The sequence below is a fragment of the Salvelinus fontinalis genome, chromosome 12 (genome assembly GCF_029448725.1).
Source record: "Salvelinus fontinalis isolate EN_2023a chromosome 12, ASM2944872v1, whole genome shotgun sequence".
NCBI classification, from domain to species: Eukaryota; Metazoa; Chordata; class Actinopteri; order Salmoniformes; family Salmonidae; genus Salvelinus; species Salvelinus fontinalis.
This window is the reverse complement of record NC_074676.1, coordinates 12145317-12395975: the sequence shown is the minus strand read 5'-3', so window position 1 is coordinate 12395975 and position 250659 is coordinate 12145317. Positions and strand designations below refer to the sequence as shown.

General features: G+C 43.7%; 6 protein-coding genes across 22 annotated transcripts; 3 read left to right on the top strand and 3 right to left on the bottom strand.

The window, feature by feature from the left end:
- The first annotated feature begins 15166 nt into the window (after positions 1-15166).
- Positions 15167-104071, top strand: bicd1a (bicaudal D homolog 1a). 11 transcript variants are annotated; one of them, XM_055939736.1, is made up of 10 exons: positions 15167-15861; positions 85659-85871; positions 88561-88713; positions 89802-90281; positions 96116-97273; positions 97578-97729; positions 97892-98099; positions 101954-102039; positions 102497-102596; positions 102875-102963. In XM_055939736.1, exons 1-9 carry the CDS (start codon positions 15646-15648, stop codon positions 102552-102554), a joined length of 2724 nt encoding a protein of 907 aa, XP_055795711.1. In that variant the 5' UTR covers positions 15167-15645; the 3' UTR covers positions 102555-102596; positions 102875-102963. The 11 variants fall into 11 exon arrangements, with proteins under 11 accessions (XP_055795711.1, XP_055795708.1, XP_055795710.1 ...); XM_055939733.1 differs by lacking the exon at positions 102497-102596 and having other exon boundaries at positions 102875-104071; XM_055939735.1 differs by having other exon boundaries at positions 102497-102968.
- LOC129866821 (pyrin-like) lies at positions 32770-41864 on the bottom strand. The gene is made up of 2 exons (XM_055939750.1): positions 41775-41864; positions 32770-34333 (listed from the first exon to the last, which is right to left on the bottom strand). Exon 2 carries the CDS (start codon positions 34329-34331, stop codon positions 32988-32990), a length of 1344 nt encoding a protein of 447 aa, XP_055795725.1. The 5' UTR covers positions 34332-34333; positions 41775-41864; the 3' UTR covers positions 32770-32987.
- Positions 104072-107011: 2940 nt separating the features above from the next.
- Positions 107012-203077, top strand: fgd4a (FYVE, RhoGEF and PH domain containing 4a). 7 transcript variants are annotated; one of them, XM_055939745.1, is made up of 18 exons: positions 107012-107433; positions 160146-160229; positions 175001-175135; positions 176041-176224; positions 183493-183886; positions 189519-189608; positions 191289-191434; positions 194053-194209; positions 197751-197889; positions 198162-198220; positions 198463-198609; positions 198728-198900; positions 199318-199348; positions 199456-199536; positions 199658-199783; positions 199953-200090; positions 200366-200506; positions 200690-203077. In XM_055939745.1, exons 1-18 carry the CDS (start codon positions 107301-107303, stop codon positions 200948-200950), a joined length of 2619 nt encoding a protein of 872 aa, XP_055795720.1. In that variant the 5' UTR covers positions 107012-107300; the 3' UTR covers positions 200951-203077. The 7 variants fall into 7 exon arrangements, with proteins under 7 accessions (XP_055795720.1, XP_055795722.1, XP_055795718.1 ...); XM_055939747.1 differs by lacking the exon at positions 107012-107433 and adding an exon at positions 121044-121413; XM_055939743.1 differs by lacking the exon at positions 107012-107433 and adding an exon at positions 129867-130165.
- A 141-nt stretch (positions 203078-203218) lies between these two features.
- nup205 (nucleoporin 205) lies at positions 203219-230424 on the bottom strand. Its single transcript, XM_055939731.1, has 37 exons — positions 230267-230424; positions 228940-229082; positions 227225-227396; positions 226995-227139; positions 226699-226858; positions 226378-226606; positions 225906-226246; positions 225625-225741; positions 225261-225398; positions 225012-225162; positions 224624-224826; positions 224280-224462; positions 224069-224119; positions 223759-223968; positions 223319-223556; positions 222919-223108; positions 222470-222672; positions 220839-221003; positions 220352-220591; positions 219968-220117; positions 219756-219827; positions 219430-219587; positions 219252-219332; positions 218176-218367; positions 217450-217756; positions 215580-215728; positions 215276-215467; positions 214977-215098; positions 206496-206761; positions 206292-206362; positions 206008-206136; positions 205775-205898; positions 205175-205341; positions 204963-205092; positions 204086-204214; positions 203823-203878; positions 203219-203519 (listed from the first exon to the last, which is right to left on the bottom strand). The coding sequence occupies exons 1-37, from the start codon at positions 230292-230294 to the stop codon at positions 203367-203369; spliced, it is 5955 nt and encodes a 1984-aa protein (XP_055795706.1). The 5' UTR covers positions 230295-230424; the 3' UTR covers positions 203219-203366.
- A 733-nt stretch (positions 230425-231157) lies between these two features.
- LOC129866815 (acylglycerol kinase, mitochondrial-like) lies at positions 231158-235216 on the top strand. The gene is made up of 14 exons (XM_055939730.1): positions 231158-231422; positions 231660-231699; positions 231806-231885; positions 232041-232116; positions 232222-232347; positions 232464-232558; positions 232715-232784; positions 232917-232996; positions 233145-233202; positions 233295-233442; positions 233722-233819; positions 233909-233979; positions 234093-234177; positions 234381-235216. Exons 1-14 carry the CDS (start codon positions 231313-231315, stop codon positions 234513-234515), a joined length of 1272 nt encoding a protein of 423 aa, XP_055795705.1. The 5' UTR covers positions 231158-231312; the 3' UTR covers positions 234516-235216.
- A 3-nt stretch (positions 235217-235219) lies between these two features.
- Positions 235220-246774, bottom strand: LOC129866813 (DENN domain-containing protein 11-like). The gene is given in 10 exon segments (XM_055939729.1): positions 235220-238974; positions 239085-239153; positions 239244-239394; positions 239492-239623; positions 239779-239917; positions 240327-240483; positions 243319-243477; positions 243782-243881; positions 246159-246549; positions 246633-246774. Coding segments are annotated over 9 exon segments (1461 nt in total). The 5' UTR covers positions 246517-246549; positions 246633-246774; the 3' UTR covers positions 235220-238778.
- Between the last annotated feature and the right edge of the window lie 3885 nt (positions 246775-250659).

Below are 250659 nucleotides of genomic sequence, written 5' to 3'. Positions count from 1 at the left end.
CAAAAAGTTGCTCGTCTTGATTGTTAACCAATGACCAATAAGCAGCATTGGCGCGAAAAGACAGGCGTGCATATCGAGATTAGTGACCAGAAATAACTTATTTAATTTCCTCTAGTTTCACCTGGGAAAAACCAGCTAGGCCTTCATTTATCATCCCATATAAAATGCAGTTTAGCAATCTACTACTGACTCATCTTTGCCAGAACAATAGGCTACCTGGCGATTTGATTGGTCATTTTCATATTTCAGATAGGCCTAGTTTGGGTGGCTACTGGCTACAGTATATGTCTAAAGCAGCTGTAACATTGCACTGCCTTCAATATTATGGGATGAAGATATTCTGTGGAATTTACTACAATATTTGTGAGGAAGAACAGGGCTAGCCATCTGACAACGAGCACTCTGCAGGCAGACTGCACTACAAAGTGATGGTGCGGTGTAGACAGAACATGCTTTCCATCCGATCCTACAACCAGTGAACGACCCCAGTCATTCAGGGCAGGTGCCTGTTTTGAGCCCCACCTTTTTGGAGGGGGAGGGAGTTGCCTGTTTTGCATGATATTTTGGTATTAATACGTGTCACATATCAGTTTGCAAACCATGTAAAAAAAATAATAATAAGAGTTAATAAAGCATCCATACAAACATGGTCTCTTTTTTGCTTTCTTGAGTAAGGCAGCTCCAAAATGCAGGTGTTTCAACATAGCTCAGTGCTTTCTGTGGTGGTGGGGCAGACAGCGGTAAATACGAAGCGTAGGGGTTGCTAATGTTCTCTAGTTGCGCCCTGATTGGCTCAGTGTTCTGTCACTCATTGGGACACTACACTACGTCACTGCCAAATCTAAGGGTAGAGCTCGAAAATTCAAGCCCCTTGGGTGATGCCATAGAGTTACATTAGAAGTGCCCATTGAAGAAGGCTCAAGGTCATTGGCCCCAGATAAAATGACGTCAAATCACGTTATATCTACAGTAGCTTTGATTGGAATGATCATGTCAACATCATACTTTCAAAATCTTAGCTAGTAGTCATCATGAATCAAGTCGACAATCTACTGGCAAATAATTTTTTATCCTTGTCATATAAAGAGAAATAATGAAGAGAAATTATAGATAAAGTGTATCGGTGCTCATCAGCCATTGGACATAAACATTACACAACAAGTTGGAAATCGCAAATTCAGCAATGAGCTGTTTGGAAGGAATCAGTGGCCTGCTATTCAGTGGAGTGGGTGTGTGGTCCAAATTCTGGGTTTAAGGGTCTCTTTTCCATGCTTAAAATGATAAACATTCAGCATTGGCCATGCTGTCAATCCAGCAGGATTTCTGCCGCGCTCAAAACAACTGTTAACTCGGAACTGGGAAATCTGACTTCAGTGAGTTCAAGACAAATGGGAACTCGGGGAAAAAACGATCTCCGACTGGCAAAATACGTTATGAACGGTCATCCAACTCGGAATTGTAAGTCGGGAACTCTGGCCTCTTTCTAGAGCTACGAACTGAAGAGCACTGATGTCATCATGATTCAACCTTGTTTTTTACAGAGTTCCCAGTTGTCTTGAAAGCACCATAAATACAGAGAATGCGACTTTCATGACAAAGTTTGATGACTAAATTTGCCCATGAAGGACCGATGCGCAGCCTTCCTGTTCAAGTGAGCACAGCACAACAAGGTGGGTCCAAAAACGTCTTGTATGCTGCTGCATAAATTATGTGATATGCCAGGGGGATATGTATACTGTAGCTAAGAAAGTAATACTAAGTGTTTGTTGCGTTGTAAGCTGTTAGTAGCCCATGTGTCTCACCCTAATAATTTGGTCTATTTTTACCTCTTAATTTCGCCTACTGTTCTGACTTGGTGGTGCACATGTAGCCTGTAACCTGTTTTAGAGAAATGTAATCATCGAATATTGTAAGACCTTTCATTGTCTGCTTATATGCTGTTGTGGATATTCTTACACAGGACACTCAAAGTCAATATTAAATGAATCACTCTGTATTGTCAGCAAGCTGGAGAGGTCAGAGTTTAGATGCATAAGTACCGGTCTGAAGTGAGCTCTAAAAAGGCGTTCCTTACAGAGAGCCTCATATACTGCTATCTAAACCTATATAAACATGATTAATTGGATCGGTTCCCACGTGTGACTGGCTCTGTCTCTATCTTAACTTAAAGAACATTCTCTGGGCATTCTGCCAGATGCAGATAGCCTAGAGCGTTGCAAGATCAAATCCCTGAGCTGACAAGGTAAAAATCTGTCATTCTGAACCTGAACAAGGCAGTTAACCCACTGTTCCTAGGCCGTCATTGAAAATAAGAATTTGTTCTTAACTGACTTGCCTAGTTAAATAAAGGTAAAATAAAAACAAATGTTCCTCTGGAGTACCCCCTCCTCCCTCTCTTGACCAGACACAGGCAGGAACAAATGATTGTTTACGACACCAAAAATAATAAATGCCCCCTTCATTTATCCTACGGTTCTGACTTGGTGTACAGGAATAACACTGTAAGAACGGCCCATGTTCTGAATTCTGTCGCTGTACATTTCAAAAGCGCTAAACAAATAGTTATATTGATTACGTCCGTCCTAGTTTGCTCATTAATGTCTTAATCTTAATTACGGATTGCCTCTTATCCGCTTGTCGTCCCTTATGCCATAATTTGTACATCTTAATTTTCAATAGAAACCACATTTATTTAAGCAAGTCAGCCATATCAGCTATGTTTTCTTTTAAAGTCAGTAAATGAGGCTGAATGAAATGTTTCACTGCTAGACAAGGCTCCGCTAATAGCCAGGTCTAGCAGTTGTAAGGTGTAGGGTTGCAAGGAGTCGGAAACATTTTCCGTGGGAAGTTAAGCCCTGGAATTTGGGGAATTTTGCTTAAATTCATCAAAAAAGTTAGCTTATAACAGTGAACCTTTTTTGTGGGATACACATAAGGCAATTCTAGGTCTTGTGGCATATTTTGGTTCAACTATCCCCAATTCATTGGAATTGCAACCTCTGCATGCACAATGTCTTCTTCCATCACATGTGCAGTGCACTCTTCCATCACACGTACAGCTAATTCTGAAGATCTTGCACACTAATGAGATGCTTTTGAGCCCACACTACTACACTGTCTGAGCCAAGGACTACATGCTTTCTGGTAAGTTTTGATAACAATACTGGGTGGGGTGAATATATTTTATATGACATACATAATTTAATGTTAACTAGTAAATAGTAGTCTACAGCAAAGTGTGTTTAAATCATTTCTAACTTGTTAACAATTTCTGCTAGTTAGTTTTTGCTACCATGTGGGTTTTAGCTTGCTTGAGCCTGCTGAAGAGTGTTAATTCACCTGTTTCCATACATGTTTCATTTTAAAACATTTATCTTATAAAGGAGTTGTTTAATCTAACTGCTTAACTATTTATCTGCACATGGAATTGTATTTGTTTTTTTTCTTTTACTCATTTTTTTCCTAATCTTTACAGGAAAATGCTACTGCACTATCTGATGTGTGGAGACATTTCACTGCAGCTAATGTAGAAGGAAAAGCTGTGTACATTTGCAAATACTGTGCCGAATCATATGTGAAGAATGCAACAAAGACGCAGAATCATCTGGCCAAGTGCATAAAGTTCCCTCAGCACTGACAACAAGCAACCTCTGACTAAAGTCCCTCTACTTCTATTCGATGTGAAAATGATGAATCCGACACCTTATCGATAGCAACAGCTCATGGTCCTCCTGGAATCAGAAGTTATTTTTACTCAAAAGAGTCAAACACAGAAAATGTAACTTTTTTCAATGTGTCAATCACTCTCGAGTCATCTGGGACCCACGAGCTAAGCCCAAGGGACTACTAGGGGGGCACTTGAACATTCGTAGTGTCATTCCAAAAAGTGATCAAATTCAACATCTACTCACAGACTCCAACCTTGACTTCCTCTGCCTCTCAGAGACATGGCTCCATAAAAACTCTCCATATGCTGCTTTGATTGTGCCTGGCTACAATGTTTTCAGGAGAGACAGGATTAAAGGAAGAGGAGAGGGTGTGATGATTTACATTAAAGAACATATCCGATGTAAACAAATTGAGTGGTCATGTGATAATGAACTAAAATGTATTGGCCTGAACGTTACACTGTCTCCTCAAATTTATTTTACCCTTATTGGAATGTATAAAAAAAAAAAGTGTGTTTTTTGATCAGTTTAATAACATGCTTAGGGAATGTGATTTTGGGAAAGAGGTCATCTTAATGGGAGATTTTAATATTAATTATGAAGAAAAGTCTTGTAGGAAAACCCTCAAACGGATCACTAATACATTTGACCTTACACAGCTAGTTAAAGGGCCAACCAGGGTGACTTGTTGCTCTAAAACACAGATTGATTTGGTGTTCAGTAATAACCCAGAGAGAGTGACTAAATCATTCAATATGGTTACTGGGCTATCTGATCATAATCTGACACTTATAGCCAGAAAGCTGTCTAAGAGCAGGTTTAACCTCTCTACTGTTAGAAAGCCGGATCAACAAAGAATACCTAAGAGTGAATTAAAGTATTTTGAAAACGCAATTAAAAACTTATTGACGCACGGATCCCTTTAGCGGGATCATTTTCACCAACAAGCGCCAAAAAAAAATTTAATTGCAAAAAATATTTATATTCATGAAATCACAAGTGCAATATAGCAAAACACAGCTTAGCTTGTTGTTAATCCACCTGTCGTGTCAGATTTTGAAAATATGCTTTACATCGAAAGCAATCCAAGCGTTTGTGTGAGTTTATCAATCACTAGACAAAACATTACAAACACCTAGCAGCAATGTAGATTGATCACGAAAGTCAGAAAAGCAATAAAATTAATTGCTTACCTTTGATGATCTTCGGATGTTTGCACTCACGAGACTCCCAGTTACACAATATATGTTCCTTTTGTTCGATAAAGATTATTTTTATATCAAAACACCTCCATTTGTTTGGCGCATTATGTTCAGTATTCCACAGCCTTAGGCAGGTCATCAAGGGTTGACAAAAATTCCAAATAGTATCCATAAAGTTCGTAGAAACATGTCAAACGTTTTTAATGATCAATCCTCAGGTTGTTTTTAACATAAATAATCGCTAATATTTCAACCCGAACGGTAAACTATTCAATAACAGAGATAAAGAAAATGTCGAGCTACAACTTTCGCGCGCATGAACTAATGGAAGGACATTCAAATCAAATGTTATTTGTCACATACACATGGTTAGCAGATGTTAATGCGAATGTAGCTAAATGCTTGTGCTTCTAGTTCCGACAACGCAGTAATAACCAACGAGTAATCTAACCTAACAATTCCACAACTACTATCTTATACACACAAATGTAAAGGGATAAAGAATATGTACATAAAGATATATGAATGAGTGATGGTACAGAACGGCATAGGCAAGATGCGGTAGATGGTATAGAGTACAGTATATACATATGAGATGAGTAATGTAGGGTATATAAACTTAAAGTGGCATAGTTCAAAGTGGCTAGTGATACATGTATTACATAAAGATGGCAAGATGCAGTAGATGATATAGAGTACAGTATATACATATACATATGAGATGAGTAATGTAGGGTATGTAAACATTATATTAAGTGGCTAGTGATACATTTTTGAATACATTTCCATCAATTCCCATTATTAAAGCGGCTGGAGTTGAATCAGTATGTTGGCAGCGGCCACTAAATGTTAGTGGTGGCTTTTTATCAGTCTGATGGCCTTGAGATATAAGCTGTTTTTCAGTCTCTCGGTCCCTGCTTTGATGCACCTGTACTGACCTCGCCTTCTGGATGATAGCGGGGTGAACAGGCAGTGGCTCGGGTGGTTCATCGCTCATTTTTCCAAATAAAAGCTTGAAACTATGTCTAAAGACTGTTCACACCCTGAGGAAGCCATAGGAAAAGGAATCTGGTTGATATCCCTTTAAATGGACGAAAGGCAGGCAATGGAACAGTGATTTTTCAAAATAAGAAGCACTTCTGGGTTGGATTTCCTCAGGTTTTCGCCTGCAAAATCAGTTCTGTTATACTCACAGACAATATTTTGACAGTTTCTATCCTACTCTGTCAATTATATGCATATTCTAGCATCTAGACCTGAGAAATAGGCAGCTTACATTGGGAACGTTATTTTTCCAAACATAAAAATTCTGCCCCCTAGCTTCAAGAGGTTATTAAGGGAATTAACTGGAATGATCTCTTGTCCTATACAGACGTGGAAGCTGATAGTCAGGTTTTTCTATCCACAATCCAAACTACAATAAATGGTTTCCTAAAGAAAATCAAATCCAAACCTGGCCAAAAGAGCACTCTTCCTTGGCTAAATGGAGAAATCTGGAAATTGATGAAAGAACGAGATTATGCTCTAAAAATAGCCCTAAGATCTAAATTAGAGCATGACAGACGTAGGTTTACCATGTTGAGAAATAAGGTGATGAAAGAAATCAGACAGGCCAAGGCAAACTTTTTTATTAACATAATTGGTGAAGCAAAGGGAAATGATAAATTGATCTGGGAGAATCTAAAAAAGTTAACAGGGAAAGACCATAGTAACGCTGAAAAAAGACTAGAAATCATGGTGAATAACAATCTAACACAGGATGCAGTCGAAATAGCAATAGCCTTCAATTCCTACTTTATTGACTCTGTCAGGGTACTGACACAGAACCCCTCCACTGGTTTCTTGGGCTCAGTGCTAGTAAATGACACTCAACCTGTCTTCACCATAAGGGAGGTTTCTGACTCAAAGGTGAACAAGGTGATTAGCTCACTAAAGAACTCTAAAGCCAAAAATGTGTTTGGGCTGGACTCTACCTTTCTTAAAAACTACAAAGAGTCACTCATTGGCACCATTACTAAGGTCACCAACACATCTATTGGTCTCAGGGTGTTTCCAAGGGTATGGAAGTCGGCCATAATAACGGCCATCTTTAAATCGGGCGACCTGCTGATGTGAGTAACTACAGGCCCATTAGTATACTACCTGTGGTGTCAAAGGTTGTTGAAAAGTATCTAGCAAAACAACTGATTGCCCACCTCAACAACAGCCCCTTCACATTACACTCCATGCAGTTTGGCTTCAGAGCGAAACACTCCACAGAAACGGCCAACTGTTTTCTTCTGGAAAATGTGAAGTCCAAGATGGACAAAGGGGGCGTTGTTGGGGCTGTGTTTCTGGACCTAAGGAAGGCTTTTGATGCTGTTAACCATGAGATTCGCATCACAAAATTGTCCAAGTTCAACTTTTCCCCCGATGCCTTGAGATGGATCAAATCATACCTTGAAGGCAGAACTCAGTGTGTCAGAGTGAGCAATGAGCTGTCGCCCACTCTTAGCTATGATGTGGGCGTGCCCCAAGGGTCAATACTGGGGCCCCTCCTGTTCAGCCTGTACATTAATGATCTGCCTTCTGTCTGTACTGGGTCTGAAGTTCAAATGTATGCAGATGATACAGTGATATATGTGCATGCAAAGAGCAAACAACAAGCTGCACAAGAACTCACTACTGTAATGGTCCAGATTACAAAGTGGCTCAGTGACTCATGTTTGCATCTCAATGTGAAAAAAACTGTTTGCATGTTCTTCACAAAGAGGGCAACAGATGCTACTGAGCCAGATGTCTATGTGTCAGGGGAGAAGATCCAGGTGGTATCTGATTTTAAAGTACCTTGGCATCATACTTGATTCCAACCTCTCTTTTAAAAAGCATGTGAAAAAGGTAATTCAGAAATTCAACCTAGCTAATTTCCGATTTATACTAAATTGTTTGACTACAGAGGTAGCAAAACTGTACTTCAAATCTATGATACTCCCCCACTTAACTGCTTGACTAGTTGGGCCCAAGCTTGCTGTACAACATTAAAACCTATTCAGTCTGTCTACAAACAGGCTCTCAAAAGTGCTTGATCGGAAGCCCAATAGCCATCATCACTGTTACATCCTCAGAAAGCATGAGTTAGGAAAATCTTGTGCAATACACCGACGCATGTCTTGTATTCAAGATCCTAAATGGCCTGGCTCCCCCTCTACTCAGTATTTTTGTTAAACAGAAAACCCAAACATATGGCAGCAGATCCACAAGGTCTGCCATGAGAGGTGACTGTGTAGTTCCCTTAAGGAAAAGCACCTTTAGTAAATCCGCTTTCTCTGTGAGAGCTTCCCATGTCTGGAATACACTGCCATCAGACACACATAACTGCACCACATATCACACTTTCACAAAATGCATGAAGACATGGCTAAAGGTCAATCAGATTTGTGAACATAATCCCTAGCTGCGTATTGCCGCTTTCCATGTTGTCTGTTGTCTGTAGCTTGTGAGGTGTGGAAACACTTTGTTGCTTTTCTGAATTTTGTCTTGCTGCTTTTTGTTCTATGTTGCTCTGTCTGTATGCTACGTCTTGCTTGTCCTATGTTGCTCTGCGTGTGCTCACTGCTCAATGATTGTCTATATTGTAATTGTTTTTAATAACCTACCCAGGGACTGCGGTTGAAAATTAGCCGGCTGGCTAAAACCGGCACTTTTACTAAAATGTTGATTAATGTGCACTGTCCCTGTAAAAAAAAAAAAAAAAAAAAATAATAATAATAAACTAGAGGAACGTAGTCAGAAAAATGCTGATGAATGTCTTGCTCGAGCTTTGTATGCAACTGGTTCACCTCTGATGCTCACAGGCAATGTGTATTTGTCACGCCCTGACCTTAGAGAGCTTAGACCTTAGAGAGTCTCTATTTTGGTTTGGTCAGGGTGTGATTTGGGTGGGCATTCTATGTTCATTTTTCTATGTGTTGTATTTCTTTGTTTTGGCCGGGTATGGTTCTCAATCAGGGACAGCTGTCTATCGTTTTCTCTGATTGGGAACCATACTTAGGTAGCATTTTCCCACCTGTGTTTTGTGGGTAGTTGTTTTCTGTTTAGTGTTTTCTGCACCTGACAGGACTGTTTCGGTTTCATTTTGCACTTTGTTATTTTGTTCTAGTGTTCAGTTTAAATAAAAGTCATGAACACTTACCACGCTGCGCTTTGGTACGATTCTTCCTCTTCAGACGACGACACCCGTTACAGTATTGGAAGAGATTTCTGAATGTTCTTCGCCCAGCATACACCCCTCCAATCAGACATGCTTCATCTACTCATTTGCTGGATGCAGAGTTCAACAGAGTTCAAGTGAAGGTCAAGCAAATCATAGAGGAAGCAGACTGTATTGCAGTTATCTCTGATGGGTGGTCGAACGTTCGTGGGCAAGGAATAATTAACTACATCATCTCCACCCCTCAACCAGTATTCTACAAGAGCACAGACACAAGGGACAGACACACCGGTCTCTACATTGCAGATGAGCTGAAGGCAGTGCCAGGTCGCAGTTGTTAATGAGAACCTGTTCTCAACTGCCCTACCTGGTTAAATAAAGGTGACATATATTTTTTTTAAATGACCTTGGACCACAGAAGGTATTTTCACTGGTGACAGACAATGCTATGAACATGAAGGCTGCTTGGTCTAAAGTGGAGGTCCTACCCTCACATCACACCCATTGGCTGTGCTGCTCATGCATTGAATCTGCTCCTCAAGGACATCATGGCACTGAAAACAATGAATACACTCTACAAGAGAGCCAATTAAATGGTTAGCATTGGGAAGGGTCATCAAGTTATAGCAGCAATCCACCTCACCAAGCAAAGTGAGAAGAATAAGAGCACCAGATTGAAGCTGCCCAGCAACACCTGTTGGGTATGGACAGTCCCATCAAGAGAATCCTTCTGGATGATGCATTTTGCGTGAGTGTTAAGCAGCCTGAAACTCCTGAAACCTATAGCAGTAGCCATTGCACAGATTGAGGGAGACAATGCCATCCTGTGTGATGTTCAGACTCTGCTTGCAGATGTAAGAAAATAAATCCGTACTGCCCTGCCGACTTCACTGTTGCTCCAAGCAGAGGAAACTGCAGTTCTGAAATACGTCAAAAAGCGTGAAGACTTCTGCCTGAAGCACATACACACCGCAGTGCACATGTTGGACCCCAAGTATGCTGGCAAGAGCATCCTGTCTGGTGCAGAGATCAACAAGGCCTATGGTGTCTTCACTACCCTGTCTCGCCACCTTGGCCTGGATGAGGGTAAAGTTCTTGGCAGTCCGGACAAGTTCAAATCCAAGCAAGGGCTTTGGGATGGAGATGCCATATGTCAGTCGTGCCAACATATCTCATCAGCCACCTGGTGGAAGGGACTTTGTGGATCTGAGGTTCTTTCCCCGGTTCCCTGCATCATCCTCCAAATCCCACCAACATCAGCCGCCTCAGAGCGCAACTGGTCCTTGTTTGGGAATACACACACCAAAGCACGAAACAAACTGACCAATACAAGGGTTGAAAAATTGGTGCGCATCTGGGCAAATTTTGGGCTTTTTGAGCCTGACAACGAGCCATCCTCAACAAGGTTGGAAAGTGACAGTGAAGATGAGGCCTCAGTGTCTGATGTTCAAGAGGGGGACCTTGAGGAGGTCCAGGGAGAAGACATGGAAGCCTGAGAGTAAGACAAACAAAGCTTTAGTTTCTAGACTATCATTTTACAGATGTATGTTGAAAATGTTTTTGGGAGATGAGATGGATCTTTTGGGATCATTCAATATTCCCTTTGTTTTGTTGTTCAGTGAAATCATCCCATGAGAAGAGCCAACTCATTTAATTAAAGTTCAAGTTCGTGTAAGGGAGTAAGTAAAGGGCGGCAGGGAAGTCAGGCGCAGGAGAGCAAAACTGGGTAATCAATGGAGCAGTTTTATTCATAAAACCACCGGAAACCAGAACAACAAACAAATGAGTACAAAACCCGTAGCGCACCAGCGAAAACGTGCACTTACAATAAACAATTCCGCACAAAGACATGGGGTGGAACAGAGGGTTAAGTACACAACATGTAATGAGGGAATTGAGACCAGGCGTGTGGGAAGACAAGACAAAACAAAAGGAAAATGAAAAGAGGATAGATGATGGCGCTGAGCGCCGCCCGAAAAAGGAGAGGAACCGACTTCTGCGGAGGTCGTGACAGTTCGTAACTAAATCGTTTTTTTATTTCTATTGGAAGGATTTAATCATTTGCAGTTATGTCTACTAATGATAAAGTAAAAGGTGTATGTTTCTGTCTCCATATGATATGGTAAATATATCCAATGCAAAAAACATTTACATTTAAATGGTATTAATATTAATTTGTATATATTTCCCTTAATTCCCATATATTCCTGTTAATTCCCATATTTTCCCGTTAATTCCCACGGAAAGTTTCCACCTCTGAATATTCCCCAAAATGTGCAACCCTAGTAAGGTGTTGGGACTGCTGTTGGGACAGCTTTATGTAGGCCCTAACAGTTTGTTTGTCACCGTTATAGTGCAATTCATGTATTGTTTAGTGTTGTATTGTGTTGTGTAGTGTCTTTGCTGACATGCATCCAAATGATTCTTTTTTGGTTTGCACCACCAAGCTTTACATGCTAAAATCACCACTGCTTACAACCTCTGCTACAATTAGGCCTATGACTCCAGGGAATTGACATAATATATATATGTAGATATCCCTAGTTGATATTGACTGCCAACATTAATAACTTTAAGCTACAAATGCAGTTGTAAAACACAATTTTTTTCCTGTAGCCTATCTTGAGTTTAGAAAATGGATCCCCGTTTATGGGTGTATTAAATGGCAGGCTACATTTGCGCAGTGATTGTGCACACGTTTCGAGTGTGCACACACGTGATTGTGCTTGTGCGTGGGTCACAAGTTGAATACCACTCCTTTTTGGGGGTAGGGGGTCAAAAAATGTGAAGTCCACTGGGATAGATGATAGTGGCAAAGAATTGGGTTGGAAAATGGTAGCTAACAGTATTTCTTACAATCTTCTATTATGACTGGAATTGTGTTAGTCATTGTTAATAAGTGCAGCATTTATTCCACTTCAAAATAGTTTAGCAAAGTACTATACTTTCCCCTCTTCTTGTAATAATTGCTCGATTAGTATGTGACCGCAGTTGCGGGAAAAACATTATTTAGGTGCCTTTTTTTAGCTTGAGCACATGCCCCCCAAAAGGTCTGTGCATGGCCCTGTCATGCAGTAGTGGAAATAACATCATTGTTATACTGTATGAGACAACAGGAGAAACCATGGCTCTGGTCAAAAGTAATGCACTATATGGGGCCAAAATGGTGCCACTTTGGATTTGTCCAACATGTCCTTGTAGCCCTACATACCTCATCACAGACACATCCAGACAGGTGTTTATTCTTACAAAGTAGGTCAGAAAAGACCCACCTTAAGGGCTGAAATCAATCCGTAATGCATTAAAATGATCCGATTGAGATGACAATACGCAGCTTGTGTATGCAGTCTCTGCGAACGCAGGAGCATTGCCTTTAAATTTCTCAGGCAAACTATAACACGATACTTCTGCGATACGGATGGAATCTAGTTTCGACCTGTTGCCTTTGTCACTTGTGTTTGCAACACCAAAGTGAACAACCATTTATAAGCCTCAAGCAAGCACTATCCGTAACAATAAATTAAGCTAAGCTTAATACAGTTCCTGTATCCTCCAGTAGTTTACAATATTGAGTGCAATTACTGTAACCTATACCTAACCCAGTTCAAATGACTCGGTTTCTTTTTTATTTGAATTTAATGTGCATAGCCTAATGCAATTATTTTCACATTTTAATTATTGTCCTAAAGTAATACAACTTAACGCCAATTACTGTACATGGGCCTATATGGTTTGGCCATTTCTACACATTAAGCTCAACTATTGACAGTGATAAACTACTGGATTCAATAGCCTATCTATTTATTGTCTACATTTGTTTATATTTTCAAATTCTGATCTTTTCCGGCGAGTAATTCCTCACGAAACCCAGACAAAACAATACCATTATTTTGGGTACTTTCATGAAATGTAATTCATAGAATAGTCCTTTGGAGGAAGGATTGTTGTTATATATTTGACAGTTGTATCTAAAAGCATATTTATGACATTTTGGCCTTACCCAGGCCTCCTTTAAGACTCCATAGTATTGCATCTGTAGGTGCTATAAAGCAAACATTGGTGTCATATAACGCTTTACTGCTTGCTCTGTATTAGGATTTTGATTTCAATAACCTTATGAATATTGACAAAAATAAACATGAATATTGAAAATATCAAAAAGATTATATGGATAATTGTTCAGTATATTGTTGAACATAATATACAAGCACATCAAAGTTCCAGGGTGGGATCTCTGCCACTTTTAGAGTTCTGATCCAATTTGTAAGCAAGGAATATTTTTTGCAACGGTGTGGGAGTGCCAAGATGGAGGCGCGGTGGCTTCAAAACTGCGCCCTGCAGTCATCTAGTATATATATAAATCATTGATTACATTGACTGCTATGCCAATTTCTCTGTAAAATGGAGCATAACTTTAAAACTAGCAGAGAGCCCACTCGGGAACTTTGATATGCACCTAGAGTATGTTATGTTCAACAGTACGGTAAGGCTGTGGAAAAAACAACAACACTGCTGAATCAAAGCAGTCTAACCTATAGCAGACCGCTTTTAACACACACACTCCTTTCCATAAAAACACACTACTTTCCTTTCGACACACCCACTCGCCCATACGCTGATCGCCATATTGGGCTACAGGTACCCCCTTCTTTAAAAAAGTATTTTTTTTTTTGTCTGGGTTTCTTGAAGAATCACTCAGGTATGAAAAATGATCCAGACAATATATTATATTTTCTCAGCATTAACAGATGGAAAAGGGTGTAATTGCGGCCCGCAATTCGGGGTGTTGCTGCATGTGGGTATTCCTGCATCTGCAGGAACTCCTCTTTATACTTCTATTGGTATATTTTGAAGCTAGGACTCCAGTACACAGGGGCGCTGCTCTGTATTGGAGTAGCTAGCGGTAGGCGGGGTCGACACCGGTAGACAGTGTCCTTCGCCCCCGTCTGTCAGGCATGTTTTTCTCCAGTACACAACAGGCAGGAGGCGGGGGGCAACACCATGTGCCAGCTAGCTAACTAGCAAGCACATGGTGTCTTACCCGCCTGTTGTGCCAGCGGGAGGCGGTGGCGACTGGAAGACTGTGTCCTTGGGCCCTGCCTGTCAGCATAGTTCTCGGGTACACAGCAGGCAGGAGGCGGGGGCGACACCGTGTGCTAGCTAACTAGCAAACTAGCACACGTGTCACTAACTAGCAAGCTAGCTAGTTAGCACATGTTGTCGCCCCAGTCTCCCACCTGATGTGCTAGCAGGAGGCGGGGGCAATCAATAGACAGTGTCCTTGGGCCCCGCCTGTCAAATCAAATCATATCAAAGTTTATTTGTCACGTGCCCCGAATACAACAGGTATGCTTACTTACAGGCTCTAACCAATAGTCCAAAAAAGGTGTAAGGGGAACAAAAGGTAAGTAAAGAAATAAAACAACAGTAAAAAGACAGGCTATATAAAGTAGTGAGGCTATAAATTAGTGAGGCTACATACAGACACCGGTTAGTCAGGCTGATTGAAGTAGTATGTACATGTAGATACGGTTAAAGTGACTATGCATATATGATGAACAGAGAGTAGCAGTAGCGTAAAAGAGGGGTTGGCGGGTGGTGGGACACAATGCAGATAGCCCGGTTAGCCAATGTGCGGGAGCACTGGTTGGTCAGCCCAATTGAGGTAGTATGTACATGAATGTATAGTTAAAGTGACTATGCATATATGATAAACAGAGAGTAGAACGCAGCTTAAAAAGAGGGGTTGGGGGGGGCACACAATGCAAATAGTCCGAGTAGCCATTTGACTACCTGTTCAGGAGTCTTATGGCTTGGGGGTAAAAACTGTTGAGAATACTTTTTGTCCTAGACTTGGCACTCTGGTACCGCCTGCCATGCGGTAGTAGAGAGAACAGTCTGTGACTGGGGTGGCTGGAGTCATTGACAATTTTTCGGCACGGTTTTCTCAGGTACACAGCAGGCAGGAGGCGGGGCGACACTGTGTGCTTACTAACTAGCAAGCTAGCAAACAGTGTCACTAACTAGCAAGTTAGTTATTTAGGACATAGTGTCGCTCCAGCCTCCCGCCTGCTGTACTAGTGGGAGACGGGGGCGACCGGTAGACAGTGTCCTGTTCAATGAAGGAAACATTGGGGTGCTCGAGGGTTGCAGGAACAAATTGTGGGGCGCAGTAGTACATTACTGGGCTGCGATCACACAGTATTGGAGATGCGCTGACGTGTAATGACGTCACGGGAGAACGGATGGAAGCAATTTCGTGGACCACTTTGCCTCATAATAATCGAGAGATGGCGTCCTGTACCCAGTGAATAAGCAAAAAATATCTTACAGAATTGACGAAAAGATGCTCTAATGACATTTATCATTAGGCTACGAACACTGTTGAAGTAGGCTAATAATAACAATAATCTTTCACTGATAGAAAGAGCATTTGTTTTGGTTCTGCAATAGCCTATTCCACCTGGTTTCACCAGATTTAACAGGGGTGGGTTCCGCGGCGTTTGTTTCACCATCCTCCAGCCTCCGCCTCTGTGTAGTCTATCCAACGCGAGGACGGCGAAACTAGAGACAGGGAGAGAGGGCGATGGCTGCCGGTGGAGGATGCGGGGAGACTGTGGATCAGTACCGGGCGGAGGTCGAGCGGCTCACCCAGGAACTTGCGGATGCGAACAGAGAGAAGATCAGGGCGGCAGAATGCGGTCTTGTTGTGTTGGAAGAGAACCAGACTTTGAAGCAGCAGTATGCCGATTTGGAATCGGAACAGGAGACGCTGAAGCAGGAGTTGGAACAATTACAAGAGGTAGGCTAGTATACACTATGCTAGAGGATGCAGCCTTTTCCCAATCTATTCAAGATAAATTATATTATATTATGTACAGCTCAATCACCAAACCTATTATTAGATCATATTAGGTTACACGAAATGGCAAGACAGGGCCCCCACAAACATATTTACGTTTGGGTGACCTTATTGCCATATGTTTTGTACATTTCTTTGACATGATCCACACATTATTTGTATGGAAAAGGTATGTGTGTGTGTGGGTTCGTAGTCCACTTTTTGCATCTTACTTTGCATGACCTCTGTCATTTATCTCTTGGTGAAGTGCATATGTCCTGTGCAGTCATGGAGTAATGAATTATGTTAAGTGCTGTCTGTGTCAGAGACTGAGGTGATTTCCCTATTCTCCCATCCTCTCAATGTGGGTGGCTCCCGTCCCTAAGTGCATTGGACACACACACACACACACACACACACACACACACACACACACACACACACACACACACACACACACACACACACACACACACACACACACACACACACACACACAAACTGCAGGCATTGTTTAAACTAGGCCCTTTCTAATGCAAATGTCACCCTTCACAAAGCCAATATGCAATGCATCACAGTAAAGTTAGCCTTTTAGTCATTGTTTGAGTGCATGGGGTCAGTTGTCATTCAGACTGTTATGGTGGGACTGTAAAGATCTGCTCAAGAGATGAGGTATGCACACGAGTAAATGAAGGAATGCTTTGGTAATTGGAGCTTCAGAGTTGCTGTCTACTATGGTTTGTGTGGTGGCTCACTTGCCTATTGATCCAAGTGTCACGTTTTCATGAAGAATCTGTGAAGTGTCTGGATAGGTCTCTGGATCCACTTCCACAACACTGCTGGGCGAGCTCTTTTTCTAAAGTTTCATTTCTAAAGTAATTGTAACTGTAAAGAATATCATAAACTCCATAGGTATTGAGTTTGTCTGTCCCCACTTGCCAGGGCTTGACAAATGTATGACAATGTGTTTATGCATTCGGTCAAACGGGGAAGAGCAGATGCTGACAGAGCTCCAAGTTCAAGGTCATTATGGAGGTGGAGAACCTATAGTGCTATTGGGAGCAGAGACTAGAGTCTAGAACGGTTGACGTGGGAAGGGAGATGGGCAATAACGGCAGTTTGATATGGATTAAATTCCCTTTGCAAAGCAGCCCAGTTCTATATCAGATTTAAACCAGTGTCATCTTTTACAGTACGGTGCATGATTATCAACGACTTAGTCTTAGTTATCAAGATGTATTTTACTGTCCTGAATCTATAACCCGTTTAACTCTGCACTTAGCCCTGGGCTAAGAGAGTTCTTATCATCAGCTTTTCAGAGCCAGCCGATCACAGAGTTCCATTGTAACCTAATTTGAATATTCATTAAGCTTAGCACTGGGCTAAGAAAGTTGATATTTTACTCATTGACAATCTAGTTTTAGAGTTTCCTAATTTTATATAATTGTGGAATTTCACACATTGGTTTAATGTATGTCATAATTATTTTTATTCCCCAAAGCCAGTACTATGAAACAAAGATAAATTATATAAAGAATGATAGTAAAAAGCTTTGGAGCACCTTAAATTACATTTTGGGCAAAAAGGCAAACTCAGCTTCATCATTCATTGAATTAGATGGCTCCTTCATCACAAAACCCACTGATATTGCCAACTACAAGATTAGCAAACTTAGGCATGACATGCCAGTAACAAACACCTAACCCACACATCCAAGTAAAGCTGACCAAATTATGAAAGACAAGCCTTTTTGAATTTCATAAAGTGAGTGTGGAAGAGGTGAAAAAAATGATTGTTGTCCAGCAACAATGACAAGCCACCTGGGTCTGACAACTTGGATGGAAAATGACTGAGGATGATAGAGGACGATATTGCCACTTCTATTTGCCATCTCTTTAATCTAAGTGTTTAAAAAATGTTTGCCCTCAGGCCTGGAGGGGAGCAAAGGTCATTCCGCTACCCATGAATAGAATAGCACCCTTTACTGGCTCAAATAGCTGACCAACCAGCCTGTTACCAAAATGTTAGTAAACTTTTGGAAAAAATTGTGTTTGACCAGATGCAATGCTATTTAACAGTAAATCAATTAACACGACTTTCACAAATGACTGATGATTGGCTGAGAGAAATTGTAACGGCGTTCCTCTCTCTCTTCATAAGAAGAGGTGGAGTAGTGATCGAGCCAAGGCGCAGCGGGTTGTGAATACATGATGATTTATTAAATAAACAAAACAGACAAAGACGAAAAAACGAACTATACTTGATATAACTAACAAAATAACAAAACGATGTAGACAGACCTGAACAAACGAACTTACAAATACACGAAGCACGCTGACACAGGAACAGACTACATAAACGCACGAACAAACCGAAACAATCCCGTATGGTGTAACTTCGACACAGACACAGGAGACAATCACCCACAAACAAACAGTGAGAACACCCTACCTAAATATGACTCTTAATTAGAGGAGAACGCAAAACACCTGCCTCTAATTAAGAGCCATACCAGGCAACCAAAACCAACATAGAAACAGATAACATAGACTGCCCACCCAAAACACATGCCCTGACCTAAACACATACAAAAACAACATAAAACAGGTCAGGACCGTTACAGAAATTGATAATAAAAAATATTGTTTGAGCTGTTTTGTTACACTCCAGTGTGGCTTTTGACATTATCAATCATAGTATGCTACTGGAAAAACATATATGTTATGGCTATATTGTGGATTGAGACTTACCTGTCTAACAGAACACAGAGGGTGTTCTTTAATGGCTGCCTCCAACATATTCCAGGTAGAATCAGGCATTCCCTAGGTCAGCTGTCTAGGCCCCTTTACTTTTTTTCAATCTTTACTAATGACCTGCCATTGGCTCTGAGTAATGCCTGGGTGTCTATGTATACAGATGACTCAACACTTTACACGTCAGCTACAGCGTGTGAAATCACTGCAACACTAAACAAAGAGCTCAATGCGCACATTGCAGTTTCTCTAGAGATAAATCAGATCCAGCCTGAACTGTGCGATGTAGTAGGGAGTTGTAGTTTCCAACAGACCAATATTCTCCATAGTTTAGTGCATAAAACGTGGTAATTAACTACATTGACCATGATCCATTGTCCATCTACTTGCCCGGTCTGTGTTTCTTTTACACCTGCTACGGAAGAGACAGAAGAATGTGCGATCGTGGGGTGATATAGAGAGACGATGTTGCTTCGCAAGGTATCTCTTCCTAAAAATACATGATCTAAGTGATTGATAGTTGTTATTTATTCAGCAGTCATAAAAGTATGCCTTATTTACTTTGAAGAACTACAAAATGGGGATTTTGTCAGACAGCATATGCAACAGTTCTATAGGGATTAGAGAATGACTTTGAATGAAATAATGGAAACACTTTACTTGGCATCCAGTGTCATAACACTTTATGACACAGGCATAACCATGTCATATGTCATAACAGCTGACATAACTTGTCATAACATGTCATAATATGGTCCTTACACTGTCATGACCCATATATTTATCCCTATTGTGACATATATTGCGTTCTTGTATGGCTCGTTATGACACCTACATAAGTGTCAAACCCCAGATTTATTCAAGTTCGTTTTTCCATGCCAAGTAGTTTCCTTTCGTTTGAAAGTTTGTTTATTAAATCCTGTGTTGTTGTTGTATTGAATTCTTTCCAGTCATGTTTTTTTCATCATATTTTAAATAACTTGTAGAAAATACACTTTATTACACTGTCATGAAGCATTATTACCATCATAATCATATCACTTTTCAGCTGTGCTAACATAATTGCAAAAGGGTTTTCTAATGATCAATTAGCCTTTTAACATGATAGACTTGGATTAGCTAACACAACGTGCCATTGGAACACAGGAGTGAGGGTTGCTAATAATGGGCCTCTGAAGGCCTATGTAGATATTCCATAAAAAATTAGCCGTTTCCAGATACAATAATCATTTACAACATTAACAATGTCTACACTGTATATCTGATCAATTTTATGTTATTTTAATGGACAAAAATGTTTTCTAAGTGACCTCAAACTTTTGAACGGTAGAGTATATTATTTAATGTATGTAAAGAAAAGATGAAATCAAGAATAGTCTGATGGGTGACAATATTAGCCTGTCACTTGTGAGTTATATATTATGACTTGTGAATGATGCCCAGCATAAGGAAACAATGCCTTTTTTTGCGACTTTTTCAAATCATAGTCGCATACCTCATGTAGCCTAGCCCATAGGCTTATATGTTTTAATAAGGTTTGTATCACAACTAAATTGGCCAAATAACTTAAGCACTATAATCCGCTTTACAAGGGGTGTAGAGCCTAACTGGCATACATAAGCAGCGTGTGAATTTCACGTTTGGGGAAGATCATTTTCACCATAAAAAATGTTACCTTTATAATAAAAGCATTACATGCATAATTGCATTTGCGGTCACTTTTGATAATGGTGTTTTCCACTAATGGAACATTTGCGCTTATAGCCTACTGCCCATGTGCGCATTGCTGTGCTGTTAATGTGAAGAAATAGACCAATAGTTTATCAACATTTTAAGCTAAATGTTCTGATCTGTTGTGTCATTGCGTAAAAAAGTTTTTTTGATGCTATTAGTTGTATTAATTTAGGATCTATTGCATCCCACAACTGTCCCAGACTATGTTTGGAATATTTATTTCTCGCACAAAATAGAATATGTCAACTTTTGTACTATGGGAAATAGTAGATTGACATAGACTAGTGCTTTTACTGTTCGTTAGGCCTGCTCATCTTGTTGGCTGACGAAACGTAAATGTGGACAGTTCTTCCAATATCTTCAATATGCACCTCAGAATTGAATAAACGTGTCCCTGATCTGTCTGTCTTCACTTGTAGCCTGTGAGATAGACCCGATGGAGCGCACATCACTCAGGGAGAAGGGCACAATGGGCAAAAGGCATGTTTTTTTTAGGGTGCATTACTGCCACACAAAGGGGATGCCGCTGTGAAATTCAAGACATTATCAAGTGCTTGTCAAATTGTGAATGAGTGACTGATTTAGGTTGTAAAGCCTGCGCAAAAAACATAGCAGAGCTCATGCCTTTCAAGCAACGTTTCTCAAATCATCATTAGGAGTTGCATCATGCAGCCTTACAATGTATTAAAAATCTAAACATAGAGCCCAACGTTTGTAGAACAACTAAAGTTACATGAATAACTCTAAATTAAGCTTACAGGAATACCTATTTCTTTCTTAATCGCTCAACACTGAATAGCCGCATGTGCGCACTCCCTCAAATCATTTGGAGAAAATATCCTCTCTTTTTTATTCAGCTTTGTTCAATTGTATTCTTCATACTATAAAATAATGACACGGAATTCTAAGCAAATCTTGTCTGCTAAATTAAATAGTGTAGCCCACAGCCATTTGGCATAGCCAGATCAGGACCTAACATAAGGACAACTCAGAGTATGCTATTCTGTTCTTCTGAAATAGGCTTCTTTAGACCTGTGTAGAATAAATCATGGATTTATTGTGAAGGTGTAGGCTATATTACATGGATTTATTAGACATTTTAAAATGTAGATGTTCCAAAGGTCTACATCAGTGGTGATGTGTGTGGAAGCCAGGAGACGCTAAATGTGTTTATTTTAATTAACGGTCAATTGCTGTGAGACCGACTGTTATTTGCTTGACAATCACCGACTGACAAAATTTCGTGACCGCCACAGCCCTAGTCATGACAGTGTCATGACCATATAATAACAGGTTATGTCAACTGTTATGACATATTATGACACGGTTATGACCGTGTCATAACGTGTTATGACGCTGGGTGTCAAGTAAATTGTTACCGAAATGGTAAAGTCGTCAAATAAAATAAATGTATTATACACAACAACTGAAATATTTTATGAAGGTAATGTGAATCAATTATTAACCATAAGTGATAAGCAGTAATGGGCAGTCACTACCATCGTGGAACTTTTATTCATTGTTTTATTCTGTGTTGTTACAGCATTCAACCCACATAATGGATAGTGCATTTAATGATTTAAAAAAAAATATCGAACCGAAACCGAACCGACCTCAAAAAGCATTAATCGCTCAGCACTATAAATTATACATGCATCATGGTTACATTCGTGTGCATTTTTGGGTTGTACAGTATGTGTTCTGCTCTACTAGTTGGACATCAAAGGATGGCATGAATAGTGCTTTGCTTTGACTGGCACTCAGATTTCAGAAGTATTAATTGGGCCTCCTGTTGAATTTCTAATTCATGCTTGTTATTCAGATTGAACTAATATTGAATTTCAAAGCATTTTTTGTAGTATACTGTCTGATGTTTGTACTATATGAGTGTGTGTTGTGTTTATGCCACTCTTTCATCTGCGTGAAATAAAGAGACATACCAATGCCTAGCAGCTCTCCACCACAACTGATCTCAGTCTGTTATGGATCCTTTATTGAGTGATGATGTGTGGGATGACGAGGCAGAGCAACAGAGGAAGATGGAGAGAGAAAGAGAGAGAGAGGGAAGAAGGATCCATAGTGATTGATTAGAGACATGAGAAGTAGTTCACCAGACACAGTGCTCCCTGACAACACTGTCTGATGTACACCAGCTCCATATCCTAAATCCTCACTGTGTAAGATAGCAATGTCCATTTTCAGCTGTATTCCTCCGCCTCCACTGCTACACTGCTTAATCTGAGTCATCCTCTGCTTTGCCTCTGCCCTGGCTAGGCTACCACACACTATATCTCATTCTGTATCTAGACCTGTGTGGAACTCTGTTTTTCTGCCCACATGCTGACTGATAAATACCACTGGCATGTTGTTGAATTGTACTGTAATGCTATTCTTGAAGGCCGTTTTAATACTTTTTCAGTATAGACTTTTAGTTTGTGCACATAGTTTCACATCGGTCTCTGCACCTGCTGGTCCCTCCCTACCGTGTAGTAGTAGCAGCAAGTGTTCTTTGTATCCCTGCCTGCCTGTCTCAGAGTCTACGGTATAGCCTAACAGAGGACACATCAACACTGGAGGTGATATAACATCCCAGGAGGATAACCTGCTGTTTCCCTCCTCTCTCTCATGTCTTTCTATGAATATTAAACAGAGAAATAGAGCGCGTGGAGCCCGTCGTACCAATAATAACACTCTCACCTTCCTTTTCCTCTGAATTGTGTGTGCCTATCCTTAACATGCAGGGAACCGCAAATGGAAATTGGAATTGCTTCCTGGATGGAGTGGCGGGCAGTTGAAATCCCACAGCTATTGTTTATCCTGATGAAATAGATCAACACTATTGGAATTGTACGTTACACATTCATTCTTCCTTCTTTATTTTACACTTTCATATCCTTTGGAGAACAGTTGCGGTATAGTTTTGACCCCGACAAAGTTAATTTCCTATTTGTCAGGGGCAGGTATGCTAGAGAGCTGCTGTTGCATTCCACACATTGACACATTCCTATGGACAATCAGCATGACTCAAGAGTGAACCCATACCTGGGGAATGACATCGGCTAACGTGATGTCGCTAATGACACGTCGGTAATGACGTTATGGTAATGCCATAAAAACACTAATGAGTATGTCTTTGGGAAGACCAAACCAACACAGGGCTCACGTTGTGGAACCTTAAGTCTCAATGTCAGTAGCCTACTGTATATTTATGATTGTAACTTAGATGTGTTTTAGTGCTCTCCACAGACCGCTGCATAATGGTTGTTGTTCTGTACTTGAAGGACAGAGCAGAAATAGGCTGTAGTACTGTATGTGCTTGTTACACTAAAATCAGCCAGGAAGCCTTTAGCATTACTCTTATGGGTGACTTCCCAGTAACTATACAGTATATGGGTTGTAGGTTGTGGGTTGTCAATATTTTACCCGGGTTGTCAATATTTTACCCACTGGCCAGTGTTTTAGTGACAGGCCAGTCTCCAGGGCTGCAGATGGATTCCTCTCCACAGTGGTGGTGCCCACATTACTCTCCAGTTCTGTCTCCTTACTGCAGTCTCTGGGTAGAGGATCGGCCTATCAGAGAGAACTAGTGGAGGGAAGAAAACAACATTACAGCAGCGTATTATTAGGAGCTGTACAGCCAGGGATGTGTGCTCATATGGATATGAGTACTCCATCAGCAAGTCAACGGGGCCGAAAATCATCTACAGATGTACTTGACAGTAGAGCAGATCACATACACGGGCTTCAATTAAGAAATGCTTTTGAAACAGACAGTTAGGCATCGACGTGTAGTGTACAACCCACCTAGACACGGCTCCCTATTCCTAGACACTGTCACATATAGGGTGGAAACCATCGTTTTGTCTCTATGCTGTCACACACGTTCAGGTCTGAAGAGTGGTTGATGTCTGAGGAGCACAGACTCAGAACTCATTCCCGTCAAGGATTTGAAGAGCACACTGTTTTGCGAACGCAGTGTCTCAGAAGTCACCTTGTTTGCCGTGCATACGGTCTAACATTTCAGAGGAGTGTACGCTTCAATGATAAGAGTAAAACCCAACCTAAGATACATTTCTCCAGAAATAATTGCTTAGCATGTTCTTCCTTAGATACGGAGTTACTGTAAATCTAAGGCTTCAATGGTAAGAACTGACATTTTACTATTGTAGGGAGGAGAGGTTTTTCTAGAATAATTCAGTTGTGAAGCTGAGGAGCAGAATGCCATGTTAAACATGGATGATTAATGGTTGCGCTTGGTGGTGGGCATAGTAACCATTTCTGTACATACTGTAGTTATGTTCTTAGACAGCCAGGCTCTCTGGGCCTGAAGTTGGAGTGTGCTGGAGCTGCATGGTCCCTGACTGTGCCTTTCATAACATGGATTATAGAGCCCATAGGAAGACCAGCTCAAAGTCACATTAGTTAGCAGGCTGGAGCTAGAGGACTTCAGAGAGCAAGATATTTTCTTCATAATTTACTGTGGACTTTTATAACCCCTTGCCTCCACTCAACTGTACAGTCTTCAAAGTCTGGTTGATCAACATTGGTGAATCCAGATTGTTGGCTAGGTGAAGATCTGACTGAATGTGCTCTCAGTTTGAGAGTTCAAATGCAGGTTGTGGCAGGTGGAGAAAGAATTGAAAAGTTAGTGAATGGGTGAAAAGAAAAGAGTCCTGCATAATGGAGAAGTATACTTAACCCTGCTTTGCTGTGCTGAATCTGCCTACTGCGGTTGAATAAGTGATTAAAAAAGGAGTGGGGTGGAGGACAGCTTCCCTACTGTCCCAACAGAGGACATGTGGCAGTAAATGTGAGGATGTGGCAGACTTTTCTGTGAGGAGAGAAAGGAGAGATGCATTACAGGTTTTATTACCCTGCTCTCCTCCTCCTTCCTGACATCAGCATGGGGTTGGTGGGGAGGGTGGGGGGTGGGGGCAGAATCGATACATGAGGAGACCCCCTCCACCCTGCTAAGTCTCTCACCCCTCCCCTGCAACTCCTTCCTTCCTTAGGTCAGTTTCCCCCGTGGAGAGAGGAAGGGGGAGAAATATGCATTGATTTTATACCTGAGATGCATTGTGTTGGGCTGCTTAATGATGTGCAGTATGTGGCAGTGTTAATTTCAAACACCAATTTTCAGTGGCAATTGACTAGATGATAACTGACTAAATAGACACAGAAAAACTATAACTTAACTAAAAATATTTTTCATTTCGGTTGACGAAAACGATACGTGACAACATTTTCTCTGTAACTAAAATCTGACTAGTCAAAGGTTTTTGGACATGTTAAGAGCTTTTCAGTCATATTAGTTTGGTCCAATCAAAAGCATGCATGATTTTAGCAGAATTGTAAGGGTTTTTAATTGCAGTGTTGCAATGCTGTTATTGGTGGAAAATAAATACCATGCCCAGGTCATTCACGAGTCACCTCTCTGCCCGTCAGCCGTTTTCCATCAGGCAGCAACAAATAATGTATGTAAATAAGGAACACACCATGGCTACTCTCCCAGTGGTAAAAGCTCCCAGTAGAAAAAGGGGCAACGTTTGAAGCCACTTTACTTATGTCGCTTAAAACAAGAATGAATGTAACGTTTCCACGGGAGAAGTCAGCGTTTGCACCCACAAGTTGACGGAGAAAAATGCTACCAATATATACAGTATATATATATATATATACATACATACACACATACATACAAACAATCAGGTAATAACAGATTGATAATGCTAGCTAGTTAGTTTGCTGCAACCTATCAGATCTGTACTTATGACAGAACTTTGATTACAGTATGTCAATCAACACAATGACAAGGGGTGTGATTTTTAATCTGCTGCAGAGTAATGTGTTCTTCTGCCAAGTTGGCTGTTGGGAAGAGAATCATGCGATAGGATGTTGTGCAGAAGAATATGTTTGTAGGACAAAGCTATGTATCGTTTTGCACATAGAAGTCAGACATTTATGTGTACTATATGTTAATGAGGCAATAAAAATGTGATGTGACTAAAATGTAATGGTACTTAGTTGACAAAAATGGCCCAATGTTTTTGTCATTTTACAGTAACTAGACAAAATCATTATTCAAATGACAAAAATGTCACTAATACTTAATGATATGAGTCAAAATGACTAAGACTAGACCAAATCTAAAAAATAGTGGCAAAATGAACGCTGGTATGGGGAGAAACATGTGCTCGTAGGCAACAGAACTCAATCAGCGATGTAATGCGATATCTTCCAAATGGATGGCAACAGCTATTGATTGAAAGCCACCAATGCATGAAGTGGTGAAACAAGATCATGTAGTAATTGTGTTTCAGCCTCCATTTGATGTCTGGTGCCTGTCTGACGTAGGGATCATCTGAGCCAGACTTCAGTATGGAAGTCACATGCTGTAGGTTGAGCCAGGGCTTGGAGGTCTCATTGCCTTGTAGTTCATTTTTTTTATTGCAGAAAAAACAGTATACATACATACAATAAGTATACAAACAGACAATGGTAACATATGCTTGGGGTACAACAAATTACAGACTATACAAAGACCTTAAAAGGAACACACATATTGATTGTTTTACCAGCGTTCTTATTAGAAGACTGTTGAATGGTCTTAATGTACTGCTCAAATTCCTTATAGAAAACACGGAATAGTTTTTTTATTAGTGAATTTACATTTATTAATATTTTGTCATTAGCGCAATTGTTTTTCTGTCACGCCCTGACCTTAGAGATCCTTTTTATGTCTCTATTTTGGTTTGGTCAGGGCGTGAGTAGACGACTAGTTCACATGTACGACAGATATATGAAATAGCATCATAAAATGTTTCTTACTTTTGCTGATCTTTCATCAGAATGTTGGACAAGGGGTCCTTTGTCGGGAACAATCGTTGTTTGGATTTAGAACGGCCTCTTTCCCTCTTGAATTAGCAAGCGCACTAGCCAAGTGGCGCGTATCTCTCCATCGTCAACAAACTCAGAGAACGCAACACGGCAAAACTCCCGAAAAAATGTCAATAATCTGATTAAACTATATTGAAAAAACATACTTTACGATGATATGGTCACATGTATCAAATAAAATCAAAGCCGGAGATAGTAGTCGCCTATAACGGCAGCTAAACAGAAGGCAAATCCAGGTACCTCCTCGCGCTCTCCAGAAAACAGGAAATGGGGGACACGTCATACAAAGAGCTTGTATTCCACTTCAGACCAAGATAAACACTCAATTTCTTCTCTCACCGCCTCTTGACATCCAGGGAAGGTCTATGAAGTGCATGTATACTAATACGTATCATGCCCATTTATAGGCAGGAAGTAGAACAGAGCCTCGATTTCAGACTTTCCACTTCCTGGTCAGGAAGTTTGTGCCAAATGAGTTCTGTTTGACTCACAGATATAATTCAAACGGTTTTAGAAACTAGAGAGTGTTTTCTATCCAATAGTAATAATAATATGCATATTGTACGAGCAAGAATTGAGTACGAGGCCGTTTGAAATGGGCACCTTTTATCTGGCTACTCAATACTGCCCCTGCAGCCCAAACAGGTTAAGAGATATAACAACAGAGACAAAGCAAAACAGCACTCACTTACACATACCTGCGTATATATATATATATATATATATATATACACATATACATATATATATATATATATATATATATATATATATATATATATATACACATATACATACACATACATACATACGCATACATACACACATACATACATACATACATACATACATACATACATACATACATACATACATACACACACACACACATACATACACACCCAAACATACGTACACCATTTTCCTCTCTCCGCTCGGCGCTTCTCTCACCCCATCCCCATCATTGCGTCCCTTAATACATACATTTTAAACAAACTTACAAACAGAAATTAAACAAAAAAGCTCAGTTTAAACCAAGAAGTTAGGTTCCACACATGGAACGTACAGTGTAATTATGAAATACATAGATCACCACCATTCTAAGAGAATCTTGCAGCATAATAGCTGATACCTCAGGTTCTAGGTAATTTAGATAAGGTTCCCATACTTTGTAGAACTGAGCTGTTTTAGAATGCAATGTACATGTCAGATATTCCAGAGGCACCCATTCAAATAGTATCTTATGCCAATCTTTAATAGAAGGAACGTTATCACTAATCCACTGTAAAAGGATGTTTTTCCTCGCTGCGAAGGAAAGGATGTTGTAAAGCCTCCTCTTACCCACAGAAGTAACATGCCTACTAGGAAGACCCAACAGTAAAGAAACTGGGTCCATTTCTAGATCAACCCCTAGGATCTTTTCAATTTCTTGCAGAACACCAGACCAGTATCTTTGTATTTTGGTACATGACCATAAACAAGGTGTTAGGGTGCCTGTATCAGTTTTGCATTTAAGACACTGAGGAGAAGAGGAAGAGGGGCTAAAGGCATGTCAGCGATTTGGGGATATATGCAATCTGTGTATTATTCTTAATTGGATTGCTCTAGTACGATTACATATAGATATTGTTTTTGCATATCTCCAAATGTCCTCCCACCTCTCTTCGTCAATAGTAACAGACAATTCTTTCTCCCACACTTGTTTCACGCTCTGTGTGTCGACAGCAGAAAGGGACCTTAAAGCATCATAAAACAGACTTACAGACATTTTCCTTTGTGGGAAAAAAGCATTCTTTCAATGACAGACATATCAGGGTTACCAATTAAGGTGGTGCTCTTCAGAGGGCCGCCTCTGGGTGAGTGTTTTCTTGTTTGCTTATGGCGGAATACAGCTCATTCAATGCTGTTTTAGTGGCAGCCTCTGACTATGGTGGTATGTAAACGGCTACGAAAAATACAGTTGAAAACTCTCTAGGTAGGTAGTGTGGTCTACAGTTTATCATGAGATACTCTACCTCAGGCGAGCAATAGCTCGAGACTTCCTTAGATATCGTGTACCAGCTGTTATTTACAAAAATACATAGTCCGCCGCACCTTGTCTTACCAGACGCCGCTGTTCTATCCTGCCGGTGCAGCGTATAACCAGACAGCTTTATGTTGATAGTGTTGTCGTTCAGCCACGTATCTGTGAAGCATAAGATATTACAGTTTTGAATGTCCCGTTGGTAGTTTAATCTTCCGCGTAGGTCATCGATTATATTGTCCAAAGATTGAACGTTTGCTAGCAGAATGGAAGGAAGTAGGGGTTTATTCGATCGCCTACAAATTCTCAGAAGGCAGCCCGCCCTCCGGACCCTTTTTCTCCGCCTCCTCTTCAGTCAAATCATGGGAATCTGGGCCTGTTCACGAGAAAGCAGTATATCCTTCGCTTCGGCCTCGTCAGACTCATTAAAGGAAAAAAAGGATTCTGCCAGTCCGTGGTGATTCATCGCAGTCCTGATGTCCAGAAGTTATTTTCGGTCATAAGAGATGGTTAAACGGGTGTCCTGACTCTCTGAGGTCATTAAAGATCCCATGGCACTTATCGTAAGAGTAGGGGTGTTAACCCCGGTGTCCTGGCTAAATTCCCAATCTGGCCCTCAAACCATCATTGTCACCTAATAATCCCCAGTTTACAATTGGCTCATTCATCCCCCTCCTCTCCCCTGTAACTATTCCCCAGGTCGTTGCTGCAAATGAGAATGTGTTCTCAGTCAACTTACCTGGTAAAATAACGGTAAAATAAAATAAAAATAAAATGGTAGCGGCAACATTATGTACAAAATAAGTTAAAAAATAAGTTACAAACAACGCAAATAAACAAACAAAAAAACACAATGGGTTGGTGGCACGTCGGTTCCGGGCCCATAAAACGTCTGCCTTCTTCTCCGACGCCATCTTACTTTTCAGGTCAGTGCTTCTGTCTTCTCCTCTCTCATCTAGCCAGCTGGAATATCTATGGGATGAGACAGCCGTTAACCCATCCCAGATTAACCCACTTAATTAACCCACTATAGCAACCCTATCAGAGAAGCCTTGTAACTAAGCGTGATTGTTAAGTTGGTCGTGGAAAGTGAGGTTGTGGTTATTGATGTACTGTGCACATAAAGTTGATGGAAATGTTAGAGCACGTGCTGCTACATGAATTCATTCGAGGGTATAATTCAATGTATGTAATGGAGAGCAGGATATTTAAGCAATAAGGCCCGAGGGTGTGTGGTATATGGCCAATATACCACGTCTAAGGACTGTTCTTACGCACGACGCATCTCAGAGTGCCTGGATACAGCCATTAGCCGTGGAATATTAGCCATGTACCACAAACCCCTAAGGTGCCTTATTACTATTATAAACTGGTTACTGAAGAAATTAGAGCAGTAAAAACAAATGTTTTGTCATACCCATGGTATACGGTCTCATATACCACGGCTGTCAGCCAATCAGCATTCTTGGCTGGAACCACCCAGTTTATAATGGATGTTACATCACATACGCAAACAGAGGAACAGAGTGTGCTTGTATGGGCCTAACGAGTCGTTAGGCTGATGACATCACCCCTGTGTGTGGGCCTACAGTACACCCAAATTCCAAGACCCACATTCACACTAAGGGTGCTCTGTTGACTGCTCTGTAAACTCTCTCGCCTATAATGATTGGTGTTGTGTGAGGAGAAGACTAGGTTGTTTGCAGTCACCCAGTACACTGAAGACTAGAAACTGTGAGTCTCGTTCCCATATCATATAGTCCTGGCAAGTGAGGGAAAGAGACTGTAGACTCTCCCTCTGTCTCATTCACGCCTCCTGCTCTGTGCCACAGCCATTAGCTGCCTCTGTATGTGTCTGCTGGAGCTGACACAGAACACCAATCAGCCTGCCTGCTGCCAGAGAGCGACGCTGTCTCTCTCTCTCTCATCCCTGCAATTACTCAGCTAATGCAGATTTGTCAAACAAAGTGAACATGTGAGTGTGTGTGGTTCTCCACATTAGAGCTCTATGCCCGTATCCACAAAGCATCTCAGATTAATGCACGTTTTGTCCTCATCAAGCTTTGATTATTTGAATCAAAGCTTGATAGTGCTAGGGCACTAGTGCTAGGGCAAGGGGAAAAACCAAAATGTGCACCCAGGGGACCCCAGGACTGAGTTTGGGAAACTCTGCCCTAGGGTATCAACAGATCACTGAGGATGAAGTCATACTGTAGAATTGTCAGGGTGAAAAGTGTTGTGTCATTCAGAGGGTTCTGGATGAAGTAACCACAGTCAGTTAAGAACAAATTCTTATTTACAATGACAGCCTAGGAACAATGGGTTAACTGCCTTGTTCAGGGGCAGAAAGACAGATTTTTACCTTGTCAGCTCGATCTAGTAACATTTTACTGGCCCAACGCTCTAACTACTAGGCTACCTGCCACCCATAAGACATAAGAGCAGGGCTGCCAGAAAAAGTGTGGCGAGGTGGCATTTGCCACAGCACTTTTCAATCAGGTGTGGCAGCGCCACTCCATTTTTTATTTAGTTTAATAAAATATATTGACGTATAGCGTTAAAAAGAGGGGCAAAGTGTTTTTGTTTTTTTACCAGTTTGCCAGGACTACACAATGCAAACCAGCATAAAGCAAGTTCAGACCTGTGAGATGTATTGTCCAGTCACGTTGGGTTCTCTGTGTCTGCTGTGTACAAGTACAGTACAATGTTGCTGCAGTTTGACAGGGTTTTCATCCTCCCCAAGGCCAGGAGTTTTTTTTAAACCATGTGACCTCATTACAAAAACTCTTGTCCCATCAGAGCCCGTTTTAAACCGTTTTACAACAGATGAATCACGGCATTCTGTCACGATCGTGTGGCGGATTGACGGACCAAAATGCAGCAGTTGGAAAATAAGCCATCTTCTTTTATTTTAAAAGATGACAAACAATAAACACGAAACACTTTAACAAAATAACAAAACGACCGTGAAGCTACAAACGTTGTGCACATACATACAGGCTACAAACGTTCTACATAGACAATTACCCACAACCAATGAGAGCCTATGGCTACCCTAAATAAGGCTCCCAATCAGAGACAACCGAAATCAGCTGTCTCTAATTGGGAACTCATTCAGGTAACCATAGACTCTCCTAGACAACTACACATACATAGACAATACTAGAAACATGTACTCCACACAAACCCATATACTAACACACCCCCTTTACCATAAACAACACCCAAAACCAACAAAACAAAAACATTCCTCATGTCACACCCTGACCTAACTAAAATAATAAAGAAAACCAAGAATACTAAGGCCAGGGCGTGACACATACTGTATAAGGTTCAGAATTTTACCTGGTTAGGTTACCAGTTCAGAATAAATAATTATAATAGCCACACCACTCTGGGACCTGTGGTGCCACTTCTGCATAAGAGGAACTACTCAGATTGAGACAAATTGGTGACTGACTGGGTTCCTTTTATTTCTCCAGATACACTTGATTTATATAATACAGACCATCAGTTAATGCCATTCATCACCTTTAATTTAGACAAAATGGAGATAACTGCAGAAAAATGAAAACATTTGAAACTTACAACAACAAAAAAGAAACCAAATGTATGATTTGATGTAACATAGTGTTTCCTTGAACATTTATATATGAAAGAACATTCCCTGTTATCCACTTTTAGGCTTTGTCAAAAGTTGGGAAGTGAATACTTAGTTTCTGATTGACTTGGGTAATGACCAATGGGGCAGAGTTTTTACCGTCATTGTCAGTGCCGGTGCTGAAGAATGGATAAAGTTTAGCAGGTTTTAAAGCGTAATTGGAGAAAGAATAGATATGAGACCTGTTGTCCACATCATAAAAGGAGACCTGACCCTGTTCATAATCAATATAAATCCCTATCTTCTGGGGCGTCTGATTAAGAGAGAGGAGGACAGGAAGCTTATCAAGAGCTATATACTCATTCTCACCCCTCATCCATAGAGCCAGGTATCCATTGTCAGGGTCCAGAATAGTCATTCCATTCCTGTTGATGGATTCTGCTGCCACTCCTAAAGCCCAGTCAGTCTTTCCTTCCACCTGCACCTCATAGTAGAATCTCCCTGAGGAGAAACCCTCCTTTCCTAGGACATTAACAACCAAATCAAACCTTTGAGGGCTGTCTGTGACATTTTGCCGGAGATCTCCAACTCTCACTTGTTTCCCGTCTTCAGAGACGATGAGGTAGGGATGTGCTGTATCAGGGTCCAGAGTCACATTCACTGCACACTTCTTGATCCTTCCCAACTCAGCAGCAGACAGCCTGTTCTCTTCACTATCGAGTGCTTCCCTCAGCTTGTTCACAGCTCTCCTCATAGGTCCAACACCGGGATCACTGTGAACGCTGACCTCAGACCAGTCGATGGTAGCCGGTGGGGTACACAGGGATGGGAACATCTGGAGAAGGTGGAGGTGGTCTTCAGTGTGGGAGAGCTGCTCCAGCTCATTGTTTCTCTTCTGTAGCTTAGAGATTTCCTGTGATATCTTTAGAATGTGCTCTACAGCCCGGGTTGCTGCTGCTTCCTGGTTCTTCTCAATCTCCTCAATTACTTTTATGTAGGTCTTCTCAACGAGCCTTGCTATTTCAGTCAGAAACAGCACTGTGTCCTCTTTCTCCCTCTCCACATTTTTCTCACTGAGTTTTGCAGCGTGTGCGATCTCCTTTACCTTCTCATGTCGGTCCTGGATCATCAGCTGCATTTCCACCCTCACTTGTTTTACGTCTATCTCTCCACACTCATCCCTTGTGTGGACATAGTGGTTCTTGTCCTTGCAGAATGGATACTGACCCGTTTGGCCGCTTCCACAGGTGTGTCTGTCTTGATTCCTGCTGTACTCATACTCCAGGTCTTCCTCCTCATCATCGATGTCAATATCTTCTTCGAATTCGTCCAGAGTAGCGGTGCATGTCAGGCGCACAGATAACAGCAGGTACAACAGGCTGGCATTCAGGGCCCTCCCTATCCTATTGTTGTTTGGTGACATGGCTGGGAACAAGAAAACACAGTCATGTTTTAGTTTAGTTTAGCTTAGTTTTTGTTCAGTCTATCTAGAATATGAATGCAAAGCCCCATTTAAGAACTGAAACTTTAATGACTGGTATATATCCATGTAGAGATAAAGGCAGCATTGGTTACGTGTATTCTCTGGGGGAAAAACTTTGCTTGGCCCGTGTTGGCTCAGTCTGCCAGTCAATGACGTATGCATCATTAGCCTGGTTAAATTGAAAACATAACAGAGAGGCTAAATCTCAAACTGAACAAATCTTCTAGAAGTGACTTTGTTGAGCTACACAATCAATTTGAGATGTTTTAGGATGATTTGGACAGAGTGCTTGAAAAATGTTTATATACACTCTATATACAGAAGTATGTATATGTATATATGTATAGTATGTATATAGTACCCATTGCTGACAGGTGTATGAAATCGAGCACTCAGCCATGTAATCTCCATGGACAAACATTGGCAGTAGAATGAACTGAAGAGTTCAGTGATTTTCAACGTTGGACCGTCATAGGATGCCTGTAAAGGCAGTCATTGTTGTTCTCCTCCTCAAACGAGGAGGAGCATGGATAGGACCAAGATGCGGATTGAGGGAAATAAGCCATCTTTTAATGAACACAGCAAACAAGACACTACAAAACTACAAAACAACAAATGAGACTAACCTTCAACTGTCCTGTGAGGACACAGGAACAAACACCCACAAAAGCCTACTGCCTATGGCTACCTTAAATCTGGCTCCCAATCAGAGACAAATGAATGACAGCTGTCTCTGATTGAGACCCAATCCAGGCAGCCATAGACATAACTAGACAACCTAACAAACACTATCCCATACACATACAACACCCATGGACTAACCAAACACACACAACATACAATGCCCACCCCAACTCACGCCCTGACCAACTAAACATAATCAAAATAACATAAAAATAGGTCAGGAACGTGACATAACCCCCCCCTCAAGGTGCGTACTCCGAACGCACCACCAAAAGTCTAGGGGAGGGTCTGGGTGGGCATCTGTCCACGGTGGTGGCTCCGGCTCTGGACGCTGTCCCCCCACCACCATAGTCACTCCCCGCTTCCGTATCCCCCACCCAATGACCACCCTCCAACTAAACCCACCTAACTGAATGGGCAGCATCGGGATAAGGGGCAGCATCGGGATAAGGGGCAGCACCGGGATAAGGGGCAGCACCGGGATAAGGGGCAGCACCGGGATAAGGGGCAGCACCGGGATAAGGGGCAGCACCGGGATAAGGGGCAGCACCGGGACAAGGGGCAGCACCGGGACAAGGGGCAGCACCGGGACAAGGGGCAGCACCGGGACAAGGGGCAGCACCGGGACAAGGGGCAGCACCGGGACAAGGGGCAGCACCGAGACAAGGGGCAGCACCGGGACAAGGGGCAGCACCGGGACAAGGGGCAGCACCGGGACAAGGGGCAGCACCGGGACAAGGGGCAGCACCGGGACAAGGGGCAGCACCGGGACAAGGGGCAGCACCGGGACAAGGGGCGGCAGGTCCTGGCTGAGGGACTCCGGCAGGTCCGGGCTGAGGGACTCCGGCAGGTCCGGGCTGAGGGACTCCGGCAGGTCCGGGCTGAGGGACTCCGGCAGGTCCGGGCTGAGGGACTCCGGCAGGTCCGGGCTGAGGGACTCCGGCAGGTCCGGGCTGAGGGACTCCGGCAGGTCCTGGCTGAGGGCACGCACCTCAGGGCGAGAGCGGGGAGAAGGAACAGTGCGTCCAGGGCTCTGGAGACGCACAGGAGGCTTGGTGCGTGGTGCCGGAACTGGAGGCACCGGGCTGGAGACACGCACCATAGGGAGAGTACGTGGAAGAGGAACAGGGCTCTGGAGATGCACTGGAAGCCTGGTGCGTGGTGTAGGCACTGGTGGTACTGAGCTGGGGTGGGAAGGTGGCGCCGGATATACCGGACCGTGAAGGAGGACACGTGCTCTTGAGCACCGAGCCTCCCCAACCCTACCAGGTTGAATGGTCCCCGTAGCCCTGCCAGTGCGGCGAGGTGGAATAGCCCGCACTGGGCTATGCAGGCGAACCGGGGACACCACCTGTAAGGCTGGTGCCATGTACGCCAGCCCGAGGAGACGTACTGGAGACCAGATACGTTGGGCCGGCTTCATGGCACTCGGCTCGATGCCCAACCTAGCCCTCCCAGTGCGGCAAGGTGGAATAGCCCGCACTGGGCTAAGCACGCGTACTGGGGGCACTGTGCGCTTTACCGCATAACACGGTGTCTGACCAGTACGACGCCCTCTTACTCCACGGCAAGCCCGGGGAGTTGGCTCAGGTATCCAACCCGGCTTCACCACACTCCCCTTTAGCCCCCCCCCCCAAGAAATTTTTGGGTGAGCCTCTCAGGCTTCCAGCCGCTCTGCCTTGCTTTTGCCTCATAAAACCTCCTCTCCGCCTTTGCTGCCTCCAGCTCCGCTTTGGGGCGGCGACACTCCTCTGGTTCTGCCCAGGGTCCTTCTCCGTCCAGAATCTCCTCCCAAGTCCATTCCTCTTTTCCCCATTGCTGTAGTTGGTGGTGGGAAGGTGGCGCCGGATATACCGGACCGTGAAGGAGGACACGTGCTCTTGAGCACCGAGCCTCCCCAACCTTACCAGGTTGAATGGACCCCGTAGCCCTGCCAGTGCGGCGAGGTGGAATAGCCCGCACTGGGCTATGCAGGCGAACCGGGGACACCACCTGTAAGGCTGGTGCCATGTACGCCGGCCCGAGGAGACGTACTGGAGGCCAGATACGTTGGGCCGGCTTCATGGCACTCGGCTCGATGCCCAACCTAGCCCTCCCAGTGCGGCAAGGTGGAATAGCCCGCACTGGGCTAAGCACGCGTACTGGGGACACCGTGCGCTTCACCGCATAACACGGTGTCTGACCAGTACGACGCCCTCTTACTCCACGGCAAGCCCGGGGAGTTGGCTCAGGTATCCAACCCGGCTTCGCCACACTCCCCTTTAGCCCCCCCCCCAAGAAATTCTTGGGTGAGCCTCTCGGGCTTCCAGCCTCTCATACGTGCTGCCTCCTCAATCCACCGCTCCTGGGCTGTGGCTGCCTTCTTCACCTCCCGAGAGCGGCGATTCTCTCCAACCCTTCCCCAGGGTCCTTTTCCGTCCATGATCTCCCAAGACCATTCCTCCTGTGTCCAGTGCCTTAGTTCTTTTTCTCTCTCCTCAATCCGCTTGGTCCTGTTGTGGTGGGTGTTTCTGTAAAGGCAGTCATTGTTGTTCTCCTCCTCAAACGAGGAGGAGCATGGATAGGACCAAGATGCGGATTGAGGGAAATAAGCCATCTTTTAATGAACACAGCAAACAAGACACTACAAAACTACAAAACAACAAATGAGACTAACCTTCAACTGTCCTGTGAGGACACAGGAACAAACACCCACAAAAGCCTACTGCCTATGGCTACCTTAAATCTGGCTCCCAATCAGAGACAAATGAATGACAGCTGTCTCTGATTGAGACCCAATCCAGGCAGCCATAGACATAACTAGACAACCTAACAAACACTATCCCATACACATACAACACCCATGGACTAACCAAACACACACAACATACAATGCCCACCCCAACTCACGCCCTGACCAACTAAACATAATCAAAATAACATAAAAATAGGTCAGGAACGTGACAATGCCACTTTTCCAACAAGTCAGTTCGTAAAATTTCTGCCCTGCTAGAGCTTCCCTGGTCAACTGTAAGTGCTGTTATTGTGAAGTGGAAAGGTCTAATAGCAACAACGACTCAGCAGTGAAGTGGTAGGCCACACAAGCTCACAGAATGGGACTGCCGAGTGCTGAAGCACGTACCTAGTAAAAATCGTCTGTCCTCGGTTGCAACAGTCACTAGCGAGTTCCAAACTGCCTCTGGAAGCAACGTCAGCACAATAACTGTTCATCCGGAGATTCATGAAATGGGTTTCCATGGCCGAGCAGCCGCACACAAGCCTAAGATCACCATGCGCACTGCCAAGCGTCGGCTGGAGTGGTGTAAAGCTCGCCGCCATTGGACCATGGAGCAGTGGAAACGTGTTCTCTGGAGGGATGAATCACACTTCATCATCTGGCAGTCAAACAGACTAATCTGGGTTTGGTGGATACCAAGAGAACGCTACCTGCCCGAATATATAGTGCCAACTGTAAAGTTTGGTGGAGGAGGAATAATGGTCTGGGGCTGTTTTTTATGGTCCGGGCTAGGTCACTTAGTTCCAGTGAAGGGAAATGTTAATGCTACAGCATAAAATTATATTCTAGATGATTCTGTCCCTTCCAACTTTGTGGCAACAGTTTGGGGAAGCCATTTCCCGTTTCAGCATGACAATGCCCCCGTGCACAGACTGGCCTGCACAGAGCCCTGACCTCAACCCCTTCGAACACCTTTGGGATGAATTGGAATGCTGACTTCGAGCCAGGCCTAATCGCCCAACATCAGTGCCCGACCTCAATATTGCTCTTGTGGGTGAGTGGAAGCAAGTCCCCGCAGCAATGTTCCAACGTCTAGTGGAAAGCCTTTCCAGAAGAGTGGAGGCTGTTATAGAAGCAAAAGGGGGACCAACTCTATATTAATGCCTATCATTTTGGAATAAGATGTTCGACGAGCAGGTGTCCACATACTTTGGTCATATAGTGTAGGTAACATGACTTACATGGGATTTGTGCCACAAATGCTAAAACTTCAGCATTTGAAAACAGTGCCAGGCCAAGCATGGATTCCTGTCATACCTTGTATCAACACCAAACACATACAAACACTTCTCACTCAGGACGCAAATAATAATTGGGATGCCAGTGACCAAAAAGTTGAATTTATCCTGGGGCATATTACCGTAATTTCTGGACTATTAAGCGCACCTGAATATAAGCCGCACCCACTGAATTTTAAAAAAAAATGTATTTTGTACATAAATAAACCGCACATGTCTATAAGCCGCAGGTGCCTACCAGTACATTGAAACAAATGAACTTTACACAGCCTCTAAACGAAACACGGCTTGTATCAAAAATAAATAGGCTTTTAAACTAAACACGGCTTGTAACAAAAATAAATAGGCTTTTAAACGAAGCACGGCTTGTAACAAAAATAAATAGGCTTTAACGAAACACGGCTTGTAACAAAAAAAATAAAAATAGCATTAAACAGTATACCTACCAAGAAAATCATTGGTCACTATCTTCCTCCTCCTATGCACTGAAACCACTGAAGTCATCTCCTTCGGTGTCGGAGTTGAATAGCCTCAGAATTGCTTCATCTGATGTTGGATCGTTTTCATTGTCGCTCTCGTCACTTTCATCCGGAGGCAAATTCCCCGCTGAGCTCATGCTGCCCTCTTCAACATGCAGCAGTCCAGCCTTTTGAAACCCGTTGATGATAGTGGATTTTTTTGACAATGCTCCACGCTGTCAGGACCCACTGGCAGACTTGACCATAAGTTGCTCTTCGCATGCATACAGTTGAATCACCTCGGCCGTCTGCTCTCTGTGTGTTGACCCAGTCTTCAAGCTCATTTTCTAGTTCGGGCCATCTGCTTTTCTTCCCTCTGAAAGCTTTTGTTGTCTTTTTGCACTGAGTCAGTTCCTCACGCTGCTGTTTCCAACGTCTTATCATCGACTCATTAAGGCCAAGCTCCCGTGCAGCAGCTCTATTTCCTTTTCCAACAGCCAGATCGATCGCCTTCAACTTGAAAGCTGCATCATATGCATTTCTCTGTGTCTTTGCCATGATGAGGGTGACAAAATGACTACCGTAATCAGAATGATGGGAAGTTTGAGCGCGCTCGATTTACGTCACATTATGTGACGGTGCTCAGTTTTTTGGCGGCATGAATCTTGTGAAAGCGGGAAAAATCCATAAATTAGCCACGTCATTGTATAAGCCGCGAGGTTCAAAGCGTGGGATAAAAGTAGCGGCTTATAGTCCGGAAATTACGGTAGTAGGATACTACCATGAAATAACATTTGAACTGTATAATGTATTGTAGATAATCCACAATTTATCTACAAAAGTTTGCAATGTCCAATCTATACATTGCATTTCTATTAAAGCTACAATATGTAACTTTTTAGGCGACACATTGAAATGTGGGACATACCGTAATTTCCGGACTATAAGCCGCTACTTTTTTCCCACGCTATGAACCTTGCGCTTTATACAATGACGAGGCTCATTTATGGATTTTTCCCGCTTTCACAAATTCATGCCGCCAAAAAACTGAGCACCGTCACATAATGTGAAGTAAATCGAGCGCGCTCAAACTTTCCATCATTCTGATTACGGTAGTCATTTTGTCACCCTCATCATGGCAAAGACACGGAGAAATGCATATGATGCAGCTTTCAATTTGAAGGCGATCGATCTGGCTGTTGGAAAAGGAAATAGAGCTGCTGCACGGGAGCTTGGCCTTAATGAGTCGATGATAAGACGTTGGAAACAGCAGCGTGAGAAACTGACTTAGTGCAAAAAGACAACAAAAGCTTTCAGAGGAAAGAAAAGCAGATGGCCCGAACTAGAAAATGAGGCTTGGATGACAAGTGGGGAGAAATCCTTCACTAAAACGGGCCGCATGCGAAGAGCGACTTATGGTCAAGTCTGCCAGTGGGTCCTGACAGCGTGGAGCTGCTGCGTATTGAAGAGGGCAGCATGAGCTCAGCGGGGAATTTGCCTCCGGATGAAAGTGAGGAGAGCAACAATGAAAACGATCCAACATCGGATGAAGCAATTCTGAGGCTATTCAACTCCGACACCAAAGGAGATGACTTCAGTGGTTTCAGTGCACAGGAGGAAGATAGTGACCAAGGACTTTCTTGGTAGGTTACTGTTTACTGCTATTTAAAAAAAAAAAAATGTTACAAGCCTGTTTCGTTAAAGCCTATTTATTTTTGTTACAAGCCGTGTTTCGTTTAAAGGCTGTGTAAAGTTCATTTGTTTCAATGTACCGGTAGGCACCTGCGGCTTATAGACACGTGCGGCTTATTTATGTACAAAATACATTTTTTTTTTTTAATTCAGTGGGTGCGGCTTATATTCAGGTGCGCTTAATAGTCCAGCAATTACGGTACATCTTAAATTCTCATTGAAAGCAAGTCTAAGAAGCAGTAGATATGTTCTATGCTTGCTATTTCTATGCGTCGCGTTCTTAAGTTTTATTTTTGCGTCTTACTTTCAGCTTCAAACAGCTGAAAAGACAATAATTGTTGGTTATGGGAAATATATTTCACAGCGGTTTAGATGGTACAATGATTCTCTACACAATGACTGCTTGTTTTGTCACATAAACTGAAATTAGGCGAACTATTAACATTTTTACAACCAGGAAATAGCAGAGTGATTTCTGCATAGTGCACCTTTAAAGCGTTAAATGTCCCCTTGGTAAATAAACTTGTCCACTCACCTGATTATGTGTTTGCCTCTAGTAGTGTCTCAGTTGGCTCTCTTCTTTCACTTCACTTGAAAGAGGATTACTTTATATCCAGTACCTGGCCAGGATAGTTTCACTTTACTATAATACCCTGACGTCAGTCATACCAGCATAAAATATGTATTTCCTCCTCCTCCCACTTCTTATAAAGAACTATTGCATAACATCAACTTAAAGGAACTCAAGTTAAATATGAACCTAACTCAAGTCGGTGCACATAGCAATGCACATTATATAATTTGGACTTAAAATAACACCCTAAATCATCAAACCACTAGTTCAGTGAACTAAACCACTGACTCCATGGCAGCCCAGTATATAGGACATGAGGCCCTAATGAATCTTTATGGAGAGCCGGAGACAGAGGACTGGGACACATCTCTTTCCATGCAGACACACACACCCTTATTTACCACATGGCTGCCTGGAGTTTGACAGGTCCTATGTGGTTCTTAACAGTTTTATGCATGGATGGAGGCTGAGAGGCTGTCACAGCCTCAGGGGATATCAAGACTCAGGATAAGACCCAGATGCAGACACAGCAAAGGGCAGGTCGAGGACAGGCAGAGGTTCCTAATCCGAGTCAATAAGGGGCAGAACAGCAGGCAGGCTCAGGACAGGCAGAAAGGTTAGAACCAGGGAAGACTAGAAAACAAGAACTTGCAAAATGGCAAACACGCTGGTAAGACCTGACAAAACAAGACAAACTGGCAAGAGACAAACAGAAAACGCAGGTATAAGTACACAGGGGATAATGGGGAAAAATAGGAGACACCTGGTGGGGGGTGGGGACAAGCACAAGACAGGTGAAACAGACCAGGGTGTGACAGGGGATCAGGTTAAGAGACATAAGGTGCAGATTTTTTGGTTCTGAAATCTACAGGAGAGACAGGAAGGACAATGACAGTATTCAGAGTCATATATCTGTAAAGCTTAGAGAGGATCTCATGACAAATGCTGTTGAAGTAATATGGCTACAGGTTCACCTGCCTCACCTAAAGCCTATTATTGTGGGAAGTTGCTATAGACCACCGAGTGCTAACAAACAGTATCTGGATAATACACTGATTGTACAAAACATTAGGAACATGACAGACTGACCAGGTGAAAGCTATGATCCCTTATTGATGTCACCTGTTAAATCCACTTCAGTCAGTGTAGATGAATGGGAAGAGACAGGTTAAAGCCTTAAGACAATTGTGACATGGATTGTGTATGATCAGAACGGGGAAGACAAACGATTGAAGTGCCTTTGAACGCGGTATGGTAGTAGGTCCGAGGCGTACCGGTTTCAGTGTGTCAAAAACTGAAAAGCTGCTGGGTTTTTCACACTCAACAGTTTGTATCAAGAATGGTCCACCACCCAAAGGACATCCAGCCAACTTGACACAACTGTGGAAAGCATTGGAGTCAACATGGGACAGCATCCCTGTGGAACACTTTTGACACCTTGTAGTCCATGCACCGACAAATTAAGGCTGTTCTGAGGGCAAAAGGGGGTGCAATTCAATATTAGGAAGGTGTTTGTAATGTTTTGTACACTCAGTGTGAAATGCTTGATGGTGTATATGATACTAACAGAGGTATAGTTTCTGCCTTAAAATTACATAAAACAATTGACTACATTAGATTTTTGTTCCTACTTTTGTACACAACTGTCTGTTCAAACTAGAGGTCGACCGATTAATCGGAATGGCCGATTTAATTAGGGCCGATTTCAAGTTTTCATAACAATCGTAATTAGCATTTTTGGATGCCGATTATGGCCGATTACATTGCCCTCCACGAGGAGACTGCATGGCAGGCTGACCACCTGTTACGCGAGTGCAGCAAGGAGCCAAGGTAAGTTGCTAGCTAGCATTAATCTTATCTTATAAAAAACTATCAATCTTAAAATAATCACTACTTAACTACACATGCTTGATGATATTACTAGCTTGTCCTGCGTTGCATATAATCAATGCAGTGCCTGTTAATTTATCTTTGAATCACAGCCTACTTCGCCAAACGGGTGATGATTTAACAAGCGCATTCGCGAAAAAAGCACTGTCGTTGCACCAATGTGTACCTAACCATAAACATCAATGCCTTTCTTAAAATCAATACACAAGTTAAAAAAATTAAACCTGCATATTTAGTTAATATTGCCTGCGAACATGAATTTCTTTTAACTAGGGAAATTGTGTCACTTCTCTTGCGTTCTGTGCAAGCAGAGTCAGGGTATATGCAGCAGTTTTGGCCGCCTGGTTCGTTGCTAACTGTGTGAAGACCATTTCTTCCTAATGTAATGGATGTGAAATGGCTAGCTAGTTAGCGGGTACGCGCTACTAGCATTTCAATCAGTTACGTCACTTGCTCTGAAACCTACAAGTAGTGTTCCCCCTTGCTCTGCAAGAGCCGCGGCCTTTGTGGAGCGATGGGTAACGACCGTGCTTCGTGGGCGACCGTTGTTGATGTGTGCAGAGGGTCCCAGGTTTGCGCCCGTGTCGGGGCGAGGGAACGACGTAAAGTTATACTGTTACATTGATGCTGTTGACCTGGATCACTGGTTGCTGCGGAAAAGGAGGAGGTTGAAAGGGGGGTGAGTGTAACGGATGTGAAATGGCTAGCTAGTTAGCGGGTACGCGCTACTAGCGTTTCAATCAGTTACGTCACTTGCTCTGAAACCTACAAGTAGTGTTCCCCCTTGCTCTGCAAGAGCCGCGGCTTTTGTGGAGCGATGGGTAACGACGCTTCGTGGGTGACTGTTGTTGATGTGTGCAGAGGGTCCCTGGTTCGCGCCCGTGTTGGGGCGAGGGGACGGTTTAAAGTTATACTGTTACACTAACAAAGACCGTAATTCATTTGCCAGAACTTTACATAATTATGACATAACATTGAAGGTTATGCAATGTAACAGCAATATTTAGACTTAGGGTTGCCGCCCGTTCGATGAAATATGGAACGGTTCCGTATTTCACTGAAAGAATAAACGTTTTGTTTTCGAAATGATAGTTTCCGTATTTGAATATATTAATGACCTAAGGCTCGAATTTCTGTGTTTATTATATTCTAATTAAGTCTATTATTTATTATCTATTATTATCTCGCTACCAGGAGACAGGCCAGTACATCAGGAGACGTGGAGGAGGCCGTAGGAGGGCAACAACCCAGCAGCAGGACCGCTACCTCCGCCTTTGTGCAAGGAGGAGCACTGCCAGAGCCCTGCAAAATGACCTCCAGCAGGCCACAAATGTGCATGTGTCTGCTCAATCGGTCAGAAACAGACTCCATGAGGGTGGTATGAGGGCCCGACGTCCACAGGTGGGGGTTGTGCTTACAGCCCAACACAGTGCAGGGCGTTTGGCATTTGCCAGAGAACACCAAGATTCGCAAATTAGTATTGGATAGAAAACACTCTGAAGTTTCTAAAACTGTTTGAATGATGTCTGTGAGTATAACATAACTCATATAGCAGGCAAAAACCTGAGAAATTCAACCAGGAAGTGGAAAATCTTAGGTTTGTAGGTTTTCAACTAATCGCCTATCGAATACACCGTGGGATATGGATCAGTTTGCACTTCCTACGGCTTCCACTAGATGTCAACAGTCTAAATAACCTTGTCTGATGCTTCTAATGTGATGTGGGGCCGAAGGAGAGGGGAATGAGTAATGTCTGCCATGAGCTGACCATGCTCTGACCATGCGCGTTCACATGAGAGGAAGCTCTGTTCCATCGCACTTCTGAAGACAATGGAATTCTCCGGTTGGAACGTTATTGAAGATTTATGTTAAAAACATCCTAAAGATTGATTCAATACATCGTTTGACATGTTTCTACTGACTGTTACGGAACTTTTTTACATTTCGTCTGCTTTTAGTGAACGCGCTTTGTGACTTTGGATTTGTTTACCAAACACGCTAACAAAAGTAGCTATTTGAACATAAATGATGGACATTACCGAACAAAACAAACATTTCTTGTGGAAGTGGGAGTCCTGGGAGTGCATTCCGACGAAGATCAGCAAAGGTAAGTGAAGATTTATATTGACTCCACAATTTGGCGGGAAATTGTATGGCTTCCTTTTGTGGCTGAACGCTGTTCTCAGATTATTGAATATTGTGCTTTTGCCGTAAAGCTTTTTTGAAATCTGACACAGCGGTTGCATTAAAAACAAGTGTATCTTTAATTCTATGTAAAACATGTATCTTTCATCAAAGTTTATGATGAGTATTTTTGTTATTTGATGTGGCTCTCTGCAATTTCTCCAGATATTTTGGAGGCATTTCTGAACATGGTGCCAATGTAAACTGAGGTTTTTGGATATAAATATGAACTTTATCGAACAAAACATAAATGTATTGTGTAACATGAAGTCCTATGAGTGTCATCTGATGAAGGTCATCAAAGGTTAATGATTCATTTTATCTCTATTTCTGCTTTTTGTGACTCCTATCTTTGGCTGGAAAAATGGCTGTGTTTTTCTGTGATTTTGACCTAACATAATCGTTTGTGGTTCTTTCGCTGTAAAGCCTTTTTGAAATCGGACACTGTGGTGGGATTAACAAGAAGTGTGGTGTGAAATTATGTGAAATACTTGTATGCTTGGGGAATTTTAATTATGATATTTCTGTTGTTTGAATTTGGCGCCCTGCACTTTCACTGGCTGTTGTCATATCGATCCCGTTAACGGGATTGCAGCCCTAAAAAGTTTTTAAAGGATTAGACCTCTCACTAAAGGCATCAGTCATACAAAAGTTATACTTAAATCTGGTTCTCTAGTAAATTGGTAGGAATGTCTCATCCCATGTTCAAGAATGGCCTTTTTCCCTTTATTCAGATTACAACTGCTCACTTTTGGTTGTTTGAAAAGGAAATAATCTCCCAAATATTATAATTTTTTAAAGAAGCCTTAGAAAGTTGTTTTCAATTTCAGTTTAATCCACCTGAAAAGACAGAACTAATAATACAACAAATATTGTGGATAATCTCAAATATACTGATTGATTATTTTTTTTAAACGTATTTTTCGAGGAAATACGTTTTTTTTTAAAGATATAATTTTAGAGAATGATATCATAAATAGGACTGGTGGAGTTATGTCACCCATGCAGCTAACACAGACATATGGAAATGTATGCTCTACCCAAAATTACAACCAACTAATTGCAGCATTACCACAAAAATGGAAGAGGTAAGTAGAAGGGGGAGGAAGTAAGGAACTTGTTTGTCAGCCCTGCATTAAAGAACATAAATGGTTAAAGAAAAGTGTGATAAATAAAAACATATACCAATTTCATCTCAAGACCAAAAAACTAACAGCTGTGCCATATAAATTGCTAAATAGTTGGGAGGAGATTTTCGATTACCCATTCCATGGCACATGGTTTATGAATTGAAATGAAAAATATACAAATAGAAATCCAAAATGGATGCTGTTAGGAGATAGATGGGAGGGGTTGAATGGAGCTGAAGGGTGGGACTAATAACAAGATTGTCAGGTCCTGACCATAGATTGCTTTGTATGTTTTTATGTTTTGTTTGGTCAGGGTGTGATGTGGGTGGGCATTCTATGTTGTATGTCTAGGTTGTCTGTTTGTATGCGTTTGGCCTAGTATGGTTCTCAATCAGAGGCAGGTGTCAGTCGTTGTCTCTGATTGGGAGCCATATTTTGGTAGCCGGTTTGTCAATGTGTTTTGTGGGTGATTATTTTCTGTTCAGTGTTTTTTTGTATTTCACCGTTCAGGACTGTTTCGTTTCGTTCTCGTTATTTTGTTTTGTGTTCATGATAATAAATTATCAATATAGACACTTACCACGCTGCGCATTGGTCCTCCTCTTCTCATTCCAACGACGAGCGTTACAGAATCACCCACCACAACCGGGTGGATGGCAAGGGACCCTGGGTACAGCCGGGAGAATATCGCCGCCCCAAGGCAGAGCTGGAGGCAGCGAAAGCCGAGAGGCGGCGTTATGAGGAGGCAACATGACAGCGTGGCTGGAAGCCCGAGAGGCAGCCCCAAAAATGTATTGGGGGGGGGGGACACGGGGAGTGTGGCTAAGTCAAGTAGGAGACCTGAGCCAACTCCCCGTGCTTACCGTGGAGAGAGGTGGTCCGGGCAGGCACCGTGTTATGCAGAGAAGCGCACGATGTCCCCAGTGCGCACGCATGGCCCGGTGCGCTACATTGCCGCTCCTCGTATCGGCCGGGCTAGTGTGGGCATCGAGCCAGGTGCTATGAAGCCAGCTCAGCGCATCTGGTCTCCAGTGCGTCTCCTCGGCCCGGGGTATATGGCACCAGCCCTATGCACGGTGTCCACGGTTCGCCAGCACAGCCCAGTGCGGTCTGTTCCACCTCGCCGCACTGGCCGGGCTACGGGGAGTATCCAGCCAGGGAAGGTTGTGCAAGCTCGGTGCTCGAGACCTTCAGTGCGCCTCCACGGTCCGGTCTATCCGGTGCCTCCTCCACGTACAAGACCTCCGGTGGCAGCCCCACGCACCAGGCTGTCTCTCTGTGTCCTTCCTCCAGGTGCTCCCGCCTGTCCAGCGTCCTGAGCCGCCTGAGCTGCCCGTCTGTCCTGAGCCGCCTGAGCCGCTCGTCTGTCCTGAGCCGCCTGAGCCGCTCGTCTGTCCTGAGCCGCCTGAGCCGCCCGTCTGTCCTGAGCCGCCCGAGCCGCCCGTCTGTCCTGAGCCGCCTGAGCCGCCCGTCAGTCAGGAGCCGCCTAAGCCGCCCGTCAGTCAGGAGCCGCCTCAGCCGCCCGTCAGTCAGGAACCGCCTGAGCCGCCCGTCAGTCAGGAGCCGCCTGAGCCGCCCGTCAGTCAGGAGCCGCCTGAGCCGCCCGTCAGTCAGGAGCCGCCTGAGCCGCCCGTCAGTCAGGAGCCGCCTGAGCCGCCCGTCAGTCAGGAGCCGCCTGAGCCGCCCGTCAGTCAGGAGCCGCCTGAGCCTGCCAGAGCCTGCCAGAGTCTCCCTCCAGTTCGGATCTGCCAGAGTCTCCCTCCAGTCCGGATCTGCCAGAGTCTCCCTCCAGTTCGGATCTGCCAGAGTCTCCCTCCAGTCCGGATCTGCCAGAGTCTCCCTCCAGTCCGGATCTGCCAGAGTCTCCCTCCAGTCCGGATCTGCCAGAGTCTCCCTCCAGTCCCGATCTGCCAGAGTCTCCCTCCAGTCCCGATCTGCCAGAGTCTCCCTCCATTCCCGATCTGCCAGAGTCTCCCTCCAGTCCCGATCTGCCAGAGTCTCCCTCCAGTCCCGATCTGCCAGAGTCTCCCTCCAGTCCCGATCTGCCAGAGTCTCCCTCCAGTCCCGATCTGCCAGAGTCTCCCTCCAGTCCCGATCTGCCAGAGTCTTCCTCCAGTCCGGATCTGCCCCCCAGTCCGGATCTGCCCTCCAGTCCGGATCTGCCCTCCAGTCCGGAGCTGCCCCTCAGTCCGGAGCTGCCCCTCAATCCGGAGCTGCCCCTCAATCCAGAGGCGCCCCTCACTCCAGAGGCGCCCCTCACTCCAGAGGTGCCCCTCACTCCAGTGGGGTCCACTATTAGTCCTGAGGAGGAAAAACGAGGTGTGTTATCGATTACTACTTCCTTCGTAGTATCGTATTAACCCCTCGTTTCATGTGTCTCTCCTCAGGCCGGTGGTAGCTGGTCCCCTTGCAGGACGGTGAGGTTCCGGAGGTCCCTCCGCCCCCTCTGGACATCGAGAGGCCCCCGGCGTACACGATACGGGCCATTCTGGACTCGAGACGCCGGGTGAGGGGCCTGCAGTACCTCGTGGACTGGGAGGGGTACGGGCCGGAGGAGAGGTGCTGGGTCCCGGTGGGGGACATATTGGATCCATCTAAGCTGAGGGAATTCCATCGTCTCCATCCGGATCGCCCGGCGCCTCGCCCTCCGGGTCGTCCTCGAGGCCGGTGTCGGCGCGCTGTGGGAGCCGCGCGCCGCGGGGTGGGGGGGACGGGGGGTACTGTCACGAATATCACCGAAGGTGGCTCCCCTTCCCGTTCGGGTGGCGCTCGGCGGTCGTCGTCGCCGGTCTACTAGCTGCTACCGATCCTTTTTTTCCCTTTTCGTTTTGTTGGGTCTAATTGGTTTCACCTGTTCCTTGTTTGGGGTTTTTGGGTTGGGTTATTTAAGTTCCGTTAGCCCGCTTGTGTTCGTGCGGGATTGTTTTGCTGTAGGTGGTATAGGAGTGTCTCTGTTTTTTGTATTGTCCGCTGTACAGTATATGTACCTGTGTAGTACATTATTTTTGGAGTGTCTACGCCTGTGTTCGGCGTCACCCTCGTTTTGCGCGGTATTGTACGGAATAAAGTGTTTTTTCCGAATCCTCTGCTCTCTGCACCTGACTCCACACCCATCACTCTACGCACCGTTACAAAGATAACAAATGTAAAACATACGGGTTCTGTAAAATGTATATAGGTTCGGAAATTTTATGAAATAGCACAGTTACAAATAGAAATCAAACTGGATGGACATCAGAAATAGAGGAAGATCTAAAACAAAAAATATATAACTATTGTAAAATAGATTGTGTCTGTAAAATGTGTATAAGATGTATAAACTGAAGGTAGAAGCCTAAGTGTTATTGTTTATTAGTTTACTCTAATTGGGGGAAGTGGGTTTCAGACCAATCACATCAAGATTATGATCAGTGATTAGTTCATTGACTATGACTGCATTGGAAGTGAGGGATCTAACATTAAGTAGCCCTATTTTGAGATGTGAGATATCACAATCTCTTTCAATAATGACAGGAATGGAGGAGGTCTTTATTCAAGTGAGATTGCTAAGGCGAACACCGCCATGTTTTGTTTTGCTCAACCTAGTTCGAGTCACAGACACGGTCTCAATGGGGATAGCTGAGCTGACTACACTGACTGTGCTAGGGGCAGACTCCACTAAGCTGGCAGGCTGGCTAACAGCCTGCTGCCTGGCCTGCACCCTATCTCATTGTGGTGCTAGAGGAGTTAGAGCCATGTCTATGTTCATAGATAAAATGAGAGCACCCCTCCAGCTAGGATGGAGTCCGTCACTCCTCAGCAGGTCAGGCTTGGTCCTGTTTGTGGGTGAGTCCCAGAAAGAGGGCCAATTATTTCAAAATTCTATCTTTTGGGAGGGGAAGAAAATGGTTTCATCCATCGATTGAGTTGTGAGACAATTACTCAATTTACACGCTGAAGCTATGTTGCGCTTGCTGACTTCTGACTGTTTCATCCTAACATCGTTGGTGCCGACGTGGATAACAATATCTCTATACTCTCTACACTCGCCAGTTTTAGCTTTAGCCAGTACCATCTTCAGATTAGCCTTAACGTCGGTAGCCCTGCCCCCTGGTAAACAGTGTATGATCGCTGGATGATTATTTTTAAGTCTAATATTGCGTGTAATGGAGAGGGTTTTCAATTTGTCACAGCAAATGATGGGATGCTTCGGCGGCTTTGGCGGCTCAGACCCCGTAACGGGTGGAGGAGAGACCTGAGAAGGCTCGGCCTCTGACTCTGCCTTAATGGGGAGAACCGGTTGAAAGTTTGTCGGCTGAATGAGCGACATCGGTTGAACATGCCGACAGTATTTCTTTCCGGAAGCCTTGAAAAAAATGTCCGGCTGCGGGGACTGTGCAGGGGGATTTATACTATTATCTGTACTTACTGCTGGCACAGATGCTGTTGCATCCTTTCCCTTGCCTAATGATTGCATCTGAAGCTGTGCTTTCAACAAGGCTATCCTTACTGTAGTAAACTGGTATATTTATGTTTACCAATAGATGGCAGTATTGACTCAAGACAGGGGTTTGCTTTCTGCTAGCCGTAGCCATTTCCTATGTCTGCCTATATAACCATGATATAAGAAGGCTTCAGGTAGCTTAAGCCAGGTGCATTAGAGAATGTTATTCTAAGTTACAATTAAATAATAAACCGTACTTACGTGCCATAAGTCATCAATCTAAGAAGCCACTAAGGATACTACATTCACCATAAGGCGATAGTTCTCCTGTATATTATGAGTACAGCGACTGCAATGTTAATGTTATTACTTTTTCGGCTGGTGGAGGTCCTGTAGAACCATGTCCAGATAAAGCGTCCAGGGTGAAAAAGTTTAATGAAAAAGTAGAGCGAGGAAAAAACGAAGACGTTCGTAAATGTATTATAAGTAAAAAATGAAAAGTTTGGCACATAGCCAAGTAGTGTCGTGGAAATATTCGGTCAATCATATTTCACAAATACCGGAGCATGTGCATTCAAATAGACTTGTATTACAATATAACAAAAGCCGAGCTGGTTCATGAAACAACTCCCTTTCCAATCTTGGCAGACTACTTTTACATTTTTCCTCCTTACTCATAGTAACTCCTCTTAATGCATCATCCCCTCTGACATTTAGCCATCGTTATCTTATTGCCTTGCACTAAGTTTAGTTTGGTTTCATATTAGGGCATGGATAGAGCCACAGCAATAGTCCAAAAATAGACATGTTCTCACCTTAAGCCAGGTTCATGCATGTAGGACCATAGTAACAGTCCTTGGCACTTTACAGAAATAACCAGACATGTCATCCTGCTAACTCCTCTGAAAGGGACACCCATGTTCTGGAAAAGACCCAAGAGGTATAACCACAGCAACAGTACATAGTTGGCCATAACACAGTTACAGGAATAACCAGCCGTGTCCACACCCCAGATAGGTGCATGTCTAATGACCCAGAGCACATATAGAGTGCACTAGTTTTGCTGACTATCCTGATATGTATAATGGCCACACATGTTCTGGAAAATTCACAATAGTAGCAACAAACAACACATCAGCATGGAGACAAGTCCGGACGTTGAGGGCGGAGCAATAATTCATTATTATCGAGCAAAATGGGTAAATATATCCTGATATTACTTTTTGTCCATATCGCCCAGCTCTACTGATATGTCCAAAATATTATATCACAATATTTTTCTAATTTTGGATGGTATGGCAGTATTTGCCGGTATTATACGTTTCTAGTTCTAAATATGTTTTATGAGTAGTGCATGGATGGCAATACATTCTAAATGTTTTATACTTATTAACCAAACTAGGACAAAACTGACAGTAATGCAACGTGAGACCAGTTGTACTTAAGAGTATCTTAGCCGTTAAGCCTTACTTTCATATTTTACTTTGTTCTATTGTGCTTTTACCAATGGCAAAAGTACTTTATCTGAAACCGTCTAAGAGCAGCCCATAGGCAACAGCTTGCAGGAGGAGATGAGGAGGAGGGTTTCTACTGACACAGGCTGACTTTGCTGAAGGGCACAGTAGAACAGCAGAGCCATGGCCTTCTTTAGCGCTTGACATGTCGCCTCTCTCGCTCTCTCGCTTGGGGTAATTGAAGCTAGGGTGATGGAAAGGGTCCAGGAGTTGCTGCCATTGCATCATGCTGATGAGTCAGGGCAGTGGCAGAGTGGCCTTACAGGGCGTATTGTATTAAAGCCTCCTTTCCTCTCCTCCTTCCAGCCCACTTCATCTCTGTGTTCTGGCCCTTTGGCACTGTTACCACTGCCGCACTCAAATTAACCAATGGCAGGGATGAACATCGGAATTGTGTGTGTGTGTGTGTGTGTGTGTGTGTGTGTGTGTGTGTGTGTGTGTGTGTGTGTGTGTGTGTGTGTGTGTGTGTGTGTGCGTGTGCGTGTGCGTGTGTGTGTGTGTGTCAGGGTCAGCATTCCTCCCCTCTAGGGCACATTTCCCAGCTGAGAGAGATGTACACATGACACAGTTAGAAAAAGCTGGTACAATCTGTTGCAAAAGGAATGAACTAAAGCAATCTAGTCTTTTCTCTTTCCTCTGAATGAATAAATATTTTACTATGATAATATCACTCCCATCCATTACGATTCTGCTGCCATTTTGAACCAGTTCTTGTGAAAGATCTTATCTCAATAAGATAAAGCTGGCTAAATAAAGGTTAGATAAGATACAATCCTACCTGCTGACTTGTTTGTCACAGATGTGATGTGTGTAGGAGTTAATGCTGTGGTGCTCTAGTTAGGAGTGGAGAGGAGGAATGTTCTCCTACTTGGCTTAGGTGAGAGTATCATTACATCCCTGTGCCTACCCTCATGCCCACCCTCTCTGTGCCCATGCTGGACCACACAGAATGAGCATCAATAAGTGATGGCCATTCTGGGCTCTGGTCCAGGCGTCCCTCTTATCAGTGGTGGGATGATGAGCAGACTGGGGCCAAATGTAATTGCTTCAACGAGAGGAGCTGAACACTGGATTTCTCCTGGCTGACCTTTAAAATGAACACAGCATGTACACAGACTACAGACAACACAAGGTGGGAGGGAAAACACTGAATATGAGATTGTTGTTGTGTCTGCTACGGATTTGGTACCATGCTGAGTGTAGGCATTAGTATTTTCTGTAAAGCCTTTCCTGTTGATGACAAAAGTACAAGAGACATTGTACAGTACATTTTGTATGGTTTATGGGAAGGATTTGGATGTCTGTAAATGCAGATGCATTCACGCCATACACACAGTCAGTTATGCTTTGTTTTGTTTAGTTTCCGTTTAGTAGAACGTCAATGGAAATTTCCAATCAAGAATGGAATCTCAACAGATAAAATCAGCATTGGTCACAGGTATTCTCGGGGTAAACCATATGACTTGTTAAAATGAAACCAAAACCGAGATAGAGATCTAAATGTTTGCGTTTTAAAATGTATTTGTTCATTAAGTCTAGCTTGTAATCCTAGATGTGTAGCTAACAGTGGTGTTTATTCATACAGTAGATGCCAGCTTTTAAATGTTTAAAGTTCAAATGAGAGCAATCTACTGTGTTAGAGAATAATAAAAAGCATATCAAATAATTGTTCTCTTTCATCTCTCTGTGTTTCATACACTGAAGAAAAATATAAACACAACATGTAAAGTGTTGGTCCCATGTTTTATGAGCTGAAATTAAAAGATCCCAGAAATGTTCCATACACACAAACGCTTATTTCTATCAAATGTTGTGCACAAATATGTTTACATCCCTGTTAGTGAGCATTTCTCCTTTGCCAAGATAATCCATCCAGCAGACAGGTGTGGCATATCAAGAAGCTAATTAAATGGCATGATAATTACACAGGTGCACATTGTGCTGGAGACAATAAAAGGCCACTAAAATGTGTAGTTTTGTAACACAACACAATGCCACAGATGTCTCAAATTTTGAGGGGAGCGTGCAATTGGCATGCTGACTGCAGGGATTTCCACCAGAGCTGTTGCCAGAGATTTGAATGTGAATTCTTCTACCATAAGCCATCTCCAACGTCATTTTAGAACATTTGGCAGTATGTTCAACTGGCCTCACAACCGAAGACCACGTGTAATTAGGGCTGTGGCAGTCATGACATTTTGTGAGCCGGTGATTGTCAAGCAATTACCTGCCGGTCTCAGGGTAATTGACCTTTAATTAACATAAACATGTTTAGCATCTCCTTGCTTTCAAACCTTTGGAACGTCTATATTTTAAAAATTCGAATAAATTAATTTAATATGGCCTAGACCATCACAATAAAGCCATTAGTTATTTTTGACAGGTCTAAAGAAACATGATATGAAGAAAATGTAGTCTATTTCAGGAAGAACAGAATAGCACACTGAGTTGTCCTTATGTTAGGTCCTCATCTGGCTATTCCATATGGCTGTGGGCTACACTAGTTCATTTAGCAGGCAAGATTTGCTTAGAATACTGTGACGTTATTTTATAGTATGAAGAATACAATTGAACATACATTAATTAAATAGAAAGGATATTTTATCCAAATGATTTCAGAGGGAATGTGCACATGCATGTGTTTAGCGGTTAACAATGCTTAACTTAGAGTTATTTATGCAACTTTAATTGTGATACAAACGTTACGCTATATATATGTTTTGATTTCTAATACATTCTAAGGCTGCATGATGCGACTCAAAAAATGATATTTTTTTAAAGTTGCATAAAAGGCGTGAGCTCTATTTCTTGCGCAGGCTGCACACACTTCATCAGTCTCATTCACAATTTGACAAGCACCTGATAATATTCTCAACCGTCAGACTATTCTTAATTTAATCTGGTCTTTACATATAGCCTACTAATATACAGTACCAGGCAAACGTTTGGATACACATACTCATTCAAGTTTTTTTTCTTTTTACTAATTTCTACATTTACAATAATAGTGAAGGCATCAAAACTATGAAACAACTCATATGGAATCATGTAGTAACCAAACAAGCTTAACCTGGAATGCTCTTTCAACAGTCTTGAACAAGTTCCCACATATACTGAGCACTTGTTTGTTGCTTTTCCTTCATGCTGCAGTCCAACTCATCCCAAACCATTTCAATTGGGTTGAGGTTGGGTGATTGTGGAGGCCAGCTCATCTGATGCAGCACTCCATCACTCCTCTTCCTGGTCAAATATCCCTTACACAGCCTGGAGGTGTGTTGAGTCATTGTCCTGTTGAAAAACAAATGATAGTCCCACTAAGTGCAAACCAGATGGGATGGCGTATCGCTGCAGAATGCTATGGTAGCCATGCTGGTTAATTGTGCCTTGAATTCTAAATAAATCACTGACAGTGTCACCAGCAAAGCACCCCAACACCATCACACCTCCTCCTCCATGCTTCATAGTGGGAACCACACATGCGGAGCTCATCTGTTCACCTACTCTGCGTCTCACAAGACATGGCGGTTGGAACCAAAAATCTCAAATTGGGACTAAGGACAGCTTTCAATTGGTCTAATGTCCATTGCTCGTGTTTCTTGGCCCAAGCAAGTCTCTTCTTATTATTGGTGTTCTTTAGTAGTGGTTTCTTTGCAGCAATTCGACCATGAAGGCCTGATTCACACAGTCTCCTCTGAACAGTTGATGTTGAGATGTGTCTGTTACTTGAACTCTTTGAAGCATTTATTTGGGCTGCAATTTCTGAGGCTAGTAACTCTAATGAACTTACCCTCTGCAGCAGAGGTAACTCTGGGTCTTCCTTTCCTGTGGCGGTCCTCATGAGAGCCAGTTTCATCATAGCGTTAGATGGCTTTTGCGAATGCACTTGAAGAAACTTTCAAAGTTCTTCAAATTTTCAGGATTGACTGACCTTCATGTCTTAATGTAATGATGGACTGTCATTTCTCTTTGCTTATTTGAGCTGTTCTTGCCATAATATGGACTTGGTCTTTAACCAAATAGGGCTATCTTCTGTATACCACCCATACCTTGTCACAACACAACTGATTGGCTCAAATGCATTAACCTCTCTGGGATATTCGGGACGCTAGCGTCCCACCTCAACAGCAGCCAGCGAGATTGCAGGGCTCCAAATTCAAAAAAACAGAAATGCCATAATTAAAATTCCTCAAACATATAAGTAATTTACACCACTTTAAAGATAAGCTTGTTGTAAATCCAGCCACAGTGTCCGATTTCAAAAAGGCTTTACGACGAAAGGACACCAAACGATTATGTTAGGTCAGCACCTAGTCACAGAAAAACACAGCCATTTTTCCAGCCAAAGAGAGGAGTGACAAAAAGCAGAGATAAAGATAAAATGAATCACTAACCTTTGATAATCTTTATCAGATGACACTCATAGGACTTCATGTTACACAATACATGTATGTTTTGTTCGATAAAGTTCATATTTATATCCAAAAATCTGAGTTTACATTGGCGCGTTATGTTCAGTAATGTTTTGCCTCCAAAACATCCAGTGATTTTGCAGAGAGCCACATCAATTTAGAAATACTCATAATAAACATCGCTAAAAGATACAATTGTTATGCATGGAATTATAGATAAACTCCTTAATGCAACCGCTGTGTCAGATTTCAAAAAAACTTTTCGGAAAAAGCACACCATGCAATAATCTGAGTACGGCGCTCAGACACAAAAACAAGCCATACAGATACCTGCCATGTTGTGGAGTCAACAGAAGTCAGAAATAGCATTATAAATATTCACTTACCTTTGATGATCTTCATCAGAATGCACTCCCAGGAATCCCAGTTCCACAATAAATGTTAGTTTTGTTCGATAAAGTTCATAATTTATGTCCAAATACCTCCTTTTTGTTTGCGGGTTTAGTACACAAATCCAAACTCAGGAGGCGCGGGCAAGTCCAGGCAAAAGTTCAGACGAACTTACAGTTCGTAGAAACATGTCAAACGAAGTATGGAATTTATTTTTAGGATGTTTTTATCATAAATCTTCAATAATGTCTCAACCGGAGAATTCCTTTGTCTGTAGAAATGCAATGGAACGCAGCTAACTCTCACTGAGCCTGAGACTGAGCTCGTGGCACTCTGCCAGACGCCTGAATTAATCAGCTCTTATTCCCCCCTCCTTCACAGTAGAAGCCTCAAAAAAGGTTCTAAAGACTGTTGACATCTAGTGGAAGCCTTAGGAAGTGCAATATGACCCTATAGACACTGTATATTGGATAGGCAAACCTACAAACCTCAGATTTCCCACTTCCTGGTTGGATTTTTTCTCAGGTTTTTGCCTGCCATATGAGTTCTGTTATACTCACAGACATCATTCAAATAGTTTTAGAAACTTCAGAGTGTTTTCTATCCAAATCTACTGATTATATATATAAGTTAAGAAAGAAAGAAATTCCACAAATTAACTTTTAACAAGGCACACCGGTTAATTGAAATGCAGTCCAGGTGACTACCTCATGAAGCTGGTTGAGATAATATCAAGAGTGTGCAAAGCTATCATCAAGGGTGGCTACTTTGAAGAATCTCAAATATAAAATATATTTTGATTTGTTTAACACTTTTTTGGTTACTACATGATTCCATATGTGTTATTTCATAGTTTTGATGTCTTCAGTATTATCCTACAATGTAGAAATTAGTAACAATAAAGAAAAACCCTGGAATGAGTAGGTGTGTCCAAACTCTTGACTGGTACTGTGTGGAATTACAGTTTTTCAATTAGAATGGCCCACAAAAACAAAACGTCATTTGTAGCCTGCACTGGAATAGCAAATGGAGATTACTATCTTTACTATCTTTACTATTAAACTATCTTTTATTTATCAAAATTCTCAACTTAATTGAGAGAACAACAGTATAGCCAATCCTATTGGCACCAGCGGAGAGCATCAGCAATATCCTCAGTGAGTAGATAGTCACTATTTATTATTGTTGACACAGTGCTACTTACAAGTTAGTTTTTTGACAACAATTTCCTCCTTCCGTTTAAATGGACGTCATATTCTATTTGTGTCTCCCCTTCTTTTAGGCCTATTATATGGACGTCATTTTTATTGATATGTTTGTCACTGTGAGCAGAGTAGGCTACCTTTTGTCCTAATAAAAAGGAGTCTGCTAATGTCTCCAGACATATATAAAGTGTAGTAGAATTGCATGAAATGTGTTTACAACAGGCCACATTTTTCCCATGCAAAGAAAGAAGAAACGTTTGTTTCTGTTTCCTAACTATCTGTTATAGCCTAGACCTACTCTATGCTGTACATGCTGTACATGCGTTGTCTTTTCTTGCAAACATTGAGTTATATTATTATCCTAAATGATGACTGTCCAATCTACCCATCACATTAGGAATAGTAGGCTATCTTACATAAGTCTGCAAATGAGATTATGCATACAGTGCTTTATTATAAAGTTGCTTCCCCAAAGATTGAAACTCACGCGCCGCCTATGTATGACAGTTGTAGAGCATAGTAATGTTTAATTTTAAGAATTGAGCAATAAATATGGCATCACCAGAAATCTGTGATCCTCTTTTAAATAGTGGCCAGTCAAAACTCTGGGTTTATAAGAACACATGTTTCACTAGGCTCTGAAGGCTATGAGAAAGATGAACAGAGCAAAGTACAAAGAAATCCTTGGTGAAAACCTACTCCAGAGCACTCAGGACCTCAGACTGGGGCGGAGATTCACCTTCCAACAGGAAGCCAGAGCCCAGACTTGAAACCGATCGAACTTCTCTGGAGAGACCTGAAAATAGCTGTCCAGGGATGCTCCCCATACAACCTGACAGAGCTGGAGAGGATCTGCAGAGAAGAATGGGAGAAAATCGCAAATACAGGTGTGCGAAGCTTGCAGCGTCATACGTAAGAAGATGCGATTCTGTAATCGCTGCCAAAGGTGCTTCAACAAAGTACTGAGTAAAGGGTCTGAATACTTATGTAAAAGTTATATTTCATTATTTTTGTAAATTAGCAAACATTTCTGAAAAACTTTTTGCTTTGTCATTATGTGGTATTGTGTGTCGATTGATGAGGGGGAAACAACTATTTATTCCATTTTAGAATAAGGCTGTAACGTAACAAAATGTGGAAAAATTCAAGGGGCCTGAATACTTTATGAATGCACTGTAACTGTTTGTTACATGCAATATGCTTTGTGGAATCCAACGGACAGATGTAGGCGCTCCGGTTTTGTGTTGAAACAAATGTGTGGTTGAATTTATTCTGCTGTGTGTTTTTAATGTCTCGGTCTTAGGCCTATATATAACGGGGGCAAGACAAATTAACTAACCGGTTTTAGAGCAAACAATGCAATTATCACAACACATAGGTTGTAATATGGCTTTTTTTCTTGTTTGTCCAAGGATTTTACCCACCGCTACTGGTAGACAAACCTATTAATAGATGTATAGATGTACAGGTAACTACTGTACCAAAATAATGGAAACACTTGAGTAAATGAGGGAGACAAAGTATATTGAAAGGAGGTGTGGTTCCAGAGTTAATTAAGCAGTTAACATCTTCGGTTGGGCGGTATCCAGATTTCCATACCGTGCTTGTGCCATCCCGGGATATACGGTATTATTGGTAGTGCATACAAGGGGTGCTATTTAAAAAATAATAATAATCTGAACAAAATGCTAACAAGTACTAAGGAATCCTCATAGAGAATGCTTACTAAATGCTAATGAGCACATTGCAAACATTATATACAATTTCTGACCTAAACTATACAAGTAACAAAAACATTCTACCCACAGTTTGCTGCACGCACAAAACGCATATTAGCCAACAAGGCTCTTGATCTAAGAGGGGATTCTCTGCTGTTACCAAGCGAATGCTTGATTTTGGAAGAAGCTAGCCATTTAGCTAGATAGCTAACTAGCTACTAAATTAGCAAACTAAATGCACAACTGCAAAGCATTTAGCACATTTTAGACAGTTAACTTAATAGTTATAGCTAGCTGGCAAACATTTAGTTGTGAATTCCATACTGTAATTAGGTCACCTGGCGCATGCTACACGACAGTGAGTGACTCACAAGTGTCCGTTCTCTCGTCATTGTGTGCTTGTAAACAAACACCACATGACACTTGACTGGGGACTACTGTAATCTACATAACAATGTGTCAGGTGAAATGAAGAACGCAATGTTCTAATGTGTTGCACAAGATGACCTCAGGAATTTACTTACATAATAACTACAAATATTCAAATAAATTGTTTCATTGGCGGTATTGGAAAAACATCCCGTGGCTTTTTCCAAATACCCCGGTATATGGTATATACGGTACACGCCCAAGCCTATTAACATCCCATCATGCTTAGGGTCATGGAGAAAAATGGGTCTCAAAATAGCATAGGAGGAAAACCCTTTGTCACGTACGATCTCATATGTGTGATCATTGTTGAGTTTTCTCTGCAGCGTACAAGTATGGGATTCGAACAGTACCAACAGAATGTACAATGCAACAAACGCATCTGAACAGCATTCTTGTCTGAAAAGCATCTAAATAATGTTTTGTACTGATGGGAAATATATGTCTTCACAACTTTATTCCTCAATTTCACCTTTTATTGTGAAAGTTAAATGCGAACTTCATCATCCAAGCATCACACGGAACACATCCACAGCCATACTCATTCCATCAACCAGTGTTACGTTCCCCAGTTTCTGTGTTGTTGTGGGTTTGTATGTGTGTGTGTGTATTTCAGGAAATGGCTTCCTGATAAGAGAATTTTGTTCTCCAGGTACATAACCCAATTTAATTATATTACTCAGTCTGCAAACCAGAATTTGTAAGATCCTGGTCGAATGAAACGGACGGAGGCCAGCTACAATAGAGAGTCAAAAAGGTTTATTCAGAGAACGTTCTAAAGTCAGGAATAGAAAACAATTCATTTTATACTGACTTCTCACACCCACACATTCACACAACCAAACGCACACACACACGCACACATACAAACAGACGCACACACACATACACATGCATACAAACAGACGCACACACACACACACACACACACACACACACACACACACACACACACACACACACACACACACACACACACACACACACACACATGCATACAAACAGACGCACACACATGTCCTGCTACCCAGCCGCCAGAGATTAGTGACCTTGTCCTTGAGACACACTCCCTGTTCTTCTCCCAAATCTCTAGTCAGGTCGGCACCAAGCTCAGACGGTCTGTGTTTATAATACCATAAAGACATATTGTCTTTACCCTAATTCTGACTAGACTACACATTTATTGATTATGATGTTATACATTCTAATCACTTCCATACAATTATATGTTTCAGGGCGGAATATTCTAATCATTCAATTAACCGATAATTCTCACCTAACACTTCCTGGAATCCTAAAGCAGCTGATTGGTCGGCCCCATCGCTGATTGGAGCTCTGACCCCTCCCTCTCGTCAGGGGAAACAGCTGTCTCGTCAATTACCAACTTCTCCAGCTTGATAAAAGCCAGTGTTCCTCCCTCAAGGAGGAGAGCTTCTTTTTATGTCTTGTGTTGATTGTTGTGGCGGTCAGTAAAAGCTTTGTGGATATTATATTGTAGCCGCTCCTTCAGAGGTATGTGTATGCCAATAGGACTTAGTGATTTTGGTTATTGAAATTGTTCACTTAAATTATTCTGTTTCATTTGTTCCCAGGGGGGGAAGGGGAACGCACCTTGGGAGTGTTTAGGCAAGAGGCCTGCGGGCATACATAACCTGTAGTATTTAATCTGTCCATGCACACTAGGTAAGACCTGGGTGAACCACCCCCTGTATTTTGGTTAGCGCGCCAGGTGGTGCTAAAGGTTAGGTTAGAAGTGGGAAGGCAGGTAAGGTAGGAGAGGCGATTCCTTAACTTTTACTTTCTTTACTTTGGTCACGTCCAGCCCCTTTTCCCCACATTACCGTGTTAAGAAATAATAAATTCCCTGTAAAAAGTATTTTTCTCTGCCTCTGTCTTTCCCCGCACCTACGATCCACGGGGAGTTGAGATGTTGCGTTCCCTCCTCCATGAGGTGTACGTAACACCAGCCTAAAGAAAAGGTTGCGCTGACAAAAGAACAAAACATGAGTTAGCGACCTAACAGCTAGACTTGTTTACAATGTACCACATCTCTGGTGAGCACAAGGGAGAAATGTAATATTGTTTAGAAAGAGATGTGTGTCAGCTACGCATGTTTGGTTATGTTTGACTAACAAAAACTCCCAAATCTTAGAATGCCATTCACTTTAAGGCATATTAAGATGGCTGTTATTCATTTTGTCGTTCAGCCACAACTTGGTGACACAAGATATAACTGTTTTTAATATCCCGTTGGTAGGCTATACAGTGGGGCAAAAAAGTATTTAGTCAGCCACCAATTGTGCAAGTTGGTGGCTGACGTGCGCTGACCAACTGGCAAGAGTCTTCACTGACATTTTCAACCTCTCCCTGTCTGAGTCTGTAATACCAACATGTTTCAGCAGACTACGAAGGTCGAAAGCCATGCGTCCTACGAAACACAACCCAACCAGCCGCACTGCTTCTTAACACAGTGCGCATCCAACCTGGAAGCCAGCCGCACCAATGTGTCGGAGGAAACACCGTGCACCTGGCGACCTTGGTTAGCGTGCACTGCGCCCGGCCCGCCACAGGAGTCGCTGGTGTGAGATTAGACAAGGATATCCCTACCGGCCAAACCCTCCCTAACCCGGACGACGCTAGGCCAACAGGTGCCATTAATACAGGTAACGAGTGGAGGATAGAGGAGCCTCTTAAAGAAGAAGTTACAGGTCTGTGAGAGCCAGAAATCTTGCTTGTTTGTAGGTGACCAAATACTTATTTTACACCATAATTTGCAAATAAATTCATTAAAAATCCTACAATGTGATTTTCAGGATTTTTCTTTCTCATTTTCTCTGTCATAGTTGAAGTGTACCTATGATGAAAATTACAGGCCTCTCTCATCTTTTTAAGTGGGAGAACTTGCACAATTGGTGGCTGACTAAATACTTTTTTGCCCCACTGTATAGCCTACCAACGGGATATTAAAAACTGTAATATCTTATGTGTCACCAAGTTGTGGCTGAACGACAAAATGAATAACATACAGCTGGCGGGTTTACACTGTATCAGCAGGATAGAACAGCAGCCTCTGGTAAGACAAGGGGTGGCAGTCTATGTATATTTCTAAACAACAGCTGGTGCCCGACACCTAAGGAAGTCTCTAGATTTTGCTCGCCTGAGGTAGAGTATCTCATGATAAGCTGTGGACCACACTATTTATCTAGACAGTTTTCATCTATATTCTTTGTAGCTGTCTATTTACCACCACAAACCGTTGCTGGCACTAAGACCGCACTCAATGAGCTGTATACGGCCCTAAGCAAACAGGAAAACGCTCATCCAGAGGTGGCACTCCTAGTGGCCTGGGGACTTTAATGCAGGGAAACTTAAATCCATTTTACCTCATTTCTACCAGCATGTTAAATGTGCAACCAGAGGGAATACAACTCTAGACCATCTTTACTCTACACACAGAGTGTACAAAGCTCTCCCTCGCCCTCCATTTGGCAAATCTGACCATAATTCTATCCTCCTGATTCCTGCTTACAAGCAAAAATTAAAGCAGGAAGCACCAGTGACTAGATCAATAAAAAATTGGTCAGATGAAGCAGATGCTAAGCTACAGAACCGTTTTGCTAGCACAGTCTAGAATATGTTCCGGGATTCTTCCGATGGCATTGAGGAGTACACCACATCAGTCACTGGCTTCATCAATTAGTGCATCGATGACATCGTCACCACAGTGACTGTACGTACATACCCCAACCAGAAGCCATGGATTACAGGCAACATCCGCAATGAGCTAAAGGGTAGAGCTGCCGCTTTTAAGGAGCGGAACTCTAACCCGGAAGCTTGTAAGAAATCCCGCTATGCCCTCCGACGAACCATCAAACAGGCAAAGGGTCATTAAAGGACTAAGATCGAATCATACTACACCGGCTCTGACGCTCATAGGATGTAATAGGGCTTGCAAACTATTACAGACTACAAAGGAAAGCACAGCCGAGCATACCAGACGAGCTAAATTACTTCTATGCTCGCTTTGAGGCAAGTAACAGTGAAACATGCATGAGAGCATCAGCTGTTCCACACGACTGTGTGATCATGCTTTCCTCAGCCAATGTGAGTAAAACCTTTAAGCAGGTCAACATTCACAAGGCCGCAGGGCCAGACGGATTACCAGCATGTGTACTCAGGAAAATGTGTACTCCGAACATGCGCTGACCAACTGGCAAGAGTCTTCAATGACATTTTCAACCTCTCCCTGTCTGAGTATGTAATACCAACATGTTTCAAGCAGACTACGATAGTCCCTGTGCCCAAGAACACTAGGGTAACCTGCCTAAATGACTTCCGACCCATAGCACTCACGTCTGTAGCCATGATGTGCTTTGAAAGGCTGGTCATGGCTCACATCAACACCATTATCCCAGAAACCCTAGACCCACTCCGATTTGCATACCGCCCCAACAGATCCACAGATGATGCTATCTCTATTGCACTCCACACTGACCTTTCACACCTGGACAAAAGAAACAGCTATGTGAGAATGCTATTCATTGACTACAGCTCAGCGTTCAACACCATAGTGCCCTCAAAGCTCATCACTAAGCTAAGGACCCTGGGACTAAACTCCTCCCTCTGCAACTGGATCCTGGACTTCCTGATGGGCTGCCCCCAGGTGGTAAGGGTAGGTAACAACACAATCACCATTCTGATCCTCAACACGGGGGCCCCTCAGGGGTGCGTACTCAGTTCCCTCCTGTACTCCCTGTTCACTCATGACTGCACGGCCAGGCACGACTCCAACACCATCATTAAGTTTACTGATGACAACAGGGGTAGGCCTGATCACCGACAACGATGAGACAGCCTATAGGAAGGAGGTCAGAGACCGGACTGTGTGGTGCAAGGACAACAACCTCTCCCTCAATGTGATCAAGACAAAGGAGATGATTGTGGACCACAGTAAAAGGAGGACTGAGCACGCCCCCATTCTCATCGACGGGGCTGTAGTGGAGCAGGTTGAGAGCTTCAAGTTCCTTGGCGTCCACATCACCAACAAACTAACATGGTCCAAGCACACCAAGACAGACGTGAATAGGGCACAACAAAACCTATTCTACAGCTGCACCATCGAGAGTATCCTGACGGGTTGCATCATTGCCTGGTATGTCAACTGCTCGGCCTCCGACCGCAAGGCACTACAGAGGGTAGTGGGTACGGCCCAGTACTTCACTGGCGCCAAGCTTCCTGCCATCCAGGACCTTTATACCAGGTGGTGTCAGAGGAAGGCCCTAAAAATTGTCAAAGACCCCAGCCACCCTAGTCATAGACTATTCTGTCTGCTACCGCACGGCAAGCTGTACTGGAGCACCAAGTCGGAAAGCTTGGGTGGCCATTTGATTAAATCCTCGACTTCGGCGATGTCATCTACAAAATAGCTTCCAATACTCTACTCAGCAAACTGGATGCAGTTTATCACAGTGCCATCCGTTTTGTTACTAAAGCACCTTATACCACCCACCACTGCGACCTGTATGCTCTAGTCGCCTGGCCCTCGCTACATGTTCGTCGTCAGACCCACTGGCTCCAGGTCATCTACAAGGCTATGCTAGGTAAAGTGCCGCCTTATCTCAGTTCACTGGTCACGATGGCAACACCCACCCATAGCACGCGCTCCAGCAGGTGTATCTCACTGATCATCCCTAAAGCCAAAACCTCATTTGGACGCCTTTCCTTCCAGTTCTCTGCTGCCTGCGACTGGAACGAATTGCAAAAATCTCTGAAGTTGGAGACTTTTATCTCCCTCAACAACTTTAAACTTCTGCTATCCGAGCAGCTAACCGATCGCTGCAGCTGTACATAGTCCATCTGTAAACTACCCACCCAATTTACCTACCTCACCCCCATACTGCTTTTATTTATTTACTTTTCTGCTCTTTTGCACACCAGTATCTCTACTTGCACATGATCATCTGATGATTTATCACTCCAGTGTTAATCTGCTAAATTGTAATTATTCGCTCCTATGGCCTATTTATTGCCTACCTCCTCATGCCTTTTGCATACATTGTATATGGATTCTCTTTTTTTCTTTTTTTTCTACTATGTTATTGACTTGTTTATTGTTTACTCCATGTGTAACTCTGTGTTGTTGTCTGTTCACACTGCTATGCTTTATCTTGGCCAGGTCGCAGTTGCAAATGAGAACTTGTTCTCAACTAGCCTACCTGGTTAAATAAAAGTGAAATAAAAATGTGTTCTGCTGTTTTAGGAGGCAGAATGCTGAAAGCTCTTCACTTGTTGGGCACAAGGGGACATAGAACGCCCTTGTCTACAGGCAAAAATATATGTTGTTGGTCTGGAAAGTCTGCTGTTGGTTGCGTAATGATGCATTTTTATATGTTAAATACCTGGAAATCCTAGACAGTGTTTTCTATAGCAGAATTCAAACACCTCAGAACTCAATGCATCAAGTACTATGCCTCTTCCCAAGGCTTTTGTTTGTACTAATTTTGGTCCAATAGTATGAGTGAGAAAATGCGACATCCTGCATGTTTATTTATTTCCTGTTTGTGACTGACTGGAGGTTAATGTATCCCACGCTGCCCGCTGACTAACGCTGCCTGAGTACACGTTCGTTGTTTATTTATGGGATTTTTTTAGTCTGGCAGCCTGGCAGCCTGGCAGAGCACTAAAGTCTGAGGGAACAAATATTTTATATTAATATAATAAATCATTTATAATATTGTTGGTTAAACTTAATAGACAATATACAGCAGACTGCCTTACTTTATTTTGGATGATTAATACTACTGCATTATGGGCCCTCTTTCCACTGAGTGATACAAACAGACACAAACCTGATCACTTACAAGAGCTTTTCAGGTACTTGAATGCTAATATACTGCAATGGAACAAATCTAATTTTATTTGTCACATGCGCTGAATACAACAGGTGCTTACTTACAAGCCCTTAACCAACCATGCGGTTTTATGAAAATAGAGTTAAGAAAATACTTACTAAATACACTCAAGTAAAAAATATATGCAAATAATGCAAATAGTCCTGGTGGCCATTTGATTAATTGTTTAGCAGTCTTATGGCTTTGGGGGTAGAAGCTGTTAAGGAGCCTTTTGGACCTAGACTTGGCGCTCCGGTACCGCTTGCTGTGTGGTAGCAGAGAGAACAGTCTATAACTTAGGTGACTGGAGGTAACTTAGGTGCAGCTGTAGAACTTTTTGAGGATCTGGGGACCCATGCCAAATCTTTTCAGTCTCCTGGGGGGGGAAGGGCCCTATTCACGACTTTCTTGGTGTGTTTGGACCATGATAGTTTGTTGGTGATGTGGACACAAAGGAACTTGAAACTCTCGACCCGCTCCACTACAGCCCCGTCGATGTGAATGGGGGCGTGCTCGGCCCTCCTTTTCCTGTAGTCCACGATCAGCTCCTTTGTCTTGCTCACATTGAGGGAGAGGTTGTTGTCCTGGCATCACACTGCCAGGTCTCTGACCTCCCTATAGGATCTCATCAGGATCTCATCGTTGTCTGTGATCAGGCCTACCACCGTTGTGTTGTCAGCAAACTTAATGATGATGTTGGTCACGCAGTCGTGAGTGAACAGTGAGTACAGGGAAGACTAAGCACGCACCCCTGAGGGGTCCCCGTGTTGAGGATCATCATGGCAGATGTGTTGCCTACCCTTACTACGTGTGGCGGCCCGTCAGGAAGTCCAGGATCCAGTTGCAGAGGGAGGTGTTTAGTCCCAGGGTCCTTAGCTTAGTGATGAGCTTTGTGGGCACTATGGTGTTGAACGCTGAGCTGTAGTCAATGAACAGAATTCTCACAGAGATGTTCCATTTGTCCAGGTGGGAAAGGGCAGTGTGGAGTGCGATTGAAATTGCATCATCTGTGGATCTGTTGGGGCGGTATGCGAATTGGAGTGGGTCTAGGGTTTCTGGGATGATGGTGTTGATGTGAGCCATGATGATGATTGAAAATGGATGAAAGCCTGATATATAAATGCATCGTGTAATTAATGAGTTGGAGGTGGACGGTACATTGGAGATAATATAAGACAAGTACTGGAAACAATAGAACACTATGATAAATCTGAGAAACCTGCCCTGGTATTCAGTATGTCCCTCCTCTCTCTCTGTTCTTCCTTCACCTCACCCTTTCTCTCTCCCCTCTATCCCCCTCCCTCACTTTATCTCTCTCTATCTATTCTCTAATCCCCCCTCTCCATCTCCCTATTCTCTCTCTTCCCTTCTCCCCTTCTTCTCTCTCCCTCTATTTGCATCCCTCTGTCTCTCTCTACATCCTCTTTCCCCCCTCCTTCTCTTCTCTCTCCCTACCATTTCTTTCACCCCCTCCACCCTCTCCCCCATATCTCTCTCTATCCCTTCTCTCTCCCACCTTCACCTCTCTCTACTCTCTCCTCCTGCCACAGACTGGATTTTGACACACAGAAGTCAATGCATTGCATAAAATGCAAAAATAAATGTGTCAATTGATTTCACATAAATCAATACATTGCATTCAAAGCAAAAAAAGTTGTTGATAAAGCTGAAATGGGTAATTTGGTGACAGACAGATTTGTACACTCACAAGCAAAAAATGACAGACAAACTGACATTTACAGACAAACAGACACTTACAGAAAGACAGACAGACAGGCAGACAGATCCCCTCTAGTGCTGCAAGACCATTGTGCCCAATGGAGGTCAAAGATCTGCCGTGTCATAACAGTCCCCCTTCACAAATATGTGCAATTTTGTACATGAAACTTTTTTAACTATTCATTTTTTATATATATATTTTATTGTCACATACACCGGCTAGGTGCAGTGAAATGTCTTGTGTTACAGCGACATGCATAGTAGTACAGCCCTTATGGCCCCCAATTATGTCACTCCCTGTAATCACATGATGCTGAAATTCAATCTACGGCCTCCTGGGGACACTCTTTAACAATGCCCCGATTTTCAAGTTGTTATATTAAGAATTTTACATTTTTGTGTAACTGCAGGGTGAGCCCATGTTGAGGATGGATTAAGCCACTACATGTTGCCACAGGAAGCTGAACCTCAACACGGCATCCCTATAAGGTCACGATTGGTTGTGTGCAAGGACGGTTAGCTAGTTCAGTCACAGTCCACGAGGGCGTCATGGTTATGTGAGGGCTGTAGGTAATGTTTTTTCTTATGGAAGAAAGTCCTTGTTCTCTGTGGGACCACATTTTCACTGTTAAGAATTTAGGCTTGTGTTCCTCTGGAGCATCTGCTGAATGATCCCATACGTGATTTGTGTTTCTAGCCTCAACTGTTCTACTGATGTCACTCAAAAACACCTTATCTCTATTTCAGGCTTCAAGTGAGGCCTACCTTTTACCATGTAGTGGGAAGGGGGGAAAGTTAATTCATTGTTAGTTAGATTAGGGAGGGAGGGAGGGAGGGAGGGAGGGAGGGAGGGAGGGAGGGAGAGAGAGAGAGAGAGAGAGGGAGGGAGGGAGGGAGGGAGAGAGGGAGAGAGGGAGAGAGAGAGAGAGAGAGAGAGAGAGAGAGAGAGAAGGGGGAATAGAGAAGAGAAGGAGGGGGAATAGAGAAGAGAAGGAGGGGGAATAGAGAAGAGGTAGTTAGACAGATGGAGGCTACGAAGCGGAAGAGAGAGTGGGATTAGAACATAGAGATAATTCATAATTATCACCCAGTCTCAAATCTTTCATGTTTAGTGGAAATATTAGAGCTCTTGGTAAATTCTCAGCTGCTGTCCTTTTTAGATAGAAATTGTATTCTCAATGCTCAGCAGGCAGGCTTTAGGCCAGGTCACAGCACCATATTGGCTGCTTCTCTAGTCAAAAAGGACATAGTTAACGCACTAGACAGGAAACAGTACTGCGCTGCCCTTTTATATTTATCTGTCGAAAGCATTCGATGCGGTCGATCATTCACTCCTGCTACGGAGGCTATCCGAAATTGGTCTAGACCAAGCGGCCTGCAGCTGGTTAAAAAACTACCTGCATGACAGAAGTCCATGTATATCTGCTGATGGAGTTCAGTCTAAAGGAGTGTCACAAGGCTCAATACTAGGCCCTTACTGATCACTAATAATGTTGGTTTGTCTCTGAATAACAATAACTGGGGCCTACATGTCTATGCGGATGACACATTATTATTTATTCATTAACACTAGAACCGCTAAAGCAGTCATTTTGACTGCTCATGAATGAATGAATCACAAACAGAACTGGAGTTATAACCAGTTTTATGAGGGCATGTCATTTATTGTATGGTTTTCCCCCGTTGCCCCTCCTTCTCCTGACAGCAGGACCTGCTCCGCTCCTTCTCCTGACAGTAGGGCCTGCTCCGCTTCTTCTCCTGACAGTAGGACCTGCTCTGCTCCTTCTCCTGACAGTAGGACCTGCTCCGCTCCTTCTCCTGACAGTAGAGCCTGCTCAGCTCCTTCTCCTGACAGTAGGACCTGCTCCGCTCCTTCTCCTGACAGTAGGGCCTGCTCCGCTCCTTCTCCTGACAGTAGGACCTGCTCCGCTCCTTCTCCTGACAGTAGGGCTTGCTCCGCTCCTTCTTCTGACATTAGAACCTGCTCCGCTCCTTCTCCTGACAGTAGGGCTTGCTCCGCTCCTTCTCCTGACAGTAGGACCTGCTCCGCTCCTTCTCCTGACAGTAGGACCTGCTCTGCTCCTTCTCCTGACAGTAGGACCTGCTCCGCTCCTTCTCCTGACAGTAGGACCTGCTCCGCTCCTTCTCCTGACAGTAGGGCCTGCTCCGCTCCTTCTCCTGACAGTAGGACCTGCTCCGCTCCTTCTCCTGACAGTAGGGCTTGCTCCGCTCCTTCTTCTGACATTAGGACCTGCTCCGCTCCTTCTCCTGACAGTAGGGCTTGCTCCGCTCCTTCTCCTGACAGTAGGACCTGCTCCGCTCCTTCTCCTGACAGTAGGACCTGCTCTGCTCCTTCTCCTGACAGTAGGACCTGCTCCGCTCCTTCTCCTGACAGTAGGACCTGCTCCGCTCCTTCTCCTGACAGTAGGGCCTGCTCCGCTCCTTCTCCTGACAGCAGGACCTGCTCCGCTCCTTCTCCTGACAGTAGGACCTGCTCCGCTCCTTCTCCTGACAGTAGGGCCTGCTCCGCTCCTTCTCCTGACAGTAGGACCTGCTCCGCTCCTTCTCCTGACAGTAGGGGCCTGCTCCGCTCCTTCTCCTGACAGTAGGACCTGCTCCGCTCCTTCTCCTGACGGTAGGACCTGCTCCGCTCCTTTTCCTGACAGTAGGACCTGCTCCGCTCCTTCTCCTGACAGTAGGACCTGCTCCGCTCCTTCTCCTGACAGTAGGACCTGCTCCGCTCCTTCTCCTGACGGTAGGACCTGCTCCGCTCCTTCTCCTGACAGTAGGACCTGCTTCAATCCTTCTCCCAACAGTAGGGCCTGCTCCGCTCCTTCTCCTGACAGTAGGGCCTGCTCCGCTCCTTCTCCTGACAGTAGGGCCTGCTCCGCTCCTTCTCCTGACAGTAGGACCTGCTCCGCTCCTTCTCCCTACAGTAGGGCTTGCTCCACTCCTTCTCCTGACATTAGGACCTGCTCCGCTCCTTCTCCTGACAGTAGGACCTGCTCCGCTCCTTCTCCTGACAGTAGGACCTGCTCCGCTCCTTCTCCTGACAGTAGGGCCTGCTCCGCTCCTTCTGACAGTAGGACCTGCTCCGCTCCTTCTCCTGACAGTAGGGCTTTCTCCGCTCCTTCTTCTGACATTAGGACCTGCTCCGCTCCTTCTCCTGACAGTAGGGCTTGCTCCGCTCCTTCTTCTGACATTAGGACCTGCTCCGCTCCTTCTCCTGACAGTAGGGCTTGCTCCGCTCCTTCTCCTGACAGTAGGACCTGCTCCGCTCCTTCTCCTGACAGTAGGACCTGCTCTGCTCCTTCTCCTGACAGTAGGACCTGCTCCGCTCCTTCTCCTGACAGTAGGACCTGCTCCGCTCCTTCTCCTGACAGTAGGGCCTGCTCCGCTCCTTCTCCTGACAGCAGGACCTGCTCCGCTCCTTCTCCTGACAGTAGGACCTGCTCCGCTCCTTCTCCTGACAGTAGGGCCTGCTCCGCTCCTTCTCCTGACAGTAGGACCTGCTCCGCTCCTTCTCCTGACAGTAGGGGCCTGCTCCGCTCCTACTCCTGACAGTAGGACCTGCTCCGCTCCTTCTCCTGACGGTAGGACCTGCTCCGCTCCTTCTCCTGACGGTAGGACCTGCTCCGCTCCTTTTCCTGACAGTAGGACCTGCTCCGCTCCTTCTCCTGACAGTAGGACCTGCTCCGCTCCTTCTCCTGACAGTAGGACCTGCTCCGCTCCTTCTCCTGACGGTAGGACCTGCTCCGCTCCTTCTCCTGACAGTAGGACCTGCTTCAATCCTTCTCCCAACAGTAGGGCCTGCTCCGCTTCTTCTCCTGACAGTAGGGCCTGCTCCGCTCCTTCTCCTGACAGTAGGGCCTGCTCCGCTCCTTCTCCTGACAGTAGGACCTGCTCCGCTCCTTCTCCCTACAGTAGGGCTTGCTCCACTCCTTCTCCTGACATTAGGACCTGCTCCGCTCCTTCTCCTGACAGTAGGACCTGCTCCGCTCCTTCTCCTGACAGTAGGACCTGCTCCGCTCCTTCTCCTGACAGTAGGGCCTGCTCCGCTCCTTCTCCTGACAGTAGGACCTGCTCCGCTCCTTCTCCTGACAGTAGGGGCCTGCTCCGCTCCTTCTCCTGACAGTAGGACCTGCTCCGCTCCTTCTCCTGACGGTAGGACCTGCTCCGCTCCTTTTCCTGACAGTAGGACCTGCTCCGCTCCTTCTCCTGACAGTAGGACCTGCTCCGCTCCTTCTCCTGACAGTAGGACCTGCTCCGCTCCTTCTCCTGACGGTAGGACCTGCTCCGCTCCTTCTCCTGACAGTAGGACCTGCTTCAATCCTTCTCCCAACAGTAGGGCCTGCTCCGCTCCTTCTCCTGACAGTAGGGCCTGCTCCGCTCCTTCTCCTGACAGTAGGGCCTGCTCCACTCCTTCTCCTGACATTAGGACCTGCTCCGCTCCTTCTCCTGACAGTAGGACCTGCTCCGCTCCTTCTCCTGACAGTAGGACCTGCTCCGCTCCTTCTCCTGACAGTAGGGCCTGCTCCGCTCCTTCTCCTGACAGTAGGACCTGCTCCGCTCCTTCTCCTGACAGTAGGGCTTTCTCCGCTCCTTCTTCTGACATTAGGACCTGCTCCGCTCCTTCTCCTGACAGTAGGGCTTGCTCCGCTCCTTCTTCTGACATTAGGACCTGCTCCGCTCCTTCTCCTGACAGTAGGGCTTGCTCCGCTCCTTCTCCTGACAGTAGGACCTGCTCCGCTCCTTCTCCTGACAGTAGGACCTGCTCTGCTCCTTCTCCTGACAGTAGGACCTGCTCCGCTCCTTCTCCTGACAGTAGGACCTGCTCCGCTCCTTCTCCTGACAGTAGGGCCTGCTCCGCTCCTTCTCCTGACAGCAGGACCTGCTCCGCTCCTTCTCCTGACAGTAGGACCTGCTCCGCTCCTTCTCCTGACAGTAGGGCCTGCTCCGCTCCTTCTCCTGACAGTAGGACCTGCTCCGCTCCTTCTCCTGACAGTAGGGGCCTGCTCCGCTCCTACTCCTGACAGTAGGACCTGCTCCGCTCCTTCTCCTGACGGTAGGACCTGCTCCGCTCCTTCTCCTGACAGTAGGACCTGCTCCGCTCCTTCTCCTGACAGTAGGACCTGCTCCGCTCCTTCTCCTGACGGTAGGACCTGCTCCGCTCCTTCTCCTGACAGTAGGGCCTGCTCCGCTCCTTCTCCTGACAGTAGGACCTGCTTCGATCCTTCTCCCGACAGTAGGGCCTGCTCCGCTCCTTCTCCTGACAGTAGGGCCTGCTCCGCTCCTTCTCCTGACAGTAGGGCCTGCTCCGCTCCTTCTCCTGACAGTAGGGCCTGCTCCGCTCCTTCTCCCTACAGTAGGGCTTGCTCCGCTCCTTCTCCTGACATTAGGACCTGCTCCGCTCCTTCTCCTGACAGTTGGACCTGCTCCGCTCCTTCTCCTGACAGTAGGACCTGCTCCGCTCCTTCTCCTGACAGTAGGGCCTGCTCTGCTCCTTCTCCTGACAGTAGGACCTGCTCCGCTCCTTCTCCTGACAGTAGGACCTGCTCCGCTCCTTCTCCTGACAGTAGGACCTGCTCCGCTCCTTCTCCTGACAGTAGGGCCTGCTCCGCTCCTTCTCCTGACAGTAGGGCCTGCTCCGCTCCTTCTCCTGACAGTAGGGCCTGCTCCGCTCCTTCTCCTGACAGTAGGGCCTGCTCCGCTCCTTCTCCTGACAGTAGGGCCTGCTCCGCTCTTTCAGTGGAATGTGTGGTGCCTAGTTGATAATCACCCCAATAATTGCCTCAACTGAACCTGAACTTCACCGAAACTAATTTCACACATATAACAGATTAAATAAATGAAGTTAAGTATGGTGGGGAGAAAGAGGGAGAATGGGTGGGTTGATGACCGAGGGGAAGTGAACGATGCATAATTATGTAATCACTAATTGTGAATGAAGAACAGGGCGGGCCATTTTATTGTATTGGTATATTCTAATTATAATCTCAAAATGGTATGTACCCTATATCAGTCCACCAAATCCAATCAGTTTTATCAGTCTACTTTGGCCTACTAGGAATACACAGTGAGAGCATGTATAATTTACGATGGCAAGAAGACCAAGACAAATGGATGCACATGCTGCGTTAGCGCTGCTACGAGATCTGAATGAAAATGTCTCAGATGGCGGGGGAAGAAAATATTCATGACATCTCTGATGATTATTCTTCTCAGCCTGAATACGCTACATCTCCGAAGCCTAAGCACAAAAAAAGCCAGAACGGTGCGCACCGAGCAGGTGCCCGCGCCACTACCGAATGAAGCAGAGACAGGAGAGAGGAAGGGAAGGCACCATTTAGATAGAACAAGCCGGTGACAATGCTACGGGCCGATTTATTAGCACAAAAAATGGCATCACTGAGAGAGCAGGCCCTACATCTCAAGCAAAAAACGACAACCTTAATGCACTCGCCAGCTTTCGTTGCTTCTGTGACATGGACATGCTACAGCGTTCAGGGACTCTGATTTGGCTAAATGGCTCTGCATGGTCAATCTGACATCTGAAGTGGCCAGACAGCATTTACTGCAATGCAGCCTCCGCATACGTCAGGGCTTTCATACTTCTTGCGCTTAGCGCAGCAAAGCAGAGCTATTGTGAAGGAAGTTGTCAATGAAGTGAGATTGTGTTTATACAGGATGTCCCGCCCCCACCTACCGTCAGCCAGTCATATCAATGTGGAGCCAGGGAGCCCTCTGCATTGTTACAAAATTTGAGAGGTGCACAGCGATGCAGTACGGAGCTTGATTTGGCCTCTGCATGCCTCTGGAGGCTCCGCAATTGCGTCACACCCTCCGTACGAAGCCTCCGACCACATTTTGGGATCAAGCATAAATTGGCTTTAAGGCGCACACGGAACACTACCTGGGATCTGTCTGTTGATGAGCTGGAAGCGTTTTAATCCTGTATGTCCATGGAGCATTTGGTGGAAATAGCATGTATACGGAGAGACATGTAATAGATACTTTTCTTTGGAGAAACCATGTCACGGAATCGCTTCAGAGAAGTTGTGCGTTTCCTCAATTTTGATGCGTTACCTCCATTCTGTCATATCAACACTTATATTCATTATAATGCCATTATTGCTTTTGTGCTGATATTCACTAGTTATCAAGCACACTTGGTGCTTACAATGATGTTTAGGCTGATGTTTTCATAATTTGACCGCGGTTCTTCCTGACCATGCGTGTTGGTGGATGGGGTATTGTGAAACTATTTTTATTGTGAAACTATTTACCCCCCTTTGAATGCAATGTATTCACATAAGCTTAATTTAATTTGGAGAATATATTTTTGCTAAAACGTGCCTGATTGACACTTTACAATGATCTCATGTTGGCCAGGAGAGTACCACACTGTGCCTCACTGTCTGTCTCTACTCTATAGACTGGCTTCAATCTACCGTACAGTAAAGCACAGCATCCCTGCTCACCGATATGGTCAGGGTTACATGACTAATTACTGTTAATGTATCGGGAATCATCACTAACCATTTTTTATTTCCCCAGTCTCCATCGTTCAGGGATTACAAGGCAGATAGGAGAGGAAAAGTGTGGAGGATGGGCACTTTGATTTGATTAAGGATATTTTAGGTGTCATTTGTGAAATAAATCCTCCAGGTGTTAAAACCAGTTAAAACCAGATTCATTGATTAGAAGTCCAAACAGACGAGACCAAAATAAATCTGGATTAAATCATCTACATAGTCCGCTGATCTATCCACTATCAATCGACCTTCCTTTGACCTTAATCTACCAAGTCCACCTCTCTAACACTGGAAAAGTAGTTACGTTTATAAGTTGCTTTTCCATTCAAGGCAATGAGGCAGTTGTTGACAGGCCTTGCTTTTTATTGTTTGTGTTGCATCCTATCACAGTGGAAGGGAAGTCACAGAGGGCTCTACCTTGGAGGTTAGGTTGGAAATGAATCACTGTTATATATATAAGTAGTTCAGTCTCCTCCCTGCTGAGCTCCCTGGGTCTAAAAATGTCCCATAGCTGTCCCACCCCTCCCAATCAGGATCTGCTGCAGGGGGGAAGGATTTCAGGGTCGCACAGCATCCACAACACACCATACACCAGTGCACCAGCCTATGTCGACTGGAGATCTGTCTGCTCCTCATCCTTTGCCCGAGGGATGAATATCTATAGAAAGGTCTTTGTGGATTCTATCGCAGACGGGCCCGACCTAGAGGCCTCAGGGTAGGAATCCGTAATGCAGTATACCATACTGGACCCTGCTCGTTAACCCCTTATTATTCTCACCCCAGGATATGACATTAAACTTGAAACATCCTCACATTCACCATGTTTGATGTGACATAGCAAGAAGATGTTGTTATTCTGACGTCATATACAGTTATAGTATAGACATGGTGTTATTTTAAGCCGTGCGTCAAAGAGGATGCCTCTTAACAGGGAGCCGGAACATGTTTTCGTCCCATGTGTTTGAGCTGCGTTACAGTGTGATGATTTCTATAGAAAATAACAGGAAGCAGATGGAAAGAGCAGGCTTTGAGAATGACTAGCTTCCCTCTGAAGGGGGATGTTTGAAAACCATCTGCCTCTCCTATTTTTGCATCCAGGATCCCCTGTCTCTATGGATGAGCAGCGCTGATTCTGAATCACAGGCAGCCTCCGTTCTGTCTGTCCTCCCTCTGTCCTCCAGGGAGGGGCCTGAGGGGTCTGGGGGAGAGGGGCCTCGGAGTGGGGGCCAGCCAGGCTCCTGCTCCAGGGACCCAGCTGGACTTTGGAGAGGCCTGTAGAACCTAGCCCTCCTGCCTGAATATTGACAGGCCCTCCTCTAAAAGCAACAGCACCAGCTTGCAGCTTTTGTTCTAGGAGCTAGGGGGCCTACCACCTAATCACTTACAGAATCACTCTGTGGTGTTGCACTGGGAGGAGTAGAGACACAAAGGACCACTGAAACAAATTCAACCTAGAGAGAGAGAGAGAGAGAGAGAAAGCCCTTCACATCAATTCATGTTTTTGTGGTGGCCAGACAGAAGCTCCTTTGGTGACTGTGTTTGTGTGTGGGATTAAGGGTTGATTATGCTCTGCGTGTGTGAAAATGTGATTCGCTGGAAAAATAGAAGGAAATATTTAGAACCTGAGCAAAGCTGGGTTTTGTTCACATGCTGTTGGTACAGGTGTGAACCAATTATGTATATAAACCCTGGATTGCTGATGCTATGTATTGGCCATTGAATATGAATGGAATTCTACAGTATTTCAATTAAATGTTTCAAGGACAAAATTACATGCATTGAAGTAGTTATTGTTGTACTGGTGACATTAACATTATTAATCTCTAAAAATGATACTTTATGGATTTTTTTTATTTGTATGTTTACCTCACATAACAGAATGTTAAAAGTATGTCAACAGTATAAGAAACGTGGCAAAAACGAATGTCGACATTAATAAACGCATTTCTATCGCTTCCAAATAATTTTTTACAATGGTGGGAGAGTGCCAAGATGGAGGTGCGATGGCTTCAACACAGCGCCCCCTATCAGTCATCTAGTGTATATAAGCATTGGTGTGAACAGATGGGAAAACAAAGCTGACTTGTACTGTAATCAGTGTCAATGGAAACAAATTGACAACACATTCTAAATGTCACGTAGGGATCCTCTCCTGGTCCACGAGCCAGTTGATCAGTGTCGTCATGATGCTGACTGTAAAGGTTGAATGGTTGATTGGGTGACACTGTGTCATGTGGAGCAGTTTGTGGTTGATTGACCATGATGACCGTGACCGAGGCTTTGCATTCCAGTTATTCAGTAGTCATGAATGGCTGAGCTCTCTTTCTATGAAAGAGTCCCCTCGTCTCTGAGCAGGTTCATTGTGTGTGGCACACGTGCATGCGTTCATGTCCAGCCTGTACCGCCACCCACCATGACGTGCTGTTGTGTTTCCGTGGAGACGGGACGGGGATCAGCTGTGTGTGTGTGTGTGTGTGTGTGTGTGTGTGTGTGTGTGTGTGTGTGTGTGTGTGTGTGTGTGTGTGTGTGTGTGTGTGTGTGTGTGTGTGTGATACAGAAGGTGGTCAACGGTCAATGGAAGGATGGATGTTGTATACATCTTCTGCTGCTAAACCTCCTTATCTCATATACACACACACACACACACACACACACACACACACACACACACACACACACACACACACACACACACACACACACACACACACACACACACACATACACACACACACACACACACACACACAGACAGTACTGAGCAGAAAAGTACTGATATACAGTGCCTTCAGAAACTATTCAGACCCCTTGACTTTTTCCACATTTTGTTACGTTACAGCCTTATTCTAAAATTGATTAAATATATTTTTTTCTTCATCAATCTACACACAATACCCCATAGTGACAAAGCAAAAACAGTTTTTTAGAAATGTTTGCTAATTTATTAAAAATAATAAACGTAAATATCAAATTTACATAAGTATTCAGACCCTTTACTCAGTACTTTGTTGAAGCACCTTTGGCAGTGATCACAGCTTCGAGTCTTCTTGGGTATGACGCTACAAGCTGGGCACACCTGAATTTGGGGAATTTATCCCATTATTCTCTGCAGATCCTCTCATGTTCTGTCAGGTTGGATGGGTAGCATTGCTGCAGAGCTATTTTCAGGTCTCTTCAGAGATGTTCGATTTGGTTCAAGTCCGGGCTCTGGCTGGGCCATCCGAGGACATTCAGAGACTTGTCCCGAAGCCACTCCTGCGTTGTCTTGGCTGTGTGCTTAGGGTTGTTGTCCTGTTGGAAGGTGAACCTTTGCCCCAGTCTGAGGTCCTGAGCACTCTGGAGCATCAAGGATCTTTCTGTACTTTGCTCTGTTCATCTTTCCCTCGATCCTGACTAGTCTCCCAGTCCCTGCTGCTGAAAAACATCCCACAGCATGATGCTGCCACCATGCTTCACGTAGGGATGGTGCCAGGTTTCCTCCAGATGTGACGCTTGGCATTCAGGCCAAAGAGTTCAATCTTGGTTTCATCATGACAGAAAATCTTGTTTCTCATGGTCGGAGAGTATTTAGGTGCCTTTTGGCAAACTCCAAGCGGGCTGTCATGTCCCTTTTACTGCGGAGTGGCTTCCGTCTGGCCAATCATAAAGGCCTGATTGGTGGAGTGCTGCAGAGATGGTTCTCTCATCTACATAGAGGAACTCTGGAGCTGTGTCAGAGTGACCATCAGGTTCTTGGTCACCTCCCTGACCAAGGCCCTTCTCCCCCGACTGCTCAGTTTGGCCGGGCGGCCAGCTCTAGGAAGAGTCTTGGTGGTTCCAAACTTCTTCCATTTAAGAATGATGGAGGCCACTGTGTTCTTGGGGACCCTTCAATGCTGCAGACATTTTTTGGTACCCTTCCCCACATCTGTGTCTCGGCACAATTCTGTCTCGGCGCTCTACAGACAATTTCTTCGACATCATGGCTTGGTTTTTGCTCTGACATACACTGGCAACTGTGGGACCTTATATAGACAGGCCTTTCCTATCCAATCAATTGAATTTACCACAGGTGGACTTCAATCAAGTTGTAGAAACATCTCAAGGATGGTCATTGGAAACAGGATGCACTTGAGCTCAATGTCTAGTCTCATAGCAAAGGGTCTGAATACTTATGTAAATAAGGTATTTCTGTTTTTTTTTTTAATACATTTGCAAAAATATCAAAAAACCTGTATTCACTTTTTTTTCTTTTTTTAAAATCAATTTTAGAATAAGGCTGTAACGTAACAAAATGTGGAAAAGTCAAGGGATCTGAATACTTTCCGAAGGCACTGTAGAGTATATGCACAGACACAATTCCCCTCCACACACACATGAATAGCCAAACTCAATAAACCATGAGAGCTGGTCAAACCTGGTAACTTAATTGCTAAATCATCAGATTGTAGTTACACACGACTTTTGCTGGGGAGCTTTAACCTCATCCACATGGAGCTCTATTGCGCTCTCCCTGCATTAAGATCTGCACTGGACCACAAGAGATTTAACCATAATAAATTACCCCTGTTTACAAATACATCTCAAAATGCTGCACGCTGCTTATTCCACACTTTGAGTTGTGATGTTGACTCAAAAATCAATTAGTAATTAAGTGTGGTAGAAAAATGGTGCATTGAGAAATAAGTTAATATAAGATAGTATGATTACAAGTAATAAAGGCTTATATCTTATGAATGATTCATTCCTCTTCTGGAATGTTGGAGAGATGATGACGATCAGGTGGAAACAGTGTTCCTGAATTATTAATTGACCAATCAGAGAGAGTATCTCAAGCTCTCTGGGGGAATCGTCCAACTGGGTCTGGTTTTGAGGGAGTGTGGTACTGAGACTATTACATCTGAGAGGAGCCAACTCTCTGTCCAGACCTCTGTCGCTCAGACATGCACAACTAGTACTGTCACCTAGCAATACAACTAAATGTTATATTTTTATGTACAATGCACAAATGTTTGAAAAAATACATATTCATTTCCCATGAAGAAATCTCAATAAAAAAAGAGTAATCACAATTTTACAGTTAAATCCAAATGTATTAAAATACTGTAATAATGATCTTATCCTTTAATTATTTAATTATGTGCACAGTCTATTCACAGTATCAATCGGGCCGATACAGGAGAGCCACGGCTGCCGTCAACTCAGCCACCTCCTGGTCTTCTGAGGTCAGACCCTGCACTTCCCTGTAGGGGTACCATCTCAGCCACCTCCTGGTCTTCTGAGGTCAGACCCTGCACTTCCCTGTAGGGGTACCAACTCAGCCACCTCCTGGTCTTCTGAGGTCAGACCCTGCACTTCCCTGTAGGGGTACCATCTCAGCCACCTCGTGGTCTTCTGAGGTCAGACCCTGCACTTCCCTGTAGGGGTACCATCTCAGCCACCTCCTGGTCTTCTGAGGTCAGACCCTGCACTTCCCTGTAGGGGTACCATCTCAGCCACCTCCTCGTCTTCTGAGGTCAGACCCTGCACTTCCCTGTAGGGGTACCATCTCAGCCACCTCCTGGTCTTCTGAGGTCAGACCCTGCACTTCCCTGTAGGGGTACCATCTCAGCCACCTCCTGGTCTTCTGAGGTCAGACCCTGCACTTCCCTGTAGGGGTACCATCTCAGCCACCTCCTGGTCTTCTGAGGTCAGACCCTGCACTTCCCTGTAGGGGTACCATCTCAGCCACCTCCTGGTCTTCTGAGGTCAGACCCTGCACTTCCCTGTAGGGGTACCATCTCAGCCACCTCCTGGTCTTCTGAGGTCAGACCCTGCACTTCCCTGTAGGGGTACCAACTCAGCCACCTCCTGGTCTTCTGAGGTCAGACCCTGCACTTCCCTGTAGGGGTACCATCTCAGCCACCTCCTGGTCTTCTGAGGTCAGACCCTGCACTTCCCTGTAGGGGTACCATCTCAGCCACCTCCTGGTCTTCTGAGGTCAGACCCTGCACTTCCCTGTAGGGGTACCATCTCAGCCACCTCCTGGTCTTCTGAGGTCAGACCCTGCACTTCCCTGTAGGGGTTCTCATGTTTAGATTCAGCCTTCCTCTTCCTTAGAACTATTACATGTTCTACTGTCTGGCCACCGAGGCTTCTGCTTCTCTGACAGTTTAGTGAAAGTCAGAGCTCTGTGCCTCACGACGCTCTGCATACCAACCAGACAGCATTTTTCTTCGTCTGGCAGGTGCTGAATGTACTGGGAGATAAAGAGCCCTATTTGGCCAGCGCTCCCAGTACAACATACAGACGCCGAAGTATCCTGTTAAACTGTAGAGAGAAAAAAGACGTATGCCAAAAAAGCCATAAGCTATGAAACTTGGGTATAAATGTTAAGAATACACTGTTTGATTCTCACCATTGTTTTTTGTATTTTGAAATTCAACTTCAATGGCCTCTGAAATACGTTCGGAAATTTTATCCACCATTTTAAAAAACAATCTCATTAAAAAAAAACACAAATTGTTGTCACCAAAACAGTTCCAAAACAACACTGGTGCCTATAAATTCAAACATTCTGCTGAAGTTCCTGTATTCAATTGTGATATTATCACATTCAAATGTTCTAACTTGCTTCTTTATTGTGATGTTATAATGGTCTTCAAATGAATTGAACACACACACACAGGGCATAGTCTACTACAATACAGTATCTCATACGTTTCCTGATTTATTTATTTTTTGCTTTTCATGATATACTCAGGCCTCATATGATCCCCTGAATAAATAAAAATGATAAATGAATGTATAACCAAGTCTTTCCAAGAACCATAACATATATTCGATCTTACCACAATTTCAAAGTTCCTCTGCACCTCCTATAGAATGTACTTAAAAGATGGTGTCTTGTCTTAGAGTAAGCCCTTCATTGAGGCCTCTTCAGGTACTAACTCCCATCGTAGACATGTTCTGGCTAAGACCTGCTGGGGGATATGGTGGTCCGTGCTATTCAGTGAGCCATTGAGTGTCGCAGAAGCTGTGCGAGTGCGCGTGCCTGTGCCAGTGCGCGTGCCTGTGCCTGTAGGAGCCTGCAAAGCAACATTTCTGTGCAAGTAGACAAAAAGTACAATCTCATCTAATCTCATTTCATACTCTACTCTTCTACACTTGACCTTACATTACATAGATTCTGTGGGAAGATAAGCCATAATGTAAATAAGTAGAAAGTGTTCATTCTCATCTCATGGGACCATCATCTCAAGTGTCTTAATAGGGCGTTGGACCACCACAAGTCAGAACAGCTTCAATGCACCTTGACATAGATTCTACAAGTGTCTGGAACTCTATTGGAGAGATGCAAGACCATTCATCCACTAGAAGATTCCGTCATTTGGTGTTATGTTGGTGGTGGTGGAAAACGCTGTCTCAGGCGCCGCTCCAGAATCTCCCATAAGTGTTCAACTGGGTTGAGATCTGGTGACAGACGTCCATGACATGTGGTTTACATCGTTCTCATGCTCATCAAACCATTCAGTGACCTCTCGTGCCCTTTGGATGTGGGCATTGTCATCCTATGGGGACATAGCCAAGGTAACCAAAATAATGGCCTGCCCAGCATTTTTATACATGACCCTAAGCATGATGGGATGTTAATTGCTTAATAACTCAGGAACCACACCTGCGTGGAAGCACCTGCTTTCAATAAACTTTGTATCCCTCATTTACTCAAGTGTTTTCTTTATTTTGGCAATTACCTGTAGATTGTAGCCTTTACATTAGGGCAGAGGTGCAGAAACGCTTTGCACCATGAATAAAAATGAGCATTTCTTATTGGACAAGGCCAGGTAATCCCTCTCTATTTCAGTCTGTTTCCTTCTGTTTGGTTCCTAATGAATGCAACCCTGGTGTTGTAGAGGTAGCCTTTACAGGTGTGAACAGGATCCACCTTTTCAACATGGCCGGTATCCAGGGGTCATTGGCTGAGTGGTTTCTGCTGTTGTTGATCACTGCTGTGATCACCTCAATCAAGCATAAAGCCAGGATTCCTTTGTCATGACAAGTCAGCTCGGAGCGCTGTGTGAAAACCTGTGTCAGGAGAATGGGGACACTGTGTCTATTGATCTGAGACAGGGGCTGAAATATCATCGCACAATACCCTTGATGCCAAGAGGGACAACCCTGGAGCTTTGTAGGTGATAAGAATGGCCCTGGTGGGACATAGTCTTCTCCATAACCATATTCAAAGGGTATAAGATGTTTTGCCATTAAAAGTATGGACTGAACTGGCTACTTGAGTGCTGCTGGTTTCAGATCATTACTACCACTACCATTGTGCCCTTGAGCAAGGCACTTAACCGTGGCTAACCCTCTGCCTCTCCAAGACCAATATACGTTCTAACCAAGTACTGTATCTATTCTTTATTCTAATCTATTCCCTCTCTGTCTCCCCAGGCGTTTGGCCAGGCCTACTCCAACCAGCGTAAAGTGGCGGAGGACGGCGAGAGCAACGAGGAGTCACTGCTGCAGGAGTCAGCGTCTAAGGAGGCCTACTACATGGGCCGGCTGCTGGAGTTGCAGACAGAGCTGAAGCTGAGCCGCTCGGTGGCGTCCAACGCGTCCAATGAGAGCGAGAGGCTCAACGCCGTGCTGCAGGAGCACAGCGAAGTAGTGACCTTTGACCGCTGATGTCACTTACTCACACCTCAGACTAGTGTCAGGCTGTAGTACAGTTTGAGCTGGAGCATGGTTTCACTTTTACACTGTGGGCTACTATGAATACACAGTATGATGTTCTGTACACAATGTAGCCTGTAGCCAGTACTGTAGTGTCCCACATTTAGATTTGTAGATTAACATGAGGTGCATCTTGCTTGTCTTCATTTCTTCCCTGCTGATCTGTTTTATTGGTGGTGTTGTTTGTGTCAAATTCTGTGTTAGATACAGTAGCGATCACAGGAGAGTGGATAGGGGTCATGCAGAGTGTTTGTGTGTGTGTGTGTGTGTGTGTGCATGTGCGTAAGCGTACATGCCTGTGTGTGTGCGTGGTGCATGCCTGTGTGTGTGTGAGGGAGGGAGGGAGGGAGGGGGGGTTACGTGCGTGTCAGCAGAGGGGTTTGGGCCGGGGTCAGACGCTGCTGCGACCACGACCCTATTGTGGAAGGCAAATCCTGTGCTAAGCTAGGGAATAAGAGAAATACCCTGAGCTCGGCACATGTGCGTCCCCAAGTGAGCCGGGCTGCTCTCCCATCACACAGCGCAGGGCAGACTGTACCCTCCCAGCCTGGGAGCCGCAGCAGTTCATTCACTAGTTAGATTAGCTGCTCTACGCGCTGTTGGCAGGGACCGCTGGGGTCGCACAGTCAATGTTTGTTTCCGCTTCACTTGTCATGCCAAGCTTTCCAAAAATGTCACTCCAGTTAATGTGATTCAAATTTTTGTAAAAGATCAATATAATTTGTCTCGGATGTATAAGATTATAAATAATTGAACCAATTAACAAAGTCTAAAACATATTGAAAGATTACATAGGCTATACGTGTAATTGGGCCAGAAACCATTGGTACTGTCCAATGAAAAGCCTCCTAATGAATGAAAGGATATTCTGGCTGTTGCTCTTTAAAACGACCTGCCCCTCAGCCTCCCATTTTTTACTGTGCCTAGTTTAATCAAGCCAATACACTGTCTCTGCCTCCTCTGACCAGGGCAGCCCTTGGCTCTTTGATGATCTGTTGGTTAGCCTGTTGCCTTGCTGTGTAGACCTCATTTGCCTGTGCGGCGCATATCAATTAGAAGCCTGTCTCTTTTTTTAAATGCGGGAGACAGATGCTCCAGCTACACAAGGGTCTTCATTTGTCTCTGACTGCGTCAAATCAGCTGCTTTCATGTGGATTCCAAACAGCTTCTGTAGCAGCAGTATTTGCATCTAGGTAAACCAATGGAATGCAGGGAAGAAAGTGTTTTTCTAGGCTTGGAGGCTAAAAGATAGAGACTAGGTTAATAGTAGGCTCTGTGTATTATACTGTTTGTAAATGAAATAAGGTCTGGCCTGTCGCTAGTTGTTAACCTGCATTGTTGAAATGAATCCTGGCCCTGATGTAGAATGGGCTACAGTGTTGTCCTTTACCATTGTGGCTGTGTTGTGCCGGTGTTTGACGGTGCACTGGCCTTGACCTGACCCTGTGGTGGTGTGGAGGAGCCTCTGATAGACCCCAGCCTCTATAGGCCCTCGCTGGCAGATCATTGGCCAGTAATCCCCCTGGACGTAGTCCTTATGCCCTGCTTTGTGACGAATATGTAATGAGAAAACACTGTCCATTAGCAACCCTCAGGGGTCATATACAATAAACAGTAATGTCACAGAGTTTGTTTATTCGTTTTTCCCAAATGTATTTTTGCCATTCTACTGTCTTCTTCGTAAGTTGCCTCGAGGTAGCAACAGGGGGAAGTGCTGCATCGCGATGAGTAGCAACGCTGTGCTACAATGCTGTAAAGTGTGTCTCGAGGTGGGTGGGTGTCTTCTGGAAGGAATAACAAGAGGAGATAAAGTGCTCTGATATCTAAAGTGGTGTTCTTTTCTTCTTTTTGTGTGAATCTTGGCGTTGACATCCACATGAAAACGCGGAGCTTTCGCTGCTGAGGCTCATCTTCCCGACGTGCAACCGATTCCCCAGATTTATGACATTTTCGGGTCACTACTAGAATTTCTCCCACCTAATATATCATCTGATCCACCACAGCATGTTCAGATCTCTGTGGCTGCTGCCTCTGTTCTCTGCTGAAAAAAAAAAAATGATCTTGCCGCAAAGGAGAGTGCTGAATCTTAGCTTTTTACTCAAGGGGTGGGGGGGATTTGTTTGACAGCGTCTCAGTCTGATTATCATCAACACATCAGAGGAGATACTGTGTGCGTGGCCTATTTAGATTTGGTGCATTAAAGAGAGACAAGAGGCCTGGTATCTGGACTGGACTTATAGATCCTGCAGAACAAAGGCATCTGTTATTACTGAATCCAGGAGTTTCAGAACATGCAGCAAAGTACCACTGATTCACATACTACGGTGCCAACACAGAGACAAAGTAGTGCTGACACATGGCAGACTGTTTTAGTTCATGTTTCGAGACATAGACGTTCATACTGTAGTTAACAGACAGTAATTACGTCATGTTGTAACTACCCAGTAAAGATGAGGTAGTTTGGCGTCCAGCAGGGGATCTACACATAGTCAAATGATTCTATGTGATTTAAACATGTTTTGTGAATGATTATACAGTATGTACTTGATGTGTGGAACTGTTTGCAGATTAGGACCTGACTTTGCCTCACTTTCCTTCTCTCGCTCCTCTCTACTCCTAGAGTAATGAGATGCTGGAGTTGCAGCGGACCCGGATGAGGGAGGAGATCAGGGAGTGTAAATTCAGAGAGGCCCGTCTCCTACAGGACTACACCGAGCTGGAGGAGGAGAACATCACCCTGCAGAAACTAGTGTCCACACTCAAACAGAACCAGGTCAGCATCAACACCATTACTGTTATGGTTTAGTGCACACACAGTACAGACAGCAACGCCTGTCTCTCAGCCATTAACGTTATTGTTTACCTCGCACAGTCATCAATACATCTTAAAAATGACTCATGCACAGTCATAGCAAATGATGTTACTCAAATGTTAAATCGGCTCATCCAAGTTCCTTATTGTCTGACCTTAAAGAGGCAATCTGCAGTTGCTACATCTTTTGGACATATAAATTAATGATATGCACCCATTGATTCTTGAAGAATATAACTTATAAATGCCCCATGAGCTTAGTTCAACTCTCTTACCCCATCAGAACCCAAAATATAAACTTGTTTTACTACAATGTCTGTTAACAAAGTAAATAAAAACAAACACTATATAGCCTCAAAACATAGATAAAACTGTAATGTTGATATCATGGATGGTCAGTCATTGCATCCATAGCTCTGGCTATGAATTTGAGAGTGGTTACATTTCCCTCAGCTTTTTAATGAAACGGGGGTGGGGATAACGATTGGTTAGTGTTTGATCTGCTGATTGTGGCTTTAAAACTACTAACAATGTATATGACTTATAATCCCTGTCATTCATCTGTCATTTCTGTCTGTGTGTCATCCATCTGTGTCCTGTCTGCCTGTGTGTCCTCCATCTGTGTCCTTTCTGTCTGTGTGTCATCCATCTGTGTCCTTTCTGTCTGTGTGTCATCCATCTGTGTCCTGTCTGTCTGTGTGTCATTCATCTGTGTCCTTTCTGTCTGTGTGTCATCTGTCTGTGTCCTTTCTATCTGTGTGTTCTCTATCTGTGTCCTTTCTGTCTGTGTGTCATCTGTCTGTGTCCTTTCTGTCTATGTGTCATCTGTCTGTGTCCTTTCTATCTGTGTGTTCTCTATCTGTGTCCTTTCTGTCTGTGTCATCTGTCTGTGTCCTTTCTGTCTGTGTGTCATCTGTCTGTGTCCTTTCTGTCTGTGTGTCATCCATCTGTGTCCTGTCTGTCTGTGTGTTCTCTATCTGTGTCCTCTCTATCTGTGTGTCCCTTTTCCTCCTGTCCTCTGTCTGTCCCCTGCTCCCCCTCTCCCCCAGGTGGAGTATGAGGGTCTGAAGCATGAGATCAAGGTTCTGGAGGAGGAGACGGTGCTGCTGAACAGCCAGCTGGAGGACGCTCTGCGTCTGAAGGACATCTCTCAGTCCCAGCTAGAGGAGGCCCTGGATGCCCTGAAGATCGAGAGGGAGCAGAAGAACAGCCTGAGGAAGGAGCTGGCCCACCACATCACCCTCAGCGACAGTGTATACGGGGCCGGAGCCCACCTGGCTCTCACCGCCACGGTCGACGGGCTCAAGTTCGCCACAGAAGAGGTCGGGAGCAATGGTACAGCCATGCCCAATGGCAACAATGGGAATGAGGATAGCAACAGCGACTGTAACGGCCACCTGGGACTGGTTAAGGTGAACGGCGACTACCGGCTGCCCAGGAAGGGGGAAGGGCTGCACGGTCCTGTGTCAGACCTCTTCAGCGAGCTCAACCTGTCTGAGATACAGAAACTCAAACAGCAGCTCCTTCAGGTGGGTCTCTAGTCTATTTGAAACATAGTGGGTTCTTCTCACTACTACGTCTGAGGGATTGTTAGCCTGGTCCCAGATCTGTTTGTGCTGTCTTGCCACCTCTTATGGTCGTTGTCAGGTAAAAATGACCATAGGAGTTGGCCAGACAGCCCAAGCAGATCGTGCACCAGGCTGAGTGATTGTTGTGACACTACGTGAATGTCCTTGTGAGGTTGTACCTAGGTCTTTGTTGTTACCAGGGAGTCTTTTAATCTCTTCCATCTGACCACCTTCCTCATTTGCTCTGAGCAAATCAATGTGGTTTACTTAGAGAGACAAAACCAGCGATTTGGCCTGCACACCTAATGCGTTAGGGCATAGTTATCGACCCCCTCTGTCCGTAGCACATTTCATTAGGGAATGGGAGTGTCAGCCTTCAGATTAGACAACCGAACAACCTGCCTCTTTCATCACACTACTGCAGGCAGCAGCCAACCAATCACAAGGTTGTGACATTTTGAGAACAACAACAAAAAAGCCTGTCAGATGTCGTCCATATTTTATTATCTAGCAGACCATAAGTCTGTGACCACGCTCCGTATGATTTACCAACGACTAGTTTCAGAGCTGTTTTGGTCTTTCTGGAGACTTCCATCTCAAGAGGGCCATTGGGGCTCATTTGGTAGATTTTGGGGACATGTAGGGATGTTGGCAGACAGGGGAGAGTAGAGCGGCAGAGCGGTGGCGTGGAGGAGTGTACGGCGTCTACCATGGGGAGGTCTGTCAGGGCGATTAGTGTCAGACAGTGCAGGGCAGCGGATCCTGAGGAGAGTGGAAGGCAGAGGGAGAAAGACGGGCTGCTGGGACAGAGCAGTACTACTACGCTCCTTACAGAATCCCTCACAGGGAAAGGAGAGAACACAGAGGCCCAACACACATATGCACAGGGAGGATACACAGGACAACACACATATGCACAGGGAGGATACACAGGACAACACACACATACTGTACATACAGTACATACAGGTAACTGCCAAAATAAAGGAAACACTTGAGTAAATGAGAGATACAAGGTAGATTGAAAGCAGGTGCTTCCATACAGGTGTGGTTAATAAAGCAATTAACATCCCATCATGGTTAGGGTCATGTAGAAAAATGCCCAGTTGCCCATTATGTAGGCTACCATGGCTAGAAGAAGAGATCTCGGTGACTTTGAAAGAGGGGTCTCAAAGGAGCGTGTGCGTGTTTGCGTGCGTGCGTGCTCGTGCGCCTCTCAGTTAACAGATCTCAACCCAGTTGAACACTTATGGGAAACTCTGGAGCGGCGCGTCAGACAGCGTTTTCCACCACCACCATTTCTCGTGGAAGAATGGTGTTGCATCCCTGCTATAGAGTTCCAGACACTATGAATCTATGCAAAAGTCCACACTTGTTTCTCTTGCTGAGGTCAATGGGGAAAGGAATGATTTGTGGATGCAACATGTATCACTAGAGGTTTGAATTGGTCTTCGAATCCCCTCTTGGATTAATCAAGGTTCCATTAAGTCGCTGTAAACAACACCAGGTTCTTAATTGCTTTCAGGAGAGGGCGGTTTTAATTTGTCATCCTCACTGTGTTGTAATTTAGATCTGTTTCCATCAAGCATTTCATTAGATTTACTCAATTTATCTCAGATAGCAGACATATAAAATACAATATAAACATTTGTCATAAAAGTATGGCATAAAAGTGGTTTGTAATTATTCCTTACAATATCCACTGAGATGCATGTGTTTTAGTCTACTGTACAGTCTATGGGTGAAAAATGAAAGATCTGATGGCTGATGCCATGAATGCTTACAGATCAATGTATAAATTTTATGAATCGACTTACAGATTGTGCTTTGCCTGTGTTGTGATTTCTCTTTATCTCTGTCTGTAGATTGTACATCCTACACACACACACAATAGTCCGACAGGGTTATTTATTGGACTAGCTAGTAGGTACTGTACTGCTGAACCCGTTGACATGTGTTTCCCTGGGCCTCCTCCCATTGGGGATCAATAAGGTTTCAAAGCCTCAGCACTGGGTGGACCGGATGACCGACACACTCCTCTGACAAAAAAGACATTAAACAGCACTTGAGTTCAATTACTGGAATATCATGCAGGGGGGTTGTGCTTAATTTGTGACAAGCAAGCCGTGATACTTACATTTACATTTACATTTAAGTCATTTAGCAGACGCTCTTATCCAGAGCGACTTACAAATTGGTGCATTCACCTTATGATATCCAGTGGAACAACCACTTTACAATAGTGCATCTAACTCTTTTAAGGGGGGGGGGGGTTAGAAGGATTACTTTATCCTATCCTAGGTATTCCTTAAAGAGGTGGGGTTTCAGGTGTCTCCGGAAGGTGGTGATTGACTCCGCTGACCTGGCGTCGTAAGGGAGTTTGTTCCACCATTGGGGTGCCAGAGCAGCGAACAGTTTTGACTGGGCTGAGCAGGAACTGTACTTCCTCAGAGGTAGGGAGGCGAGCAGGCCAGAGGTGGATGAACGCAGTGCCCTTGTTTGGGTGTAGGGCCTGATCAGAGCCTGAAGGTACGGAGGTGCCGTTCCCCTCACAGCTCCGTAGGCAAGCACCATGGTCTTGTAGCGGATGCGAGCTTCAACTGGAAGCCAGTGGAGAGAGCGGAGGAGCGGGGTGACGTGAGAGAACTTGGGAAAGTTGAACACCAGACGGGCTGCGGCGTTCTGGATGAGTTGTAGGGGTTTAATGGCACAGGCAGGGAGCCCAGCCAACAGCGAGTTGCAGTAATCCAGACGGGAGATGACAAGTGCCTGGATTAGGACCTGCGCCGCTTCCTGCGTGAGGCAGGGTCGTACTCTGCGAATGTTGTAGAGCATGAACCTACAGGAACGGGTCACCGCCTTGATGTTAGTTGAGAACGACAGGGTGTTGTCCAGGATCACGCCAAGGTTCTTAGCACTCTTGGAGGAGGACACAATGGAGTTGTCAACCGTGATGGCGAGATCATGGAACGGGCAGTCCTTCCCCGGGAGGAAGAGCAGCTCCGTCTTGCCGAGGTTCAGCTTGAGGTGGTGATGCGTCATCCACACTGATATGTCTGCCAGACATGCAGAGATGCGATTCACCACCTGGTTATCAGAGGGGGGAAAGGAGAAGATTAATTGTGTGTCGTCTGCATAGCAATGATAGGAGAGACCATGTGAGGATATGACAGAGCCAAGTGACTTGGTGTATAGCGAGAATAGGAGAGGGCCTAGAACAGAGCCCTGGGGGACACCAGTGGTGAGAGCACGTGGTGCGGAGACAGATTCTCGCCACGCCACCTGGTAGGAGCGACCAGTCAGGTAGGACGCAATCCAAGCGTGGGCCGCGCCGGAGATGCCCAGCTCGGAGAGGGTGGAGAGGAGGATCTGATGGTTCACAGTATCAAAGGCAGCCGATAGGTCTAGAAGGATGAGAGCAGAGGAGAGAGAGTTAGCTTTAGCAGTGCGGAGCGCCTCCGTGACACAGAGAAGAGCAGTCTCAGTTGAATGACTAGTCTTGAAACCTGACTGATTTGGATCAAGAAGGTCATTCTGAGAGAGATAGCAGGAGAGCTGGCCAAGGACGGCAGGTTCAAGAGTTTTGGAGAGAAAAGAAAGAAGGGATACTGGTCTGTAGTTGTTGACATCGGAGGGATCGAGTGTAGGTTTTTTCAGAAGGGGTGCAACTCTCGCTCTCTTGAAGACGGAAGGGACGTAGCCAGCGGTCAAGGATGAGTTGATGAGCGAGGTGAGGTAAGGGAGAAGGTCTTCGGAAATGGTCTGGAGAAGAGAGGAGGGGATAGGGTCAAGCGGGCAGGTTGTTGGGCGGCCGGCCGTCACAAGATGCGAGATTTCATCTGGAGAGAGAGGCGAGAAAGAGGTCAAAGCACAGGGTAGGGCAGTGTGAGCAGAACCAGCGGTGTCGTTTGACTTAGCAAACGAGGATCGGATGTCGTCGACCTTCTTTTCAAAATGGTTGACGAAGTCATCAGCAGAGAGGGAGGAGGGGGGAGGAGGGGGAGGAGGATTCAGGAGGGAGGAGAAGGTGGCAAAGAGCTTCCTAGGGTTAGAGGCAGATGCTTGGAATTTAGAGTGGTAGAAATTGGCTTTAGCAGCAGAGACAGAAGAGGAGAATGTAGAGAGGAGGGAGTGAAAGGATGCCAGGTCCGCAGGGAGGCGAATTTTCCTCCATTTCCGCTCGGCTGCCCGGAGCCCTGTTCTGTGAGCTCGCAATGAGTCGTCGAGCCACGGAGCAGGAGGGGAGGACCGAGCCGGCCTGGAGGATAGGGGACATAGAGAGTCAGAGGATGCAGAAAGGGAGGAGAGGAGGGTTGAGGAGGCAGAATCAGGAGATAGGTTGGAGAAGGTTTGAGCAGAGGGAAGAGATGATAGGATGGAAGAGGAGAGAGTAGCGGGGGAGAGAGAGCGAAGGTTGGGACGGCGCGATACCATCCGAGTAGGGGCAGTGTGGGAAGTGTTGGATGAGAGCGAGAGGGAAAAGGATACAAGGTAGTGGTCGGAGACTTGGAGGGGAGTTGCAATGAGATTAGTGGAAGAACAGCATCTAGTAAAGATGAGGTCAAGCGTATTGCCTGCCTTGTGAGTAGGGGGGGAAGGTGAGAGGGTGAGGTCAAAAGAGGAGAGGAGTGGAAAGAAGGAGGCAGAGAGGAATGAGTCAAAGGTAGACGTGGGGAGGTTAAAGTCACCCAGAACTGTGAGAGGTGAGCCATCCTCAGGAAAGGAACTTATCAGGGTGTCAAGCTCATTGATGAACTCTCCAAGGGATCCTGGAGGGCGATAAATGATAAGGATGTTAAGCTTGAAAGGGCTGGTAACTGTGACAGCATGGAATTCAAAGGAGGCGATAGACAGATGGGTCAGGGGAGAAAGAGAGAATGTCCACTTGGGAGAGATGAGGATCCCAGTGCCACCACCCCGCTGACCAGAAGCTCTCGGGGTGTGCGAGAACACGTGGGCAGACGAGGAGAGAGCAGTAGGAGTAGCAGTGTTATCAGTGGTAATCCATGTTTCCGTCAGTGCCAAGAAGTCGAGGGACTGGAGGGAAGCATAGGCTGAGATGAACTCTGCCTTGTTGGCCGCAGATCGGTAGTTCCAGAGGCTGCCTGAGACCTGGAACTCCACGTGGGTCGTGCGCGCTGGGACCACCAGGTTAGAGTAGCAGCGGCCACGCGGTGTGAAGCGTTTGTATGGTCTGTGCAGAGAGGAGAGAACAGGGATAGACAGACACATAGTTGACAGGCTACAGAAGAGGCTACGCTAATGCAAAGGAGATTGGAATGACAAGTGGACTACACGTCTCGAATGTTCAGAAAGTTAAGCTTACGTTGCAAAAAATCTTATTGACTAAAATGATATAGTACTGCTGGCTGGTGAAGTAGGCTAGCTAGCAGTGGCTGCGTTGTTGACTTTGTTTGAAAGTGTAGCTGGCTAGGTAACCTCTAACTGGCTAGGTAACCTCGACAATTACTCTAGACTACACAATTATCTTGGATACAAAGACGGCTATGTAGCCAGCTAAGATCAAATACTGATACTTCACTGCCATATGCTTCAACAGCCTTGTACTTTACCTAGGAAGTGCAATGACATCAGTATTTCCGCGACTCTCTTTCAGTATACTGGACCTGGCCGTTTATACACTATCATTCAGTGTTGTGACTTTTTAGTTGACCGTACTGTTTCTGAACTTAGTGAAGCGCACTGTTAAGTGAACCTCAGAACTTTGTGTCTGTGGTAATGCTGGTGTGGTCTGAGTGGTCCTCACCCTGCAGTATGTCCTTCCTGTCCTCTAGGTGGAGCGTGAGAAGTCCAGCCTCCTGATGAACCTGCAAGAAGCCCAAACCCAGCTGCAGCACACACAGGGTGCCCTGACCGAGCAGCACGAGTGTGTCCACCGCCTCACCGAGCGCGTCAACGCTATGAAGCGCCTCCACAGTAACAAGGAGATGGCCGACGCCCAGGAGTCCAAGACGCACGACGGGTTGCCCGGTCGCCACGACTACGTGGTGAACATCCACGGGATGGAGATTCTGGAGTGTAAGTACAAGGTGGCGGTAACCGAGGTGATCGACCTAAAGGCGGAGCTAAAAGCTCTGAAGGAGAAATCTAACCATTGTGTGGAGGGCCAGGGGGAGGAGTGGAGCAGCAGCGATGGGAAGGTCCAAGCTCTGGACGAGCAGGTCAAACGGCTGGAGAAGAGCTGCCGCGAGGCCCGCGAAAAGGTGGCGCGTTTGGAGGCGGAACTACAGACGGCGACGGGCGTGGCCACGGAGAGCCACGGCATGCTGAACACGGCGCAGGATGAACTGGTGACATTCAGCGAGGAGCTGGCCCAGCTCTACCACCACGTGTGTCTCTGCAACAATGAGACGCCCAACCGCGTCATGCTGGACTACTACCGCCAGAGCCGTAACACCCGCAGCGGCAGCCTCAAGGGCTCCGAGGACCCCCGGGCACTACTCTCCCCCCGCCTGGCTAGACGCCTCGCCGCCGTGAACGCCGGGTTCTCAGAGGCCCCCCGGAGCCCCATGGACTCGCCCTCCAAAGACCCCCCCAGTGGGGACAACGGGACAACAGGGAGGGAGTCCCCAGCACCAGGCAGTCAGGGGAACCCCACCCGCAGCCCCATTGGCTCCCCGGTCATCAACAGCTCCAACGGCTCTCCCTCCTCCTCTTCCGTCCCTCCCGAGGCGTGCGGAGACCTGCGTAAGGAGCCCATGAACATCTACAACCTGAACGCCATCATCAGGGACCAGATCAAACACCTGCAGAGGGCCGTGGACCGCTCCCTCCAGCTGTCTCGACAGAGGGCAGCCGCCCGGGAGCTGGCCCCCTTGTTCGACAAGGACAAGGAGGCCTGCATGGAGGAGATCCTCAAGCTCAAGTCCCTCCTCAGCACCAAGAGGGAGCAGATTGCCACGCTCAGGCTGGTGCTCAAAGCCAACAAACAGGTGAGAAGAGCAGAGAACTGAGTACCTAGCCTAGTTCCAGATTTGTTTGTGCTGTCTCGCCAATGACCGTAGGAGTTTGGCGACAGCACAAACAGATCTGGGACTAGGCTAGGGCTGAGTACCTGGGAAAGTCATCACACTGTTCTCAGCATTATCCAAAAGGTTTGATCAGTTTTCCTTTGCAAAGTGCATTACATTTGCCCTATTTTTTGTTGGAGAAATAAAGTGGCTAATATACACTGTTTACAATCTGATAACATGAAAGTAACTACACAATTAACCCTAACCCCACTCTCTATTCCAGACTGCAGAGGGGGCGCTGGCTAATCTAAAGAGCAAGTATGAGAATGAGAAGTGCATGGTGACAGAGACCATGATGAAGCTGAGGAACGAGCTGAAGGCTCTGAAGGAGGACGCCGCCACCTTCTCCTCTCTCAGGGCCATGTTCGCCACCAGGTGAGTGGCATTCTGGGATCTCATGCAGCCAATTACAACACCGATGTGTAAGACTGTGCAAAGACGATGAGTTGGACCTCTGGTAAATCTCACTGTTTGAGAGTGTATTCCCCGGCTTACACAAGTGTTGTGTCCCTCTCTCTCTCTCTCTCTCTCTCCTAGGTGTGATGAGTATGTGACTCAGCTGGATGAGATGCAGAGACAGCTGGCTGCGGCGGAGGATGAGAAGAAGACCCTGAACTCCCTGCTCCGGATGGCCATCCAACAGAAGCTGGCCCTGACCCAACGCCTGGAGGACCTGGAGTTTGACCACGAGCAGACCCGGGGCTGCGGCGCCAAGGTGCCCAAGATCAAGAGCAGCCCGCACAAAGTAAGTCGACGAGCCGCCCTCACAGCTCCCCCCAGCCCCACCATGATACACAGCCCTTCTTCCACCTGCTCCCACACCTTCAACACCTCCCTGACCCTCTGCAGCCCTCACTCCCTGGAGCTTCCCCAGTCCTCCAATCCCTGGTCGGCCTCAGACGGAGGCACTTCCCAGACCTCATCCCTGGTCTCCTCTCTGCCTCCCCTGGGTCACCCCCAGTGGTCCCTGGGCACTCAGACCTTCATCATTGACCCAGAGTCGCTGAGTTTAGAGTGCTGTCGACTCGTTAACAGTCGAGACTCCAGTCCGCACTCTCCTAGCTCCGCCCCCGTGTCTCCTTACCGCTCACCCATTCCTAAGACTTGGCAACACTTGTCGCCGGGGTCGGTGAGAACTCGTACCCAAAAAGACGCACCTCGCCCCTCTGCTCTGGTCACATCTCCCAGCAACCCAGTCCCTCACGCCTACAGTTCCAAGATGCCCTAGCCCTAGTCCAAGTGGGTGGGTGGGACACAGAGAGGAGGACAGACTGGTTTCCTGTTTCCAGTGTCTGGCTTGACCTATGACTATGCAGTACTGTGACATTCTTCTCAGGAATTGGCTATGAGAAGGAGCCCAACACAGCTTCTTCCATCTGCAGACAATACTCAAGTCTGTTTATAGTTTTGGGCTCATTTCTGTAAATGAAGGGATTTAGGGAAGAAATGAAATATATGTTAGAAATATACCAGTTAATGTGACATTTTTATGACAAATAAAGTTGAGTTTTAGTAACTTTTCTGAGGATTTGTTATGCATAATGAGCTAAGATGGAGTGAAGGATACTTCTACATTTTGGAGATATTTAATTCCGTATAACATACGTTTTTATTTCCTCTCTTGGCACATAAACTGTAAGCTTTTAGAGTAGAAGTGAAGTGCTGTAGCCTAGTCCTCATATCATACAACCTAATTATTGTCCACTATTTTCCATTGTTAGGCAATTGAATTCCCCTGTTGTTGTCATTGCCTATGTTAATTATTCACTTTGTATAATCAAAGTCTGTTTGTCGTCAATATACGCATTGCTTTTTCCAACCATCCATAAACTGTGCAGAGCTACACTGTGACTCTGTTCTGTGGGTCTCATTGGGCGCCACCCAGTGGATGATTGACACAGTTGAAACACAGACACTAATGTCCATTGGAATTCCTCAGTCTATCCCAGGGATGGGCAATGCAGGCCCGCAAGCAACTCGGGCCCCCGCCCCCATCAAAGTTGCTCATCTCTGGTCTATCTATCCCTATGAATGTTTGGCACAGAAAATATAACACCTTGTTGAAATCTCAGGGAATCTTTGCCTGTATAACAGAGAAAGGCACTGTATCTATTATATATCTATCTATACCTCTCTGACACAGTCTATGAATGAAACAATTTTGATGACTCTGCAAATCATATTATAATTCAGGTCATCAAAAAAGATGCGGTAAAGAAGTCAATGTTACTTGACCAAAAGAATGGAATTGCCATGGGAAACGCGTGGGCAAAGATCCAGGGGTTCTCCTCATTGTATTTCACACTATGTCGAGGTAAAAATCTGACTATAATGTTTGTATGGATGTCAACCCCAACACATGTCATCGTTACCAATCAACTGCGTTACAGTTAAAAACAGCGTTGACTGCCATCAACGATTTCTGTATGATAGCTACATGTATGCTACTAGCTCATACAAACGGGAGTTAGCATTTGGCAGTCACTTCTTCTAAACCTGAAGAGGGACAACTTCTACATGTTATGCAGCAAAAACAGCCAAAAAATATCCAAATTTGACTTAAAGTAACCACATTGTGGGCTGTTACAATACATAAATCATGACTGATTTGACGAATATCATGACTGATTTGACGAATATCCACTTTGTTAAATCAAATTTGTTGAATGTGGGCCAATCTGGTCAACATTGACTCCTTTACCGCGTCTATGATTTTAAGGAACCATTCTAGTTTGATTAACATGTTCAAGCCATGATAATAACATGAATCTTGAATTGTCATCAAATCTGGAGCAAAAAGCATTTGACAGAAGTCCCTTCCACAAGTCTACAGCCCTATTCAGTGCCACAATCAATTGCCCCTTCTCTACACTATAATACGTAAAGCATACTATAGCTTGACTTCATTGTGTCCTTAGAGTCTATTATTAATATAGAAAACCAAGTGTGGGGGGGGGGGGGGGGGGACTGACTGATTGATCTATGATGCTTTTTCTGTCAATGTTGATAGCTTTTTGTTGTGGCATGCATGTGACTTTGATCAGTCAGATCCAAGAGGAAGTATAGACATGGTTTATATGCAGATATACCATTCAGAGCAGCATGGAAACCAGTGTGACCTCCTCTCTGTGACACTCTAACCACCTACCCAGACCTACCACGCTGAAAATATCACCCTGAAAATATCACCCTGAAAATAACACCCTGAAAATAACACCCTGAAAATAACACCCTGGAAATAACACCCTGAAAATAACACCCTGAAAATAACACCCTGGAAATAACACCCTGAAAATAAAAGCAGTTCAAAGCAACCCTATGCACATGCCATGTAGTGCCAGCAGATGGCAGTGTCTTAACAATTCCCAATGAGTCATTCCTGTCAAATGCTGTTTGGCCCTCATGTCCCTACCTTGGATAACAAGTTAAATTACACTGACCTCTCTGTGGTTATTAGCTTTTGGCTCCTACAGTGATCAAATGTTTTTATAGACACAATCTGAGGTGAAGAATGTCCATGTACATTCAGGTCCAATCCCTATAGGATAACATGGGTTGCACTTTGACTCTATAAAATAGAAACCCAAGACTGCAGGGTCATTCATTCATTAATGTGTTACAATTGTGTATGACATTATCACTTATCTGATCTAAAAAGGCTGCTTCGTTTTTAGCCCATAGGCTTACATGAGCAGCAGTTAATTGCTCAGTGTGACAGTCGCCATTAGGTTTTTGTTTGTTTGTATGTCTCTTTTTGGTGCAGCACAAAATACAGTACTGGATTTGAAACTGTACGTAAATGTTCTATGTGTGTCTGTGTTTTTCCTTCCTCCTGGAAGGATGGACAGAGGAATGCCTTGTAGGTTGGGTCAGATGAGGATGGTTTTGAATAACGAGGAGTCTTTCAGTGATACACAAGTACTTTATTGGCCTTGGAATATGAACAGAGAGCTCTCTTTCTCCCTCTATCTCTATCTCTCTCTGGCTCTTTCTCTCTCTCTCTCTCTCTCTCTCTCTCTCTCTCTCTCTCTCTCTCTCTCTCTCTCTCTCTCTCTCTCTCTCTCTCTCTCTCTCTCTCTCTCTCTCTCTCTCTCTCTCTCTCTCTCTCTCTCTCTCTCTCTCTCTCTCTCTCTCTCTCTCTCTCTCTCTCTCTCTCATAGAAACATAAACAACTTCTCTCACACAATATTAACTACTGTGGTATGTCAGACTGTAGAAAGCATTTATCATTTACTTTCTAGGCAAATAAATCATAAGAAAAAACTTAAGAGTGCGTAGATTGTATTAACTCAAATGAACTGTATTACAGTAAGATATTAACTTACAGAATGTGATATTCCAGTAAAATGAAAGTGATTACAAGCATGACTACTAAAAGCATAATTACTACAATGCCATTATGCTCTACTGTTATACTCCGAAAGAGCAAAAGGTTTCACAACTGACATCCTCTCCTCGGACATGTTGAGTTAATACATGATGAGGCCAGTGTGTCTATCTGTCCCTGACAAGTCTTTCCTCCTGTCTTGTGCACCCATGTCTTTGTCTGTCCCACTAACCCTGACTGTCACCACTCTGTATATCTGTCTAATTTATCAGTTTCTTGTAGATTGTCAGCAGCCTGCTTCCTCTGCCTCAGTATCGCCACTCTCCCCACAACTAAGGAGAGTCTCCCTAGTCCGCAGGTAACGTCCTAGAGGCCTAAACTCTACATCTCCTCCTGTCTCTTTCCACTTCTCTCACTCCTTGTGACTTGGGCCTGCAGGATACAAACAGCATGCCTCGCACGGCTGGTTCTTAAGCCACAGATATTAATTCATACTCACACTACTATACTGTACTTGTTTTATCAAACACATTACATAACAGGCATCTAGTCACACACACAGAAGCCTGAGCTTAAGAAACTCATTAAAGCGTGAAGACTTGTGTATTTTAACTCTGACTCACAGCACATAGAGTAAAAGGGTGAGGCGTTGGTATTTATGACACAGCTACACGGAAACTGTATTGTTTAGGATAAGGGCTATAATTAGTGTTAGCACATGCATTGGTTTGGCATGAAACTTTTGTCACCAGTAATACTCTGCTTCATCTACTTAATGCAGATCATCTACTTCTACTTTGATCAATTTCCTACAGAACTAACTCAGTTCATCTCACTACAATCCCCAACCAGCCCCCTACAACCCACCCATAAAGTAGATCTCATTGCCTCTGAATCATCCCTACAGGCAAATAGGTAACTGATGTCCTGTCTACTATTCCTTCTCTTGGTCATAGTGTTGTTTAAGCAAGTCAACTCTCCTCCCAAAATATTTGAATGTGCTTCCCCTCTCCTGAAATTTGAACAATTTCCATCTCTGTTGTTTTTGGGAACAGTTTTGTCCCTCCCATTTGTTTCTTTGTTAATTTCTGAGTACTTTATAGCACCAGTGGCATACATGTCCTTTTTACTTTTTTCCCTGTTCTCTACTCCTCTCTTGCTCTTTTCTCTTCTCCCTCCCGTCTTCCTTGCAGTCCGAGTCCTAACATTGTGACGGCCCTCCAGGAGGACCATACACCACCCTTCTCCAGCAGGTTCCCCTCAATGGCCCAGCAGCCTCACCCCCAAGGCCCCTAGGACTCGAGCACCCACACCCATGGACCCGGCCCTCACGGACGCACACAGAACTAAGGACACCTGTCTCCCATCTCCCTCAACTTGGCACCCCATCCTGGTGCCTAGTCTTTGTGTCCCCTCAGCAAGCCCCCCCTCCACAGACCACACTTTCTCCCGGTTGGTGAGGTTACAGAGCAAGTTTGGGATGCACTACTTCTCATTGGCTGGGATGGAATAACATCACATCCTGTCCACGAGAGAGACTGGAGGACCAGACAGCAGTGCAAGCACCAGAGTGACAAATTGACTTAAACAATGTCCTGTATCTATATGATTATTTATTATCTATTTAGCTGACTTATCTATTTAACTGGTTATTTATTGATTTGTGTTTGTTCATCCGTTTATTAATTTGAATTTGCGTGTGATATCATCTGATTGTTTGTTGGTCATTCTTTGAAAATGGAATTCAAGATGTGTATTATTGCTGTGGTACTTGGACTTAAATAATGAGGATTGATTTAGCTCACATTATTAAACTATGGCTGTTATGTCCTTATTGCAATCTTTAAAAAAAGAAAAAATCGATAGAACAAAAACCTCTTTCCCAATTGAAAATAACAAGGTTTTGGATGGTCTATATCCTACAAGTGTAGCCAAAAATGTTCCGTCAAAAACAACGTTTCCTTTTGGTGACGTGAAAGGCTTACGAACTTGCCTAACAGACTAGACAGAATATAAGACGTAAAAGCATCTGTTTGTAAGCATACTCTCTACATGTGTAAGTGGTTCTGTCTTTTCTACATGGTCATGTTAAAGTACACATTGAATTTGACATCAATGCGGAAAGACTAATTGAATGGAAGTGATATTGCGTTACAAGGGTAATGTTTGATGAGATGGGCGTTTTTGATTTCAACGACCAATCTAACGTGACTACACTTGAGATGCTGATTTTTATACAACTTTTTTGCAAGGCATAAAGATTATATTTTTTACTTAAGTTTATTTATTTTTTACTGCTGTTACTGCTGAGGTGATTGGTTATGTTTGTCATGTAGTTGAGATCGTACTTGACATAGAGACTCGAGACTAAGGTAGGAGATGAGGAAGTGAGGTCTGTAGGCCTGGATGTGGCCTTTTGAATTGGACAGGTTGACTTGACTTGACCATGACATGTGTGACATGACACCCCTCGGTTTAGTTTTTACACAGGTCAGATAACACATTGCCCCAGTAGTACCATGTTTCTGTCGAAGGACATTCGAATTAGCTCGTCTTAAGCTTCATGTTGTTTATGTATAAGGGATCGCTTGTTTCACTCTGTCTAACCCAAAATAAATGACAGTAATCAAATCGCATGCTGGGGCATTTTAACAGGGTTATGGACTAAATAGGTTCAAACAAAAGGTTAACTCCTCTCTCCTCCAAACATCCTTCTTTACAAGAACAATTAGGACTATCCACTGAAGCAATAACACTGGACATGACTTCGTTTATATTTGGCTGGATGCTCTGTCAGATCCAATGACTGTGGTGAGATCTCTGTCCAGGCATCTCTCTTCCTGTTAACAGAGCCATAAATATCTCTACTCTGCCGGATGTAATAACATCACACTAACCAGCTGAATGGAAACAGGGATAAATCCCAAAGGCTTCCAGGATATCGGGTGTATTTTGTGAGTCATCCCTACACCTTCAGATCAATTTGCATTCAGGTTTGGTAATCTGGCGAAACAGACATTTTCTTTGTTGGAACATTAATTCAAGGTGAGCCTAGAACCAAACTGTCTGATCATGTTGATGATGTTATCTACCTAATGCTGCATGATTCATTTACCTGATTCACATTATCTCTCTCTCTCGCTCTCTCTCTCTCTCTCTTTTAAATCAAATAATGATTATGTCTTATGTTTGACTAATCAGGTTTATTGAGGGGCAATCTGAACGTCTTGTTACTTATGGATGTGAGCCAGAGGCATTGAGACAGACTTTTCTTTCAGTTCTACATTAATTGAATCACAACATATGGGTGGATTCTGGTATTCTGGTAAGATGTGTATAGTAGCCATAAAGGACAATCACCCTTAGAATCCACACAATAAGTACAGGTGAAAGCATGTTAAATCACAGTGGAGAATGGGTATGCTACTTCTGTACTGTATACATGTTCACATTGATTTAATTTATGTCTATGTTTGTGGAATCACTTGTTTTTATGTGGAACAGTAGAGTATGAAAAAGATGTGTGAGGTCCAAAGCTAGTCTAGTGTACGACTGGTGTCAATCTATGGAGAAACATTTACCCTACTGCCTTGGTTCTCTGCACAGGTTAACTTTATCAGTGGAAGATTGTGATACAGAGGGCAGTGTTAGAAGCCGGTAACATGCCCCCCCCCCCCCCCAAACAAAGTTGAGGAACTTTTATTTTTAAAAGGCATTCGCTGCTTGGAACGTGAAGCCAAGAATACTTGCTAGCGACAGAATTACTTGCACAATCACTGTCTTAGTCTTCATGATAGGGTCAGCAAGTTAGCAATGTGCCAGCAATCAAGAAGAGAGAAAAAATAGTTTTGTTCAAAGGAGAGCAAAGGACTGTAAGTAAAGGTCCTGGCAACTGCACGCACACCACCCCTGGAAAACTAGCTGGCAAATTTGAGTTGTTTCAGCTTAGTTGTCTTTAACTTCATCACAGTGATTATGGGTCATAAAGGAGTGTTCCATATGTTAAGACATTGTATGGTGCTATTATGATCATAGCAGGACAGTGACAGCCATGAACAGACTGACAGGCAGAGAGGGAAAGAGAAGGAGAGGCAACAAACCAACAGGTAAGATAGTGTGAAGTTCCTCTCCAACCCAGTAGAGCTCCTAGATTGATGATCTGTCATAGTGTGAATGAATCTCAATTATCTTATATGATTGATGAAATGATAGTGTCTTAAGTCTGGAGGGTATATTGCATGTGTTAACTTTATGCAGGTGAGAGGCAGCAGTGATGATGTTTTATTTTTGATAATTGTGTAGAGTGGAGATTGATTCATTTAAGTTTGACGCCAACCTTTTTTTTGGATTATGCTGGTTATTATTACAGTATAATAACTGTATTATAAGTTGAACATATTACATTAAGTTTCAAACCATACAGTATGTAGAGCAGCAGTAGTAACAACCTGACATAGGGGAAGTGAGAAAAATACTAGGAAATGAATCATACAGTAGCCGAGAAAGAGTACAAAATGGTTGTTTAATTTATTAACAGTCACACCGGTATTCAGTACAGTATGAATGGCCATGGCCATGACTGGTTGGACTGTACCAGAGTAAGTGCTCTCTGCAAGACCCCCCTTGGCCTTGTAAATTTGCCCATTTCTAAGTTAAGATCTTTCAAAAGTTACTAGAAGTGAGCATTTAAAAAAAATAATAATAATACTAGGGCATGCCCCTATAGCAAAATGTGTCCCCCTCCCCAATGTCAGTCGCTCCTACGCCCCTGATGGAGTGCCCTGGAATCTTAACTGAGGTTTAGAAACCCTAATCAATTAAGAAAAAGGGACAGAAAGACAGCAATATACTGTATTGGCTTGTCTTGTTAATATTTCTTACTGCGCTTTAAACAGTGTAACATCTGTTTCAATAGAAAATAAAACAACTGTCTTGGACTGAAATGGGACGTTTGTGCTTCGCTGAGTCTTTTTTCTCTCAATTATGATAATGATAACCTCCTTCTCATAACAGTTTGCATGTCTTTGAAAATGTCCCCCTATCATTATGGCTGTTTATTAGGCTACAATCAGTAACACAACCCTGCCCGTCTTCATTATACAGTAGATTGTATGCAAAACACCTTCCAGGTTCTGTGCTCCATTTTTTTAAAACCCGCCCAAAGCTACAATATTTTCATATTGCAATATTGATCCCTTTTAAGTGACATTATTCTGGTTCCCTTTCTAATGGGGGAGAGATGGTTCCTCCAATGAGAGCAACAGTGAAACAGGGCGGGGTTTGAAACAATTTGCTCCAACTCCAAGGTGATTGTACAGAGAGAGATAAGAGATAAGCGGACCGGATGATGATGTTGACCCAGAAACGCAGAGCAGAGCGCACGCATCGCTCAATAACTTTGGACCTGGTTTAACAGTAGCATTTATTGTGGCACGTATCCGGGGCAATAAACCTGCCACGTGACTTTTCAAAACGTTTTTTTGTTTCATTTAGCCGTGAATGATAAATAGGATTTAGGAGTTCTTTGACATGGAATGGAATTTTTCTGTAATATGTTGACTGTCAGTTGCACATTTGAATGCGTTATTAATGTTACCGAAAGAGCTGCTCGCTCTGTGAATGTTTTCGATGTTGGAAATGTCATCGGAGGATAAGGGTATGGACGACTTCAGACGGGTCGCATTCCGGAGGAAGTCCCGAACTTTAGACAAGTCGGACATGGAGCCCAAGAAATGGAGCCCAGCGATTTCAGGTGAGTGACTACCGAACCGGTGGCAGCGCGTAGGTGGTGTAAAGGCTGTGTCACGCAAGGGGACAAAAACTCAGGCATTAGGTTTGGGTGCAGACAGTGTGGATTGTAATATTTTGTGTAACATGTAATAATGTGTATATAACACTATAATATTGTCCTGATACTGTGGTGAGGTCTCCTATAATGGCTATTCCATGGTGATCACTTTTTACTGTTGTGCATGTGCACATAGCAACTAAAATAGATTGTGTTGCCTGGCTTCACAGTCCTGACTACTGTAACAATCATATCGTGTTAGTTGTATTTAGGGACAGATCGAAATTTACTGGGGGGGGAGGGGTTGTTCAAAATAGGGGAGGGTTGTCATTCTTTTTTTTTTCTCTCAGCGGGGAGGGTTTTGGGGTTTTTAAGCGGCATAGGGGAGGGTACTGTGTTTTTCCCTGCTAGTTTTCCCTATGGCTTGACTTAATGGCTTGACTTACTTTTGATATTACCCTAATAAAGTTTAGAAACGTTTATGAAGGTTTGGTGTGGCTATTACTAAGCTTTAGCTGCTGCTGGCCTATGATATGAAGGCAGTGTGCACCGGCGCGCCAACTGACTCCGACAGTTGAACTTGAAGTGAGGAAGACTGTTTCAGGTCTACCAGAATTACTCCTATAATCTAACAATATCATGCTTATCGTTCTACAAAGTATTTGGATAGAACATGTATGACATCTTCTGTACGTCTATATCTGTACAGTAGACGCAGTAGCCATCTGACAGAAAGAAGTTAAAGTCAGTGTCATGCCACCTGCATATCTCTATCTCTCTGGAGTCTATGTTTCTCTTCCTTTATAAACCACTGTTCCCTGGGCGCCGATGACGTGGATGTTGATTAAGGCAGCCCCTCGTACCTCTCTGATTCAGAGGGGTTAAATGCGGAAGACACATTTCAGTTGAACATCTAACTAGGTATCCTTTTTCCCCTATTGATTTTGGAGTTGAAAACACAAACCATGATATTGAAGTGCCAGAAGTTGCTATGCTTTGTGTATTGGTTGTGTGGTGCATTGGCACAGAAACCTGTTGGTAGGAAAATTCATTGCATATATTTAATATAATTATAAATATGGCATCAAAATGTTGAAAATCTGATTTCCTCCTCGCTGATCATTGTCTGCAGCCAGCTTTGATCGTAGTGTAATGAAACAGGGACGGAGAGTGAGCTCGTCTGTGGTGGTCGGCGAAGCCTAAACATTCTAGCCCGTAGTCCTGTGTGACATCGACTGTGCCACAAAAGCAGGCTGAAGTGGCAAAGTGAATATCCATGTTTCTAAACAGGGTCGCTACAGGTATTGTTTTTTTGTGGTCGTAAACATTATTTTGAGTTAATTCTATGAGGGGAGAGGGTGTTACATTTCTTTTACTATAGAAGGGGAGGGACATGTGAAAATATGTTTGACTTTGGGGGGGGGTCGCATTCTTTTGTTATGACACCTTGAGTTGGACCAGCCCCGCCCCCGCCAGTACATTCTGATCTGTCTCTTACTGCTTCACATACCTTTTTTTGTCATTGGGTGAACATGATCTATTGAGCCATTGTGTATGTAATGGCCAACACACCTATAGTATGTGTTTACATAGGGAAGATTGCATTGCACTAGACTGCCGAACAGTCAGGTAGGAAGTGGAAGGTTGCAGACAAGCCCTAACCTGTTATGTAATTACCTCAATGCCTCAAGGGACAGAATATTTGTCTGCTTCAGTACAGAACAACATGCCCACTTTTCACTTGATATGTCAATTCATAGCACACATACAAAGTTGGTTGCCTATCTAATACCCTGTTCCCTAATACCCTCTTCCACTTCTTTCTGCCTCGATCTCTCCCCCTATTCCTCCTTTTCAACCGTTGACTAATGGTCCTTCTTTCTGTTACTGGGAGTCCTGGTCAGGGCAGGTGGAGCTGGGGTCTTACAGCTGGGACTGAGGGGTTCTGGGCTTTGCCTTGAACTGAGGGAATAGAAAGGAATCCCCCAGTGACTGACTGTGAGGAACCATGTTGTAAACACACAATACAGTGTTGTGCCTGGGCATTCTACAGAGAGAGAGAGAGAGGTGGAACACTAACATGGCCCAGTCTTATCTCTTCCAGCCTGGGGAGATTAACTGTGGTTTTGCAAATGACATTGAGCACAGCAAATATTTTATTAAAAGCAGAGGCAACTGTAGCCTTCCTACGTGCTGATTAAGGAAAACGTTGCCTTTGGGCAATGTCACATCCAGGATAGAGTGGTGAGGTGACTGTTTAAGACTGTGTCTGTACTAACAGAAATAGCCAAATCAGATGTCACTTAATTAAACCAAGTGGGGTGAGCCAGCAGACGCTATAAGAGGTGAGGTAATACTGTAGGGTTCATGAGTCATCCTCAAGTGGCTTCTCCTCTGGACCACAGTCACCTGCTGCTCTATAGGTTCACTCATGTGACTATCTTGGACCAAATGCAGACCAACAGGATGAAACATTGACTATACATCTGGGAGAGTCACATTTTCTTTTCATTTTACCTGGCATCTATATCAGTACTGTATATTACTGTATATTACACCTACTGTATATCACCTTACCTATTTAGATATCTGTACATCAGTGATTTCCCCCTGTATTCTCAAATGGAACGACTGCCCAAACATTAGGCTTATCTCATCATGTTAACTCAGTACAGTACAAATACACTATATATATATACAAAAGTATGTGGACACCCCTTCAAATTTGTGGATTTGGCTATTTCCGCCACACCTGTTGCTGACAGGTGTATAGAATCGAGCACACAGACATGCAATCTCCATAAACAAACATTGGCAGTACAATGGTCTTACTGAAGAGCTCAGCAACTTTCAACCTGGCACCGTCATAGCATGCCACCTTTCCAACTAGTCAGTTCATCAAATTTCTGCTAGAGCTGCCCCAGTCAACTGTAAGTGCTGTTATTGTGGTGTGGAAACGTCTAGAAGCAACAACGGCTCAGCTGCGAAGTAGTAGGCCACACAAGCTGACAGAACGGGACCGCCGAGTGTTGAAGCACGTAAAACTTATTTGTCCTGGGTTGCAAGACCCACTACCGAGTTCCAAACTGCCTCAGGAAGCAACGTCAGCACAATAAATGTTCGTTGAGAGCTTCATGAAATGGGTTTCCATGAACGAGCAGCCGCACACAAGCCTAAGATCACCATGCACAATGCCAAGCGTTGGCTGGAGTGGTGTAAAGCTAGCCGCCATTGGACTCTGGAGCAGTGGAAACGTGTTCTCTGGAGGGATGAATCACGCTTCACAATCTGGCAGTCCGACGGATGAATCTGGGTTTAGCGGATGCCAGGAGAACACTACCTGCCCGAATGCATAGTGCCAACTGTAAAGTTTGGTGGAGGAATAATGGTCTGGGGCTGTTTTCATGGTTTGGGCTCCTTAGTTCCAGTGAAGGTAAATCTTAACGCTACAGCATACAATTACATTTTAGACAATTCTGTGCTTCCAACTTTGTGGCCACAGTTTGGGGAAGGCCCTTTCCTGTTTCAGCATGACAATGCCCCCGTGCACAAAGCGAGGTCCATAAAGAAATGGATTGTCGAGATCGGTGTGGAAGAACTTGACTGGCCTGCACAGAGCCCTGACCTCAACCCCATCGTACACATTTGGGATTAATTGAAACGCCAACTGCAAGCCAGGCCCAACATCAGTGGCCGACCTCACTAATGCTCTTGAGGCTGAATGGAATGGAAGTCAATGCAGCAATGTTCCAACATCTAGTGGAAAGCTTTCCCAGAAGAGTGGAGGCTGTTATAGCAGCAAAGGAGGGACCAACTCCATAATAATTCCCATGACTTTGGAATGAGATGTTCAACGAGCAGGTGTTCACATACCTTTGGACATGTATTGTAACCTTATTACTGATACGACTGACTAATTACGCTATCCCTGTCAAATCTGTCATGCAACTTTTCTAGAATCAAACCTGAACTTGAGCTGAACCACAGTTGTTTGTCTAAGGGTGGGGAAAGCATTTGAATTGACTATACTTCATAATTACACTTCCTTAAATAGAAATTCCTTCCACTTGACATGATTGTTGCTCAGCGATTGTGCATTTTGATTATTGCCTGAATATCTGGCTGCAGATGCATAGGTTGAGTTTCTCATACTGAGCAAGAGAAGATTTTTGTTAGGAGAAGGAGCAGTGGAGCCTCTTTAAATGTAACTAAGGCCCACTGTTTCCCTTTTCAGTCGTGAATTTTCTGGGTGCTCGTTAGCTCCACAAGAGACCACGACTCACTAGGGCAGAATCGAAGGATGATTTTCGCTGCATTTGATTTATTTTGTCCTCCTTGTAGAAGAAGGTTCTGGAACGTCATTAAATGTAATCTTCAGATTGTATAGACCAGTGTTTCCCAAACCTCTCCTCGAGTAGAGGTAGGCCGGGTCTGAAAGTTTTGCCTGGTGGCCTGGTGTTAGTATGAGCCTTCCTCTGAGGCCATAACAAAGGATCTGTTTATGTTCTCTCTCACCCTGGGAAGGAGCAGGGCACCCTGGGAGAGCATAGCGGGGCTGGATGAATCAGTGGCTCTGTGTTGTGTTGTTATTGTGGTGGTTGTTGTACTGAGCTGAGCCCTCTGTCTCTCTCACTGACTAACTGGCTTTAATTCACTCTCAACCCCTTGTGTTGTGCAACTCACGCAGTTCATTATAAGTATGAGAGCTTTATTAGTCTGTTCAATTTTGCATGTAATAAACATGGTTTATTACCACCTCGTGAATTGTAAGCCATGAATTACAGTGACAGCATTCCTGCAGCTGCATCTCTCTCATAATGGACTAATGTATGAAGGGTGTTGTGTCAGAATGAGAAACCAGTCTTTAAGTTTCCCACAGAGGCCCTACTGAACAGGCTACATAATAGGCTCCTCTGACATCATTTTTGGGTGCAGAAAGACCCCCATCGCCAAGATTTATATAGTTATTACATAACAAGATATTATCATATGCTTTCAATGTTGTATTAAATTGTGGTTTTACATTTTTAATGTATTATTATTTTTAGGGGTTAGATCAGCTTTAATATTGCAGATAGATTGTAGCTTCAATCAATGTAATTGTCTGCATAATTTCAAATCCCCCCCCCAAAATATTTTTTGTAAATATATACAGTACCAGTCAAATGTTTGGACACACCAACTCATTCAAGGGTTTTTCTTTATTTTTACTATTTTTTTTACATTGTAGAATAATACTGAAGACATCAACATTATGAAATAACACATATGGAATCATGTAGTAACCAAACAAGTGTTAAACAAATCAAAATATAGTTTATATTTGAGATTCTTCAAAGTAGCAACCCTTTACCTTGATGACAGCTTTGCACACTCTTGGCATTCTCTCAACCAGCTTTAATTCTTTCATATTTAATAAATTCTGCCCCCCCAAATTCATATTTAATAATATTATTGTTGAAACTGATTTCAACAGCTAACATTTCGATGGCCATAATAAATAGATATGCCGATAGTGAATAACCTTGTTTTACTCCTTTTGACAGTTTAAAACGTTCTGAGAAGTAGTCATTATTTACTATTTTACACCTAGGGTTACTATACATAACTTTAACCCATTTCATAAGAGATTCTCCTAAATTGAAATATTCCAGGCATTTATATATAAATTCAGTCGTACTTTATCAAAGTTAGCTACGAATACCAGGCCTGGTTTCACAGATTTTTCATATGGAATGGATCTTTATATTTACCACTTGGATCCTGTTTCTGTAATGATGAAATCAGACCTTCTTATTGAGTGTCTTATAATCTACAATTTATATAGGAGTGGTTAAAACATGCTAATAATGGTCCTCTGACTATATCAGAAAAGGTTTTGTATACCTCCACTGGTATGTCATCCAGCCCTGGAAATCTTCCCGGACATAAAGGCTTTAATTGCATCAAGAAGTTCCTCCTCTGTAATTTGGAATTCACATGAGTCTTTCTGTACAGATGTTAATTTTACATTATTGATAGAAAAAAAATCCATACAATTAACTTCGGTAAGTGGAGATGAAGGAGACTGAAATGAAAACATATGATTAAAGTACTTTACTTCCTCTTTCAAAATATTGTTTGGTGAATCATGGTTGACTTTCATTTAAAAAAAAAAATGGTTTCTATGTTGAATTTTTGAAATAATATTTTATACTTGATCTTTCTTGAGTAAGTTCCTCCATTTCTTTTAGTTTTTCCTCTAACTTATTCTGAGCCTCTATGGTACAGTTTTTTATTGCTATCTATCTGTACTGTTAGTCCTTCCATTTTGACCTAAATTGCTTTTGTTTTAGAGATAAGTACTGAATTTCATGAACTCTAACGGCACATTTAAACGTGTCCCATACAATACGCTTGCAATGTTGCTTTGATTATTGCTTGAACAATAATACCTAGGTATTTGGTTGGATGACAAGTTGTCCTGTAAAGTTCATGTGGATAATCTTGTGACAAAGCTTAAATTGAAATTGGGTTTTTATTTTCGTAATAAGGCTTGCTTTCCGCTTATGTCTAGAAATGAGCTTGTTCAGGCCACCTTTCTCTCTGTAATTGATTATGGTGACTTGTTGTATATGCATGCAACCTCCTCCGTCTTATAGAGACTGTACTCTGTTAATCATGTATCCTTGCGCTTTATTACAAATGCCAAGTCACTCACCCACCATTGCACATTGTACCAAATGGTGGGTTGGACCTCACTTTATATGCGCAGAAAGATACATTTGAATGTGTTCATTTACAAAGCCATTTTTGGTAAACTCGCTCTTTAACTTTGTAGTCTGATCTCCTTCACCACCAGCAGTTACCATACCCTGTCTGCTAGGTGGTTGCTACTTAAAGTCCCCGGGACATTCACAGTATTAGGCCAGACTGCCTTCTCTCTTGTGCACCAGACGCATGGAATAGTCTACAATCCATGCTTCATCTAGATATGTTAGTGCCACTGAATGAATTTAAAATATTAATGGGAGACTCTGTTACGGAGTGTAAATTCTTTTTTTAGGCTGGATCATGTTGTTGTATTGTATGTTTTAATTCTGTAATGTATTGATTGTTGCTGCCTTCTTGGCCAGGCCTCCCTTGAAAAAGATACTCTGGGTCTCAATGGGCTTTTCCTGGTTAAATTAATGTTAAATAAAAAAACGTTTAAAAAACGAATGTACACTCTCTGTGATCTCTGTGCTTTCTGTTTTGGTGTTATCTCTCTGCACTCCTGCTTTTGTATGAGCATGTGACTGTATATTAACCCCTGATAGCCCACATCATGAGCTTTGAGTCAAAGCCAGGCTACATTGATTTTCATCGCTTTCTTCGTCAGGCCTTGCAGGTTTGTTCAAAATATTCACCCAAAGGTCAAATGTTTTTACCCTCCACAAAGTCAATTAAAGTTTTATGGGAGTGTTCTCTTATTAATAATATGCAGAAAAGTACCTCATACCAACTGTAAAATATGGTGGATCTTTGATGCTATGGGGCTATTTGCTTCCACTGCTCCTGGGCCCTTGTTAAAGGAAAACACGACTCAAAACTATCTTTTGATATTTTTTTCATTGGTCCACTGTTGATACAGTCCCAAAATATTTTGACTGTCAGCAGTCAAGTTTTCAGGATATTGGACTTTCAGTAAGCAAAGTGTCACTTGCCACTTCATCATGATGATGCAAAATGCATCATATGATGAAAAACAGCTTGTTTTGAACTATATATTTTTGAAACAGGAAAATATACACATTTACAGCACTTTTATGAGCATTTCAAACATAATCCATGAATTATATTCTTGTTACCAATCACAGGTGGGGTTTTTTTTGTTGACCAATCACAAGTGGGCGCTGCCCCTAACGCCCTAATGGGTGGGCGGCCGCTGGCGAAGATTAAATATATCTAGGATCTGGAAAGATTCTATATGGAGGAATGGTCTACGATCCTCCCAATGTGGTCTCCAATCCCATAAAACATTTTAGAAATTGGCTCATTGCTGTTATCTTCGCATGTAAATTATTTTTACCCCTATCTTTCTTTAGATTGTTTTAAATTACTTGTTAAACAAAATCTTTTTCTCTGGACAATTGTATTAGTATCAAATAATATACGTAATTATTTTTGCATTTAAATTTTTATTTTTTTATTTAACCTTTATTAGCCAGGAAGGGCTCATTGAGATTTGAAATCTCTTTTTAAAGAGCGTCCTGGCCAAGATAGGCAGCACCAAGTCATTACAAAAATTACAGACAGACAACATGAAAAACTACAAGTAATCTAGTAAAAACCATAGAATTCACAAGAGTATAACAAAATCAAAAACAGCAAATTAAAAACATTGACAGGTCAGGGAATCAGTCTCAAAATCCTTCATCAGTGATTTAAAAACACCAATCGGGACAAGTTCGTCCAGTATAAATATTTTTGTAAGGCGTTCCAAGCCGATGGCGCAGAGTACATAAAAGCCCTTTTACCAAATTCAATTCGGACATTTGGAACAGTTCGTCATGCGAACGAAGAGAGTACCCACCACATTTCTGAACAATAAAAATGCCCAAATGAAATGGTAGTAAACCCCAAATGGCTTTGTAAATAAAAGTATACCAGTGACTGAGCCTACGAGTGACTAGAGAAGGCCAGCCAACCCTGGTATATAAAGTGCAGTGGTGCGTAAGGGTTTTGCAGTTTAAAATAAATCTCAATGCTCCATGGTAAAGGGTGTCAATTGATCTCAAACACTGAGCGGAAGCATTCATTTATAAAATATCCCCATAGTCTAGTAAAGGCATAGATGTAGCTGGTACTTGCCTCCTTCTAGCTTCAAAAGAAAAGCAGAAAAGCCTTATTCCTAAAATAAAATCCCAACTTCAGCTTCAATTGTTTTGTAAGTTGTTGAATTTGCAATTTAAAAGATTTAAAATTCCAAGTTATTTATATGAGGTTACAGTCTCAATCTCATTGCCCTGACAGGCAGTAATAGGTGAAAGGTTCAGAGATCTATTTCTTGCTTTAGAAAACACCATTAGTTTAGTTTTGTCAGTATTGAGGATAAGCTTCAATTGACACAAGGTATGTTGAACAGTATAAAAAGCCGTTTGCAAGTTCTGGAAAGCGTTTGTGAGAGATGAGGCACAACAATAAATAACAGTATTGTAACGTCCTGACCAGAGTTCTTATGTGTTGTGCTTGTTTTAGTGTTGGTCAGGACGTGAGCTGGGTGGGCATTCTATGTTGTGTGTCTAGTTTGTCTGTTTCTGTGTTCAGCCTAATATGGTTCTCAATCAGAGGCAGCTGTCAATCGTTGTCCCTGATTGAGAATCATATATAGGTGGCTTGTTTTGTGTTGGGGATTTGTGGGTGGTTGTTTCCTGTGTCAGTGTCTGTGCCACACGGGACTGTGACGGTTAGTACGTTTGTTGTTTTGTGTTTTGTCTAGTTTTCTTGTCATTAAATCATGGAAACTTACCACGCTGTACATTGGTCCTCCGATCCTTCTCGCCTCTCCTCGTCCGAGGAGGAGGAAGAGCTAGACTGCCGTTACAAGTATCATCAGCATAAAAGTGAAGCTGTGCATTTTGCCAATTTTTGTCTAAATTATTTATTTAAATAGTGAATAAGAGGGGACCAAGTACAGTGCCCTGGAGCACACCATTACAGACAGACAATTTAACAGACATGAGCCCATGAAATTGAGTGCTCTGAGTTCTATCAGACAGATAGTTAACAAACCATGCAACTGCATGCTCTGAAAGACCTACACTCGACAATCTCTGCCACAGTATAGCATGATCAACTGTATCAAAAGCCTTAGAGAGATCAATAAAAAAGTGAGACACAGTGCTGTTTATTGACAAGGGCTTCAGTGATATCATTTAAAACCTTCATGGATAATGTTATTGTGCTATGCTTCTTCCCGGAGCCCGATTGGTACATTGATAAAATAAAGTTAGTATATACAGTTGAAGTCGGAAGTTTACATACACCTTAGCCAAATACATTTAAACTCAGTTTTTCACAATTCCTGTCATTTAATACTAGTAACAATTCCCTGTTTTAGGTCAGTTAGGATCACCACTTTATTTTAAGAATGTGAAATGTCAGAATAATAGTAGAGAGAATTATTTATTTCAGATTTTATTTCTTTCTTCACATTCCCATTGGGTCAGACATTTACATACACTCAATTAGTATTTGGTAGCATTGCCTTTAAATTGTTTAACTTAGGTCAAACGTTTCGGGTAGCCTTCCACAAGCTCCCACAATAAGTTTGGTGAATTTTGGCCCATTCCTCCTGACAGAGCTGGTGTAACTGAGTCAGGTTTGTAGGCCTCCTTGCTCGCACACTTTTTCAGTTCTGCCCACAAATGTTCTACAGGATTGAGGTCAGGGCTTTGTAATGGCCACTCCAATACCTTGACTTTGTTGTCCTTAAGCCATTTTGCCACAATTTTGGAAGTATGCTTGGGGTCATTGTCCATTTGGGAGACCCATTTGCGACCAAGCTTTAACTTCCTGACTGATGTCTTGAGATCTTACTTCAATATATCCACATAATTTTCCTTCTCATGATGCCATCTATTTTGTGAAGTGCACCAGTCCCTCCTGCAGCAAAGCACCCACACAACGTGTTGCTGCCACCCCTGTGTTTCACGGTTGGGATGGTGTTCTTCGGCTTGCAAGCCTCCCCCTTTTTCCTCCAAACAAAACGATGGTCATTATGGCCAAACAGTTCTATTTTTGTTTCATCAGATCAGAAGACATTTCTCCAAAAAGTACGATCTTTGTCCCCATGTGCAGTTGCAAACCGTAGTCTGGCTTTTTTATGGTGGTTTTGGAGCAGTGGCTTCTTCCTTGCTGAGCGGCCTTTCAGGTTATATCGATATAGGTCTTGTTTTACTGTGGATATAGATATTTTTGTACCTGTTTCCTCTAGCATCTTCACAAGGTCCTTTGCTGTTGTTCTGGGGTTGATTTTCACTTTTCGCACCAAAGTACGTTCATCTCTAGGAGACAGAATGCGTCTCCTTCCTGAGCGGTATGATGGCTGCGTGTTCCTATGGTGTTTATACTTGCATACTATTGTTTGTACAGATGAACGTGGTACCTTCAGGTGTTTGGAAATTGCTCCCAAGGATGAACCAGACTTGTGGAGGTCTACAATTTCTTTTCTGAGGTCTTGGCTGATTTCTTTTGATTTTCCCATGATGTCAAGCAAAGAGGCACTGAGTTTGAAGGTAGGCCTTGAAATACATGCACAGGTACACCTCCAATTGACTCAAATTATGTCAATTAGCCTTGTCCTAACCGACTTGTCAAAACTATAGTTTGTTAACAAGAAATCTGTGGAGTGGTTGAAAAACGAGTTTTAATGACTTCAACCTAAGTGTATGTAAACTTCTGACTTGAACTGTAAAAACTATTTTAGCTGTTCACTCACAAGGGTTTCAAGTATTTTCACCAGGTGTGACAGCTTTGAGATTGGCCTATAATTATTTCAAATAGTTGGATCTCCCCTTTTAAAAGTGGTAGGACAAATGCTGATTTCCAGATCTTTGGAATTTCATTACATTTCAGGGTTAGATTGAACAGATATGTAAGTGGTTCAGCTATGAAATCAGCTGGCAGATTTAAAAAGCAGGGATCCAAAAGATCAGGGACTGCAGGCTTACTCTGATCTAAGGATTTCTTTTATGTACCTCCTGTGCTGAGATTATTCTAACTCTCGGAATGTAACAGTGCATTTCTATGGAAGATACAGGTATGTGTTGCTTAGTTTCAAGTGGGTCTCAGACTGTGTGTGTGTGCGTGTGCGTGTGCGTGCGTGTGTGTGTGTGTGTGTCTGTGTGTGTGTGTGGTCGAGGAGAGCTTTGATTGGTATGCCGAGACACGCCCTCCTTCTATTTGTGAATAATCACAGTGAGGTGGGTGTGGAACGGGTCTTACAGAACAGGAAATGGGTAATATATCTCTGTCCACATTCCTCAGAGGGCTTTAGTCCACACACACACACACACACACACACACACACACACACACACACACACACACACACACACACACACACACACACACACACACACACACACACACACACACACACACACACACACACACACACACACACACACACACACACAGACCTGGAGCGACAGCCTTGCTTTAACCTTTGAATATTAACAATTCCAGTTCCCAACAACTCCACTAGATGGCACTGAAAGCTCACAAAAGGTCTGTGATGAAATGCATTTGTGGGGAGTCTGCAACCACCGTTGTTTCATGGCCAATTTCATGGCCAATTTTCTGGAGTGGCACTGTAATAAGGCAAATTATATAATACAATTGAATATATTTTGTTTACCCCTGTTTGTTCTAAGAGTAGATGTGGAAAAGGAAACGTTCCTATGGTTTCCCTTATTTTCCCACGACATTATCTTGACATTTACATGTGACATTTTAGTCACATAGAAGACGCTCTTATCCAGAGCGACTTACAGTAGTGCGTGCACACATTTTCTGTCATTACATTATATCCACTCATCTGACTTCCTCCTATCTGGCCAATGACTTGTTTTCTACAGATAATGTGAAGTGGGCAGTGCAGCCTCAGAGTTGTTTTCCTTTATCCAGGATGTGAATGGTCAATTTGATATAATGGGTTTTTGTCTCACATTATCAGACGTATTTGCCTGTAAGTGTTTTTCTCCAGCCTAGTGGGTAATACGGTTAGGGGTGGGAAAAGTAAGAGTCAAGGCCACTCACTCTTTTGTTATGGTACAGTTATTTTCCCAGCTGTAAGGGAGTGCACCACCACACACACTGCCGTCCTCATTCTGGGAAGACGGGGCATTCCTTTCTCAGGCCTATGGGGAAAACAATGAGGAGGTGGAGGGAAAGAGCTAATTTTAGTGTGTTTGTACAGAAACGTGTGTATGAGCTTGTCTGGAGGGAAGGGAAAGGGTCCGATGACACACTTCCTGCAGTATTCCCCCCACCTGCCCAAAGAGCTCTCTGTCTGTTTCAGTCCTCACACCCACGTGAACATTCAAGGCCACGGTGTTTTCCAACTCAATGGGGTTATTTCTTTCAACCAGAAAGCTTCCAGACCCCTCATACAATTAGCCGTCAAATCCACTAAGTTGAGGTAAGGGAAATCTCTGATACTAGAGACTGTTTTTTATTTCCGTGCAACGGCCGGTGCTTCCAGATTTTAGTGTGTCGTTTCACACATGGCTGACTGCGTGCTGCCAGACTCTCCAGTCCAGTCCACAGTGGACCTAAAGAAACTTAAAGGGAAACGGAGACCACCCCATCCTTCCTGTATAGGCCTACTACTGCTGTCCCCCCAGCTCTCTCTCCAGCTCACCCCAGCACAGAGAGCTCCTTAGGCCCATCCATTGTTCAGCTGGTGGAGAGAGGAGGAGGAGGGGGAAAGCGAGGGAGGAAGGTGTATTTCAGGCCACCGTTCATGTGCAGGAAGTGTGGCCTCAGGCCCACTGTCAGATGTACTTTTCCTGCCTCTCTGGTTCTTTGGCTCTGTATGCCTCATTCTCTCTTTCTCTGACTGCCTGTACGCCCACCGAACTGTACCAGTGGTCAGCCCTACCGACCGGACAGGGAGACAGGATGGACTGCCTGGCCAGCGGCTACCGCAGGTCCCAATCGCTGCGCCGCCGCGTCTCCTCGGGTAGGTGACCGTTAGGAGAGGACCTGGTAGTTAAAGGAGTAGAACACACCATGCTGTGACACAGTGACACTCACCAAAAGATACAGGGGACCACCAAGGCCATGCAATGACCTTAGTCTAGAACCTTCGGAGGATGAAATTGAATGATTTTGAATAGTGTTCTCTAAAGATAAGGCGTTGACTTTGGATGTTGAAAATGAATCGACGTCGCAAGTATTGGTTTTGGAGACGGAAAGGTAAAGCTGTTTCTGTTGTTAAGATGTGAAGAATTTGTCTGTGTTACTGTAGGATTGGCGTCAATGGTTGCAGTTAGGCAAATGACCACAGTGAGAGAGGGATGTAGCCTTCTTTGTGTATCTGTTTAAGCTGGCTCCATACTGTAGTATAGACTATATAGAATCAGACAGAGTACAGGTATGACATATTTCAATAAGTGAAAGCGTGTGAGAGAACAAGGGAAGGTGTGCAAATTGTGAATTGAATGTAACAATTTCAACCCTCTTGATGATCCAGTCTAAACCTCTGTCTCAAGCCCTCTAGTGTCTCTCCTAAGCCTGGGATCCACACAAACCCTGCCACCCACACAGCCGTCTTAGGTGCATGCCAACCCCTCTCCTCCAGCCCCAATGCCCTCTATCCTGCCCCCCATTAACTGAGACGACATGCAGCTAATCTGTATTCTCTACCAGTGAGAGCTCCATTTTCTGAATGTTATCTCTGGCTGTGCTCCCAGACGTCAGCTGCTCGGTTTATATTACAGCTCAATGACCATATGTTTTTTAAAAGTGACATATTGTGTCCCATAAACAGGAGCAAATCATAAGGTCCTGAGAGACGGAGAAAGTGGTTGGGAGATGTATACTGCCTCCAGTGTACTATACATCTAGCTCTGTGTGATTTCATCTCATAAATGAAGGGATATGTGTATGATTATTTATGCAACTAACAAGTATTTCATCCAATATTACATTACTTTTATATATATGCTGCAATAGACAACAGCTATAAGACCAATGAGCTGAGCAATATTCTGATTTATATTTATTCAGTCTCATGGTTGGGATACATGGCATTGTTGTCAAGGACCAGGACTGGTGTTGTAGACAGTGAGTGCACTTATAGTTACCAGCCTGGGAAAAAAGTATGTTTTGTTCTCTGAGTCCTGGGAACCGTCCCTTCTCTCAAGTCCCTGTAACAACCATTCTGTCCTTTTGGCAAAATCCCCGATGGCCCATTACCCAATTGTGTGTGTGTGTGTGTGTGTGTGTGTGTGTGTGTGTGTGTGTGTGTGTGTGTGTGTGTGTGTGTGTGTGTGTGTGTGTGTGTGTGTGTGTGTGTGTGTGTGTGTGTGTGTGTTATGGAGAGGAGGGATAACTCTCCCTCTGTTCATAGTAGAAGAGAGGAAAGTGCGAAGCATGCTTTCTTTCTGTGGGCCAGCAGGAAGGAAAAGGCTGGGAGCAGCAGGACTTGCTCCTTTCACCACACTCATTGTTACAATGTGGGGAGGGTCACATGAGAGAGGACGGGAAACACTAAACACAGCCTAGATATATGGTTACTAGGATGAGCTATAGGAGGACGGTCTCATTATAATGGGTGGAAATTAATAAATGGAACGGAATTAAACGTGGTTAAATAACAAAATAAAAAGTGGTTTCCATATGTTTCATGTGTTTGATACCGTTCCATTTATTCCATTCCAGCCATTAAAATGAGCACGTCCTCCTTTATCTCCTCCCACCAGCCTCCACTGCTAGGCAGATCCTATCTGAAGCTTTGTTGTGTGCACTCGTGTTGTTTTGAGCCTCTAGATCCAAAAATTCAGCTTGTCTACCTGTAGCAGAACAAGTCTAGTGAGATACTGTAGCGTTACCAATAAAGGTCAATGTTTAGCATTGCAATAGTCTCTCTGAGAGCGGTTGTTATTGTGTCTCTGTTGTTCCTGGTATGTCTCTCTTTCTCTCTCTCTCTCTCTTTCTCTCTCTCTCTCTCTCTCGCTCTCTCTTTCTCTCTCTCTCGCTCTCTCTCTCTCTCTCTCCATTGATCCGCAGCATTCCTCCCAGTGTGCCTGAGCACTGACATCATCCTTCGATCACATTACTGAGCACACTGACAGGAGTTGCATGCTCTCACAAACACTACATTATGGAAATGCACATATTTTTTCAAACACACACCTGCCGGTGTGGGATTAGTGTGTTTCACTGCTGTTTGTGTGGTTTGTGTGTGTGTGGAGTGTTGTCCGTCAGATGGTGTGAAACTGTGAGAAGAGGGAAGGTTGTCATCGCCCTGCAGCAAGGTTTGATTTATTGATTGTGATGTGGTCTCATGAAAGAGTTGAAAGAGGAGTAAGGTTATATGTTTTCTGCATAGAACAGCGTTGCAATCAATACTCAGGTCAGCCACTAGGGGGTGGGAGTTTGACAACACCTGAACATCTATTTACTCTTAAGGGGTCTACACAGAATACAGCAAACGGAGCCGACGGAGCGTAGCGCAGTGTCACAATGTCTTTTTCCGTCATGCTGCTTTGTTGACAACTGCAACCAACTCGCGCCCCAGGTATTCAGCCAGTCAATCCAAGCGTCTACAGTGGTTTCAAATGCTCTCAGATACTTTAATTGTTTAATCAATTGTGTTTTGGAGATGAGTGCTGTTGTCTAGCAGATTATTATCTTGCCGTTCTTTTGTGGCTTGCTCTTCTCTGTTCTGTGTCACTGGATTGATTTTGACAGGGCTAAGTTCTGCCTGCAGAGCAGATTTGGGGCGAGTCGTTCACAGCAGGTCATGCCAACCGGACTATGTGAGATTAGAAGAGCCAATCAATGTGGTCTGGTGCTGTGACATGTGACAGATGCCATTCATGTCATGCCCTAGTGACAGATGTGCCCTTCTGTCCATTATGGGGGCAGCAACCATCAGCCATGCAGGCCACGCTGTGTCTGGATGTGTGGGTGTGTGCGTGTTCAACTAAGCGCATATGTGTGTGTGCTGCACATACTGTGTGTGTGTGTGTGTGTGTGTGTGTGTGTGTGTGTGTGTGTGTGTGTGTGTGTGTGTGTGTGTGTGTGTGCATATGTCTGTATTCTGCAATATTTCCTACTGTGAACTTCATCAAGTGGGAGGCAGAGGAAGAGAGAGAGATTACAGGAGAGACCGCCAAGCTGAGATGAGAGAGTGGGAAGGGTGTGTGTACAGTAAGTGATGTGTGTTTAATTAATGGTGTGCGTGTGTGTGTGTGTGTGTGTCGCATAACCTCCACTCTTAGAGATGTGGTGGGTAGTGGCTCTGAGAGTGTGCTACACAGCTGGAGGAGAGCCCAGGGGCTGGGACGAGGCTGGGTCAGACGGGAGGGAGGGGGGGGGGGGGGGGGGCGGCATCCGCCATATATCAAAGCCCCAGAGGTTTTTGGTCACGAATGATAAGTAACCACATGGGGACTTTTCAGTGACGTTCTCGTTGACTGTACTATTCTATAAGCAGTGTTCTCCTTATGCCAGCAGTATAAGGGAAGATGACTGCAAGGGTTCTGTAGTCACAGAGCAGGAATTGAAATGACCTATTTCATTTACTGAATCTGCGTGTGTGTGTTTCGGAGATACAATGATGATCTAGCCTAGTCTGAGGGCAGTCGGAAAACGACTGGCGAGGCTGCATTTGCCGCAGCACTTTTCAGTCAGGTAGTTTAATAAAACACAGACTCAAAGTGTTAAAAAGAGGGGCCTCGTGATTTGTCAACTCGCGCACAATTTCTCAGTCCTTCACGTCGGAGTGCTGCTGTAGGCTCTTTGGGTGTCTTGACCAATCAAAATCACGTAAATCGCAGGTCGTGCCCGGGCACAACACACATTGCTCAAGGCTCACTCTCCATTTTCTTCCGGTATTTATTTAAAAGGCGTGATAACGCATCACTCCCGACAGACACAAGCAAAAACTCTTAAATCAAATCAAAGTTTGTCACGTGCGCCGAATACAACAGGTATTACAGTGAAATGCTTATTGACAGGCTCTAACCAATAGTGCAAGAAAGGTATTAGGTGAACAATAGGTAAGTAAAGAAATAAAAACAACAGTAAAAAGACAGTGAAAAACAGTAGCGAGGCTATAAAAGTAGCGAGGCTACATACAGACACAGATTAGTCAGGCTGATTGAGGTAGTATGTACATGTAGATATGGTTAAAGTGACTATGCATATATGATTAACAGAGAGTAGCAGTAGCGTAAAGAGGGGGTGGTGGGTGGCGGGACACAATGCAGATAGCCCGGTTAGCCAATGTGCGGGAGCACTGGTTGGTTGGGCCAATTGGGGTAGTATGTACATATGATATGGTTAAAATGACTATGCATATATGATAAACAGAGAGTAGCAGCAGCGTAAATGAGGGATTGGGGGGGGGGGGCACACAATGCAAATAGTCCGGGTAGCCATTTGACTACCTGTTCAGGAGTCTTATGGCTTGGGGGTAAAAACTGTTGAGAAGCCTTTTTGTCCTAGACTTGGCACTCCGGTACCGCTTGCCATGTGGTAGTAGAGAGAACAGTCAATGACTGGGGTGGCTGGAGTCTTTGACAATTTTTAGGGCCATCTTCTGACACTGCCTGGTGTAGAGGTCCTGGATGGCAGACAGCTTAGCCCCAGTGATGTACTGGGCCGTACGCACTACCCTCTGTAGTGCCTTGCGGTCGGAGGCCGAGCAATTGCTGTACCAGGCAGTGATGCAACCAGTCGGGATGCTCTCAATGTTGCAGCTGTAGAACCTTTTGAGGATCTCAGGACCCATACCAAATCTTTTTAGTTTCCTGAGGGGGAATAGGCTTTGTCGTGCCCTCTTCACGACTGTCTTGGTGTGCTTGGACCATTCTAGTTTGTTGGTGATGTGGACACCAAGGAACTTGAAGCTCTCAACCTGCTCCCCTACAGCCCCGTCGATGAGAATGGGGGCGTGCTTGGTCCTCCTTTCCCTGTAGTCCACAATCATCTCCTTAGTCTTGGTTACGTTGAGGGATAGGTTGTTATTCTGGCACCACCCGGCCAGGTCTCTGACCTCTTCCCTATAGGCTGTCTCGTCATTGTCGGTGATCAGGCCTACCACTGTTGTGTCGTCTGCAAACTTAATGATGGTGTAGGAGTTGTGCCTGGCCATGCAGTCGTGGGTGAACAGGGAGTACAGGAGGGGACTGAGCACGCACACCTGGGGGGCACCGGTGTTGAGGATCAGCGTGCAGATGTGTTGCTACCTACCCTCACCACCTGGGGGCGGCCCGCCAGGAAGTCCAGGATCCAGTTGCAGAGGGAGGTGTTTAGTCCCAGGGTCTTTAGCTTAGTGATGAGCTTTGAGGGTACTATGGTGTTGAACGCTGAGCTGTAGTCATTGAATAGCATTCTCACATAGGTGTTCCTTTTGTCCAGGTGGGAAAGGGCAGTGTGGAGTGCAATAGAGATTGCATCATCTGTGGATCTGTTTGGGCGATATGCAAATTGGAGTGGGTCTAGGGTTTCTGGGATGATGGTGTTGATGTAAGCCATTACCAGCCTTTCAAATGTAGCAGCCTATACACCTAAACATTAGCGATCTGACATGAAGTATTGCATGGAAACAAGAGCATTTTTCAGTCTGATCAATTGTAGGCTACTAACAACAGCAGCTGCATAGTCTAGCCTACTATGCTCCCTGTCCCTCTGTCCAGGGTAAACAAAGTGGTAACCTTGTGTATTTACAGCCCATTTGTTTGTGGGAATATGTGAATAGGATCAAATTTGGTTTATATTCAAAGTTGGGCTGACTAGGCTACCTAGACTTTATCAATCCACAATTATTAACTGGAATTAATCAGTAAACACAACAGCTGACATAGACTGTGAGTTATTTTTTCACTAGGCCTACAGTTACATAGGGCAGGAAACCCCCCTAGTCCTTCTTTAAAATAGAATTCATATGAAAATTACAATGTTGCTACAGTTTGACAGGGTTTTCATCCTCCCCAAGGCCAGGAGTTTTTCCAGGAGTTTGTTTAAACCATGTGACCTGATTAGAAAAACTCTGGTCCCATCATAGCCCATATTTAACCTTTTTACAATAGATGAATTGCGTCATACCGTGTAAGGTCTGGAGTTTTACCTTGTCAGGTTACCAGATCAGAAAAAACTATGGGCCCCCGAATGTCTCTTCCTCCACACCACTCTGGGACCTGTGGTGTCAACTGCAAACAGGAAGGATGATCTTATCTACAAGCAAGCAGTGAGTGTGTGTGTACTGTATGTGCTTGTGTGTGTGTGTGCTTGTGTGTGTGTGAGTGTGTACCTGTGTTTGCGTGCCAGTGTGTGCGTGTGTGTGCGTGTGTATGCCTGTGTGTGCATGAGTGCGTGCGTCTGTGTGTGTGTGCCAGTGTGTGCGTGTGTGTGCTTAATTGAATTTCATGCCTGTACTATACGGTGTGTGTGTACGTGCACTACAGTTCAGAACAGCAATGGAGAGTGAATATTAAAGCAAACCCATCACTCACTGTCCGAATATCATTAGTGCTGTGAAATGCCACCGTGGCGACTAAGCGTCACCTTGACAATAATCAATGAAAATGTCGACTCAGGGGAACCATTCGGTTGGTTGACATAATAGTTAAATAGGAAGCCAGATGCTTGACTTTTATCTCAAAGTCATTTCCATGTGAAACGATGAACTCCCCAGGTGTACTTCTAGAGTCTGCTGGTCCACTATGTCTTCGGTGAAATGCCAGACTTGTATTACTACGCAACTTCAACAGGCTGATGTTTCCGCCGCACTGAAATGAAGTCGACCTTCAACTGAAACGGCAGAAACGGAACAGAAAGTGAATTTGACTCACTGGGTATTTTTATGCACTGCTAACATAGTACAGTGTTTCATCCATTCCACCCTTGAGTTCAGAGAGCTGGAAATCCTGTGGTTTTACATACAAATGCTGCCAGATCCTATGTGAGTCCATTGAGCCGTGAGGCAGCATGAGCAGAAAAGGCTGGTCCCTCCAATCTACCCCAGTCTCTTTAATGACTCCCATCTCTATTAGACACACTCCTAATGTCTGTAATAGAGGGGTGTTTTATGGCCTTCACACACACACTGAGCCAGGCACATGGTCCCTCTTGTCTCTGTGACTGCAGGCCGGTGACCCTTAGAGCAGTGACCTGGAGGCAATCATGGCTCTGTAGTAAAACCAGTAAGACTGTAACAGAGTGGCTGTCCACTCTCAGGTCTGGCATATGTACACAAACACACACACACACACACACACACACACACACACACACACACACACACACACGCTCACAAATTCAGACTCACACGTCACACACACACACATTTCTTTGTGTGAGGCAGTGGGGATGTTGGCGTCACGCCGTGGTTACTGGTCTCTGAGGTTTGATGGGACCCTTCCTGTCACTAATGGCCCTGTGCCTTAACGAGGTGTGATGCCTGGTTGGGAGGGAGGCATGGTGGCTTGGCCCTGAGGGTGCCCCTGGATAGTGACTGCTCTGTTTTCTGGTTCTCTTTCTGTCAGTCAGGAAGCATGGTGACCGGACCTCTGGAGAGAGAGGTTAACAATGAAGGGACTATGAGGAGAGAGGACTACCAGCCCCAGGCTCACTGTCTGACTGGGGGAAGTAGATGGGAGGGGAGATGGAGAAGGGATGCAGAGAGAGGGATGAGATGAAAGAGAGAAACAGAGGAAGAAGGAGCCCACTGGGCAAAAACTGGTTGAATCAACATTGTTTCCACGTCATTTCAACCCAAAAATGTAATATGATGAAAACTGATTGGATTTGAAAAAGTTATCAACGTAAGGGAATTCTGTCTTTTTTTCACCCAACTTTTCACCTAAATCCAATGAGGTGGTGACATTTGTTGTTAATTTTGCGTAAAATCTAGGTTAGTTGACTAAATCCCAGCGTGAGCTCAGTTCAGGAGTGTCGCGCGCGCCAAGCTGAATTACAGCAGACATGATCAGAATGATGTCCCTAAATGGCCATTGTGTGCGCAAGCATTCCTGTGTGTGTGTGTGTGTGTGTGTCTGTAGTGAAAACTGAGTAACACTTGGTCGTCCTATAGGTCATGTTCTCAGTCCAGTGTGAGTTCACAACAGAGCACGTATGACAACACTTTCCCCCTGCCTCTTACTCACCATATGAAACCAGTGGCTCTCTGTTCAACCACAAACAGACCTCTCTATACTCTGATGGTAAATGGGGTGTGACCATATTCTGTGTATGGTTGTGGCATAGGAGCATTTGGCTCTAATGCCATGGGAATGGAGTAGGTGGAATTCAATCTCTTCATCGCACACTCCCCCCACGCGCACCACTCTGACTCATCTGCATTCAAAGGGGGGTGGGGGCACTGGAGTTATTGACCCACCCCCGAGCGTACTGTCACATGACCACTGAATTGGTGTGAATGGAATAAAAACACACACAATTGACTGAGACACATGGAACATCATTTTAAACAAAATCTTAATGATTGCTAGAAAATCTGATTCAGGAGCTGCGCCTTCATTGACTGATCTATTTTTTCAGTCATCACCCACCTCATCCATCTATCCCTCCCTCCCTCTACCGCTCTCTCTTTCTCTCTCTCGCTCTGGCTCCCCTCTCTCATCCTCTCTATCACCGTCACTCTCCCTCTCTCCTCTCTCTCCTTGGAGGGGGAGTGTTGTGTGAGGGTCAGCACCTGACAGCCGCGGCCAGTAGCAGCAGCAGCAGCGACAGCAGATGAGAGCCATTTGGCTTCCTCCCCGCTCTCTGGCCCTTCCCCTCCTCCCACACAATAGGGCTGATTGTCTGCGCGACACACACACATACACACACACACGCGCACACACACAGAAGGGATCTTACTGTGTGGGTAGCGTTCCCCCGCCATATGCCCCGTCTCCGCTGGAATGTGATTATCTTCACAAGCTACGGATTGGAAACACACAGAGAAGAGACAGAGAGGAGAAAGGAGGAAAAGGTACGTTGAAGTTATAGTAAGTAAGAGAGCGTGTGAGAAAGAGAGAAGCAGGACGAGAGAGAGAGAGAGAGAGAGGAGGGTGAAAAGGCGATGTAGACGGAGAGAAGGGAGGATGCGGCGAAAGCAGCAAGGCAGTAGTTTAGCGCGAACCTGACCCTGCCTGTGTGCCTCTGTGAGAGCGAGAGGAACGGAGACAGGGAGAGGTCGACTTTTCCTCATCGTTCTGGCTTAGGTGTAACAAGGAGAAGGATATCCTATCTCTGTGGATGGTAGCTGTTGACTCTGACACACAGACCCATGCGGGACTAACGGAAGCCTTGTCTCAGGTCAGTGGGTTTTTCTCTGGTAGACGGACTGGACTTAAGCTCTCTGGTACACTGTAGCCATCGAGGGCACAACGCTGTGTTCACAGCTGTATTATACAGACAGGGGGATTTATCACTGGTCCCAGAGCAGCGAGAGGAGCAGTCTACTGCTACTGAATACTGAGGTAAAATGTGGGGTTATTGTTAGTCTGGTGACACACAGAGCTGAGTATCCGACAGTCCGAGTAGACTGTCGGATACACAAAGGGAGGAACACCTCACAAAAGACGGACCCTACACCACAGGATGTGCCTGAGATAGCATGATAAGTATAGCAGGGAGTGTGAGGTGTGAGGTGTGTGTGTGTGTGTGTGTGTGTGTGTGTGTGTGTGTGTGTGTGTGTGTGTGTGTGTGTGTGTGTGTGTGTGTGTGTGTGTGTGTGTGTGTGTGTGTGTGTGTGTGTGTGTGTGTGTGTGTGTGTGTGTGTGTGTGTGTGGCTGTGCCGGGGGTAGGAGGGGTATTAAGATGCAAGCAGGCTTTGTTTGTTGGCTGAGCCCCAGAGCTGCAGCCTCTCTCAGTAGTACACATGCAAACAAACACACACACTTGCAAAACACACACATGTGATTTTCATACACACACTGACACACATGTGGAGGACTACTGCAGTTAGCCTTCTTGGCCACTGTTACAGCCCTTATCTGTCCCTGGGGTGTGCTCTAGCAGAGATGTTAGCCACACCAGCTGCATGTAAGCATTGCCATAGCCTACCCTGCTGTAGCTGAAGCTGCTATTTCACCTTGCTGTTAGAGCTGCAACAGTAGCTGTTGTTATTCCCAATGGTGTTTATCTTCAACTGTTAGCTTTCCTTTGCCATATCTGAAGTCATCAACTCTTGTTGCTGTGTAGCTCAATCTGATCGTGATAGATACCCTAGTAGTTAAACCATTAGCTTCACCTGCTACAAAATGTTAGCTGTAGCCATGGGCTCTTGCTGAGACTGGACTGTAACTGCTAGTGGTCCCTGCGTTCCCTGCTGTGTTGTTGAAACAGGCATGCAGGGCGACTCTAATGGAGCAAATCCACTAGAGGAACCAAGCCGGAACGTGCCGGAACCAGCACGAACTAGGCTTGTTGGTTGTTGCTTGTTTTCTATTTGTTGTGGAACTAGAAACGGGACTAGGTTTAATTTGCGGGAAAAACTGCTAATGACAATTTTAAGACAGCGACCGATGACGCATTTCGACAGAGACATTGTTGTGATCCTCGGTGACTGGCATTTTTAAGTATGGAGGAGGGAGACGCGCTGGTGGAGATAACCAGGGGTTTTGTGCCATCGTTTTAATTTTTGTTTGTGGGCAATAATGGAGACTGAATGAGAGGAGACAGCTGAGAAGAGACACAAATACACAATGTAAGTTTTCATCATGCGAGGAGAGGATCGCTTCAGCTGTTTGAAAGACCAGGTTAAGGGTTCTACATGGAACCCAAAAGGGTTCTTCAAAGGGTTCTCCTATGGGGACAGCTGTAGAACCGCTTTAGGTTGTAGATAGCACCTTTTTTTCTAAGAGTGTAGTGACATGTCTGCTGCTGGTGTCTAACTTCCTTTTATTGCTTGGACAAACTGTCCAAATACAGCTATGAAGCAGTTGTTAAACGAGGCGGTCTGGGCCATCTCAGCCGCCCTGGCTTCCCTGTCTGCTGCCCTGGCTGCTGCCCTGGTTGCCCTGTCTGCTGCCCTGGCCTGCCCTGTCTGCTGCACTGGCTGCTGCCCTGGCTGCCCTGTCTGCTTCCCTGTCTGCTGCCCTGTCTGCTTCCCTGTCTGCTGCCCTGTCTGCTGCACTGGCTGCTGCCCTGGCTGCCCTGTCTGCTGCCCTGTCTGCTGCCCTGTCTGCTGCCCTGTCTGCTGCCCTGTCTGCTGCACTGTCTGCTGCCTTGGCTGTCCTGTCTGCTTCCCTGTCTGCTGCCCTGTCTGCTGCCCTGTCTGCTTCCCTGTTTGCTGCCCTGTCTGCTGCACTGGCTCCTCTGTCTGCTGCCCTGTCTGCTGCACTGTCTGCTGCCCTGGCTGTACTGTCTGCTTCCCTGTCTGCTTCCCTGTCTGCTGCCCTGGCTGTCCTGTCTGCTTCCCTGTCTGCTGCCCTGTCTGCTGCACTGGCTGCTGCCCTGGCTGCCCTGTCTGCTGCCCTGGCTGCTGCCTCATCTTCACACAGCTGATTGAAGTGCTGATCCTGCTGCTGACGCTGGACTTCAAGTGTCTCCGGGTATGAGGCCTTGGCCTCCCTCATGATATTCAGGTATTTGCTGGCTGTGCTCGCAGTGTGTTTTCTCTTCCCTGGGGAAATATTTAGGCGGAATTAATGACATGTGCAGTTCAGGAATGATAAGGCACAGACTCCAAAGCAAACCTGAGGGCAGCCTGTGTGAGTGCAGTTTTGTTCTCCAACCATGTATTGTCTCATCAAATGTATTCGATATTATCCAGCAAAGGCCAGTATGAGGCCAACCAGATTTACCAACCAGATACACCAATGATGCAAATAATAAAGTTATATGATTAATTGAATCATTGTGACAGTTGTATATGTAAAATCCTAGATCCACACTGTCTCCATTAACAATGTTTAGGAACATAACCATGCCATGACAAAAGCCCTCTGTGGACGAGATTGCCCACCCCTGTGAAGACAGCTAAATTGTGTGATTCGGGCTAAACAACTGAACATTGATATTGAACGTTTACCAACTGAGAATAGACCCTTGGCGCCTGGGGGTGCAGGGCTCAGGGGTTGCAGGAGCATTGATTGTGTTGATGGACCCTGGGGGTGTAGGGTTCTGAGGTTATGGCTTCACTATTCGAGCACACATTGGTAGCTAGCTAGATAGTAATTTGGCTAAAAACAATGTATTACCGTGCTGATCATCGCTGCTCTGCGTCATCATGGCTTCAAATATTGCTTTCTGGTCCACTTTTGTTGTTGTGGTCATTTATCTTTTTATAACCCTGTTTGAATTTGTAAATGTTTTCCCTGCACTGTTTTATTGACCGATGGCTTCCGATCTTGGCCAATGTATCCAGTATTTCATCAAAACCGCTTGGACATTTCCAACTGACCAATTTGCTGCTTCCATTATTTCTTTTTAGCTTTAGAGAGTCTGTGGCTCCTATCTGAATCCTATGGTTCTCCTCTGTGGCCCTGTCCTAGACTCCTAGGACTAAGGCTGTTACGGTGACCGTATTACCGCCACACCGGCGGTCACGAGTCATGAAGGCAGTCAAATTCCAAATGTCCATTTAGTTACGTTAACTTAGTCTTCTCCAAGCTCGGATGCTACTGATGGTCATTAGTAGCTGACCAAACTTGCTAATTGCCTGGTACCCAGCACTCTATTGTCCCTCTAATCACTCTGACATCAATGCAAATGTATTGGAAAATCTAATCAAACAATTCATGAGAGCCCATGAGCTCATGTTGCACAACATTTCTATAGGCTATGCAATTGCGTGAGAAACAGTGGTGGCCTCTATTAAAAAGAGGAGGATCCCATCACCTTTCTATAGGCTAGGCCTACTATATTTATTCCTCAACATTCCTAATTTTAAGCACATTGCTTCTCTTTACAACAGGAACATAACCTACCTGGCTGGCATTCAAAAAATTACCATGGAAATGCGTCTTCCATTTGCTATTTAAAGTGCATAGATGACATGCATTTTTACCCTGCCCCTGTTTTGAGACAGGTATAATTATAATGGTCCATTCTAAATCAAAATAAATGTCATCCATATATTATTTAGTATATGTAAAGACAAGATGAAATCAAGAACAGTCTGACGGGTGACAATATTAGCCTACCACTTGTGAATGATATATTATCACTTGTGAATGATGCCCAGAGTAAGGCAAAAAACAATGGCTGTTTTTTGCTACTTTTTCTAATCATAGTTGCACACCTCATGTAGCCTAGCCCATAGGCCTATATGTTTTGATAAGGTTTGTATCACAACTAAAGTGGCAAAATAACTTCTTAAAATGAAGCACATAATCTGCTTTACAAGGGGTGTAGAGCCTAACTGGTATACATACATAAGCAGCACGTGAGTTTCAAGTTTGGGGAAGATAATTTTCACAATAAAAATGCACCTTTATAATAAAAGCATTACATGCGTAATCGCATTTGTGGTCACTTTTGACAATGGTGTTTTCCTGCTAATGGAACATTCACGCTTATAGCCTACTGCCGTGTGTGCATTGCTGCGCTTATAATGTGAAGAAATAGCCTAATAGTTTATCAACATTTTAAGCTAAACGTTCTCATCTGTTGCGTCAGCCACATTGCGTAAAACAGTTTTTTTGATGCTGGTGGTTGTATTTATATGGGATCTATCGCATCCCACAACTGTCCCAGACTATGTTTGGGAAATGTATTTCTCACACAGAATAGAATAGGTCAACTTTTACACTATGGGGATAGTAGATTGACATAGGCTGGTGCTTTTGCTGTTCGTTAGGCGAAAAATAAATGTGGACAGTTCTTCCAATAACTTCAATATGCACCCCGGAATTGGATAAGGACGTGTCTGTCTTCACTTGTAGCCTGTGAAAAGACCTTATCATGTGATGGAAAGCCATGTGAGTGAGAGGTGCTTCGTAGCACGCAACACTCAAGGAAAAGGGAATTATCATTATTAGATTCAGCCCAAGGGCACAACGGCCACTGGCCGCAAAAGGCATGGATTTGTTTTTTAACAGTAGCACCAGAGTCATCCGGTTCTTAGGGGGAGGTTGTCATTGACTTCTCTGTGGAGCTTTGTCTTTCATTGTGACAGAGAGAGTGTGAGAGAGTGTGAGAGAGTGTGAGAGAGTGTGAGAGAGTGTGTGTGAGAGAGAGAGAGAGAGAGAGAGAGAGAGAGAGAGAGAGAGAGAGAGAGAGATAGAGAGAGAGAGAGAGAGAGAGATGATACTGACGCAATGGCACTCTCCTACATTTCGTGACCGCCACAGCCCTACGTAGGACTCAGGGCTGAAGGCTGGGGATTCAGGTTGGGAGGGGTGGGGATGAGTGGGGGGAGGGAGGCTTCTGTCACAAAAGGCTGTTGGGGCAAGATGGAGGCCCACCGTGACCAGAAATGAGATTACCTGGAGAGAGCAGCACATCAAAAGAGAAGCAGAGAGGGGAGAAGTGCTAAGATCTTCCTCAGACAACACAATGAATGAAAACTAAGCTCAGACACGTACATACACACAGGGAGGGACACACACATACACTAGACAGCACTGTCTCATATTCAATGCCCCTGCGAGTATTTTATTTTAGTGTTTTCATTCGATGTGTGTGTGTGTGCCCTTTGCTCCAGCATGCTGTCTCAGCAGTGGTTGTCAGGGGTTCAGCAGTGTTAAGTTTGATCCCCACCTCTTCTCTCTTTCTCATGTTCACACTTTTTATCCCCGTCTGATCCTTTTTAACTAGAGGGCCTGCACTGCTAGAATAGGCCGTCAGAATGCACAGTCAGTGCCTCCATTAACAGTAGCACCAGAGTCATCCGGTTCTTAGGGGGAGCTTGTCATTGACTTCTCTGTGGAGCTTTGTCTTTCAATGTGTCAGAGAGAGAGAGAGAGAGAGTGATGATGCTGATGAATCTGACACTATGGCACTCTCCTACGCTCTTAGAAGAAAAGGTGTTATCTAGAACCTAAAATGGTTGATTAGGCTGTCCCCATAGGAGAACCATTTGAAGAACCCTTTTGGTTCCAGGGAGAACCCTTTTGGGACCCATGAATAACCCTTTCCACAGAGGGTTTTCCCTTAACCCAAAAGGGTTCTACCTGAAACCAAAAATTGTTGTACCTGGAACCAAAAAGGTTATGCTATGGGGACAGCCGAAGAACCCTTTTAGAACCCTTTTTTCTAAGAGAGTAGGAAGTGCCCAATTCAACTTAGTTGGCTGAGTGGCTCGGATCAATGAGAATATTATTCTGTAATTTATTTATTTAGAAAAAATTTCAGTTGGCTTTCAGTTGTATAAGGGAACAAGACAGCTATCATGAGAGTAAATACTGTATGTAAGTGTGAAAGAGGAACTTCCGATGTGGTGGAAAGGTTGCACATCATAGAAATTCAACCATATTCTAGCTCTCAGTGTTAAAAAATCCATTTTAAAAAATCGAAATAAAATTGTATTTGTCTCATGTGCCTAATGCCGTGAAATGCTTACTTATGAGCCCTTAACCAACAATGCCCTTAACCAACAATGAGTTTTTAAAAAGTAAGAAAAATGAAATAAAATAAGAATAATGAGGCTATATACAAGGGGTACCAGTACTGAGTCAATGTGCAGGGATACTGGTGAGTCGAGGTAATTGAGGTAATATGTACATATAGGTCAGTGGAGGCTCCTCGGAAGAGGAAGGGGAGGTCCCTCCTCAATGAATTTCAGAATAAAAAAAATTTGTGAAACATTTATAAAGTTATCCTTTTTAGATAAAACAATATGAAATATATTCACGTCACCACGAAATAATGGATTAAAACACACTGTTTTGCAATGATAGTCTACAGTATCCTCAACAGCACTTTGTAGGGTAGCACCATGGTGTAGCCAGAGGACAGCTAGCTTCTGTCCTCCTCTGGGTACATTGACTTCAATACAAACCTAGGAGGCTTATGGTTCTTACCCCCTTCCATAGACTTACACAGAAATGATGACAACTTCTGGAGGACGTCTTCCAACCTATCAGAGCTTTTGCAGCATGAACTGACATGTTGTCCACCCAATCAATGGATCATAGAATGAATCTAGTACTGAAACCATAAGCTACAGCTAGCAAGCACTGCAGTGCATACAATTTGGTGAATAGTTGACTCAAAGATAGAGAAAGACAGTAGTTGAACATTTTTGAACAAAATCATTTATTCCAAAATTAAGGAGATGCAAGAGAGCAATGTTTTGCACATTCACATTCACTTACTTAGCTAACATCAAATGTAGCTTGATAGTTTAGCCTACTCAAACACCCAGCTCAAACAGAGAGGGATGCTATGTTAGCTAGCTGGCTATGGCTATCCAACACTGGAACTCTTCCAAGTCAAGGTAAGCTTTTGGTCGTATTAATTTATTGCCACCGGGGCCCGGCGGTGTATCTGCTAAATTGCTTGCTGTTGACTGTACACTGTACTGCATGATTGTAGTGGGTTTACTAACGAGTTAGTTATAGAAGCTATGTTGACTATAAACTGACAATGATGTAGGCTGTGTATAGCGGTTAGCGGTCATGATATGAAGGCTTTGTTTGGATTTTTTTTTTGCCTGGTCACAGACAGCTGATGTGTAGTGCACTGAAGTCCACAAGCGAAGGGAAAAGGTGAGAGGAGGAGAGTGCATAGATACTGTAGATGTGAGAAGGAATGATATATACAACGAGCGGTTTATATGTGGCTACTATGAAAGTGAACTGTGTTTGCATGTGTTCAGTGGTGTATTCATTGCGCCGATTCTGTTGAAAAACTTTTCTTAAACTGAAGCAAACGGAATGAAACGGGGATAAACATACCTGAATTTTTCCAATAGAAACTCTTGTTTGCATCTGTTGGACTAATGATTACACCCTAGATCAGCTAGATGCAGGCGAGAGTGTGCAAGGTGGTATTGAATGTGTCACTGTCTGTCCCCTTGATTGCTCAAAATTCTCTCGACCTGTGCACCTACGTTGTAAACTTTTATTGATAGGCTAGGTTGTAGCAACCTCATGATGGGTATAAGGAAAATTAGAGTATCATATAGTAGCCTAAACTTAACGATGTTACATTGAGCTGGGTGAATGGAATATGAATAACAATCATCCAATAATATGCTGTAATAGAAATAAGGCCCTTTTTTATGAAAAAATGACCATCCTCACTCATCTTCAACGGCACTGACCGCCACTGATGTAGGTAGGGGTAAAGTGACTATGCATAGATACTAAACAGAAAGTAGCAGCAGCATATGTGAAGAGTGTGAAGGAATGTGAATGTACTGTATGTGTGTGTTTGTGTGCGGATGTGTATGCGTGTGTGTTTAATGGTGTGTGTGTGTGTGTGCGTGTTTGCGCGTGTGGCGTCAATATGCATGTGTGTGTGTGTGTTTTGTGTGTCCGTGTGTGTGTGTGTTGTAGTGTTAGTGTAGTATGTGTGAGTGTGTGGTTAGAGTCCAGTGAGTAAACATCGAGCTTGTGCAAGAGAGTCAATGCAAAAATAAGAATTACTACAGTTTATTAAATAGCATAGGCAACAGTAACGAGTAATAGCAACAGTAAAAAATTGTCTATTTTTTTAATGTTGGCAGTCAACATTGTCAATATTGAATTGTATGTATGGTGCACGTTCTCAATAAGCAAAATATAACCTAGGCCTACCATTGATATTGCGTTATAGGACTGAATCATTTAAATATGTTTGGAGGAGCGCGTTTTTGGTAACCGGATGAGAGGCGCTCTTTGGAGATGGGATATCGGATACTTGAACAAGCTAAATGAAGTACGCAGATAGGCATATGTGTGTATATTTTAGAATGTGCAGTATATTTTCAATTCAAGACACTCTGACGAATATACCATTTAAACATTTTATGGATTGGCTACTTTACAAGGCCGGGATAAAAAAGACACAACGCATTGCTGTTGAACCAGCCTTAGTAGCCTCGGCCTAGGGTAAGGGTAGCCTATGGAGGGCTTGATACACTCTTGGAAAAAAAGGTTATTTAGGGTTCTATATAGAACCTTTTGGAGACTAAAGAAGCTTTACTAAAAAAGGTTCTATATACAATGAGTACACCAAACATTAGGAAAAGCATTCTAATATTGAGTTGCCATCACAACAGCCTCAATTCGTCCGGGCATGGACTCTACAAGGTTCCACAGAGATGCTGAACAATGTTGACTCCAATGCTTCTCAACATTGTGTCAAGTTGGCTAGATATCCTTTGGGCGGTGGATCATTCTTGATACACATGGGAAACCCACAGCATTGCAATTCTTGACACAAACTGGTGCGCCCGGCACCTACTACCATACCCCGTTCAAAGGCACTTTTTGTCTTGCTCATTCGCCCTCTGAATGGCACACATACACAATGCTTAATTGTCTCAAGGCTTAAAAATCCTTCTTTAACCTGTCTCCGCCCATTTCTCTACACTGATTGAAGTGGATTTAACAAGTGACATCAATAAGGGATCATAGCTTTCACCTGGACTCACCTGGTCAGTCTGTCAGGGAAAGAGCAGGTGTTGCTAATGTTTTGTTTACTCAGTTTATATACTGAGTGAAGGCAAATAACCTTGAGGGTTCTATCCGTACCCCAGAGTGTAATGGGGATTTTAGAAAACAACAGATAACAAAAGTTATCAAACTCTAAAATGACAGCTATTTAGCTCCTTTTTCATTTGTTTTCGCTGTTTTTCATTGACATTTATATCCATATTCGCCTGGTCAGAAAAATGGCTAGCTGACGTCCAACACAGTTAGCTCTCTATGCTAGGGGGAGATCGAATTCATATTTTGCAACATTGTTGCCGAGGTCTGAGTGACAAAGAGCAAGGTTCATACAAACCTGTGCTGTTGTAAACTAAATGCTAGCTAGATGCAAGAGGAAGTAATGTGTTTAATAAAAGCATATAAAAGGGGTTCTATATAGAACCTTTTGGCCAATTCAAAATGTAACTGCCATTCCGATTTCTTTTAAAACAGCTACCATTCCAGCATGACCACGCAAGAGGATGATGGTTGAACCAACTTGCAAGTAGCCTACCAATAAGCACATTATTTTTCAATGTATTAAAGTAAGCAAAGTTGATTATGTTAATTCAAATATTTGAAGCCAAAGTCATAGGATAAACTACACTCTTAGAAAAAAAAAGATGCTATCTAGAACCTAAATGAGTTCTTCGGCTGTCCCCATAAGAGAAACCTATGATTAACTATTTCTGGTTCCAGGTAGAACCTTTTTGGTTCTAGGTAGAACTCTTTTGATCTCCACGTTGAACCCTTTCTACAGAGGGTTCTACCTGGAACCAAAAAGGGTTATCCTATGGGGACAGCCGAAGACCCCTTTTTGAACCCTTTTTTCTAAGAGTGTATAAGTTGAAACGTTATTAGAATTTGAGCACGTTTGTAAGCTGTCAGCTAGCTAACCAGAAAAGGCTACTTTAATTCGTCACTTTACAAGCTAGCCAACTAACTCTTTCAAATAAACATTATTTGTTATTATGGGATATGCCAAATAAAGCTACAGACCCTGCCTGGTAATTAGCTAATTGTTACTTTTATTTCAGTATTTCAGTAAGAATCAATTCAGTAAGAGGGACTATGTTTCATGAAGCCATTAGAAGACTGTTGCTGACTAAGAGGAGGGACAGTTGAAGTCGGAAGTTTACATACACTTAAGTTGGAGTCATTAAACCTCGTTTTTCAACCACTCCACAAATTTCTTATTAACAAACTATAGTTTTGGCAAGTCGGTTAGGGCATCTACTTTGTGCATGACACAAGTAATTTTTCCAACAATTGTTTACAGACAGATGATTTCACTTATAATTCACTGTATCAATTCCAGGGGGTCAGAAGTTTACATACACTAGGTTGACTGTGCCTTTAAACAGCTTGGAAAATTCCAGAAAATTATGTCATGGCTTTAGAAGCTTCTGATAGGCTAATTGACATCAGTTGAGTCATTTGGAGGTGTACCTGTGGATGTATTTCAAGGCCTACCTTCAAACTCAGTGCCTCCTTGCTTGACATCATGGAAAATCAAAAGAAATCAGCCAAGACAGCAGAAAATAATTGTAGACCTCCACAAGTCTGGTTCATCCATGGGAGAAATTTCCAAACGCCTGAAGGTACCACGTTCATCTGTACAAACGATAGTACGCAAGTATAAACACCATGGGACCACACAGCTGTCATACAGCTCAGGAAGGAGACACGTTCTGTCTCCTAGAGATGAATGTACTTTGGTGAGAAAAGTGAAAATCAATCCCAGAACAACAGCAAAGGACCTTGTGAAGATGCTGGTGGAAACAGGTACAAAAGTATCTATATCCACAGTAAGTCCTATAACGACATAACCTGAAAGGAAGGAAGAAGCCACTACTCCAAAACCGCCATTAAAAAGCCAGACTATAGTTTGCAACTGCACATGGGGACAAAGATCGTACTTTTTGGAGATATGTCATCTGGTCTGATGAAACAAAAATAGAACTGTTTGGCCATAAGGACCATCATTATGTTTTCGAGGAAAAAGGGGGAGGCTTGCAAGCCGAAGAACACCATCCCAACCGTGAAGCACGGGGTTGGCAGCATCACGTTGTGGGGGTGCTTTGCTGCAGGAGGGACTAGTGCACTTCACAAAATAAAGGGCATTATGAAGAAGGAAAATTATGTGGATATATTGAAGCAACATCTCAAGACATCAGTCAGGAAGTTAAAGCTTGTTCGCAAATGGGTCTTCCAAATGGACAATGACCCCAAGCATACTTCCAAAGTTGTGGAAAATGGCTTAAGGACAACAAAGTCAAGGTATTGGAGTGGCCATCACAAAGCCCTGACCTCAATCCAATAGACGATTTGTGGGCAGAACTGAAAAAGCGTGTGCGAGCAAGGCCTACAAACCTGACTCAGTTACACCAGCTGTCAGGAGGAATGGGCCAAAATTCACCCAACTTATTGTGTCAAGCTTATGGAAGGCTACCCGAAACATCTGACACACTGGTAATGTGATGAAAGAAATAAAAGCTGAAATAAATCATAATAATAAATTCTCTCTACTATTATTCTGACATTTCAGATTCTTAAAATAAAGTGGTGATCCTAACTAACCTAAGACAGGGAATTTTTACTAGGATTAAATGTCAGGAATTGTGAAAAACTGAGTTTAAATGTATTTGGCTAAGGTGTATGTAAACTTCCGACTTCAACTGTATGTATAAATTATGTATAATAAATGATGTATAATAAGTCTTGGTTATTCAATAGCCTCAATCAGTATCTATTGTTCTCAGTCTGGCAGTAACCCAGAACTATCAGAGGCAGAGGATCTCTCTTTCAGCTGCTGCTGACAACAACTGGAAGTAAGTTGTTCTTCTCGATCATAACAATGATATGTCTGCATAGCATTTTGTCTTCATTAACTCATGCTAATTTCTGAAGATGAAATCATGTATTTGCTCCTTTTTTCTTCTTGTCTAGAACCAGTTAGGCAACAACCCATACTGTACTGGCTGTAGGTAGTCCAGCGACTAAAACAGGTGGAATTAGAGGGCTGCTGGGTTCACATCCTCAAAATATTTCCCTACTGTTGGGCCCTTGACCAAGGCCCTTAACCCTTCAACAGGGTAGGGGCACTGCAGCTTGAACCTGTCTTAACTCTATGTATGAGGTCTGCTGTTTTGCGCGGTTAAGGATGGAGCAGAAAACACATTTTTGTTGTTCATTGTAACTAATGGACAAAGTTTTATTGTATTGTAAAGAAGTCAGCCAGAGTTGACATGGGCCATCATTCAAACAAAGAGATGTCTCCCTGGTCACCAGTGCATATTTCCAAACTATGTTTGCATAAAATGACAATATATTCTAAAAACTATGATGGTATTCTTTTGTTCATTATTTAATTGTTTATTAAATGATATTCTTCGCAAAAACATATTCCTATTTAATAGTAATATGCATAATTCATAAAAGGCACCATGCGTGGTTCTATATGGAAGCCTTTTGGTTAGGTGACAAAGAACCTCTCAGGTTCTGATCAAGAACCCTTTTTGGTTCTATAAGGAACCTGTTTTTCTAAGAGTGTATGAAACTGAAAACAAGCCATCTTAAAATAGGATGGGGTCAGAATATAATGGCACAAGGCAAGACCTAAATGCAGACACAGGAGGCAGATGGTTGAGCTCCGATATTTATTATAGCAAAAGGCAGGTCGGGGACAGGCGAGAGTTCATAAACCAGGTCCGAGTCCAAACAGTACAAGGGTATAGGCAGGCTCGAGGTCAGAACAGGCAGAGTGGTCAAGCAGGCGGGTTCGGCGTCAGGACAGGCAAGGGTCAAAACCAGGAGGGCTAGGAAAAAACAGAGACTGGGAAAAAGGATCTAGGAAAAACCGCTGGTTGACTTGGCAAAACAAGACGAACTGGCACAGAGAGACAGGAAACACAGGGATAAATACACCGGGGATAATAAGCGACACCTGGAGGGGGGTGGAGACAAGCACAAGGACAGGTGAAACAGATCAGGGGGCGTGACACAGAAGCCTGATATCATTCATCACTTCTCTCGTTCCATGGCACTGTGTGCACACGTAAGTCTAATTGTCTTCGCACAAAAAAATGTGCATGTCTATACAAAATACTAGGCTCCTGTCAATTGTATTCTTGCCTATGTACGAAGAAGACTCTCCAAAAAATCTGCTGTTGATATGGAGTTATAGGAGGACTGAATAGTTTGGAGCACGGGTGCAACTTTGGTTTTAGAAGTAGGGGGGGACGTAATTATTATTATAAATGTTTTTATCCAGTCGGATAAACACACCAAACAAACAACCTGACCGCTCATAGGCATCCGCATGGTCCTACTGCACACCATTGCATCTTTTTGTATCACATTCCAATGATTAAACTGAAGGGCACAAAAAGTTTCGCCCCCGGTCTGGAAGTTTGTGTCTTTGGTAATTGGACGAAGGGGCGCTCTTTGAAAATGGTGATGGATAGCTTACTTGAACAAGCGAAATGCAGGTATGTGAATTGTGAATAATGAAAAAGCATGCATCCAAAATAACCATTTAAAATCCCTATATTCATAGGATTCTTTTGGCTAATGGCCAAAATAAAGATATGTACTTATGCGATGCTGCTAAACCAGCCTTGATGAGGGGAGGGTAGGCTATGCTTGTTTTTTAATCAAATTAAACTAAATGGCGGGAAACCAATAGTTTTTTATGTTACTAAATACAAGATTCACCGACACAAAAGGCACATCTCTCCTTCCGTGGGTACTGTGCGTCATGGCTCGATAGGCTGTGATTCAGCTGTCAAAATCCATGCCATTATCAACTGCGTTACTGCGAAGACTGTTCTTTTTGTAGGTCTTAAAACGTCCCATTAGTGCTGCATGAAATTGTCATTTATTCACGTGTTTTTAAGGACACCTCAAGTATTTCCACCCCACCACCTCAGGGCAAGCACACTTATGTTAGACAGGTGAATTGCCGACACCTAGTATTATGACTGGAAAATGCCAGTGAACCGTTTTTACATGACGAAATTGCTAACTAACGTGCATTTGACACTTGCTCTTCCTTAGCGCCAGCCAAAAAATAGAGCCCAGAGAGTGAAAAGGAATGAATAGGCCATTTCAGTTTTCATATAGAAATAAGTTGCATTTGCAAAGTATTTTAAGAAACAGGAAAACATATCAAGCTAGTATTCTTATATTCCACACGTATTATCGGATTAACTGTTTGGTACAAATACTTATCAGACTGAAGATACAAATGCTGGTAAACACTCAAATACATTTCGTTTTTTTTTTATCACAAAAGTAGTGCACTGGACTTCTACTAGTCCTGAATAAGAGAACCTATATAGACGTCTTCAGAGTGGGCAAAATAAATTATTCTGCAACACCCCCCCCCCCCAACGCAAGAAAATCGCAGCACCTTCCCCCCAAAACTACTCAGACCATATTAGATTTCAAAACTCGAGATTTGATAACGAAATAGATCAGTTGGTGTAGCACTTGCGAGGCACAGTTGAGCATACATTTAAATCATTTACAAATAATTAGCTTTTTTATTTTACTGGACGGATGGTACATCTGATGGTCGTGGTGCTTTCCAGACAACTGGGAATTAGGGACAAGAACAAGGTCACTTCATGACGTCAGTGATCTTCATGTCTGAAACTCGGAGCTCTAGAAAGATGCCAGAGTTTCTGACTTGGAATTCTGAGTTGGATGACCGTTCAAAACAAAAGAAAATCTTGTTTTTGCAGAGTTCCCAGTTGGCTTGAACGCACGGAAGTCGGAGATTTCCCAGTTCCCAGTTGGCTTGAATGCACTGAAGTCGGAGATTTCCCAGTTCCCAGTTGGCTTGAATGCACTGAAGTCGGCGAGTTCCCAGTTGGCTTGAACGCACTGAAGTTGGAGATTTCCCAGTTCCCAGTTGGCTTGAACGCACTGAAGTCGGAGATTTCCCAGTTCCCAGTTGGCTTGAACGCACTGAAGTCGGGGATTTCCCAGTTCCCAGTTGGCTTGAACGCACTGAAGTCGGAGATTTCCCAGTTCCCAGTTGGCTTGAACGCACTGAAGTCGGAGATTTCCCAGTTCCCAGTTGGCTTGAACGCACTGAAGTCGGAGATTTCCCAGTTCCTAGTTGTTTTGAACACGGTATTAGTCTCAGCAGAGGGTCCGCATCTCACGGTGCCTGCTCTCTCCTTCTTTTCCTATGGTGAGACTAACCAGAGTGGACACTGTCTTCCACTTGATGGCAAAACTCAAGTCGCACTGCGTCTGTCTTGTGCACAAATTAATGTTGTTCCTATGACCAGAGAAAGTGAAATATTCCTCGATATTAAAGTAGACACGATGAGCTGCTAATCATAATAAAAACGCACCGCTATCGATACAGTTGGCCAGGGGCGCAACTTTCACTGGGGACTGGGGGGGGACAGTTTTATAATTGGAATGTAATGCAAAACGAGGCAACTGTGTGCTTAAGGACCATGCGGACGCCTCGGAGTGGCCAGGTAGGCTGATTGCAGTGTTTATTCGACTGGATAAAAATAATAATTTAATATGTTCCCCCCGGGTAGATTGTCGGATTCTGGAAAGCAGCTACAACGCGAGAGAGGGAAAGAGAGAATGATATATGATGGCTGTCTGTAGATTTTATCACACACTCAGAGTTCCGATATTGATCCCTTCTCCCAGAGTTCAGAGGGCCTTCATTCCTGTGTGTCTGGTTAAATCTTCATTATTGTCTCTGACTGTCTCACCACTCAATTTCACACCTGAATAGATAATAGCCTGGAGATCTCTCTGATATGGACTCCTTCTGTGTTCTCTCACTCCCTCCCTTCTGCTCTTTCTCTCTCTATCTCTTTCCCTCAATTCAATTCAATGTAAGGGCTTTATTGGCATGTGAAACATATGTTAACATTGCCAAAGCAAGTGAAGTAGATAATGAACAAAAGTGAAATAAACAATAAAAATGAACAGTAGACATTACACTCACAAAAGTTCCAAAATAATAAAGACATTTGAAATGTCATATTATGTGCAAATAGTTATAGTACAAAAGGGAAAATAAATAAACATAAATATGGGTTGTATTTACAATGGTAATTGTTCTTCACTGGTTGCCCTTTTCTTGTGGCAACAGGTCACAAATATTGCTGCTGTGATGGCACACTGTGGTATTTCACCCAGTAGATATGGGAGTTTATCAAAATTGGCTTTGTTTTCAAATTCTTTGTGGATTTCTGTAATCTGAGGGAAATATGTGTCTCTAATATGGTCATACATTTGGCAGGAGGTTAGGAGGTGCAGCTCAGTTTCTACTGCATTTTGTGGGCAGTGTGCACATAGCCTGCCTTCTATTTAGAGCCAGGTCTGCCTACAGCTGCCTTTCTCAATAGCAAGGCTATGCTCACTGAGTCTATACATAGCCAAAGCTTTGCTTAAGTTTGGATTTGTCATAGTGGTCAGGTATTCTGCCACTGAGTACTCTCTGTTTAGTACCAAATAGCATTCTAGTTAGCTCTGTTTTTTTGTTAATTCTTTCCAATGTGTCAAATAATTATCGTTTTGTTTTCTAATGATTTGGTTGGGTCTAATAGTGTTGCTGTCCTGGGGCTCTGTGGAGTCTGTTTGTGTTTGTGAACAGAGCCCCAGGACCAGCTTGCTTAGGGGACTTCTCCAGTTTTATCTCTGTAGGTGATAGCTTTGTTATGGAAGATTTGGGAATCGCTTCCTTTTAGGTGGTTGTAAAATTGAATGACTCTTTTCTGGATTTTGATAACTAGCGGGTGTTCGCCTAATTCTGCTCTGCATGCATTATTTGGTGTTTTACATTGTACATGGAGGATATTTTTGCAGAATTCTGCATGCAGAGTCTCAATTTGGAGGTGGTCCTATTTTATGAATTCTTGGTTGGTGAGCAGACCCCAGACCTCACAGCCATTAAGGGCAATGGGTTCTATAAGTGATTCAAGTATTTTTAGCCAGATCCTAATTGGTATGTCAAATTGTATGTTCCTTTTGATGGCATAGCAGGCCCTTCTTGCCTTGTCTCTCTGCTCGTTCACAGCTTTGTGGAAGTTACCTGTGGCGCTGATGTTTAGACCGAGGTATGTATACTATTTTGTGTGCTCTAGGGCAACGGTGTCTAGATGTAACTTGTATATGTGGCCCTGGTGCACAACCAAGCAAGAGGCAAGTACATTAGAGTGTCTAGTTTGAGAAACCGACGCCTCACAAGTCCTCAACTGGCAGCTTCATTAAAATAGTAACCGCAAAACACCAGTGTTTCCATCAATTTGTATAGCAGATTTGAATCAATTTGTATAGTAGACCTTCATGCCAAATTGAGTCAAAAGCGTTTTTGAAATCAACAAAGCGTGAGAAGACTTTGCCTTTGTTTTGGTATGTTTGTTAGTCAGTTAGGGTGTGCAGGGTGAATACATGGTCTGTCATACGGTAATTTGGTAAAAAAAACGATTTGATATTTGCTCAGTACATTGTTTTCACTGAGGAAATGTACGAGTCTGCTGTTAATGATAGTGCAGAAGATTTTCCCAAGGCAAACAGGCAAAGCGTCAATACAGGACTAAGATCGCAAAGCATAAATACAGGACCGTCGTCGGATGTGGCAGGGCTTGCAAACTATTACAGACTACAAAGGGAAGCACAGCCGAGAGCTGTCCAGTGACATGAGCATACGAGACGAGCTAAATAACCTCTATGCTCGCTTTGAGGCAAGTAACACTGAAACATGCATGAGAGCATCAGCTGTTCCGGACTACTGTGTAATCACGCTCTCCGCAGCCGATGTGAGTAAAACCTTTAAACAGGTCAACATTCACAAGGCCGCAGGGCCAAACGGATTACCAGGATGTGTACTCCAAGCATGCGCTGACCAACTGGCAAGTGTCTTCACTGACATTTTCAACCTTTCCCAGACTGAGTCTGTAATATTAACATTTGTTTCAAGCAGACCAACATAGTCCCTGTGCCCAAAAACAGGTAACCTGCCTATATGACTACCGAACGTAGCACTCACATCTGTAGCCATGAAATGCTTTGAAAGGCTGGTCATGGCTCACATCAACACCATTATCCCAGAAACCCTAGACCCACTCCAATGTGCATACCGCCCCAACAAATCCACAGATGATGCAATCTGTATTGCACTCCACACTGCCCTTTCACACCTGGGCAAAAGAAACACCTATGTGAGAATGCTATTCATTGACTACAGCTCAGCGTTCAACACCATAGTGCCCTCAAAGCTTATCACTAAGCTAAGGACCCTGGAACTAAACACCTCCCTCTGCAACTAGATCCTGGACTTCCTGATGGGCAGCCCCCAGGTGGTAAGGGTAGGTAACAACAGAACCGCCACGCTGATCCTCAACACGGGGGCCCCTCAGTGGTGCATGCTCTGTTCCCTCCTGTACTCCCTGTTCACTCATGACTGCAGGGCCAGGCACGACTCTAACACCATCATTCAGTTTGCCGATGACACAACAGTGAAAGGCCTGATCACTGACAACGACGAGACAGACTATAGGGAGGAGGTCAGAGACCTGGCTGTGTGGTGCCAGGACAACAACCTATCCCTCAATGTGATCAAGACAAAGGAGATTGTGGACTACAGCAAAAGGAGGACCGAGCACGCCCCCATTCTCATCGACGGGGCTGTAGTGGAGCAGGTTGAGAGCTTCAAGTTCCTTGGCGTCCACATCACCAACAAACTAACATGGTCCAAGCACACCAAGACAGTCGTGAAGAGGGCACGACAAAACCTATTCCCCCTAAGGAGACTGAAAAGATTTGGCATTGGTCCTCACAGACCCTCAAAAGGTTTTACAGCTGCACCATCGAGAGCATCCTGACGGGTTGCATCACTGCCTGGTATGGCAACTGCTCGGCCTCCGACCGCAAGGCACTACAGAGGGTACTGCATATGGCTACATGCATGTACATGTTACCTTAATTACCTCGACACCGGTGCCCCTGCCCATTGACTCTGTACTGGTACCCCCTGTATATAGTCCCGCTATTGTTATTTTACTGTTGCTCTTTAATTATTTGTTGTTTTTATCTCTTACTTTTTTCAGGTATTTTCTTATAACTGCATTGTTGGTTAAGGGCTTGTAAGTAAGCATTTCACTGTAAGGACTACACCTGTTGTATTCGGCGCATGTGACAAATACAATTTGATTTGATTTGATGTTGCTGTTGAAGCATATCCCACAGTAGTTATTGGGGTTAAATTTGTCTCCACTTTTGTGAATTGGGGTGATCAGTCATTGGTTCCAAATATTGGGGAAGATGCCAGAGCTAAGGATGACGTTAAGGAGTTTTAGTATAGCCAATTGGAATTTGTGGTCTGTATATTTTATAATTTCATTGAGGATACCATCAACACCACAGGCCTTTTTGGGTTGGAGGGTTTATATTTTGTCCTGTAGTTCATTCAATGTATTTAGAGAATGCAGTGGGTTTTGGTAGTCTTTAATAGTTGAAAAGAGAAGTGGTTTACGTATACATCTCCGTTTTGGAAAACTCTTTGTGTTGTTTATTTAGTATTTTCTCAGAAGTGGTTAGAGTATGGATTCTTCAATTCAATTGAGCTGATTTCTGAGGTGTTCCTTCTTTTTCCATAGTGTATTTCTGTATTGTTTTAGTGATTCACCATAGTGAAGGCGTAGACTCCGGTGTTCTGGGACTCTGTTTTTGGTTGGATAGGTTTCTCAATTTCTTTCTTAGGTTTTTGCATTCTTCATCAAACCATTTGTCATTGTTATTCATTTTTTTCTCTCTGCCTCTCCCTCTTGCTACCTCTACCTCTCTCTGCCCCTCTGTCTCTTTTTCTCTTTTTGTGATGCTAATCTCTGTCACGTTAAACCAGACACAACTCCCTCTGATGTTTTAACAGGAAGTGTTTAGCAGGGGGAGCGTTCAGGTTCACCTCTCCAGGTCGCTGTGTTCCCTAATTAGAGCTGCGTTCGAGACCCTGCAGAGACTGAGTTTGTTGTTGTACCAGACTGTGGTTCATTGAGTACCTTGTAATGTTCGTGTGGGCGTGACTAAGCCTATCACCTCTCTGACAAGACAGAAGGGCACATCTGTTCCCTATCACCCCCGACCAGCATGCATACTCTGATTGGAGGGATGTGCCTGGGCATATTAACTATCTGGTCATAACTCAGTTTGTGCAGAGAAGTGATGCAAATGAGGCCTAAATTACTGTTAATTTGCATTTCCTTACTGTGGATGGGCACTGTATTATCTGTCTTATGGTTATGTTTTATCAAGATAGAGCCGGTTTTAATGGCATTCATGTTTCATTTGAATGGAGTAGAATGACTGCAAGTTCTCCTCTGCGTTGTTGACTCTGTCATGTTTATAATGCCATAGTCGACTGTTAGATTTGTGCCTGATTGCGATGATACTAGATCTCATGCCTTTGATCACCTGGCCTTAGAGAGATAGCGTGACACACACACACCACACACACCAGTGGTGGACAGTGACATTTAAGATTAGGGAGGACAGTAATCTTTTTTACAGCATATTGAATGACTGTCATTCATATTTTATTCACTCAGCTCAATGTAACATCGATAGGTTTAGGCTACTACATGATACCTGAATTTGCCCTATACACATCATGAGGTTGCTACAACCTAGCCTATAAATGTTCATTTTCATAGCAACCACATACCACATACAGCATCATCACTTTGCTCGTTGTATAATTCCTTCTTGCATCAACGCACTCTCCTCCTCTCAACTTTTCCCTTCAGTACACAACACAACAGCTGTCTGTAACCATACACAACAACCTTTCCAAGCCATACTAGCCTACATCGTTGTCCATAGCCACGAGAAGCAGGGGTGCTGAGGGTGCTGCAGCACCCCCTGAAAAATCTGAATTTTAAAAATCTGAATAAAAAAAGTGTATATTTTTTTCAATATAATTTTTCACAAACGTAGCTTAATTAGGTAAATAAGTGAAAGGTTAACAACAAAAAAACAATACAATGAAAGTGTGCCTTGTTAAAAGTTAATTTGTGGAATTTCTTTCTTTCTTAATGCGTTTGAGCCAATCCATTGTGTTGTGACAAGGTAGGGGGGTATACAGAAGATAGCCCTATTTGGTAAAAGACCAAGTCCATATTATTTAAAAAACAACTCAAATAAGCAAATAGAAACGACAGTCTATCATTACTTTAAGACATGAAGGTCAGTCAATCCGGAAAATTTCAAGAACTTTGAAAGTTTCTTCAAGTGTAGTCGCAAAAACCATCAAGTGCTATGATGAAACTGGTTCTCATGAGGACCGCCACAGGAAAGGAAGACCCAGAGTTACCTCTACTGCAGAGGATAAGTTCATTAGAGTTACCATCCTCAGAAATTGCAGCCAAGAGCTCTGATAGGTTGAAGGTTGTCTTCTGGAAGTCGTCATAATTACTGTGTAACTTTATGGAAGGGGGTGAGAACCATGAGTCTCCTAAGTTCTGTATTGAAGTCAATGCACCCAGAGGAGAATGGAAAATAGCTGTCCTCCGGCTACACCATGGTGCTACCCTAGAGAGTGCTGTTGAGACTACTGTAGACTTTCATTGTAAAACAGTGTATTTTAATCAGTTATTTGGTGACATCAATATATTTAGTATAGTTTATCTAAAATTGGTAACTTTTTTAATGTGTCAGTATTTTTATTTTATGAAATTCTCTGAGTAGGATGGTTCTCCCCTTCCTCCTCTGATGAACCTCCACTGACTCTCACACACGCACACACGCACACACACACACACACATTAACTGCAGGTCCCTCCCCCACCCGGTGACACCAGCAGCATTCTGGGAACCGGTTGTACAATGACAGACTGTCAGACAGAGAGGGTAGAGCATTGAGGGTAAACAACACAAACACATCAACGCAGCAACAACCACCAGATGAGGAAACCTGCGACGTAGGGCCAGACCAAACTAACTAACCTAACTTAATTTGATCTGCTTTTCTGGTCAAACTTGGGCTGTGAGGGATTTGTCATGGAGAGGCAGTGTACTACGGACAGACATGGGAAAACCCAGCCACACTGGAGAGGAGCTTACTCAGGTACTGTCCAGATATTATTGTTGAGTGTTGTTTTATTTTCAAAACCTCAAACACCCACACACACACATTGTCAAATATATCCAGAAATAGATGCTCTATGTTGTTAACCTGCTGAGGAAGAGTAGTTTTGTGTAGATGGGGTTTTAAATTGTGAGCCTTGAGACAGAATTACATGTGTGTACAGTAAGCTGTTTGTGTAGGCCCCCACAGTACTTAATGGGGGTCCGTAGTGCATCAGCACAACACACATTGTACAGTTCTGTAGTAGGGTTTAAGCCTGATGACAAGTGATCTGTTTATTATGTGTAGAATCAGCCGAACCTCTCGCTAGTGATTCTCATGAAACCAGTTTTAACCATGGTAGTGGCAAATTAAGTTAGAAAACCATGTTGCATCTGCAACAATAAACTATCATTCTGAAGACTAAGATGCTTAGTTTATGGCACAGTGTCTTACTTTAAAAATACATTTTGCATTTTTGGCCAGAATTTATTTTTTTATCCCCAAATTCTCATTACCAAAATGCGTCTGGATTAAATTCTTGGGTCATTTTATACAATTTCACTTAAGAAAAACCAAAGTTATTTGAATATAACCCCCAAATATGTTCCTATTGTTTGTCCATAAAGCATAACAAATGCTATACTAGTTGAAGTTTACATTAAACTATAATATTTATTACATTAAAGCACAGTGTCTGTGGACATGTTTCTCATTACCGCATCATTTTTAGGTCCGTTTCAGTAATGAGAACTTTAATTTCAATATGATAATAAGCATCAGTTATGTAATTAAGCAGCGGTTGTCAAGAAATATGAGTGTAACATTTGTATTTATTTACTTAAAGCCACAATCTGGAGTTTGTGTTTCAGCAGAGAGCAACCCTGTTACTTAAAGGAGGTGTGTACATTTTGACATGTGTACCTGTTTTAACACTTACCTACGCTGTTGTTTGATATCCCATTTTCGGTCCATATCCCACATATTTAGATACTTTATATGAATATCATGTTATACCATTTGCCCATAGGATCCCATTCAATGTAGAAATACTTCTGAAATACCTTGGAACGACACATATCCACATCCTAATACAGGAAGTAAAGGTCCTCCTTGGGGGAAAAAAATAATAATTTAAGTCTGTTTTTTTTAATGTTTAAGTCCACGTTTGACTTTTGAAAATACATGCATGTAATTGCAGTACTTCTACTTCTACTAACATAAGGGGTATTTTAGTCAATTCCATTAAGATCAGTGATTTGAGTATTATGCAAGTCATTTGGGATTAACAAATGACACAATAAGATTAAGTATTGGGTTACTGGATCTCTAATAGAACTCAGCACCATTTTTCAATGGCAAACTATGCAACACTCATTACCGAAACATGCATTGTCATCTCTGAAAACGGGTTGTCATTACCACAATGTACCAATATTTAGGAAATATTAGGAAAAACGTAATGTTTACTTTGTAATTTTGTCTTAATCTGATAGTGTGCCATTTGTTCTTTATCCAAATATTTGTACATAAAAATACACACAAATAATTATGACAAATAACAAGATTCAGAAAAGGATGTGTGAGAAATTACAAAATGCATTTTAATAATTTAATTGTAAACATATTTGTTTTCAGTGTTATGTTTACTTCAGGCCTTTTCATTAGGTGAGCAATGTTAAAAAATTATTAGAAATGGATTTGTTTATGACTTTTTTGGACTTTGAAAACTGTTACGGTAATAAAAAATTTTGCTTTGCTTGTTGTGTAAATTGTGGTCAATTGCATCAAATCTGATCAATAAACATCATAATTATGAAATAGATAAATACAGATCCTAATCTTAGTGATCCAAGAGGAATAATTGTGGGAAATGTGTTTCTTTTTAGGCAAAAATGTTTGGTCAAGTGCCTGTTTTGTGAGAATCTCTGTGGTGTTATAGCACTGCCTGCGGAAAGAGGAAAGGAGCAGAGAGGAGAGGATGGAGAAATGTTCAGAGGTTGTCAATGACGCAGCAGCTCAGCTTTTTGCTGACTGCGTGTCTTTACTGTTACTAGGCTGTTTTTAAAGAGGCATTTGAAATGTTAACACTGCAGGGACATGATGAGTGTGTGGCACTAGAACTGAATGGAGTGTGTGTGGACACACACACACACACACAACCAGGGTGGTGGAAGGTCCTCTATATCAAAATTTGTCGTATGTGCCGAATACAACGGGTGTAGACCTTACCGTGAAATGCTTACTTACAAGCCCTTAACCAATAATGCAGTTTTAAGAAAATAGAGCTAAGAAAATGACTAAATAAACTAAAGTTAAAAAAAACAATTACGAGGCTATATACAGGGGGTACAGAGTCAAAGTGTCGTGGTACAGGTTAGTTGAGGTAATTTGTACATGTAGATTGGGGTAAAGTGACTATACATAGATAATAAACAGCGAGTAGCAGCAGTGTAAAAACAAAGGTGGGGGACCTCTATATCAGACTGTGTCAGAGGAAGGCCCGTAAAACTCCAGCCACCCAAGGCATAGAATGTTCACTCTGCTACCGTCCAGTAAACGGTACCGGACCAACAGGCTCCGACACAGCTTCTACCCTCAAGTCATAAGACTGCTAAGTTGTTAATTAAATTGCTCTCTTCATATGCTGCACTCTGTTCTTTATTTTACTCTTAATTATTAACTATCCTGATGCCTAGTCACTTTCCCCTGCCTTCATGTACATATCTACCTCAAATACCTTGTACCTCTGCACATTCATCTGGTACTGGTACTCTCTGTATTTAGCTCCACATTGATCTGGTACTCTCTGTATTTAGCTCCACATTGATCTGGTACTGGTACTCTCTGTATTTAGCTCCACATTGATCTGGTACTGGTACTCTCTGTATTTAGCTCCACATTGATCTGGTACTGGTACTCTCTGTATTTAGCTGTACATTGATCTGGTACTGGTACTCTCTGTATTTAGCTCCACGTTGATCTGGTACTGGTACTCTCTGTATTTAGCTCCACATTGATCTGGTTCTGGTACTCCCTGTATTTAGCTCCACATTGATCTGGTACTGGTACTCCCTGTATTTAGCTCCACATGGATCTGGTACTGGTACTCCCTGTATTTAGCTCCACATTGATCTGGTACTGGTACTCTCTGTATTTAGCTCCACATTGATCTGGTACTGGTACTCTCTGTATTTAGCTCCACATTGATCTGGTACTGGTACTCTCTGTATTTAGCTCCACATTGATCTGGTACTGGTACTCTCTGTATTTAGCTCCACGTTGATCTGGTACTCTCTGTATTTAGCTCCACATTGATCTGGTACTGGTACTCTCTGTATTTAGCTCCACATTGATCTGGTACTGGTACTCTCTGTATTTAGCTCCACATTGATCTGGTTCTGGTACTCCCTGTATTTAGCTCCACATTGATCTGGTACTGGTACTCCCTGTATTTAGCTCCACATTGATCTGGTACTGGTACTCTCTGTATTTAGCTCCACATGGATCTGGTACTCTCTGTATTTAGCTCCACATGGATCTGGTACTGGTACTCCCTGTATTTAGCTCCACATTGATCTGGTACTGGTACTCTCTGTATTTAGCTCCACATTGATCTGGTACTCTCTGTATTTAGCTCTACATGGATCTGGTACTGGTACTCCCTGTATTTAGCTCCACATGGATCTGGTACTCTCTGTATTTAGCTCCACATTGATCTGGTACTCTCTGTATTTAGCTCCATTCTTGTGTATTTGATTTCTCTTGTGTTACTATTTTTATCATAATTTTTTAAATCGCTGCATCATTGGGAATGCTCATAAGCAAGCATTTCATGGTAAGGTCTACAACCGTTATATTCGGCGCATGTGACAAATAACATTTGATTCGATTTGACACACACTGCAGTAGATGGGACAACACCACAGCTCTCAGGTGGTTGGCAGGTCATTTGCCCTGAAGGACATGATTGTGTGGGTATTTCTCCATACAAAACAAAACATAGCCCCGATTCAAACATCCACACTATGCTAGACACAGTAACGGTGTCAGACACCTTCATCAGAGCTTTGTATAGTCTCTCATTTTTTCTTTCATAACATCTCTCATCACTCCTAATCTACAATGAATATCCTTGTCATCTCTGTGTCACCTCAGACGTTTGACTGAATGGCTGTCATTGACAGTGTTCGTCCCCGTGCCCCATAACTGACCTATGGCTCCCATCACTCCTCAGGCCTGTCCAATCACTGGGCTGCACTGGACTGAGTGCGCCCGATCACAGCTCTGTTGTCCTGTGTTAGAACGTGATGATGAACGTAGGCCTTGAAATACATCCACAGCTACACCTCCAATTGACTGAAATGATGTCAATCAGCCTATCAGAAGCTTCTAAAGCCGTGACATCATTTTCTGGAATTTTCCAAGCTGTTTAAAGGCACAGTCAACTTAGTGTATGTAAACTTCTGACTCTGGAATTGTGATACAGTGATTTATAAGTGAAATAATCTGTCTGTAAACAATTGTTGGAAAAATGACTTGTGTCATGCACAAAGTAAATGTCCTAACAGACTTGCCAAAACTATAGTTTGTCAACAAGAAATTTGTGGAGTGGTTGGAAACAAGTTTTAATGACTTCTGACTTCAACTGTATGTATGTACTGCTACTAGGAAACACGCTTTCTGCAATCTATACTAAAATGTGTGTGTGTGTGTGTGTGTGTGTGTGTGTGTGTGTGTGTGTGTGTGTGAACAGCTGGAAAGCCTGGCATGAGGAGTCCAGATGGTGGGTGTAGAAAGCCCTCTTTAATCCCTGCAGCAGGATATCATACCCTCACACACACACACACACACACCCACCTCCCTCCATGGCCCCACAGTAAGCATTTCCTCTATTCCCCTACATACTCAATACTCACTTTCTATGGCAGTTTCCTCTGTACTGTAACATCGAGAATGTCCGGTTGATGTTATTATTGGACTTCAGCATCCTGACTGTTACTGTCGTAACGGCAAATGTTAGAATGTGGGTACTGTTTCTGGTTGAAATTTAAGAAAGATCGGAACATTTTGCATGTATGTGCACTTACTCTTGCATGTGTTTGTGTGTGTGTATACAGTGCCTTCAGAAAGTAATCAGACCCGAAGACTTTTTCCACATTTTGTTACGTTACTCCTTTTTCTAAAATGGATTAAATATTGTTTTCCCCTCATTAATCTACACACAGTACGCCATAATATACATTTTTGCTAATGTATTAAAAATAAAAACTGAAATATCACATTTACATAAGTATTCAGACCCTTTACTAAGTACTTTGTTGAAGCACCTTTGGCAGCGATTACAGCATCAAGTCTTCTTGGGTATGACGCTACAAACTTGGCACACCTGTATTTGGGGAGTTTCTCGTTTTCTTCTCTGCATATCCTCTCAAGCTCTGTCAGGTTGGATGGGGAGCGTCACTGCAAATCTATTTTCAGGTCTCTCCAGAGATGATAGATTGGGTTCAAGTCCGGGCTCTGGCTGGGCCACTCAAGGAACTTCAGAGACTTGTCCTGAAGCCACTCCTGCGTTGTCTTGGCTGTGTGCTTAGGGTCGTTGTCTTGTTGGAAGGTGAACCTTCACCCCAGTCTGAATTCTTGAGCGGGTTTTCATCAAGGATCTCGTTGTAATTTGCTCCGTTCTTCTTTCCCTCGATCCTGACTAGTCTGCCAGTCCCTGCCGCTGAAAAACATCCCCACAGCATGATGCTGCCACCACCATGCTTCACCGTAAGGATGGTGCCAGGTTTCCTCCAGACGTGACGCTTGGCATTCAGACCAAAGAGTTCAATCTTGATTTCATCAGACCAGAGAATTTTGTTTCTCATGGTCTGAGAGTTTTGACAAACTCCAAGCGGGATTTCATGTGCCTTTTACTGAGGAGTGGCTTCCGCCTGGCAACTCTAACATAAAGGCTTGATAAAGTGCTGCAGAGATGGTTATCCTTATGGAAGTTTCTCTCATCTCCACAGAGGAACTCTGGAGCTCTGTCAGAGTGACTATCGTGTTCTTGGTCTTCTCCCTGACCAAGACCCTTCTCCCTGATTCCTCAGTTTGGCCGGGTGGCCAGCTCTATCAAGAGTTGTGGTGGTTCCAAACTTCTTCCATTTAAGAATGATAGAGGCCACTGTGTAATTGGGGACATTCAATGGTGCAGAAATGTTTTGGTACCCTTCCCCAGATCTGTGCCTCGACACAATCCTATCTTTTGCTCTGACATGCACAGTCAACTGTGGGACCTTATATAGACAGCTGTGTGCCTTTCCAAATCATGTCCGATCAATTGAATTTACCACAGGTAGACTCCAATCAAGTTGTAGAAACATCTCAAGGATGATCAATGGAAACAGGATGCACTTGAGCTCAATTTTGAGTCTCATAGCAAAGGGTTTGAATGCTTATGTAAATAAGCTATTTCAGTTTTTAATAAAAACCTGTTTTCGCTTTGTCATTATGGGGTTTTAATGGTGTAGATTGATGTGGATTTATATTTATTTAATCCATTTTAGAATAAGGCTGTAACGTAACAAAATGTGGAAAAAGTCAACGGGTCTGAATACTTTCCGAATACACTGTATGTGTGTGGGCCTATCATAGTATTAATAACATGGCTGTTTTCTCTTTAATGTTTTATGTGCATATGAAATGGCTCTGGTGAGTGTCTTAGCTCTCCCTAGTGAGGATGCCCTACATATTACATTCTAACTAATTAGAATTAAATCTCTGAGGGATGGAATATTATTTTATTTCCAAACATATAAAATAATAACTCTCCCCTCATGTGAACCAGAGGATCAGAATTGCTCCAAATATGCATATAGCTGCTGTACAGAATCCTGCAAAAGCTACACAAGAGATTCCAGAATTCGAATCTCTCTCTCTCTATCTCTCTCTGTCTCTGTCTCTCTCTCTCTGTGTCTCTGTCTCTGTATCTCTCTCTCTCTCTCTCTCTCTCTCTCTCTCTCTCTCTCTCTCTCTCTCTCTCTCTCTCTCTCGCTCTCGCTCTCGCTCTCTCTGTGTCTCTGTCTCTGTCTCTCTGTGTCTCTGTCTCTGTGTCTCTCTGTCTCTGTCTCTGTCTCTCTCTCTCTCTCTGTCGCCTATTCAATAAATCATTGAGCTCTATAAACTACTTCAGGCTGGTTCCTCTTGCCCCTGTTCTATCCATGTTGGGTGAATGTTTGGGTCTTGGTGTGTTCTACAGTACGTTACAGTAAACTTGATATATTAGCATTTGTTAACATTTGGACTTGTCATTGCAGAAAAGAAAGGCAAGCCCAGCTGTTTCCATTCCAAGAACACTGAGGAGGAGGCCTGTGTCGGGGTGAAGATCCAACACGCTCAAGGTCAACTTGATCCCTTTCTCACTCTCAATATCACAATCTTCTCTTTTAATCTTGCTATCTCCCCTCTCTCCTACTATTAGTTTCTGTTCATTAGCTACTGTAGTCTACTGTACTAAAAGAGGAGTATTTAACCTTTGTGAAATGACAGGCCCTACGGTGCTGTGTACATGTAAGCATGGTGTACTGCTTGCTCATTGTGCTGTGGTTTCCTTTTCTAAAAGCTCTCTCCTTCCTTCCCCCAGCCTGAGGTGATAACACTGTCAATGCTTCTCAGTTTAACCAAGTGCAGTCGTGAGGTGTTAAGCCAATGCTGTGTGTAACGGCGATCCTCCTCCTCTCCCTCTTCGGAAAAGGAGGAGGTGTATTGAGGGAGCCAAGGCGCAGCAGGTTGTGAATACATAATGGATTTAATGACAAGACGAAAAACGAACACGAACTACACTTGAAATGATACAAAATAACAAACGACGTAGACTGACCTAAACATGAGAACTTACATAGACACGAAGAACGCACAAATAGGAAACAGACTACATAAACCGAACAAACCGTATACAGTTCCGTATGGTGCAAACATAACACAAACACGGAAGACAATCACCCACAACGAACACTGTGACAACGCCTACCTAAATATGACTCTTAATTAGAGGAACGCCAAACACCTGCCTCTAATTAAGAGCCATACCAGGCAACCCAAAACCAACACAGAAACAGAAAACATAGAATGCCCACCCAACCTCACGTCCTGACCAACTAACACACATAACAACTAACATAAATAGGTCAGGAACGTGACACTGTGTTTGAGCATGGGTATGTGGGACAGAGTGTATGTCTGTTTGGGGACAGAGGTGTCACCACACATTCGTGCTACATAGTCCTTTTTTGTTTAGGGCAGAGAGAAAATGAAAGTAATAGAATGAAAGGGTGAATGTGGTCCCATCCAGAATATATGGGCAGTGCAGGGGAATGCATGCTGGACTGTAGAAACACTCTCCTTGGCAGCACACAGGTTTCACAGAAAGTGTGTGTGGTGTGTGGGTGTGGGTGTGGCTTAAAGCAGTAATGATGTATGAGTCGCTCCCTTCTGTGCCACACTTTCTCTGTCTTTTGCTTTCTACCGTCCTCCTCTCTTCTCATCTACCAGTTTTCTTACCCCCGTTCTCTCTATGTTCGTCTGTCCTTTCCTTCTATTCATTGTATTTCTATTTCTTCCTCTGTGTTTATCTGCCCCCCCCCCCCTTGAATGCATCTGTCCTGTCATATGCCACCCCCCCTTCACTCCCTTTCTCCTTCCCTCCCTATATCCCTCTCTTCCAGTTTTCCCCATTGATCAGCCTCAGAGGGGGTAGCCTATAATCTAAAATTGGACTGTGAACTAGTGGGTGAGGGGAGGGTTCATCTGATGAAGGTCTGGGTGGTTCAACAGGCCTTACTGTAAATCCTGTCTGTCTGCCTGTTGTAGTTGGTCATCTGGTTTCTGTGTCTCTGGGAGTTCAGTCTGGAACTGCTACTCAAACACTGGGTTTAACTCTCCTTTTCACTACAAGGTGATTCCACGCCAGCATAGTCTGAAAATATTTGGGGTATCTCAGATTGTTCTGGCAATTCTCACATAGTTACTTCATTTGGAGGAAGGATGTTTCAAATGCTTTTTACATTTGAATCACAAATACTTTTTGAGAAAATCATGATGAAAGTGGCAATTTTAGGCCCTTTTTAGACCTGTACATGCCTCCTATAAGACCTTATGATCCGTGAACCGTACATTATACAGACAACATCTTGGTGTCATTATACTCCTTATAATGTTCTCTCAAATATGGAGTATGTCTAGATTCTGAAATACACATTTTCACATACATTTATTCAAAAGTAAAAATATTAATATCTCAAAACTACCCTGTTGGATATTGCTTATTTTTAGACATATTGTTTGGCACAATGTACTCTTCAAACTCATCAAATATCCAGAGTGGCAGAGTGGGCTCTCTGGTACTTTTAAAGGCTAGGTAGCAGAGTGGTCTCTCTGGTACTTTTAAAGGCTAGGTAGCAGAGTGGTCTCTCTGGTACTTTTAAAGGCTAGGTAGCAGAGTGGGCTCTCTGGTACTTTTAAAGGCTAGGTAGCAGAGTGGTCTCTCTGGTAATTTTAAAGGCTAGGTAGCAGAGTGGTCTCTTTGGTACTTTGAAAGGCCAGGTAGCAGAGTGGGCTCTCTGGTACTTTTAAAGGCTAGGTAGCAGAGTGGTCTCTCTGGTACTTTTAAAGGCTAGGTAGCAGGGTGGTCTCTCTGGTACTTTTAAAGGCTAGGTAGCAGAGTGGTCTCTCTGGTACTTTTAAAGGCTAGGTAGCAGAGTGGTCTCTCTGGTACTTTTAAAGGCCAGGTAGCAGATAATGCACATGGTTGCAGGTTTTTAGACAATCTTTTTGTTGAGGGTCTTGAGGTCCTAAACATTGGTAACCTTGTGTCTCCTTGGTAATAATATAGTCCCTACCATAGTATTAAAGCTATGCATTAAGAAAGCATGCAATGAGATACCTGCAGAGAGGAATACCTACTGGTCAGACTGGTTAATAAAGGGATGGAAGGAAATGTCTGCCATACCCTCCATTCCCCAACAGCTGATGTCACAGGGAGTGTGTGTGTGTGTGTGTGTGTGTGTGTGTGTGTGTGTGTGTGTGTGTGTGTGTGTGTGTGTGTGTGTGTGTGTGTGTGTGTGTGTGTGTGTGTGTGTGTGTGTGTGTGTGTTCAAAATGTATAGACCATACCCACAGGAAAGTAGATGAATTAAACACCGCCCATGTATGTGTGTGTTAGAATAGAATACTGGCTTCCTGTGCTATACAGTAGGTTCTGTCATGAGCTGACTGTTAGAATCTGAGAACCTGTACATCTGCGTTACACTGTTGCAACAAATTCTGAAAGACAAGGTGACAGACACACAGACAGATAGCCGACTATGCGGAAGCTCCACTCACAGTTCTCTGCACAGACTTCTGCGAAACGTAAGAAAGATCATTTAGATCTCTCTCGAACAACTTTTACATCTCTTTACTTCTGTTTATACTTTCCATTTAACCTTTTACTGCAGGCTAAATCAGGGTCACACAGAGTGTTTCTTGGTAGTGTCACGGCATTCATCGGAAGAAGAAGAGGAATCGTCAGACCAAAATGCAGCGGTGTACGTGTTCATCTTTATTAGAATAACTGACTGAACACTGAATATAAAATAACAAAAAGAATAGCCGAAACAGTTCTGCAAGGTGCAACCAACACTAAGCAGAAAATAACCACCCACAAACACAGGTGGGAACAGGAAACCTAAGTATGGTTCTCAATCAGAGACAACGATAGACAGCTGCCTTTGATTGGGAACCATACCAGGCCAAACACATAGAAATACAAAACATAGAACAACATAGAACACCAGACATAGAATGCCCACCCAAACTCACGCCCTGACCAACCAAAATAGAGACATAAAAAGGATCTCAAAGGTCAGGGCGTGACAGGTAGTCTTAAATGTAACAGGATAGCTTCCGTCCCTCTCCACGCCCCTACCTGGGCTCGAACCAGGGACCCTCTGCACACATTAACAACTGCCTCCCACAAAGCATCATTACCCATCACTCCACAAAAACCGCGGCCCTTGCAGAGCAAGGGGAACAACTACTTCAAGGTCTCAGAGCGAGTGACGTCACCGATTGAAACGCTATGAGCATGCACCCCGCTAACTAGCTAGCCATTTCACACCGGTTACACTTAAACAAATCTACTTTGAAGCAAAAGTACAGTGCATTTGGGAAGTATTCAGACCCCTTGGCTTTTTCCAAATTTTGTTACGTTACAGCCTTATTCTAAAACGTATTAAATCTTTTTTTATCCTCATCAATCTACACACAATACTCCATAATGACCAAGCAAAAACAGGTTTGTAATTTGTTTTGCAAGTGTATAAAAAATGTAAAATAAAATATCACATTTACGTAAGTATTCAGACTTTTTACTCAGTACCTTGTTGAAGCCCCTTTGGCAGTGATTACAGCCTCGGGTCTCCTTGGGTATGACGCTACAAGCTTGGCACACCTGTATTCTTCTCTGCAGATCCTCTCAAGCTCTGTCAGGTTGGATGGGGAGCGTTGCTGCACAGCTATTTTCAGGTCTCTCCAGAGGTGTTTGATCGGGTTGAAGTCCGGGCTCTTGCTGGGCCACTCAAGATTATTCAGAGACTTGTCCCGAAGCCACTCCTGCGTTGTCTTGGCTGTGTGCTTAGGGTTGTTGTTCATCAAGGATCTCTCTGTATTTTCCTCCATTTATCTTTCCCTCGATCCTGACTAGTCTCCCAGTCCCTGCCGCTGAAAAACATCCCCACACCATGCTTCACTGTAGGGATGGTGCCAGGTTTCCTCCAGATGTGACGCTTGGCATTCAGGCCAAAGAGTTCAATCTTGGTTTCATCAGACCAGAGAATCTTGTTTCTCATGGTCTGAGAGTCCTTTAAGAGCATTTTGGAAAAACTCCAAGCAGGTTGTCATGTGCCTTTTACTGAGGAGTGGCTTCCGTCTGGCCATTCTACCATAAAGGCCTGATTGGTGTAGTGCTGCAGAGATGGTTATCCTTCTGGAAGGTTCTCCCATCTCCACAGAGGAGCTCTGGAGCTGTGTCAGATTGTCCATCGAGATCTTGGTAACCTCCCCGACCAAGCCCCTTCTCCCCGATTGCTCATTTAGGCTGGGCGGCCAGCTCTAGGAAGAGTCTTGGAGCTTCCAAACTACTTCCATTTAAGAATGATGGAGGCCACTGTGTTTGTACCCTTCCCCAGACCTGTGCCTCGACATAGTCCTGTCTCGGAGCTCTACGGACAATTCCTTCGACCTCATGGCTTGGTTTTTGCTCTGACATTGTCAACTGTGGGACTTTATATAGACAGGTGTGTGCCTTTCCAAATCATGTCCAATCAATTCAATTTACCACAGGTAGACTCCAATCAAGTTAGAGAAACATCTCAAGGATGATCAATGGAAACAAGATGCATCTGTGCTAAATTTTGAGTCTCATAGCAAAGGGTCTGAATACTTATGTAAATAAGCTATTTCAGTTTTTTGCTTTGTCATTATGGGGTATTGTGTGGAGATTGATGAGGAAAATGTTTTATTTAATCAATTTTAGAATAAAGCTGTAACGTAACAAAATGTGGAAAAAGGGAAGAATACTTTCCGAATGAACTGTATACAACCTCACACACATAATTATGGGCTTAATAACATAAGACACCTGTACCATGTCAGATATAGAGTTGAAATGTATTCAATTTTGAGTTTGCGTCCCAATATTACACTTTATATACATCACAGAAGACTGAAATATAACAAAACCATTTGACATAGACACACCAGTTTCTCTACGTTTAAAAATAAGGTTTTTAAAATAATTTTGAAATTATGAAAAATATTTGTAACATTCCACACCTGAGGGCACTATAGGGCGGTTTGGTCATTTGACTGCAGGAAAGTTAATTGTTTTTTTGTTGGTGGGTAGTATGCTCATGGGTAGTATGACACTAACTTTTACTTTGGACTTCATACTGGTTTTGGCTGGGGAGAAATGGTAGCGTAGCTAAAGGAAGTGTTTGTAGATGTTTGGGGAGGTGAACAGACAGAAAGCTACAGGAGGCTGTTAGAGAGTGGTTAAATATGGAGTGTTCGGGAGAGTAGTAGGGCAGTGGGTGGCCAGTGTTGGGGAAGTGTTGTATCTACTTGTCTAAGAAATACTAAAGAAAACAATTGTTCTTTACAACATAAGTTCTTCTTTGTTCAGTTAACCGGAGCCACACAAGTATAGTGCATTGAGCTGGAATCTCCCGGTCTTAAACTCCTGTGCGGGGGATGCGCGTCCCTCAAGTGGTCACGTGGCTCCACGTTTTACCATCATGCATTTTCACTCTATCATTTGGACTTAGTGCACTGAGCACCTTGGACCCGTTTTCATAGTTTCTTTCTGTTCACTCTTGTACGTACGGACAATCTCTTCGACCCCATGGCGAGCAATGAATAATCCCCTGACTAGCAGTAGTGTCCTTCAGCAAAGCACTCTGGGTAATGAGAGTAATAGTCCATCAGTAGAACATGGTTCTCTCCCTCAAGAGAACAGAGATCTATTCCTACTTTGCCCCATGGTCTCAATACCTCTTTTTCCTCAACCCACATTGTCTCTTTGCTCTGTTTTGCTCTGTTTTTCTGGCACGTTTCACAGGCTCTGACTGTCTGCTCTATATCAGTATTCATCTTGGGCCAAAATAACACTGATTCTGTACGTCGTTTTGACTTCCCTAGATGGACCGTGTGTATTTTGATCAGCATGTTTTTCTGTAACCCACTTGGTATCACAATTCTTGAAATCATAAACAGAATTCCGTCGAGTACAGATAGCTCATCCCTGTATTGACCATAAGGGTATATCATAGCTTGTACAGACAACCCGTATGTTATGGCTTGAACCACCGTTTGTAAACACTCATCTTCTGCAGTAGCATGTGAAATAACTGTCCACATTTCATCTGAGACTGGGCAGCTCTTTCTGATAAGGTTTACATGTATGGTCTCGTCCTGCTCCTATTTCGGGTTTGGTTCTGAGCTGTCTAAAGCTCTGGACAATGTGTCTGCCACTAACAATTCTTTTCCTGGCCTGTACTCCAGTTGCAAGTCATATTTCGGAAGTTTTAGAAACAGTCTCTGTACCCTTGGTGGTGTGTACGCCAGATCCTTCTTTGCAATAGTAACCAAAAGGTTTATGTTTTGGCCCACACTGTTTTACCATAGATAAACGCATGGAATATCTTATATGCATATGACAGTTACAATGCCTCTTTCTCAATCTGAGCATAGTTAGTTACTCAGAAGTTGCCAGAGCCATGGAGGCATGTGACTGGGCGCCATCTAGTGGCAGACTGCTGTAACAACACTGCACCTAAACCTGCTTTAGAGGCATCTGCTGAGATTTTGGTTTTGAGATTTTCATCCTAGAACCTCAGTACTGGAGCATGCATGATTAGTACCTTGAGCTGCTCAAACTCTTTCTGGTGATTACTGTTCCAACATTTCCCACTCTCCAACACTTGAGTTCCCCAAGTGGTCACGTGGCTTCCGATACAAAATGCCACAGGAAGCTACTCTGAAAATATAGTTTACAAAGCTACCAAGTTCTTCACCCTGGAAGAAGTTAAGCTACACTACAGCTACACTTAAGAAACACATAGTTGACTTAACTAAAGTACTTTGAAAAAGTAGTTCACTACATCCAACCTACTTAAATGTTCAATATGTAAATCTGAAATGTCATTGACTATCATGGCACAAGGCGAGACCCAGATGCAGACACAGGAGGCAGATGGTTGGACTCTTAGATGTTTATTGATCCGAAAAGGGAGTAGGCAAGAGAACGGTCGTAGACAGGCAAAAGGTCAAAACCAGTTCAGAGTAATAGGGGGTACAGAGTGGCAGACAGGCTTGAGGTCAAGGCAGGCAGAATGGTCAGGCAGGCAGGCACACTGTCCAGAAACAGTCAAGGGTCAAACCGGGAGGACTAGCAAAAAGAGAATAGAAAAGGCAAGCGCACGGGGAAACCACACTGGTTGACTTAGACATACAAGACAAACTAGCACAGAGAGACAGGAAACACAGGGATAAATACACTGGGGAAAACAAGCGACACCTGGAGGGGGTGGAGACAATCACAAGGACAGGTGAAACAGATCAGGGTGTGACAATTGACTACAAATTGCAAGAACCGATAACTTTGGGATCGTATGTTTGTGAAATTTAGCCTATTAAAAACAAAAACAATATTTCAAGTAAGAATTACGTAGGTCTGTTGCTGAAAAAGAAAGGAAATGATTGCCTACTTCACCCATATTTTATTTTATTTTTGCAAAAAAATGTAGTGTGTAGTTCCAGTAGTTAGCTACAATGCTACATGGCAAAAAAAAAGTCATTAACTACAGAAAACACTAGCTTGATTTGAACTTAGTTCAATTAAAACTAAGCTACTGAAAAATCGAGTTAAATTCCTAGTTGAACTACATGTAACTTAGTTCACTACTCCCCAACCCTGTGGGTGGCTAACTTTCTGTGTCTTTCTCTTTCTCTCACCGTCTCCTTCCTTGTGCTGTGTGTGGAGACAGCCTGAGGAAGAAAGAGACTGAAAAAGGGACTTTTACTTTCATAACAAAATTAAAACAAATCAGACCAGCAAAATGAGCATGAGGAATTTGGTAAACACTTTAATTAGGTTTATGTGGAAGGTGTGTGTGCATTGTTTTATGTGAGTTTGTTTTAGTGTATGACTCATGGTATGATTTGTTTTATTTGTGTCTCACTGCTGTAATCTTTGCTATATTCGATTAGAACCAAGATTGGACCAATTTAATCCTTATCATATTGGATTGTTCCCTGGGTTCATCTCTATATTATACGACCCTCCACGTAGGCTAGTAGGCCTAAAGTGACATGTCAGTCAAGGTGTTACTGAAGTTGATTAGTTATTATCATAAAGGACTTTGGGCTGCTAAATGTTCATCAACCCTCTCTCATTTCATTGTAATTCAGCACATTCTATAACATTTGATTGAATTACACATCCTTTCAGAGCCAATTTACCCTTACTTCCCCTTATCACTGCGACAATAGTGCTATGGTGAAGTGTGCTTGTGTGTGTTTGCACGTGTGTTTTGTGCGCTATGTGCAGGGAAGGAAGAATTAGTCTTCCCCTTATTGGTGAGTCTCTCCGCTGAGCTGAGTCACGTAGCTCTGAGCTGCAGTGCCTGCCTGGGAAGATTACGTGTTACTGCCAGACTTTCCCTACTGCTCCTACGGGAGGCTTGAGCTGCCTTGTCCGCCCTGTAAGGATTTCCTACTACTCTGTAGAAGAGGCTTTGGGTGAGTTTATTCTCAGGTTATGTCAGTGATTCAGTTTATCCCTGCCTCTCTCTCATGTTTTTCTCTGTTTTCTTAGATGAATGTGCTATTGTGGTTGGTATACATATATTTCTGGAGTTAGACAACTGTCGCCCTTTGCAGTGAAAGTATTAGATAATGATATCAAGTCACAGTATTTCATAATTGCAGGCAGGAGTCCAAAGACGATTTATGGATTGTGGGATATATTCACTCATATGTTGTGGATGTATTCACTTTAAAATTGGAATTGCTTCCATTTTTCTTGTGTGCACTCACACAGCCCTGCTCATAACTGGAAATCGCTGAGAATTACCACCCATTTTGTATCCCGGGCAGATTTGATTATAAATACGGTTAGATATGCAGTGTGCTGAGAGTGGGGTCTCCCCTTGGGGCACAGTGCTCTGGTCTATTTTAGGTTAGAAGTAAAAACAGTAACTTAGACCATGGTTTGCAGCTATAGTCTGAAGCACATATACTCCCCTCACTGGGTGGTGGCTGGGTGCAGAAAGACAGGTGTGCCTATTGTTTTTACTCACAGCTCTCACTTGAGTGTTGGGACACACATGTTGTCTCAGGATTAGTGAGAGAGGGATTAGCGAGAGAGAGAGAGAGAGAGGTATCAATGGGTTTTTGTAACAAAGGCATTATGCTCTTATGTGACACTCCAAACCGATCTAAATCTAGCATGCATCGGGCAGAAAATTGATTTGAACGTTACAAATCGCCGGTTCACAATGTTTTGTGCTATGGATCCGCTTAGTTGTCTACATACACCATAGACTTATACATCAATTACACACACACACACACACACACACACACACACACACACACACACACACACACACACACACACACACACACACACACACACACACACACAGTCAGCTTAGACAGATCTAGCTCAGATGCCCAGCTCATGAGCTCCATCAGCAGCAGATTTTAATTTAAAATGGGAAATGAAAGTGTTTATGCAACATATGTTAGTGCATCGAATCCCATCGCACCGAATTGCATCGATTCGTTCCACCTTTAGTTTCAAACTACAACGTAGCGTTCCTGTGTCCTATTGTAGCCCATGTATCTAGACAGGTATCGAATCATCTTGAAATGGAAAGATGCACATCCCTAATTAGGTACAGCTTTTTCAAACGTCCGCTTAAAAACAGGATATATTCCTAGAGGCATCGTGGTTGGTCGATCCTGTTATTTTCTCTCTCTCTCTCTCAGTGAGGTAAAGGATGTGGATACGCTGCTCTTATCTCTGATTAGAGGGAGAGTGGTTTTGTTAGATTGCTACATTCCTTCATCCTCTCTGAGCGCGGTTGTATTGGTAAACATGCATTCTTGTGTATCTGTGTCGGCAAGGACAGGGAGGCGTCTTCTAAACGGAGGAGATATCTTTGGTAACACCAGCAGCACACTGGAGGCTTTAACACACAGACCATGGCCTGAGGTAAACTTATTTTTTTTCTTGAACGGATCTTCTTCCTCTCTCCGGATGTCATGAAAGATTAAGAGGAGTATTTTGGCCTATTTTCAGTTCTCTGCGCCATGGCAAGACTCCTCAGCCTTGCAATACGGTGATAGAGTTCAGTACTGGGGGGAATATTTTTCATGTGTCATTATAATTGTTTTTGTTAGATGCTAGATACATGTCTTTGATCATTTTCATTGGATCATTCTTGAGGATTTACTTATGACTGTCTTGAGCGAAATGAATGCCATGATTTCCACCAGAGTTGGTCTAAAATTCTTTGGACACAAGCGAATGCCCACGAGCTTGTTCTCCCTGCCTGCTCAATAGTCAAATATTTTGTAGTGTTGAGAAGGTTCGGGCCAGTTGCCATGGTAGCAGGTCTCCTACAGTGTAAATCAAGGACAGAGCCTCAGGTGGGATTGTGTTTATCGGAGTTCTGCATTCACTATTAACTATTGGATTCAGCTGCGAATGTTCAATATTTGCTCACTTTCCAGTTTCTACAGAATCCTGTTTGGCCTTCTACCCCAGGCTCAGAAGCTCACCTTGCAAACATCCATATTCACTTTGTCTAACTGATGTGGGCTAATGTGGTTTTAAATTGGAATCAGAAGACGGACTTTCATATAAAAGAGAAGAGTAAAGGATTTGAATTACTGTAGTCATGTGTGATATGGAAATTGCAAAAACTTTGGCTTGGTTTGGTCTTGTGCCGTCCTGTTGTGGTCAGTGTGTGTGTGTGTGTCAGGTTTGGGGTTAATTTAGTTTCAATTCAGGAAATTAGATTCTACATGAAACGCTTACTGTAGTCAATCTATTAAACAATGATTGAGAATGGATGCTCTATTCTAAAATATTGAATTGCAATTTCAATTTTTAATTTCTGAATTGACTGAATTGAAACTGAATTGTGTGTGCGAGTGTGTGCGCGTGCATGTGTGTGTCTTCTTAGAGAGAACATACTCAGACTGGTTAAATAAAGGCTGTTTGTATTGGGCTCATCTCCCACGAGACTGTCATACCATGACCTGACCATGTTTCCATCAGCAACAGACAACTAAGCCCCCTCCTCCCTGGTGGAATGAAATGGCTCGAATGCTCAAACCCCAGCACTCCGTTCTGCCACCTCTGGTTTCTTCACCATCCAACCCCTGTCAGCTCAGCCCAGTTAAAGCTCTTCTCTGTCCTGGCACCCAAATGGTGGAAACAGCTCCCCCCCTGAGTCCCTTCCCATCTTCCAGAAAGGTCTGAGGCCTACTTTTTCAAAGAGTGTCTTAAATTAACCAGGGATGTTCTCTTGATAAGTGTGTGAATTGGACCATTTTCTGTCCTGCTAAGCATTCAAAATGTAACGACTACTTTGGCTGTCAGGGAAAATGTATGAAGTAAAAAGTACAGATTTTTTTTTAGGAATTTAGTAAAGTAAAAGTAGTCAAAAATATAAATACTAAAGTACAGATACCCCAAAAAATTACTGAAGTAGTAAATTAAAATACTTTTACTTACATTTTTTCAGTGGTATAAAGTACTTATCTCTGAATTAACCCAGAAAGGGGCCCTTTGTGCTGCCTAACATCTTAATGTCCACATGCTTTGGCTTAGCAGGCCGCTTGCTGCTAATTTGCATGGGGATCTGTGGCGGGCCACTTTTAACGATAGGACACCTGTGTGTGTGTGTGTGTGTGTGTGTGAACTTCAGTCATATACAGTACTTACAGAACTATACATTGGCCGCTCTGTCGTGGATAGGGTCCGCATTTCACTGTGGGTGAAAACATGGAGGTGATTTACAGCAGAATGACTGGGTGTTTGACATGTTAATAACAACCTTCATTATTTACTATAGAGGGTTTTCCTGACTCTCTCTACAATCACTAACATAGCAACTTGATGTGGAGACATGATTGTAACCAAAATGTATCATATGGCGCAAAACATTTTTGAAATGTCCCCTTTAAAGTGATTGCAGATGATGTCAAGCATGTAATCAGCCGAGTTCTTAAGGCCAGCTCTAAAATTATCCACGAAACTTGGGCCGTGTTTAGAAAGTCACCCCAGCAGCTTTGCAGTTCTTGACCCACTCATACCGGTGCTCATGGCACCTTCTACCATACCCCTTTCAAAGGCACTTAAATCACCCTCTGAATGGCACACATACAAAAATCCTTTCTCTAACCTGTTTTCCTCCCCTGATTTGAAGTGGATTTAACAAGTGACATCAAGTAAACAGGGGACTTAAGGGGTCATGAGCTCTAGAGAGTTACGTTTCAAATACTTTTAGGGCTCTGTATATGTACACATTCAACTATGTGACACCATTTCATACACATACACAGAATGCCACTGAAGTTCCTTCCTTGTTACGATGAGCAAATCATACTTTTGTGAATCGAAGGGATTCTATTAAAAAAAATTAAAAGGCTGTTACTGTTACCACATTTTGGTCGCATTTCAATGTTCCGTCGAACTAGGATGGAATTTCACTTCCATGATCTTTCGGTGAACTCGTCGTCGTTTTCTCTGTAGAGTTACCATGGAGAAAACATTGTTTGCATCAGAAATTGCTTGCATCATCACATGCAGTAATGCAGGCTCTGCAGCACTAGGAATAGACAGCCTCTCAGAGACAATGGACAATGTTACACATTGATTATACTGTATAGCTGCTGAGTGAAGGGTTGTGTGAGTGCTCACTCAACCGACACATGTGCGTTACTTCTTATACCTCAGTGGAGTTAAGTCATGTTTTTACATGACTGCGCTTAATGGAGACTTCCCAGAATGATGAAGCTCTTTGTGGAAACTCTCTATAAAGTAACAGTGCCATGTAGTGTTACCTTAATAGGGATGGCTGTGCAATTGTAGAGACTTGACTGTGGAGTGTTTCTGACTATAGACTTGGTGTAAACAGTCCGATAGTATTAGTTAAACACACTGGAGTGAAGATGGACCATCTGCCACACCCTGATCTGTTTCACCTGTCTTTGTGCTTGTCTCCACCCCCCTCCAGGTGTCGCCCATCTTCCCCTTTATCCCCTGTGCATTTATATCTGTGTTCTCTGTTTCTCTGTGGCCAGTTCCACTTGTCTCGTTAAGCCTACCAGCGTGTTTTTTTGTCCTCCTGTTTCCTTAAGCTCCTGTTTTCTATTTTTCCCAGTTTTGATCATTCTGCACGTGGCATGTCTGCCGTTCTGTACCTTACGGTCTCTGCCCTGGACTATCTACCTCTGCCTGCCCTTTCCTTTGCCTGCCCCCTGTTTATATAATAAACGTCCGTTATTCGAACTGTCTGCATCTGGGTCTTCTCCTGAGCCGGGATACCATCTGTTAGCAGATGGTTAGACCAGGCTCAGTGCTGTTGACAATCATCTGGGTCATTAGCATGATAATGAACTACATGGAGACTGTAATGTTCAGCCATGGGCAGAGGTGAAAGTAGATTTCATTTCTTCCCGGTACAGAACCTCATATGCTTGCGCGTACACCAACATTATTTTTTTTTTTAAGGATATCTGTGGGCCTAGTCGGTAAAGATTTATCATGTAACTTTTGAAAATGTATGACCTTTTATTGTGGCATAAACACAGCCGGTCATGATGTTGTCATCTGATTGTCAAACAATAACTTCAACGTTCTCCTTTACTAAGCTACCAGCTCCCGTTCATCTACTGGCATCATGTCCCAGCCTCCGAACACAGTGGTGAATGCTAAGAGACATCTGCTATACAAAACACCACACAGTGTAATTAGGCCAGGATTTATGCCTCCACTGCTGTTCGCGCGCGTCTGTGTCAGCCACTCATCTCCGCCATGGCAGTGTTCTCCTTGAACCACATCGCATTGTTTTCAAGTTCATTCGCACATTATCCATGCCTCTGACATGCCTCTGACATGCCTCTGACATGCCTCTGACATGCGCTAATGATAAATAGTGGTGTTGTAGCCTACACTTTTCTTGACATTTAGTTTTAATTATTGTGATAGGCTGATGATTTACTGGTACGGCATACCCCCACTATTTATTTTGCCGGGACGGTGTACCAGACCGGCTTACTTTCCCCCCTGGCCATTGGCCAAATGAATAGTAGAAGATGGAGGAAGATGTAGTGTATTACGGTGATATTCTGTGAGTGGTATATGTTCTGTCTGTGGTGCAACATGGATGTGAATCACAAAAAACAGGATATATGGTATGGAAGTGAGGAGGTCCTCTTTCAAAATAAGTACAACAGAGGCATGCTAAACGTCATATGATCCCAGCTCTGTCACCCCGCAGCCAACTGAGTGTTGTCGAGAATCTCACCATTCCTCTTTGCGCTCTCTCTCTTTCAGCTCTAAGCAGCAGCCCCCACAGTGCAAGGGTCAGTCGGACAGGTCTGTGTGGGAAGAGTCCCAGTGAGAAGAGCAGGGGGGGTGTCAATGGAAGAAGTTCGGACAGCAGGCCCTCACTGCAGCCCAAACCACAAGGTACAGATAATATTATGGTCTAATATTACTGTGTAATTTACAGATAATATTACCGGTCATCTCTACTGCCTCTGATCTGGCGGACTCAATAAACACAAACGCTAAATTTGTAAATTATGTCTGAGTGTTGGAGTGTTTTATCCATAACTTTTTTTTTAAATCTAAAATTGTGCCATCTGGTTTGCTTAATATAAGGAATTAGAAATGATTTATACTTTCACTTTTGACACTTAAGCATATTTAAAACCAAATACTTTTAGACTTACTCAAGTAATATTTTACTGGGTGACTTTCACTTTTACTTGAGTCATTGTCTATTAAGGTATCTTTACTTTTACTCAAGTATGACAATTGGTTACTTTTTCCACCACTGCTCAAAACATGTACGACAAAACAGCTCATGCCACAAGGAAGAGCCAGTTATGTAACCAGACACAGTGTGTGACACAGTGGTGAAACCTTGCCTTTAATGGTGTTGCATTCCTCTTTTATTTGAACACAGTGAATCATTCTCCAGAGATAAAAAGGAAGACCCTAACCCATTACAACAGTCCATTGACCATCCCCTCTATGGGTTATAGAATAGTTCATGCCATTAAGAGGATTCTGCTAGTCCACAGAATGGCTATATTTCAATCTAATTCTGGATGATGAATGCTATGCCTAAAGTAGCCGTGTTTTGCAGGCTTATATGCATGGGTCGCAGACACTCTGGGAATGAGACTAGCCTTTAGTAACCACCTTGTGTTGGAAGAACACCAAACTCCACGAAAGACAGTCAACATTCCGTAAAATGCTGGTGGAGGCTCATGTATAGTCACAGAAAGGCACCTAGAGTGGCCATGCCAACATGACCTCCGACCTCTCTAGCCCTGACCACTGGCCTTTTCAAATTATCCCTTCAGTGCCTCCGAAGCCAGCCCACCTCCAGAGCCCGGTGACGAAGTCCGCCGCCCACCCGCCGGGGCGTGTGGAGAGAGCACTCCTCAGAGCCACCATGGAGGAGAGAAGAGGAGGGGCAATGGTGGCGAAGAGCCGGGAGAAACCCTCCAAAGTCTTGAACCTCATCAACCACTTCGAGGAGAACAGGTAGAGGAGGGGGGAAAAGTAGAGTACAGACTGAGAAAAGTATAAATTAGACCCTATCTGAGATACAGCGCTAACTCAAATGTGTGTGAAAATATTGCTCGTGTGTGTCATGCTTTTGTGAATTTTGAGAGATTGTACTAACTGCTGAGAGAGAGAGAGAGAGAGAGAGAGAGAGAGAGAGAGAGATTTGACATGGGTATTTCCATTTACTAAAATAAATACCGTGTCCAGGCAGACATGAGTGTAGTAATCAAGTGTGACGTTAATAAACCTTGCATGCAAAAGTTTCCTAATATCTCCTACTATTTACAAGATGAACTAAAAAGCAGAAGTCACTTTCAGCCCGGTTCATTGATATTTCTTCAGAGGAACGCTTTAGACAGAGAGAGCACTAGAGATCAGCTTGTGTATCACAAGCCAAAGCATTAGTGGAGGATGAAAAGAGATTTGGACAAAGCGGAAAATCTGCTCCCTCAGTTGCGGGAGAGAGCTCACTGCTGTAGGATGAAGTCTGGACGAAAGAGGTAGGATTTTATAACACAAAGTTTCTCATGTTTTGATTCCTGTCTCAGATGATGTTATATTGTGTCCTCAAGGGTTTGGCTGTGTGTCAAAAGGTTTGGCTGTGTGAATGAGTCTATTGTTTCGTCAGAGATTAATAAGTTACCACAAGGCCAAGGCCGAGCATTTTCTCTATAGCAACACAGCCAGTCTCAGAATGACATAAGTTGGGATTTCATTTAACACTTGTTGCTAATTGAATATTAGTATTTTAGTTATCTATTGTGCCATCTGTTTTCCTATGACTTTAAGACGTTTCTGTTGTCATTCCCGCTTGGTTACAAGTCTGAGTGGTGATTTTAACAAAATGCGAGGAGGCCCATTGGCGAGCGACTGAGAGGGAGAAACAATGGTGCCCTTGTGTGAACCACTCATACAGTGGAGTCCAACAGCATTACCCGCTCAGTCCATTATTGACGACCCAGGCCTCTACACACCAACTCAGGTCTCTGGAGCTACAGACTCACCCTCCGAGTGTGTTTGGTTTAGTTTGGCAGAAGAAGGGCAGCCTCTAAGGAATAGAATTAGCCTAGTAATAATCTGCTTCACATGCTGTGTTTCTTAGTAGAGGGAACCTGGAAACGCAGCAGATGATGCTATTAATGTAGCAATACAGTCTACCTCTAAATGCTATCATACGACTGTATACATTTTTTAATACTGAGACGCATTAAGGTGATTCAGCCTTTCTGTAAACTTCTTGGAAAGTTAACAGATCGTTTCTATCTATCAAAGATTAAAGCCAAGTTTACGAGGAGGATTTGTGAAACATATTGCCTCAGTGTTTTGCGCAAGTGTTTCCATGGCCTACACTAACCAACCACAACAGTCCTCTGTGCTTTGTATAGACTAGTGGGGCAGCTGTTTGTTCACCCGCACCCGCCTGCGAACGCTAAAACAAATCCGCAACCTCACGACTATATGTGAGACAAAGTGAAAATCTGAGGCTCGCACCTGACCCTAACCTGCTAATATAGAAAATGTGCTGTAAACTCCAGTCAGAGACAACGTAAAGATTTTTTGACAGGGGGTGCAGGATCTTTTGTTGTTGCCTGATATAGATATTTCTGATAAGATTTCAGTTCGGCTTGGATGCATATTTTATGTGGTTGAAATACTATCAGTTTTTCTGATGCTGATAAAGACAGCACCTCTACAGAAGGTATGAAACTACGCATTGGCATTCTCTCAAGATGCTGAAAGAAATCAATCATATTTCTCCACTCCTGTTCCAAAGTCACATTTCTTCTTACATTTGATGTATAATTTCACTGCAAGAAATACTTAAGTCTGCAGGAGTTAATATTACTGCTATGTGAGATGTTCTAGACCTACAGTCAGTGTCCACATTTCACTTTCCATTTGAAGTCCCCATCCTGTGACTGTCAAATTTGTATCGCCTCACAACAGTGTGTGTTCGAGACCACCTTGGGACCGAGTCAAGGAGCAAGTTTGTCAGAACAGTTTCCTACCTTTTAAAGGGACCCAGCCATCTCCCCACATGGGTGTAATAACTCTACCCACGAGTATGTTTCTGGGCATGACCTTTGACCTGGTAGGCTCGACTATTACAGTGCTGCCTGGAGACAATGCCACATTTTTAAGAAGTTTACCCCAAACTAAGTGTTCAGTCTTGGGCGAAAGAGTCACAGCTTTAGTAAGCTTCACTGTCCCAATCTTGCCATCGACTTGCTGTCCCTTCCATCTTGTGACACTTGTCATCATCTGCAGAAACTGCTCGCCCTCTGGTGAGTGGGTCTGGCCATCCATGTTGTTGACGAGCTTCCAGTATTCATCAGTGCCTTTCATCTCACGCAATAGATGCTTAATGACATTCGATCCCAGGATGAGATCATCCCGTTATCCAGGAACAACTAGGGTGGGCACTTTAACATCAATCCCATAGATTTGCATCTCCAAGTCATAGAAACACTTTGTTGAGGTCTTCTTCCCCCCACACCCCACTAACACTAACTTTGTAGGAGGCTGATAATGCTGAGGAAGGGCACCTGCTTCCAAAAGTCTCTGCTCCGCATGTTCACTCAATGTACAGGCCATAGACCCAGTGTCAAGCATGCCCTTAAGCTGCACTTTCCCATGTACAAACACAGAGGTGTAAAACAAATCTGAAAAAGCCTCAACCTCTTGTGAACCTAACATAACAATTTTCTCTCCTTCTTTCGCATCAGAGCACAAAATCTCATACGTTTTCTCGAGATCATCAGATTCTTTCTTGGGGGCAGACAGTTGAACACCCACATTTCCCCCCTTCACCTGTGGGCGTGTCAGTTTAACGGTTGCTGCTGTGGTGGTGAGTTTCTCTGCTGTTGTGGTGGGAGTCTCTCACCACCGGGATTGGCATAGCGTTCCCCCTATTTTGGACAATTTGACTTCCAATGATCTTGGGGAAAAGCACCAGAGGCACAGGTTCTCATGTCTACAGTGCATCACAGTGGAGCGATCTGCTGAGCCACAAACCCTGCATTCCCTACGCCTGAAGGGTTGGGCGGGGAAAGATGGCGCCTTGGCCTGTGTCTGTGAAACCATAACGGGTGGTATGCTCTTCTCTAAGGTATGTTCAAGCAGGTGAATGAGTCTCTCGATACTTGCACTCTGCCCATCTTGTTTGGCGCTTGATGTGAGAGAAGTGTCACCGCGCGCACCAGCATTGACCCGGCCTTCAAACGGAGTTATCTGGGGATCTACTGTTACTTGCTTTGAGGATACAGTGGTAGATTGACACATGGTGGCCTTCCTGCGGCGTTCATGTTCATAGATTCTCTCCTGTACTTCACTCGCACTCCAGTTTGCGATCAGGGCAGTATGTTACAAACATCCTAACGACATCGGAGTTGGAGCTGTCAATCTTCTTACCTTGTCTCTTAAGGCCCTCGTCAGCGACATCTACGGCCTTGTTCAATCGAACCCAATACTCCATAACAGCCTCTCCGGGTACAGGTTTAGTATTGTAAAAATCAGCCAAAGGCATGCATGAATAGGCCAATTCGCTGAAATTCTGTTTCAGAATGTCAAATACAATCTCTGGCTTCTCTGTAGGATCAACAGTTGTCTCATTGCGTAAATGTATCTTTACCATGTCTCTTGCTTTGCCAGATAATCGACTAATCATCTCATCTGATTGTTCCCCAACAGGACATCCCTTCGTCCTCAAGTATATTCTCATCAACTCCTCCCATTCATGAATGGAGCATTTGTCTGTACGATCTCCTCTATATGTAGGAGGTTCCTTTATGTCTTATTGCATAATGAACTTCATTTTACTGAGGTCTACAAATCCTACTGACTCGGAATGATGATCACTTATCTTATCTGTACTTACTGGTGGCTCATAAGTACTGGACCTGCCACTCTCTAGTTCTTCCCTAATGGAGCTCCCTATTTCCCGGGCTAGCTGAGTGACCGGCTCAGCTAGACCATCTACAGGGGCGTTTGGATTAACACTAGATGAAGGGCTTTCATCCACATTTTTTGTGGAGCAAAACATGGGGGAACCTCCTGCACCTACACGCTTTACAGGGGTTTGATCAGAGTATGAGAAAAACCTCCCCCTCCCAGCAGTGAATTTGGGTTCATCGCCATTATAAGATGCCATGCCACTAAACCACTAATGTTACGTTAAAATGCCTATTGATGAACACACTTCTATGTTAGTTAACTATAAACAGCGCTCTCAATACATCGTTAAAAATAAACAGGAAAGAAAATACTGCAGTTCCGCTTTTTGCCACAAGGCGGCAAGAGTACCTCAATGATGTAATTAGTCACTAGAGCAGCAGCGCCGCGGTGATTGAGCAGACGTCGATCAAGGATGAATCCGGGTCTAGAAGGCACCAATGTAACCGGTGGTGTACTGCACCGCTGTAACTCTACGTTGTGTGTGGTTGGTTGAGACTATAGACGTGGACTTTGGAGATCAGATAGTTTTAATCAAGCAGAATTCACTCTCTGTATCCTGCATCCAAAAGAAAAGAAAACATTTGTAGAGCACATATGTTCTGCGAATCGTCGCCTCTTTCTCTCATAGTGCATCAAAATGATTTGAGCACGCAGGGCAAAACGTAAGTACACACTCCCCTACTCCCAGGATGCAGGCATGCATAATAACAAATCAACATGACATTAATATATGAACCTGGTGAAAATCACATAGTACTTTAACAACTGTTACACACTAATGCCAGATATCCTCAAATAATGAACGAAAAACCTCAGTGTAGCCTATAGATATAAATTGCATCATAATTATACATTTGTGAATTCTTAAAGATATTGTTTTCTCTTTACTCAACCCACTTTATTCAACCACAGTATGTCATGACCCAAAATCCGCTAGATGGAACCACGGGGACTGCAGATTATGAGTCAACCTGCATATCACTAGTATAGACACAGTGAGGGTGTGACATTGTATTAAAGCATAGAGATTAATGACTCATCTGTACAGTGTACGTCAACCTCTGTTGTTCCTCTATTTATACACTCTTCCTGTTTCTACCGACACTGACATTGTACCCTGTGTGTGTGTGTGTGTGTACAGAGTTCAGACCTGTGCAGTAGGCTTGTGACACGTACTTCCTGTAGTAGGTGTTTGTTGTTCCTGTCTTCGTGCAGTGGAATCAGATGGTTTAGCGAGACTAGTGCACCCATTGAAACATGGTTTAGTCTCACTGATCTACCACAGGAAAGAACATGGGTACGATTCCAAATGGGTTTTAAAAGTGTTTTAAAGTAGTTCTGGACCTGCACTGTTTGATCATTAGTCCATGTCCCTGCTGGACAGTGAAGACTAAGGGGACTGGAAGGGAAGTGCTGTTTGACGGCAGGTGGGTCATAGACAGGGAAACAGCTGGACGAACTGCAGGATACAGTACTGCTGGATGGAGGGGGGGGGGGGGGTGTGTACACGTATGGACGTGTGTACTAGTGATGTGTGGATTGACTCATGAAGAAAAAACAAAAGCTTAAAAAAAATCCATAAATGTATCATATTTATAGGCTGCATTGAGGTTTTTCTTTCATGATTTGAGGCTATCTGGCATTAGAGTGTACGCCTAAGCTTTAGGGCACCGTCCACTCACCAAATGCTTTAGGGAATGGACATAAAGTTACAATATTAAGAAGACAGAGAACGGAGGGCCAGAAAAGTAATGTTTTGGAAAGATTTGGTGAAGTGGTTGAAGAGGATGATGGTTGTGAGGCGATACAAATTCAACAGTCACAAGACGGGGACTTGAAAAGGAAACTGAAATCTGAACACTGACTGTAGCCTCTCACAGAGTGTTTCTTGGTCGTCTTAAACAAATCTACTTGAAAACAAAAGTATACACCTCACACACATGGTTATGGGCTTAAAAAAATATGACCCCTGTGCCATGTCAGATATAGAGTTGAAATGGATTCCATTTTGAGTTTGCGTCCCAATATTTCATCACAGAAGACTGAAAAATATTGATAACATTCCATCCATGAGGCCATTAGGTCATTTGATTACAGGAAAGGGCTACTATTAACTTCTGCAGAATAAAAAATGTCTTGCAGTAAAATAATACACCAAATGTAGGCTACATTTTTACTCGGGAACAGGAGTGGAGAAATAGGACTTATTTCTGTCAGCATCTTGGGAGAATGGGAATGTGCAGTTAGATACCATCTGTAGAGGTGCTGTCTTTATCAGCATCAGAAAAAAACTGATTAGTATTTCAGCAAAATAAAATATGCATCCAAGCTGAACTGAAATCTTATCAGAAACGTTTTGGGTCGTTTTCACAGCTTTCTATTTCCTTAAATTGATGTCCCTTGACAATTTGGAACAGAAAATCTTTCCAGTTTTTTGGGGGGGTTATTGGATTTTATCCCCTGTCCCTAAACGTCTTTGCTTCATGAAAGAAGCAGAGATGACATAGAACTTGACCGATGTCAACTAGATTGAAGCATTCATTCTACTGATTTCTGACATTATTCTGGCGAGTAAGGGTTTATTTAGTCTTTAGGGCAACATATAATGACAGAAGAGAAGCTGCGTGTATCTAAATATAGACAAGTTGAATACCAAAATGTCTGAAATTATAAGCAGAAGCATATCTAAAACAGGCAAAACATGATCCTGCACCCCCTGTCAAAAAATCGTTTAGCCGTCTCTGACTGTAGCCTACAGCACATTTTCTATATTAGGGTCGGGTGCGGGCCTCCGATTTTCACTTTATCACATATAGTCGGTTGCAGATTAGCAATTGTGGTGAACAAGAACCTCACCCGCGCACCACAAATGTGTGTGCATGTGCATTCAGAAGTAGGGCAGCAGGCTATCTCTAGGGAGTGGGGCTCTACCTCTCCAGTCTTCCTCTCCACTATCCTCCTCCTCCCCCCTCTTTTCCTCCCCTCCTCCTCTGCCCTACGCACTCACACTTCCTCTGCACAGCTCACAGCAGCCCCAGAAGACAAGAGGAAGTTTTTGCATCTCAACTGATTTATTTTTTACCCTTGTACATACTCCGGTGCTGTCTTGCAGCCTCAGTCACTCTCACAGCACTCACTAGTTAGTATACCGCAGGCTTAACAGCCACTGAACGTGCTCTCCCGCTCACTCTTTTATTCTCATCTCCTGTCTTCTCCTGTCTTCTTTGGCTTTAAGTCTTTATCAGCGGTGGTCTCTGACCTCCTCCTGTTCTCTTCCTCTGCTCTCACAGCCAGTCAGAAACCAAGGAGGGCTCACCACTCAAGCAGCTCAGCAAGTCGCCCCTCTGCAGTCCGGCTCACCGGGTCAACCAGAGACAGTCAGAGTCCGAGCAGCAGGACAACAACTCGGTGGATTCAGGCTCTGTCCCGAGAACGCAGCGGGATGCCCACAATCAGGCAACTAACGGAATGCTAACCCAAATGGACAGAGACAGGGAGAGTGGGTCCCCCCTGAGGAAAGACACTGCCCTGGAGAATGGGGACATGGGGGACGGGAGCATGGGCATCACTCCCCTCCTCCACACACAAAGACCCATACTGGGGAGGACAGTGGACCTACAGGATGAGACCACCAACATGAACAAAGGCAGCAAGGAGGAGGGCATTGTGGAGGAGAAGGTACTGGTAAGTGTCTGTAACTCTGTTACTATAAAGCTCTTACACTGAGCAACCATAGAGCTCATGTGAGTAGTGTTGGTGTTAAGGCAAGTGTTTAACCTGGCATCACAGTGTCACATTAATTTATATCCCTGTGTCAGATGTCTCAGGGCCTGTGCCCATTAGAGCCATGTGCTCTCTCATCTGACTGACTTCACAGTCTACTGAAACCTCACAGCTCCTTTACTGCGCGACACATCAGACCAGATATAGCCCCTTCTGCCATGCCAGAGTAGCCTGCTAGCCTTTGTCTCAGCAGTGTGTCTGGTTTCTATTGACTGAGTCTACTGGTCATTTCCATCTAGAAGGATCCATGAGCACCAACACGTGAAGTTTATAGGAGCATGTCAAATCTGGTGTCAAATGAATATACATATTTCAACTATTTTATATCCTAAATATTAGAAATAAGCAAAGGCTTTGATTTCTGGTCAAACAGATGGAAAGGGGGTCTTAGAAAACATATACCTGAAATACATCAAAACACCATAATGTTGAAGTAAAGGCCAACTAATACCAACACTTACAGTAGCAGTCAAAAGTTTGGACACACCTACTCATTCAAGGGTTTTTCTTTATTTTTACTATTTTATACATTGTAGAATAATAATGAAGACATCAAAACTATGAAATAACACATGGAATCAAGTAGAAACCAAAAAAGTGTTAAACAAATCAAAATATTTTTTATATTTGAGATTCTTTAAAGTAGCCACCCTTTGCCTCGATGACAGCTTTGCACACTCTTGGCATTCTCTCAACCAGCTTCATGAGGAATGCTTTTCCAACAGTCTTGAAAGAGTTCCCACATATAATGAACACTTGTTGGCTGCTTTTCCTTTACTCTGCAGTCCAACTCATCCCAAACCATCTCAATTGGGTTGAGGTCGAGTGATTGTGGAGGCCAGGCCATCTGATGCAGCACTCCATCACTCTCCTTGGTCATATAGCCCTTACACAGCCTGGAGGTGTGTTTTGGATCATTGTCGTGTTGAAAAACTAATGATAGTCCCACTAAAGAAGGAAGATAATGAAAGTTCACAGAAGTAACAAGTAAAGGTAGACCTACCAATTAATTCTAGTGTTTCTACTGATATCAATTTGGTTTATGAATGATTAAGTGATTTTTTTTTTAATCTAACGGTATTGGTGCAATTGAATTGCCGTCGTTTTTTCCCGCGGTCCCAACTGGCTTTAATTTCAATGGTACAGTAGAGTACAGTAGAGTACTGTACAGTAAAAAAAGTTGAGTAGAGTATAGTACAGTACACAGTAAAGCACACTAGAGTCGAGTACACTATAATGTACTGTATTGGGCGGCATGTAGCCTAGTGGTTAGAGCGTTGGACTTGTAACCGAAAGGTTGCAAGATCGAATCCCCGAGCTGACAAGGTAAAAATCTGTCGTTCTGCCCCTGAACAAGGCCGTTAATCACCCACTGTTCCTAGACCATCATTTAAAATAAGAATTTGTTCTTAACTGACTTGCCTAGTTAAATAAAGGTTAAATAAAAAAATGAATTGTACTGTACCATAATGAACTCTTCTCTACTGTACTTAACTAGAATGTACTGTCCAGTACTCTACTTTACTGTGCTGTACTTTGATGTCTGAACTTGTAGAACATAGACATCTATGATTGGTTCAGATTTGGTCCGGACCAACTGAATTTGGTCATGTTTGGGGGAGAAGCTCATTAAAATAATAGCCAGTGTGTAAAATAATAAATACACAAATATTCAAAGGAGGATATTGCATAATTCTACCTTTGTGTGCCTATTTAGGATACATCACCAGGAATAGAATGACATTCATACCCATAATTATGTATTTCTGTGTAGTACAAATCAGATACCCATGGTGAAATTCTGTTAACGCAATTCTGTTACCAGGTGTAAATCCACTTCACAAACTGTTCAATAACCTAAATATTTTTTTCCCAAAGTCAATGTGTCATGTCATAGCTGACATCTCATTCTTTCTGCAGACATCTTTGAATCTTCATTTTGATCATCTATTTAACAAGAGTTCTTAGGAAAAGTTGTCACATAAAACACTGAGGAAGATTTTACTGAAATTCTGGTACCAAACTTTGCATCTGCACAGTTCTTCCAGTAAATGTGTTTTTGTAAAATGTTCAGTGTAAATTGTTACAAGTAGTCTTTGTTTATAGGGTTGTATGGATTGCTAAACTTTCAAATCAATGTTTTTTTGTTTTGCATACATTTTATAGTCTAAAACAAGTCTCAACATAATTTCGTTGCCCTGCTACTGCTGGGGGTTATTTTCGGGACTGGACTGAACAGATGTCAAACGCTTCAGCAGCTGAAGAATTGAGTTTGCGCCACAGTAGCCCTGTGGGAGGCCTTGCTGCTGCCTGGCCGGCTGGTATTTCTAATTATCTGGCTCTCAGATTAGTGTGTTCACTCAGCAGTGAATGAAACCCCCAATCTCTACATGGCACTGTATGAGAGGTGGAGGGCTCTAGCTAGAGTGGCTCCTATATACCATGCTTCATGGCTTATCAGTTTACTGCATCTCTGTTAGTTACTTTACATACTTAGCTGGCAGAGAGTGAATAAGGTCAAGGACGTAGCAATTTTGTGTATTTTTGACGACCATTACATATTGTAGACAGAGCTAGGGGGACAGTGTGTTTTGTCAGTTTCAACAGACTGAGACAGACAGAAATTCAGTGTGTTTGGTTATGCTGCCAGTAAACACACGGAAAGTTACAGTTGACTAGTAACTACATTAACAATCGGTCCATTCGTTAGAATTTTGGGTAGAAAGTTCAAGGAACGACTGCTTTGGGGTAGAATAGTTGTTGTACTCTTGGCATCAAATACAGTAAATGGCTTGAATGTTAAAGTAACTGTCCAATGAAAATCTCACTTTTAAAATAACTCATACCGAAATAATGTTGACTCATCCTATGCTCATATTTGTGGCCAAAGCATACATTTGAGAAGAAGAAAAAACACTTTAAAAAATCCCACCTCAAACAGACAGTTTCAAAGTAATGCATATGAGAATAAATATTTGTACAGGAAGTAACACAGAGTAAGAGAACATTCCACTTGAACAATACTTGTGAGATACACACAATCCATCCATATCAATGAATAGAGGAAGCGAACATTCTTTCATTCTCTGTCCAGCTCTAACAATCAGTTGGGAACATATTACCTAGTTTCCTGCAGAATCTTGATTTCTGAGTACACTATATATCCAAAAGTATGTGGACACTCATTCAAATTTGTGGATTCGGATATTTCAGCCACACCCAGTGTACGAAATTGAGCACACAGACATGCAATCTCCATAGACAAACATTGGCAGTAAAATGGCCTTACTGAAGCTCACTGACTTTCTCACAGAACGGTACCACTGAGTGCTGAAGTGCGTAGCGCATAAAAATAGTATTTCCTCAGTAGCAACACTCACTACCGAGTTCCAAACTGCCTCTGGAAGCAACGTCAGCACAATAACTGTTTGTCTGGAGCTTGATGAAATGGGTTTCCATGGACGAGCAGCCGCACACAAGCCTAAGATCACCATGCGCAATGCCAAGCGTCGGCTGGAGTGGTGTAAAGCTCGCCGCCATTGGACTCCCCATCTGACAGTCTGACAGGAGGAGGAATAATGGTTTGGGGCTGTTTTTCATGGTTCGGTCTAGGCCCCTTAGTTCCAGTGAAGGGAACTTCTGGCAACAGTTTGGGGAAGGCCCTTTCCTGTTTCGGCATGACAATACCCCCGTGCACAAAGTTCCATACAGAAATAGTTTGTCGAGATCGGTGTGGAAGAACTTGACTGACCTGCATAGAGCCCTGACCTCAACACCATCCAACACCTTTGGGACGAATTGGAACGCCGACTGCGAGCCAGGCCTAATCACCCAACATCAGTGCCCGACCTCACTAATGCTCTTGTGGCTGAATTAAAGCAAGTCCCTGCAGCAATATTCCAACATCTAGTGGAAAGCCTTCCCAGAAGAATGGAGGCTGTTATAGCAGCAAAGGGGGGAGGGCAACTCCATATTTATACCCATGGTTTTGGAATGAGATGTTCGACGAGCAGGTGTCCACATACTTTTGGTCATGTAGTGTTAGTGTGTGTTTTATAAACTGTACTGTATTGAGTGGTTTCTCTCACACAAAGCACTCAGAGACTGTCAATAGTAGTTCTCTCTTTGTTGATTGGTGTCATTTCCCTTCTAGCCTTTCATTTCCTCTCCTGATAGGCTCCCCCACCCCACAGTCACACGCACACACACACACATATACATACTCCACAATATCCCAGTACACATCCATAATATCCCAATACACACAGGCACACATACTACAGTATGCCCAGACATCACTCCTCAATTAAAATTAATGAATGAGTCCTTAATTAAAATGAACATAGAACATAGTTGAAGCACAAACATTTGATTAAAGCGATACTGTTTTAGATCTCTATGGGGAAGTGTGTGTTAGCCAGTAAGGCCTGGCCAGTGTTCACACTCAGTAGTGCTTTGTCAGGGTCTCCTTACACCACTATGACCACAATAGTCCTGTGTGTGTGTGTGTGTGTATATGTGCCTGGTAAGCTCATGGTTATACTCAAATCAAATTGTATTTGCCACATGCGCCGAATACAACAGGTGTAGACCTTACCATGAAATTCTTACTTACAAGCCCTTAACCAACAATCCAGTTCAAGAAATAGAGTTAAGATAACAATAATGAGGCTATATACAGGGGGTACCGGTACCGAGTCAATGTGCGGGGTTACAGGTTAGTCAAGGTCATTTGTACATGTAGGTAGGGGTGAAGTGACTATGCATAGATAATAAACAGCGAGTAGCAGCAGTGTAAAAACAAAGGGTGGGCATTTTATTAATTGTTCAGCAGTCTTATAGCTTGAGGGTAGAAGCTGTTAAGGAGCCTTTTGGACCTAGACTTAGCACTCCGGTACCGCTTGCCTATGACTTGGGTGACTGTAGTCTTTGACAATTTTTTGGACCTTCCTCTGACACCGCCTAGTATATAGGTCCTGGATGGCAGGAAGCTTGGCCCCAGTGATGTACTGGGCCGTACGCACTACCCTCTGTAGCGCCTTACGGTCGGATGCCGAGCAGTTGCCGTACCAGGCGGTGATGCAACCGGTCAGGATGCTTTCGATGGTGCAGCTGTAAAACCTTTTGAGGATCTGGGGACCAATGACAAATCTTTTCAGAATGGGGCCGCCCGTTCTATTTCTAAGGCAGTAGGCAGAGGCCTACTTATTTGGCTGGCCATTTACCATCATCCAAAATTCCATAACTGTCACAGACCTGACAGGAACCTAGCGCAGCATGGGAATCAAGCACATGAGGACAATGTGGGAGGGAAAGATGAATTACACTGTGGGCATGACCTCAGAGTTCAACTTCTTCTTCACTATACTCCCAATTGTCTAACCTGTCTTTGAACTGTCTTTGTCCATTATTCTTTGGCGAGAGGCCCTTATGACCTCCTCTAGTTATAGGAACATCATCTATGTACATACTGTATGCATTTCCCCAAATCATCCCACAGCCACCTGACACAGCTCTCTCTTCTGTGTTTCAGGAGACCAATGAACAAAAGCTGTACAAGATCGCTACTGAGCTCCTGAAGACAGAGCGGGCCTACGTCACGCGGCTCAACTTGCTGGACCAGGTGAGTGTGTCCAGCTGTCCGTCCAGGGTCCTGTCACTTTAGGGTCCTGTTCAGTATGTAGCAGTGGTGGTAAAAGTACCCAATTGTCATACTTGAGTAAAAGTAAAGATACCTTAATAGAAAATGAAAGTCACCCAGTGAAATCCTATTTGAGTAAAAGTATTTGGTTTTAAATGTACTTAAGTATCAAAAGTATAAATCATTTCAAATTCTTAAGAAAACCAGACGGCGCCATTTTCTTATTTTTTGGATAGCCAGGGGCACACTCCAACACTCATTTACAAACAAAGCATGTGTTTAGTGAGTCCACCAGATCAGAGGCACTAGGAATGACCAGGAATGTTCTCTTGATAAGTGTGTGAATTAGACCATTTTCCTGTCCTGCTAAGCATTCAAAATGTAACAAGTACTTTTGGATGTCAGGGACAATGTATGGAGTAGAAAGAAAGTACATTATTGTCTTTAGGAATGTAGTGACGTAAAAGTTGTCAAACATATACACTACAGTCCAAAAGTTTGGAGTCACTTAGACATTTCGTTGTTTTTGAAAGAAAAACACTTTTTGTCCATTTTAAAATATCATCAAATTGATCAGAAATACAGTGTAGACATTGTCAATGTTGTAAATGACTAGTGTAGCTGGAAATGGCTGATTTTTTCAAATGGAATATCTACATAGGCGTAGAGAGGCCTATTATCAGCAACCATCACTCCTGTGTTCCAATAGCACGTTGTGTTAGCTAATCCAAGTTTATCATTTTAAAAGGCTAATTGATCATTAGAAAACCCTTTTGCAATTATGTTAGCACAGCTGAAAACTGTTGTTCTGAATAAAGAAGCAATTAAACTGGCCTTCTTTAGAGTAGTTGAGTATCTGTAGCATCAGCATTTGTGGGTTCGATTACAGGCTCAAAATGGCCAGAAACAAAGACATTTCTTCTGAAACTCGTCAGTTTATTCTTGTTCTGAGAAATGAAGGCTATTCCATGCGAGAAATTGCCAAGAAACGGAAGATCTTGTACAACGCTGTGTACTAATCGCTTCACAGAACAGCGCAAACTGGCCATAACCAGAATAGAAAAGGGAGTGGGAGGCCCCGGTGCACAACTGAGCAAGAGAACAAGTACATTAGTGTCTAGTTTGAAAAACAGACGCCTCACAAGTCCTCAACTGGCAGCTTCATTAAATAGTACCCGCAAAACACCAGTCTCAACATCAACAGTGAAGAGGCGAGTCTGGGATGCTGGCCTTGCTGATAACGGGCCTCTGTACGCCTATGTAGATATTCCATAAAAAATCTGCAGTTTCCAGCTACAATTTACAACATTAACAATGTCTACACTGTAGGGACATTTCTAAGTGACCCCAAACTTTTGAACAGTAGTGTAAATAGAGAAGTAAAGTACAGATACCGCCAAAAAATACTTAACTCGTACTTTCTTTTTTTAAAGTATTTTTACTTAAGTACTTTACACAACTGGTAGTTAGAAAACGTTCTGTAACTGTGAGAAACAGGGAGGTATTACCTAAACTTGTCCAATAACCGAATGTGTTGATACGGTGTGTCCTACCGAACACTGGCCCAGGTCTACCTCAGAATGAAAAGAAAGCACTGTTCGTTATTATGATCGATTCAGTGTGGTTTAACTCACCTGGCCATGTTGTTGTGCCACCATGCAGGTGTTCTGTGCCAAGCTGACGGAGGAAGCTCTAAAGGGCACGTTCCCAGTGGACGTGGTGAAGAACATCTTCTCCAACATCTCCTCCATCAACACCTTCCACAACCAGTTCCTCCTGCCTGACCTGGAGAAACGCATGGGAGAATGGTGAGCTTCACATGACTGGCCAGTGGTCACAGAATCAGTGTACAAACTCACAGACCTCACCTTTTGAGAATGCATTAAAATACAATAAAATGCAATAGCTAAATCCCAATTCTGACTCATTCAGAATCAGACTCACTCAGACACAGTTACAGTATTTGTGTAATCTAGATTAAATAAGAACACCATTTATCATCAAATAGAGAAATTGTGGTATGTCGGTTGGAATGTCCCGGTTGAACTGTGATCAAGGACTAGATTCAATCAGATCAAGCGATAGCAGACACCTGCACAGTGGATGTTTTGTCGGTGTCGGAGGTGGAACTGCGTTGGAGCCGTCAAATCGGTGAGCAGCTGCTCTTGCGATTATTGTTTACGAAGCCCCACTCGCAGAGAAGATCAGTTAGAAAGTGTAGTCTATATTGAAATATTTACACTCAAGTTGAAAAATCATTCAACAAAATCATGAGACTTTCTATCATCCTTATGGAGGTGTAGATTACATCTCACATTCTAGTGTTCAAACCTGTAAACCAGGCTGCATGTGATTTATGTGCTACATGCAGCCAATGGCAATGTCCGCTTTAGGTATGCCGGGAGCCACTTGTGGATTTGACAGTTCCACCTCTGATACCGCCAAAACAACCGCTATGTGGATGTCGGCTAAAGCGGATCTGATTGAATAGAGCCCCAAATGAGTCAAGCCCCACTTAACCCACTATATAATTTCAATGTGGATAGTTGGGTAATATTTGGTTGAGACGTTGATCAATGAGAATACAACCTATATTCACCCACTCAAAAAGACAGCCAAAAGTTAGTTGAATTTCCAATGTGTTATCATTATGCTTTCAACCATCTAAAAGCACAACCAAATTCCAATGGAAAAACAATGTCTGATTTTTGGTTTAGTTGTCACCCAAATGTCTATCACTGCGCGTGTTCAACCATTTAAAAGCACGGCAAAGTTCAAATGGGAATACAATGTCAGATATTTTGTTTATTTATACAACAGATGGATGTGTTATTCCTGTGCTTCATCTAATAGCAGAACCAAATGACCTGGATTGCAGTTGAGATTACAAAGTACATGGTGCAAGTGATAAATGCCTTTCGAAATTCTGCACAGATTATTACAGCAATTGTGAAGATCTCCACAGACCTGTGGCGACTTATGCATGCTCTCTTGAACATGCATTTATTTCATATAACAATATGTCTACAAATTAATAATTGATATGTTGCATTCACCTCTATCTCCACCAAAAATATGAAAGAATGAAATAAAATGAAAGAATATGACTAAATCTAATAAAAAATTTAAATGTACTTTAAATAATGTTTGATTTGATTTAGTCCTATTCTTTAACTTAGATTGTTAATTATTATTAATTTGTAGACAAACTGGAATTAAAGCCAGACTAAGTTAGTGGTACAGATTGAACTATCCAAGCAGAAGATACATCTCCTTTAAATGTTAAATATTTGGTTGCACTGCGAATTAAACACAATTCAACACCACTAAATATCATCATTACATTTGAAATCAACCAGAGCTTGAAACCCTAGGCCTATTGTATTGTCTATTTTTAGTTGAATTCTGGGTTGAATTGAAACAATAGCTGTGCAAATACTATATAGGCCTGAATAATATCATGGATGATATAATGATTGATAATGATTCATAAAGTATGGTCACGTTTAATTTGCTCTGTTCAACCTACCCTTTGAAATGGCTTCGATAGCAACAGTTAAAGCTACAATATGTAACTTTTGGGGTGACCCGATCAAATGCACATAGAAATGTATGTTATAGATCTGTCATTCTCATTGAACGCAAGTCTAAGAAGTGGTAGAAATGTTAAATGTGCGCTATTTCTATGCTTCACGTTGTTAAGTTTTGTTTTTGCATCTCTTAGTTTCGTGTTTGTACACCAGCTTCAAACAGCTGAAAATACAATATTCTTTGGTTATGGGAAATATATTTCACAGCGGTTTAGATGGTACAATGATTAAATACACTATGCTTGCTTGTTTTGTCACATAAACTGAAATGAAGTGCATTGTTAGAATTTTAGTAACCAGGAAATGGCTGAGTGATTTCTGCATATTGCATCTTTAACCTACTGTATTTCATTTTTTATGTGGAGATCTCGCAACAATAATTCTCAAGATAGGACATTGGTAATAGTGACATATCATAGCTAAACAGGGCTGGGCTTGGTTAAAACCCTGGATGGGAGTGCAATGGGTTAGCTGTAGATAGATCAACTCTCCAGTAGGAGGAGCTGTCCAGCCTATTGTTATTTTTTCTGATAGTGGATATAACGTTGAAGATCTAACATTGTTTTAAAGATACAAATGTAATATATTTAACACATGCTTTGTCTATGTTGAAATTTGGTTCACCCGCTAAACAACGGTTTACATTTACTTTTTTTTCAAATCCAATTTATTTTCCAAGTAAATTCCACGTCACAATACGTTGACAAATTACGTTGAGACAGCGTTGATTCAACCACTTTGTGCCCAGTTGGTCTCTAGTTGGTGGAGTTCCAGGGTTGAGATATGGTTACCTTATGGTTCCTATCTAACTGGCACAACTCCCTCCCTCCCTACAGGGAGTCTACCCCTCGCTTGGGGGACATCCTGCAGAATCTCACGCCCTTCCTGAAGATGTACGCTGAGTATGTGAAGAACTTTGACAATGCAATGGAGCTGCTGAAACAGTGGACGGACCGCTCGCCACAGTTCAAAGCCATCATCCAGGACATACAGGTACTAGCGTAGATTCTAAACATTGGCTTAATTCAGAGGTGTACAGGTCTGCAGTTGTGGATTAACAAATGAGTTGTATAGGAATTATATAATTCCATATAAATTCTAGGAATTTCATTATCATGACATGGCCCTTTCTGGGTGTAGATTGTGGCTTCCCCCTCTCTCACTCTCTCCTACACCCAGGTTCTGTTATCTCAGGTCCTAAATTCCTGGCGGAGACGCTCTCCCCCTTTTTATGCAGAGAGCGAGACCACAGAGTGAATAAAGGATTTCACGTCTCCTAACTCCTAAACTATATGTCCACTTGTGGGAACTGTCCATGGACAGTTATGTTGAGTGTGTTTCATTTGGTGACCTCACGAAGGACAGGAAACACACATAACTATATCTCTGACTGTGTACATTTCTCAATTATGGTGTTTGCATTAGTGGTCGACTGATTAATCAGCATGGCCGATTAATTAGGGCCGATTTCAAGTTCATAACAATCGGTAATCGGCATTTTTGGACGGCGATTACATTGCACTCCACGAGGAAACTGCGTGGCAGGCTGACGACCTGTTACGCGAGTGCAGCAAGGAGCCAAGGTAAGTTGCTAGCTAGCATTAAACTTATCTAATAAAAAACAATCAATCTTCACATAATCACTAGTTAACTACACATGGTTTATATTACTAGGTTAACAAGCTTGCCCTGCGTTGCATATAATCAATGTGGTGCCTGTTAATTTATCATCGAATCACAGCCTACTTTGCCAAACGGGTGATGATTTAACAAAAGCGCATTCATGAAAAAAGCACAATCGTTGCACGAATGTACCTAACCATAAACATCAATGCCTTTCTTAAAATCTTTTTTGCCTTTTTTAAACCTGCATATTTAGTTAGACTTAGGGTTGCTGCCCATTTGATAAAATACGGAATGGTTCCGTATTTGTAAAAAAAAATGTAACTTTTTTTTTTTTTTAAATGAAAGAATAAACGTTTTGTTTTCAAAATGATAGTTTCTGGATTTGACCATATTTATGACCAACGGCTCGTATTTCTGGGTTTATTATATTATAATTAAGTCTATGGTTTGATAGAGCAGTCTGACTGAGCGGTGGTAGGCGGCAGCAGGCTCGTAAGCATTCATTCAAACTGTGTTTGCCAGCAGCTCTTAGCAATGCTTGCTTCACAGCACTGTTTATGACTTCAAGCCTATCAACTCCCGAGATTAGGCTGGCAATATTAAAGTGTCTATAAGAACATCCAATAGTCAAAGGTATATGAAATACAAATGGTAAAGAGAGAAATAGTTGACACGTCATAATTCCTATAAAAACTACAACCTAAAACTCCTTACCTGGGAATATTAAACCACCAGCTTTCATATGTTCTCATGTTCTGAGCAAGGAATTTAAACGTTAGCTTTTTTACATGGCACATATTGCACTTTTACTTTCTTCTCCAACACTGTGTTTTTGCATTATTTAAACCAAATTGAGCATGATTCATTTATTTGAGACTAAATAGATTTTATTTATGTATTATATTAAGTTAAAATAAGTGTTTATTGTTCATTCAGAATTGTTGTAATTGTCATTATTACAAATATATATATAAAAAGCTGATACCGATTAAATCGGCCAATTTTATTTTTTTATATATAAAAAAATATATATATAAAAAACGTCCGATTTAATCGGTATCTGCTTTTCTTGGTCCTCCAATCGGTATCGGCGTTGCAAAATCATAATCGGTCAACCTCTAGTTTGTATCTAATTCTTGTATAAAATGAATGAGTGAAGATGAAACTATTTGTGAAATTATGTAATGTAATTCCCTGTAAAGTTTAACTTGTCAGCGGCCACGCCCCCGTGAGCACAGACATGATCTAGTGTCCTGGAACTGCCCTCTTCTAACTGTTACGAATAAAAGCCCCTCCTAAGAAAATTTTCTTCAGACTAAGCAAACCCACAGCGTGAGCTGTGATTGCGAATAGTTAAGACCACGCATACCTCGGTGTAAGCTGAGGTGGCACAGGTTTGATTACCAAAACTAGAAAACTATACCACGTGAAGCTACACAGCTGGAAATGGTTCAACTCTGAGACTATCAATCCCTACAGAATAAGAGCAAATCTTCGATACTAATTACTAGTCTGCAGCTAGAAATTATGTAATCCTGGGATGTGAATACCGACAACCGCCGAAATATCTACTCTAAGAACATTGGACGCCTGACGGATCCATTACAACAGACAATATCAGGAGCCACCGATAGAGCCACCACCATGAGTAACCAGAGACTCTCTGATGAACTGACTCTCCCGCAGACAGACCGATGATTCCAACAGAGAAGACAACGACATATGGGCGTAAATATATTGATTGCAATTATTCCCGAATGAGCGAGCGTTCATGTGCAAAGGTTTAGCATTTCAATTAATATAATTATACACTGTGTGTAGTGATCCATTTTGTCTTTCCCGCTCTTTCTCAGTCCACACCCCCTTCCCTTTGTATACCAAGCCGTCATATCGGTTTAGCCCACTAGGGGATCATCCCTATCATTGTTAGTAACCAATATCTACTGTTTGTTATGCATTTCTGTGATTATTTAGTTAGTAAGTAAATACATGATTAAGCCAATTGGTGTATGAATGATTCATGGTTTAGGCTGGGTTTTTGCAGATAACCTAGAATTCTACGACGTTTGAACAAAGACTGACGTAAGGTAAAGAATAATTAATGAATAGAAGACTAGTTGATCAGATAGTAAAATATCTGAAGTTATATTCTGAAAATTATAATTTAGTAATCTGAAGATTTTCCGTGGTGCCCCGACTTCCTAGTTAATTAAATTTACATGACTAGTTTAATCACGTAATAATACTTACAGAGAATTGATTTGATAAAATAACACTTTATCCATTAATGATGCCGAAGACACAACAACATGATCTGAGTTTTGAACTATAGCACCATAATCATTTACCTGTGGATATACATATATTTGTTGCGAGCCGAGGACTCATTCGGTTTACTAGGAGAAAGCCCAAAAATCTATCTGAATATTGATTTGTACTATAAATTGTAACAATAATGCTTGTACGAGCTCAAACTCAGGCACAGAGAAACAGAGGTAAGGGTAAATCCAGATATTTTACTTAGAGTCTTGACTGAAACAAGGCAACCGCACAAGAGCACACTAATAAAACATGAGACCTAAGCACAGATACCGGCCAACTGAGGAACCTAAATAACAAGGCAACCAGGTGAACAGAGAAGGTAATTAAACACAGGTGAATCCAATAAGTAATAATCAGGGTAACCTGAAAACTAGAAAACAAGGTAAGGGTGCCCTCCAGCGGTAACCTAAAGAAACAACAATCAAATAAAACAGAAACTGTGACAATAAATAGTCATGGAACAATCGATTTATGGTTGTGTCCACTGATCCTGTTGAATGGATATGCCTCAAACAATTTGTCTGATTTTACTTTTAAGCCTTCAACCTTGAAGTGACAGTGGACTGTTTTGCTGTGTGTTTGTCAGAGCCAGGAGGCGTGTGGCAGTCTGACGCTCCAGCACCACATGTTGGAGCCGGTACAGAGAGTTCCCCGCTACGAGATGCTGCTCAAAGACTACCTGAAGAAACTGCCTCAGGACGACCCCGACCGCCGAGACGCAGAGAGTGAGTACAACACTGGAAATTCACAAGAGTGCTTTTACTATTCATAATATAACACAGTAGAGCAGGATTACATGTAACTCATTTCGACAGACTTCTTTGTCATTATAATCATGTATAATTTACGTCACATTAAAAATTGAAGACATTTGAATCCTCCAATGCTTAGCAAAAACATTTGCCTTACATTGAAAATAAACAAATCTGTTCACAATTGTAGAACATTTTTATTAGAAAGGTCAAAATGAATCATCCCTTCATTCCATGTTTCTCAGAGTCATTGGACATCATCGCCATGGCAGCCACACACTCCAACAGTGCCATTCGAAAATCTGTAAGTACAGTCCCACTGATAGCACACCACTCTTATAATCTGAAATAAAATCAGGACCCGTATTCAAAAAGCTTGTCAGAGTAGGAGTGCTGATCTGGGATCAGTTTTGCCTTTTAAGATTTTAATGAATAAGACTACATGGACGGGGGGGACCTGATCCTAGATCAGCACTCCTACTCTGAGACACTTTTTTGGCTAGTGCTTGAACCCAACCAAGCATTTTGAACCCCTTCCCTTCTCAGGAGAATCTGAAGAAGCTGCTGGAGATCTATGAGATGCTGGGGGAGGAGGAGGACATCGTCAACGCCTCCAATGAGTTCATCAAGGAGGGACACATCCTGAAGCTGGCTGCCAGGAACACCTCGGCTATGGAGAGATACCTCTTCCTGGTGAGAAACTCACACAAACATACACACATTTCACTTTATCCGTATACTCAGCCAAGTCTGAAGCAATACATTAGCAAAACAAGCATTAATCACAGGTGTTCCTTTGTTTCCCCCTCAGTTCAACAACATGCTGTTGTACTGCGTGCCCAAATTCAGCCTGGGAGGGGCCAAGTACACGGTGCGCACCCGCATCGGCATCGAGGGCATGAAGGTGCTGGAGACCATCAACGAAGACTACCCTCACACCTTCCAGGTGTCTGGCAAGGAGAGGACTCTGGAGCTGCAAGTCAGGCAAGATCTCAATCCAACCCATACTATACCCTTAATACACCCTATAGAGCCATTAATGGATAACTGCCATTGTTCTCAAGATAAGTGTTCTACTCCACCCTATGGCCATATGTATGAAAACTCTTTACAGCCATGATTCTCAAAATAGCTGTTAACTGTATACTACAGTCCCACGGCCTATTGATAACAATATGGATAACTGTAACACCCAAATTCTATGCAAACCCTATGGGGGCTTAGTGTATGATAAGTGCACTACTACAGCTCATGATAAACAGTAGTGTAACATAACATTCTATAGATTGGAGTCATTGTGGTTACCCCAAGCCACAGCTCAGCTCACTACATAACAGTTACACCACAATCCCACAACTGACAAAATAGCTCACTACTGTTGTTTTTCATTGTATTTTTCAGCTCCGAACAAGACAAGGACAACTGGATAAAGGTACATAATCACATTCTTTTTGTTTTACACTATCTTATAGTTATATTTTCTGTATGTTCAGTACATTTGGGTGTGTATTACTGACCATGTCTCTGTCTGGCCTGCAGGCTTTCAAGGAAACTATTGAGATCTTCCATCAGAAGAACGAGACGTTCAAGTCCGCCTCCAAAGACGTGGAGGAAGTGTCAGTGAGTGCCGCCACAATGAACATGACCTCTGACTCCTCTATCACTAGGTCCTGTGTACTGTATCTGTACCAAAAACCTTCTCGTGTCTGAGCTACATGTGTTTGTATGTATTGTAATCTAGACGGCAGAGCTGGGGAAACGTGCTCCTCGCTGGATTCGGGACAAGGAGGTGACAATGTGTATGAAGTGTAAAGAGCCCTTCAATGCGTTGACACGACGGAGACACCACTGTCGAGCCTGCGGATATGTGAGTGAGAAGCGTCCGTTTGACACCCTTCTCTCTCTCCCTCAGCACCCATTAGAACGTGTTTATACTAAATGCTATACTCAACCCATTTGACGGCTGGCTGTTTGGCTAGTTTACACTCTGTCGTTCATTCCAGTATAGACCGATGTTTCTTCTGTCCCTGTATCAGGTTGTGTGTTGGAAGTGCTCAGACAATAAAGTGGCCCTGGAGTACGACAGCAACAAGATTAACAAGGTGTGTAAGGACTGCTACTCCATCCTGACTGGAGAGGAGAAGGCCGAGGGCAAGAAGAAGGGCATTCTGGAGGTAAGGGGGAAAGAGAAACACGCGCACAACTGCGTCTGCATATTTTATTTTTACCTTTATTTAACTAGGCAAGTAAGTTAAGAACAAATTCTTATTTTCAATGATGGCCTAGGAACAGTGGGTTAACTGGCTTGTTCAGGGGCAGCGCAGTTTTGTACCTTGTCAGCTCGGGGATTTGATCTTGCAACCTTTCGGTTACTAGTCCAACGCTCTAACCACTAGGCTACATGCCGCCCTATATCGTCTGTGTCTTAACAGCACTCCTCTGTCCCCAGATCGAGGCGGCTCAGTTCTCCGGAAGCAGTATCATTTGTGGCTTCCTGCAGCACTGTGAGAAGAACAAGCCCTGGGGGAAGGTGTGGTGCGTCATCCCAGAGAAGGAGGCATTGGTTCTCTACCTCTACGGAGCCCCACAGGTCAGCCACGTCATCTAGATACTGTCAATCACAGCAACATGCTCTACCACTGTGAAGCACGGGGTGTTATGAATGGTTCCAGGAGTTTTTCCCCCCTCACTCTTTGATCTGACCAGGGAAAACTCCTGGCCCTAGTTATGATATAAATTATCTCTACCTTTTCCATCTCCTCCCCTCTCTCAGGATGTGAAGGCCCAGTCCTCTATCCCTCTGCTGGGCTACTCTGTGGAGGACAGCCCCCGGCCTGCCGACCCTCCAGCCAGCTTCCGTCTGTCCCAGTCCAAGTCTGTCCACAGCTTCGTGGCCGAGAGCGAAGAGCTGAAACAGCGCTGGCTCAAGGTGATCCGGGTGGCTGTGACTGGGGAGGTGCCAGAGTCCCAGATGCCCAACGATGCCACTGCCAGCGCCACGGACGCCCAAGAGACAAGCTCAGACAGCACCTAACTGTGTGGTGTGGCATTTAACAGCTGAGGGCCACCAGAGACGTATGTGCATGTATGCAAACACACACACTCCCATGCTACCTTCATGGACACACACAAGACCAATGTGCAAACTCAGTGCTGGATAAGCTGCCTCTCCTCCCCAGAGTGGATTCTACAAATCTTAAGCGAGGACTCGGCTTGGCTCCACCACCAGAGCTGTGCTGGAATGGGAAGAACACAATCCAGTCCAATCATCACTAGAGCGGCGCAGGGGGGAATGGACCTCAGAACGGTCTCTACTTCCCCCTGTTCAGGGCAACCTGCCTAGGGTATCTTGCACCCTGAGTACCCCAAGGTCCTTAACCCAAAATAGTAAATAAGATAGTTTACTCAAGCCGTTTAAAGGTTCCTGTCTGGCATGCTCACGTCAGAGGGAACAACTGGCTCTAGTCTACTTATTGTCCCCTCCCAACCATGACCAGAATAAATGAGTCAGTGAGATGTCTCGCCCTGTGTCACCACCTCCACGAAGCGGGTGCAATAAGTAGACCAGAGTGGCCCAGCTCCGATCAGATAAAATGAGGTAGTGGGGTGTCTCGCTTTCTCTACCATCCCTGCTCAGCCCTCACTAGGGATGCCTGCAGGCTCAACAGACCACCTCCAGCTTCATAGACATGGGTCTGCCGATGTGAATCAAGAGGGACTGGTTAGAACTACACTGTCTATGAATTAGCCCTGTGCACCTGTATATAGTGTTACTCCATTTTCCATGACAGGAACATTTTCATTTTTATGTATAAAGAACCAATGCTCTCAATAGGTTTTGATAAGAGATGTTGACCCTGTAAAATGTGTACATCAAAGTTTGAGCAGTGTTTTTGATCGAAAAACCTAACGTACTTCTGTCATCTGAACAGTGGTTCAAACTAAAGGGTCCTGTCCTAGGATAGTATCACTGGGAAAGTTCAGTCCTCACTTCTCCAATCAGGTAGTTTCACATCACAGTAGCCAGGAGCCATGTAACAGAGAGTTCCTCTAGTACCTGGGTCAAGGTCCCAGAAATACCTATTAGTCAGAATAGCAATCGAGAGGATCACTCTACACTTTTCAATTGCTGTAACCCCATAAACTAATGGAAAGGATGCAGAAGTACTCACCCATCCAGCACGAACAGGCTTCAATCCAAACATGCTGAGGGATAGCCTTTCCAGCCAGGCAATGCATTATGGGTACTCTGCTGCACTTGTCCCAAGCTGGATCAACCTTCCTCACCTTGGAATCCAGAACCTTCTCCCAAGTCAGTGACCTCTAAACCAACCACATCCTGGTCAGAGTAATGTGTAGAAAAGTGTCACATTTTACTACTGCATGTCAGTCATTAGAGCCTTTCTACTCTAATCCTGTAGGCCTATAGTATGAGGACAGACACACGCTGCCATAGGGCAGCATTGCGGATGATGAGTGAATGGTTGTACAGCTTTAATGACCTAGTCCCACAGCCCTGTTGTAGACATGTATAATACACATACAGTGGGGTTCTTTGTAGCTGACCAACAGGGATGACTGTAGACTACTAAGGACCCAGATCTTGTCTTACATGGGGACATCAACCCACAAAGCAGCACAATCAGAGGTAAACACAATGAGCAGGTGGGGAAAAAAATGTACTTTTTTTTTTTTTTTTATAAATACATGTATTTAAAAAGTAATTCATAGAATATGCGCATGGTGATTTTAAGGAAAGTAGCACAAAAAAAGTTAACCCTCAAATTGCCATGTGTTCTGTCCCATTCAGCCAAGCCATGTCAACTAACAGATTCACTAAAGTATTGTCCCTCAATTAATACCGTAGTTGAGTGTGACTAATCTATCCTATGACTGCAGAATAAATTGTGTTGAATGGAATAGGCTAATGTGCCTATAACCTGTGTTCACACATGTTCTACTGTTCCTATCCCCTGTACAATGCACCTCTCCAATATCCATTCTCGCAGAAGAGCACAACAATCCCGTCTTAAGATCTGAATGTAAAACCAGATTGTTTGTTCACTCTCCCGATCCCCCCTCCAAGGTTTGAGAATCTACGCACTTTACCATCTTATATAAAGTGTACCTTGTAAGAAAATAAAGCAAGATTAAAGTATTATGGAAGTGTGTCACTGGTTGCTTTGTGAATATGATCCTACTTTCACTATGACTTGTTGACCTTAACAGTTTTGGTTCTCTTTCCCTGATCATGAGTCCCGTTACAAAAGAGGAAACAAACCAATAATTAATTGGTAAATCATTACATTTTAGAAAAGTATTTTAATTTCACAATAGAAAAAAAGAAAATCCATAACACCAAAAGCGATGATCAAGCCCAAAGAATCTTTCATTTTTTAACATTTCACGAGTGTTTGTGTAAAGGTCTGTTGTATGGGCCGTTGAGTGTCTCAGGTCTTGGGCTGGCGGAGCAGGCCTCGGATCCTGCGTACCAGGGCCTGGATGAAGGTGTATCGGGAGCGGACCTGGCTGTACAGCCCCTCCACCTCCAGCAGCTTCCTCTGCAAAGCCTCTCCGAAGCCTGCCCCCATGTCACTCTGCAGCTGGAGACAACGACAGAGGAGAGGCGTCAGTCTTACTGGGAACTAACTCGCAAAAGTGTCTGCCACTCTGAAGCTGGAAACACACCCACTAATTCCTATACATGCATCGTCACCTGTACATATTTTTTTCTTAAATCGGTGCACTCAATCACCCATTGTTCTAGGTACTCGGTGGCCTGTCACTTTCCACCCTTTATGACACTTACAGTTGGAGGAAACGTTGCGGTCAAGGGGCATACATATAGATGATTTACAAACATATTTCTCCCCCACTGTTAGCATAGTCCAGACAAAGTAACTCACCTGTTCCAGGTCTTGCTGGCTGACTCGGGACAGGCCCAGGGCACGTCCAAACGAGTCTGGGGAACACAGGAGAAGCACACCAGTAAGAAGGGATGTGATCAACACAACCAGGAAAAAGGCTACCCATCATTTGTCATGATATAGATGAAAGAAAGTTCCTGATTTTGGGAGCTCAAAAAAACTCATCTAAAAATGTCTGCTATCCCTAGGGGACCAATCTCAATCCACTCCAGAGAGTTAATTGAGCCAGTGTAGAGCTTCACCGTCAGTCAGGCGTGATCTGTAGGCGCTGGCGCCAGGCATTAGGGAGTCTTTGGGGTCAGTGGGGGTGCAGTACAACAGGTAGTACTCCAGGTGGCGCCACATCACAAACAGGCAGGTCTCAATCACGTCTGAGGTGTGGTCAGGTCAAGGCATTTCTCATGCTCACCACTTATGACGGTATTTTCAAAGAAATGTTCCATTTACATGAAGCAGCTACAGCTCAGGGAATTCCAGCAATCATACTCAACATTATCCTTTAACGGGTGTCAAACATTTTTCTACCACGGGTCACATCTGGTCTTCAGAGGTCGGGAGGGCCACACTTAAAATGCATTATATTTCCTCGCCGTCAAAATGTACAAAAAAATTGTCTATCCATCGCTTTTGGAATGTGATGCTCTCTGACTGTCCAGCTTGTGAAGACTAAAAATGTATGTCCATTATCACTTCTACCGTTTCCATTTGGTTTTTCACCCGCTGGTGGTTTGAGTAAAACAAAAAAATATATTAATTAATTTAAATATTTTTGTGGGAAAATTATCTAAATTGTAATGCCTAAAACCAAATGGAAACGGTAGAAGTGATAATGGACATACATTTCAAGTCTCTTCACAAGCTAGACAGTCTGAGAGCATCACATTACAAAAGCGATGGATAGACAAATTTTTTGGTACATTTTGACGGCCAGATTGAGGGGGCTTGTTCGACACCCCGGTCCCTAAATCAAAAACCACCCTCAGATTAACCATAAACCTTTAGCTCAGTCCCTTTACCTGACTCCTGCACAGAGGTCTGGTCTGGGGGTAGCTAAATGTAATTTAATCTGGCTAAAATCTGGTTTAATCTGGTCTGGTTCAATTTAATATAGTAGGATACAGGAGCAGAGGGCTAGCAGTTTTGCTCTGTTGTTGATGAGCTGGACCAGGCGTCTCTTGGCCAAAAGGCTCCTCTGGACAGAGGAGATCTTCTCTACTCCTCCAGTACCAGACACCAGGGCCGCACACAGCTACACACAGGACAGAGAGACGGGTTAGGGCTGAGGCACTTTACATCACCTTGTCAAGAGGTAGTGTGTGTGTGTGTGTCACCTCCTTGAGCTCTTCTGGGGGCAGCTGCTCCAGGCTCTGCAGCTTGCCCAGGGCTTGTCTATGGCTCTGGTGGAAGCGGAAGAAGTCCGCAGCGCTGTTCTTCAGTAGGAAGAGAACCAGACCCAGGCTGGGCACACGAGAGTACAGGGCTGATGGCAGGGCCAGGTCTGAGGCAGGGCAGGAGAGGATTTTAGTCATTCACAGACAGGGGAGATTGAGAGGAACATAGGTGTGTGTGTGTGTGTGTGTGTGCGCGCGCAATGTATAGGTCAAGGCTCTCCAACCCTGTTCCTGGAGCGCTACCATCCTGTAGGTTTTCACTCCAACCCTAATCTAGTGCGCCTGATTTGTATAATTGGCTGGTTAATAAACTGAATCAGGTTAGTTACAACTGGGGTTGGAACATAAAACCTACAGGAGTGTAGCTCTCCAGGAATAGATAGGTGTGAAGCGGGTTAGGATTTCTATCCCACACACATACTCCGGCTGTAGGTGTCTCAGGGGGGAGTTGGGATAAGCAAAAAAACTCATTTCCAATGAAATAGGACAAATATAACCAGCCACCAAATTATTATGACACGTAGCGGAAGAGAGTCTAACCTGTGCGGCCGTCTCGGCTGGCTGGTTCGTTGACCGAGGGGCTGAAGAGACAGATGCTGAACTGGGCCTGGGCTGAGCTCTGCAGCAGCAGGGTCTGGCAGTACTCCATGATGTTAGCACACACCTGGGGACAACACGGCAAAAACACTGGCATTGTTCCAATAGCAGTTGGAAAGACGGCACAAACAGAAACGGGCTACATTGCTTTTCTTTTTACCATTCCTCTATCGTACCTGTTGCATGGCCACCTCCATCTCCTCCCGCCGCTCGGCAGGGTCCCCGGGGGCTGCAATCTCTGCCTGCTTCAGGAGTCGCTCCCTCTCGCTTCCGGCCAGACGGCCCAGCAGAGACAGACACTGACGCTAGGGGAGAGGCATGTTGTTACACATCACAAAATACCGGATAGGATTGAGTAACCTATCAGGACTTAATGTCCAGCTACTGACGCTGTGACTGAAGGTCTTGAAAAGAGACACCGGAGAGTGAGGTAGGGTGTTAGTATCGTGCCAGTATCTACCTGAAATCTGCTAATGTGACCCTGGAACTCCGGCAGAGCTGCACTGTTCACGTCCTGTCCCTCAAGAGCTCCTACACACACACACACACACCCAATCACAAAACTGACATTGGCAAAACCGGCACCATAATATCACATTAGTCCCGAACCCAGGTGTGCCCCAGCTAGGTGTTGTGACTGTCCCTGGTGTGGCTGTGTGTGTACCTGGCAGGGCAGTCTTGCTGATGATGCCTGTGAGCAGAGAGAGTTCCTGCAGCGCTCCCATACTGAGCTCCTGACAGCGCAGCAGCCCTTGGATGGTGTCGGCATGGACGATCAGCCACTGGAGGACCTGTGCTGCCCCCTGCTGGTGGTGTGTGGTGGTGGACGTGAGGATGACCTGGAACAACCTGAGAGCAGGCAGCAGGATCTGTCTGTAGCGGTCCAAAGGGCTGGGGATGAACCCTGAAGGGTCCCTCTGACCAAACACCCTAGAGACACACAGGGAACGGGTCAAATATTACAACTCGGATTTCTACCACATGATTCAGTTAAATCAATAAGGATACATACAGAGCATTTGGAATGTATTCAGACCTCTTCCCTTTTTCCACTTTGTTACATTAGACTTGATAAAAATAACAAATAAAAACTAAATATACACACAATACCCAATAATGACAAAGCAAAAACAGTTTTTTTTAGAAATGTTTGCAAACATATTAAAAATAAAAAAACAGAAATATCTTATTTACATAAGTATTTGCTATGAGATTCAAAGTTGAGCTCAGGTGCATCCTGTTTCCATTGATTATCCTTGAGATGTTTCTACAACTTGATTGGAGTCCATCTGTGGTAAATTAAATTGATTGAACATGATTTTGAAAAGTCATACACCTGTCTATATAAGGTCCCACTGTTGACAGTGCATGTCAGAGCCAAAACCAAGCCATGAGGTCGAAGGAATTGTCCATAGAGCTCCAAGACAGGATTGTGTCAAGGTACAGATCTGGGGAACGGTAGCAAAAAATGTCTTCAGCATTGAAGGTCCCCAAGAACACAGTTCTTAAATGGAAGTTTGAAACCACCAAGACGCTTCCTAGAGCTGGCCGCCCGGCCAAACTGAGCAATCGGGGAAGAAGGGCCTTGGTCAGGGAGGTGACCAAGAACCCGATGGTCTGGGCGGAGCTAGCATGTTGGAGTGAACGGCGGTGTGTGAGAGGCTCCTGCAACTTTTTTGCGAAATAATCTAACTTAACCTACTTTATGATACTTTTTACAACAAACGTTTCTTTCTAATACAACATCGTAACTTTCTGTGTAAAAATGCCGAGTAATAAGCGACCAAAGGACAATAAATCCACATCGGAGGCCTACTCCACACCAAACAACGAGACAGACATGGCGGAAGGCACAGGCAACAATGTGACACTTAAAGAACTTACCCAGGCTTTGGGAGAACTACGTGTTGCTTTAGCTGAGGATCTTAAGGCTACTATTGCTGAACTGGACACCAAAATCGAGGGCACCATTCGTGCGGTCGCTTCGCAGGGCCAGAGTATTGTGGACCTTGAGAGGGCTTCTGAATTCAACGCTGGTAGGATCGACGAGTTAGAGAAGCTGTGCTCGTCACTACAGGGTAGTGTGCAGAGGCTTTCTGTGAAAGTGGTCGACCTGGAGGGCCGTTCCAGACGTAATAACCTTCGCGTTGTTGGTCTGGCAGAGGGGGTAGAGGCGGGCTCTCGCCCCACCGACTTCTTCGCCAAGCTATTGAAGGATGCAATGGGATCGGATGTTTTGGCTTCGGACCCCCAGCTGGACCGTGCACATCGCGCCCTTGTCCCAGTGCCTGGACCGGGCCAACACCCTCGCCCAGTAATCATCTGTTGTCACAGTTTCAAGACCAAGGATCTTATCCTGCGCGAGGCCCGAATGAGGGGCAACCTGTTACATAAAGGGCACCCCTTCCGTGTCTATGATGATTATGCACCCGATGTGGCAAAGCACCGTGGCGGCTACAGAGATGTCATGACCAAACTCTACAAACTCCATCTTCGCCCGGCCTTGCTCTTCCCTGCAAGACTAAGAATTACCCCGCCTTCCGGTGAGAAGATTTGGCTCTCCTCGGTTTTGGACGCAGAGAAGTTTATCCGGGAACATACGCCAATCCCCCGTACAGGTTAGAGTGCCTTGTCATTGTGTGTTAGGGTCTGCTCATGGAATCGAATCCATACTATACCATAACGGGTGAAACCGTATTGAACGGTCTCAACAAGGGCTACCGAACATGTAAGATGCTGTGGAGGGCGGTCTTGGCTCTCAGTTAAAGTCACTTTCATTCTGGCTGTGTTCAGAGCGATGCCTATTTAGGATGCCTTCCAGGTTTGATCATTGACACTTTCGGATGAATATACTTATATTCCCCCATTTTTTTGTTTTGTTTTGTTATTTATTTTTCAATTCTTACATTTATTGTTATTACAATACCATTTATTTAAAGCTTGCAGGGGACTGGGGGTGATGGTTGGGAAGGGGCAGACACAGACACCTGGATAGCAAGTTGATGTTTTGTGCCGTTCTGCCTTTGTTATAGCCGAGGATCGCTCTCCCGATTAGATCCCCACCAGCCCTCTGTAGTGTCTGTGTAGGTGTGCGTACATATAATTATTATTTATACTTTATAATTATTTTCTCTTAGCATTTTACTATTATGTATGTGTATATTTTAAATTAGTGTAGATTATTACTCTGGGGCATGAATGTTTCTGTATGTATGTATGTGTATATATGCATGGGTGTGTGTGTGTGTATATGTATATATTTTTTTAAATATATACTTTTATATGTATTTTTTGGAGATGTGTGTGTGTGTGTATGTGTTTGTATGTATGTATATATATATATATATATATATGTGTGTATGTATATATATATATGTGTATGTATGTATGTATGTATGTGTGTGTGTGTATGTATACATGCATATAACCTTTTTATTTATTTATTTTCTGACTGGGGGGTACGTTTAATTTAGAAAAATTCTTGTTTCCGATCTAACCCACAATATGTAAATGTATGGCTGTCTAAGTTGGTTGCTGATGGTTCATGTTTAGACCGGCAGTGCTTAGCAAAATAATCTTGTGATGCTATATCTTGCTTATCTCAGGGATAGATAGACCCAAGATGACGCTTAAGTGCGCAATATGTTTAAGTTGCAACTTATTCTCTTTAGGTTTATTAGATGCTAATTGGGCACTTTATTCGCAGGAGCCTCAGTTCATATGTTAGTAGAAGTTCTAGGATAGTGAGAGGTGAACGTACAGTTGGGATTTTATTTTTGTTTTACCTCTTGTTCGAGGTCGCGCCGTGCTTTTTTGGCTTCGGCCAGACAATGTGTGTCTGGCCGAAGATGTGGGGGAGGGGCTGGTTGGATACTGCTCGGGTGTAGCTGCTACATATGCTGATCGTGATGGTTTGGTGCGCTTTCTTACCTTTTTATTGAGTTACAAGTTATGCAGGCCACCATAGGAACTACAAATGAGAGGGGGGCGGGGCTCACATTCACTTCCTGGAATGTCAGGGGCTTAAACGAACCAATTAAGAGAGGCAAGGTCCTAGCCCACTTGAAAGCACTCTCGTCTGATATTATATTTTTGCAAGAAACCCATCTGAAAAATAATGCTCACAGCAGACTTAAATGTAGGTGGGTGGGGCAAGTGTATCACTCTAACTTCTCTGCCAAAACGAGAGGCTCAGCGATTCTGGTACGGAAAGGAATTCCCTTTCTACATAAAACCACTATTGTGGATAAAGAGGGTCGTTATGTGATCGTAATAGGAGAGATCCACTCTACTTCTGTAACTCTACTAAATATCTATGGGCCAAACATTGATAACCCCTCTTTTTTCAAAAGAGTCCTTGCCCTGATTCCAGATATCTCCCATACTAACCTTATCATTGGAGGGGACCTTAACTGTGTGCTAGACCAATATTTGGACAGATCCTCTACCCGGCGAACCCCCACCTCCTGTTCAAGTGAATTCTTGAATACCTACATAAAGAATTCTAACTTATTTGATATATGGAGGATCACTAACCCTACGGGTAGGGAATACTCCTTTCACTCTCATGTTCACAATGTTTATACTCGAATTGACTACTTTTTGGTTGATGCTAAACTACTCCCCTATACCTGTAATGTGAAGTATCATGATATTATAATCTCGGACCACAGTCCTCTCACCTTCTCCCTGAGATTGGGTGACATTGTACCAAACGAGAGGGTCTGGAGGTTAAATCCTCAGCTCCTCACAAAACCAACATTCTGTGAACATCTTAAAGACCAAATAACATTTTTCTTTGATACCAACGACAACACAGAGACTTCCCCAGCATTACTGTGGGAAACACTTAAGGCTTATTGGAGAGGCTGTATCATCTCCTATCAGACTGCCAGGAGTAGGCAAAACAAGGGAAAATTGGTAGAACTGGAGGGACAAATTCACTTACTGGATAGGGAGAATGCTAGACATCCATCTATGGAGAAACATAAAAAAATTACCTCTTTAAAATTTGAATATAATCAGATTCTCTCAGCTAAAATTGCTAAATCTTTTCTCTACGCCAAGCAAACATATTTTGAGTTTGGTGACAAACCACACAAATTACTCGCCAGACAACTTCGAAAAAATGTGAGTGACCGAATGATTCACAAAGTTAAATCTGCATCTGGGGAATTACTCTCTTCCCACAAAGACATCAATGACAGATTCCGTCAGTTTTATGAGACTCTATATACATCTAAAGCAGATCCTAACCCCTTAATTATGCAAAACTTTTTGGAGGACTGTAATCTTCCTGCCCTGAACCAGGAAGATTCTAACTTCCTGAATAAGGAAATATCTCTTGAAGAAATTCGAGAAACAATCAAAACTCTAAAGAGTGGCAAGACCCCGGGCCCAGATGGATACCCTGGTGAATTCTATAAAACATTCAGCAACATGCTCTCTCCCTACCTGCACAAAATGTTGGTTCAGACCAGAGAGGATGGAGCTCTCCCATCTACTTCGGATGAAGCATTCATTACAGTTATACATAAGGGTAAAGATCCGGAAGAGGTAGGGTCATACAGACCAATATCCCTCCTCAATACAGACCAAAATATTTTAGCAAAAACCCTGGCTAACAGGCTTAGCACTGTAATTGGCAAACTGGTCCATTCGGACCAGACCGGCTTTATCCCGAACAGAAACTCATTCTTCAATCTCAGGCGCCTCTTCAACATTATGTATTCTCAGAGGTTACCAAACGTGGACCTTGCCGTTATATCTCTTGACACCGAGAAGGCTTTTGACCAAGTTGAGTGGTCCTATCTATTCAAGGTCCTACAGAAATTTAATATTGGAGATGGGTTCATAAATTCGATCCAGCTTTTATATAGGAACCCCTGTGCGAGAATACTCACTAACCAATCATTGTCGCCCCGATTTAACCTCTACAGAGGGACAAGACAGGGTTGTGCGCTGTCGCCTATGCTCTTCGCCCTAATCATTGAACCTCTCGCTCAGGCGATTAGATCTGATGCAGCAATACACGGCTATAATACTAAAGATACTCTAAATAAAATTTCCCTATACGCAGATGACATTCTCCTCTATGTAACAGAACCCCAAGCTAGTATTCCAGCTATTCTTGATGTGATTAATTTGTTTGGTACCTTCTCGGGATACAGAATAAATTGGAACAAGAGTGAATTAATGCCCATACGGTTACAAAACACCTCCTGGCTAGAACATCTTCCACTTAAGTTATCTTCAGAAAAATGTACCTATCTAGGAATTGTAGTTACCAAACAATACTCCTTACTATTTAAAGAGAATTTCCCCTCTCTGATGCAAAAACTCATGACAAACATACAATTTTGGAGAACTCTCCCAATTTCTCTGCTCGGAAGAATTAATGCCATTAAAATGGTCTTCCTCCCACAACTGCTCTACCTATACCAGAACATCCCAGTATTCATACCTAAATCCTTTCATAAACAACTGGACTCAATTATCAATCCTTTCATCTGGGATTATAAAACACACAGGATAGGTAAAAAACACCTCTGCAAATCCAAGATGGAAGGAGGATTGTCTCTCCCAAATTTTATATTTTATTATTGGGCCGCTAACCTCCGCGCGGTTACGTTTTTGCTGGATGACGCACGTCCGTCACCCAGCTGGCTTAGTATGGAGCGGGAGGAGTGTCACCCCTTCTCTATTGGTGCTGTGATTTTGTCGCCTGTCAATCTGGAGAGGTCACTTTACCGTAACAATCCTATTATACATTGCACAGTCCGAATCTGGAAGCAAATTAAAACCCACTTTGAGCTTAGACCAATGTCATTCATGCTCCCTGTTGCCAGGAACCCCTCCTTTGCTCCCTCCAACCTTGATAACACCTTTGAGCAATGGGGAGAGTTGGGGATAAGTACCATAGGGGATTTATATATAGAAGGGACCTTTGCTTCCTTTGAGTTGCTGAGGGAAACTTATAATCTTCCCAGAAATAACTTTCTCAGATACCTACAAATCAGAGACTATGTTAGGAAACACCTCCCAACATTTGGGAACGCTAAGCCTTCCATGTTTGACGGATGCATAAAAACATCCCCCACCTCAGACAAACTGATATCTCGTTTATATGATTCTTTTCAAATCGGTTAGCACACCCTCTACAGATGCCATTAAGGCAAAATGGGAGGAAGAACTAGGGACTGACATTTCGGTGGCAGACTGGGAAGATAGCTTGGAGTATATCCACACCTGCTCCATTAACTCCAGACATCGTCTCATACAATTCAAGGTATTACACAGATTACACTATTCCAAAACCAAACTGCATAGGATATTTCCTGATACATCCCATATGTGTGATAAATGTCAGGCTGCACAGGGTACACTTCTCCACTGCTTTGCCCTATGCTCTAGCTTGCATGGTTACTGGTGTGGAATTTTTAGGATCCTCTCTGAAGTTCTGGAAACTTCAATTGACCCAGACCTTTGCTTCTGATAATCCTGGGAGTGTCTGATTCCCTAATCGGATTAACCAACCCCCAAAAACAACTCATCTCTTACAGTCTCATTTCGGCAAAAAAACTAATCTTGTTGTTCTGGAAAAGGAAGGAAGCGCCCACTACCAAATTATGGCTCAGCGAATTGGCAAACACTGTACACTTAGAAAGGATTAGATATATTCTGAACAATAAATTATCAACATTTGATCAGATCTGGCAGCCTTTCCTCTCTTACTTGGACCATTCGGCGCTGTGAATTTGTACTTTTTAACGCACTCTCAATTGTAATATTTTAATCCACCTCTGGGCAGCACGTGCTGGCACCGCCACCCGAGCAGTAGGGAGGGGAATAAGGGGAAGGGATAAGGGGGGGTGACACCCACCCTCTTTCTTTCTACCTGTCCTTGTTCTGTATGTCTTGTTTTGTAATAATTGTTTTGTACCCAGAACTCTGGATCTTTTTATTTCTGTCTGCTCTTTTATGTTTAGTTAAAAATTGTATACCTGCCTTTCATACCTATACACCATTCCTGTGTGTGTTCAATAAAAAATATTTGAACGAAAAGAACCCGATGGTCACTGACAGAGCTCCTCTGTGGAGATGGGAGAACCTTCCAGAAGGACAACCATCTCTGCAGCACTCCACCAATCAGGCCTTTATGGTGGAGTGGCCAGGGTGAAGCCACTCCTCAGTATAAGGTACATGACAGCCCACTTGGAGTTTGCCAAAAGGCATCTAAATGACTCAGGCCATGAGAAACTAAATTCTCTGGTCTGATGAAACCAAGACTGAACTCTTTGGCCTGAATGCCAAGCGTCGCGCCTGGAGGAAACCTGACACCATCCCTACGGGGAAGCATGGTGGTGGCAGCATCATGCTGTAGGGATGTTAATCAGCAGCAGGGACTAGGAGACTAGTCGAGGATCGAGACAAAGATGAACAGAGCAAAGTACAGAGCGATCTGTGATGAAAACCTGCTCCAGAGCGCTCAGGACCTCAGACTGGGGGCAAAGGTTCACCTTCCAACAAGACAACGACCCTAAGCACACAGCCAAGACCACGCAGGAGTCGATTCAGGACAAGTCTCGATGTCCTTGAGTGGCCCAGCCAGAGCCCGGACTTGAACCCTATCGAAGATCTCTGGAGAGACAGGAAAATAGCTGTGCAGCGACACTCCCCATCCAACCTGACAAGAGCTTGAGAGGATCTGCAGAGAAGAATGGGAGAAACTCCCCAAATACAGGTGTGCCAAGATTGCAGCATCATACCAAAGAAGACTCTAGGCTTTAAATCGCTGCCAACGTTGCTTCAACAAAGTACTGAGTAAAGGGTCTGAATACTTATGTAAATGTGATAGCTTATTTATTTATTTTTATAAATTTGCAACAATTTCTAAAATCCTGTTTTTGCTTTGTCATTATGGGGTATTGTGTGTAAATTGATGAGGGGAAAAAAACAATTATACATTTTTAGAGTAAGGCTGTAACGTAACAAAACCTGGAAAAAAGTAAAGGGGTCTGAATACTTTCGGAATGCACTATATGTGATGGCTAAGGAAAATAATTACTTTGGGAATGACCACAAAGAACAATCTGTAACTCACTCTCTCCATCCATCTCACTCTACCTCTTCATCCCCTCCTTACCTGTGAGAGTCACTGTCAGGCACCATGTCAAACACCTGACACTCCACCAGCTGAGCCACCAGACCACAGCGCAGCAGCTCCACGGCCCCCTGGCCTGTCTTAGCCACTCGCGTCAACAGGGCCTAACAGACAAACAAAGAACAGTGGGTTATATTTAGTGTGCGTGTACACTCCCTTTTGAGGGTGGGGGCGTGTACGAATATAAACCCTTTATATCTCACACGTAGATGGAAAAGTTTTAGAGCAGTGAGTGCTGTAACCTTTAAGGTTAGTGTTTGTGCACTCCCTTCCCTTCTCACCATCTTGCTCTCGTAGATGTAGAGAGGTTTGAGCAGCGGGGGCTGGGGGCTGAGCAGGGTCTGCAGGGCTGTATCGTCTTGCCTCAGGCTCTCTACCAACACACGCAGGTAACCACTGTTACACACGTACAGCAGCCACTGGCTCTGACGGTCTATGGACAGGATCCGGTCCAGCACGGCCAGGGCAAGCATCTGACAAAGAGAGAAACAGAGGGAGAGGAAGTCAGACAGGCAGGCTGGAGTTCAAGATACAGTATTGCATATTGGATTGATTGTTAATGTTTGCGTGTCTCTGATTTCATACCCTGCCGATCTCATGGCCGTCGCAGGCGTCCCTGCACACCACCTCCATGAGGGCTGTGCCGTAGCTCTCGATGATGGCCAGGTTCTCCCTCTGCAGCTTGGAGAAACCATCCTCAGGAGCAGTCAGACGCTCCCACATAGACTTCCCCGCTAGAGAGAGGGAGGGAAAGACGACAAAGATAAGCATCTTTAGTTTGTTTGGAGTCTGAAATCTCTTCCCGCATTGACCACACAGGTCAATCTTCTTGCTTTTGTAAGTGTCAGAGGTAAATGGTTCACTGTGTCAGGCAAAACCATTAAGATGAGGCGTTCCACAGGGGAGCGTGATGGGGCAACTACTGTTTTTACTGTACATAAACTACATGAAAGATGCTTGTTCTTGACGTCTTTTCCTTTATGCGGATGACGCTACACTTTTGGAGCTTACTGACATTAGTACATGGCTTGCAGATCTTCTCTGCACTTAGGGGAAGAAATTAGGCAATTCTCTTTGGGTCCAGACCTAAATTGTGTAGGTCCTCTGAAATCAGAAGTGTTAGGGGGAGAGGTGCCGACTGCCAAAACCTCTGTTTGCTACCTGGGATGCATCCTTGATGGAAGCTTGGGGGGGGGGGGGGTGAACATGGCCACTAAAGTGCTAGTGTAGGTTAATGCTCACACCAAGTTTTTGGCTAGAAATCTGCTTGATAAGGACTCCATGAGAATGCTAGCCACTGCCCTCATTCAATGTCATTTTGACTACGCTAGTAGTTGTATGTGTTGGGGGTTTATCTAAGCTTCTGAAGGGGAAGCTCCAGATGGCCCAGAATAAGCTGATCAGGGTAGTATTGAAGGCGAGTCCACGTACTCACATAGGCAGGTGCTGCTTTCAGGAACTCAACAGCCTGCCTGTTGAGGCTAGGTAGTCCCCAGATTACACTGGGTCTGGTTTACAGGATTATTTATGGTTCTGCGCCCAGATATCTGACTGAATACTTTCCCCATGTTAGAGATGCACACAACCACAGCACCAGATCAGGTGTTGCTGATGTGTGCTTATACAGGTTCCGGAGTAATGCTGGGAAAGGTACTTTCTTGTATACAGGAGCCTCTGTGTGGAATGAGCTGCCTCTGCCAATAAAAACCACGTCCTCTCTAGGCAGCTTTAAAAAGAAGGAATTCGTGATGTCATTGGCCTCCCCAGGTGCTTGAGGAACAATAGAAAACAAAAAAGAGGGAAGGCCCACTTGTGCTATGTCATGATTTACCTGGACCACCTATTGAGATGTGCCTTTTGTTAAGTAAATCCAGTGTTAAATGAGGTGAAAAGGAGACTGGCTTGCTACTTTAGAAACTGCCTGACATACTGTATGATCATATGTCCCCTCCGATATAACGGCAATAATAAATTAGAGGTATTTATTATTTGATTTTGCTATACATCTCTTCGATGCCATGCGGTGTACAACCGTGTTGCCGAGCCATCTTGTCACATTTTAGTCATTCAGCAGACGCTCTAATCAAGAGAGACTTACAGGAGCAATTCGGGTTAAGTGCCTTGCTTAAGGGCAGACAGGTTTTTCACCTTGTTGGGTCAGGGATTTGAGCCAACGACCTTTCGGTAACGCTCTAACCACTAGGCTACCTGCCACAAGACAACCACAATGTAAATTCCTAGACTTTACCGTGTTTGATAGTCAATGATTTTACTCATCTACATGCAAGTCTTTTTACAGTTGTGTGTGCTTGTTTTTAAAATGGTCAAATTAATTAACTAAACGAAGGTTTGCAAACAATGACCAGAGAAAATACACACTACTACATAGCGTCCTAAAGTTGATAATTCTCCACGTTTTTTGTGTCTGCCCAGCAATACTGTAGCTCAACAGTACCTTGCTGCAGTGTATCTGGCTCCTCAGGTTTCTGGGCGATCTGCAGATAGTAGAGCAGAGAGCCATACAGGTGTGCACGCAGACGCTGGAATCCACCACCCGTACAGAGGATGAAGTCAAGCAGCTTCCTCAGGATCAGGTGCAGAGCAGAGTTAGCGATGGAGGCGAAGCCCGACGACGAGCCTCCCTCCAGCCCTGCCCCCTGCTGCTGCTCCGACAGCACCGATTGGCTGAGGTGGGCGGTGAGGGTGAACACAGCCCCGGCTACTATGGGCATCAGCTCTCCTGCGGAGTCTTCTGACAACACCTGGTAGAGGAAGGAGAACTTAGACCACTTTACAGAGTTGCCATACACACACAATCTCTCCCACACACAGTCTTGTATAACTAACCTTGTGGGGACACAATACAATCCCATTCAAAATCGTATCTTCCCTAACCATAAACCTAACCCAAAGACCTAACCTTAACACTAGCTCCTAACAGTAAACCTAATTCTAACCCTAAACCCTCTCGAAACAGCATTTGACCTTGTGGGAACTAACAACATTTTGACCAACTGGGGACATGGTGTTAGTTCCCACAAGGTCAAATGCTGTTTCTAGAGGGTTTAGGGTTAGAATTAGGTTTACTGTTAGGAGCTAGTGTTAAGGTTAGGTCTTTGGGTCCCCACAAAGGGACTTCTGGTCCCCACAAGTATAGTTAAACACGTCCACACACACATACCTTGTCATGCAGGTCCAGCAGTAGGTCTCTGATTATGATCTGTCTGTCGTCTGCAGGGATGAGGTCTGCAGGGCAGGCAGTGAGCAGGGTCTCCACCAGACCTCTCCATGACTGCAGCGCATGGCGCTTGGCACTCAGGCTCCGACGGACACGATTCCTCTCCACCACCTGCTGCAGGATGGAGTTCACCTCCTGGGGAGTGAGCGCACACATCAAGGGTTTATTCAGTTAGATGAAAGTCAGAACGTTTCTTTCTGATTGTTCTGTAACGCTTCACACTCCTGACCAAACTCCTGAGCATCATTTTGCAAGGGAAAGACCATACTACTATACTCTGAATAAGGGTTTTTAAACTTTTCTTGTCCAGTGACTGCCACCATATGTTAGCAAAAATGTAATATCACGTTTTAGTAGTAGTCAATCTTTCAAATGAATAGATTTGTTTCATTATTTTGACCACCCCACCAATTATTGGAAGCGTAAACTAACATCGTATATTAGCTAGGAAGGCATCTTAACGACATAGAGAAAATGTTGCTGTTAAACAAATTTTCTGCAATGCTATACATTTTTCCATTGAACCGAGAGAAAATGTAGCATTTTTAAAGCTAATTTCCTGAAAGCCTATGCATTTTGCCATGGCTAATCCTGTGTTCCTCTGCTCAAACATATCAAAATACAATAGACTACCGTTTTGTTTTTCTCTCTTTAATGTTAGCCCCCCCATCCTCCTTCCCACCTCCCCAGCCACTGTGCTTCTATATCGGCATTGCTTGCTCTTTGGGGTTTTAGGCTGGGTTTCTGTATAAGCACTTTGTGACATCTGTTGATGAGAAATGGGCTTTATAAATCAATTTGATTGATTGCGTAACGCCAGTTAACATTGCATCGTGAAACTACCTCAGACTTCCTTCATACTAGACGCAGAGACAAAAATAGTATCCACGATGATATTCTGTTGCAGCTTGTGATATTCAAATTATTCGTTTTCAGAAAGAAAGAAAACACAGACCCCCTGCAGTAGCACGGACTTCAGTTCAAAAAACCCTGCTCTAAATCATACTGCCAGCATTCACCTCCATCAACAGTGGCCTCTGTCCAATGGCTGCCATCCCCTGAAGGGCGTTGACCTCCGCTACCAAGACTCGATGGAGTAACTGTGGAGAATACGACATCGTTAGAAAAATGACAAAGTAACAAAAATGCATTGAAAACAAGGTTGTGTTACATATGCAAACTGAAAGCCAGGCCCACCTTGACGTTGCAGACGGTGTGTCCGTGCTCGTTGACGTGCTCGCAGTTGGCGATGACCTGCTCGATCTGAGTGCGCTCAAAAAAGTCCAGCTGCAGCAGCTCTGGCACATCCTGGCTGAAGTTAATGGCATCCAGCACGCTGAGGAGCTTCCTACGCACTGATGACGTCGTCACACATGGACAGCGGATGAGTACGCCATAAAATTATACGGTACGGTGCAACTAAACAAGACCAGTTCTTGACTTCCGCAACTTACAAAAGGGCCTATAGTGACAGATTGTATATGGTTCAGTTAGATATGTTGGTGTGAAGAACTAGAACTAACCTTTGGAGACGGTGTCAAAGTGCAGGAATCCACTGACAGATCTGCTCTCCTCCATGCCGGTCTCCCCATCCGCTGATTAAAGAAACATATCAACTGTAACACCTTCTGCTTTTCCACTTTTGCTCATATCCTAGTTACATCAATGAACAACAACTCATCCCAAAGAACGCAAGTTCTACAGTGTGTGTGTGTATGTGTGTGGTAGTGGTTACCTGCGTGCTGAGTGCGAGGCTGGTCATCCAGCAGCAGGTTGAGGAGGCGCTGGGTGTGTGAGCGCTGGCGATTGAGTGATGTCACTCGGAGTTCGATGGCCGCTGTCTTCATGAGCCAGGACATCTGGGACAGGGCGGAGATCTCATCACCTGGGAGGGTAGAGGGAGGGACACAGGTTAGAGAGAAGAGTGTGACACCCAGAGGAGTCTCCTTCCTCTCTGGCAGCTCAGTTAAGAAGGACGACTGAGTCTTTGTAGGTGTACAAACACCCTGGTTGGCATCTGCCATAATACTTCCACCTATCCTGTTTTTTCAGATTTAGTGCAGATGAAGGAGAGGAGACCAGGATAGGAAGTGTATTGAGATGCCAGTGAGGAGCTCACCTGGCAGGATGAAGGGCAGGTGCTGCAGGTGGGTGAACAGAAAGTCCTGGCTGGTCCTCAGGTAGCGCATAGTGGGACCTGAGGTGTCCGAGCACACACACAGCTGGTAGATCACCTGGTAACAGAGCTCAGCCAGGTGTGGGGCCTGGCTGGTGAGCACGGGACCCGAGCGTCTCTCACTGCCTCTCTGCAGCAGACTAAGGATGGCATGCAGGCAGCTCCGTGGGCACCCCAGCACACCTGATACAGAGAAAATATGTTTTTCTTTGCCTGTTGATGCTAAGAACTTAATAAACATGCACTTTTTACAACGGTAAGTTGGTGGAGTCATGAAAGCCGTGGTCGTACCAAACAGAAGAAAATAAACTGAAACAGTGAGGGACTACCTGAACAAACTCTAATTCTAAATTTTTCATTGCAAAACTTTCTTTCTACGGTGTGCCCTAATGAATACAGCCCTGATGTAAAGAAAAGAGCAACGACTGACCTGCGTCCTGCAGGTTAGTGGAGGAGATGGGCTTCTTGACCTCGTAACCCAGCAGGTAGAGAGCCAGGTTGGGGGTCTTTAGTTCCAGGGAGGTGATCAGCAGGTTCAGGATGTGGATCTGGGTCTCGTGGCGGATCCTCGCTTCTTTCTTCGCTGGCTCAGAGTCTGGGGTGCAGAGAGAGAGGAGAGGTGGTGAATTGGAGTGACTGAACGGATGTGCTGAGCAAAGTGACTGAATGGGCTTGGTCATTAAATGCAGCGGCTGTTTGACTGAAGCCAAATTACAGTTGTCTTGGGGATGGTTGTTAATGTGTCGGTCTCGTGTGCATGTTCGCACGTGGCATACGTTTGTAAACTCCCTCTGCCAAAACAGTACACAGTTAAGCCTTCCACATTCTTCGGTTTGGTTGGCACCTAGCTAAACTCGGCTAGGTGAACCGAACAAGTGTGCTCACATACTCCCTCAAAAGACCTTCGGCAGTAGTACGGTTTGTCCATCTTGAAACGCCGTAGCCAGTATACGCTTCTTCAAAAAAGTCTGAATTAATCTAACTCAATAAATACGTAATTTTGCCGAGGTGACCTTAGTCGCTAATTTATTCACTTAGATGTAAAATTGAGCATGAAGACGATTAATGTCTTGCTGAATGACAAGCGCTTCATTGAAGTATCCCTACTGCTGACCAATCACCGAAAAAGGGGGTGCAGACTTAAGCTACCGAACTTCAGCTTGCCTCAAAATAAATAAATAAAAAAATAATTTTAAAAAATGTCCACGAACAGCCGGAAAAACTCTTACCGAAGACCAAAACGTCACAAAATGTTATCATAATACAAACTGTTCCGAACTGTTTTGGATGGGTAGCATAAGGACGCCTTTACACTCACTCACCCTTCTAGGTGACCTGGTTAGACTGTTTACAAGTTTTGAAGTCCTCTATGCTAGCTAGTGCTAACCAACTTCTTTCGCCAATTAGCTGTTGTGCAACCGTGGCAAAATTGGCACTGGGGCCAGTCAATAAATGACTAAATGTAAATGGGACAATATTTCCATGCTGCACATCTTTTGATTGTCACATAAAATGCTTTCAATATTTGTATATGAATTTCTATCATTTCTATAGTTTGTTTGAGGTTAAGCCATTGAAATTTGGAGCTATGGACTTTTAAAAATATTGTCCCATGTAAATTGTGTAATTTACTGATGTCCCTAACTATCCCCATAGGGATATCGAATGTCAAACCAAATTGACAATGGGCATTACGATTGAGTCAAGTGCATCTGCGCTCCGAATTGATGATTACTTGGGTGCTGCCAGTTGTGGGCAGGATTGAAATAAACCCAAGGAAAACTGTTACGGCTTCCTTCGTTCCGTGATATACAATTTGTTCCTATAAATCATCTCACAAATCTAAGTTTTGGACAAGACTGACTTTGACCAAAATTATCCTATTTACACATTGTAGTCAATTTTGACACTAGAATGAATGTTTTGGACTCATATGGATGCAACAAAGGCTGTTTTAAAACGAGAAGTTGCTTTTTAGGGGTAGTCGATCTTTGATGGGCAGGTTGGACATCTTTCACACTCAGAGATAAACATTGTCAATAGAAGGAGAGTGTGACTCACCGTCTCCTTTCTCTAGTCCCTCCTCAGCCCCCTCGTTGTCCAGACACTCCACGAAGCCAGCCATCAGCTTGTCACTCACAGTCTGGTCGTGTGTGAAGTCTCCCACTAGTCGGTTCTGGATGTTGGGGTAGCGGGCGATCCTCTGCAGGATCTTAGCACTCTGGAAGGCCGCCTCCGGGTTGGAACTGCTGTGGTACAGGTACCTGCCAGGGACAAACACAAACCCGGGAATAAGAAGTGAAGGCATATGGCCTGACTTTAAGCTTTGGGCCGGAGATTCAAAATTGTGCTATGGGCCTTTCTGGGCTAGAGGGGGAATTCTACTGTATTGTTTTCATTTGACAGGGACAATGTACTTCAACTTCAAAGTCAACATTTCTGCATATGTCCCAGATTTAGCACAAAGTCTCCTCATGTGTAGTCCCTGGTGAGATAAGTGTTCCTGGTACCTGGCGATGTTGACGATGTGGTCAGCACGGCGGCTCTGAGCGCTGACGCCCTGCAGGAGCTGCTCCAGGGGGGAGACAATGAGGGAGGCCTGGCTCTCCCTCAGCAGGTCCATGAACACCACCTCTTTCTGCAGGGCCAGGTCCAGAAGACACAGGCAGTGCAACACCGCGGACTCCAGCTGCTTTTTACCTGCAAGTTGAAAAGTCACAGAAACAATGGTGATGAGTGGATGTAAAGAAATGTAATCTCAAGATACCGGAAATGTGAGCTACCCACAATGTGACATAAGAAAATATGATCAGTTCTCAACTTAAACCCAAATGTTCCCCTCCTTGTACAATGCTAACAGGGAAGTCAACAGTGTAAAAACAGCTAGAACAGGTGTGTGTGTGTACTGACCAGGGAAGAGGGCGTAGGTGTCTAACTGACGCACGCCCTCCTCCAGCAGGCTGAGGCAGAGGGTGAGGGTGGGCGAGTCGTTGAGCAGGTGGAACATGAGGCTGTGGCCGGGGGGCTTGTGGGCCGACACCTGCTCCCCCTGGAGCTCCACTGTTTCCTGGACAAAGTCTGAGGGCTGGGGCTCGTAGTCCCGCAGCAGCTTGTGGAACACCTCCAGAACAGCATCCGCTACCTCCCACTGATAGAGGGCATATGTGGTGGTGAGATGGGAGAGAGGGGGTGGAGAGTGAGACAAAACTGAAGTAAGTGTTAGTAGCAAAACACACTTCTATGCCATCTGAGAGCAAGTACTGACATGGGTTGTAATGAATTTCACTAGCTAAAAGAAACCGGTCTTATGCAGTTCCCATCTAATCTCAACTGTGGAGAGATTCCCGTACCTTCTCAGCAGCACGGCGATAGGCTCTGGTGGGGAAGGGAAGGAAAACAGCGTCACGCAGGAAGGTCAGATAGGGCTGGAATCCTGGCGCACGGAGCCCCGCCCCCAGGTTGACGGGCAGGGCGCTCTCGACCAATGTGCTGATGAGCTGACAGAAGGCTCTGGTCAGAGGATACTCCTCACAGCTCGACTCAATCTCATTCAGCTCCACCTGAGAGGGGCAAGGAGAAAGGTTACAAACAGATACATGTGTACAAGCAAACAACGTACGCAGTGCCACTTACAAACAACATATGCAGGCAAAATCTCACCTCAATCCCAGCAGCTTGTTTCTGTCCAGGGGCCCGCACTGTCTGAAGAATCTGGATAGAAATGAGCAGAACATGAGCGTTTGGCACTTTGTAAGCGAGCCTGGCAGGTCAGACAATACCAGACCAACACCTCAGATGCACTATCAATACTTATGCACGAGACATGTGTTTTTACAGATTATCATTCCTCCTCACTATACTCCGGACTTACCTGAGTGTATTCCAGTGACTGCCAGAGGGAAGCAGCTATCTCCGGAGACTTGCCGAAGGCAGCCAGGCAGAGCAGGAGCTCTCCCTTGAGGACAGGCTGCACACTGCACTGCAGCAGCCCCAGCATCACCACAGCAGGGGTCCACTGGGGGTGCTCACACAAGGCAAGGCGGGCATTCTCACTCTGAAAAACACAGTGTCAAATGAGATATCACCTTGGCAAATGAAAGACTTAAGATAGCTTAATTTCAATCCCTGCTTGTGACTGTGTGACCCCCATGTTTGTTTTAACATGCTTTGTGTGTTTATTCTGTTCAGACCAGTCTTCAGCAAACCACTTCATACCCAGGTAATGATGGTGCAGAGCAGCTGCAGGAAAGAGGTAAGGCCGTCCAGCTCCCTCTGTGTGATGCCCCTTATTGGCGGGAGGCGGTAGTGTGTGGCATCCGCATTAGGCAGGTCTCGGCGCAGGTTCTCGTGGTACAGCATGAGGGAGTGGAAGAAGTGCTCCCAGGACACAGGGCTGCCGGTCACCTGCATGTTATCCCCTAAACAAACATCACAGTCCAATGGATTATCTGGTGATATCCTTAAAAGAAAATCTGTGAATGAAGGCTGCATTTATCTTTAGCTAGTGAACAAGAAAGGACCTAGTGCCAAGCCCTGGGGAACACCATTAGTGAGAACATCTTTACAGATTCCTACAGGGCCTTGCAGGTGAGTGTTTAGTTACCGTGTGGGGCCCCGTTGGTCTTTAGCAGGCTGAAGCAGTAGTGGGCACACTGGGGGCCGTTGGCCAGGCCCTTCAGCATGCGAAGGTAAGGGATGTACAGGGTGGGAGGCAGCAGGTCCCCCATCTGACGCACAAACTTAGACAGCACCACCTGTGGCACAGAACACAAGCTGTTATAAAAGGTCCCATTGGAGAATAAATGTTACTTTTTAATCTAGGGTGGAAGGGAGATGTGGAAAGTGATCTTACCTGTTTGTGTGGGGGCCTCTGCATTGCCATGCCCAGGTAGGAGCCCTGGAGGGAGGTGTGCTGGAGGGACTCAGGGTGGCACCAGAACTCCAGAGCCAGCTCCAGCCCAAACGGGTCCTTGCTATAGAACTCTCCGATCTACAAACACACAGAAAGAAGTCAGACAAAAAGCTTAGAAAAATGCTACTCTGTGAAAGCAACGGTCATGTTCGCTGTTCTTTTCCCCCCTTCCCTCCAGTGCGTTATGTTGCAATGTAAATTTCTAGCAAACGACTAGTCACTTTCACAGCATATAGCAATAAGAAAGCCCCATGTAAATCCACTAGTGACAGTGAGTGTGTAGGGTGAGGTCATGAAGGCTGACCAGGATCATGAGGTGGTCCAGGTCTTTCCTCAGGGAGGACGGAGGCTCACTGCCTATCTGCAGAGACATGTGGACCAGTCTGGCGTCCTCGTCAGCACGGTTACGCAGCTGCTTCACCTGCAAGACGTCACACACCTTGAAACTTGCACATACACACTTCTGCGTAAAAGGAAATAAATATCTTCACCCTGAAAAAAGGAGGACTACACAATATTCAAATTCCTATCTTACTCAAACACACAAATGCACAGCCACAAAGCAAAAATGGTGTCATTCCTAACCTTCATGGGCATGAGTGCCAGGAAGTCGGTGATGAGGGAATGGAGGCGGCGGGTGTAGAATTCATCATGAGTGAAGCCCTCACATCCCAGCATGCCCTCTGTCATGAAAAGGAAGACACCTCCTAGCAGGGCCTGGTCGGCCAGTGCCTCATCTGACTCTGTAAACTCTGCCAGGGCTGAGCCCTGGGGCAGCTGGGAGAGGGCATGCAGGGCCAGGGCCCAGGCCAGCCGACACACAGCCTGCAGCCCAGGCAGCTTCCAGGGCCTCCCATCAACCAGGCGACTGTGTACTGCAGACACGTACTGCTTCTCTGTCAGCAGGGGCAGAGCCTGGAGGAGGTCTGGTTTACACACACACAAGCAATTTTTGTGTAGTATTTACATAGAAGTAGTCTATACAATTTCAGGGTCTACATTGCTGTGTTGCAGCATGTTCAGGTAACACGGCAACAGAATACATGGTAAATCTAACCTTCTCTGTCTTCTGTTCCTTGCTCCAGGAAGCTGACGTCCAGACAGTACAGCAGTGCCATGACGAGAGCCAGATTCACGCTGTCCAATGAGCCATCAGCTTCCACTGTCACCGTCTCAAGGTGGGCAATAAGTGCCAGGGTGTCATCCTTACCCAGAGGTGATTGACAGGTCCATGCAAACAGGCAATCTGCCAGTGCCTGTCGGCACTCTTTGATGAGGTCCGATACCTGGCAGAGAAAGACAATGTGCGAACGTGTGAGGGAAGAAAGACAAACCTCTTCTGTACATGATACAATTCCTCTGAGAAGGGCTTCCTCACCTCTTTCCTGTGTTTTTCGTTGCCCAGGCCTCGCTCTTTCTGCAGGCGCTCAAACTCCCGCGTTACATTGATTTCTGACACCAGCGTCAGTAGGCGTCTCGTCAGGCCCTGGCTCATCAGCTCATCTGTGAAGCGTGTGGTGAGGGCCACCAGCTCCCCACTGGGGCAGAACACACACAACCAAGTCAGAGAGCAGAGGAAAACAGTAATCTGTTGTTCAATCATCAAGGCGCAGGAAAAAAAAAACTGGTCTGAACAATATTGAAGTAGGAAGTAGACAGGGAAATAGATTGTACCTTAATTCCAAGGTGAAGGTCTTGCCATGGCGGGACTGGATGAGCGAGCGTAGGGAGTTGGCCACGCAGAGCTTTCCATCCCAGTACAGCAGCACTGCAACCAGCCCTCGACTCAGACCTGGGAAGTGGGGCTGCTGATTCTCACCTGAAGAAAATAAGTAATATTTACAAACAAACACCCGGCCAGTGTTAATCTCCATCGGTAAGGTGCTCACTGCAGTATATATTACCTGCTAGCAGCAGCTCCAGGGCTGCCAGCTCTCCAATGTCAAAGAGGTCACTCAAGATGAAGGCCTCTGTAAGCAGCTGCTCGGGGAGGAGACGTGACCCCTGCTGGCCCTGGATGGCAATGCCCTCTGTGCTGGCTTTCCGCACCTTCTCCCTCTGCTCTGCACTCTTTGGCTAATGAACACAAAAAGAGAAAATATCAAGCAAATGAACTTTAGCAACCCGCGCTTGGCTTGCAGATCAGCAAAACTCATTGGCGTCTCTAACCAGGTTTCCATCCAACCTTTTATGCGAGTAAAGAACATGTCGGATAAAAATGTCAACAGGCCTGATGGAAACAGCAAATTTGTTGGTAAACTTTCCAAATGTCAACAAAATTAAATACACTAGACAAGGTGGGATCTTGGTTTCAGTCAAATTAACTATGCAAAAAATGTCAGTGGAAACAATGAGAAAATATTGATATAAATAACCATCATGAGAGAAGTAAACTTAATCACGCGATGATCTGTTGTGTGGTCCTCCCACTACGACTCGGGAAAGCATGCAGTTTATTAGGCTACAGATGAAATAAGTTATTAAAAACCTCACAGGGTGGTGAAAGTGCACTGTGAGATGCTTTATGCTCCTTTCCAACAAATATTGAGGGTCTTATTCTGGTGACATGATCAATGACGCATGGCTGCCTTTTGACAAATAAAAATAATCTTGCTCTTTTGTCCATAATAATCTCATCATGTAGGCTATACCCATACTGTATTTGCAAGCTGTTGACTAGTGCGCATGTGCCAAGACCAGTGGGCAAATAGCTATATAATGCAAAACACGTTGTATCAAAACCAGCAGTAGAGTTGAAAATGCGATGGAAACCAATTCAACTTCTTATTTTATTCGGTACATGGGATTTTTTTTTTTTATCCCCCTTTTCTCTCCAATTTTCGTGGTATCCAATCGCTAGTAATTACTATCTTGTCTCATCGCTACAACTCCCGTACAGGCTCGGGAGAGACGAAGGTCGAAAGCCATGCGTCCTCCGAGGCACAACCCAACCAAGCCGCACTGCTTCTTTAACACAGTGCGCCTCCAACCCGGAAGCCAGCCGCACCAATGTGTCGGAGGAAACACTGTGCACCTGGCCCCCCTGGTTAGCGCGCACTGCGCCCAGCCCGCCACAGGAGTCACTGGAGCGCGATGAGACAAGGAAATCCCTACCGGCCAAACCCTCCCTAACCCGGACGACGCTAGCTCAATTGTGCGTCGCCCCACGGACCTCCCGGTCGCGGCCGGCTGCGACAGAGCCTGGGGGCGAACCCAGAGACTCTGGTGGTGCAGTTAGCACTGCGATGCAGTGCCCTAGACCACTGCGCCACCCGGGAGGCCCGGTACATGGGAATTTAACCACAAAGTTATTTTTATGTGCACTACGTCATTACGCACAGCCTTTTATCCACATCATGTCAATTTGATGGTAACGTACGTAGCAAGCATAAAAAGACGCCCGAGCAGAATCCCCACATCCGTTTTTCAGGGGAAATGAAAGTTAGGTTGAAAATACTGTATCCCTGAAAACATCCGCTTTCTCCCGAACCCGCAGAGTGATTTGATGGAAACAGACCTTTGTTGGGGAAATGTGCATCCTCTTTTTATGCAGATTTTTGAATATTTGCATGAAAATCTTGCCAATTGGATGGAAACCTAGCTTCTGACAGCATCTCACCGGGTTCTTGTAGAGTGAGAGGAAATTGGGCTTGTGTTTCTTGAGTTGCAGGTCTAGGAGGTGGACGCTCTCTGGTTGCCTCCTCCACACTGCACCCTCCACTGTGTCCCATAGCTCCTTCAGCGGCCCCCACAGACTGGCTCCTAATAGGGGGACACAAGTAAAGTCAAATCAGTCAGTGTCTTATGTGTCTAGCCTATACAACGCGTTCAGAGCATTTCATAAGCCTTGTTCACATTGGCAGTTTGAAGTGGCTCAAATCAATGTGTTTTTTATCCTACAGTCTGAACAACCAAAAAGAACATGGAAGTAGGTGGTTTGAAGTCAAATACAAAATCTGATTAATGGTCATTAAACTTTTTGGGGCATATCTTGTTGATGTTGCTTGCTAGCTACTCTGTTGACAGTTTGACAAGAACATGTGGTAGCTAACAAGCTTGTTAATCGTTACAGTTATCTAGTTGACAGATGTGGCTAGCCAAAAGGGCCTCGTTTTGAAAGTTGGATGATCTTATCCTTGAGGCTTTAAATTTTTTTCTTACATTATGATTTTGAACATTCCAAACAACTGAAAAACGTCCATGGCAGGCATTGTTGTCACCTTAGCTTGCTACATTACTTCTGAGTGGTAGAAAACACATGCACCACTAATCAGCCTACACCAACGCGCACACACCCGTCGTTACTATGCCAACTAGAGTAGCCATGTCAGCAAATGACCTCTGTTTTAACACAACAATCCGTTTTGGAACCTTGTAACTTTGCTGTTTGGACAGACAGTATTCCAAAACGGATTTGAGCATTCGGGCCTGCAGTGTGAACAAGAGTTTAGTCGCACATTGTTGAGACTATGAGCAAGTTATCTAGCTAACGGGTGTAGGCATTCTACATTTTGTTTACCTAGTTAACTACAGTACGTTAGCTAACTAACGTGATAAATTAGCACGTGATGCCTTTACATTAGTTTCCTGGTGAGCGACCTATTGAAGCTAGCAATAGGCAACTAGCTAATAAGCTCTGTATTGAACTGGTAGGACGTTTGCTTCATATCAATGCTTTTTGGTTGTTTCAACGAATTGTAAATGAAACATACACACGCATGATATTAACGTTATAGCGAGATGAACATGGCATAGCCGTCAGCTAATTACTAGCGCTCCTGTCCTGACTGTCTGAACTTGACAGATTCCCCGTTATGTAATCAGACCGTGTTTAACACAATTAAAATACCTCGTCTACAAACGTGTATTGTGATTGGTTGGTAAATAACCATAAACAACCTCTCACCACTCTATTTTCTGAAATAACAGAAAAATAAAGCCCATACCTGAATTTACCGCCATCTGCGCCGCCATGTTAAAACAGAGATATTAGAGAAAGGAGGAGATAGGAATCCAATTGCGCAAGGAATGGGGGCACCTATAACGCCCCACCCAGCAGACTGTTGACAAATCGCGTTCATGTTGTCATGCTGCGTCACAAAGATGCTAAGCTAATCGTCACGCAATCCACTTCTCAAAGTCAGGGTATGAGTCGAAAAACCTTCCTATTTTCCTCGAAAGTACGTAATGTCACGATTCCAAACTGTACGATATTACAGAGAACCGGTTAATTATCTCACATCTTGGAAAATGTTTGTGATGTTGTACTTCTTGTTCACCAAATGTGTGCTAATGTTGATTTTTTTAAGCCAGCGCCCAATCGACTCCCATTCACTCCTTGAATGAGTGCTCTCCTTGTCCTCCTTGTACCGCGCGGACCTTTGACGACAAAATGGCCAACGTATATAATGGGCGGGAAAGGGTTTAATATGTTGTTTCCCATCTCCTCTGAATTATCTCTGGTTAAACTCGAATTCTGTAGATTTGGCACTGAGGCCCCTTGGCTTTAGTGCCAGAGTAAAAAAATACAAGGCAGTGTATAATGTGATTATTTACATTTTAATAATGCCGGGGAAAAGTCATAAAATATATATTTTACAGTTATTTTCAGGCGAGGTCTTCTTTTTGCTTTAGACCTCAGCAGTGTATGGGAAATTTTGTTTTTCTTCAATAAACTAAGCACTGAAGTTAATAAATTGTGTTCCATGCTTAATTAGAATTTCTACATTTCCTAATTTTTGTTTATGTTGGTATGTGACGGGAGAACAAATTTCATAAAATGAAACTCAAAATGAAGAGGAACTTATACTAAGAGTTTTTGTTTCATACGACTATTAAGACAGCTGCACCCACGTGTAACACACGAAATGGTTTTGACAGCGATGGAGAAATGACCGCTGTGGTAGGATGTATTTTAGGACAGTGTTCGTGATGCTTACACAGATGATTAAAAGCCTTTTATAAATGACAATTTGATAGTGACGATAAGATAATGGCTCGGGTTGTGAAGGTGTTTGGGACTCTGCGGAATCATTGGAAGAAGTCCACAGTCGCTGCGTGTGCCCTGTCATACGGTGGACACTGGCTGTATGGTAAACACTGGTGTGTAGCGTTTTCTTTCAGAATTAATGGTATGGTTGATAGATCAAGTACAGATCATCACTAGCATTAATATCATTGAGCACATGCACACGAATTGGTAGCTATTGAGAAATAATCAGCTATCAAGGTCTCACGGAACGGTTCTTATGATTGAAATACAACAACATTGAATAACATGAGGATGTATTGTAATCAATTATTTTCTTCGTCAATAATTTGTTATTGATTTATTTACAGTGATAATCTGCTGCGAAAAGAAGCTTGTATGGTGGCCAGGGTGAGACATTGCTTATTCTGTAGCTACGTTTTTCTGCTTTCAGGGATTATGCACCTGCATTTACTGTATTCCACTCTAATGCCCCAAAATCCATTCTCAATTGCAGGAATATGGACGTCAGCCGATTTCACCACAGGAGCAGCTGAGGAAAGCCACTGTCATCCTAAACCCAGCAGCTTGTAGTGGGTAAGTAAGAGATAACAGTCATGTTCCCTAAAGTCAAGCAAAGAGAATAAGCAAGAGGTCCAGCTTATTGCACCACAGCCATTTTCAATTTCTACTGTAATTTGTGTTTGACTAATATCGTCTTGCTGTTCTCTTGCTCTTCCCTCTGGTCATAGGAAAGCCAACACTTTATTTGAGAAGAATGCTGCCCCTATATTACACCTGGCTGGTGTGGAGGTGACACTAGTAAAGGTATTATTTTCTTTCCCTGTGCAATTGTTGTTTCTGTACACTTCTTAGCCTGTATAGTCTATAGTTCTACATAGTGTAATACCATATGTGTCTTCTCTCTTGCAGACAGACTATGAGGGCCAGGCGAAGAAATTGATGGAGCTGATGGAGCAAACAGACATGCTGATTGTGGCTGGAGGGGATGGCACTCTACAAGAGGTTATCACTGGTCTGCTGCGGAGGGCTGATCAAGTAAGTTGTGTATTATCATTGTATTAACCTGTAACAAGCTCCTTTATTTTGCTCAATACCACCTCAGCTTAGCTGTCTCTTACTACCCTGTACTGGTTTGTTTCTCTCTAATATAGGAGTCATTCAGTAAAACCCCCATAGGATTCATCCCACTGGGTTCCCACAATTCCCTGAGTGAGAGTCTGCACATCCTCAGTGACAATCAGGTGAAGTAAGTATCCCACTGAAACATGTCACACTCTCATTCAGACGCAAACAAAACACATGCTATCTCTCACTGAGAATGTTTACTGTGCATAATCTCCTCCTTGATTTATCTAAAATATCCTGCAATCTTTTTGTCATTCATATCCCCTCTTGTTTTCAGACACATCACGTCGGCGACACTGTCCATCTTGCAAGGAGAAACGGTACCTCTGGATGTGCTGCAGATCAAGGTGAGACCGGGAGGGTCTGGTGTTTAGGGAGGGGTTAAGATCTTTATTACATTTAATCGCCATTTAATAACCGTAACTGCATTGAGAGGAAGAGAAGAACATTGTATTGGGTTTCTGGGTTTATGTATCAAGGGAGAGAAAGACCAGCCAGTGTTTGCCCTGATTGGTCTACGGTGGGGGGCCTTCAGAGATGTGGCTGCCACCATCAAAAAGTAAGACCCCTTCATAGCTTGTGATTAACAAGTTTCCATATTCTTATTTTCCCCAAGTCCCATGTAAAGTCATGGAAACATTTTAGTAATAGAAAAGTTGTTTCTCCTTTTAAAAATAAATGTCTTATACTGTTGTTTTCTCTCTTAGATATTGGTACCTTGGCCCCTTGAAGACAAAAGCAGCTCATTGGTTTAGTACATTACGGGTGAGAGCATGACTGTTTTCATTCCGTGTCCATGGACCTCAATTGTTCCTCCATGCATTTGTGTCATGCTGTCTTTTCCCATCCCTCCCCAGGAGTGGCCCCAGGTTCGTGAGGCCTCTGTGTCCTACCTGGCACCCACCCTTCGCCCCCCTGACCTGCCCGAACAGAAGCCCCAGCGCCCCCACCTAATGTACCGAATCGCCCACAGACTGAAAAATTACTGGTACCCACCTATTCCAGGTAACATTGTCTGTGTGTTGATGTGTTTGTCAGTCTGGAAATAAGACTACACTTCCTCATTTTAAATGTCCTTGTGCATCTTCTGATTCACAAAGCATGAATGGCATTGTTTTTGTGTTTATTAATTATTTATTTGCACCAAAGAAAACAAGTGATGGACAACAATGCAGATAAAAACAAATAATAAAACATTTAAAAAAGTGTTCAGGTGTGGTTGGAATGAAAACAACACCACAAAGAAACTATATACAATACAAAAAGTACAAAATGTTTGTGCAGAGCCTCCAAAAGTGGAGGAGCCAGAGAGATGGAATGAGAGGATGTTGTCTACTTTAGAGCTGTCGATCCACACCCAGAACAAAAACCCTGTCCAGACGGTCAGTAAAAAAATAATAAAAACTATACTATAGCAGCTACTACAACAGACTCAGGATGTTAAAACTGTGTTCCCTTGTTTGTCCCTCAGCGTACAGACGACTCCCTGCTGGTGTGTGTGGAGCCAGACTCCTTCAGTGTGGGAGAGTTCATCACTGTTGGGTGAGCAGTTGTGGAGATATACTTTGTCACATTATCAATGTAATACCCGACTAAAATAAAATGGTTATTCATGTAGCATGTGTGTCAAGGCTGTTGCATTTTCTGCATTGCAGAGAGAAAAAAATGGAGGATGCAACTGCATTCACAAGAAAATCACTGAAACTGGAGGCCAGTGCATGTCAACTCAATCTGCCCGAGGTCAGCTGTCTTAGTCCTATCAACGTCATAGACAACATGCATTACAGTCTTGTAGTTTAGATCATTATAACCCTTAAACAAATTAAATGTATGCTTGTAAAATATGTTCTTGTTTGTGTGTGTGTGTGTGTGTGCGTACATACGGACGGTCCTTCTTCTCCATGACTTCTGACCTCTCCCTACTGTCGTATCCCCTGCCACAGGAAGGCGCTGGCTTCTACAACATTGACAATGAGGAGTACGAGGCCATGTCAGTGGAGGTGACGCTGTTGCCACGGAAACTGCACTTCTTCTGCAGCGCAGAGCGCAGAGAGCAGCTCCTCACACAGGTCCAGTGAGGGAAGCAATGTGATGACAACACATGCAGCAGACAGATGAATAGGGAGGAGGATCAAAGGGCCAGCACCTGGGGTGTATTCATTACATCTTGCAACAGAAACCATTTAAGAACCAAACGGAAGCAAACAGAATGAAACGTGGTGGAATCTACCTGAATTTGTCCAATAGAAACTTGTTTTTGTTGCAAAATATTTTCTGTTTGGTTTTGCAACAGACTGTGTTTTGCAACAGAATTGATGTAATGAATAAACCCCTGGGTCGTATTCAGTTGGCACCAAACGGACTGAAACGGGGAGGGTCTATCTTCACTTTTTCAATAAAGGCTTGTTTTCCGTTGTAAAATGTTTTGCTACGGTATGCCCTAATACGACCTTGTATTGTACTTCTACTTCAACCTGGGAGTATGTCTGCTCTACTTGCCTCCTTACTGGCACTAAACAGCAATAAAACAGAGCCGGACCAATGTGGAACCGTCTACAGTGAGGTTTCATTGTTACTGAAATTGAGATGTTCAGTTGAAATGGTTAAGGTCATAATTATGGACGATGACTGATGCAGTAACAAGGACCAAACATTTTGTTGCTATTTCTGAACTCAGCCTGTATAAGTCTGCCCTGCAGGAGTATTGGTGTAACTGACTAGTTTACTACTGTATATTCTCATCATGTGTAACGCTATTAAATAATTCAGTTATGATGTCCACTGTGTTCTATTGCCTTTTAATACCAATTGGAATGAACAGTCTCTAGAGATGTGCAGAGAGACTGTCGGCATTGTACAGTACTCTATGATAAGATGAGATACATTGGCATGAGAATCACTCTCCATTGGCAACACTATCACAAATACAATCCAACAAGATTCCGAGAAAACAAATGTTTTGTGTTTACAATGGAAGTACTGTATAATGTCACTGGCTTGGAAACGAGTGGCTCATGCGATCAAGTTACTAAATGGGTATTCGTCACTGAAGTCTCTTTCCATGTTTTACAGTAGCACAGGTTCTGGATATAGCTGTGTAGTTGGGAGTATAGGTTTATGTTACAGTTGCTGTGATCAAGGCTATATAAGTTACCGCTCTTGTTGCATATTAGTGCTGAAGTACAACAGATCATTCTTTCTTTTGACATTCAGTGCGGTGACATACTGTACAAATAAATTCCAATTAGCCAATGCTGGTACAGGTCTGTGAACAAATTCCACAAAGAAAGCATTTGATACAATTCCGTTTGTGTCGTATACACTCTACTTCATAGACATGATACACCTGTAAAACAAATGGTAGCATGCCCAGGATGTGCCGAAAGGCACAAGGTGGAACAGGTCAAAACAAACAGAGCAAAGAAAATGAGCTAAGTCATCATGGATGTGAAGAACTTGTACATTTAATCATATTAGCACTAGTATCAGTAGTGTCAATTAACACATTGATACAGTAGCTGGAAGTCATTAAATTGAAAAACTTTTCCCCTATGCATCTTTCCAGTTAAAATAAGCCTGTGGTCTTGATTGAGTGCCTGTCCACAACACTAAAAGATGACCTACTAATTAGGCTTTATAACAAAACTGTTCCTAGTAAAACCTCAATGAACATTGCCACTATTGCTGACACTTACTGACCAGTTGAACCCAATGGAAGCAGTGTGCAGTCTTCATCAACACTATTTTATGAGTCATTGAGCAATGGCTTAAGCCATTGATTTCATGAACAGTCTGTCTCCCAGCACTATTTGAACAAAGTAACTTTATCTCCAGGGCCTGTATTCAAAAAGGGTCTCAGAGTAGGAGTGCTGATCTAGGATCAAGTCCCCTTGTCCATGTAATCTTATTCAGTATGATCTAAAAAGTAAAACTGATCCTATATCAGCGCTCCTATCCATATATATTTTTATCCACACAATGCAGAACCATAGTGTGAGGGCTAAAGAAGACCCTCTGCCAAAACAGATGGGGTCTGACTGTCTGCCCAGATAGGAGGGTAAATCCCACTATCATGCTTGGGGTTGACATCACCAGAGAACTAAGAATACAAAGGAGTCTTTGTTACAGTGACGGGGCACAGCTTGCAGCTGACTAGCTCCTACAAGAAAATAACACTCGAGTTGTATCTGCACTCATAGCACACCAGTGGATTTAATTCAATCTGCAACAAATCTCATTTGAATCAAACTAAAACTCAAGTACACAGCTAGCTTCTCCACTTGAGAAACACCCGCTCACTCTGAGACAGACTGACTGTTAGATCACTGACTGCACCTTTTCTCTGTTGGCAGAACATTGGACCATTAAATCAGCACACAAATAAGTTTACACATAATCATGTGGTCATCAAACACGAGTCCAGAGGTTGCGGTGTGGTGCAGAATTCATGATCAGTTAGTGTCATAGAATCACATGCATTTAAGTCTCCCAGGTTGACCATTTTAAACATCAAATGAAAAAGCTCTGACGAAGGCCGTGAGGCCGATACGTAAAGCTTATTAAAGAGCAGTGATACTATCAAGAGCAGTGTGTGGGGTCCTTCTTTTTCTCATCTTATCCAACTGTTACCATGCACCTGCAAAAAAGATAGCTCAGAGTGTGAGTGGCTTTTGAATTTTAAACATCGAATTAAGAAACTTGATAAGACAATACACAACACATTATCCAGAAGTCACATTGCAAAATAAACACATGTTCAATGTGATCATGGAACAAGTAAACCCTGTAAGTTACTGCCAAGCAAACCGGGAACATTCCTAGACCATTAGCTAAGATTCCCATTAAGTTATAGTTTTATCTAACATTCCTAAACCATTAGCTAAGATTCCCATTAAGTTATAGTTAGGGTTTTATCTAACATTCCTAAACCATTAGCGAAGATTCCCATTAAGTTATAGTTAGGGTTTTATCTAACATTAGGATGACAACATCCACATTTTTTATATATTTTTTGAAAATGTTTTAAATTAAATATCCTTGGAATGTTCTAACGTTCACTAACATTTTGTGCACAACATCTGTAACAACCACCACAGAACATTACCCAAATGTTCTCATTAGGTTTCCAGGTTAAGAACAGACAAAATGTTTTCTGGAATGTTCTTGCAACATCAGGAGAATGTTTTATTCAAACATTGTATAATCATCAGCACAACTGTACCGTTTTGTGTTATGAAAATATTTGCCGCAACCTAACGAATGTTCTGGGAACTTTCACAGAACCACTATTGGTTTGCTGGGTCGAGTCTGCCATGTGAGTGTCAGCATTAGACCAAGGTCAGACAAACAGGTGCAGACTCTACTGAAATGTTACAGTATTTAACAAATATTCCTTTCATCACTCCATAAGAAATACCTCCTTGGACCAGGGCATGATTTCAAATAAATACATCCTGCATGATACATCTTTCCCTTTTAATGTGTATGATTAGCTGACATCATGAAAAAAACGGTATTCCTATTTGATGTTTATGTGACTCAGATTCATCGGAATAAGCTTTCTTGATTATTGAAATTTGACAAATACGCAAAAATTCACATTGCTCCTTTTTTTCACGCAGAAAATAAATTATTGATCAACTTCAGCATGAAATGTTTAGAGGAAAACAGAGAGTGAAAACCATGTGATCTTTACTCTCAATTCTAGCAGACCTGATGCAGAATTTTGGGGAAACAAAGTCATGGTAAAGTGACAATCACATTCATATTTTGTAACACAACATACATGGTTAGGCAGAATCCTCTGTAAAGATTTAAGAAAAAAGGGCTTGGTGCCACAGCAGAATTTTATTTCCATGGAGATTTAATGAAGATTCCAAGTGGGAGGAACAATGAATGATCCAGCTCCACACTGGATACTAGATCCGTGGTTCTGTCGGTCAGCAGTGCTCCATAGTATTGGGAGCAGTACAAACGAGGCACATTGATCAATGGTTCCACCTCCAGTGACTAGGCCTGGTGATCCAAGCAGAGATCCAGGTCAGAAGAGAACCGATTCCAAGCGAACAGACAAACAAGACAAGTGCTTGTTGAATAGGGAACAGACTGTCGCCAGACAGCACTGCAGAGTCCAGGCAGTACCTATCATCTATCATTGCGGCCCAGTTTACTAGGTGAGCTGTCATTGAGTGAACACTGGCCATAGACAGCTATATCCCGGAGCCGGGCGAGAGATCGAGAGAGAGAGACCTGCAGGCCTTTGACTGGGCAGAACGCCAGGGAAGGAAGAGAAGGAGGCAGTGTCTTCAGAGGACCAAGAGAGAACAGGCCACAGCCAGAGCTCAGGGGCAGCAGGGGTTATCGATGACCAGCATAACGTCAATGCCATAGACCTCCAGCAGGTCTTCCAGGAATGTGCGGTCTGCCTGGGGGTCCAGTCCCATGGCTCTCACATGCTCTGCAGTCAGGGTGTGGTCCGCACTCGCCTCCACCTCCGATAGAGTCTGGAAGATACGGTTATTCTGCTCCATGAAAAACCTATTGGAGAGAACAGAGGACATTCTGTAAGAATGTTTGAGGAAGACTCCAGACTATTCTTAGTTAACTAGAAAAGATGCCGTTGGTTACTGTAATGTAAACACACTCACAGGATAAAGAGGTCCTCCTCATTTGATGTGCAGTCTCCAGCCACCTCCTGAGTGTAATGTAGCATTTGCCTGAAAAGACCATAACATCATCCTCATCATCATTATCATCATCATCATCTCTTGAAAATGTCTGCCACCATTTATCAGGGTCCTGTGTACCTTTGTTCGCTCAGTTTCCTATACTTCTCCCGGTCGGCCCCGTTCAGCCGGAGCAGTGGCTGCATGCTATCTCTGTGTGTCTTCACATTCTGGTTATCAACTTATACGTCATACAGCTCCTTCTTCTCCTCAAATATCTTCTCGGTGGTGCCTTAAGACACAACGAGACGTTGCATTCACCTTACCATACACACACCATGGTTCGTACATATTTACGTTTATCAATCAGAGCTTAAGGTCACACTAACAGGCCACATATGACATCTCTGTCGCCAGGGCAGCGATGTCTGCCACATTGACGTAGAAGAAGGGGCGGAGCTCAGGCACAGACACACCTATCCCAGGTATAGAGACGTTGGACAGGCAGCAACAACAGTACACTATGTGAGGAGTACAAGAGAAACATGGGAAACTACATCGACCGAGAGCACAAAGTGACATAGACAGTAAACACAAACTGTAATGAGATCTGAAAAACAAATATGTGGGGATTTGTACTAGTGTGTGTGCGTGTGTTTCAGCTGCACCATCTCACCCCTGTAGCACACGACACCAACAGGCGGTGGGGAAAACATGAGGATGCGTTTTCGGAGCAGGGCAAACTTCCACAGCACCAGGATCTGCTCCCCAAAGAAGCGGATGAACTGGGACATGCAGCCGGCCGGGTGGGTGATCTGGAGGGGGCAGAGAGGGATGGACAGAATGCTAACTTCTGCACAAAATCTCTCCTTGACATCGGACGTCTGATTTACATGCACATAACTCAAGTTATGACATATCTCAAAATGCACAAACGCACCTAAACCAATCACTGAATTGCCAATTATCCACAATCAACAACCGCACACGGGGCGGGAGTGGTTAGAGCGTTGGACTAGTAACTGAAGGTTGTTAGATCAAATCCCCAAGCTGACAAGGTAAAAATCTGTTGGTCTGCACCTGAACAAAGCAGTTAACCCACTGTTCCTAGGCTGTCATTGTAAATAAGAATTTGTTCTTAACTGACTTGCCTAGTTAAATAAAAAAAACAAAAAAAAAACAGTAAGATCAATGATCTAAGTTCAAGTGGCCATCAGTCCTGACCTTCATCTCTGGGTGCATGCAGCGGTTGATGGCTGGGACCCAGTAGCTGGTTGGACAGGCAGTGACCAGTCCGTTCCCTGCTGGGTGCAGCACAGCTTTTTTATGCTCATAGAAGGCCTCCAGAGGAGAGTACGAGCCAGGGCACTGCAGCTGGTGTCTGCATGGAGAGACACACTGATTAGGCTAGATAATGTCCTATAATTAACACTAGACACTTTCTAAATGTTGACTGCAATCGGCATCTCAAGCATAACACTGGTGAGAAAGAGGTTGTTATTGAAGACTCATAACAGCATGGTTTGATTGGATTAAAACTGGGATCATCCCTGGGAATTGGATCAACATAGGCTAAGTTTATGTGTACTGTATAAAGTCAAGCTGAACCCCCTAGGCAGATATCTCTACCATGAGCTGGATATGTGTCAGTTCTATATGCATAGTCAATGAGATGAGACAAGCTTCTGAAGATTCAAGCAGAAATACAAGCGTTTCTGAGGGAGACATTCCGGGTTTCTTCCATTTCAATGATTACATGCAAAGACTGCATATAAATGGATTCTAGTGACGGTGGTGGCACTGACTCAGGACTTATGTTTAATAGATGAGAAGACTGAAAATACAGATGAAGGAGAAGAGGAATGAAATGAGGGGAGGAATGTGAAACAGGACGGATGAGAGAGAGAGAGAGAGAGAGAGAGAGAGAGAGAGAGAGAGAGAGAGAGAGAGATACAGACAACAAATTCCAATTGGCTATACTAAAACTCTTTAACATCGTCCTTAGCTCTGGCATCTTCCCCAATATTTGGAACCAAGGACTGATCACCCCAATCCACAAAAGTGGAGACAAATTTGACCCCAATAACTACCGTGGAATATGCGTCAACAGTAACCTTGGTAAAATACTCTGCATTATCATTAACAGCAGACTCGTACATTTCCTCGATGAACACAATGTACTGAGCAAATGTCAAATTGGCTTTTTACCAAATTACCGTACAACAGACCATGTATTCACCCTACACACCCTAATTGACAACCAAACAAACCAAAACAAAGGCAAAGTCTTCTCATGCTTTGTTGATTTCAAAAAAGCCTTCGACTCAATTTGGCATGAGGGTCTGCTATACAAATTGATGGAAAGTGGTGTTGGGGGTAAAACATACGACATTATAAAATCCATGTACACAAACAACAAGTGTGCGGTTAAAATTGGCAAAAAACACACACATTTCTTCACACAGGGTCGTGGGGTGAGACAGGGATGCAGCTTAAGCCCCACCCTCTTCAACATATATATCAACGAATTGGCGCGGGCACTAGAACAGTCTGCAGCACCCGGTCTCACCCTACTAGAATCCGAAGTCAAATGTCTACTGTTTGCTGATGATCTGGTACTTCTGTCACCAACCAAGGAGGGACTACAGCAGCACCTAGATCTTCTGCACAGATTCTGTCAGACCTGGGCCCTGACAGTAAATCTCAGTAAGACCAAAATAATGGTGTTCCAAAAAAGGTCCAGTCGCCAGGACCACAAATTCCATCTAGACACCGTTGCCCTAGAGCACACAAAAAACTATACATTCCTCGGCCTAAACATCAGCACCACAGGTAACTTCCACAAAGCTGTGAACGATCTGAGAGACAAGGCAAGAAGGGCATTCTATGCCATCAGAAGGAACATAAATTTCAACATACCAATTAGGATCTGGCTAAAAATACTTGAATCAGTCATAGAGCCCATTGCCCTTTATGGTTGTGAGGTCTGGGGTCCGCTCACCAACCAAGATTTCACAAAATGGGGCAAACACCAAATTGAGACTCTGCATGCAGAATTCTGCAAAAATATCCTCCGTGTACAACGCAGAACACCAAATAATGCATGCAGAGCAGAATTAGGCCGATACCCACTAATTATCAAAATCCAGAAAAGAGCCGTTAAATTCTACAACCACCTAAAAGGAAGCGATTCCCAAACCTTCCATAACAAAGCCATCACCTACAGAGAGATGAACCTGGAGAAGAGTCCCCTAAGCAAACTGGTCCTAGGGCTCTGTTCACAAACACAAACACACCCCACAAAGCCCCAGGACAACAGCACAATTAGACCCAACCAAATCATGAGAAAACAAAAAGATAATTACTTGACACATTGGAAAGAATTAACAAAAAAACAGAGCAAACTAGAATGCTATTTGGCCCTAAACAGAGAGTACACAGTGGCAGAATACCTGACCACTGTGACTGACCCAAACTTAAGGAAAGCTTTGACTATGTACAGACTCAGTGAGCATAGCCTTGCTATTGAGAAAGGCCGCCGTAGGCAGACATGGCTCTCAAGAGAAGACAGGCTATGTGCACACTGCCCACAAAATGAGGTGGAAACCGAGCTGCACTTCCTAACCTCCTGCCCAATGTATGACCATATTAGAGACACATATTTCCCTCAGATCACACAGATCCACAAAGAATTCGAAAACAAATCCAATTTTGATAAACTCCCATATCTACTGGGTGAAATTCCACAGTGTGCCATCACAGCAGCAAGATTTGTGACCTGTTGCCACAAGAAAAGGGCAACCAGTGAAAAACAAACACCATTGTAAATACAACCCATATTTATGCTTACTTATTTTAACTTGTGTGCTTTAACCATTTGTACATTGTTACAACACTGTATATATTTAATATGACACTCGTAATGTCTTTATTGTTTTGAAACTTCTGTATGTGTAATGTTTACTGTTAATTCGTTTTGTTTGTTTCACTTTTGTGTATTGTCTACCTCATTTGCTTTGGCAATGTTAACACATGTTTCCCATGCCAATAAAGCCCCTTGAATTGAATTGAATTGAATTGAGAGAGAGAGAGAGAGAGAGAGAGAGAGAGAGAGAGAGAGAGAGAGAGAGAGAGAGAGAGAGAGAGAGAGAGAGAGAGAGAGAGAGAGAGAGGAAACAGGGTGATAGAGGATAGACAGACAGACAACAGTACTTACCTAACCTGGTTCTCCAGGAAGTGCATGTAGTGATATAAGAGGGTGTAAGAGGGAGACAGAATACCCACAGACTTCATCCGTGCCCCTCTCTCCAACTCACTCTCAACAGGCATGTTAGCAAAACACGCCAGCCCAAAATAGCAGCCTTTACGGAAATATCTGCAAAAAAGAAAATAGACATGGATGTAGTGAATGTACACAACACACAAGGCTGCTGAGGGGAGAACGGAGCATTTTAATGGCTGAAATGGAGTAAACGGAATGGTATCAAACACACAGAAACCATGTGTTTGATGTGTTCGTTACCATTCCATATTTGCCGTTCCAGCCATTACTATGAGCCTGTCTTCCCCAATTATGATGCCACCTGCCGCCTGTGATACAACATCATCAAGATTAATGATAGGGCTCTGATTGTCCTCTGTCAGTAATACTGTTCATTCAGGTGGGGGAATAGTTTTACATGAAGTCGTTGCTGATTCTGTGTGAGCCGCTGGCCATTGACTTGAATTCCACTCCGTCAAGATTCACATCTTGGGGTAAGCACCATTCCACCATGTTACCTGCCATTGACACACACAAACACATAAACTTGAGTCTCCAAACTGTACACTTCACTGTGAGAGAATGAGATTCTTCCATTATGTCTCCATCTCTGACCGTCCACATTTTATCTTACATTCAATTTCAGCTAACCAGAAAAGGGAAGTTGAGGAGAGTAAGCAGTAATACTGGTGTCCCAAGACTCCAAGAAAGCTTTCCCTTCTCAGAGATCCTTGTCAAGTGATTTCTGTTATGTTTGTGGTCCTGTCTGGCTCAGTTGGTAGAGCATGGTGCTTGTGTGTCACTTTGGATAACAGCGTCTGCTAAATGGTATATATATTATTATATATTGCTATACAGTGGTGTAAAGTACTTCAGTAAAAATACTTGAATATACTCCTTAAGTAGTTTTTGGGGGTATCTGTACTTTACTATTTATATTTTGGACAACTTTCACTTTTACTCCACTACATTCCTAAAGAAAATGATGTACTTTCTACTCCATACATTTGCCCTAACAACCAAAAGTACTTTTGAATCAGGACAGGAAACTTGTCCAATTCACGTAATTATCAAGAAAAAATCCCTGGTAATCCCTACTGCATCTGATCTGGCAGACTCACTAAAAACAAAAGCTTAGTTTGTAAATTATGTCTGAGTGTTGGAGTGTGCCTCTGGCTATATGTAAATTATGTCTGAGTGTTGGAGTGTTCCCCTGGCTCTCTGTAAATTATGTCTGTGTGTTGGAGTGTGCCCTGGCTATATGTAAATGATGTCTGAGTGTTGGAGTGTGCCCTGGCTATCTGTAAATGATGTCTGAGTGTTGGAGTGTGCCCCTGGCTATCTGTAAATGATGTCTGAGTGTTGGAGTGTGCCCCTGGCTATCTGTAAATGATGTCTGAGTGTTGGAGTGTGCCCTGGCTATCTGTAAATTATGTCTGTGTGTTGGAGTGTGCCCTAGCTATCTGTAAATTGTGTCTGAGTGTTGGAGTGTGCCCCTGGCTATCTGTAAATTATGTCTGAGTGTTGGAGTGTGCCCCTGGCTATCTGTAAATGATGTCTGAGTGTTGGAGTGTGCCCTGGCTATCTGTAAATTATGTCTGTGTGTTGGAGTGTGCCCTAGCTATCTGTAAATTGTGTCTGAGTGTTGGAGTGTGCCCCTGGCTATCTGTAAATTATGTCTGAGTGTTGGAGTGTGCCCCTGGCTATCTGTAAATGATGTCTGAGTGTTGGAGTGTGCCCTGGCTATCTGTAAATTATGTCTGTGTGTTGGAGTGTGCCCTAGCTATCTGTAAATTGTGTCTGAGTGTTGGAGTGTGCCCCTGGCTATCTGTAAATTATGTCTGAGTGTTGGAGTGTGCCCCTGGCTATCTGTAAATGATGTCTGAGTGTTGGAGTGTGCCCTGGCTATCTGTAAATTATGTCTGTGTGTTGGAGTGTGCCCTAGCTATCTGTAAATTGTGTCTGAGTGTTGGAGTGTGCCCCTGGCTATCTGTAAATGATGTCTGAGTGTTGGAGTGTGCCCCTGGCTATCTGTAAATGATGTCTGAGTGTTGGAGTGTGCCCCTGGCTATCTGTAAATGATGTCTGAGTGTTGGAGTGTGCCCTGGCTATCCGGAAAAAAAGACAACTGGCAGTCTGGTTTGGCTAATATAATGAATTTGAAATTCTTTATACTTTTACTTTTGAATCTTAAGTATATGTAAGGGATAACATTTACTTTTGATACTTAAATATATTTAAAACCAAATACTTTTAGACTTTTACTCGAGTAGTATTTCACTGGCTGGTATCTTTACTTTTACTCAAGTATGAAAATTGGGAACTTTTTCCACCACTATTGCTATAACCACTGAGATATCCAGAATATTTCAAACTGTACAAGTGGGTTTGAATTATCAAATGATAACGAATGTAGGTTCCCAAACTGTGCGAAGGGTCGGAAGAGTTCGTTTTGTTTAAGTGGGAAACCCCTGCGCCCAGACTACTGCATTACTCAATTATCACATTTTAATTACATATTCTCATTATCTAAATTTACAGAGCTTGTTGAAATTTATGACGACAGAAGAAAATACTCATTCGGCAAACTAGTTTTCACTGGTAAACAAATGCTTGTCACAACACCTGATTTGGGTATCTACATACTGGGTCATATTTGAATAGTGTAGATAAGTAGAGCTGGGAAGTAAAGAACAGTAGGCATTTCTTGCAACTTCATGTGCGCACTTCCATGGCATGAGTCAGTACCCCACTGTGCCCAGTAATGTAAATAGCCCGCTATTGCTCTTTCTCACCGGATCTTGTGTCAAAGGTTACCACAAACACAGACACTATTTGGTCCTTTTCCTCCCATCCCACTCGTTCTTTCAGAGATATTCCAGGGTCGGCATTGATGGGACTGGGGACATCCCATGGACCAGTGTAGTCAGGGCTAGGGCTCCCGTTCAAACTGGGAACAGCGGTTACAGTTGCTCGACCCCCATATCTGGTGCTCCAGCCTATGCCAGGCGCGGTGATGCCCTGAGAACAGCCGTCTGGCGGGCTCGATTCCCATCCATGTTCTTTTGCTGGTGAGGGAACCGCCTGGGTCAGTTCGGCTGGTGAAATCTCTTCCCAGTCCAGCAGTGGAGCGCGATCCGACTGCTCGAGCATAGTGCTTCCTAAATGGAGGTAAACAACAAGAAACTAAGAAGAAAAGAATTTGTATTAGATATAGTCAGTACTGCCTCAACAGACCATGACGTGTTTCACCACTCCCTGCCATTTACTTGTTATTTGTAACCGTGTCACATCCTCAGATGAAGAAGGAGTATTCTTCCAGCTCCAGGGCACAGTGTTTTGGTGATGATATCACACGCTTCCGCTCACGTGGGTTTATTCATATTTGATAAACCTATGGTCAATTTTACAAATGTACGATCACCTGTGTTTATATAACTCCCTTGCTTTTCAGGTATGTTACAATTGTAACATGTGTAATCTAATGATAGGCTGGCCCGAAGTTGTGTTGTTGATGACTCCAAAGATCGTATGAATCGTTGATAAATGTGTAATAGGACACAGACATTACTATATGTAATTCTATGCTGTAGGGTCACAAAATAAATTGTGTACGATCAAGATGTTCATACTATACATTTAAAAGCAGGTGTGTTTATTAATTACATGCTTTAAATTCAGTCTATCGGACGCAGTAAATCGGATAAAAAGAGTCTGGATAGGTAACGTTTCTAAAGGAGTGCGCTGAGGTAGTGATAGGCATTCCGGCTCTTTTCAGTGAGCCGGTTTGTTCAGCTCAGCTCACCAAAAAGAGCGGCTGTTTTGGCTCCCAAACGGCTCTTTAAAAAAATATATACTTTAAAAAAAAAAGTCAAACAGTTTGCGATAGTTTGACTATGATTGGTGTTGAAACAATTCTAATTATATTATTAAATGAAATCATACTCTACCTTAACCACAATGTATTTAAAATGCATTGGTTTGTTATGAAAAAGAATGCTATTAAACATTTGAATTTAAAGTATAACTTTTTGATGTATATAAACAAAGTGCATATAAATCTAACCATTCAAAACACATACAATCTGAACAGCATAATAATAAAATATTGCACCAAATCAAATACAAATAGATAACAATTTGCAAAACTGCAGCATCCCACAAATTGAAATAAATGTAAAAAAGAAGGATGCTATTACACATGTGCATTTAAAGTATAACTTTTTTGATGTATATAAACAAAGTGCATATAAATGTAACAATTCAAAACTAATACATTCGGAACATAATATTGCACCATATCAAAGAAAAATAAATAACAATGTGCAAAACTGCAGCATCCCACTTAAAACATTAAACTTGTCCCTCTTTTCTCTCTCTTCTTTATTGCCATGTTATAATTGGCTCATTCATCCCCCTCCTCTCCCCTGTAACTATTCCCCAGGTCGTTGCTGCAAATGAGAACGTGTTCTCAGTCAACTTACCTGGTAAAATAACGGTAAAATAAAAATAAATAAAAAATAACCAGCAGCACACAGCAATGCTGACCATATTTTGCTTTTAGGAGAGATTTGCATTCAGAAATGCAAGCTGCCTCACTTTCGAGGGGCTGATGCGGTTTCTTCTCTCAGTAATTATTTCTCCCGTTTTTGAGAAGACCCTGGATGGATGTAGCCACTATGCAGAGTCTCATGACTTTAGTAAGCCGTGGGTAGACAGAGGCCTTGTTCTTCCACCAGCTCAGAGGATCTGCAGATCTTTGGAGGAGGGGCTCCTCCAAATAGGATCGGACCTCCATTATGGCATTCTGCTGAGGGATTCCTTCAATCAATCAAATGTATTTATAAAGCCCTTCTTACATCAGCTGATGTCACAAAGTGCTGTACAGAAACCCAGCCTAAAACCCCAAACAGCAAGCAATGCAGGTGTAGAAGCACGGTGGCTAGGACAAACTCCCTAGAAAGGCCAGAACCTAGGAAGAACCTTAGAGAGGAACCAGGCTATGAGTGGTGGCCAGTCCTCTTCTGGCTGTGCCGGGTGGAGATTATAACAGAACATGGCCAAGATGTTCAAATGTTCATAGACGACCAGCAGGTTCAAATAATAATAATCACAGTAGTTGTAGAGGGTGCTAAGGTCAGCACCTCAGGAGTAAATGTCAGTTGGCTTTTCATATCCGATCATTCAGAGTATCTCTACCGCTCCTGCTGTCTCTAGAGAGTTGAAAACAGCAGGTCTGGAACAGGTAGCACGTCTGGTGAACAGGTCAGGGTTCCATAGCCGTAGACAGAACAGTTGAAACTGGAGCAGCAGCACGACCATGTGGACAGTAAGGAGTCATCAGGCCAGGTAGTCTTGTAGCATGGTCCCAGGGCTCAGGTCCTCTGAGAGAAAGAAAGAAAGATAGAAAGAAGAGAAAGAAAGAAAGAAAAAGAGAATTAGAGAGAGCATACTTAAATGTACACAGGACACCGGATAAGACAGGAGAAATACTCCAGATATAACAGACTGACCCTAGCCCCCCAACACAAACTATTGCAGCATAAATACTGGAGGCTGAGACAGGAGGGGTCGGGAGTCTGTGACGATACCCTCGGACAGGGCCAAACAGGCAGGATATAACCCCACCCACTTTGCCAAAGCACAGCCCCCACACCACTGGAAGGATATCTCCAACCTTCAACCTACCATCCTGAGACAAGGCCGAGTATTACCAACGAAGATCTCCCCCACGGCACAACCCAAGGGGGGGCACCAACTCGTGCTGCATCCCCAGTTGCTCTCTCGTCAAACAGCATCCAAACTTCTTCCTTTTCTCCTGGTGCCTGAGCCAGCTGACTGCTGGGGCTGTCCCTCCCTGCTGCTGAGGTTATTCTTTGAAGAGGCTCATCCATCGCTCTGGCATCATTGAAGGCTAACTTCTTAAACCTGGGGTCAAGTGCAGTGGTTTCTGATAGCACGTGATTATATTCCATTCTGTGGAACTTTCTGTCCATTGATGAACATAGGGTGTCCATCAACTCTGTCACATGTATTGTGGTTACATTTTGCTTCTCTCTGGCGGCTGGGTGTGATTCGCTGCAGACCCTTACACAGGAGAATCATTTTTGAGGATGTCACATAGCTGAAAAGAGAGAACAGTAACTTATTAGTTCAGGTTCATGTTTTGTCTACTGATACTACATTCTCATCTACTGCTCATATACATATTGTGGCAGACCAGGGGGTTGGGTCAAAACGTTTACACAGATCAGACACGGACAGAGTAGGATTAGCTCAGTTTCAAAGGTGTTTATTAAAATAATAGTCCAAAAGAAAAGAATAGGTCTCCCCCAAGAGACCCTCTCCGGGATACCGTCTTCTGGGCGCCAGGTCTTGCTGTATCCTGTGGGGATCAAAAACTGAACTCCCTCCTGTTACCGTTACCCAACTATTACAGGAGTCCTTTCCTCCCCATCTCTTCCTGTGTGCTGCCCTTCTGGCAGCTTTATGGGACTTGTACAACTGGTGAGCAATCAGCCCTTGATTACGCACCAATCCCCAATCAGCCCCAATTAGTCCTGGCCGGAGAGCCCGTCGAGACCTGGCACGTCCAGTAGATGAAGCCATTGCCTCTTGATGTATACTCCGTCTGTCACTAGGCCTTGACGAGTCTCCCCCTGGTGGCTGACCTGCTGTATGCCACAATATATAATACCACATCATTATTTAATCCAGTAATAACTGCTTACCGTACCTCTCTCCACTCATCTCCACAGTGACCTGCTCAAAGGGTTCCAGTCCTCTGCATACCTCCTCTACCACCTCCCATTCCTCTTGGATCAGAGCATCAACAGGTGCATTGACAATGGCCAGGGTAGAGATGATGGCATCCTTTGACTCAAGAAACCGCTTCAACATATAAAATGTTGAATTCCACCTTGTATTGCAGTCTTGACTGGCCTCAGCTCAGGCATCCCCATCTGGCGTTGTGTAGACTTTAGTTTTTCAGCACCTACTGTACTCCTGTGGAAGTATTCCACAGCTGCTTTCACTTTGTCCATAGTGGGCTTCATCACCTTCAGAGCATCTATTTCAATCAGGTTGATTGTGTGGGCAAGACATGGATGATGGGTCCATTTTAACATTTTCATGGCTTTGGTTATGTTAGCTGCATTGTCGCTAACACAACAGACCACTTTTCCATCTACTTGCCGTTCTCAGGCCACTCTCAACAGTTCCTCTGCCAAGTTCTCTGAGGTGTGTCTGTCGCTGAACTCAAAGCAGTCTGTGTGCTCTCGTACAGTTGTGGAATAA

What these genes read in the sequence shown, in the direction of transcription:
- bicd1a (XM_055939732.1), top strand. Translation starts at nt 15,646, where the DNA reads ATGGCTGCCGGTGGAGGATGCGGGGAGACTGTGGATCAGTACCGGGCG. An exon ending in AGTTGGAACAATTACAAGAG is followed by an intron (nt 15,862 to 85,658) that starts GTAGGCTAGTAT and finishes CTGTCTCCCCAG; the next exon opens with GCGTTTGGCCAGGCCTACTC. An exon ending in TGCTCAAAGCCAACAAACAG is followed by an intron (nt 97,274 to 97,577) that starts GTGAGAAGAGCA and finishes TCTCTATTCCAG; the next exon opens with ACTGCAGAGGGGGCGCTGGC.
- LOC129866821 (XM_055939750.1), bottom strand. Translation starts at nt 34,331, where the DNA reads ATGTCACCAAACAACAATAGGATAGGGAGGGCCCTGAATGCCAGCCTG.
- fgd4a (XM_055939743.1), top strand. Translation starts at nt 129,925, where the DNA reads ATGAGAGCCATTTGGCTTCCTCCCCGCTCTCTGGCCCTTCCCCTCCTC. An exon ending in ACTCTGGAGCTGCAAGTCAG is followed by an intron (nt 198,901 to 199,317) that starts GCAAGATCTCAA and finishes TGTATTTTTCAG; the next exon opens with CTCCGAACAAGACAAGGACA. An exon ending in ACAAGGACAACTGGATAAAG is followed by an intron (nt 199,349 to 199,455) that starts GTACATAATCAC and finishes TCTGGCCTGCAG; the next exon opens with GCTTTCAAGGAAACTATTGA.
- nup205 (XM_055939731.1), bottom strand. Translation starts at nt 230,294, where the DNA reads ATGGCGGCGCAGATGGCGGTAAATTCAG. An exon ending in AGAGGCCCCCACACAAACAG is followed by an intron (nt 225,163 to 225,260) that starts GTAAGATCACTT and finishes TCTGTGCCACAG; the next exon opens with GTGGTGCTGTCTAAGTTTGT. An exon ending in GCCAGATACACTGCAGCAAG is followed by an intron (nt 215,729 to 217,449) that starts GTACTGTTGAGC and finishes CCCTCTCTCTAG; the next exon opens with CGGGGAAGTCTATGTGGGAG.
- LOC129866815 (XM_055939730.1), top strand. Translation starts at nt 231,313, where the DNA reads ATGGCTCGGGTTGTGAAGGTGTTTGGGACTCTGCGGAATCATTGGAAG. An exon ending in CTCAGTGACAATCAGGTGAA is followed by an intron (nt 232,559 to 232,714) that starts GTAAGTATCCCA and finishes TCTTGTTTTCAG; the next exon opens with ACACATCACGTCGGCGACAC. An exon ending in GTGGCTGCCACCATCAAAAA is followed by an intron (nt 232,997 to 233,144) that starts GTAAGACCCCTT and finishes TTTCTCTCTTAG; the next exon opens with ATATTGGTACCTTGGCCCCT.